The sequence below is a fragment of the Schistocerca piceifrons genome, chromosome 3 (assembly GCF_021461385.2).
Source record: "Schistocerca piceifrons isolate TAMUIC-IGC-003096 chromosome 3, iqSchPice1.1, whole genome shotgun sequence".
NCBI classification, from domain to species: Eukaryota; Metazoa; Arthropoda; class Insecta; order Orthoptera; family Acrididae; genus Schistocerca; species Schistocerca piceifrons.
This window is the reverse complement of record NC_060140.1, coordinates 588,632,813-588,921,170: the sequence shown is the minus strand read 5'-3', so window position 1 is coordinate 588,921,170 and position 288,358 is coordinate 588,632,813.

The window sequence follows — 288,358 nt, the reverse complement described above, 5'->3', positions numbered from 1 at the left end:
TTCAATGGAAACCGTTTGCTATACGACAATATTTGTAAAATACTTGTTTTTATATACATTAATATAGCATTTATGACATTTTTCCTGTGTGCATCTACGAAATTCTCCAACGTGGAACCTACACGCATACGATATGTTGCGTTGTACTTCCCACAATACGGCGAACAAACTTTTCAATTACTTAATACATTTGGTCAGCAGGAAAAGAGAAAGCAAAATTTATGCTAATAATAAAACTAAATCCATCGTATCTGTCTGTTTGTCAATTTGAAGACGTTAATCTCCAAAACCGCTAAGTTACTTTCATGAGGTTTTCACAGGTAACTGGAGATTGCCTTGGGGCAACGTATAGGCTTCATTTCATCAGACTCAGACCACGAAAACTGGCATCGTAATTTAAAGTTTTTTGTAAAATCGCCTGGTGAGTTTAGTAGTTCGGATGTTTAATCATCATGACATATTACAGTAAGGAACCAATACATGGTGGTGTTGATTTTCTAGTGCATCAAAGAACCAAAAGATGGCGTTGTTACTGTTTTTAACTCAGTGACAGTGGTATTTTCTATGTTTACGCTAACAGAAATAAGCACTCCAATCTCATCTTTACGAATACAAATCAAGAACGAACTTACTTTGCTGTAATATATACAGGGTGAGACAGCTAAGTCATAACATCCCTTGTATCTCCCCCACCGTAATAGATACAAATATGCCGTTTGGACAGTGAATTGCAGGGACAGGGGCTACTTGAATACACCACATTTCATGCTTGTGCTATTTTTTATTACTGAGTTATGAGGCCGTTTTTGGATTTTTAAACAGAACCCTACGTTAAATTTTAGCGTAACATGATGGGCTTAAAAAGACGGTTTCAAATATGTGTATATCATAATATTTAGACGAATAGTTTTTGAGACACAGATATGTTCTCGTACCGTGTTCGTCCTTCGAAGCGGCGTTGTCCAATGCTGCCTTTCCTGTTGTGTAGAGTACACGGTAAACGTCTCGAGTCCGTCCTTACACAAACACGCCTATTTACCCGACAATAGTAATACATACTACAATACTTTGCGCAAAAATTAACTGATGATACCGCGCAAATATTACTCAGTTACTTGACAACTGCGATATCAAAATAGTAGACGACATATAGTATTAAAATACTACAGGATGTTAGTACATTCTAAGTAACGGAAATACAAATGTAAATGAGGAGGCCCTTATTGGTCACAATTATTTCGTACGTATTTTCTTTAATTCGAAATATTTACTATTGATCACAATACGATTCAAATACACACAAAGATGCAAAATACATACTGTACATGATACAAAACTTTACTGAGGCATACTCTCAAAATGCTTCCACTGTGCTGCAATGCACATTTGTAATCGCCGTTCGAATTATTTATGAACGGCTGCGAGGGTGTCACGTCAGATATTAGCGCGCGCTTCGATGATACGTTGCTTCATATCGTCTGGCGTAGTTGGGATTTGAGCATACACTTTATGCTTGATTGCTCCCCACAGAAAAAAATCGAGAGGGGTCAAATCAGGGGACCGTGCTGGCCACTTCAGTACGTTGTCCTAGCCAACAATCCGGGAACTTTTCATTTAACAGCTCTGTAGCCACACGGGAAGAGTAAGCAGGACAGAAGTGGGAACCACATGCACTGACGCGTAGTTAGTGGTACCTCTTCCAAAAAAATGGGCATAACGTTTCTCAGGAACTGTGAATAGTTATTGCAATATAGTATACTCGGAATGACGTACGGCCCCACAATGATATTTCCGACGATGCCGCACCACACATTAACACTCCACGGTTGCTGATGCTGTACCTGTCGAAGAAAATGAGGGTTCACTACTGACCAGTAATGCATATTATGAAAATTCACATTACCGTGGTTAGTGAAAGTCGCTTCATCAGTAAAAAGCCCCCGTTGAAAAAAAAAAACTTTGGATCTTCTCGTAGGCGCTGCAGAGCAGACCGGCAAAATTCCTGGCGCCGTTCGAAATCCACACCGGAGAGTGCTTGATGTAATGAGAGGTGAAACGGGTGAAATCTATGCCGGTGCAATATGCGTAGAACACTTCTCTGACTTATACCATATTCCGAGGCGATACGTTGCGACTGAACAGTATGGTCGTTATTCGCCAACGCTTGAATGCCCTCTTCATGTACCTCAACAGTTGCAGTTTCCTGCTTTGGCCTCTGTATGGCGTCCCATGATCCCGATTCAAGTAGTTTCTTGCAAATACGTGCAAGCGGCTGGCGCGTAGGACGCTCACGATCAGGATACAGCTCTCCATATCACTTTATTGCTCAAACAGAATTTCTTCTGCTTTCACAATACACTAGAAGCATATCTAACTTTTCTTCGTTGGTGTACATGTCCATCCAAGAAAATGTGACGGAAAAGCGATATCTCATTACCCCAGTAGCACATTTATACCCTTCTCTCCAGCTACCCCATGCGTCACCTTGCAGCGTTATCGAGAAGCACGGAAACAATGTCTTCCCTATTAAGTTCCTCAGTGGTCAACATGAAAGGTCACATTGGACAACGCCGCTTTGAAGGACTAATACCATACGGGAACATATCTGTGTCTCAAAAACTATTGGTCTAAATATTATGACATACACTTATTTGAAACCGTCTTTTGAATCACATCATGTTACGCTAAAATTTAATATAGGGTTACATTTAAAAAAACCAAAGATGGCCTCATATCTCAGTAAACAAACATTAAATTTGATGTATTCAAGTAGCCCCTGTCCCTGCAATTCACTGTCCAAACGGCATCTTTGTATCTGTCACGGTTGTAGAGATACAAGGGGTGTTATGACTTAGCTGCCTCACTCTGTATATGATATGTATGTACTAATTTCGCTTTGTGTGTTAAACACTTGATGATATCGTTATGATTTTTTGTATAATTTTTGTTTATATTTGACTTTTTCCCTAGGAAAATTCATTTACTTCAGTGACAGAAATATTTTTGGAAGTTAACATCAGTGATAGAATAATTCAGAGCCATAACGTTATTTTTTGACACGAACTAACATTACATTTAATTGGCTACGATACATGGATTTATAGATTTGGCTTTGTGTATTAAAAACTGAAACAAAAATAGTTTCGTTACTTTAGTGCTTTATTTTTATTTATTTTTTCTGTTGAGTCATCAGTCTTCTGACTGGTTTGCGGTCTGCCACGAATTCCTCTCCCCTGCCAGCCTCTTCATCTCGATGTAGCACTTGCAATCTACGTTCTCAATTATTTGCTGGATAAATCTCGATCTCTGTCTTTCTCTAAAGTTCTTTCTCTACAGCTCTCTCTAGTACCATGTAAATTACTAGTTGTTGTCCTATCATCCTGTTACTTCTTGTCAGTGTTTTCCAAATATTCCTTTCCTCGCCGATTCTGCAGAGAACCTCCTCAATTTGCTTCTATTCTCTTCTGTTACGGTTCTCCCACAGTCCATGTATCACTGTCGTGCAATTTGTGCTCCAAACGTATATTCTCTGAAATTTCTTCCTCAAATTAAGACCAGTGTTTGATACTAGTACACTTCTCTTTGGCTAGAACGCCCTTTCTGCCAGTCTTAGTCTACTTATTATTTCCTTTGCTCCGTACGTCATCGGTAACTTTACTACGTAGGTACCAGACATCCTTTTCTTCCAGATCACTAATTATGATGTAATTTCTGCTAATTCTCATTATTTCCGTCTTCCTTCGATTTACTCTCAACCTATATTCTGCACCATTATGTTGTTCATGCCACTAAACGGACTTGTAATTCGTCCTCACTCTTTCTGAGAATAACAACGTCATCATCGAATCTTAACAATGGTATCTTTGCACCTTGAATTTTAGTTCTCCTTTTCAATCTTTCTTTTATTTTCATCGTTGTTTCCTTACGTGTAGGGAGAACGGAATGGACGAAAGGCTACATCCTTGTTTCATACGCTTTTTAATCTGTGCACTTCGTTCTTGGCCCTCTGCTTTTATTGTTCCCTCTTGGTTCTTACATAAATTTTACAGTACATTACCAGTCTAACCCCTTACCTTACCCCTATTTTTCTCAAAAATTTGATCATCTTGCACCACTATGCATTGTCGAACGCTCTTTCCAAATTAACAAATCCTATGAACATGCCTTGACTTTTCTTCACTCTTGCTTCCATTACCAACTGCAACGTCACAACTGCCTTTCCAATGTCTTTACCTTTCCTAAGATCAAACTGATAATCATCTAACAGATCCTTAGTTTTCTTCTCCATTCTTCTGTATATTATTCTCGTATGCATCTTATACATGAGCTGTTAAGCTGAATGTGCTATAAGTCTTGCACATGCCGACTCCTGCAATCTTGAAAACTGTGTGAATACTGTTTTTCTGAAAGTTTGATAGTGTGTCGCGTATCTCGTACATTCCACACCCTAACGTAAATAATCGTTTTGTTGCCACTTCCCCCAATGATTTTAGAATTCCAAAGGAGTGTCATCTTTCCCATCTGCTCTTGTGGTCTTTAGTCTTTCAAAGCTCTTTCAAATTCTGATTATAGTACTGGACACCCTATCTCTTCCCTATATTATAAGGTATGTCGTCTCCATGGTAGAGAACCGCAATGCATTCTTTCCAACTACCCGCTCTCTCCTCTGCAATTAACAGTGGGATTCCCGATGCACTCTTAATGTTATCACCATTGCTTTTTATTGCACCGAAGGTAATTATGCCTTAGATCAGTCCTTCCGACAGTGATTTCTTTATCGAATTATTTACGTTTTTCATGTAGCCATTACGCTTTAACTTGCCTACCCTGTCTTTTTATTTCATTTCTAAGTGACTTATATGTCTGTATTTCTGAATTTCCCCAAAGACTTTTGTACTTCCTTCTTTCGTCGATCAACTTTAGCATTTTTCCTGTTACGCATGGTTGCTTCACAGCTACCTTCCTCGTAGCTTCGTCCTTTTCATCAACTTTTGCAATTGGTCTTATCGGAAACGTCTATTCCTCTTCAACTTACTGCCTATTGAGCTCTCTATAGCCTCAGAGAACTGCAAGCGTAGCTCTTCATTCCTTAGCACCTTTGTGTCCCACATTTTTGCGCATTGATTCTTCCTGAGTAGTCTCTTAAACTTTGGCCTACTCTTCATCGTTATCAAATTGTCATCGAAGTCTATATCTGCCTCTGGGTGGGCCTTACAATCCAATATCAGGTTTCGGAACCTCTACATCATCATGATGTTACGTTACTGGAATATTACTGTATTTCCCGGCGTTTGCCAGTATACCTCTTCCACTTGTGAATTTTATTGCAGAAATGAATCCCACTTCCTCCTATCTCATTTCTACTGCCAAACCTATATTATCCTGTGACTCTTTCTTCTACTCCTTCCCGTGCAACAGCCTTCCAATCCCCCATGACTATTAGATTTTCATCTTCTTGTACGTACTGAATTACCCACTCCGTATCTTCATACACTTTTTCTATCTCTTCAGCTTCTGTTCCCGAAGTCGGCATGTATGCCAGAACTATTGCTGTCGTTGTTGGTCTGCCGTCTTTCCGATGAGAATAACCCTGTCACTGAACTGTTTGCAGTAACTGTCAGACCTACCGTTCTATTCATAATTAATTCTACTCTCGTTGTACCATTTTCTTCTGCCATTGATATTACTCTATACTCGCGTGACCAGAAGTCCTTGCCTTCTTTTCATTTAAAGTCACTTACGCCCATTGTATCTAGACTGAGCCTTAGCATTTTCCTTTCCCGATTATCTAATATTCCATACACGTTCAGACTTCTGATATTTCACGCTATGACTTCTATGAAAAGTCAGTTTATTACGTCTGCTTTGTGATTTCGGTGCCTTCTCATTACATTTCTATTTCGTTTCCTTGTGAATAAAAATGCATTGAAAACGTACAAGTCTTTCCGAACACATCATAACTGCTAAAATACTGAAGACTATACGATCTCAGGACTCCAATGAAGGTGTAATGAAACGCTGGCCGAGAGCGTCATGTATTATAGCGCTCCTCAGAATCCTTCACTTAAATATGCTTAATTTTATTTCTCTCCAAAGTAACATCATGGGAACTGAAATTTTGGTGGGACCTGGAGTATTTGTATTCCAAATCCCACTTATTCTAAACAATCTACCATTTCGCTCCAAACGTGTATGATTTCCTTGATCGTAAACAAAGCACAAAACCAGTTGGTGCTCTTTGCGAGTATGAACCTTAGAGTCAGTTGCTCTCTCCTGTGTTAGTGAAGCAAACAGTCTCTTCTTTCATGCACAATCGTACTGTTTCAGACGTTATATACAAAGAAGCTTTATAAATCGAAAATAAATCTCACACCTATGAAGTCTCAGGCACAGATACAAATAAATACCTACGTAATCACATGTTTCTAACCTAGACGCATAATATAACTCCTGGATGTTACGGAAGCTCTGCACTTTTAATATAGCGCTTACGTGCAACACTTGTGTCGCCTTTGGTGGACTCTACATTATTGTTTAGACCACCAAATGACAGCCTCTGTAGCGCATCTCCCCACATCGTAAAGCATTCGTAACCAAACGGTATGGAGATCTGTAGCACAGGTCTTGAGGAAAGTAGTCTGCTGATGATAGAATAATGTCTCCTAATCCCGTGGAAGACATTGGCAAGCGACGTCATTTTCTGTCAATTCTGCATTTCGGCATGATTAATGCAGATCAGTGTTTTCTCGAAGGACCCGATAAGATCATAGCGTTAACGTAACTGTCATATTAAGACCGGACGCAAGTGTGTCTAATCTAGGGAAAAAAAGAATGCATTTAACAATGGTTCTTTATTTTCCACGGTGTGTATCAGCAGTGCATAAAATTATATAATACAAGCTATTATCTCCTACAAAATCAGTGTTTCCCTCATTAGCTAATACAGGACACTGGCAAACAGCACACGAGGGAAGGGGAGGTTCGCATTTATCGTAAGCTACACCATGTCAGCATGGAAGGAGTAGCAGTTCTATTTCTTCTCACTAGCACATTTTAGACAAGCGAATGCTGTCAGAAGCTCTCCTAGACACGTGGTGCTCTGATGCTGCTTTCAGAATATATGATGAATGTTTAGTAAAAGCTGCATCCTTTTCAGTAATTATTGCATCTCTTTTCTGTCAAATACTATCCAAAACCTTTACAAATTGCAATAACCATAAACAAACACTTGGAAAACTACACAGCAGGTTCACTCCACGGATTCTGTGCCTCATCTCAACACACCTAACCTCCAATGCAATCGAAACATACGGAGTTATCAACATTACTGGTTTTACTTAGTTTTTCAGTGTTGCTTAATAACTAGTGACCAACCATCTCAATCTTTACAAACTACAATGTTTGTACTATTAGTTAATGATATGCTCACGACATCATTTCCACCTATGAGAGTCAGTACATGTAATAACGCAGGGAAATCTTGCTGTTACATGACTGGTGATGTGGGAAGGGGGAAATATTATGCTGTCACACATAATTCGCCTATAGGACTCGAAATCTATGGCATATACCACGACATTGTATTGATTTAGAATGGAAATGTGGGTATTCAGAAGCAATGTCACGCTTTGTATTGAATGTGTTGGAGTCTTCTGCCTTCCTAGTAATTCATCCAAACACACCCACATTTTAACGTAAAAGCATCTTACCTTAATATTTGGCACCATTTTGCAGAGTATGCTAGATGGACTCCTCAATATGCGCGTTGCTGTATGTCATAATTGTTGTCTGATACAACATATGTAAATACATTTACGATGATATCATACAATCAATATCATTCGTTGTGCGGGAGACATACATACATGCCACTATATTAGGCGCTTTTCGATCTTTTGCTCCCACACGTATTTATATTGTACGTTAGAATACAATCACCTTAATAAGTGACATAGGCCACTGTAGATGTGTGACGAGCAGTGCTGATGTTAGGGGATGGTTGTTGTGAGTATCAGATGACCTATCACTGTGCTCTAATGTACGCCGCTACACTTCCTCATTCTGAAATTTTAAATACTGCAGTGTGTGTGGTGTCAAGCTTCATATTGCGTCTCTGGACTGCTGTGGGAAAACAAATAGGTCCAAGTATCCTTTTAATAGTGGGTGGACATACAGATTTACCATCGTCTACTAAACTAGAACGTTAGTATAGTGACGTAATAGTAACACTGTAGACTTGACATACGTCTCGTTGTTAAATTGTGCATTGCCGAATCTCTTAACAATTCAAGTGTCTCATACATTTACTTACGTGTTTTGGAATAATGAGCATTGATCATGGCTATGTAAATCGTCGTCAGATCATTAAATTAAAGCAATCCCGTTAATAGGACAACACACTCATTTTAACAGGGGTGATGTACGTTTGATGTGTAGCAAGAGTTTTTTGTTTAAATATTATGTTGTGGTAAGTTAATGTGCTCTCATGTCTACTTAATTTTTCTATTCTATGTAAGAGTACTGTCTGGAATACTCGTCATTTAAGCATAGCAGTAGAAAGACATCATAGTACGGTCTGAATATTTTGACCATATATAATTAATGCAGTCTTCAAATCAGTGAAAAACAGAAGCAGGTTGTCAAATATCTACATTGCCGCAGTGCGTGAATACAAGATCGCTGTAGTCACCTAGAGGAACTTGAATACAACGGTCATTAGTCACTTAGAGAGACGTGTTGCAACTTTCATAATCGTATCTGGGCAGGCAGGCAGACTGGCGATGTGTGTGTGTGTGTGTGTGTGTGCAGCATCTCGGAAATGAGCTGAGCTCCTAGACCCACAGCACATACGTAACCATCTTACCTTTATTTGTTTGTCACAGAGCATGCCAGGATGTCATTAATTTATACTGTCATAGCATATTTTACCGTCGCATAACTCTGCTGTTGACACTCTTCTCACTACAGCGTTCAGACCAAGAAACATTTGAGTGATAGGATTGAAGGAAAAATAATTTTGTTCGATTCTTCTTCTTCACTTTAGATGTGTATATGTATCAATAATTGCAGTCATTTCAATTCTGCAACTTACGCCTTAATTTTGGTTTCATTCGTATTCAGGTCTGCAGGAGCCACGAGATACATAGATATATAATCCATAAATACCCATTCTATTGATTTTTATAGTTAGAGCTCAACGCTTACATTCTTTGGCATTCAATGAATAAAGGCATTTATACATTGTTCTAACAGCTTTATATTTACACATTTGTGCAAATACTCTACAAAGTATACAGCTCAGACATACAGACTCCAGCAGCTCAGTCTGTCTCATGTACAGTATACATTATCGACATCCACAACAGATGAATGTACAAATCCACTACTGAAACCTTCCTCTCAAACATAGGGCTGTAGTAGGTGTATTGGATGGGTCCGCTGTTTTCTTCTTCCTTATTCTTCTACATCTTGTTGTTGTTCTCCTTCTATTCCCTGTGTAGTCCTTCATGATGCACAGGTGTTTCCACTCTCACAAGGAATACTGCACTCTAGTGCTAACACACTGTTGTGACAGTACAGACGACACCAGCTTGTACGAGAGTGTTGCACTTCTGGAGAAAATACAACAACAGATATAAATATAAACGAATACATTAATAATTATAATAATAATAATAATACCAAAAATGTGACTATTATTCGTATCATTGGTTGTGCAGCTCTCCGTATTGACAGCTGTTTCTTGTATGACAGGATACATAATTCAAAAAGGGGAGACAATCGAAGCCATTAAAAATGCCTGTCTGCATCGCACGCATATTTTATACAAGAATGGATGCATGCACACATCAGGTACGCGAGTTGACAAAATTCATTATGGTCCTTTCGCTACCAAGCGGAGACCTCGAATTATCTCAGTTCGTTGCCCTCATCTGCTGGTTATGTTACAATGAATGAGGAACTGATCTAGACATCAAATGTTATTACTAATAACAAATAAAGTCTGTATAACAATCATGCTATTATTCTCTCACTATGGCGGCTTGACATATTTGCTTGCTCTATAGAGGAAAAGAACGCTGACAGTTTATTGTTGTTGTAGACTGGTTTGATGCAGCTCTCCATGCTACTCTACCCTGTGCAAGCTTCTACAACTCCCAGTACCTACCGCAATCTACATCCTGCTGAATTTGTTTAGTGTATTCATCTCATGGTCTCCCTCCACGATTTTTACCCTCCACGCCGCCCTCCTATACTAAATCGGTGATCCCTTGATGCCTCAGACTATGCCCTACCAACCAATCCCTTCTTCTAGTCAAGTTGGGCCACGAACTCCATATTCAATATTTCCTCATTAGTTATGCGATGTACCCATCTAATCATCAGCATTCTTCTGTAGCACCACATTTCGAAAGCTTCTATTCTCTTCTTGTCTAAACTATTTATCGTCCATGTTTCACTTCCATACAAGGCTACACTCCATACAAATACTTTCAGAAAAGAATCCTGGCACTTAAATCGATACTCGATGTTCACAAATTTCTCTTCTTCAGAAACGCTTTCCTTGCTATTGCAAGGCTACGTCTTATATGATCTTTATTTCGACCATCAGTTATTTTGCTCCCCAAATAGCCAAACTCCTTTACTCCTTTAAGCCTCTCATTTCCTAAACTGATTCCAGCAGCATTACCCGGTTTAATTCGACTACATTCCATTACCCTCGTTTTGCTTCTGTTGATGTTCATCTTATGTCCTCCTTTCAAGACACTGTCCATTCCGTTCAGCTACTCTTCTAGGTCCTTTACTGTCTCTGACAGAATTACAATGTCATCGGCGAGCCTCAAAGTTTTTATTTCTTCTCCATGGATTGTAATTCCTACTCCGAATTTTTCTATTGTGTCCCTTAGTGCTTGCTCAATATACAGATTGAATAACATTGGGGATAGGCTACAAACCTGTCTCACTCCCTTCTCAACCACTGCTTCCCTTTCATGCCCCTCGACTCTTATGACTGCCATCTGGTTTCTGTACAAATTGTAAATAGCCTTTCGCTCCTTTTTCGCTCCCTGTATTTTACCCCTGCTACCTCCAGAATATGAAAGACAGCTTTCCAGTCAACATTGTCAAAAGCTTTCTCCAAGTCTACAAATGCTAGGAACGTAGGTTTGCTGTTCCTTAATCTATTTTCTAAGGTAAGTCGTACGGTCAGTACTGCCTCATGTGTTCCAACATTTCTACGGAATCCAAACTGATCTTCCCCGAGGTCGGCTTCTACTAGTTTTCTCATTCGTCTATAAAGAAATCGTGTTATTTTGCAGCTGTGACTCATTAAACTTATAGTTCGGTAAGTTTCACATCTGTGGACACCACCTTCCTTTGGGATTGGAATTAGTATATTCTTCTTGAAGTCTGAGGGTACTTCGCCTGTCTCATTCATCTTGTTCACTAGATGGTAGAGTTTTGTTATGCCTGGCACTCACAAGGTTGTCAATAGTTCTAATAGAATGTTGTCTACTCTCGGGGCCTTGTTTGGACTCAGGTCTCTCAGTGCTCTGTCAAACTCTTCACGCAGTAACATATCTCCTATTTTATCTACATCTACATTCTCATTCAGTTCTATAATGTTGTCCTCAAGAACATCGCCCATGTATAGACCCTCTATATACTCCTTCCACCTTTCTGCTTTCCCTTCTTTGCTTAGAACTGGGTTTCCAGCTGAGCTCTTGATATTGATGCAAGTCGTTCTCTTTTCTCCAAAGGTCTCTTTAATTTTCCTGTAGGTAGTATCTATCTTACCCCTAGTGATATGCGCCTCTCCATCCTTACATTTGTCCTCTAGCCATCCCTGCTTAGCCATTTTGCACTTCCTGTCGATCTCTAATTTGATACGTTTGTATTCCTTTTTGCCTGCTTCATTTACTGCATTTTTATATTTTCTCCTTTCATCAATTAATTCAATATCTCTTTGTTACCCAAGAATGTCTATTAGCCCTCGTCTTTTTACCCACTTGATCCTCTGCTACCTTTACTATTTCATCTCTGAAAGCTACCCATTCTTCTTCTACTGTATTACTTTCCCCCATTCTGGTCAAACGTTCTCTAATGCTCTCCCTGAAGCTCTCTACAACCTCTGATTCTTTCAGTTTATCCAAGTCCCATCTCCTCAAATTCCCACCTTTTTGCAGTTTCTTCAGTTTTAATCTACAGTTCATAACCAACAGATTGTGGTCAGAGTCTACATCGGCCCCCCGGAAATGTCTTACAGTTTAAAACCTGGTTCCTGAATATCTGCCTTCTTTTATGTATAATCTATCTGAGACCTTCCAGTATCACTAGGCTTCTTCCATGTATACAACCCTCTTTTGTGATTCTTGAACCAAGTGTTAGCTATGATTAAGTTGTTCTTTGTGCACAATTCTACCTCGTGGCTTCCTCTTTCATTCCTTAATCCCATTCCATACTCACCTACTACGTTCCTTCTCTCCCTTTTCCTACTATCGAGTTACAGTCACCCATGACTATCAAATTTTCGTCTCCCTTGACTATCCGAATAATTTGTTTTATCTCATCATACATTTCATCAGTCTCTTCGTCACCTGCGGAGCTAGTTGGCATATAAACTTATACTACTGTGGTAGGCGTGGACTTCGTATGTATCTTGGCCACAATAATGCGTTCACTGTTCTATTTGTAGCAGCTTACCCGCATTCCTATTTCCCTATTGATTATTAAACCTGCTCCTGCATTACCCCTATTTGGTTTTGTGTTTGTAACCCTGTAATCACCTGACCAGAAGTCTTATTCCTCCTGCCACAGAACTTCACTATTTCCGACTATATCTAACTTTAACCAATCCGTTATTTTATACTATTTATTACTATTTATAAACAGACACCCAAACAAAACTTTTTCGACAACTAAAGGATGTAGGTTGACATGTTGGTCCTCCCTCTATAGAGTTCAGGCCTCGAATGATTCGTTTTGGCTGAGAAATGAAGAGGTGGGTGCTTCTGACGGTTTGTGAAGAGCATAATGACGTCGATGTTTCGCGACTAGCTGATCTTCCCTCCAGTTCAGTCCACTTTCCTCAAACCCCAGGTGTGACCTTGAATATAATACGCAAAATTACATCACCTGCAATGTGACTCTTGCTCACACTGAAAAAATTATGCTGACAGCAGCGATTATGGCCAGAACATGTTTTGCTACACTTCTGATGTCGACCGCCCTTTCGCGAGCTTCCGTGTGGTACTGCCATAAACCTCAAGCCGCCAAAACTGCTCTCTGGTACGAAAACATCTGCAACAATGTGATACTTAATTTCGTCTTAGGGCATCTTGACTTGAGCATCGACTTCGAATTTATCGCAGAGAAAAACGTCCAGTGGCGAAAGTATGGCGAAAGTGTAGGTCATCTGATAAAGTCTCCACGTCGTATCCAGCGACCTAGAAAGAACTGAACGAGCATTTCCCCACGTTTTTCTGTGAAACAATGGTGCTTCTGGCACATGCATCAACGTCTTCCAAGTGCTTTTTCCTCTTTGAGAGCCGGTGCAATTTAAGTAATAAATCACCCGGCTATACTTCTTCACTGATTTAAGGATATGTCATATAGTCTACAATAATCCCGTACCAAACTTTAAGATCCCACTGCCACAAATATTCAACCTGTGCTCATTCTCATTGACCTTAACATGTTTATTTCTAACGCCAAGTCATCCATGATTAGTAAAGGTGGCTTCATCGATAAAGACGTTCCTTTGAAGAAAGAGTCTATAATCTTGACGTTGCATCAGAACCAAAAGCGCGTGACTGCTACGGTCGCAGGTTCGAATCCCGCTTCGGGCATGGATGTGTGTGATGTCCTTAGGTTAGTTAGGTTTAAGTAGTTCTACGTTCTAGGAGACTGATGACCTCAGAAGTTAAGTCCCGTAGTGCTCAGAGCCATTTGAAGAACCAGAGGAAAGAGTTCCATGTGCTTTCTGCAATGTCACTAGTCAATCTGCAAGTGAAGTGACTCACTATATAGACGATAGCTGTTTCAAAGCAACAAGGGAGCATGCTGACTTATTACAGAGGCGCTCGCAGATTCTCAGGAGCTTAAGTGTGAATTATTAGCAACAGCTACTGAAATACCTATTTCATTCACCCCGTTTGTTAACGCCTGTTTCTTAGCCTCTTCACAGTACCCCACGTGCTTTCCAATTATTTCAGCGTAGTCGCCGATTTCTCATTGATGCTGCACGTCGTCTGTACCTTTCTCTGTAGAACTGATTTTCTTCGCGTTCAATCCGGATTCTCTGTAAAGAAGCAGCATATCTATATGCCCCTCGTTAGTGAAAGACATTTTCTCTTTCAAACTGAAGAGCACTCGACATACGTGAAGGGCAGAAAAAGAATGAAATCAACATTGCCTCTGCCGTCCTCGTTTAGACCAGTGTCGTGGAGATGCAACACACTACTGATATCACATCAAATAGAATACATAAATAAGAATAAAGACTATATGGCGTATAGCAAAGACTTCCTTACAGTCCATCAGGTTGAAAGCAAATTTACGATATCTTAAACAGTTCTTGAAATATTTGGGAGGTATAGCTCAGCTGAATAGCCTACCAGAAGAGGCTATATATATATATATATATATATATATATATATATATATATATATATATATATATATATATATATATGAGAAGAAGCTCGGCAGGAGCAGATAAGAGGGAGGTATTGGCAAAATGAAAAGTTGCCACCAGATTATGAGTTATGATTCTGGTGAATGGACTATGGACTGTGAATGGACTGGGTAGGACTTGACTTCCTAATATGGAGTAAATATTAATTATTTTAGGTACATCACACAACAGCGTACTCTCTTGAAAACCCAGAAAGACTTTGTGGAAACAAGATGTTCAACAGGAAAAAACAATAAAATAACTGAAGAATAAATTTCTTTATTTCCGTCTCTAGTCACGAAGTGGCTACGTTGTCAGCGTACCGGTTTTGGTCAGCAATGACCGTCTCTACATCTGCAGCAAAGCATGGGGAAACCACAAATACAACTAGCGGATTATCTACAGCTTAAAACAATAAAATAGGCCTTAATGAAAAGTATAACTGAAGTACATATGAAAATTATGCTCTTTCAGAATGACGAGGCATAAATCTTATGAAAACATTCCCTAATGTAAGAAAGCAGTAGTGGCATCGTCCAAAGACAACGACAAAATTAGCTCAGTATCGTCGCACGTATGTAAAATATGTTACATAATAGTCATCCCGTTCGCAGCGCTACTGTTCAAAACAAAATACAGTACAGTAGCCACAAAATGGTTGTGTTGCAAGCTCGCTAGGTGTCGCTACTGTAGCCATAACCTAGTCTGCAGTCTTCTTGGAATAAAAAGATGAATACAATAAGTAAAGTCTGTAGTAGGCTTACCAGGTGTGTATGTCATTACAGTAATAAAATGAAATAAATTAAAACACGACGAAATTTAAACTGTTCAAAAGGAAATAGTTCAGTGACAATAATTCTGATGAGCTCTTGTGGCGAATTTTAGAAGAAAAATATAATCACATATATAAGAACAAGCTTATGGAGTTCCCAGAACAAAAAATTATGAAACAAATAGCGAAAAAGCCAAATGGATGAAAATAAATAATGAATATTGAGGTCAATAAGCAGTGTCTTGCAGCTGGTGTCACGCCGAACTATTCGAAAACGGGAAAAGCCAAATGGATGAAAATAAATAATGAATATTGAGGTCAATAAGCAGTGTCTTGCAGCTGGTGTCACGCCGAACTATTCGAAAACGGGAATTAAGCAGCGTTTATCATATAAGACCTCTTATGGAAAGAAGGTTTCGAGTTACATTTGCAACTAAGTAACGAACTTTCTTGTAATTAGTTTAAATGTTTCAGGCAAGAGATTTCTAACAGGGCTAGGAATAATGCTGCGAAAATCGAAAAGAGGCACAACAGTAGGTGGCTACATTGACCAAACCCCAGAATGGAAATGTTGTAGAAGGTAAGGATGGCATTGGGCTACTATGCTTCAGTGACAAGGTAGCTGACTTAAATTTTGTATTGAGTGATGATGAAAATATTTTGCTCAATAAAAGTGTACAGCATAATGCCACTCCAATGTTAGTAAAGAAATGTTAAGCGAGAAATTGTTGAGACTAAAATGGGATAGGAAGCGGCTAGGATGACGAAACCAGAAATTGCGGACACAGCCATTAAGGTCAATAAAGCTTTATCAATTCAAAATAGTTCTTGTAAAGTGGTGAATTACGAGAGCCGTACTTTATGAAATTTCAGTACAAAGAGAAAGAGAAGTCAAGCATACATGGAAAATACTGCAGTTATTATATGAAAAATGACTACATTAGGAAGGCAGAAGAATTCTTTGTAGAAAGCGGCAAAATAGAAATTTACCAAGATCCAACTGAGAAATCTCAGACTGCTTTGCTTTGCGAAAGAGAGACGGCTCCTAATTTATTATGAAAAGATATCGCCGAAAATGATGAATGGTGAACTTACCAGCTTAGATCTCAAGTTAAGATTCACAAAGAAGGAAATCGGACTCCGAGTGTGAACAATATGTCATCACTATGCTATAAACTAAAAGTATCTAAACCATGAACTTACATGAGTTTACATGTTCGAACTTATTCTAGGGTTAAAAACAATTCCGAGATTCCAAATGCAATCATAGATACACATACACCAAATAAAGCGACATTCGCGTCCTAAGACGTAAAAAAACCTCTAAAGTAATGTCCCCATCAAAGCAACTAATGTAATGATTGGACGTAATCTCCTGCTCCATAAAAAGATCAGTGCTTCAGAATGCACAGAAGTAATTGAACTTATAGATCTAGTTTTGACTTACACTTTCTCTACTTCTCAATGACAAAATAAATTATCAAAAACATGGTCTTGGGGAGGTTAACAGACTGTCTGGTACTTCAGCAGATAATTTTGTGAACGATTTAGAATGTAAATTTTTTACCAAGCTTCCACAGTTAAAATCAAAAACGATTATAGACGGTATGTATCTGACATTTTATAACTGATAAAGTTTCCAGTGAGGTTAGCGTTTTGTCCAAGCAAAAGCCAGCGTGCACCCGAAAATAACTTTTGCTAAGGAAGTTGAATAAGGGCACAACATTAACTACCTTGACCTCACTATTAAGAAAACAACGAACATGAATTTTTGATTCTCAGAAAACCTGCGTGTACAGGCAGTATCATCAGTGGCAGTTCAAGCAATCCTCCGTGAAACAAAATGCCTTATTCATTTCTCTACCTTATTCAGAAAGCGAAATGCGTAAAGAAGTTTTTTAAATCAAATCCGTAGCTAACGGTTTTCTATTAATTACATATGCGCCATTACAGTAGGCTAAAGAAATTTACTAGTATAATAAACGACAGGCAGGTGCTCACTCACACAGAAAATAGAACCAATAAAGAACGGATGAAAAACATTCCAATGGAATTTCATGGCACAGTGTCCCAGCCAATAGAGAACTGTTTCAGGAAATATTATGTTAGGTGCAGCTTTCAAGTTAACAACATCCAAAAACTGCGAGTAAACATAAACTTGAAAAGGACGTATGACAAACTTGAAATATGATGGCTCTGGAGTATACAGGGTTGATTGTAGTAACTGTGATAAATATTATATCAACCACACCACCCGTTATTTTAACGTAAGGTTTAAGGAGTATTCACAGAGGCGTAACACAACTGCTTCGGGATTGCATTTATTAGAAACTGGTGCTTAATAATGTGTACAGAATTTATGTAATGGTACCTTCAGAGATATATCTAATTAAATTAGGGAACATACTATTTATAATCAGCGAGTATGACAAGTGCGTGTATTTTCATCCACGCTTTTTAACATTTATACCGACAACGCCTATCACGTCGCTCCAAGTTCACATCACAATTACCTTAGCAGTTGATGGAGAAATTGAAAAAATGTATGCTGAGATAAAAGGAATTATCCAAATAGTTAAAGGAGATAAAAATTTTATTTTGTTGGAGGACTGGAATTCGATGATAGGAAAAGGAAGTGAAGGAAGAATAGTTGGTGAATATGGACTGTGAGAAAGGAATGAAAGAGGAAGCGGCCTGGTAGAATTTAGCACAGAGCATAATTTAATCGCAGCTAACACTTGTTTTGAGAACCGTACAAGAAGACTGTATATGTGGAAGAGACCTACAAACAATGGAAGGTTTCAGACTGAATATATAATGGTTAGACAGGTGTTAGGAACTAGATTTTAGATTGTAAGACATTTCAAGGGGCAGATGTCGACTCTGATCACAATTTATTGGTTCAGAACAGTAGATTAAAACTGAAGGAATTGGTAAAAGGTAGGAAATTAAGGCGATGGGACCTGGATAAGATAGACACACTAGAAAAATATTAGAGAGAGGTAACACCATTTAAAGCTTAGGCGCTACGAAAAACACACTGTTAATAGAATGAATGACAGAATGTATGAAATCATACAGAAAATAGGCAAAAGAAGATTGAATTCTTTTTGTATTTACACTGGATAACTAACAGTGGCTGACAAATTCTTCATGTGTGTATATGTGGGCAAAAGTTCAGGAAGTTGGACCAGAAAAAGAAGAAATTGAAATACACGCCATAAATGTGGAAGAAACTACAGAAAGCGGTATTTTCAGAAGGGTTAACTTTAGGATACCAAGGCAGAAGGAGTATGAAAACTGTTATAAAGAGATGTGAAGGAATAAAGAAAGGTATGGTGCAAAGATGAAATATTATTGCTAGAAAAGTGAAGAGCAAATGAAACGTAACTGGAACTGCCAAATGTCCCTAGTAGGCCAAACGAGGGGAAAACAAAACCAGTAGGTTTCCTTCTCTAAGTTACCCTGCAAAGCTCTTTAATATGTATGAAATAATAAAAGCTTTAATATCACATTCAATGAAATCACTGTAAGGTTCTTTAATAGAATTACATCTTTTAATATTATGTTGAATGGAATATTAACTGTAGATTGGACACAGAACTCGAATTGTCGTGTAGCGTTTTGTAAGTGTTGTGCTTTCTCTGTATTATTGTTAGCAAAACTTTTCGAATCGATTGGGCAATACAGCTCCCAAAACCAATAAAGAATTACGGCCATTGCAAAATACATTTAGCCCCATAGGTACTGAACCCTCTAGCCATGTTCAAAACTAATAAGTTTGGTCCCTGTGCACATAACAGACAAATTAAACTGTCTCACCTCTAGAGCAGCAAGAGAGTAACATGATATATTATGGTCTCTCATAAAAAATTGTAAATGCTAGCTACAGGCTCCGCAGTGTGCAGTGCTGGACATAATACTTGAAATTCACAGGAAATTCTTTTGGCTGATAACCGAGAACATTTAAGAAAATTCAGCTTCTTTAAAAAAATATGTGACATGGACTGGAAGGCGGTATTGATTATGGTGAATTACTAACACTGAATTTTCTCAGCAAATTATATTGCAAGTTAAGTTAGTCTCTTCAGAAGCATCTGACACATGAAGTTAAATTACTCACGGTTGATTCACAAACAATGAGATTTAAATAGCAAGTATCGTCTAACTCATTAATCGAACATAAATGCAAATCATCAAATTACACATAGCTCTGTTAACAAATACTAAAAGCACTACTCAATGAAATATTTAACTAGTCTTTTTCTCGAAACAGTTTACTGCATTCTGGGGTTACTCAACAATTAAAAATTATCAGCCAACTCAACTATACTAAAGCGCTGGCAAAAATTGAAATCATAATTACTTAAATCTTTACCTTATTTGCCTGAAGACTTCTTCTGCCATGTTCAACATTATTGACATACCTACATTAAACTAACTCTTGGTGGCATCACACAGCACACCACAGATACTGCCTACTCCACTGTCTTTCCCTCACAGACAGCTACCTACAACTGTGCGCCAAGGACTTTCTTACTCCAACACTGGCAGTACAGTATCTTTGGCTCTGTGGTTGGGCACAGTCAGTGATATACATTATCGATCGTTTCAGAGCCATTCTTCGTTTATAGTATCTAAGTTTCATTTTCATATATTAATATTCTTATCTTATTCTGGTGCCACATACAAGTGTGCCCCAGTATACTCCTTTCAACTCATTTTGAGCCGCGAGGAAAGGTCTGTGATAACACGTTAGAGAAGATAAACTTCTTTGCCAAGATCGCTAATAGTACCCTTTATTCTCGATAACCTGTCTCGGTAATCGATATTTCCATCTTCAGACCTGGAGTGTATTTATACAGTGTGAGCTTATACTAAATAGTTGCAATGTACAGTGCCAAGCACCATATAAAAGAAAAAATCAGAAGTACAACATAACTCGACATACAGGGCTTTGCATATTTCGAAAAGTTGCAATAAAAGTACTCTTTCTTATGAATTGGCAGGTCTTCTATTCTGTTACGTACCAGCCAATTAAAGAGAAAGAATATTTTTACTGCTATTTTACGAAACATGCAATAACCTGTCTGTCGAGGTACGTTGTATTTCTGGTTTTTTGTTTTATGTTGTACCTCATACTCTATATTACAATTGTATTGTTTGTAGTCATAGTGTATAAGTGATTTTCTGATCCGAAGATTGTAACATTGATTACAGAAACCAGTTATCGAGAATAGAGGTTATTATTATCTTCTGTAATGTAAAATCAGTAGAAATAATGTCTGTACAATTACTTTGTCAGTGAGTTCTAAGCATTCACTCTCGTCTCTTGTAAGGTGGTCTACTTTATATAATACGTTTGATTATTAAAACTTAAAAAAAGAAAGCTTTCCAGTAGAGTTGATATTCCAAGGTGCAACAAGCAGCCAAATAGTTTCTCGTGATATTTTCATAAAGAGATTTGACGCTATTTAGCAAGTCGATAACTGAGTGCACGCTATCGCTGGTTTGTATGTCTTGAGAATGGCAGGCGTCTTCGAGTCCCAGCGTGTCGCCTCCCGCTGCGTATCCTATTATAGCGCAGTCTCGTAAGTCCGACGTGAAAGCAGGGACTTCCTCGGGGGCTGACTCAGCCAGTGACTTTAGCGGTAGTAAGCGCTGCCAAGCGCAGCTCATTACCCATTCATTCGGCGTCCTGTCCATACAGCGACTGAATGTGCGCGGTGGCTTCGCGCCTCTGGCGGCCGTCCCTTATTCACGGCGCTCAATGGCTGGAGCTGGAACTGGAACTGGGGATATCAGGCGAAGGCGAATTAATACTGTATAACGCCCTCGCCTCACTAGCAGGTAAATACCTCTGGCGGGCAAAAGCAGCGCAATCAAGGCAGGGGCCGGCCTGCGGGATGATCTCAAATTCAAATCTCGGTAACAACCCCGAATTCAAACCTAGATGGGATGCAAAGTGCGCACGCAGCATCGAATTTCCATACACCGAAAGCAAACGGGCCAATGGATAACTTTCTTCAGTATACTGCTCGCCAATAACGCCACCACAATGCAGTTATGTTTCTTTTTTCCGAAAACATTGCAGTTCGAGACACACAAATGACGCAATATGTTGAACCTGGTACTATATTTACCCAAGGTTTGTTAACGCAAGTTTCTTACGGTGCCATTTGGTCGGTTTTCTGTTTGCAGATAGGTGTGTTATACACGTGAGGTGTTATTTCAAAAAAATGAACACAACAATGTTATATAACATCTTCGACCAGCGAACTTATAAAATTATAGCGGTTAAGATTGCCTATGTGAAATTATGTAGAAGGTGAGAAATACGTTTGGTAATCCCAAGGTGGAAAGGATAATTGTGGCTAACGGACAAAAATTCTAACAATCAAGGAAGTAAGGAGCCACTAGGATCGGGCGAGGAAGCAGGGCCAAGTAACACAACACCTTACTTCTAATGCATGTATTAAAACTAGCTAAAATACAATACACAATCTGTCAGGAAGATGAATATAGGGAGAATCAATCCTTAAAAAACTAGTCCATCAACAATTTAACACTGTACCACGCAACATAGTACTGCGTATACCTTAAGGGCTGCAATAACAAAGAAAGCCTAAAGGGCCAAATTAACAAGATAAGAAGATCTTAAAAATATCAACTGGAAAATAACCAGTGCTTATTAACAACTCGACCTTAAGGGCAAGGTAATAAATGAAATAAGTCAAACAAATTCTGCAATAAGTAAGTAATGGCCAGAAATTTATCAGTAAGCCGGCCATACACTAACAAGGGAGGTTAAGTATTAAAACCGGATTTCAAAGCCATAAGGGCTGCAGAGCTTCCGAAAGGGGGGCCTGAAGGGCCAGTTCATTAGGGTACTTAATAAAGAGCTCAGCCTGAAGGGCTGGCCGATGTTTAAGGTTAGGCAAGTTCTCAAATATAGAAGGCAAATCAACAAATTTATCAGTAATCGAGTCTTAAGGGCCACAGTACAATTAGAATCCTCATTAAACATTAAGAACTATCATACAGCGAAGCAATTCCCTAAAACTTAGTAACCTTAAATAAATCAATTGATACTAACCAGCTTAAAGTCTGGGGACAACAATACATGCATATACTTCTAAAAGGTAAACTTTAATACAATATAAATTTAAAATGCAAACAATCGCTTTAACCTCAGTTGCTGAGTATAAAATACAAGCAGCTGCAAGGCTACCAATCAGTCATCGTGCCCCAACATCATGATTTACAGTCTTCAAGTAGTACAAAACAGGAAAAATACAAGGCGATCCCCAAAGAGGAATTAAATGATGCCTTTCAATTACAAATCATTAAAACGCAGCGTAAAGCTGCCACATTTCACAAACTGGCGTAAAAGCCACCAGCTCAATCGACTCTGTTCGTATAGGCAATCATACAAATAAAATTCTCTAACCCTGTAAAATTTTCAGTCTAAAAGGGGGCTGATAATAACATACGGTATTAAAACAATCTTTAAGATAAACACATGCAGTAACAACTTATAAGGTGAAACTTCCTGGCAGATTAAAACAGTGTTCCCGACCGCGGGCAAATGCTCTACCATTTGAGCTACCGAAGCCCGACTCACGCCCGGTACTCACAGCTTTACTTCTGCCAGTATCTCGTCTCCTACCTTCCAAGCTTTACAGAAGCTCTCCTGCGAACCTTGCAGAACCAGCACTCCTGAAAGAAAGGATACAGCGGAGACATGGCTTAGCCACAGCCTGGGGTGTGCACAGCCACGTACTTCACAAATTTCTTTTCTTCCTCTCACATACATAGAACACATAGGCTTGGAACTGACTACCAAATTAGTCACAAGAATCAATAGATAGCCACCAATACATCCGTACCTAATTAGACAGTCTCCTAGTGTGACATGACAGAGCAACAGTTTACACTGACAGCCTTTGATTCAACATGTTCTACTATCCTCCATGCCCGGAGTGCCTACTGCAAATTTTAACCAAGCAATTCACGCTCACGTCGATGCCTAACCGAGGAACCAGCCCAGCAGTACAAGAACAACCTACACACTCTAAATCAAACTCCGCAAACGCAGTGTAGAACTAACATTAAACCTTTTCCTTCATAGGTTCAGAACCGGCGAGCTAAACCGGTGGGCGGAAAACACACAATGTCGGCGGCAGCAACATAAAGGAAGTCGCAAACACCATCATAATACGAGGCAATAGCAAGTCAAAAGCACGACGGCAATAACGAAATATACTCAACTTCAGTCCCGGAGGAAAACCTGCCGCCCTCAGTGCTCAAAACACTCCCGGAGCAACCTTCCTCGGCGACTCCCACTATTCTCCGGAACAGCAACAACACGGCTCCTTATTTTAATTCTCTTCTGACAAGAACAAGCATAATCGGAGCTAACGGCTTCTCCCAGTCAAACACGCTATGCCGTAGAACATCACGTTGGAATGAGCCGGCCGACACCACCCAAACCACCGCAAGTAAGACAAACAAGCACTTCCGGAGTCGAGGGCGTCCTGCCACGCTTCACGACTCAGTCACTCCACTCCACCGACCTAGAGGGCGGGGCATGAGACGAGGAGAACAGACGGCGCCGCCACGCGGAAAAACGCCGGCGGGAAGCCAAGGCCTAACTAGGGCGCGAGACGGACAGAAGCACGTCTCACAAGGTTTAATCTTGTTCCCGTTTGTTCCACGAATTTTTCTGGTTTAAAGATACTTTAGTTTCTGTATTATTTTAATTCATATATCACTTTCTATGTTGGTTGGCCTGTCAGCTTCTTAAAGGACGAACTGAGAATAATTATTTCAAAGGTAGCAAACGCAGAATAAATTTGGTTAAAACGTAAACACACTATAAGCTACGGTCCACATTGTTACGTGCAAGGCAAAGCAAAATTATACGTAGAAGATCCACTCTGGTTTAGTGGTACATTTCAGAGAACCTTTCGGAAACGGAGACTACCAGACTCTTGCCATGAAAGTGGCTGCAGTACCAAGCAGATAACGTCATTGTATCTAATCCTTCTTAATATGGGCCATGCGTACAACAATTTTTAGTCATATGCTGCCGAAATATCTGTCAGAAAACAAAAAGAACTTCTGGTGATAACAAAATACAATAAACCAGGCATTTTAATCTCTCTTGAATCCATAAAGGTAGAAAATAAGTATTTCACACAGCCTTTAAAAATGTATTCAGACATGAGGATACTACCGGAAAAATGTTTGGCCGACTCACAGACTCAGTAGTAAGTGACACTCTTGGTACTGAAAGAGATTAACCCTTTAAATACCACTGAGCCTCAGAGGCCCGTTGGTGATATTCATTATGTTCTGTATTACTAACTATACAGGGTGTTACAAAAAGGTTCGGCCAAACTTTCAGGAAACATTCTTCACACATAAATAAAGAAAAGATGTTATGTGGACATGTGTCCGGAAACGCTTAATTTCCGTGTTAGAGCTCATTTTAGTTTCGTCAGTATGTACTGTACTTCCTCGATTCACCGCCAGTTGGCCCAATTGAAGGAAGGTAATGTTGACTTCGGTGCTTGTGTTGACATGCGACTCATTGCTCTACAGTACTAGCATCAAGCACATCAGTATGTAGCATCAGCAGGTTAGTGTTCATCACGTACGTGGTTTTGCAGTCAGTGCAATGTTTAAAAATGCGGAGTTGGCATATGCCCATTTGATGTATGGATTAGCACGGGGCAATAGCCGTGGCACGGTACGTTTGTATCGAGACAGATTTCCAGAACGAAGGTGTCCCGACAGGAAGACGTTCGAAGCAATTGATCGGCGTCTTAGGGAGCACGGAACATTCCAGCCTATGACTTGCGACTGGGGAAGACTTAGAACGACGAGGACACCTGCAATGGACGAGGCAATTCTTCGTGCAGTTGACGATAACCCTAATGCCAGCGTCAGACAAGTTGCTGCTGTACAAGGTAACGTTGACTACGTCACTGTATGTAGGGTGCTACGAGAGAACCAGTTGTTTCCGTAGCATGTACAGCATGTGCAGGCACTATCAGCAGCTGATTGGCCTCCACTGGTACACTTCTGCGAATGGTTCATCCAACAATGTGTCAATCATCATTTCAGTGCAAATGTTCTCTTTACGAATGAGGCTTCATTCCAACGTGATCAAATTGTAAATTTTCACAATCAACATGTGTGGACAGACGAGAATCCGCACGCAATTGTGCAATCACGTCATCAAAAAAGATTTTCTGTGAACGTTTGGTGATGTCTCGATTGGGCCCCATGTTCTTCCACCCACGATCAATGATGCACGTTATCATGATTTCATACGGGACACACTACCTGTGCTGCTAGAACATGTGCCTTTACAAGTACGACACAACATGTGGTTCATGCACGATGGAGCTCCAGCACATTTCAGTCGAAGTGCTCGTACGCTTCTCAACAACAGATTCGGTGACCGATGGATTGGTAGGGGCGGACCAGTTCCATGGCCTCCACGCTCTCCTGACCTCAACCCTCTTGACTTTCATCTATGGGGGCATTAGAAAGCTCTTGTCTACGCAACCCCGGTACCAAATGTAGAGACTCTTTGTGCTCGTATTGTGGACGGCTGTGATACAATACGCCATTCTCCAGGGCTGCATCAGCGCATCAGGGATTCCATGCGACGGAGGGTGGATGCATGTATCCTCGCTAATGGAGGACATTTTGAACATTTCCTGTAACAAAGTCTTTGAAGTCACGCTGGTACGCTGTGTGTTTCCATTCCATGATTAACGTGATTTGAAGAGAAGTAATAAAATGAGCTCTAACATGGAAAGTAAGCGTTTCCGGACACATGTCCGCATAACATATTATCTTTCTTTGTGTGTGAGGAATGAAAGTTTGGCCGTACCTTTTTGTAACACCCTGTATATTCTATTTTAATGAAAATTTAGGACTTTTCATAATTTGTTTTACTAGTAAAAATTGTGGAAAATACCACTGCGTTGTCAGGTTGACACGGCTAACAACCAGAACGCTCCTGCTATGAAGTCAAATGGCGTCCCAGAGCATCATTCTTAGCCCTCGGGCTGTATGACTGGTGACAGTTAGCTTGGCATCCACAGCTGTCCGGATGCCCTCTAGATATGTCTTCGCTGGTCAGTGGGACTCGTTCGAAGACGCACACATCACTGAGGAAAACTCTACTTCGGTCAATGAGATTCTAGGGACACAGCAAACAGTGGTGGGTTGCCAGCCTTAGTTTCGTCCACTATAAGACCCGACAACCATGAGTTATCATCACGGGTGAAATTTCTTTTCATAGCACGACAGCTTTCATTGTCAACCGCGGTATCCTTACAGCACAGCGGTAATTCAACGATATTCTACGCCCTTCGTGGCATGCCATCCTAGGCTTACATTTCAGCTTGATGATGCCCACCCGCACACAGCGAGGGTGCGTACTGCTTTCTTCGTGGTTCCCAAATGCTACCGTGTCCAGCAAGGTCGCCCCGTCTCTGCCCAGCTGAGACGGTTTGGAGCATAATGGGCAGAGCCTTCGAATCATCTCGGGATTTTCACGATTTAAGGTTCCGATTGGACAGAATCTGGAACGTTACCCCTCAGGAGGACATCCAATCAGTGCCAAGCCGAATAAATGCTTACATAAGGACCGGATGTGGTTCAACGTATTATTGACTTGCACAGTTATTAATCTCCTATTCTTGATTAAGTCATTCAGTTTTTCTGAATCAGTATTGATTTATTTTTCTGCACGTGTACATCACATCTGCAGATATCCATACAATTCGCATAATAGCTTCGTGGAGCATCTTTCCTTTTCGTCTTTGAGAGTTTGTGTGGCTGTAACGTGTAGTGTACTTAATACAAAAGACATAAGGAATCTCAGATTTGCTTACTACTACGGTCCAACGATTCACAAAAATTGATGTCCAAACGGATCGCATAAGATCGCTATAAAACAAAAGCTGTCATGACAAATATTTAAATTTACCATTACTACAACTATCACAACCACTGATACTGCCGGCCGAAGTGGCCGTGCGGTTAAAGGCGCTGCAGTCTGGAACCGCAAGACCGCTACGGTCGCAGGTTCGAATCCTGCCTCGGGCATGGATGTTTGTGATGTCCTTAGGTTAGTTAGGTTTAACTAGTTCTAAGTTCTAGGGGACTAATGACCTCAGCAGTTGAGTCCCATAGTGCTCAGAGCCAGCCACTGATACTGTCTGTTTGTGAATCATAAAAGGCAAGCAATCACCAAATGTTCAAGTAAAAGCTTTACCGAATATAAAAACTCATAATTCATAAACCAGGTACAACAGTTGTATTAAACTTAGCACAGCTGACGCACTAAACTTACAGAATGAAGCGATGATACATTTTCAAGGAGAGAGGAAATCCTCTCAAATAAATATCCGACACAAAACTTTCCAAAAGCGTGATACATGGTTTGTACATCTATTACCTTAATGCACATTGAAGTCTTCACATAGCCTTGGTGCAACTGACGCACTAAAACTTACCAAATCAATAGCCTCAGATATTTGGATCCATCTAACAGACAACCTCAACACTCTGAGGGCAGTAAATACTTAACTGTATGGAAAAGGCGGGAATATGCACATTTTAACCTCCCATTAAAACATGGTTGTCCTTTCGAACATGCAACACACGTGGATACAAACCGAGGTATAAACTAAAATCGAAGCTTAAAACTGACTTTAAAAAAAAGGGTTTGACATCGCATTCGGAAACAGGGCACATTTTCAGATAGTTTAATGAGAACACTAGTTCAAGTGCAGCGAGTAACACTAACACAACCCAATGAACTTGACAATCATGACATCAAAGATACCATAATAAAAATAACGCAGTTAGTAGCATACAAAACAAATTCACTCACAAACATGGTCGGCTGGTCCCGGCGGAGGTTCGAGTCCTCCCTTGGGCATGGGTGTGTGTGTGTTTGTCGTTAGGATAATTTAAGTTAAGTAGTGTGTAAGCTTAGGGATTGATGACCTTAGCAGTTAAGTCCCATAAGATTTCACACACATTTGAACACACACATGGTCAAACTCTTCTTCTAGCAGACTCTGAGTATCATACTAATCTCATGCTGCCATTCTATCATCCCTACCAACAGCGATGTGTAGTATACATCCATGTGCTGTACTCTACATACAGTAGCGAGAAAGTACCAAGCCGACAACTAACACCTATTGCCGGTGAGTATGAAGTGTCCATCCGGGGATCGTATTTGGTTCACATCACAAAGGTCATGACGTGCATATGACCTGCCTTCATTGTTGGTTATGCCACAACGTTCATCCACCATACTGCATTCAAACCACCGAGAAGTCGCAGACAAACAACCTGCACTTGATGGCCACGACTGAGGATTGCCTCATTGCTCACTCTATTACACAAGCTGGCGGTTACCCAAGGCAATCCTGCAGACCTAGTGCTCCCTCTCTCGTCCGTTGGCCAACTCGAGCCAGAGAGCTCACACCAGCCAACGCTGATGCACCTCCCCAGGAGTAGATAACAAGCCCCACAATGTACCCAAGGCAAGACTCTCTGATATCAATACCAGAGACGTGCTGGCATGGCTTAGTGTTAATTTGAAATTTATGTAAAATGCTAAGATCAACAATCTCTTGGTGATGTAAAACATTTAAGCTCAGATGATACAACCACTTACACTGATGTGCCGAAACACTGCGAACATTGCCCACAGCCATATTTAATGCTACCTGGTGGCGTTGTGGGGACGTGACGCTGTAAGGAACCCATACATATGGACCATAGGTAAATTAGGAATTATTCTAGCGGCAATATGGGACGAAAATTGGGAAATCAGCTGACATAAGCGACTTTGGCAAATGACAGATTGTTATGGCATGCTGCTTGGAAGCGAGCATTTCGGAAACGGCGAATTTCGTCAACTGTTTACGTGCTACTCACTTGAGCATCAATGGAATGCAGTTTAAGGACAATAAATCCACGAGGAAGTGGCAATATGATGGAAGGACACGCCTCAGCACAGAATGTGGATTTCGCAGGTTTTCCCTCCCTATACACCAGGATAGGTGATGATCCGCGGTGGATTTGCCGACAGAGTACGATACGGTTACGTATCATGTCCCACCTCCTGTACCATCCAATGAGCCATCATAAATCTCGGTGTAATTTCTGTGCATCTCATTGAGATTTCATTTCAGTTTTCTTGTGAACTATACTGTAGACGTATTTTCTATGTATGGTCCGACTTCCATAGAGCTGTTTTACTTGTCAAGGACACATGATTCGAAAGTTATTTTGGTTCTCAAGTTTTGCAGACCAGTGTGCATTCTTCCTGAAGTCTGACGGTATTTTGACTGCCGTATAGTGATGGGAAAAAGCGACCTGTTCAAACCGATATCGGTATCTACATTCTGAATAATTAGTATTTTTCGATACCTGTTTGGTCTCAGTTAAAACAATTGTTTATTTTTTATTTTTTACTAATAACCAAATAAAAAACCAAATATCTGCCGTCCGTAGCAGCAGTGTAAAAATTTTTCGTTTTTAGATAAACCTTTTTAGAAAAAGGATTATTTTTATTTGTATAAAAAATGGTTCAAATGGCTCTGATCCATATGGGACTTAACTTCTGAGGTCATCAGTCCCCTAGAACTTAGAACCACTTAAACGTAACACATCCATGCCCGAGGCGGGATTCGGCCCTACGTCCGTAGCGGTCGCGCGGTTCCAGACTGTAGCGCCTAGAACCGCTCGGCCACTTCGGCCGGCTTATTTGTAGAGTTTGCATTTGTTTGGAATACTGCGTTGTTAATGAAAATGGGAAAAGCGAACTGTGCTATTTTACTGACAATGCCCGCTGAAATGAGCAGGAAATACCTGTCATTAGAATTTGTACAGCATTGCCGAGAGAATGATGTCTTTGTTGTCGTGTGCTGTGATTTAAGGTAGGTGTGTGAGTGCAGTGTGCAAGAAATGCCAACATCTGGTCTATGCCGCTCGGGGTAGCCGCGGTGTCTGTGGTGCTTTGCAATGGTTTCCTCGACTTCTTCCGTCGGACGTTCCAGTCCTCCCTCGACCATGGTAGTGTGTGTAGCCCTTAGCGTAAGTTAGTTTAAGTTAGGTTAAGTAGTGTGTAAGTCTAGCGACCGATTACCTCAGCAGTTTGGTCCCATAGGAACTTACCCCAAAAAGGCTGGTCTGTATGAGCGTTTCTCGCAATCTTCACAAGACATCTGTTCTATTTCAGCGTGGAAGCATGTATGAAAACCATTTTACAAGTGACGTAGCAATGAGTTTCAATGCTTCATATGCTATTAAAGATGAAAGACTCCTCTGCTATTTCCATGAAATAATAAAAGAAGAACGAAATTATGGTAACAGTTATAAATTGAAACAATAACAACATTTCATCCATAGTATTATAAAAAGGAAACTAGTTGATATGCTGTCTGTGACTACATAATAAGCCCTTTTATGTTTGGAGATCTTGAAATCGGACTCATTAACACGAAAAACGGAGTCCTTCAACCTCAATTGTCACTCTCTGACACTGACTATTCATATTGCCCAAATAGCGGTGAGGTCCCCGGTTACAACAGGACTTTTGGGCACAGTTTCAAAAAAATTTGAATCGGTCAGAAAATACTAGTGCTGTTTTTAATATTCAACCACTTACGACTTTTTGAGAAAAGCAACAAATAGTGGAAGGGCTAAGTTTTGTTCCAATTCCCTGTTTAATTTAATGTTATGACTCTGTGTACCCTGAAACAGAGAGTGTCAAAAGTTTTCAATCTTCGTTCGATTTCTACGTTCATACAGAAAATTATAAGAAAGAAAAAGCGAATATTCTGCCACTTAATAACCCTGTTATTTTGTTGCGGTTTTAACAGTCACGTTGAACTTGTTGTTTCAATGATAATCGCGATGTATATATATTGCACAGCGGATGGATTAGTTTCGTCAGAAGTATCCCTCAATATTCACGGTCAGTCGTGCAGCACGTAGCTCACTGACCCTGGAAACACGGAGGAGTTCCAGCGTAAGCTCAGCCTCGTTGCGAGGGAGAGCCGACGCGGCAGGTGTGTGGCGCCCGCCGGCTGTTAGCGGGAATGGCCGGCAATTTGGAGGAGCAGGCTGGCGGTCACTCGGCTGGCTCCTGTTAGCGCCGCGTCGTGCAGTGCCGCGCAACACCACGCCGCCGGTCGGGTCAGGTTCTCTGCGAGACTGCCAGCTACCTGCACTTGTTGCTCGCCCACCCTACCACTGTCAATGTAGAAGCTTTTGATATACTTGGTCGATTACTTTAAGTCACATGCTATACGTCAACCAGCCAGTTTTATTCTCTATTCCGATACTAGTAAGTTATACACGTTTAAATTTCCAGCAACAAACTGTCATTCGACGGGATATGCTATCAAATTCCATTGCACCCGCCACGATAATTTTGTATGTCCATCCTTTCAGCAGGAGCTCTCTGGGACGACGGCCGTTTACTATCGTGACAAATAAAAACGCCTACAGATGTCCTTATGATTTGATTTTATTTTGTCGCTACCAGTTTCAACGCCTCAGTGCGTCATCTTCAGGCTGTTTTTGATGCGATACAGGTTGATATGATCCCCATGCATAACACATCAGTGGCCAGTATTACTGGATACGCAGATAATGTTTCAGCACTTCAATCGTCAACTGGGCAGTTGATGGTTGGAATGCTGACGCATTATCTGCGTATCCAGTAATGCTGGCAACTGATGTGTTATGCATAGGGATCATATCAACCTGTATCGCATCAAAAACAACCTGACGATGACCCACTGAAGCGTTGAAACTGATAGCGACAAAATAAAAGAAAATGATAGGGACATCTGTAGGCGTTTTTATTTATTTGTCACGTCACAATATTGGTTTCTCCGTTGGTTGCACTTACATATGTAGATGGATTACGTGGTGAGCCTTATTTTGTACTGCACTGTTTCGGGCAAAGAATATTTTCCGTGTTACTTGCGCAAAATGCGTACACTAAAGCATATATCTGCGAGCAGGTATGCTTTTCGTAAATTGTTCTCGAAGATGTTTGGTGTTACCTGGTTGACTTCAGATATTAAAGGTACTGATGTTATTTAAGTTATAATCACATATATAACAAACGCTTATATTATCGCCAATGTAGTATTATTTTGGACATCTCCAGCACGAGACGAAAAGAGTGGCAAAATATGGAGTGGAGCAATTTGGTTCTTGTAATTAATATTTCGGCCAAAATCAGTGTCTGTTTCTTCAATAATAACTAAGTGGTAAACTGATATTCTCTTTTTGGTCATTTAAATCAGTAATGAAAAATCACCGTAAAAAATATAGGGTGTTTCTCTGTCATGTACAAGCTCGACGGTTCTTTGTATTTAAATGTCTTGTCATATATAATCAATAATCTCCTCAGCAGCACTAAAGGGAATGAGTGAACGCTATCCCAGACTGCTGTACCTTACAACAGCTCGTGATGTGGAGAAAGTAGCGCCCGAATCGATAGCCAATGGTGCTTAGCCTTAAAGCATGGATGTCGATCGGTTACTAGTACATCGTAAACCTATTTACTTCATTTAGTGTGCCATTATTTGTTCATCATACTGTAGATAATTAGATAAATTCCGTTCGTTTATTAAGTTCAGGTTACAGTTTGAGTTCTCATCTATTTTGTCGATTGTTTACCACCTCTCTCTCTCTCTCTCTCTCTCTCTCTATTTCTCTGTCTCTCTCTTTCTCTCTCTCTCCGTTTGTGTTTGCGTGTAGGAGGGGGGAGGTTAGGTAGGAGGAGGGGGGGCAGAGGGCAACAGGAACATAGAATCCTAGAGAAAGAATGACGATATAAGAACGATCTACTTCCTCTCCTGCGCTGTACATTTGTTGTGCTGGAGTATGTATTTACTTTTATTCTGAAGGATTCACATCTGTTGGATCATAAGTTTCATCGATAACCTAAAGCAAATAATTGCTTCTGGAAAATCTATTTTATCGTTTTGTGGTTTGCATCATACGCTCGGGGCAGTCTCTAAATTTCATTGAGTAGATCGACTTCACTGACACTCTGAGGGATGAAAATGGATTAATATTCGAAATATATACAGGGTGCTTCAAAACGATACCGACAAACTTCGGTAGGTTGCACGGGGTGTCGTGAAAAAGAAACTCGGTATAGGAAACCGTTCGGAACCCCTCTCTTGAAACGTCGTCCAACGACGCTACAGAACGTCGATATCTTAGCCGCCAGCGCCTCACGCTAGGCCACGGCTTCGGCTGTAAACGTGAATTCTGGCATTGACGAACTGAAGTCGGAAAGTCTAGCAATGTTGATTTGATATTCAGTGATCGCGACTGATTGCCACGATCGCCAGAAGAGGAGCTACAGCCAGCTGCTGCGTATGGAGGCCTTGTCACCTACGAAAGCGATGCTTTGTTCCCTCGGTGGATGACGGGTTCGTACACGGGTTTCCATCCGCTGTTTATTTTCCTCCCAGAATTTCCGACACTTTTCTTTACGTATAAGAAAAATATACTACGTGTGGAAAATTTCGTCCGACACCGTCATTCAACGACGCAACAGAGCATCGTATTCATAGGAAACAAGGGCTGTCTACTGAGCAGCTAGTTCCGTCTTCTCCACTGGCGAGCGCAGGAATTAGTCACGATCAATTAATATAAAAAGAACATTGCTACACGTTTCGTCTGCGGTCCGTCGGTGCAATAATAAATAAATAAATTCACTTTTACAGCCGAAAGGGTGGCCTAGATTAAAGCACCGGCGCCTAAAATGTGTGTACAACGATATGTATGTATGAATCTGTTTATGTATCAATATACACCAAGTCTTCTTCCAAACAGCTACAACAGTTTCAACAAAATTTAGTGCACGTATCACTTACTCTCTGGAAAGAGTGTCTGTGGTGGTAACAACCACCTACATACAGGCATTCAGGTAGCGAAGGGGTGGGTGTGAAAAACCAGTGCAGCCCACGACAAGTGAATGTGCATATCTTATTCCAGCAGTTAAGATAGAGATAACTTAATGACACACAAGAAAAACCCTCACACAAAATTGTGAACATTTCGAGACAACGCCACAAAGCCGATGAAAGGAAAACGAAAAGTATCGCTTACTAAATATTCGCTATTATGCATTAAAACCGACGCATGAAGCATGACGTCTCATTACTCCGTTACTACTAACTGTATTCGCGACACACTTTGCAGGCAGTATTCATATATACCACTGAATGTACCTGCAAAATTATATCATCGTACCACACATCTGAGGAGATATATGTCTGACAGTGAAATTCGGGAAAAACTGATGCTCATGCATGACGTTTTAATTTCTTACTTCCTTACTACTAACCAATCGGTACAGATTTCGCAGACAGTAATCGCATATACCACTGGATGTTCACTTAAAATTATACCGTTGTACGAAAGACAGTTCACGGTACACGTTTGGTTAGTTCCCAGAATTGTGCTCCAAATAAACAAATACATTTTATTAACGATTCATATAATATTTCGGTATTTTTCTAAATTTTATTTCACCAAAGGACGGAATTCAGCGTATTGATTGTCGGTGTGTCTTGCGTTGTTCTTTGCCTTACTTCTTATTTACTGGATACCTGATCCATAATTGTAACTTCTCGAAATTTTGGTACTAAATATGCTGGCTATCCAACTTAGTCATGTACGTACCCAGTGGAATCAATGGGAATATGTATGTATATAATTTCTGACTCTATAAGGGCAGACTGTCTGAGAAGAAATGGTTATCGGGAATTCCAAATGAGAAATATGTGGAAAAGAGCACGATAACACCACGAGGAATCAACTATCTTTGTTCATCCTATATCAGTATTAGTACCTCAGCAACACAATATACAACTAAATACCCAACGTCCGACCAATTGTCTTGAGTGTTAGAGAGGAGAAATTTGTTGTTAAGCTCAGTTTTCACTGTCATGGTTAATGGTACGTTATTTATGCAGACGCTCAGCAAACTCATCCACATGTTTCCACCCGTTATCTCCACTTGTGCCTGGATAGTACAAATGAAATACCATTTTTCTAGCCTATTCTTCTACATTGTTCGTTGGTTTAGTAAATGATTCAGCAATCAGTCCATTCGGCATATGAAATTCTTAGACACTTTGGTGTTAATTTAATCGCTATGGTCCTTCTTGCCAGTAATTATCAAACCACAAGTCAGCAAGCCAATTTTTTCTAGGCTGCTGAGGGAATCTACTCTCACTCCCTCCGTCGCCTCCCTCCCCTACCCAGTCCACTACTCTTCTTCTTTTACCGCTCCATTTTTAATTTTTTCCCAGGATTGTATTGTCAGAAACTTATTCCACGGTTCTATGATACTCTACATTTTTTTATTCCGTTAGTGTACAGAAATTCCAAGGCTCTGATCCCTACTATCTTACTTTAATGTTTTTTTACCTTCCTATTCATGTAGTATTCTATTATTAGTTATAGTACAAGTAACGTTGCAAAATTGTCTATTTACTGTGGAAACCTGAGCAGCTAATTTAAAGCAGAAGCTTGATGACGAAGGAACAAAAATAACCATGTGGTGGTTTATTAATCCACAAAGTTGTGCTACAAAACATCAAACATGTATAGTACAGTGTTTTAGGTAAATTTGGAATCTTTGTTTAAACCTCAATTTTCTATTTCGTTTCATTCAAGTTATGTAATGGCACCTTTGCCAACGAAGTCTTCGGTATTTGAACTATAAAATGCTTTAGAGCCACACTTACGCCTTAGGACCAAAGGTTGAATAATGGATTTTAACTGTGCACCAAGTGCTGAAGATTAGCAAACTGCTTTGTTAAAATTAAGTAAATAGGCTAAACTTAGGAAAGGTAAGTTTGTTTATATGGAAATGTTATAATGTAAAACTCATTCTTTGTAGTGGTACTATCTTCTTTATTAGAGCTGTTCCTTTAATGAGCGTTCTGCTTTCCATTGATGGCAATGAAACTTCTCTCTGTTCCGTTTTCTTAACTTATTGTGATCCAATATTGCATATTTGTTACAGGTAGCACGTAACCTGCAGCACCAAGGGGAGAGGTGTTCGCAGAGGTAAGGGAACCTTTCAGTAGTTTGTGTCCGTAGTGCATGTCTGTTTGAACGGTACAGAAATTGACTATCATAATGCCGTTTAGAGTAAAACTGTAACAATTAGCAACCCGAAACATTCGAAGTGCGAAATAAGGCTGTGAGGCCGTGTACTATGTGATCTCAATGCAACCACTTCTCACTTGCGTAACTCAATATTGCGAGGCAAGTTTCACGTTCATAATAACCTAAACGTACCCCATAAGCAGAAATCAGTCGTCAGTGGCAGACTAGTAATATCTGACGATTATATTTTACAATGTACATTGCAAAGACGGTAAACTGTGACATATTTAAGGGTAAATGTATGCAACTGCTGTACTTAATTTAATCACACAACTGTCAGTGCGTTCTGCAGATCGACACAAAAGTTTGTCTTTTAACCTTCACAAATTAATGATTATTGCAAGGAGTTTGAAATATTCGAAGTAAATTGCAAGCGAAAAAAGGTCTCGTAACCGAACGAATTAGCTAAGAACATTACTCCTGGTAGGATTTCTATGTCGTATAGTAATTTAGTTGGCAATGTCTCTTAGAAACTGGTAACAAGGATGTTTCATTCTTGTTATAAGGCCAAATAGGTTGGTAAACAATTTAGAGTGGTTTGAAAGTCCCTCAGCAGACGGCTGATTACTGCCTCTTCTGTTCACTAGTCTTGATTATGACAGTTCCGTTTGATTCATGTCAACTTTATGGCTACCGTTTCATACTGCGAGAGTTTTTGTACTGGACATAACGCACACAAAACACTGTTGTTCAGAGTTTCATGTGGTATATCAGAAATCATAAACCGAGTAATCGAAATCAGAAACCTTAAGGATAGGATAAGGCCATAACGCCACGTCTGCAAAATTTATTCAGAGGGGCATCGTACTTTATAATTTGACGCCCACGATGTTTCGGTCAAACTACACTAATCTATCAGCTTGCCACAGAGTGTAACTTCATTCGACTTGTCAGTTTCTCACAGCGTAACACACGCTGATAACAACGTTGTAGTTTGTCGGTATATCGTGTTCCTTGGACACTGAAATCCATCAGTCCGCTTAACACTTCCACCGTGTATTGATGATTCTCATAATTGGAAATGTTTGTGTTAATTCCCACAAGAATATAACTTCAGTTTTTTTACCCCTAGAGCACTATGCTACTACTGGGTCATGAAAAGGAAGTGTAGACTCTTTCAGTAACAGGTATTGTGTGGTTATAATCATTGCGTCCAACACAGCCTTCAACGATTCTTGGCTGCCTTTTCCACCCGGAGCTGAAATTACATAAGGTACCCCAAGCCTCTGCTCCTGGAACGTCTGTTGCCGGTAATGGGAGAGGTGAAATGGTGTATGAGTACACAGCTACGACCAGTCTTCCTTTAAATCATCGCTCAACTCACATTACGAATAAGTTTTGTGACATTATTGACCGTCATATGGAACCAGCTTACTTACATTTTCTGCTGGTGTTTGGAATTCAACGACAAGCGAGTGGACGTAATACGAGACATTTTTCTATTAAATTAAATAAGAAAATTGTCCGAAACTTTTACGCTGTAATTAACAAATTTTGTCTTCCGGAAAAGTCTTTTGAAAGGTACAAGAACTAACAACTTCATATTTTCAGGGATAAGTACCAATGTAGTAGTTAGATGATTAGTTACTTTACACAGAACATGTGGAGGGAGATATGTCATTTAATCGTCCCTGTAGTATATTCTCTCATATTTAACGATTTGTAGGGAAATGTTTTAAATTAATACCAGTGGGTGTAGCTATTCACTATTTGTTATCTTTACCATGCGTTACAGACAATGTTCTCGAAATGTCTTCTCGTTACAGTAACACCTATATGAAGACTTAATAACGACGACATGCCGTTTCAGAAACTTCGTGAATATGTCCTAACTATTACTGCCCGCATCTCGTGGTCGTGCGGTAGCGTTCTCGCTTCCCACGCCCGGGTTCCCGGGTTCGATTCCCGGCGGGGTCAGGGATTTTCTCTGCCTCGTGATGGCTGGGTGTTGTGTGATGTCCTTAGGTTAGTTAGGTTTAAGTAGTTCTAAGTTCTAGGGGACTGATGACCATAGATGTTAAGTCCCATAGTGCTCAGAGCCATTTGAACCATTTGAACCTAACTATCACTGATTAATTAATCTCACACTGTCATTATTGATGCTCATTCGTATAGTGGTGTTGGATACAAGGTAACCGTTGTGTTCCCTTGCGATGGAAGAAATCTTCAAGGTCCATATATCAGCGTGACAAAGAGCGTAATTGGTCTCAAGTTTCTAGCTGTCAGACGATAAACCAATATTCTGAGTTAACTCCTACAATTATTTGCATTTGTAAGGCCATTACACACAGTTACAAATGATCTGTCTGTCGCATGGGTAAATTAAGCTTGTTTCTTTTTCGGAAAGTCAGCTGTTTGTTAGTTTTCTTTTTTATAATAATCCGTAACAACGGAATAATCTAAGTCATTAGATCGACTAAGGTTAGGTGACCTCACCTCCTCATCTCTTGTACTAACGGTTTCAGCTATACGTGTGTACCCACTATGGTCTATATGTTCTGCATATTATCACCTTTGTCTGCCCATCCAAATTTGTGCCTCTACTGCTTCTCAAACCGCGCATTATCCGCTCATGCAGTAACTGATGTCAGACCCAGCCGTCGCTTCCTCTGAGGGCACATATGACCATGGTTTTCTTTCTTCCCAATCCTGTCTACTACTGAACAATTTCACGCTCTATCTACCCGTCACTTTTGAAATACTCCTGTAGTACATCTGTACTTGATCTTCACTTTTTTCACTATCTCTCATGAATCTATCGTCGGCTGGACGCTAAACTATATTCTTCCAGCGTCAAAAGCCTCGGAATTTTTGACTACCATTCCACCTTATTTTGTTAAATTTCCTCTGTTCATCTTTATATAATTAAACTAACTCATTTAATATGATGTTACATATTGTTTGTTATATTCATATATACTGATTTACATGAAACATACAGTATGTTCCTGCATCTACACTCATGCTCATAAATTAAGGATAATTGCAGAATGTGGTGCCACACAACGTGGCACTACACAAAACAGGCGCTAATAGCATAGGCACATAGGGAACACACAAGACACGGATCTGTAGGTCCACGGTATTGGTGATTAGTTGAGAAAACCTTCCCAAAACTCATGTGCTACAAAACGCCACTGTTTCCTGCGTCGTCATTATGGGATACGATCATCATGCACACGTACACAGGCCGCACAACGGGTTGGCATACTCTAGATCATGTGGTCGCGCAGCTGCTGGGGTATAGCCTCCCATTCTTGCACCAGTGCCTGTCGGAGCTCCTGAAATGTCGTAGGGGTTTGAAGACGTGCAAGGATACCTCGACCGAGGGTATCCCAGACGTGCTCGATGGGGTTTAGGTCTGAAGAACAGGCAGGCCACTTCATTCGCTTGATGTCTTCTGTTTCTAGGTACACCTCCCCAATGGCAGCTCGGTTGGGACTTGCGTTTTCATCCATCAGGAGGATGGTGGGACCCACTGTACTCCTGAAAAGGGGGACATACTGGTGCCTAATGACGTCCCAATACACCTGACCTGTTACAGTTCGTCTATCAAAGACATGCAGGGGTGTACGTGCACCAATCACAATCCAACCCCACACCATCAAACCACGACCCCAATACAGGTCCGTTTCAAGGACATTAAGGGGTTGGTATCTGGTTCCTGGTTCAAGCCAGATGAAAACCCGGCGAGGATCACTGTTCAGACTACATCTGGACTCGTCCGTGTACATAAACTGGGACCTGTTCCAATGACTATGTACTGTGTTCTTGACACCAGGCTTTGCGGGCTCTCCTGTGACCAGGGCTTAAAGGTATGCACCTTGCAAGTCTCCAGGCGAATAAACTACGTCTGTTCAGTCGTCTGTAGACTGTGTGTCTGGAGACAACTGCTCCAGTGGCTGCGGTAAGGTGCCGAGCAAGGCTATATGCAGTACTCCGTGGACGTCTGCGGGCACTGATGTTGAGATATTGGTCTTCTTGTGGTGTTATACTGTGTGGACGTCCCGTACTGTAGCGCCTGAATACGTTTCCTGTCTGCTGGAATCGTCGCCATAATCTTGAGATCACACTTTGTTGCACACGGAGGAAGGGCCCATGCTACGACCTGTTGTGTTGACCAGCCTCCAGTTGCCTTCGTATTCTACCCCTCATAACGTCATCAGTATGCTTTCTTTGAGCCATTTTCATCACACAGTAACCATTAGCACGTCTGAAAACATCTGCACACTTACTCGCTGCACCGTACTCTGACATGCACCAACACATCTCTGCATATGTGGACTGCTGCCAGCGTCACCGTGCGACGACCGCAGGTCAAATGCATCGCATGGTCATACCCCGAGGTGATTTAAGCCCGCAAACTGCCCACCAGAGCTTTATTTCACCATGTATCAACATTATCCTTAATTTATGAGGATGAGTGTAGATGGCAGGCTAATGGAAAAGAGCAAACAAATAAATAATAAATTACATGCCATATTCTATGAAAATATTCTGCGTTTTCTGAAGCCAAAATATTATTATTTTTGATTAATTTACCCACTGTAGTGGTTTCTGAGCTCTGTAGCTATGGAATACATTACTTCAAGTAATACAGCAGAGCCCCAGGAAGCTGTATTTCAGCTGCACTTTACCAAATTTTTCTACGTGACATTTTTACTCTTCTCGTTATTATTTTAATCACCTGTCTATGAATATGGCAAGTATCATTTGGATTTTTTCATTTTCATCCACCAATGTTTACTCCATATTTTTATCATAATGTATTTAGAATTTGTGAATTTGGTAAGTGAGTTTCATATATTCGGAATACCCCCAGGTACCACGAACTAAAAAGTATATCATCGACCATAAACATGTGAAACTCTCTGACAATGTGAAATCTTACTTAACCGCCGTTTTGATCCCAGCATAGATCGGATTTTGTCTTCTATCTACTCTATTTTCTTCTCATAGAATACCTCCAGTACATAGCCTATAGGTAGTTCCTCATTTTTTACTTCTCCAAACTTCTGTTTAACATTCCTTTACACCAAGACCTACAATCACATCCTTTAGTCTCGTTACACATATCTCATACATTATATAGTCTACTTTCTTTATACTCCCGAATAATTTCATTTCCAGGCAAATTATATTGCTAGTTTTCTGTGTCATAATTTCAGATGACTTTGCCATCTTCTATTAACCATATTAACGAATGCCTCTGTTGCGCCTATTGGCTGGATAAAATTTTTTCATCTGTCATTACTCTTGTACCGAACAACTCTCAGTACTTTCACTTGTGCCACACATCACTACTGCAGGCAATATATAGTTTGTCTCGTTCATGCATCAGAGTTCAATAAAGCCTCATATATTCCAATATAGTTGTACTCCGAATTTTGCTTTGCTTTTCATCGAAGATACGTTACAGAGTAAATTTATGTCCGAAAATAGATAGGTTCTAGTCTACTATCTGAGTTCCAACTATAATAATCAGTGATAATAGCCTGGTTGATACCTTCCGGCACTGCCCAAATTACACTCTCTTTTAATCTTGTGACAGGATTTTCAGTATGATGTGTTGATATATTTAGCCGAAACATAGCATGACGGATTCTCCAAACCAACGTTCCCCTGAGAATGCGCCTTCGTACTTTAGCGTTCGAGTCGTCCAAGCCTGCAACGATTCCGCCGTCCTTCACATATTTTATGATATCTCAAAAATCCTCTTATATTCTGTTTCGTCATACTAGTTTTCTGTACAATCATCAGAAGAAAAGCTTAGTCACTGTGTTGCTCAAAGTAACTTTCTTTTCACCGTCCTTCATGTGTTAAACTATTCTCCGATTTTGTTGATATTGCTTCAAAATCATACGATCAGATATTTCTGTCCTCTTTGCATGTCACTTTATTAATCTGTTGGCCCACGAACAGTCCATTATAGTTTTCAGTGCCTCCACAGTATTAAAATTTCCAACGTTCAATTTTCCTTTCGTAGGAAGTTACCCACTATCTTTCACTCTGCGTTGAAGCATGGGGTGGCAGATTAAACCTGAATGTGGAATATATTAGATGAGGTACTGGCAGACGTAAATCAGTAACCATGGGTGCGTAGGTGCTCAATCGGTAGAGCACATGCTTGCGAAGGGCAAAGAGTTCGAGTTTCGGTCCAGCACACAGTTCTAATTTTCCAGGGAATTTAACTTCAAGCTACACCTCTTCAGCTCTAATCTTCCGCAAACACATTATAAAACGACGATGAAGAACTGCATGTAAGAATTACTCACAGAGGATGAAGAAAAGAGTGAGAATACTGGACTGGATTATATTATAATGGGTTATATTACAACGAAATAGAGGTGGCTAGAATTTTTAGCCAAGAGAATGTATTACTCTCTGAGAGAGAAGAAGAAAAGAAAGAATATTGGAATGGATTTTATTGTAATGGGTTATATGACAACGAAATAGAGGTGGCTAGAATTTTTAGCCAAGGGAATGTATGGCAGCAGTTTTGCGTGAAGAAGTCTTCTGGAGGAATTTTTGCAACAACAGATGTCATATTATGACGATGATGATCTACATCTACTTAGTAATGTGCAATCCACAGATAAGAGCTTGGTAGGGACCATTACTCAATGTACCACATAAGAGGACACCTTCTACTCGGTTCGCTTAAGGAAATCGAAAGAATGAGAGCATAATTACCTCTGTGTGGACTGTGATTAAACTTATTTTGCGTGCACTGATCCTAACGGAGCGATATCAAAGATATGCTAATCTATTCGTAAACTGCTCACTCAATACTGAATCTTGAAACTTTATTAGTTGGTGAGGTTGGTTTGCTCTGTCTTCAAACATCTGCCAGTTCAAGTACTTCAGATAAAGTGACAGTGCGGTACATTTTCGTATATGTTTTTGATTTCTCTTTTGGTAATATATCGTATGGGTCGCACATACATGAGCAATATTCTGGCATAGGTTGTTTGAGTGGATTGTAGAGCCTTATAGACTGCATTTCCCGAATAATGAACTCAAGTCTGCTGCTTAATTTCCCTGCCACTTTCTTTTCAACTTAATTTCCTCAAAAATTAATAAACCTAGATATTTTTATGAGTTAACTGACTCAATTATAGCTGCTTGATTTCTAGGGATTACGTCTGGCATGATGAATAGTGTAGTACTTCACGTTCAGACCTTTTGCATTATGTTGCCAATGCTGACGTGATAGTGATGACCCGTTATCAAGGATGAGCTTAAAATTTCGCACAACATTTTAGCAACATCACTCATGCCGCATGCACACCTCTCAGTAATTCATTAGTGAGCGAGACGACCTCGTTCCGCAGTTGGAGGACCCCTACGGCAGGCTTTTGACTTCACTTTCTGCGTTACCCCACAGTACCGCGCATTCTGACGTTTCTGTGTCTGTGCGTAATTAAGAGTACTTGGCCATGATTGTCGAGTGATACCTGTACCGCTGACATCAAAGAGACATATTGAACCAAAATCCGCTGCGGAAAGCTGGCACCGAATGCGCCGAAAGCTGTACGCCTGACTGTTCTGCAACCATGTGCCACACACTGCCTGGCATATTTGTGCCGGTGTACTGTATCCCTTATGCCTAGCCTGCATTCTCATCTTTCAAAGTCTGAACTGTATGACGGATGAATATATGTTATTGCATTACAGAGTAATTAATTCCATAAAGACGTTGTTAGCAACTACTATGACAGAAGCTATCAGCAGGTGTTTCCATCATTCGTCACTTGGATAAACGGAGCAGTCCATCTGAAAACCTCCGGCCGCTGTGGCCTAGTGGTTCTAGGCGCTTCAGTCCGGAACTACGCGGCTCCTACGGTCGCAGGTTCGAATCCCGCATCGGGCATGGCTGTGTGATGTCCTTAGGTTAGTTAGGTTTACTTCTAAGTCTAGGGGTCTAATGACCTCAGATGTTAAATCCCGTAGTGGTTAGAGCCATTTGAACCTTCTGAAAACCAACGTACGGATTACTACTAGTTTGGTATGCAAACTCCACCGACGAGTAAGTTCTTATGCTTCCGTAGCCACTGTCATTTTGCATAAATTAAATTACACGCCACTGTCTCCAGTTTGCTGACAGAGGTACGTAGACGGCACGATCGTCTTATGGCCACAGGGGAAACAGAACCAAACAGATTCCACAAGCAACTGAAACGCCTGCATAAGAATATACAATTCACACTGTAAATGAAAAATAACGGAACTCTTCCATTTCTGGGTGTGGAGGTGTATAGAACACCTGGTGACAAACTAGGACATAAGGTTCACAGGAAACCGACGCACACTAACAGGTGCATGTGGATTCGCACTATCATTCAGCATAAAAGAACGCGTTGCTACATACACTGACAGCCCGAGTTCATCGCATTAGTGATCCTAACCATGTTCAACATGAACTGAAAGAGTGAAAATGGATATAACAACAGAGGCGTACAACGTGCTGTTGGTTACAGAGAAGACTAAACTAACAATGATACAGAAGATACTCGTCCTGTTGTTCACCTACCTTATGTGAGAGGCGTCAACGAGGGTGTAGTCAAGGTCCTCCGTCTCACAGTTATCAAACCCATAATCCGAAGCGCCAAATAGTTCGAGATCTGTTCAGTCCGTTAAGGACCCCGCTGATTTTCTACAAACTGCTAGCATCTACGAAATTCGGTGTGAATGCGGCGACGTCTGTGTCGTTGAACGCGGGAGACTTATCAGAACTCGCGTGCCGGAGAGTACACGTTACGTACGACTGGGACAGAACACTTCAGTTGTTCAACACCGCCAGGAGGAATGTTACCGTTCCGTTAGTTTTCTGGAACCTCATGTGCTTGCTCGGCAGCCGTAGGTACAACAGGAAAAATAAGAGTGGCCTTTGAAATAATTAAACGCCCTAACTGCATGAAGATTTCTGCAATTTACCTATGGTCTGGCTGCCAGCTATTCCAGCTTGGCGGATCGCTTGTATTTACCAGCCAGCAGCACCACTTCACTCGGATTTAACAGCATATACAACGACCATAAGTCAACTGCCTTGCAGCCTTTAAGCTTCTCTGCAGGAGAACACTACTGCGTACAAGCTGCCGATTTGCCACTGCACACCAGTCACTTACTAGAGTGCTACAGATAATATTCTGCCGACACGCTATATGCTGCCAATCTCCTACTAGAGTTGTCTTCCAATCAGCCATCATAGTAACACAGGCAGTACCCTATTGTATAGCGAACCCCCTCCATAATTACCTCTATTCAAAAGATCCAATGACGTCGGTAGCGTTCCGACAACCGAAACAGTATGTAGCGCAGTACAGCCACTAGTACGCAGCAGCTAAACACTCTCAAGAGGGCTGCAGCAAGTAGGTCGAAACGTAGGTAGTTTTGTTGCTTTAGTGTTTTACAATGAACGGTCTAATAGCCAAAATAGCTCTATTAAAAGAATATTTAAAGTGGTAATGAGGACCATGACCCCAAAGAGTTACAGTACGATTGACGCACAACGACATTAAAAAATCCTCTTTTCTTTGTTGACATCCTTCTCTTCAGCACAATAGTGGCTGCTCTACCGTATTTCAAAACTGACTCTTACAGTAGCACTTCGTTTCCGAGACGAGTGCGAGAGACAGAAGCTGCCTACCTCTCTTGAGGAGATATAACATAAATAAACAAACTACTATGATACTGTCAAATAAAAGAATGAATGACGGCGTATATGAGGTAATGGAAGAAAGTTTGTGCTTGAAGTATTAACATTTAACTGGTTAAAGAAGTATAATAACTGGAAAATGGCCACAACACCTAAATTGAGCACAGTGAACCTACAAAGCTACGAACGTCTCATCGTTAAAAGACCAGTTTGCCAGTCACTCTAAGCTAGTAGTGATCAACGCCACCACATCAACATGTGAGCAGCTCTTTCACAGTAAGGGAGCCCGCCTTGTTATTATTTCAGTTCTTATTATGCCCTTGTTAAACTGTTCCCTTGGGTACCTAACTGTACAAGAGCAACGCGGTCCTTCCAGGTTTTCTGTAGAAAGTTTGTGTGTATGTGTATGTGTGTGTGTGTGTGCGTGTGTCTTTGCTTCGCAGTATTGTTCCATTTACTTTGAAGGAATTCTTTGTCCACAGCTAGGTCCTAACTTCAACATAATGAACACGTTTCTGGTACGCCAATTTCAACTATTTTCTCACTGATTATATCGTTAATAAACCTCTTATTTGCTTATTCTTGTAAATTATACTTTTCAATGCCCTGAGTAATGGCAGCAAGGAGGAAACGCCTTGTCCTTTGCAATTCAAGGCAAACATGAAATCCGGCATCATATAAATTATTAGACACGAAATTTTATCGCAAGTAGGTAAATAAGTCTGTATTGCTTCCGCAAAGGATAAATCATACAACCCTCATCGTTAGGTGTAGACTGACTTCATATATACTGCAACATCTTGCAGATGAAGGTTCACATACCTTACCTACCATCATCCGCTCACCTCCTCTTTACCGCTTTACCGCAATAGCCGTCAATAAGAATATAGTCATATGGAACGGTGTTGAATGTCAGTGATGCAGGAGCATGGTAGACAACTGGACCTAAATAGTATCGCAACCAGGTTGACTATAGCATCACACTTTTGCCATTGTTGACATTATTATGACGTTACTAGAGTTCCGCGCAACCAAATCTACATTTCGGTTGTTTTAGCACAGTGCGCGAAGGACGTAGTAAATTTTAGGGTCACCGGTGATATAGGTAGCATAGGTAGAGAAAGGAACAGCAACGAATCTATGAGAGAAAAACTGGCAGCTGGCGACTTCTCTTTGTTTTTTGTTAATTTGTTTGTTTTGTATATAACTGTACCATATATATTGTTTATTTTATATTTCAGAAACCGAAGCAACTACTTTCAATGCAAATACAGCTTACATGCACAAACATAAAAAATGTATATATTTCTTGTTATTTTGGACTCAAATGAAACATTCTTCATCATGATCAAAGGCAAGAGTTTCCTGTTATTAATGATTAGTGCGAAAGTTGCATATGAATAAAAGAAGCTTTATATACAAGCTAGACGAAATTTGGAAGCGATGTTTCATATGAGTTGGTTCTACAGTTTACTTCAAATTTATTTATCTCTTTTTGCTACAACATCGCTCTGTTTCACGTTACAATCAACAATATTCGAAGAAAATTTAATTAAACACCGAAAATTTAACTTTTGTTATAAAAGCTGTTCATTTTTAAGCTACGCACATGAGGATAGTTATGTAGGACAAAAAAGTTCCATAAATTGCAGCCTTTTATATATCCTCATTCACTTTTTAGACTCTTCTCTGTTTTCGGTTTCTAGAGGATTCTAGTAAGACATTCACACCATACACAAAGAATCTGATCGAAATGACGTATTGCCCGACTGGTATGTAACCCGTCTCACGTACAGGTAATGCAGCAACGAACTTATCTGACCGAGGCTACTACAAAAACAAACGTAGCCTACGCTTACTTACGACAGTCTGCCGTAGCCAACGGTAGGGTTACAGCTCTAGAAGTGACCGTTACATTTGAACAAAAGTATTATGCTGCACTACGGCAGACTTAATTCACATAACAATTGAGAATGCATGGGCGCCATGTGATCCTGTAACTTTCCCACTGATTTTGTCATCTTAATGTGGAAAGATTTTTTGTGGTTGATAACTAAAAACTAATTTCTGTGTTAATGTATAGTAATACCTCCAAAATTTTAAATTAACACCATTTTTGCCACTATACATTGCTTTAGAAACTTTGGACATCCATACAGGAACATTTAAAAAAATTATATCTACGTCTAAGTTCAAACTGTCACTTTTGTTCTATTTTTGTTAGCTACTGTGAAATTCTTATGAAAATAAGTTTATTATTGTTATTATTATTATTGTTATTATTCATTGTGACTATGTTGGCTAAGATTAGAAACCGTGACAGTGTGGAATAATTACTTTTAATCAAGTTCGTTTATATTTTAAGATCCCTCTACAAATTTTCGAATTTTTTGTTGTCCTAGAATGGAAAGAAATTCCTGTGACGTCACATATTTCTACACGTCTGAAAATCACCTCTTTCAGAATTCGCGTGGCTTTCTGTAGCTAGAGTGACAAAGTTTTGCAATGCTACACTGAGGCAATTACGTAGTTCTTTGATTCAAACATTCAAAGTTATTCACATGTGATATTGAGATCAATCCGAAGATTATTTTAGTAATGATGATGTCAGAGCAGAACTATTCTAACAGGTAAACACAGTTTAGTTTCACACCTCTTCAACTGCGACTTGCTGAACCGGTAGGACTGCATGGTGACATGACGTGAATTCAGATGAGCTTACACACTTGCTCAGCAAAGCTTTCTGAGCCCAGTTGACGATGAGTGGACCGCAGCACCATTTCTAATTAGTGCTGCGGTCATTTTGCAGTCAGCAGTAGCAGCTTGCCTTACGTGGAATGTGACAGTGCGGGATCCAGGTTGGGATCTTTCCGCTGGTAACCCGTAGAACAAAGACGGCGAGTATGGGAATGAGCATTAATTACTTGATTCTAAATGGTGGGTGGGGGGCTGGAAGAGGAGGGGAATGGTCCAGAAAAATCTCAACAAATCTCGGTTGAGTGTGGGTGTGAGGGGCCAGTGAGAATCTTATGCCAATTTCTTAATTCAGAGAATGTACGTTATTATAACAGAAAGCGTTTCATTTTATAAAGTAATTCTCGAGGTTAGACCATATTAAAGAGCTATGTAACAAAAGCAATTACTTTCGAAGCAAATGCTGTTTACATGCACAAACATAAAAAAGTCTTTACCAGATACGGTTGTTGTCATTTTATACTGAATAGAACATTCTACATCATGATCAAAGGCAAGAGTTCCCTGGTATTATTGATTAGTGCGAAAGTTGTTTATGAATTAGCCCACCATCTTTTATGGTCTCTCGGAACTGAACAGCATGCTTTAGACGTATGCATGCCCATGATTGCCCTATCATTTCATTTCATTCGTGGAATCCCCTGCCGCGATGGTTGAAACAACTGTGTGTTGGTCGGTGAATTATCCGTGATATTCTATAAGACATGTAAAACCAATGTTATTTTGTTCGACATGTATCAGGTCTTTACACTGCATATGTTAAGGAGCATGACGACAAGTCGAAACAAATGTGCTAGTAAGAAATTAATCTTCTGTGGAAGAAAGATAAGCTATAGTTCACCGACAATAGTTCTCTTAGTGATCATATAAATAAAGAGATTCAAAAACTATGTAATCATACGGCCCGAGAGTAGGTTGAAACAATGTCGTCTCGCATCTGCAAGACCAAGTAAAGGTTCAATGACAATTGATCTATATAATGCTAAATATATCAGTCAAAAGTCAATTTTTAGGGATCCGTCAAAACGGTTTGTATTATTTTCGAGCAACTTTCTTGTTCGTCTGCCTCCGTCTTTCGGTCCGAATACTACAAAAAGTTTGTAGAATCAAATTAAAGTGTTCTTAATCATGCATTAAAACACTGTTTAACACAGTTTCCCAAGTTAACATATTTATGTTGAAATGTTTCAATCATTGTTTAAGACAAATTAAAAAAATTTCATTTTTACATGTTATAGCCAAGTACGGCAAGGACGCTGAGGGCTTATAAAAGGATTTTAGTAGTGTAAGTATGCAAATATGGATGCTTGTGCCTATATTCACCTGTCCACTCATTGAACTCCTTTTTAACTTCTTTAGTAACGAACACTGGTGTCCAAAGCTAAAACAACAAAACAGTATAGAAAAGGTGAGAGCAAAATAGAAACTATTTGAAGAATACAGAACGTAAGCAACTGCAATATTCATCTCAGTAGACGAAAACGTTCTTTGTTTTTTCCAACTTTACAGATTTACACACAAATTCCGACAACTGGCTAATGTGCTCACTGTGGGCGTGACCACCTCTGCTAGTAATACAGGCCTGACGACGACGTAGCAAGCTGGGAATAAAATCGTCAATGTCATGTTGAGGCAATAAAGCCCATTCTTCCTGCGGACCTGCGCACAAGTCTTGGAGTGTAGTTGGTGGATGTTGACGTGATGCAACCCGCCTCCCTAGTGCACCCAAGACATGCTCTATGGGATTCAAATAGGGCGAGCGAACAGGCCACCCCACACCCGTTTCCAAAAACATTAACTACTCGTGCTCTATGAAGTCGAGCATTATCGTCCATCCGTGCGAAGTCTGGGTGCACAGCACCTCGTAACAAACGTACATGAGGTCCCAAGATCTCATCACGATACCTGACAGCAATGAAACCTTTACGATTCATCCGCACAATTTCATGAAGAGGTGTCTGAGTGGTCAACATAATCCCTGCCCACAACTTTAGCAATTCTCCTCGATATCGGTGTCTCTCCACACTGTTCTGGTTTCTAAATCGTATTCCACATTCCCGTCAGATGCGAATCCGTCGAGTATCACTCTCCAGACCAAATCGAGACTCATCTGTGAAAAGAACATTGGCCCTCTGTTCGAATGTCCAGGTGGCATGTTGACCGCTCCACTCTAGACGTTCCTTTCCTTGAAGAGGCGGCGGAGACACACATACGGCCAGTCTCCGCCACTCTGTCGAAGCCTTCTCTACACCGTTTACCTCGATACAAGACGTACGGTGATGCTGCGAGTCTAGATGCCAGTTACTGCGCTGTACTACGCCAATACCGTCGTGCCCTTACAGCCAAATAATGGTCCTCTTTTTCTGATGGTACACGTGGTAGACCTTTTCCTGGTCTTCGGGATACAATTTCTGTCCCTGTAAACTGTCGCCATATCCGAGAAACTATAGAAGCATTCATATTAAGCCATCGGGCCACATGAGTTTGCGACTGTCCTTCTTCCATTCTTCCTATGGCCATCGCCGCAGAGAGTCTGTTATGCGTCTTCTCTCTGCCATACTGCACGTCTATAACTGTGTACACAACGATCGTGGTTGTGGGACTACCCGGCAAACACTATTCAGTTTGATAGGTCCCCTGACTTCATCGTTGGCATGGTTTTCCGCTGACCGAAATGCCATCTTCGCTGCGAAACACGATCTAGGGGTATCTGTTGACAGCTTGAATGATTATATCGTGAATTAAGCACAGGACGGAGAAAAAGCGGTTTGTTGCTTTAATTTTGGACACCAGCGTATTTGGCAATCTTTCGATGCGATTTGGCAATCAGGTATCTTACGATGCGAGTCATAGGATGTATAACATTATCGCACTAGATTCAATATGCCGTATTTTATAACCTAAAATTCACATCTCTGAAAAGTAAAATGAAGATAAGTTGTCGTATTGGGTGTGAAATGAAAGGTCTAATGCTGAACACATTCAAAATATGTACATCATACAAGTAAATACGTTTAATTCATGCAAATAAAATCGCAACTACTAATTCGTTTCTGTCCCATTACCGCCGAAAACTAGTGAATGTATTGAGATGATGGTACTACCACGAGAAATCATTTGATTAGGAATATAAAGTATAAAGGTATGCGGCCAATACCATCCTTTGCAATGCGCTGTGTACGCCATAAGTGATATGTCATCAGATCTAATACTAAATTGTAGATTTCTAAATGATATACAAACAAGTCGGTGAGAACATCAGTCTTCATTTTCTTTGGTCTGCCCATCAGCATCATTTTTTTGTTTATTTGGTTTTATAGTTGCTACGCCAGACCGCTACATAAGTCAGTTAAGATGGTGACATTTCGTCGACAATAGAAGATAAACAGGTGCACTCAGAGACATTTCTGTCTATCTCCTTGAGCTCTGGAATCTGGTACTAGATAATTTGCTGCAACTTGTACGATTTTAGCGGTGATCTGCAAAAGAACACATGGTGCGCGTGAAGCTGTCCTGCTAATTCAAACTGTAAAGTGATATCATGCGAAACAGCATTCACATTTCAGAAATTATTCAATATACCAAGACGAAGGTTATTTTGTCTTCAATTCATGTAGGGCATGTTTTTATCTGTCGAGATATTGATGTTCCATTTTCTTCCCAATTGAACTACATATTTCAAGCATCACTCGAGATCTCATGTACGTAAACACAACACATGGTAAATTGAAAACTGGAAATAATGTTATTGAAAACCGACAATACAAGTTCATCAGACATACTTAAACACTAGAGTTTAGTTTTTAACTCTTACTTTAGTCTATACGATTTTCTAAATAAAACATAACGACGGGATATTTATCAGCTTGGAAAAACTGCTGGAAAGTAATAAATACCGACTGTTTATTCAGAGCAGAATAGGGAATCACATAAAACGATACTGCAGAATTTAGGTCTCAGAATCGGGAGGAAACTTAATTATTGACGTTACTATCTGTCCCTAGCGGCCCGTCCTCGGAGGAAGAACGATCAGATTTTTTTTAAGACAATCGTATACATAGCTACGTCCAGAGCTTCTGCCGAAGAACGCCGATGGTATGAAGTTGTTCGAACCTGCTATACACTACCTGATACACACGCGAACTCGGATTCGATATAAGAGGCACATACATTCGTTTGCTCCCTAGGAAAAATAACACCTCCGAGGCGGAGGCGAGACGCAGCATGTGAAGGTTGCTGTGAGTGGACGGATTACTCCTGTAACCGAAATCGAAGATCTGAAGGTAGTTCTAGAGGAGCCGAAACCCGTCATGTGAATAAACATTTTCGAAATCAAGACGGATTATAAGTAACATTGTAAAAACAGCCCAGCCATCAACATACCCGCAACACACCCTACTCAAATACTGTTAAATATCGCAATAGAGTTCGCTTTGTCAAGGGCCTTTCGTTACATGCCCAGCTCGTCTCTTCTCCTCCTTAAACAGCATTTCGCGTTGTACCCATACTTATAATGCCTCTTACTACTGTATTTGCGAAGTACACCCACGTCACCCCTCACACATATTTGTATTTTTACTTTTCCTGCACTGTAGAAATTGAATTTACGTCAATCTGAGTAACCATATCACATATATAGCATCACGTATGGAAATGTCTAGTGCAACGTCGCTTATAGCTTGGTGCAGTACACTGGGCATTTGGACACTGTCTTTTGTAACAGACCGCAAACACAAGGCACCGAATAAACAGACGTTCAGTGTAATAAATAGCTGCGACTCTGCCTGCTGTGCCAACGTCAACAATCAGGCAAAGAACGTGATGTATACTACACACAGTAATTAATGTTAATTTTGATGTTATGGCACTGAGAATTAATAAAGTCATACTATTTTTAAAGGCGGTTTGCAATGACTGACCGTATGCTGATGTCTGACTACAAATCAGCACCAAGTCTTCTGAACAGAGAAATGATTAAAATTCCTCTTTATTGGAGACTAAGAAGCAACTATCTGTGTTTCCGTTCAAGAAATTATTCATAGCCAAGGTATCATTCAGTAGTATTAACTCCTAATAACAGGTTTCAACAATGAAACCGACATTTTCCGAAATCTTCTTGTTATACTCGTACATCATTACGATTTTATCAATCATGCCATGTTCATACTGCAGTGGGTAGTATGCAGCACAGTCCACACAGGTCAATTAAGAATAAAAGCAGGTTTTTGTATGTGACTCATATGTTTTTATTTTTAACAAACATGTGTGGAATTTGCTACAAACAGTCTACTACAGCGTCAACATGGCATTGTGGGATACAGTTATAACGGAACAGGACGTATAACAAGTTTTTTGAAGATCGGAAGGTGACAGACTTAATTGTTGGAACCAGTCATCAAGAATAATAGTACCCAATGTGATATTGGGTAAAAAAAAGTATCTTCATAGGAAACAGATTGACAAGAAAAAATCGATTTGAAAGAACACATGAACTGAAATTCATATAACTGACTCCAGAAAAGTAATTAAGTCGCAGTAGACCATGCCATATTAGACCTCAGAAAACACTCGACATATCGACTTCCATCACGCAAGAAAATCGATCAAACCGAGATTAATACGAGTCACAAACAATTGCCGATTAACGTTCTGTCATAATGGGCGGAACAAAATTAAATGTTCTACCATTCAGATGACTTAATACCAGTACTACACATCGAAACACACTTCTTCACAAAGACACAATGACCGGATTACAACATGTGAAAAACGCGTCAAAACTATTAAAGTTTCAGTACTTCGCGATGCGCATCGGGAAAAATAATCGTGCATTAAACGTGCCCTCGCTAAAAATGATTAAAAACTCATAATGCAATTGGAGCACACTGACAAGAAGAAGGAACAGAATGTAGGAAATCAGTTAAGACATCGGAGAAAAACTTGCACGGTGATACAGGGAGGATAAAAACTGCCAGGGAAGACAGATACTGAACTACATCCAGAAAATAGTTGAGCACATAGGTTGCAGTTGCTGTTCTGGGATGACGAGGTTGGAAGTTTGGTTCAAGAGAGGAATTCGTGCCGCATCAATCCAGTCAGGACACTAATGACACAAAAAGTGTGCTATTCTTGCACCCAGCAAAGCTACATCTTACCACCAAATCGTACAGCGAACGGCGCTGTCAGACGCCAAAACAAGTCTTACTCCAAGCACGCCAGAAGACGAAGTGCTTATTATAACTTGGTATACAGCATTCCGGCGGAGGCGGGCCGCTGCGGCCAATACATTAGAGTTGACAGCTATTAGAAGGGGGACTACAATATTTCATTGAGGTATGAAGCACCACCGTCAATTCCGTCCATTTGATGTATTGTACATGAAAAATAGTTTCAATGAGAATTAGCAGGACAGCTTCACGCGCACCATGTGTTCTTTTGCAGATCACCGCTAAAATCGTACAAGTTGCAGCAAACTATCTAGTACCAGATTGCAGAGCTCAAGGAGATAGACAGAAATGTCTCTGAGTGCACCTGTTTATATTCTATTGTCGACGAAATGTCACCATCTTAACATTTGAAGGCCATTTTAGTATAGTTATTGTCGCAGCAGCTATCAACTAGAGATGGTACAGATGATCTTCACATTGTCCTTTCATCATCACTCGTCCCATGTCAGCCTTGATGCTACAGCTATTGATCGTGGCTCACATTCTTCTTCATCATTAATGCCACACCAGATGATAAGTGCGGTGTTCTAGTGTCGAGATCCTAGCAGCGTGGGCTACAGCAAATTGGTAATATGTGCAGGCTTCCTCCGGACTTGACCCGACAACTCTTAACATGAGACAGATCGGTTGCTGCCCTAATTGCGCGATAATAAATTTATATTGCCGATTTTCTCTAGAATTAGCTATCGTTCTGCCGCTAATACAATTGTACCAGGAGCGATCTTTTTAAGTAATTCTAATTTTATTGCTTTCAAAAAAATGCGAATCATCTAAAACACATGGTTAGATGTCAATGTCGACCATATCGGCTGACATTAATGTTGTTCATGTTTACTGTTGTTACCGAACCCTGGTAGGGTGTATAATGACGTGAGCAGCATCAGCTGTTGAGATAACACCACGGAGAAGCCGCCTTCTCGTGTGAGACAGCGTTATCAACAACTAAAAGAGAAATGGGCCTCATTATGTGTCTTCTGTTGACAGGCTGGTCGAACCGTGTAGTATCCGCATTTATTGGGTATCTGGATGTGATAGTGGTGCAGTGTTTGGATGGCATGGGAACGTGAAGAAAATGTGTACTAGTCGCCAAGCTTTCAGTAGACCACAACTGGCCATCTAAAGGAAGGATAGCCGTATTGTGCACCAAGCACAACGTACACTATTCGCATGTGCTCCTCGCATCCGGGAACAAATAATGTCCTCCAAGCAACATTGTGTTATTCCACAGCACTGGTTAGGGACCAGGTGACTAGATGACTACCACCAAATGCGTAGCCTGCTTTAAGTTTAGGCGCAAATTGAGACGCGTATAGCGCGTGTCGCGCGACGCTGCACAGCGCGCGTTTTTGTAACATCACAGGTTCAAAAGGGACCGCGCAAATTGCGACGCGACGCGACTGGGACGCGACACGCGCCTGCGCCAGGTCGCGTGGCGTTGTGGTTGAGGCACAGTTTCTCGCGCCGCGCGTCGCGCGTGCCTCGCTAGCACCGTGGGAAATTTGAGGCGGGGAGTGGAAAAGTAGCCCGGCCATATGTTCACATCGGAACGGCGCATATGAGAAGTGGTAATATTGCTCATACGATAAATTTTGCCTTACTGTGCACTGAATTTTATTGCCTTTGGGTAGTGTTTCGGTTTTCGCCATTTAAACGCTCCAGCTTTCTTCGTTAGCACGTTATACTTTTCTGTTATTTATATCTGCGTAGTTTTGTTTTGTTTTTCTTCTGTCAAGAAAAATGTATACTTCAGTAACTGATGAGCCATTGGGCGCTGGAATTGCACCATATGCCTCCGCGATGTTTTCAGATCGAAGGAAGCGACAGGGAGTAGTTAATAAGGAAGCAAGGAATATTATAAAATCATGTGATTAACAATCAAGGCAGGAAAGTAAAGCAAGTTCATCTTCTCGCTGCCTAGTAAGCTAGCGTATCTGTACGAGCCGGCCAGTGTGGCCGTGCGGTTCTAGGCCCTTCAGTCTGGAACCGCGTGACCGCTACGGTCGCAGGTTCGAATCCTGCCTCGGGAATGGATGTGTGTGTTGTCCTTAGGTTAGTTACGTTTAATTAGTTCTAAGTTCTAGGCGCCTGATGACCTCAGAAGTTAAGTCGCATAGTGTTCAAAGCCATTTGAACCAATTTATCTGTACCATCTGTTACAAAAATTTAGAAAGGGATAATCTCCACAGGTGTGATCCCATTGTGCTTCTGGTAAAAAGCGTCCAAGATCTGAAGTATAGCAGTTTCACTGTTCAAATGGTTCAAATGGCTCTGAGCACTATGGGACTTAACATCTGTGGTCATCAGTCCCCTAGAACTTAGAACTACTTAAACCTAACTAACCTAGGGACATCACACACATCCATGCCCGAGGCAGGATTCGAACCTGCGACCGTAGCAGTCGCGCGGTTCCGGACTGAGCGCCTTAACCGCTAGACCACGGCGGCCGGCAGTTTCACTGTGATTACTCTGATATGGATGTAATAATGTAATACGAGGCACTGTACTACATGCATGTGAATATCACATTTCCACTGCAAGCTAGAAACAGTCAAAAAGCAGTCACAAATAACAATGTTTTAATTTTTTAATTGGTTCGCCGTGGTGAGAAAAAGCATTTCAATTGGTGCTTGGACATTATCAGCAATAATAAACTAATTATACAACAACAGGCTACACAAATGAAGAAAATGGTCGGTATTATTACGAAAGTAGGAATATCCGGAAAGAGTGTTATGATTAGATATATTTAATTTGTTGAATGTGCTGCTGACAAAGGCAGATCTACTTTCAAGACAATGTTTTTCGAACTGCATCTCACAAGGCACACATGGCTAGCTTCTGCATTCCTGTCACGCGCATTATCATTCGCTGCTGACAATTCACTGACCATTGTGTTGTGCGACAGATCAATAGTTTATTTTTCTCAATAACAACTATTTTATTCGCGATCACGCATTGTCAGTTTAGCAAGCCCTAGGTGAGTAAACAGTATCTGGCATGTGCCTGTCATTCCGCCTGAAGGAACGCTCGTCATTATTTTAATACTGCTCAGATTAAGAGAAGGAATAAAATCCTTTGGTAAGTTTCCATTCCAGTCGCTCAGTGTTAAAAATACGATGGGTTACGGGGATTCCACCAAAATTCCAACAGAATTGCAAATCTGTTTTTGTGTGAGTTGTTAACCTTTTCTCATTCGAAGAAGCATCACCATTTGTGAGTAACGGCCACGTTTCTCTTGGTGACTGGTTTAATTGTACTTCCTTTGTCACAGTGTAATTTGCAAAACTCATCTCACAGCAGCTATTGAGACAGAAATCCGAAACGGAGGGCCTCATTGAACAAGTAATTGGCAATCACAGAGCTCAATAGCTTACGAAAAACCTCATAGTATCGGTTTGCAGTAACATAAAAGAAGAAATTTCCTTTTTATTTTCATACTAGGAAGCCCTTGTTTCGCTAGCTGTCGATAACTCTTAAAAAATTACTGTCACTGGAGTGGAATAAATAAAAAAAGAAGTATAAGTAGTGATATATCGCCATAGATAAGAAAGTACCGTGTGTTTAATAATTGGCAAAATACTCTCCTCCTCGTGTGCTATCATTCGCCAACTTTCGTTTCGATGTCTCGAGCGGTTTAGGAGATACGAGAGATGTTGCGAGTATTTCATTCTCGCGGGCGTCAGATCGGAAGTGAGCGCGCTACGTGAGATCCATTTTCTCAAGATCGGAGGCAGATAGAGATCTCCTCCAAATCCTAAACAAAAATTCAGCATGTTAGCTAAATTTCATACGCAGCAACATATGGTGTAATACGCACCAAACGCAAAATCACAGAGACCCCTAATTTTCGTTGCAAACTTTTTGAGTTTTGCGTAGTGTCTTACTTAAATGTGTACGTCACAATAAGAATGGTCATTAGCGAGGTAATGGGCACTTCGTCACGAAGCTGACATATAACGCTACAAGTAAGGCAAAAATCATATATTTTCAGAGAATAGTTTCTGTAAAATCGTTTGAGAAAGGTAACAGGTTGCGCGCGCTTTGGTTCAGTCAGCGCAAAGCGTCGCCTGTCGGCGCGTGCGAAGTATGGTGTACGCGTCGCAATATGCGCTGGACCCGCGCGACCCGTGCGGAACGTGCATGTCGCGCTGTAGTGTCGCGTCATGTCACACGTGCTATACGCTTCTCAATTTGCGCCTAGCCTAACACTACAACACAAACGGCGGCGTCTGGGTAGGTGCCGTGACTGGAAGAATGCGCTGCCCATGAATTGCGTCGCATTGGATTCGGTGATGAATCGCAGTTGAATAATATCCCGGCGGAGGTTCGAGTCCTCCCTCGGGCATCGGTGTGTGTGTTTGTCCTTAGGATAATTTAGGTTAAGTAGTGTGTAAGCTTAGGGACTGATGACCTTAGCAGTTAAGTCCCATAAGATTTCACACACATTTGGACACATTTTGAATAATATCCCCAACGACAATTGTCGGCGAGTACAAAAGCTGCTAGGGAAGAGATCACGTACTTCCAATGTTTCAGAAGGCAAAGCTATGCTACTGATGGCATAGTGGTGTGGGGAATCATCAGGTATGACTTCAGGCCATGGCTGATAATGGCTGAGGAAACTCTAAGGCACAAAGGTACGTCACGCACTTTCTGCGTCGGTCGTCATGTGTTACCTCTTCTGTGACGGTGACGTGGTGCCATTTTTCAACATTAAAATGCTCATTCTAACAATATGGAGATGGCGTCGTTAGATTCAGTAAATCTTTCTTGTTCCAACTTTACATTCTATTCAAACCGTTACGTAATATTTCGACCGATAACATTTGTAGGCACTCTGTAAGTTCTATACACAAGAAATATAGGATGAGTTTTGTACAGCTTCTCCACAATTATTTTGATAGTATGCTTAAAAATTGCCAACCCAAGGAAACAAATTTTTGGAACAGACAAAATGTATAATAAATGTAAACAAACCTCTGAGCACTGACATCACAGAAATAGCTACGTCAGTTTCAATAACTAACCAAAAGACGAAAATTATGAATTTTGCTATGTTGTTAAATTATTAATTAAATAAAGATCTCGAACTTCATGTCTCATCCGGAAACTTAGAAGACACTCTGAAATGCTTCGCAGCTTTTGTCAGTTCTATCTCAAATACAAAATAGCTAAATTTTGAAATATGAAAATTCCGTCGTAAATTTGGATTAACCCTAGGATTCATATACAGGGCTTCCAAGGCCTTTGTATGTCTTCATTGCTGCACAAGCTACTGTTCGAGAGACACGCCTTTTGCTATGGCTTCGACACGCAAAGCAAGAGAGTTAGTACGTTCAAATGCAGCTAATTTTGAAAGTGTTTTGACTCAGTGGGTTGAAGAAGGTGATTATTGCGAGGAAGGAAATATTTTTGAAGACACAAGTAGTGAACAATCAGCCAATGAATCTGCAGATGTGAATACTGAGGCAGATGACAGACCTTCCGATAATACTACTTCATCAGAGTCTGGAAATGAAGATCCACCACAAAAAAGGTACAGAAGACCACAGATACATTAGTCGGAATAGAACGATTTTGAAATTAGATCCTCCTGCAACTTTTCGTACGCCTCTCCATAATATCGTGAAGAAGGCACCTGGTCCAGCCCGTGGTTTGAAAAACTGTATACCTAAGGATGCCTGGGAATATTTCATCTCCAAGGAAATACTAGAGGAAATCATCAACTGACAAATATTGAAGGCAGAAGAGTGGCTGCTTTACGTGGTCAAACGTGGAAAAACGTTTCGCTTGCTGAAATGGAGGGTTTTCTTGGTCTTTTACTGCTTTCTGGTGTTGAGAAAAGTTGGGCTGTCCCTATTAGAGAATTATTCTTGGATGAAAAGGCAAATCCTGCATATAAGGCCACCATGTCAGTAAATAGATTCGGGGATATAACGAGAATGATTAGATTTGATGACAGGCGTACCAGTGAAGCTCGATCTGCAGATGACAAACTTGCAGCTGTTCGCTATGTATGGGAACTATTTCATGACAAGCGTAGAAATAGAATGATTCCCAATGATTCGCTCACAGTTGACGAACAGCTAGTCCCATTCCGTGGAAGATGCAGCTTCACCCAGCATTTGCCCTCTAAACCAGCCAAGTATGGTATAAAAATAGTTTGGTTATGTGACGCTACATCTGCATGTCCTTTAGACAGAATTGTTTACACGGGAAGGAAGCCCCATGAACCTATTCAGAAAAATCTTGGATTGAATGTGGTGAAAGATCTTGCTAAAAGCATTGAAGGATCATCAAAAAATATTACTGTTGAGAACTTCTTTACTAGTGTGCAGATGGCAGAAGAGATGCTTCAGAAGCAAATTACAGTGGTGGGAACAATCAAACAAAATAAACCAGAAACTCCTAATGAGATGAAACCATCTGCCTCAACAGCGATTTATTCCTCTTTGTTTGCATTTAGAGGTGATATTACAATGGTGAGTTATGTTCCCAAAAAGAAAAATGTCTGTAGTTCTCATGAGCACAATCCATCACGACAGAAACATTAATGTAACTCATGCAAAAAGGAAACCAGATATAATAAAGTTCTATAACTCTACGAAGGGTGGAGCAGACCAAATGGACCAGAAAATTCGTTATTACACTTGCAAGAGACAAACAAGAGGATGGTCATTTGCATTATGGATGAATATGATGGACGTCGCAGCAATGAACAGCGAAATTTTATTTTCCCCCCAACGTCTGACAACCATAGTGGAAGAAGTAATTAAAGGCGTTTGTTGCTAAGAGATTTAGCATACGAAATGGTAAGACCACTAATGGAACTTCGTATTCAGATCCCTAATCTTCCAAAGAAAATCGTTGATGCCATGCAAAGATGTGGTGTTCAAAAAGATATCATATTGCCGAACCAACTACCTGTTTCAGGAAAGAGAAGAAGATTCAATAATAAACACAGGAAAAGTGCTATGACATGCATTAAGTGTAAAACCAACATTTGTAAGGAACATAGTGGCGTTCTTTGTGCTTCTTGTTTGTCACATGTTGAAAACTAAGAAAAATGCAATTTTATGTGAACGATAAATAACAACTTTTTGTCAAAATATTGCCTATATACATAATATTGTGAATAATGAGTATGTTTTAATTGAAGGAATTGGTTGTAATGAATGTTATAAAATGTAAACTGCAACTTGTAAGTGAATTAATAAAATTATTTCTATCCGTTGTATGTAAATGGATGTAACTAATAAAAATTCGCTCTTAGAGTTTTTTAAAAAAATAATAAAATGTTAATCAGACCCACCAGATCCTGTTACTGTATCTAAGGAATCTTTCAATATTACAATAAATTTGACAGAAATAAATTTAACTCCAAAGAACGATTATATGAAAAGAAGGAAATTTTAAATTAGGGCAGGGCCTTGGAGGCCCTGCATATGCATTCATGTTTGTTTTCGGCACCATACATCCTAGGGTTAAGAAGCACCGTTGATTCACAAAACTGTTCACACCCAAATTACTATTATTATTTGTAAATCCTGATCTGGAACATAAAACAGATGTAACCTGTATGCAAAAAACTACAAACCACCTGTTTGGCAATTAGAGTGGAAAACACCCCGAAATCAAATTAAGTACACCACTGTAAACACAGTACAACGATCACATTCTGGTAATCAATTACCAACAGCTACTGTAAGCATTATCCTCAACCTGTAAATTTTTGTAATAGTATTAACCTGTGTGAAAAGCTTGCAGACAAAATCCTGAATAACTACTCCAGCCTGAACCTGGAGGGTTTACGAGGTCTTTGACGTCTCGAGTCCGGCGTGTTTTGAGGGTCGCTCAAAAAACTGTTGTCACTAATGGATGTGAATATTGTAACCATTAGTGAAAGTGTACTCAGAATTTGGAAGTAAACCATCTGGTGGAAAATGAAATCATGGTCAAGACTTTTTATTTTACGAGAAATATCAAAACTCTTACCAGAACCTATTTTTATAAACATGCACAAGAATCAGCAGCAGCAGCGTGGGAGACTCACCACAAACTTCAAAACCACCAAAAAGCTAAGTACGAATTAATTCAGCTACGCCTTTTTCATTTTGTCCAAATTTAAGTACTTTGCGGTAGAAGAGCAGTTCTGGAATCTGGTCATACCCGAAAGTATAAGGACAGGAGGATGAAGTGACGTAAGATCGTCCACAGGTGCTACTCCCACGGCCAACAATTTCTTCAGAACTGTACCTGACAACAGGTATGGGGCCATCCCAGGCGTTAATTGCGTCCAAGTACCAATACCAAGGGCCAGTTGAAAGAGTAGTAGGTCGGATGGCCTCAGCGCAGTATGCAAAGGCTTTATGATACTTATCCGGATTGAATGAGAGGATGCATCAAAGCCAGACGGGGCGCAACGTGATAATGGTAAGTGGGCTCATAGTGCGGAGTTCTTAATAAATTTGATTTAGTTTTGAAATGATATTATATATTCCCTCAACCCATGAAGCTCATTTCGTTTCCTCCTCAGCTCCAGGATGCTTCTCTTTTTTTCTTATTACGCAGTGTATTTAGTAACAGTTATTGGCTACCACATATGTAACGCAGAAATGTATTTGCTACACTAATACCAAGTGCTACGCATTACCTACAGACAGATGTACTTTCTTGATGACACATCTTCATAGTCTTGTTATTCTTCTCCTGCACATATTAGAATTTGCCTGTTAAGGCTGCTTAGATTAGCCTACAGCCTTCGATCTGTGTTTTGGTCTCCCTACGTTTCTTCGTCCTGAAAGCTAATAGTTAAACAGCGTTTTTGGTAGGATATCATCCTACAACCTACTGATGTGCTAATTCTGTTTATTTCCAAATTCATCATTTTCTTCTTATCTATAGGTATCAATCCTGATTCAGCTATAATTTAGATATTTCATTTTGGAGCTCTATTGTGTAACCTCTTTCTTGTCTTTGTACGCACTCTGAGTTCTCGGTTTACTTTTAGTATTGTTATCCAGGTTTCGCATCTCCAAATAACTGAGATTGACAGCATTTTCAAAATATAAGAATTGTTTGTTTCCCAAATTTTCTTTCTGTTACTTGTTACGTTAATGTTACACTTCTTGACTAGAAACGTGAAGCAGTCAGAAAGGCAAGAAGAAAGTTATGAAACTTCACGCTACGAGAGGGTAACTGATGTTATTACAATCGTTATAAAATCGAGTGGAATACATAAATAACTTGGCAGTATGGACTCACTTATCAGGATGACGTTGTCCTTCCGCGCCCCCTTTCCTCCGGCCTGGATATATGCACTGATTCGTTTGGTAGGTATCCTCTCATGTGACAGGCTGGAATACAACAGCATAACTGGTACTTGATATCCAGCATGGGGGCGCTGGGACGGAGTTAACGCGTGAGCTGGTCGAATAAATTTTTTACCGGTGATGGATCTGAAGATCTTGCTCCGCACAGAATCCTGCTGAAAAATAGCAACACGATGTGGTCGCATGAGAGGTAACACATGAGGACATAGTACACACAATTGTGACATCACAGTTGTTCAGGTTTTACCAGTCGTGACCTGGCTACCACACGTGCCTCGTCGAAGCAATAAAGCAACGATACGTTTCCTCAGCTTGCCGCCATACTCGCCGATGTTGATCATCTGGGATAGTGCAGATCCGCAGTTCATCTGGGATAGTGCAGATCCGCAGTTCGTCGCTGAACACTATGTGAAAATACGGTGTTCGTAACGTATTGCGTGTGTGTGTGATTGCGTAATTTTGTGTCCGCAGTGGAATTGTCAAGCCTAAAAATGACTAAAACGACCCTGCCAGTGACAGTCTACACCTAGGGATTGAATAAAACGAAGTCTCATGTTGCGGCTTTACTTCAAATCAATTATTTCCATAGAGATGCTACTAGAATCAAATCACAGCTAGGATTCCATAAATGATTTACCCTCACGCAAGATAAAGAGTGCAAAATTGTATAAATATGTACTCAACGACAAATTCAACCCTAAATGTAATTTAGAAATTGGCACGACGTATGTTTGATTTTCTTTAGACTGTCCCCCTTTATTAGATGGACACAAAGTTGGCTGATACTGATTAGCGGTGAGGAACAAATCACCTACACACTGACCGGTGCTTTCAGAGAAAACCACGTACTGAGGTACAGGCAGCACTTCCACTGCACCGACCAGCTGCTCCTAGGGACGTTGGCCGCTGCGCCGATGGTTTATGCGGCCTAAATACAATTCTCTGACTGCACAGTCATGATGATGTGTATGTGACTTTTCTGTAATTCTCTGCGTACACAGTGGGTGCAGTATACGTCCGTGAACTCCTTGGGCTGAAATTGCCTAAGCAAAAGACAGAACACAAGTCAAGACTGCTGTTAGATCACTAGCCAGGGACAGAAATTTGATTCATGCATTCTCTCTTAAAGAAGCGCTTCAGTGTGTCGCTATGGATCGGAGGAAATCCTCTCTGGCTTCCGGCGGCTATCTGATTTGGTGAAGACTGCCAGTCTCGCTAGCGGGATGAAAGCAGAGCTCACCATCTGCAGCATCGTCGACAGGACTGACTGCGGACCTTTGGTACAGAGCCGAGTGGAGGGTCTGAATCAGAGGCTGAGACGGTTCTGCGACCGTGTAGGCTGCAGATTCCTCGACTTGCGCCATAGGGTGTGGGGTTTCGGGTTCCGCTGGATAGGTCAGGAGTCCACTACACGCAACAAGCGGCTACACGGGTAGCATGGGTTGTGTGGCGTGGGCTGGGCGGTTTTTTAGGTTAGATGGCCTTGGGCAAGTACAGAAAGGGCAACAGCCTCAACGGGTGCGGGGCAAAGTCAGGACATGCGGGGACCAAGCAGCAATCGGTATTGTAATTGTCAACTGTCGAAGCTGCGTTGGTAAAGTACCGGAACTTCAAGCGCTGATAGAAAGCACCGAAGCTGAAATCGTTATAGGTACAGAAAGCTGGCTTAAACCAGAGATAAATTCTGCCGAAAATTTTACAAAGGTACAGACGGTGTTAAGAAAGGATAGATTGCATGCAACCGGTGGTGGAGTGTTCGTCGCTGTTAGTAGTAGTTTATCCTGTAGTGAAGTAGAAGTGGATAGTTCCTGTGAATTATTATGGGTGGAGGTTACACTCAACAACCGAGGTAGGTTAATAATTGGCTCCTTTTACCGAGCTCCCGACTCAGCAGCATTAGTGGCAGAACAACTGAGAGAAAATTTGGAACACATTTCACATAAATTTTCTCAGCGTGTTATAGTCTTAGGTGGAGATTTCAATTTACCAGATATAGACTGGGACACTCAGATGTTTAGGACGGGTGGTAGGGACAGAGCATCGAGTGACATTATACTGAGTGCACTATCCGAAAATTACCTCGAGCAATTAAACAGAGAACCGACTCGTGGAGATAACATCTTGGACCTACTGATAACAAACAGACCCTAACTTTTCGTCTCTGTATGTACAGAACAGGGAATCAGTGATCATAAGGCCGTTGCAGCATCCCTGAATATGGAAGTTAATAGGAATATAAAAAAAGGGAGGAAGGTTTATCTGTTTAGCAAGAGTAATAGAAGGCAGATTTCAGACTACCTAACAGATCAAAACGAAAATTTCTGTTCCGACACTGACAATGTTGAGTGTTTATGGAAAAAGTTCAAGGCAATCGTAAAATGCGTTTTAGACAGGTACGTGCCGAGTAAAACTGTGAGGGACGGGAAAAACCCACCGTGGTACAACAACAAAGTTAGGAAACTACCGCGAAAGCAAAGAGAGCTCCACTCCAAGTTTAAACGCAGCCAAAACCTCTCAGACAAACAGAAGCTAAACGATGTCAAAGTTAGCGTAAGGAGGGCTATGCGTGAAGTGTTCATTGAATTCGAAAGTAAAATTCTATGTACCGACTTGACAGAAAATCCTAGGAAGTTCTGGTCTTACGTTAAATCAGTAAGTGGCTCGAAACAGCATATCCAGACACTACGGGATGATGATGGCATTGAAACAGAGGATGACACGCGTAAAGCTGAAATACTAAACACCTTTTTCCAAAGCTGTTTCACAGAGGAAGACCGCACTGCAGTTCCTTCTCTAAATCCTCGCACAAACGAAAAAATGGCTGACATCGAAATAAGTGTCCAAGGAATAGAAAAGCAACTGGAATCACTCAATAGAGGAAAGTCCACTGGACCTGACGGGATACCAATTCGATTCTACACAGAGTACGCGAAAGAACTTGCTCCCCTTCTAACAGCCATGTACCGCAAGTCTCTAGAGGAATGAAGGATTCCAAATGATTGGAAAAGAGCACAGATAGTCCCAGTCTTCAAGAAGGGTCGTCGAGCAGATGCGCAAAACTATAGACCTATATCTCTTACGTCGATCTCTTGTAGAATTTTAGAACATGTATTTTGCTCGCGTATCATGTCATTTCTGGAAACCCAGAATCTACTATGTAGGAATCAACATTGATTCCGGAAACAGCGATCGTGTGAGACCCAACTCGCCTAATTTGTTCATGAGACCCAGAAAATATTAGATACAGGCTCCCAGGTAGATGCTATTTGTCTTGACTTCCGGAAGGCGTTCGATACAGTTCCGCACTGTCGCCTGATAAACAAAGTAAGAGCCTACGGAATATCAGACCAGCTGTGTTGCTGGATTGAAGAGTTTTTAGCAAACAGAACACAGCATGTTGTTATCAATGGAGAGACGTCTACAGACGTTAAAGTAACCTCTGGCGTGCCACAGGGGAGTGTTATGGGACCATTGCTTTTCACAATATATATAAATGACTTAGTAGATAGTGTCGGAAGTTCCATGCGGCTTTTCGCGGATGATGCTGTAGTATACAGAGAAGTTGCAGCATTAGAAAATTGTAGCGAAATGCAGGAAGATCTGCAGCGGATAGGCACTTGGTGCAGGGAGTGGCAACTGACCCTTAACATAGACAAATGTAATGTATTGCGAATACATAGAAAGAAGGATCCTTTATTGTATGATTATATGATAGCGCGGAACAAACACTGGTAGCAGTTACTTCTGTAAAATATCTGGGAGTATGCGTGCGGAACGATTTGAAGTGGAATGATCATATAAAATTAATTGTTGGTAAGGCGGGTACCAGGTTGAGATTCATTGGGAGAGTGCTTAGAAAATGTAGTCCATCAACAAAGGAGGTGGCTTACAAAACACTCGTTCGACCTATACTTGAGTATTGCTCATCAGTGTGGGATCCGTACCAGATCGGTCTGACGGAGGAGATAGAGAAGATCCAAAGAAGAGCGGCGCGTTTAGTCACAGGGTTATTTGGTAACCGTGATAGCGTTACGGAGATGTTTAATAAACTCAAGTGGCAGACTCTGCAAGAGAGGCGCTCTGCATCGCGGTGTAGCTTGCTCGCCAGGTTTCGAGAGGGTGCGTTTCTGGATGAGGTATCGAATATATTGCTTCCCCCTACTTATACCTCCCGAGGAGATCACGAATGTAAAATTAGAGAGATTAGAGCGCGCACGGAGGCTTTCAGGCAGTCGTTCTTCCCGCGAACCATACGCGACTGGAACAGGAAAGGGAGGTAATGACAGTGGCACGTAAAGTGCCCTCCGCCACACACCGTTGGGTGGCTTGCGGAGTATCAATGTAGATGTAGATGTAGATGTAGTGTGCGCCATACGCCACAGAGAGATAAATAATCGTCACTCGAGTAAGCTGAATAACAAGTCTGTTCACAGAGAAACGACTTCGGCGTTCTTTTTCGCGAAATCAATACTTCTCGAAATCTAGCCGCCAGATTTTCCGCTCTGGGTCACGCCAGCAGGGAAGTGTCTCGAGACGGGATACCCATTCCCTCTTGGACATGCGTCGTCTATGTTTGCGCTCAGGTGACGTATTGCAGTGGCCATTACAATAACTTTACCTCCCACTGCGTGGGTCATGAATCCGCCAGCCAATCGCCTGAAGCTCATACTCCTTTCAGAAGAAGTTCTGGAAGTGTACATTTCCCCTCCTATGGCCTTAGCACTCCGACAATCAAAAACGCATCTCTACTTTTCAGAGGAACCGTGATTCAGCACTTCCCGTGAGAAGATTTCCCGGAGGTTATGTCGCAACCATCGTTTGTAACCCGAAGCATTCTTCGGAATAAAAGGAAGGAATGTATTTTCGGCTTATTCCGTTCCCGCCGTTCTGCCGCCGGGTACGATACTCTGAAATCGTTTTTTCGGCCCACCACAGTGCAACCTCTCGCCAGCATTGACCGCACTTTCACGGGTTCTGCCGACTCCAGCATTGTAAACAGTCGCCACCTAACTCAGGGCAGTAAACATCCGTCTCTGCAGAACAATAACTCCCCCTCCCCCCTCACCCCCTCCCACCACCCAGCCCGTCTTTAGCCGATAGCGCCTTCTGAGGAAAACGTTGCCCGTGCCGCCTTTCCTGTTGATGCTCAGTTCTAACGCTCAGACACGGACTGCTACAGAAACTGTCAGTGTGTGGTGCTATTGATTTTGCATTGTTAGTAGTGATCTAATCAATATATATCATGGAAGTAAAAGTGTAGAAGGTGCAAGCCGCAAACCTTAGAAACGTGTCCTGGTACGATCAAGGGATTTATATGGTATGGTAGCCCTCTATTCCCCATCCACGAAAAATGTTCCCGTTTTTACTTGAAGGAGGTGGTTTTGAAGATATCAGAGCTGGGAAGTTTCGACCTCTAGAAATTTGTAGAACATCTGAGAGTATTCGAGATGATTCCACAACATTCGAGAGCATTCCTCAACATTCTATAATGTTCCAGAATGTTCCACAATGATCACGGATGTTCTGGAATAGTCAGACTTACGGAAAGATTCCATGATGTTCGGGGACATCCCGGAACATCCTAGATCATTTTGGAAAAAACCACAACACTCTCGAATGTTGTGGAATGTTCTGGAACATTTGAAGCCTTTTTGGTACTTTCTAGTATTCGCCACTGGTGGGACTACCGACTGGTACAGACCCGTCGTGGATTCGAACGTCAGTTTCATATCAGTGACGAAGGGAGCAACCGAAAAAGTAGTCCAGTGAGCGAATATAAACAAACAGTGAAGTGTGGGTAGTCAGAATGTTATAGTGACTGAATGTAAATCGAAAGTAAAGTCTGTAAAGTGTACTTAATGTATTTGTTAACAAAAAGTTAATTTAATGTATACTTTACACTGTGACCAAACATGAAAGAGGAGGAGGTCTCGCCAGTTCTGAAACAAAAGAAGAAAAGCAAAGGAAAACGAAACAGACGAAGAACGCGAAGCACTGTAAGTTCCGAACGAAAGAGAATAAGCACCATGAGAAGCAAAGAAACTGGGGAACAACGTAATGAACGGACTGAAGAATCAAGAACTGCGACACAGTCTTATAATAAAGGACTGCAAATTCAAGTCAGAGAGAAAAGCGGACAAGTTAAAAGTATAACCTAACAAATGAACATTCCTTCACGAGTCGACGAAGGAATAAAACAAAGCCAAGCACTTCGTAATCAGTAAAATGGATATCATCAGACAGTTTGTAACGCGAACAAGTTCGCTAGAGAAACACCAGGATTCTATTGCTTGAATGTAAAAATTCGATTACCACCACACGAAGCACCTCCGCAATAATTTTACGTTAGACGACTTTCTTCAAAATATAAAAGCATAGAACGACTTCCTCCAAATGACTTCTTTAGGTGTCACTTCGACCAGCACTAACAGAGATTAAATAGATTATGTTTCTTTCATCCCAGGACAAATCTATCACAACATAGGCTGATTACTACCACTACCCAAAGAAGACTATAAATTTCTGCAAGTATATTTTGTCGGAAATGAAGAAACATAAATTGATCAAAGACGCACAAATATCAGTGGATTGAGATGAGAAAAAGTCACACATCCCGGAACATCCTAGATCATTGTGGAACAATCCAGAATACTCTGGAATGTTGTGAAATGTTCTGGAACATTGTGGACCATTGGAAGCCTTTTTGGTACATTCTGGTATTCGCCACTGCTGGGACTACCAACTGGTGAAGACTAGTCTTGCAGAAATATAATCAACTGATTCATATATTTAAAACAGCTCTCGACCAAATAATTTCTGGTACCTTTAAAGTTATAATTCGAGCCGACAAAATGCCGCCTGGAGAACACAATCATCGATTTATTGAACCTCAGGTAGACGAAGTCGCCATCGTAATTTTGGACAACTAAAACACAAGACGTGACATAATTATACGATGAAGAGAAGGACTACAAGGCATTGCAGAGACACACCGTTCATATGATGCCTTCCGATACTCATTAATATTTCTGCTCGGAGATGATGGATATCGTTTTATGAAACAAATCCCACCTGAAACAGTCGTGAAACAAGTTTTATGCTTGATAAGAGACAATGAAACATACAATTACATTCTCAACACTCGCCGCTTATTACAAAGATTCCTGGTAGATATGTATGCAAAAACAGAAGCGGAATGGATGCTTTACATAAGACTGAATCAGAAGAAACTAGGAACGGAAGAATATGTCCCACTTCTAGACGCAGTCATAAATGACGGAAACATTGACGGCGCTGGAACAATGGTAATCTTACCCACAAGAAGTCAGAGACACATGCACGAATAACTCAAGACGCCATGACCTACATAACATTCTCATGGAACTCGTGGTGGCCAGAAATCAAAGAACAACTAAGATACGGACAAGTCCCATGAATAGATACAATAGCTCGATTTTTCAGACAAAGACAAATGAGATGTATTGAAGTCATCACAAAATACCACATCTCTGGAACCGTTAGTTGTACACAATAGAATGGTGAAAACTAGAGCTACCTCACTCGCACAGTCTCATATCGCTACACGACAGAATTCATTCCATGGATATCGACAACATAATCCACACTGAATTTCCCATTTCACAAGAAGATCCGAAACTGTGCGACACAGTAGTGAAAAACGCGATTCACGGGCAATGCGGGCTATTAATCGAAATTCTCTATGTATGAGCAATGGAATATATACAAAAAAAAACGTACGTGGACGACACACAAACATAGTTGTTAGCTATCCCAAATACAGAAGACGATCACCCAAAAACGGCGGCTTCATAGCAAAAGTACGAGCACGAGGCAGCGACGAACTGGATACAGATAATCAGTGGGTAGCACCATATAGCACACTACTCTCCAGAATGTTCCAAGCACTCATAGATGCAGAATACAGCAACTCAGTGATATCCATCAACGTATGTGAACAAGGGCAGTGACATTGCAGTATTTCAAGCAGCCAAAGACAGCGAAGAACCAAACAGAAACGACTCGATCCTCATGTACGAAATGGGAAGATACATCAACAGTAACGAAGCAGCATGGTGGATTTTCCGTTTTCCCAAACACGAACGTGAACCACCGCTACAACATCTAACAGTACATTTGGAGAATGTACGAACAGTTTACATGACAAAGGACACCGCCAGTAAAACTGCAAGCGAACCACCTCAGACTACGACAGTAACAGCTTCTTACCAACTGTGCCAGACGCATACATGCGCGAAAACAGTACTGGAGGTCGATGTCTCTGCCAACTGTATGAGGAGATGGAACACAAAAATAAAAATTTTTCAGCGACGAAAACAAAGAATTTGAATAAAATATTATCCAAGAATCACGAAAACTGTGGCACTACACCGAGTATACATCGTACATTTGAAAAAAGACCTATGTTTCTACCTCTGGATGTTCCTGCACGGGATACAGGAACCAGCAACTTTCACATATGTCACGACTGTTGACGGTTACCTATTTCAGACGTACAGAGAAGCGTACCAACGCTTAGGAGTACTGGAAAACTACAACAACTGGGAACTAACACTAAAAGAAGGCTCATTGGCACCCTCAGCTGAACAAACGACAGACTTATTCGTCTTAATTCCAAGAACAAGTAACCATCAAATCCAAAACAGCTGTGGGACTCATTCAAAGAGAATAGGAGTGATGACGCACTGTACTAAAACCAACTAGCTCATCCTGAACTGACCATCAGTTCAACGACGACATCGACGATGTAACCTGCATTCGACTTGAACGTAAATGTTTGGCAATGAACAACCAGACCTTAGGATAACATGGGGTGCCAGCACCACAGGAAGGCCGTATCAGTATGTTAAACCTCGAAATTACAAAGGAAAAGCAACATTATCAACGAACTACTTCAATAAATTGCTCACAACTAACCACTCATCAAGAACAATCAAAAGGATATTTACAGTGTTATTGTGGATTAGATCGACAACAACACTGGCAGAATTGTATACTTGGACGCATCAGGCGACATCGGGAAAACGTTTCTAATAAATCCATTGCTTGCGGAAATACGTGCTAAACAGCACATCGCACTTTCAATGGCATCATCAGGAATTGCAGCAAGACCTTTGGATGGATGACGAAATGCCCGTTCCGCCCTATAACTAACGTTGAATAGTTCCCGGTATGTAAAATCTCGAAGGGCAGCTGGAGGGGTGAACTTCTAAAGCAAGCTATAATTATCCTCTGGGACGGATGAACAATGGCACACAATAGATCACTCGAAGCCATGGACAGAACATTACAAGATCTGCGAGGACACTCTTAAGTGGTGGGAGGAGCTCTACTCATACACCCAGCAGGTTATCGACAGACACTTCCAGTCATCCCCTAGTTAACACCAGCAGACGAGATCAACGCATGCTTAAAAGAATCACATCTCTGTCCACACATGAAAACACTGAGGCTCACAAAAAAATATGTGGTCTGCACCATGGAAAGACGAAACAACAACATACTTTGCTCGGCAACGTTTGCAAATAGGCGGAGGCACATATCCTACTACCAGACGAGCGGCCTCATTGAACTTAACAGTGATTTCTGCAGCATGGTGACTGCTGAAAACGAAATAATCTACCAAATTCATCTAAACATTGCTCACAACTGTGCCAATCAGGACTGGCTATTTGAAAGGGCAATTTTAGCAACTACAAATAATATTGTCGACGATATCAGCTTCAATTTTCAAAAGAAATTTCGTGGTGAATAGGGAATATACAAATGGGTCAACACGATGGTAAATCTTGAAGAAAGTAAGAAATTCCCTAGAAAATTTCTAAACTCTTTACAATTATCAGGAGTGCCACTACAATTCCTTCGCGTTAAAATTGTCCGATCGCACTACTGAGAAATCTCATCTCTCCAAAACTATGCAATGGAATAAAAATGATCGTGAAACAGCTACCGAATAATATCATCGAAGCCGAACTTATGATTGAAAATAACGGAACATACACACTATTTATCTACAGAACACCACTAAACTTTCAGATTTAAAAGTCTGCAGTTTCCAATCAAAGTAGCCAACAGTTCTACAATTGACAGAGCGCAAGGGCAACCTTCAAATTATTGCGGCATCAGCCTCAAATACCCATGCTTCTCTCATGGTCAATTATAGGTGGCTTGATCTCAGTTAGGAAATTCTAAAAATTTGTGCATTTATATCCTGAATAACAAAATGAAAAATCTTGTTTATAAAAAAAAATATTGTAAACAGTTAGATTATGTTTTCAATAATTTATTTATCTCTTATACTTTAACATGTTTTGTAAATAGCTACAATACGTATCAATAAAATTATTTTACCCCTTATACTTTAAAGTTTATACTGTTATTCCAATCACCACACAATCCCATATCAAGTCCCTGAGAGAAGCGGGATACGCCAGCTGGTATGCCTATAAATGGAAAGTGCAAAAATCTTCACGCCTTACAACTTCATTAGGATTCCATGCTTCCCAGTCACGGCACCAATCCAAATTTCGCCATTTGTGTTGTGTTAATGGTAGGCAGAGTGCTTCTAGTCTCCGTTCAGAGGCACAGGATGATTCTGAGTGTTCCAGGGTCTCATTTACTTGTTCACAGATGGAATATGCAGATATGAATAGCTTACAATCTCTTTGGTGCACAACATGGCTGCCTCTGCTTGTGGTGATCACACGTGGTCGAAAGGAACCTTTGTCGGCGACTATGCGTGCCCTCACGTTCTCACGTAGTCTTACAGCGGGGCCACTGTCACATTTGAATGCCTTAGAAAACTGTAGAAACAGACTAAAAAGCTTGTAAGAGCGTCACAGAGGAATTTGTGCTGATAAATAACTGTGAAGAAAAAAATCAAAAGGCTGCGCCGTTTCCAATTTAATTAGCACTGAAATTAGTCAGCCATGTATCCGCGTGTGCAAAGTCAGGCCGCCTGCCGAAAATAGTGTCGCCAAACGGACTCTCCATTTAGTTTCCTCATACCGAACAAACGTAGCTCCTCCTCACCTAACATAAAGTTACTACTTCCGAAAAAGGCTCATTTTTACTGGTTATAAGCGTTCGAACAAGTGGCAACTCATTGACGCACTGATGTGTGAGCAGTCCCGCATTTTATCGTGTTCAACTGCTTGAATCTGCGCGCACAACGAACTCATTGGCTAACGTCAATGTTAACAAAATCAGAAACGGCCTAACGAACCGAATACTTTTATTAACAATTATTTCTCAGTACAACCCAACCTGCAACACCCTTTCAAGTTTTTCTGACTGTTTTTTACCTCCCTGTATTTTATGCATCTCGGCTAAACAGCCAAGAGGAGACCCATACTCAGGACCCTTATCAGATGATGAAAAGGCTGTCTCACAAGGCACTTAGCACCTTTGACAACAATCATTACTCAACTTTTCGTACTGTCGTCCAATGTTATAACCTACCAGACCTGGTAACGACAGTAAACATGACCAACACTAAGGCATCTGGTATTTGTTATATCATCCACAGAGAATTCCAACTCTAATCATTTACGTACCTGTTGATGGTGCGTACGTTTACGAAGTTACATTTACATCCGACCATGTATTCTGCATGCTTCACTTGTGAGGCAGTGTATCACGTTGAAAATAAATTTTGTTTTCGCGTGGTATATTGCATGCAACAGATTTCGCTTTTCCCTTACGTACCATCAACTTCATTTTGTGATCCTATCTTTTCATATGATTGATAGCTGTGTTTTGTACATTATTCTCACTGTCGCAAGACAGGAAACGCTGTAAAATGGGCAGATATGCAACACCCGTAATGAAAAATCGAAAGAAAAGGGTAATTTGTGGAAATGGGAAGCAGTACAGTTACAGATACAGATTATTACAACAATTTCGTCAGAAGGTGCTACACAACCGACTGATCACAAGTTGTAACTGTATCACACAGAACTGGCCAAATAGCAGGGTCTTATCAATGTTCAGGTTACTCAGAAACCGTTATTAATCGTTTGAACGTACTGAATGCTGTCTTTATCAAGCGAGCACTCAGATTAAATGGCATATTCACATATATAACAGACACTAGCTCTCATACACTGCGGCTTGCAATTGTCCAGTAATCTATATGTGTTCCAATTCTAAAATATAACAATAACTAGTGCAGGTCTTGTACAGAAATATCTTCACTTGGGAAATGTGATACGCATCAAACAATCGCACGAAAGCGTTGCATTACTTTATAAATTAACCTACTGAATGCTTTCTGACGACATCTTTGAAAAGGAAATCGTTGTGCGCGTTAAACTGAAAAACGGAGAGCCGCTACTTTTTTATGGAAATATATGTTCCTTGCTGGTTATCCTCTGGACTTATTTCGTTATTTAGGAAACCACAATTTTCCTCCGGCCGCTGGTCATTTCTTTCGTGAGAATCCAAGCGAAAAGAAACGAGCCAGATTCTGTGCTCAGCCACTCAGAAATATTGGCTGTCACCCACAGAAAGGCGATGGAAGAGCAGACTGATTTATAAAAGCACTGTACCGAACCGTAACACGATTACTTTCTGGACGACGCGGAACTGCCAAGACTTCTAAATGTTTCTGTCCTTCGCTGTTTTCACGTAGCTGACAGTACTGAGATGTTAATTCTCTAGAATGTTTCTACATTGATAGTCGACACAATATTTCTATTTCAACGAAACCGACAACAACGTATACTTATTCAAATAAAAGAAAATAATCTGCATATTCCTAAGCCAAGAGTTTACTATTTATGATAATCCGAACCAAAATATAGCCCCAATCTATTTCATAGCAGCCACTGCTCGATGTTTCACAGTTGCAACTCTACTAACTCTACTTGTGCGTCCGGCCATCCTGATTTAGGTTTTCCGTGATTTCCCTAAATCGCTCCAGTCAAATGCCAGGATGGTTCCTTTCAAAGGGCACAGCCGACTTTCTTCCCCGCCCCTCCCTAAACCGATGAGACCATGACCTCACTGTCTGCTCTCCTTCCCCAAACAATCCAACCCAACCCTCCACTTGTCTACTGACTGGTTTTGCTGGGTCCCGGCTAGACATTTCAACCGTATACAAAAAGGGAAAGTAATAGCTTTAACTACTGGTAGAAGAGGGACCTTGTCCTTGTGTCCTATTGGCAGTCCAGACACCTGAACTAGGAGCCACACGGGCATAAATGTCTTCATCTGCCATTCAGGAATCCTTAGTCTCTGTGACAATGGACTTCCAGATTACGAGTGAGCTTCCAATAAGGGTCATCCTCCAATAAATTAAGTTTATTCTTACCACTTTAGCAGTTTCCATACTGGGCGGTATGGCTCCCCAGATCTTCGATCTCATGTAGAAAACGCGAGATCGATCTTTGTAACGGCTAATTATTACTGTGGCTTTGCTTGCGCTAATATGTTAATAGTAGTGTGACAGATGACCTCGCCTTTATCGTCCGAGAGATGGAAAATTCATCGTTATGTCCCAATAAGAATATCTAATATCTCCAGTCGTCGCGAGGCTTGAGAATAATTAAGCCGTAACTCGTCACTGGAAAACAGTCGTTGTCCAGATCCTGGCTGGAGAGAGAAGCCACTGTTAGGGGCCTCCATGTGAGTTGGCCAGGGAGTTAAGAGACTGATAAGCCATTGAATGCACATACTTAACTGCTTTATCAGTGAAATAAACCGTGCACAATTCCTAAGAGGGTTTCCTGACTAAACCATTTTACGAAGAGCAATACTGACATTGTGTGTCAGTTACCTTTACTGTTCTACACACAAAAAGTCTCTTGCAGTACCTCTACGTGAACACTACGAGCAACTGCCGAAGTGGAATATTATTGTGACAGAGAATGTGTGTTGCCATTTTTTCCACTTACATGCTCCAGAAGCACGTCGTTCGTATTTGGTGGAAGACGGCCTCGCTTTTTCCACTACGATTAGCTGCCCACGGATATCACGGGTATAGGGACTGCTGATCGTTTTGTTGCAGTTGTTTGGTGAGTCCCTTCATGTGCAAACTGTACCTGCTGCATTCGGAGTTATCCGCTGTGCCCTACATTTTCTTTATGAATGGTTTTGAAATTGATCCTGTAATTTATATTATACTCAGGATTAATGTAAGTTCACTATTTGCTCTTTTAGTTAGCCATGTAGACATTCCCACTGAAATTTTATGTATACATCTCTCATGGAAGTAGGCTGAGTCATTTGGAACTCTATTTGAAGAGTTCAAGTATTATTTCTCTGATTCAGGTAAAGCTAATACTTCGCCTTACTCTATGTCACCTGTTGATTGTTCTGACTTGTTGAGGTGTCAAGTGTATATTAACGTCTTGATTAAATGTTTCGTGATGTTCTTTCTTTGGAAGAAGAGTTACATGATATTTTTGATTGCTTTTTCTTTACTAGTAATGCGTTAATATCAAATTCACTTTTAGTGCCATAACTGAAATTCTTTTTTGTCTTTTCTACACTCATGCTCATAAATTAAGGATAATTGCAGAATATGGTTCCACACAAAGTGGCACTATACAAAAATGGCGCTAATAGCATAGGCACATGGGGAATACCCACGACACAGATCTGTAAGTCCACGGTATTGGTCATAAGTTGAGAACACCGTCCCGAAACACATGTGCCACAAAATGCCACTGTTTCCTGCGCATGTACCCCGACATAAATATGGGATATGATCACCATGCACACCTACACAGGCCACACAACTGGTTGGTATACTCTGGATCAGGTAGTCTGGCAGCTGCTGGGGTATAGCCTCCCATTCTTGCACCAGCGCCTGTCGGAGCACCTGAAGTGCAGCGATCCGTCGACCGAGAATGTTCGATGGGGTGTAGGTGTGGAGGACAGGCAGGCAACTCCATTCGCCTGATATCTTCTGTTCCAAGGTACTCCTCCATGATGGCAGCTCGGTGGGGCCGTGCGTTATCATCCATCAGGAGGAAGGTGTGACCCACTGCACCCCTGAAAAGGCGAACATACTGGTGAAAAATGACGTCCCGGTACACCTGACCTTTTACAGTTCCTCTGTCAAAGACATGCAGAGGTGTACGTGCACCAATCATAATCCCACCCCACACCATCAAACAACGACCTCCATACATGTTACTTTCAAGGACATTAAGGGATTGGTATCTGGTTCCTCGTTCACGCCACATGAAAAACCGGCGAGAATCACTGTTCAAACTATACCTGGACTCGTCCGTGAACATTGTAAGTAGGCTGTTTATGTTTTCTGTATGTAAGTAGGCTGTTTATGTTTTCTCTATGTAAGTAGGCTGTTTATGTCTGCAGAACTTAGCTTTCGGAGGACGATAACTACGACACTTCCACAGAGATTATGTTGCAACAAGACGCACATTTAGCGCCACAGGACACGTATTTGAGTGATCAATTTTGTACTAAAAACATTTATTTTCAAAGATATTTGAAACACAATGATACAAAGTTTTTCCGTGATACATTTCATTCCATTGGTGTAATCTGTAACACCTGAGGGTATAATTACATTAATCCTCAGGGGGGTACATGCCTACTTTGTGTACCATGTGTGTGGCAACCACAAGGAACCCTAGCTAATATGGTATTTGCTTATACAACTTTACACATCGGTACCATATTTCTCTAACACAGAATTACACAGCTATCTGATTATTTGACAGAGAAACAAACATTCTTTTTACTACGTCAGTGACAGATGTTTACGCAATTACAGTTGGATAACTTCACACTTATGAAACTGTATTTTGTCTGTACTTTGTGAAATGTTCATATTTTTTCGGATTCATTGTGATACTATGAGAGCTTTGAGATATTTGGTATGGGATCATGATTTTAAAGTACGTTTGAGGTAGATGACACTATTGAAATGAGCAGAGAATTTTTTTTTACGTTTTGAAATTATTGGAGGAAGTTACGACGATTTTGAGATTTGACTGAAGTGTTATGATGTTATTATTACGACGACGATGTGTATTATGTTGTTGAGGAATGTTTATTATGCTACGTATTTCTCATGATGAAATATTGAAGAAGTGTTGACGAATATGTATATGTATAATGAGGTAAGGAATAATGAGTAGTGTTTAGGGACTCTGATTTATGAAAAGGATGTTGGAAACCAAGAAACGTACTTTAAGAGTTATGAAATGTGTGACTGTATCACAATGCTGACCAATATCTTTTTTGGACACTTATATTTATAGGATTTTGTTTCTACAGATTTGCAACGCTAATTCTTGACCTGTGAAATATTTTTATGTGCGACTGTCTCTGTAGCGGAAACTGCTGTCGTAAATATTTCCGTAAGAAAGTTAACGGACCACCTACACATAATGCGTCGTGGGCACCCAGCTGTGTCAGACGCCTGGAGAAAAAGCCATTAGCGCGTGCCTTTCAGAGCACAGGAAAACACCTGGAGAACAAGCCATTAGGGTGTGCCTTTCATCGCTAATGCGACACCCTCGTTACTTGAAAACATATGATTACTCGCACTTTGTGCTAATTGCTGAAATGCTTATGAATTGATGGGAAATATTCGTACATCTGCACACCAGATTATGACAAGTGTCTTTCTATGAGAGTTGAGAGCTACTGACTTACGAAATGCCACATGACTATTGAATGATGTTTTTATGCTTTGGTTTGCGTAATTGCTTATTTCACTTGATATCTGGTTTCCAGCTGTGTTGCAGCATTGCTTTTATAAAATAAAATGCATTTGCTAATGTGAACACTTTCTGTCAACAGATCTATTAAATAATTATTTTATGATCCACATTCTTTAAAAAAGGAGCACTTGGAAAGGAAAGAACAATAAGAAGGAACTAGTAACTGCATACTTAATATTCTTTTCAAGTACATGGTAATATTTCTTTTACAATAAGTTGTTGTGGTGCACCACTTTAATTACATAGACATTAAGATGTGAATATACATTTCCCTTATCTGCATTGTTGTTTTTACTGTAATATTTTTTCTTCTTGAGCTATGTCATGTTTAGATATAAGCTGCTGTTTGCCAGGCATAGTGCTACTGAACTTTAATTTGTGTTACTCTGCTAAGCCAATTTTACTACTCATTGATTTTTCATGTTGCTGCACATTGGCTCATATTAGTTGTAATTTTGCATTTTATCTGTTAATTTAGATTTACGGTAGCTTGCTTTGCAATTTTCCAATTTTTTGGTAATTGCTGTTTATATTAATTGTTATGTGATGCTGCATTGCCTCGTCCCTTAGTTTAGCATCTGAGCTCAGTAGATTTAAGTTAGCTTAAGAGGGGGTAGCCTCTAAGAGAATGAGTTGCGATGAATTGGAAGAAATGCATTGAGAAAACAGGTTTAGGTAGGATTTTCTTGGAAATAAATGTTGAGGTAAGAAATGTGTGAACATATAAATACAGAAAGCATGCTTAGATAGAATTTTTTTGGTGGAAACAAAGGATGAAATAAGAAGAAAGATATATGAAGTTTTGGGTTGGACTGCAGTACCAAATGTTACACTGAAAACGAACCCTGTCCTTTCCTATTGGTGTTATCCCACTATGTGTTTGTGTACCCTTGAGTATTTGTTTTCTTCCTGTCTCTGTGTACTGTTTCATAGAATTTTTTTCTCTTCTAATACTAAGCTATATTCACTATGAGGAGGAATACTGTTATCCTCAAATATAAGTTGCATTAATAATATGTTATTTTCTTTGTAAAGTTGTTTACAATTCTGTTCTGTTTCAATGTTCATTTGTGAAATTAATGTTTCGAAAACTATTCTCATTATTTTATGTATGTACTTATGTCACTATTTTTGTAACACTCATGTATATGTTTATTTCTATTCTTTTGTAAAGCCTGTACTACAAATGTTATCTGTATTATTATGTTTTTAATGATGTATTTTGTACCTTTGTAATTGTATTCTTATGTTATAAAATTGTAATTGTCACCAGTTCATGACATTATTAACTTGTTAGTTACATTTCACTGCACACGTTTCTGTTGGTCATAGTATGTGGACAATATATGAGAAGTAGGGACTGTTAGTGTTTGCACGTGTGTTGGTAATTCAGCAAGGGACTGGATAACAGCATTGCTGGTTCTAAGGACAATTAAAAGAAAAACTTTCTGAGTGCACAAGTGGTGGTTTATGGACTTGCTATATTTTCTGCAAGAATCTTCGATGGTGATTGTGCACCTGCACAGTCGCAACGGATGGCTGCTGGCCGTCTCTACCAGGACTACAGTGGGTCTGCACCTCTGGTGGCCCACCAATACCATTATCTCTACAAGGACTACAGTGGGTCTGCATCTATGATGACCTACCAACGCCATTATTTCTACAAGGACTGCAGTGGGTCTGCACCTCTGGTGGCCCACCAATACCACAATCTCTACCAGGACTCCAGTGGGTCTGCTCTGTGATGACCTACCTAACAATATTCTTCAAAACGTCGAATGAACTCTGCTGTGGGTTTGCTCTGTTGTGGCCCATTACCTGTCAGCATGTCAAGAGTCAGCACTGTCTTTCCGTTGGAAGGACAACACTACTTCTTCAAGACTGCATGGAAATCCACTACTTCTGTGTGCATTGTCTTTTACTGCTCAGACTTTGAGAAAAGAAACGGCAGTTTCACTGTGATGAATGATCAAGACTGTCTTTATAGACTGTGAGAAAATTTTAGCTTTTGACCAACATTGTATCAATAAGTGTGTGCATTTTATATCTTTGTTACTGTAATTGTGAAAAATTTTTGTCAAATCTGTATTGGCCAGTGCCCAACACCATTTGTAAAAATTTTTTGTGGGGAGCATGGGGGCTATGTAAGTAGGCTGTTTATGTTTTCTGTATGTAAGTAGGCTGTTTATGTTTTCTCTATGTAAGTAGGCTGTTTATGTTTTCTCTATGTAAGTAGGCTGTTTATGTTTTCTTATTGGCAACGTTACGTAGCGCTCAATATGAAAATCACTGGCTGTGCTGTGTGCAGTCTGTGGCTAGTTTGCATTGTTGTCTGCCATTGTAGTGTTGGGCAGCGGCAGCTGGCTGTGAACAGCGCGTAACGTTGCGCAGTTGGAGGTGAGCCGCCAGCAGTGGTGGATGTGGGGAGAGAGATGGCGGAGGTTTGCAGTTTGTCATGAACTGATATATATATATTATGATTTGTGATGATATTAAGGTAAATACATTGTTTGCTCTCTATTAATATCTTTCATTTGCTAACTACCCCTATCAGTAGTTAGTGCCTTCAGTAGTTTGAATCTTTTATTTAGCTGGCAGTAGTGGCGCTCGCTGTATTGCAGTAGCTTGAGCAGCGAAGATTTTTGTGAGGTAAGTGATTTGTGAAAGGTATAGTTTAATGTTTGTCAGGGCCATTCTTTAGTAGGGAGTTTTGAAAGTCAGATTGCGTTGCGCTAAAACTATTGTGTGTCAGTTTAAGGACAGTCATGTATAATTGTTCTAAGGGGACGTTTCAACATAACCTGGGACAATTGTTTCAATGATCATGTGTTGTGTTCTTGACACCAGGCTTTACGGGCCCTCCTGTGACCAGGGGTCAGTGGAATGCACCTTGCAGGTTTCCGGGTGAATAAACCATGTCTGTTCAGGCCTCGTCAGACTGTGTGTCTGGAGACAACTGTTCCAGGTCCCGAGGAAGGCTACCTGGAGTACTCCGTGGCCGTGTGTGGGCACTGATGGTGAGACATCGGTCTTCATGTGGCGCTGTACTCTGTGGACGTCCAGTACTGTGGTGCCTGGACGCTTTTCCTGTTTGCTGGAATCGTTGCCATAATCTTGAGATCACACTTTGTGGCACACGGAAGGCCTGTGCTACGATCTGCTGTGTTTGACCAGCCTCCAGTCGCCCTAGTATTCTACCCCTCATAACGTCAGCAATATGTGTTCTTTGAGCCATTTTAAACACACAGTCTCCATTAGCACGTCTGAAAAGTCTGCACACTTACTCGCTGCGCCGTACTCTGACATGCAGCAACACAACTCTGTGTATGTGGACTGCTGCCAGCGCCACCGTGCGATGACCACGGGTCAGTTGCACCGCATGGTCATACCCCGAGGTATCGGCAGAGATCTGGAGCCATGCCAACTCATGTGCTGTGGCCAGCTGCACAGGATTTATCAGTTGAGAACATCCAGATCAACGACCCACATATTGTCGAGTGGGCTAATATCCGCGGATTTTGGTGGATAGGTGTGTAGAGTAGACTCGTCCTGAAGCTCTTCGAACCACGAACGTACACTGCGAGCTGTGTGACACGTTTTATGGTCCTGGTGGCTGATATCATCGTGCCGAGGAAAACAAACTGCACGTTGGGGATGGAGATGATCCCCCAAGAAAAGATGCGTACTTGAGCCACCGAGAATGTCGAGAACACCGAGGGAATGCTTCATAATGCTCCCTCCTCTGTCCTGGACTTTACCCATGATTGTTGCTGGGCCACACACGCCAACGGCCGTGTCCCATGGAGCATAGAACCTGATTCATTTGATAAGATCACTTCAGTGGACGTACAGTTGCGGTACTGGCATGGAAATTGCAGCCTTCCTAGCTGATGAAAAGCAGTCAGTAGGGATGTGTGAACCAGGCGCTTGCTGCATAGGCTCATACGCAGCAACGGTCGCTGAATGGTCGTGGAGGAGACTATGTTGCTAGCCCTTTGGATCATCTGGGCGGTCAGTTGCTGAACAGTAGCACAATTCCACAGCCAGCTTTCACACATGCCTTTTATGGTCCTTTGTGCACCACAATAGCCTCGGCACCGATAGCGCCATCTTGCCATGAGGGTTATACTTCAAGCATTGCGGCACTCGGATTGTTTACAAGCGTAGCAATTTCGGAAATGCTTTCACCCTTGTCACGAATGCCAATGACCATGCCCTTTTGGACGATAGGTAAATCACCCACTTTCCGTATTATGTCAACCACTGCACTGAGAGGTATGTTCCGTCGACAAGCTCTGTATACCGCTCAGTGCCAGTACTGCGACCTGTGGTCTATGAGTGGTTATTGCCACTTGATGTCGAACAAAGCCAGTGGTCACATTAATGTGACTGCACCGTGTACAAATGCATGAATTTCTTCTACGCTTTGCTGAGATTATTTTGATAGAAGATCTACACAAACTCACATTTTGAAATAGCTGAACGATTCCGAATTTTTCAATATTAAAAATTTTGCTTATTTTCTCATATTAATTTGGTAGTGTTAAATTTAGATGATTAAAAGAAAATAATTATAGCTTTTCTGGGAGATGTGTTATGTTTTTGTGTCCCAGCACTCTGCCACACCCAGCTCCTCGTTTGCTATAATATTTCACAACCATTAACGCCCTAATATTATCCAGTAAGCAAGGAATTTCAGTCAGCTTGGACCCTTCACACATTGTTAGTGCTTTACCTCCGTAGCTGACGCTGTGTTAGGGTTTCATAACACAGATGTGGCACTCTAGCTCAAGAGCGTAAATTGACTACGTACTTACATGCCTTTGAATAATAGAAGCACCACACAAATATTTGCCCAGATTTTGTCGCTTCGGTGTATCTGACGCTTGGGATATGGTGTAGACCGTGCCCTGTCTACCCGTGGATTAAAGTGTGAAAAGAGAGTCCGCTCTCGGCCAGTTATGACGCAGCCGTACGGCATCGGCGTTATCAGTGTCAGTTAGACGGTAACGACTGCAGGACGGAAACTGGCAGCGCCAGACAGCGGTGTGGGCGCAGGAGCGGGCAATTTCCACGGCCACATAACGGCCGCCGCTTTGATGGTTATCGCCACGGGCTGACGTCAAAGAACGGACCGGCCACAACCGCAGCTGAGCACTCTCTCTGAAGCATAGTACGGCTCTGGCAGATCACAGAGGCACAACAAGGCCTGAGGATTATGCGTTTCAAATAAACATGCAAGCAGTAGCTACATATTACTGCACTCTTTCAAAAGGCTGTACTTTCAGCAACACTCAACGTAATAACACGATCACACAATCAGCCGTCCCAAGGCCGCAAGCACATCACACAAAAATTAGTCCCCCTCTCCCTGCCTGCATCAGGGAAACTTCTCACTAATATCGAGCAATATTGCGTATACCAATTGCCTGTTGGCTTCTGTCTCTGCTTCTTCGTACGAAGTGTGTTTGATGAGTTTTCTGACGTTTCGGCAGCATGAATGGCTTACATTGTCAAAGCTTGACACTCTGGTGGTGGATGGGATCCGAGCTTGCGGGGGTAGATCATACGTACCTGGAGCGCCAACGTCCAACGGCTATTCCATGGTCATTACTGCCGCGGTTCTTTCCTTGCTGCCAGCAACGGTCGTTCGCTGCAGCATAGAAATCCAGGATCCTTTCACCTTGAGGCTTTCTTAGAAACTGTTTTCATGTTTCTGTATTCCTATATCTTCCCTGAATAAACGCACGTGATGCATCTTTTGTACAGCAAGATTTTCCGTTTCGGCGAATAACATTACAAGTACGTCGTCGTCTCACACAGCGCGTGCTTCACTACTGCCGATGTCTCCACCTGGCCCCTCCTGGAATGCCGCAGATGTTAGCTGATTCTGGTGATGATGCATCACCCAGTCCTCTCAACATAGGTTTTTCCACATTTACATTGTATGCGGTATATTGCAAGTTGTGCCTCTTTTTCTCCTGTACCGACCGGAGAGACGCTTTGATCTTGTCTATTAGTTTATAAACAGTCCTTCGCCGTGTTTGCCCAATCTGCGGCCGATTCCATCTGTGTCACTGGGAAGTTACGGCAGAAAGGACGTACCCTACGTTTCCTCTTCCTATATGTCACTTCGCCGAGTGTATAATTCTGTGACACTTCTTACGTAAGTGGTGGAGTATTCATGCCTGGTCAGAACCCTTTCTAGGTGTTACATCTTGCATCTCAGGTGCTATATTACGAGCTTATTAATCATACCTCTTTTTACGGCTCGGGACGTGATTTCACAGCTTGTGCGAGAATCGGTTCATGCGTGTCGGCTTTCGATACACGCAGAGTCCCACGTTTTCCTGTCACCAGCATATCAACTGGCTGCCACGAAATCCTCAACAATTTGTAACGCGTACACCTTTAATAATGACGACATGTTATGACGCCCCTAGATGAGGAAGAAAAATTAAAAGGTAGCATGTTTTGCAGGTATGCTGTATCCACCTAAAGCCAATCACTGATGATAAGACCACGTAAAGCTATGTAGCTGCAGGGATGTTTAGTGATGCGTTTCACCCGTGTTAATGTCACATACGTTTTAATACAGGATTAATATCGAGTGCTGTAACGGGGCATTCGATATGTGATAGGGTATGTCCATTCCTGTGAACGCAGCTGTCATCATCTTGCATAATGGCCGCGTGCACAGCGTACTCACCTGGAATACGAGGAACGATTGATAACACAGGATACAGAATTATACGTCTTGGTTCTTGTTAACAGTAAACCGAGTGGTTAAGCATAAGCCATGGTACGTAGAACTCCACCAACTTTAACTAAGCTCTACACACACTACTGGCTTACTGCACCGTGGGTGAGGCTCGATTGCAACTCATCGGAACACGCTGCCTGCTTCCAGTAAGCTACCTTCTAGTGTCCGTATGTTTTGGTCCACCAAAGACGTGCAGTTTCATGTGCCGCAGTGAATGAATGGACTTCTGCGAGGTAAAGTTCCTTCGCAGTCTTCGCTTCCACACCGGTTCAAACAACTGAGCAACAGTTCCCGCCGGGTTTGAAACTGGTTGCCACTGATAAGACGTGAAACTCCCCTCTGATTACTGTCGGTTAATGTAAATTTGGTAATCTTTCTAAACATAGGGGAAACTGCAGCCATCGCAATGAACTGGTACTAAATTTTTGATACAACAGTTTTGATCGAGAGAGGTGGTTAGCACACTGGACTCCCATTCTGGAGGGCGACGCTTCATACCTGCGTTCGGTCATCCTGATTTAGGTTTTCTGTGATTTCAATACATCGCTTCAGGTGGATGCCGGGGTGGTTCCTTTGAAAGGGCACGGCCGCCTTCCTTCCGCATCCTTCCCTAATACGATGGGACCGATGACCTCGCTGTTTGGCCCCTCCCGCAAATGAACCAACCAACAGTCCTTTTTTTGTAAAAGGTGAGCCGAAAATTTTATAATGCGAGTAGTATTCATTATGAATAGGAAGGTAGAAAAGAGAGTGAGTCAATGTGAACAGTTCGGTTATAGGGTTGTTCTCGTCAAAATCGACAGCAAAACAACACCGACCACCCAAGAAGAAGATCAAAATATAGGGAAAACATATGAGAGTAATTTACTACTTCAAAGAAAAAGAAAATCTAATTCGGTTATAGGGTTGTGGGGAAAAAATTGGCTCTGGTAATAGAAACGAGATAGGAAAAAGACTAATTGAGCTCTGCAGTAAATTTCAGGTAGTAATAGCAAATACTCTATTCAAGAAGCAGAAGCGGAGGCAGCATACTTGGAGAAGGTGAGAGGATTCGGGATGATTCCACTGCTTAAATTTCGTGAATGGTCAAACAGAGATTCCGAACTTAGATATTTGATTGTAAGGAGCAGATACCTGGTTTATTCTCTCTCTCTCTGTCTCTCTCTCTCTCGTGTCCGCTTCTCAATTCCTATTTCTCCACTAAGATTTAGTTACTTTAGTTTTGCTGATATTGCTGTTGCCGGTGGACATTCGTCCCTGTTTCAGTGTTCTGATATTTAACATGAACACTTTCGTGTCTCCTCTTGTGGTAGCGCTATTCCCTGTGGACTCTGATCATAATGGCGTATCTCACCAGTTTGGTCAGCTAGTCGAGAGTATCCTGCGAAATTTCAGGATTTGACTAGAACCGGTAAAAAAAAAAATTACGTACCACTAAAATTGTAGCACTATGAAGGCAGCTTGCAACAGACGCCAAATTAGCATGAAGTGTAATACACGCTTGTTAAAATTCCAGGGAAACCACTGAAAGTGGAATAACGTCATCTACTTTCTGTATGCAGTGGAAGATCTAGCAGCTGTTCATTTAGTATTTGCATCTAAATGTTGGTTGTCTGTGAGAAAATATTGTTATGTCCTGTACAAGAAACAGGTACGTCTACCAGGCACGACCGTTGTTTACCGCGACTGCGGTTCGTCATTTCCAATGTAGTTTCCTCCATTGGTCGGGATCACACAACTGTGTGTCCGATAAGACTTTGGAGGGAACAGTAGGCCCATAGTCAACTCCATGCACGACTGAATGATCCTACGTGACTAGAACCCGAGGGACCAGATATATTACTTCGCGCTACCTTACACTATCATCAGGAAATGGACTAAGACAAGTACCCACACGGACAGAAGTAAAGCCACTGACACAGAAGTGACCTAGAAGCGACTGCTTTGTAGCCAGGTCATCAAAACAGTTCCAGACACGGGGTTGCGACTCACACAATGCTCAGGTAACTTAGCGTGGATAGATGCTCCTTACGAACAACGTCGCGTAGTAACAAGTTTTACACACCCCGGCGTGCGGCGACTGTGGTCGGCGAGAATGAGACGCAAGACAACAGTCACATTATTGCATTGCCCAATGTCTGAGCATTGCAAGGTTTTATCCAATACATCAGTAACCATAGTTGTAACATCGTTAGGTACCCAATCATTCACAACAAGATTAGGTCACCTCGTAGCAGAAATGCACTGAAACACAAAGGAACCTCCTCCCTACTGGCTCCCAACTCTTTGGCGGGTTCGTGCTTGGCTACCACTGGACCCCAGCCTTTGCAGCATATTTTCCCTTCCGTACTCCATGTCCCTTCCCTAGCTATTTTTTCCCTCCCTTGGGGAACATGTATTGGGTGTTATTGGGAATGTTCTGCATAGTCTGTCGCTGACACAGGAATAGTCTCAACAATGTTTCTCGTTCCTTTTTAATTTCTTTGTTTCCCTTCTTCTCTGGTTTCTCCGCTTCGGCGTTTGAGTTTCCCCTTTTTCTTCTTCCTACCTGTGTGTTCTTGAAGGCCGGACCACGCGTCTGACGACTAACAGGTGACTGAGTAACGCCCAATTCCCAGCCCTATGTCGACAGATAGGGATCACACGTTCCCCCTGGTACAGGACAGGCCCAGGGAGAGGTGTCTGCCGATTGGTCCGTCTCTCAGATGTTCGAGAGGTGTGAGCTGAGGTGTGAAAAATCACCTAAGGCAAGTGCGCCCCTTGTGAAGGGGGCCTCCAGTTGGAAGGATCTCGCCATTGGAGATGCTGGCAATCACGGGGGATTTTCTCACGATGAGTCAATCATCTTCCCAAAACAACGTCAACGAAACGTAAACGTAGTGAGGCTAACAATTCAATGACGCTTCCCCCTGCACCACGATTCCTCATCTTCTCACATACAAAAGAGGGTCAGTCCTTCACCACGGTCAATCCGTTTACTATACTGAAAGGTGTTGATGCAATTGCCGACATGTGTTCAAATGTTTCAAATGGCTCTGAGCACTATGGGACTCAACTGCTGAGGTCATTAGTCCCCTAGAACGTAGAACTAGTTAAACCTAACTAATCTAAGGACATCAAAACATCCATGCCCGAGGCAGGATTCGAATCTGCGACAGTAGCGGTCTTGCGGTTCCAGACTGCAGCGCCTTTAACCGCACGGTCACTTCGTCCGGCGCCGGACATGTGTAATCCTGCTCTCGTTTACGGAATGGCTTTGCTTTTGGGGGCTACTTCTGATTCTCAAGCACAACATCTGTTTGTTGCTTCTCTTCTCTTCGGCTACCCCGTTCAAGTCGAGGCCCATAGATCTCTTCCCATGGTGATGTTTACACTAGGCTGCTCGATGGTCTAACCGAGGCCGAAATCCAATGTTGCCTCTCTGATTCCTGTGTCATTGCCATCCATTGTGTGATGAAAAAGGTATATTCCTCCTTAGTGCCCACCCGCACGCTTTCTCTCCCCTTTGATGGAGTTATGCTTCCGTCCAATATCAAAGCAGGCTATGAAATCATCACAGTCTGGCCGTACATCCCGAACCGAATGCCCTGCTACCAGAGTCATCGTTTCAATCATACTAGAACATCTTGTCGACACCCAGCCAAATGTGTAACCTGTGGTTGGGATGTGCCCATCTCCTTCTTCCCAAAGTATCAACTACAATGGCAGCCATGCTGCCTCCTCTCGGAATTGTCCCGTGTATCTTGATGAGCGAGCTGTCCAAGAGATAAGGGCAAAGCAAAAAGTGATTTACCCAGTCGCTCGAAAGTTATTGGCTAGTTGCAAACCCTGCATTCTCCCGTCTGGCACCTGTAGTTCTGTTCTTGTTACCCCTCGCTCCATGAAGGACATGGCCATGCAGACATGCGACCTCAAATCCAGCTCTGAGGTTGTGGAGTCGCCCAGTGTCAAGGTAGCATCGCCATTCCCCTGTCCAGCTGTGCAACTAGCTATCAAACTCTCGCCTCAGGAGCGAAGCCACCAGCTACACAACTGTTAGGTTGCAAAGGCCTTCCCTGAGGTCGGCATTGCATCTAATGGGGGCGTCATGCTGCCCATACGCCATGACATTCATAGTCAGCCTGTCTTCCTTACTACCCATCTTCAACATGTTGCATTTCGACTTTTTCTTCCCCATATGACGTTTTCCATCTGTACCATTTACGTCCCTCCGTCATTCGATGCCACCAGGAATCTTTTGCCTTAACACTGGAGCACCCATTTCGCTTTCTGACTCCTCGCACACATATTCCCATTTGGGTCTATCCTTCGGCACTGCCCAGCTTGCCCATCGTCTTGAGTGGTCCGTTCTTTCCGACGCCTACTCGAGCGGCCATTTTCCATGTGCAATACGTTTGCTGACTCCTACTTCACATGCGTGCACGCCCAAATGGCAGCGTACTAAGGCTGACTGGCGGCTCTACTGTCCCCTGGGGACCTTCAAAGAACAAGATTTCCCCAGGTATGATGACCAGGTGGAATATCTCACAAACGTTATCTTTAAAGCTGCGGAAAGTTCCATTCCTTGCACTTCCTATTTACCACGCCGTGCCCCAGTCCCTTGGTGGAATGAGGCGTGCCACGACGCTATTCGTGTACGGAGACGTGCTCTCCGCGTTTTTAACCGTCATCCTACGATGATGAGCTGCATTCATTATAAAGAGACGCCTTCAAAGTGTCGTCGCGTTCTTCGACATAGCAACAAAGATAGCTGGATTTCATTCAATAGTTCTTTTAACAGTTCCACTCCTTTCTCTGAAGTGTGGGTCAACTTCGGGCAGCTCTCTGGGATCCAGATCCATTCGCGAATATCCTGCCTGACAGTAGCATAAGATGTCACTGGGGACACTATTGCTATCTCCAACACCTTTGTCCGCCATTTTGCCGAAGTTTAGAGCTCTTCCCACCATGATCCTGTCTTCCTCGACCGGAAACGAGTGGAGGAGGCTCGGGCGATACCCTTCTCTTCTCAGAATCGGGAATGCTACAATGCCGCCTTTACTGTGAGGGAGCTAGATCATGCTCTCAGTTCATCCCGACCCTCCGCCCCAGGGCTAGACGCTGTCCACATTCAGATGTTGCAGCTCCTTTCTCTTGTGGGCATGGGCAGAGGGCTCATTTCCCCGACTTTGGCGTGAAGCCACTGTCATACCCATACCTAAGCCAGGTAAGGATAAAAACGTACCGCATCTCTCTCACCAGCAGCGTTTTCAAGGTGATGGTGTGTATGATTCATACCCGGATGACATGGTGTCTCGAGTCTTGCAATTTACTAGTGAATGCACAGTGTGGATTTCGAACACGGCGTTCTGCAGGTGACCATCTCGTTATTTTGTCCACAAATGTCATGAATGGTTCTGTGCAGAAATCCCAGATTGTGGTCGTGTTTTTCGATTTGGATAAGGCCTACTACACCTGCAGGAGCACTGGTATCCTCCGTATTCCTTACATGTGGGGCTTCCGTGGCCGCCTGCCCTGTTTCCTTCAGGCATTTTTAAAAGACCGAATTTTCAAAGTGCATGTGGGTTCTGCCTTGTCGGACACCGCTATTCAGGAAAACAGTGTGCCTCAGGGTTCCATCCCGTCGTCCTCTTTGCTATCATCACTAACCCTATGACCCGTGTCCCACTGGTCATTTCTGGCTACCTTTTTGTTGACGATTTTGCCGTCTATTGCTGTTCTCTACGGACCTCACTCACTGAGTGGCGTCTTCAGCGATCTCTTGATCGTCTTTAGGCAGGGATCATCAACAACGGCTTTTGTTTTTCCACTGACAAATCCGTCTGTATAAATTTGTGGTGATTCAGTTGGTTTCTCCCGCCATCTTTACATCTTGGGCCTGTCGCCCTTCCGTTCCTCGAAACTACGACATTTCTGGGGCTCATGCTCTATAGGAAACTCTTTTGATACTCCCGTGTGTCTTACCCGGCAGCCCACTGTACACGGTTCCTCAGTGTCCTACGTGTACTTCCTGGGATGCCAATCGAACCACCGTCCTCCGCCTGTACCGGTCTTTTCAAAACACGATTCGGGTGCTTCGTTTATGCGTCTGCACGTCCATCCCTCTTTGGCCGTCTCGACACTATCCACCACCATGGCATCCGTTTGGCTTCTGGTGCCTTTTACACTAGCCGAGTTGAGAGTTGTCTGCTCAGACTCACTAAGCGCCCTTCGAAGTCTAATGCGCTGTACACCGCCCAACTGTTAGTGCAGCCGGTCCATGAAAATTGTCACTTGCTCACTCTTGGTGGAGCCACTGTGATGTTTATGTGGGTTCCTGGTCATGTCGGTCTGCCAGGAAACGAGGCTGCTGACGCTGCTGCCATGGCTGTAGTCCTTGTACCTCAGCCCAACAGTTCCTATATTCCCTCTGATGATATCGGTGCTACCGTCTGTCAAGAGGTATTGTCTTTTTGGCATCTCCAATGGTCCTCCCTTCACGGGAAAAAGTTACGGCTTATTAAGCCTCTCGCAGCCGCTTGGACGACCTCCTCTCGCCCCTCTCGCCAGGAGGAGGTCATTTTAACTAGGCTGCCTGTTGGGCACTGCCTTTTTAGCCATCGTCATTCGATAAGTGGCGCTACCCCGCCTCTTTGTACACATGGCGCCCAAGTTTTAACTGTCCGCCAATTTATGACAGAATGCATATTTTGTAACTGTTTACGTTCCTGCTTGGGTTTACCGTATGAGTTATCGGCTGTTTTAGCAAATGACGCGCGGGCTGTCGACCGCGTTTTCCTTTTTATCCGCCAAAACAATACGGCGAAGGCCATTTAATTTTTAGTTTTTGACCGTTTCTGTATGGTGACTTTTGTAGCCCTTTCTCCACGTCCCTGTTTTCAGCTGCTTTCTCTTATGTCAGTTGGGACTGACATAGAGTCGTTTTTTAACTCCTCTCCGTCTCGCGTTCTGTAGTTTTGACTTGGGAGCTTTTTACCCCAGTTGTTTCTTGCACCCTAAAGCAAAATAAAACCAACCCACACAACAAACAACTTAATCAACATTTATATAGCGACTGAAATCTTCTCCGCAAGATATCCACAAATTTAGACGAATAGAGATAACGCCTGATAACTGACGGGTTATTAAATCACACAACCACAAGAATCCAACCGCCTACGGGAAATCCGAAATGGAAAGACCTACTTGTCATACAAAGCAGCTTCTGGGATTCACTACCACGAAGCTGTCGCTGTTCTGCAGGGGTCGCAAACCACAGTATGAAGATAGTGTAGCACGGAGGCAGTGCGCGCCTCCTCATCCCCGGAACGCTCACATGACTGTCCAGAACCTTGCCGCGAGACAGTGACACCACAGAAAGGGCGCTGCACTTACGTATAGGGCGATTAAAATTGCCGCATGGATCACCACACAGCACAACCTCTAGTTGCCGCAGATAGATCGTTACACTTCTGGCAAGAGGTTATGTGTAGCCTGTTTTCCAGTGTACTTGACATTGTATTTCAAGAAACTAACCCAAGGCCGCTGATCACGCGTTGTATCCCAATCTACGTCGATGCAGCAGACTTTCGATTGCTGCCCACGTAGTTCAGTGATTTCTCACTCACTAGAAAAGTACAGTGAGCGGTTGCCGGGACACAGTCGTGACACCACACTTCACCACTTATAGCTGATGAACTCTGGCACAGAGCTGAGGCCCCTTCGAATTACGGAGTCGTATCCGAAATCCATCCCCGGTTGGAGTTGATGCCAAGGCCGGCTGGAGCCATATTTGTGCTGTGCTGAATGTCTCTCCCCTTATACCCCAAGATAACGACTAATTTAATCGTGAGTACTCTGCGTGAGCTCAGTTAGCTAGACTCTGTTGATTTATGAACACCGACGTATTGCCATTTTAGTGACCACCAGTGTTCTCGGAAGTAGTTTTGTTTAACCTCAGCGCGAGGAGGCTTGACTACCCGTATTCCGAGGCCATGGACTAAATGTGTTAGCAACGAAATAATATAGTAAATATTTCAGGAATTTGAAATCTCTTAGTGATAACTGACGTTAATAAATTCCAAATTAAAATTCATCATGGAAAATACGAGGAACTCTCGGATCAGGTGGATGTGACTTGAATATTTATTTCAATCGATATAGTCTGACAGAATAGCACGTGGAGACAATTTTAAGGAATCCTTGTATGGATTACACAGTTTTTTCAAGGTTTCAATAATACAATGCCTTACAACATCATTTACGTTAGATACCTACTATGTACGTCTCTTCTGCGTCTTTAAGTGCAGATTTATGTACTGTTAAAAAAATGTATAGTCAATACATTGAGCCATGAGACGGTGCCATCCAATACAAATATTAAAAGCTGTTAGGAATCGAGCTAACCACAAAAACCGTTAATAACAGGATCATTTTGTTTGCAGTGCAACAAGGGTGACGAGTTCCTTAAGACAGAACCTTTTCAGTAGCATTAAAATGAAGCTTTTGCTACTGTTCTTTACCTAGTCACTGAACTGAAAGTTGTATATGACCCTGATGAAATAAGTGTCAATCTCATGGGCGTTTGCAATAAATTTCAGGTTGTATCTCACCATAGCCACCATGTTTCTAGAACACGCTAAAGAGATTTTGGAGGAAACGTGTTTATCTCATAGTATGTGGTTAAGGTTAATGTAACAGATTTAAGAATTAAGTTGAAAGTAAATGGTCTTAGATTAAAAGTAACTGAGATTTTTATACAATTTTTAGATTTTCTTGCAAATTCATGGGCCTAGAGCCATGGTTTACCTTTTCCTTTTGGTCCCAAATGACGCACAATTAATTTTTTCGTGCAATGGAAACAAATTGGAGGGTACCACAAAGAAAAAATAAAACTTGAAAAATAAAGACTTGCATATAATATTAATTACCTTAAAATCCATAGCACTCTTCTGTGCAGTAACAGCTTAATATACACTGAAAAAATGTAGCGATCAGTCGCGAAATAACTGAATTTATTGTAGATCAATTTTGACTACATAATAGCCATCATTAGTGCATGTGTGGCCATGTCAGACTTGTGCTTAAACATATACCTTTCAGGCTTGTTCGTACGCAGTCACATATTCTGCTTCTTTTACTCAATATGATTATACGTGTATACAAGTTTTAAAGATATATATGTTTAAGTACAAGTCTGATGTGCCCACACTGAGTGACATGTGCAGTGATGATGGCTATTCTATAGTCGTAATCTACCAGAAATAAATTCAGATTATTCGTAAATGATAGTTGCATTCTTCCATTTTTTACTCAAGATTAATTCTTGGACAGAATACAACTTCGTCCGTATTACCCCATAAAAGGCGTGCTAATTCGATAACGCTATAAACTACAGAATAAGCAGGTCACATTTTTCATTATTATTCAACATGCTACCTGCAAAGAACGGTGTAACGCACCAACCTTTACACTTTAACTGCCACACACTTAACGCAAATAATGTAGCAACGTGTCTTGGAAAACAGGGAAGAAACAATTGGACTGGTTTTCATCTCAAAATTACTACACTGCGAGAGTGTTTGTACTACTTCTCCTTCCATATGTTAATTAAGTTTACTTAATGGAGTTCTGATACAATACAGACTCATTTAGTCGCTACCTCGCAAAAAACAATTGCATCGCAATGTGCGTGAGTGCAGAGAAAGAGAGAGAGAGAGAGAGAGAGACTGTCATACAGTGGAAATCTGTGTTCATTAGCGGTTTTTAAAATTAGATTCTTTTCCACTTTTATGAAGGAATCTGAAAATAAAAACGAAGTTTGCTTTATGTAAGCTAGCCAAAAATCCAGCGTACATTTGCGTGCAACTCTCACTCAAAGTAATACACACAATCGCAAGATACAGGCAAGACGATAATTGGTCCACGTTATCAAAGAATTGTTACAAAATATCATATTACACTACCCTTAATAAATAAGCCAATTTCCAATCCTGAAATGAAATGAATTTTGCTTTTGTCGATGATTTTGAAGGAGAAACAGATTAATTCGGCCGGTGAACTACACAAAGTGCAATTTGCGAGCCGATATAGAATTCAACGTTCTCTTAGCGACGTGGAGAAATACAGCTGACCATGTGCTGCAGATTCGCCCACTGAACTGGCGTCCACAGTTGCAATGAATAATGTATTGCTCATTCGATTCCTGCATCCGAATAATTTCTCAGACAACATTGTTGTAAATCGTTATTCACTTGCTTCTTGTCATTTTTCACAGTTTTTCTTACAACTTAGTACAGAAATCAATATATTTTCAGACAGAACTCGATTCAAACTTATATCCCTCCAAAATAAAACCACTTCCTTTGCAAGGAGCACCGTGCACATGTTTCTATTTGAGATAGCCTTGCAAAGTAGCTGGAAGACTTACAATAAGAGTTCGAAGGTAATGGATGTTCCCCACATCAGATCAGCACAGTTTTAAGGAAGGAGAAAGGTGACCACCCACAAGACCAGGAGGAGAAGGAGCGGTTAAGTCCAGCGCCGTCCTCTCGTACGCTGGCATAATTTCGTCAAAATTAGGAAGGCTCTTAAGAAAATATCAGCTCAAAACCACCTACAAAAACGTGTGCTCTTCTCGGTTCGGCAGACGACGATCTACGATTGCGGAAGGCGGAAACCTATAGCATATCTTGCCAGTGATGCAAAACCTACATTGTTCAGGCAAGGCGCACAGTGCGTGAAAGATACGTTGAACATAATCGCCACACTCGCCTTCTACAGCCCAGTAAGTCGGCCATATGTAGTGTTTCATTTCACTGATTTAATATATTAGTATGAATTTGAACTGACTGAATGTGAAAATGTGGCACATCGATGGAGTCTCTGCTTTTGCTGAATAAAACATAAAACAAATCAATTTTCGTAATTGCTTCACTCCCCTATGAAATTGCGATAATTCATGCGCCCCAGCTGCATCACTGCATCAGATCAACGAATCTACTGCGTGGCGATATTGTTAGGCGGCTAATGACCGATTTGAAACAGTACGCCTTTCTCGTGCACGCATAGCCCAGATCGTGAACTGAAAAGACCGGAAAAATGATCTCAGCGAAGTATGGACTTGAAATAACGGAATAAACGACGAATGATCACTATCAGTTTTCGTTCGTGGTCTCTCAACAATGTTCCTACAACTATTCGCCAATGAGGCCTGAAACATTACTTTAAAAAACAATAAATATCCAATATGGAAAGTATGGACTACGAACAGGCATAAAAATAATGACGCAACTACTTAATTTAAATCGACCGCAGTTACTGAATTAAAATAGAAAAACATGAGCGACACTTACGTGATACATCTCATATGTCATATGACATCTACAAAGGGAGAGAGAGAGAGAGAGAGAGAGAGAGAGAGCGAAACATTTCCTTTTTACTCCAGACGAGAGAAGGATGTGCGCGCTCACTCCTTTTCGAAAATGAACCGCTAACATATAACTAATTTTCCGCTTACATCATTTTACACATTTATTAACACAGAAAAAATTTATTTATCATGTTCAAAGCATATCCTCCCAGTTTAGGAGCTATTTTCATTTCTTGTCCATATATGACTAATACCTGACATAAATGAGCATTTTATCTACACAGAAAATTCTAAGGATTACTCTGCCATGGAAATCTTGGCCTCCACGAGATCCTTTGTTTTTTTTCCCTTTATTGTAACTTCATTCCCCTGCCCCTCATGGGCAGCAGACGGCTGGCAGTGGCACAGTCCGCTGGTCTTCAGCCAACTGGCTTTACAAATATACAGAAAGGTGATTACATAAAAAGAGAGGATTAAAAATGGAACATAAAAAACACAGTAAATGGAGATGATAGGAGTTAAAATATACGCTAAGATGGGGACATGGACTGGGGAAAAGTTGAAAAGTAGACATAAATTTAAAAGAACACAGCTGGCAAATCAAAGTGCACTTAAAAACAACTGGAGGCAAACACAAATAAAAAGTCAGCCAAAGAATAAAAATCATGCAAGACATTTAAAGAAACACTGGAAACGACAGAACACTCATGAAGAATAAAAACCGATGGTAGGGACCTGCCGAGGCACTGGAGGCTATAGAGGAGGAAAAGAGAGGTGAAGAAGGTGCGGTGGGGGGACTGGGGGTAGGAGGAGGAGGAATAAAAGGTGGCAGGACGCGCCCCAAGAGGCAGGAGATGGGCAGGCTGGTGATTAATAGGGAATACAAGGCAGGAGGGAGTACAGAGACAGTGAAGGGGAGCAAGGGAGAGGGAAGGATGTTGGAGGGTGAAAGCCACTCAGGAGGGGCAGGAGAAGGAAGCCTGAGGAGGAGACAGGACGAAGGTGGGGTTAGATTTGGAAGGTGGCGTAGACGTCAAGGCAAAGATCATCATCCAGGTGGTGTAGGTGCTGGAAGCTCTGTTCGGAAAAGAGATGGAGGGTGTGGAGATAGGGTGGGACACAACGGCGAAGGCGCGGCAATGGGTTGGAGGTAGAGAGGAAGGTTGACACTAGGGGGCGGGGGGTATCGAGTTGTTGGACAATATACAGGCTGTGGATGTGTTCAGGGAAAAGAAGGAGTTGGGGGTAGGGGATGAGGTCATAGAGGATGCACGTGGGGGATGGAAGACAGAAACGGAAGGCGAGGTGGTGTCCATGGCATTCTAGGATTTGGAGGGCTTTATAGAACCTGGGAGAGGAGAAATCCAAGTGACACTGGTGTAACGAAGGATGGGGCGGATCAAGGATTTGTAGTTGTGAAGGATGGTGGAAGGATGCAGTCCCCATGTCTAGCTGCACAGGAGTTTCAGGAGGTGGAGTCTGTTGTGGGCTTGATGTTGGATTGCAAGGAGAGGAGGAGTCCAGGTGAGGTGGCGGTCGACGGTGATGCCAAGGTATTTGAGGGTAGGAGTGAGGTGGGTAAGACGGCCATAAATGGTTCACAAGATCCTTCTGAGATTCAATAATTAAGGAATTGGTGGACATAGTTTAGCTTGAGATTGTATTATTTGTCTTGGCAGCTGGATAAGTCGAGGGACCAGATTTCTTCAGAAAGGAAATATTTTATGATTAATGATGCGTCTAGCGAAATTTAATTTTATTAATTTTGACATATGAATTTTAACTTTGTGGGCATTCCAACAGACAACAGTATCACATTAACATTGCCCCTGCATGCCATAGAGGAGGCAATATTCGAAGAAGGCACATAATTCGACAAAGGCAGCTCATGTAGCAGCTGCACTGCGCATGTGTCTTCGGGCCAATTCTTTCTATAAACGTAACTAAGTAAATTAGCAATTTCTAATGAAAAACACTCACCTTCAGATGACTAAATGGTTGTCAGTCAAAATATCGTGGCAAGAAATCGACGTTATCCTGCTGTGCAATCACTAAATGTCTTGGAAAATTGTGTCCTGAAGTCGTAATGTCTCAGGAATTCCGTTATAGTTCTGTGTGATCTTTCCAATGCTGCATTCGTCTGGAGATGGTAACAAGAGGTCTGTACAATATCAGTCCTTAATCTGCACATGCACTTTACTGTGTTGTTCAAAAAATTACTGATGGGATCCCAAGTCTTAGAATTATTATTTCCACTAGGTTACGAGCCACTTCATTTGCATAATGATTTTGTATCAGTTCTCTGTAATTAACCTGGTTCCATCCTCCTGGAATGTTAGTATATTTATTATTTATATCTGTTGCTATCAGGGGATCGACGATGTATCACACCTATCGAACACCCCTTCATGTGTTGATGTTATAACCAAAGTTATTTCTGTCGTATTTTGCGTTATCTTGGTTCTCGACAGATAAATCATTTTCTGATATAGTACTCAACATCCCTTTTCATACCGGACCACGTTCGGTATTTCCTAATTCGATCGTATGTTCCCACGATTCATTGATGACCACCTCTGGGTGCGTGATGGAATTCCTGCAAAATTTCTTGCTTTTAGCATGTTTGGGTCTAGCTTTAACCCATCTGCGGTTAAGACATGTCACAGATACGTGACCCGTTCCCTTAGAAATTCGACTTTAGCCACCTGAAATTTCAAGCAGAGTTTCCATAGCCTCTCCAAAGTCTTTCCATAGCGGGAAATCTGTCCTCCATAAGGTACAACAAAAATTACTACATCGTCTAAAATAAATGACCAGTTTTGCACCCTACAAACCCACTAGAGCTGAATTCATTAATTTTTGGAATGTGGACGGTGCAGAATAGATTCCCATTGATTTCCTTTTTTACATATAATGGGCGTACGGTGTATTAAAGGCTGTTAAGTTCCCAGCCCTTTCCATCTAAGGACATCTGATAATATCCACTACACAAACCAATTCTTGAAATATATCTTTCCCTGGGCCAAGCCGTCCAAAATTTCATGGATTCGTGGGAGTAGGAAGATTGTGTTGGCACTAATATTATTCAGTTTTCCGCACTCAGCTACCACCCTCAAAATCTTTTATCCAGATGCATCCATCTTCTTGGGAATCTTGAGTACTAGATAATTCTAGGCGCCTGTTGAAGATTCTATTATACCATCGTTCAATAGCTGATTTACCTCCTGTGGTAACGTTTCTGGTACTTAGTGAGGACGAGATCAAATTACACTGTACAGGTCAGGAAAGCATCAGGAGCTAAGATGGGAACCCGGAGAAATTTTCCTGCATGTAAAATGAGAAATGCTAGAATTCAGAGAAACATATGTTTTGCTCCCAAAAACTACCACTAAGGGCTACAAAATTTGTGGAAACTGACTACATCTGTTGAGTGAAGCGCACACGGCCCGGAAAGGGTATTTCATTTTCAATAGGAAGGATTGAGGGACACGTCTATAGGGGAAGGAAGAAGGTGGGCAAGAAGTGACCCGCTGTTTCGGTCACTAACTCGCCAGCCTTCTTGCGTACTTGGTGTGACGGCACCCAGGCCTCCCATTGGCGGGTCTGTGGCAGGAAGTTGGCGTCTCCCACTCAGCTGTACCATGATGGTGTTCCTAGCTCAGTGTCCTTTTGCTTTGGGAACCAATTTTATGTAATGCCAAGTTGTGTATGCATATGTCTAAACGTTTCCCCTGACAAATGAAAGATATCCTCATATGCAGAAAATACATATATTCTGCACAGTTTTTCTACGGCATCTAAATGATTAACCTCAAGTTTTCTAATAAAGTTTGATAAACTGATTCTAATTTTTTATTCCACTCGAGACCTTGCCTACCTTGCACACAGCCTACTTTAGACTTGGGCTAAATTGTGGAACTTCCTCAACCTTGTTAAGAGGCATCTCAGTAAAAGCCGTCTCGTCTTGTGTATTTAACACACTAATTAAGCAACAGCTTCTTAGTACTTTCACCAGCGCCTCTGGTAGGTACATGTCTTGCTTCAGGCCTTGTTTCCAACAGTGACTTCTCTTAGACTACTATTTGGAACGTTTTTCCTCAAAATCCTCCCCTGACAGAAAACTAACTTTATTTTACCCACCTGGCCTGTATCAGGCTTTGTGGCATCTGTTTCCCATCGGCGAATCCTCTGTTCACTGGTAGCTTGTTTGCTTCACCATTTATTCAGCGAACTTTGATTTACTGTCTCCTCTCAGCTTCTCAAATAAATATAAAATCCACAGCATTCGCATTCTGCAGTTCCAAAATCTGTTTGTGGCTTTCTAAGTCCCTGTCCCTGTCCCTGTGTAGGTGTCGTAGCAGCCCATTATTGTTAGAGGGCGCCGCACCACTGACACGCAAGAAGCGTGGAAACATCGAGAGGGGACAGAAACTATAGAGACTTTCCTGATAAACAAGAAACTGCTTCGCCAGAAAACATGTGACAGTGTTCCACAAGTCAGAACTCATATGACTCATGTATCATTCCGCCGACCTGGCTTTATAAGCACGATTAGGCCGTCAGACCGACAGTGTTTACAAATTGCTATGAACAACTCCAGCCAGTACTTACTCTGGCCCTAGCATTTTATTCACTCGCTGTAACATTGTAGTAGGACGTTGTAGTTTGTATTGTGTCGAGTAGATTTTGGTCAGTATTTTTCTTCCATTGTGTTGTTTCCTTATTTGGTTTGTCACCACATGAGTCGTGGGTTTTCTTGTTGTTTTTGCGTTTAAAAGTTAGTATGTGCCAAGAAGGCGTTTTCTTTAACTATAATAAAGTATGTTCAAATTGACTGTCTTGCACTCCTCTCTCCGTACTTCATTTAACGCGACTACCTGGTTCGACCATGGCATAATCAATTCTTACAGCATGCTTCGTAAAGCAGTTAAACCGACATATGGAACATCCAATTACCCTCTAAACAGATGAAACTTATCTTTTAATTTACGACACATTTCAAGCTATAACACCGAAGTCCCATACGTATGTAATTTCTATATTTTATTCAGGACTATACCCAAATCAGCTTGTCAGATACTGCACACTGAACAAGCTAACCGTGCTCTGTTCTCTAGAAGCAATTTTAACTGACTTTCTTTACTCTGCGGTCGATTCAGTTTTACAAACTCATTTTTACTTCCGCACTCTACTTTAAATACGTTTCCCAGTTCAGCATAAGGCAACTGTAATGTTATGCTTTTCTTTCATTTCTCTGCGTCTTTTTTCACGGAATTTCCTGTGTTTTCAGTACACTCTCTAGCTAGGTGCTCTGGAGTATGACATGCAAAACACAGAATTGGATTTGCCTTCTTACAAGGTTCTCTATGTCTGTGGACATTGCAGCTTTCGCTCCTGACTGGCTTTGGAGCCTCTGACACTCGACGCCCCTCAGCTGAATCTGCTTCTGGAATTCTTCTCTACAGTCGGCAGTCTCGCGTTAAACGCCGTGATTTACCACAGTATTTGCAGTTAACTTTACTTCTGCAGTCCTTAGGCGTGTATCTACACGTCCACATAAGAAACCGTTAAAGATGAGCTTGGCCGTTTAGCTCTGATGACTCTTATCGGAAAATCCTTTTTCTTTGATGGACATAATTGCGAACTCTACTGTAAAAGCTAACTCAGTGGCGTCAGTGAGTTTGATGTTTCCACCCCATGCAGACAGTTGCCTGGAGGAGCTCATATACATCTCCTGAATGAATACTGTTCTGCTCAATCTTATTACTGACGACAAAGATTCTGCCAGTTACGATGCTCACATAGCACTATGGACAGCCTGACGCAATTAATGTAAAGGTGAATTCACGCTAATGCAGTAGATTTCCGCTTTGACTGCCTAGTAGAAAACATTTAACAAGCGTAGATGTCTAAAGTACGCATACATGCATTATTTTCTAACAATATTTCTTACACTCTCTACATGGAAGGTAAATTACGCACGAGAAGTTTATTACGTGCAGGAGCCTGAATATGAATTTTTTCGAACTTCAGCAATTCTGGATGATCAACTTCACGCACTCGTTGACAAACTATGTCTTCATTGTTAGTAAATGCGCATGAAGCTGGTGCTTGTACCGACAATGTAAATAAATTAACTATCATCATCTACATCTACATTTATACTCCGCAAGCCACCCAACGGTGTGTGGCGGAGGGCACTTCACGTGCCACTGTCATTACCTCCCTTTCCTCTTCCAGTCGCATATGGTTCGCGGGAAGAACGACTGCCGAAAAACATCCGTGCGCACTCGAATCTCTCTAATTTTACATTCGCGATCTCCTCGGGAGGTATAAGTTGGGGGAAGCAATATATTCGATACCTCATCCAGAAACGCACCCTCTAGAAACCTGGACAGCAAGCTACACCGCGATGCAGAGCGCCTCTCTTGCAGTCTGCCACTTGAGTTTGCTAAACATCTCCGTAATGCTAACACGCTTACCAAATAGCTCTGTGACGAAACGCACCGCTCTTCTTTAGATCTTCTCTATCTCCTCCGTCAACCCAATCTGGTACGGATCCCACACTGATGAGGAATACTCAAGTATAGGTTGAACGAGTGTTTTGTAAGCCACGTCCTTTGTTGACGGACTACATTTTCTAAGGACTCTCCCAATGAACCTCAACCTGGTACCCACCTTACCAACAATTAATTTTATATGATCACTCCACTTCAAATCGTTCCGCACGCATGCTCCCAGATATTTTACAGAAGTAACTGCTACCAGTGTTTGTTCCGCGCTATCATATAATCATACAATAAGGGATCCTTCTTTCTATGTATTCGCAGTACATTACATTTGTCTATGTTAAGGGTCAGTTGCCAGTCCCTGCACCAAGTGCCTATCCGCTGCAGATCTTCCTCCATTTCGCTACAATTTTCTAATGCTGCAACTTCTCTGTATACTACAGCATCATCCGCGAAAAGCCGCATGGAACCTCCGACACTATCTACTAGGTCATTTACACCTATTGTGAAAAGCAATTGTCCCATAACACTCCCCTGTAGCACCCTAGAGGTTACTTCAACGTCTGTAGACGTCTCTCCATTGAGAAGAACAATGCTGTGTTCTGTTTGCTCAAAACTCTTCAATCCAGCAACACAGCTGGTCTGATATTCAGTAGGCTCTTACTTTGTTTATCAGGCGACAGTGCGGAACTGAATCGAACGCCTTCCGGAAGTCAAGGAAAATAGCATCTACCTGGGAGCCTGTGTCTAATATTTTCTGGGTCTCATTAACAAATAAAGCGAGTTGGGTCTCACACGATCGCTGTTTCCGGAATCCATGTTGACTCCTACAGAGTAGATTCTGGGTTTCCAGAAACGACATGATACGCGAGAAAAAAACACGGCGTTTACCACGCAATGCGCAACGAGGCTTCAAAATTGTCTGGATACAGCGGCAGCAGATATGGTTTGTCGATGTTCTAGAAAATCAATCAGGATGCAAGCCATTACATTCCAGAAGACGATGCCTATAATGTTCCCAGCAGACATCACTCTCTTAGCTTTCTCCTTCAATGGTGATTCCTAGTTGTACCTATCCATACTCTGGCGATTTGTTTCAGGTTCATAATTATGAAACCAACTTTCATCGCCTCTCACAGTACTCATCAAAAAACCACCATCTCTATTTCGAAATCTCTGATGAAGGTTCTGGGTGACGGTTCTCCGCTGGAGTTAGTCTTCGACCAATGAACACGGAACCCAACAGTCGTAAACCTTTCGAATTATTTCTTCGTTGCACGTTTTCAGTCATTTCATTCTCTGTAACACCGTGTCTTCTCTAATGGGCTCATTAACTCTTTCTTTATTGTGTTCTATGGAGACAGTCCGAGGTCGACCGCTAGAAGGCTCTTCTTGGATACTCCATCACTGAAATGTTTCATCTAGCTGCTAACACTTATGACGGTCATTCAGCCTTCTCCTAAGGCACACTGAAGTCTGAGGTAAATTCTAGCATACATTTTCCCTCTTTACATGAAATTCAATGACAGCACGTGTCGAAACGAAACATCGATGTCGCCCATTTGGAAGTACCCTCTCTGGTCACGTGACAATCGAAAATGACATCATAATATGACAATATATACTGCGAAGTCTTTAAATTACAATCACGCATTCGTGTTTGTTACGTTTTTGGACTTTCAACAATGGTTTGCTCACGACTTTCAGTATGCACCTTGTATTCCAGTTTAATGCTTATGTTTCGTTTCTAATACGACTTGCCCGCGAACGACAGTTAATGGGCCGCAGAAGCGGTAAACCATTGATTCGTTCTTATGTGGCAAAGATAAAGTATTTTTGGTCATTGTTTCTCTTGACAACCAACGCTTAGTAAATTCTGGATGGAATGTTGCAGACTTACAGCAATTTTGGTGCTCTGGAGCACTCAATACCAACACAAAAGCGACAAGCTTTTGCCAAACGTGGTAGACTACCCTGTTTCTCTTGCCCTTCACCCTCCACTTTCTTCTTCCCGAAGACTAAAGAAAAGATCCAAAGAAAATTATGTGCTTCGGATGAAGAGGGCATGTAAAGGTTATTGGGTGTTACGGTGAGTTGATTTAAAGTTATTCAGTTCTCATTTGTTCAGTAAATTAAAAAAACTTTTCCTAAGGCGAAGGAAGCTCTGTAATGATACAACGAATGCTTTTCCTTGTCTTTGGGTCCCGATGGCGCGCAGAAGGGTTCGACTATTCAAAGAAGTCACAGCTGCTACTCTGCAGAAACTGCACCCGTGCTCCAAACTTACAGACGAAATTTATTTCGCTACTAGGAAATAGAGCTCGACGAAACTTGCGCCATACACAGAAAGAACTGCTACAGTTATAATGCAGAAGGTAACTGAAAGAAATACTCCATATAGTCCATAAGACGAAAATAAATGAAGTTTCGCTGAAAGATAAAAATGTCACTGAAGACACCGCGATTGACGATGGGCCCCGGCACATTAAGAATGACAACACATGGTTCTCAACAGTGTGTGTAATCAACACGGACACCAATGCATCCTCAATGCACTTCCATGCTGGCCACAAGGTTAATAAGTTCTCGCGACAGGATCTTCAGTTCCTCTAGCAGCGTTTTTGACAACTGCTGGACGGTCGATTGTATATATGGACGCGATTCTATAACTCTCCACAACACTTCCCACAAGGGCTCCAAGGGGTTTTAGTCTGGTGAACAGGCAGGTCATTACATTCGCAGAATATCCTATTGTTCCAAGAGCACCCCCACCAGCGCTCTTCGATGCAGTCCACATTGTTATCCATAGAAATGAAGTCAGGGTCCGGTGCACCCTGAAAACACACACAAGGGAGCAGTTTATGTCGCAGTAAGGTTTCCCGGTGAGTGTATCGTATTCAAAGAATTGGAGGTTAGTACGTCTTTGCAAGATTATGCCTCCCTGCACCACAGGAACCGGGCTACCAAAAATTTCATGTTGACATACGTCAGTGCCTGAGGTATGAGCTTGCTTACGTCTGGAAGAATTGAGGAAACTTTTGTTGGACATTTTCTGCAAAATGGCGGGTCAGTGAACTGCAGCGCTGTTCCCTTGTTCCATGCAGTTACTCTCAAGGTTGCCTTCAAAGGCTCTTTCCAGTGCCACGTAGATATATATGTAGTTCTATTATAAAAGAAGCCGTCGTCATAATTAGGCAACTACGAAAGTTAACAATGACTTGCGTACGCCAGAAATTTTGCCACTGTTTTCGTTATAACTTGGTGAAAACTGCACCTCGACGCATTCGTCCTGGATGTATTTTGTGTGCGTAGTCTTAGTTCTCATAATGTGTAGAGTAAATTTTGACTTGGGAACAAACAAGGAAAAATTTTCTTAAAACGGGGAATTGATAAAATTAGATAGTCTCAAATAAAGCTTAATTATAAAAACTACGACAACAAACCTACAAATTAGAGTTTTAACCGACTATCTCAAATCTGAAAGCCAAAGGTGTTTTATACTGTAAAGTGGAGCGGTAAGTAACTTAAAAGCCATTGCTGGAGGAAATGAACATTGTGCTGTGAATCACTTGCGTAACCAGTTTAGATCTTTCCGCACCTAAAAAGTGTAGGATCATGAATTACAAGGAGCATTTGAACAGCTCCTCTTATAAAACGACCAGTTTCTGTTGCTACACTCTCACGGGTGCGTTATTGTTTAACTATGAACTGATATTAACGTATTGTTAATATTTGATCCTCTGAAATGCACAAATTCCCGAAGAATGCGAATCATAATATTCGGGTTAAGGTGTCTGTATGAGAAGTGGCAGCAATTTTATAATCTTTGTCACAGGGGGTTTGACTCCTCAGCAGATCTGTGTGGGCTGCCAGACGTAATGTTCACAATATTGAACATGGCTGTTAGCAGCAACTATGGGTAAGTTTCCGGTTAATAAATTACACAGCCAGTCAGTTGCCGAAATTAGTAATTTTTAGACTTGGCCCATGTTTCGGTACCGTTAAGACTATCTTCTTGAGAAGAATGAGAAGTTACTTGTGCCACTTTACGCAGAAAAGGTTACATTCACCACGAGCTGAAGCCTCAAGCCACATACAATGTGAAATTCGAAGAAGATACCCATAGCTGTATCGAAACCGGATCAAGTCTATACATAAATTGTACAACCTGATTAGCTGCGTAATTTATTAACTACTAAGTGAATTGTGCTACTGATAGATCACACTTCGTGGCTTTCTTGCTTCTTGCCAGGCACCCGACTTACTTTGGCTTCTACTTCGTCTTGATGGTGTGAAGCTTTACTTTCGGAAAGGTGTTTCCTCAGTTTTGGGGTATGGGGAAAGAGGTAATATCTGCAACTGCACTATGAAGATTATCTCAGTCAGCGTAGCCCGATAGGGCCAAAACAGCATTCGGGAAGCATATTCCCACACCATCACTGATAACAACAGAAGCCAAAGTAAGCCCCTGCCATGACAAGAAAATGAAGCCACCTACCTTTTACAAAGAGATCTTCTGCATACTTGTGCTAAGGAACCAAGGTCCCTGTGACAAAGATTACCAAACTGCTGCCGTTTCTGCTCATACAGAGACCCTACGGGTGCAGTATTTAGAGAATACTGTGTCATTGTGAGTACCTAATGAGAGTCGTTTATAATTGACACAGGCTGTATTAGTAATGGACTTAGCAGAAGGAACGCCCGAATCACACAGTCGTTTCCTTAAATTTGTGTTCTGCACAGGAGGCAGTTGCGTGCTTTTGTCACAACCCTTTCACTTGTGTGGTGTCAGTGCCGCCATTCGTAAGCAAGGCACGCACAAGGTCGGCCGCCGTGGCTCACGGGAATCTCCGTGGACTGCAGCCGCCTCGGCCGCAGCACAGCGCCGCACGCTCTATTGAATAATCGCAGCGGCTGGCCGCTAGCGACTGCGTGTAATTCTCTGCCACTTGTGCCGAACCCCCCCCCCCTCCCTGCTCCCACACGCATCCACACACACGCCCCCTCCCCTCCTCCCACCACTCTCTCACCCCTTCCATCTCCTGCTCCAACCCTCCCCCTCCCTCCCGCGCCATAGCTGGTAGGCGGTTACATTCCTCCACTGCCGCTTTATCTGCTCGGGACAGTGGAGACGGTGTGCTCGCCATAAAAATGCAAAATTTCTCTCTCTCTCATTTAAATAAATCGTTATCGTCCCCTTTATGCATTCGCCACACATTTTAATGCTCCACGTAGGAGAAAAATTTCGATGAACGCTAACGGTTTTGTTTCAACGGTTCGACTTTTGTAATTTTTTTTTCATGCTTCGACTACATTTTACTCTGGAATTATTGCTAATCGGATTTACCGTCATTTAATTTTTAGAGATTCAGAACTTTCGTATCCGACGGCTTCTCTTTTTCCTGTGCCTAACGACAACGCTGCGAGAAATTTTTTACGCAATTTAAGTGCGTCCGAGACACTGGCTACTTCATCCTATGAAAAACAAGTTTAACAATGTTATTCGCCAACCTGATGGAACATATGTAAAAAAAAGCACCAATATTTTTCAAAATGTTTCCCCACCATGAAGCATCAGAGAGCTTTTATACAATAATTCTTTTCTATTAACAAAGTACACTGGTGCGCAAAACGCACAGATAGAAGTAAATTTCACATGATTTGTCACTGCCAGTTAATCAGCTCTATGAAACTTTGAGCATAGAAAGAACTACTACAGTACAGTACAGAAAGTAACTGAAAGAAATACGCTGTGAGGTCAACAGAAATAATAGCTTCATTACAATAATTATGAAATCCCTGGGCTAGTAGGACAGAGCAGATGAGGTTGTATTTGTGGAAACCGGCCAAAATAAGTTACTGTCAGTTGCACTCAACATATAAACTTTATTTGTTAAAAAACACAATCACACAAGCAAGCATTTAAAACTCTTAAGTTTCTAACGAAAGACCTCTTTTGATGTAATTTAGATCACCTGAAAGCCACATCGGAAATCCAAGCACAAGCCTAAGCAAGGAATTGATGTACAGGAGTTCATCTGGAGGTTTCACTTCTTTAGAAAAAAGAATATCTTCAATAGAAATAGGCTTAAAGCCTTAGCTTAAATTTTTTCCACAGAACTCGGCTGAAGGCCACACGTTAATCAAGAACAAAGTTTAATCTAAATAGGCTGTAAACTCAGCTGAAGGTCGCATATCATGAAAACAAATTCACGGCTTATGGCCTAGACACAGGGAATTTTCAATTTTAATCTTGAAAGGCTGGAACTTGGCTGAAGGCTACATACCAAACAAGAAACAATTTTTTTACGGTTTAAGCCATAAGAAGAAGTCTTGTAATTTTAATAACCTAAAACTCGGCTGAAGGCCACACAGGCTACTTAAGACTAAAAAGGAAATCACTATGTGAAACACAAGGAGCGGCGGTCAGAGTGTTACCAGGATCGGTTCGGGAAGGTAACACTAACGCACGTTTAGGTGAGACAGGCAGCCAGACCGACACCTGTTAATCGGAAGGCAACACAACCTAAAGACAGCCGACGAACCAACCAACAAGATCAATTCTGCTCCAGCCGACCGGCAAAACGATAACAAGATGTCAATAGCACAACGTTCTGGATACTGCTGCCCAGTCCAGCCAAGTCAGAATTAAAGTCCCAAACTACCAGCACACGTCAGCTGTCGAAATACACGCCGTGCTGCACAGCATCAACATGACGAAAAAAATACACTGCCGAAAATTACGTTAACGCCCGGGGCAGGTAACCGGAACGTCTATGGCCACAAAGCAGAAGATACACTTCATCGATGAAGAAATGAATTAAATGAAGTCAAATACCACAAAGGAAAAGGGTTGCAACTGTAGCCGACTTCAATGCACACACGTTGTTGCTTGCAGGGAATCTCCCAGAAAGTGACAACAGGGATCAAACGAAGAGATGTGTTAGCAGTTGGAGACACCACTGGACTGCATCCAGTGATGAAAAAAATAAGGTATGACGAGAGCCAGCCACGGCTGAAATAGCACTGAAGTCACTGTGATTCATTATGGTTAAGTGAGCACTCAACTTTAGTGTCCAGGAATTTGTGGACGACGAACTTCTTAACCCTCGCAAGAAGCGCCTCACAACTCGAACCGCGCGTGCACGCGTGCACGCCGCCAGTGGCTCCGCCCTGACCGCGTGCCACGGAGACTTCGTCGCTGCTCTGCCCCAACCGACCGACTGCCACACACCGCACAGCTGGAAAATATATCCGCCACAACAAAGAGAGTACAGCTGCTGCCACTCACGGAGAGAAGAGAGCAACGCTATGGCGGTAACCAAAGAAGAAATAAGACACCACTGCACTGCATCCAGTGATGAAAAAAACAAGGTGTGACGAGAGCCAGCCACGGCTGAAATTGCACTGAAGTCACTGTGATTCATTATGGTTCCCTGTACATTACAAGAGGCAGAACACGGTTCTTAAAATTGTGTGTAATCACTTCAGACGGCAATGCATGGCCTACAACGTGGTTCCTTGCTGAGCACAAGGTAGTGCAAGGTAGCGCAGCTGGAAACAGCTGGATGACAGATGACGCATGTGGACGTGCCGAACTACGTCTCCCCACCGTGTCCCACATGTGCTCCATGGGATTTAAGTCAGGGAAACGTGTAGGGCAGCCTGTTCACCGCATATCCATTCGTTCCGAGAACTCCTCCATCTACCCCGTTGTACATGGTCGCACATTGTCATCCACAAAAATGAAGTCAGGGCCGAACCTACAACGAAAAGATAGAGAAGAGGAACAGTATCACAGTAACGTTGACAGGTGTGTTTAAAGTATTCAAAGACTTGGGGGTGTATTATGTGGTCCCACCTCTCAACACTTGGCATTCCGTCCAGCATTGATAACATTAAATTTTTGGTAATTCAGTTCTTATTGTGTGGAGAGGCATAATCTTGCAAAGGCGTACTAATCTCCAAATCTTTTAACACCATACACACGCGGTCATCGGTACTGCAACATTATACTTGTGTGTATTTTGAGGGTGCATTGCGCCCTTGCTTCATTTCTATGGATAACGATGTGGACCGCCTCGAAGAGCGCTGGTGTAGAGAAGATATTAGGCGAATCTAACGGCTGCCAGTTCACCTAACTTAAATCCCATCGAGAACGCGTCGGAAGTGCTACAAACACTTATTGAATCGCTTCCACATTTACTGTCGACCATCCAGCAATTGCAAAACAATCGGGTGGAGAAATGGAAGATCCTACTGATAGAACTCGTTATTAACCTTGTCCTCAGCATGGTAGCGTGTTGCATTGCTGTCCGTGTTGATCGAACACGGTATTAAGGACCATGTATTATAATTTTTAATGTTCAGGGGTCCATCATGAACCGCGGTGACCACCTAGCGCTTGATATCACAGCCCCACAGTATAAACAAATACACTGAGGCATAGCGCCGTATAACAATCCTGCCTTAGAGGCGGTTAAGTGGGAGATGTGTCTCAGAGCTGGACAGTGACAGATAGTGACGCGAGACTGGATGCGCACGTAGATTATGTATCAGTCGATAGACGACAATATTGGATAAGGGACTGATTTAGTTTCGATTGTGCCCAGTAGAGTGCACTAAAGTAATAGAATATTTTTCATAAACTGTTCTAGTATTTTCATAAATTGTTCTTATGTCTTTTTGTGTATGTAAAATGCTATAAATGTGTTTTAGTAGTATGAATGATGCGTGAGTGTGGATTAATGTTAATATGAAGATAATTGTTTAACGAGTTATATAGTAGGATTTAGTGTGGGAACATTTCGAAGAAGTATGGATGTGAACAAAGGGGAATTTTGTAGAATGGATTTGTAAAGTAAGTTTACGGTAAAGGGAAAGTTAATTCAGGTATAAATAACAATAGCAAATAACTTTATGCATAAACAAAACTCCAGCATATTAGATAATTACGTCGGTAAAAAGTGCAGTCGTGAGGTTTACTATTTTGCGATTGGTTATGGATGAAAAGCGCGGACTGACGCGGGAGAATGCTGTTTTTCTATCGGCTGTTAAGTAAACTGACCAATGGTAAAGCAATATTCTTCGCGCGCCTTTCTCTACTGGTAGAGAAGACTTAGAGTATTCTAGGGAAGAAGAGTCGAAGCCTAGCCATGAAAGAGATCGGACGTGTGCATTAGTAGTTCCGACGGAAATGATAAGTTGCCGGATCTAACAGTGTTTCATACATTAAAAGTGTTGGAAAGTGACGGTATAATAATTCCGATATGTGTGTGGAAATTTCGGAATTTTTGAGTGAATTTTGTGACGAGATAAGACACATACTTCGCGTGGCGTATTGAGCAGATCGGTGGCTAGAAACTGAGACTGCATTAGGTACCGACAGACTTAATATTTGGCGAGCATTATCAATCAAAAACAATCAGTATTTTTGTAGCTATTATGTTTTCGGGAAATGCAACACCATAAGCTTGCTAACGTGAGTGTGTGGGATTGTGAGTGACTGTGTTAAGACTAGCACGGGCTTGGCAGTGATACTTGTTCACCTAAGTTTCAGAATATATTAATTGAGGACAACATTTCCAACCTTTCATTTCATATGAAATCTTTCTCCCGAAACGTAGGTTAGTGACTTTAATTGCAGGCTGGTTCACGTCGAAGTACAGTAGGTTTCACTCGTCTTCGCTATTGATGATCTGCTAAGATCATGTTCACAGGTAGGTGCAGGTCCGTCGTAAAGGGATGGAAAAGAACCGCGCCGCCGCAACACGATCCGTAATATCAACCGCTCGTAATGTTGACTTTGATTACTGATATAAAGCGATTGCAGGTGACAGTATAAAATGATGAATCTCGTGTGAACTTACCGCAGCACAGACACGTGTTACATGACACTACATGTCTTTGAGAATCGTCGGTGTTTCTTGGAAGACGTCACGGGACTGGTACCATCTCGAACTACTGAAAACTCGAACAACCCCAGTTTATGTGGAAAAAAATTTATTAAAACCATGTTTAAAAGAATAAACCAAATGAACAACGCCTCACTCGTTTTTTCCAAACTCTGACTTCTTTGTAGTTTTTCGGCTAAGAGGCTCTTCATAACATTTCTTTCAAGAAAACTGTTCCAATTTCAGTCGGTTTCTTCGCTCGTCAACAACAGTGACTTCCGACAACCCATTCGAGACCAAATGTTTTATTTTTCCCCTTTGAAATCAGTGCTTCTAACTTAAAATTGTAATAAACAAATTTCCTTTTGTTTGTTACGGCACTCACTTTTAGGTGTACAAACAAAAAAGTCAGCAAAGATCACGTAACGGTACAGTACACAACGACAAACCAAAAAGACGACTGTCAACCGAATTTCGCTCGTGTACACAATTAAAAATCAAGAGAAGGAAATGCGGGAGGCCATTGACTCTGACAGAACTAAGAGGAGTGAGTGGTTCGAGAGGTTTTGTGCTATGAGCATGTGGAGAAACGTATCGAGGATCGATACAATGTACATTTATTTTTATTTTTATGAGGCTCGGCTTCATGGGAAACTCGTAATTCCATGACTCACAGTATGTAGACTCTACTACAGTAGTTTCAGCCAAGATAAAAATGCCGAGGTGTTAAGTCTGGCGAGCGCTAAGGCTATTTTTGTTTCCCGAACGACCATTCTGGTGACCGCTGCACTCGTTGTATTAAGAAGGCCTGTAAATGTCCATTTACAAAGGGAGGGGTATATTTCAAGTTACTACGACGTGAGTTGATTCTTGGGGCTATTTAGATTTTCATCTACAAAACAACGAACAATGATTCAGATTCTGTAAAACCCTCACCACTCAACAAGATCGTGGGTTGTCCACTTCTCTCAGCAAACGCAGATTTTCCATTGATCATTAGTACATATTTGACTCCCACTGGTTCAGTCCCTCGTCCACGTCGTGCGAGACAAGCAACGGCACAACTAGGGAGCTATCTGTGGAATGACGGACAGTGGCAAATACGTATGCCACGCGCCGGTGTCGGTGCAAGTGAAGTCCCAGCAGGAAGCCAGAAATATGGTGGTTAGCAGAGCTCTGGTGAAGATGATGCTTCCCCGTATTATGTGGGGTTCACTCTGCAAAGGCTAGGGGAAGGCAACCCTGGTTAAGAATTGCCGCTCCTCCGAAAGAGGTTGTACATAGGGTGGACAATCCACTCTGTGAAAAGAACGGAAGTAGCGAAGCTTCAACGAAACTAAAGTGGACCGATCAGCAGTGACTGTCACAAGAAGAGAAAGGAAGATGATAGTGGACAAACAAATCATAGCAGTAGAGATATAAAACACAAGCCAGATTTCTGTAATGGAGCCTGGAATATGACATCGCTATATCATACAGAACACCTAACGGTGCTACCAGATCAAACAGTGAAACCGAAACGTATTATTGTAGCCCTGAAAGGCGGAACGAAAATGGAATCCCAGAAAAGCGAGAAGTAAGCACATTCTGTGGCTGTAGTAGGGAGAAGTTTCAGCTCTGTACCGGATTTGTGGAACACCATAAGCTTAGGACTTTGTAGTTTGCTTTACACATGTTAGGCCAAAACTTTCAGCGCTGACGAAAAAGGATAATTTTTTCATTTATGGCCGGCTGAAGTGGCCGTGCGGTTAAAGGCGCTGCAGTCTGGAACCGCAATACCGCTACGGTCGCAGCTTCGAATCCTGCCTCGGGCATGGATGTTTGTGATGTCCTTAGGTTAGTTAGGTTTAAGTAGTTCTAAGTTCTAGGGGACTGATGACCTCAGCAATTGAGTCCCATAGTGCTCAGAGCCATTTCAACCATTTTTTTTTCACTTATTTTGAAATTAATTATCATGCACCAATCGAGGAACTTGAGGATAAAGAAAGGGTTGTATGCTTGGGAAAAACTTAAAAGACTACTGACCAAAAGACGATGTGAAATAATCGCTGGTGATCATATGTTAAGGGAACAAATACTTAAATTAGTAACTCGATTCCATAGCAAACACACCATAGCAAGGACAACGGAACAAAGGCTCTTTTCATTTGCAGCTCGCCCGCATCACTGTTCCCCCCACAAGTATACACGCAAAGGAACGTAGGAGTTATCAAATCGGAGTATTTTCAACCAGACTGACAATGTACCAACTAATGCAGTACAGCCAGCCGGAGTGTCCGAGCAGTTCTAGGCGCTACAGTCAGGAACCGCGCGACCGCTACGGTCGCAGGTTCTAATCCTGCCTCGGGCGTGGATGTGTGTGATGTCCTTAGGTTAGTTAGGTTTAAGAAGTTCTAAGTTCTAGGGGACTAATGACCTCAGACGTTAAGTCCCATAGTGCTCAGAGCCATTTAATACAGTACACCAATTGTATCTCTTCGACATGAGGACCCTCTGAGACCTTAAAGTAGATTGGGATCACTTTTTGGTATGATTATGAACGAGCGCAAGTTTTTCCAAGGGAGCCCGAACGAAAAGATGTGAATATAGCAGTTGTAAGATCATCTGTACCAGGAAAATGTACCACAAATTCTTCAACCGACTGAATAATGCAACAACACTGAGTATTAATCGTAAGTGATAAAGAACGTATAGCAGATTTTTACAAATGAAATATTGGCAAATAAGTAAAGCGTATAAGATGTCTGTGATCTGATACTGAGTGTGGGATATCAATAGTGCAAAGGAAAGGCTTTTCTAAGAAGGTTACACTCAAAATGTACAAGAACAATGACGGTTTTTGTAATGAAAGAAAAAAAGGGTGACTGGAAAGACATCAACAAAAAAAGAAAAGACAGATGAAAACAAACATCAAAGAAATGGATCATCAGAGGAAAGAGAACTAGGTTAAAAAATTTTATAGGAAATTAAATGCTTCCTAAAGAAGCATTCAGTGGAGAAACTAATTCGTTAAACGATGAAACAGCGAGTATGATAAATGAGGAGAAAGAGATCACTGGAAGAGACGCCGATTTTTCCACAAACTGACTGTACAGGAGAAACTACGGATGTGCACGAATTCAATAACCTTGACGAGTAGTAACTCTGGAAGAGATGAGAATTTCTTCGAAGAGATTGAAGGACATGAAGTAACCAAGAAGAAGTATTATTCCATCGGAAGTGTTCAGCCATGGTGGCAGTCAGGACATATGTTGGAATGTACAGCTAAATAGCAATTACGCTTCAGATGGTGATAACTATGGCCTCGTAATTCAACCAGGAAGGGAACCGGAAAGGGCTTGACCAGTGGGGATTTTACACACTCCATTCTCTTGTAGAACACAAATTTATTTTACACAGCTTCAATCAGAAAGCAGCAAATTAAACTTTTATTTATTTCTTAACTTAATTAAAAGGCCAAACAATGAGATTCTCGTTTAAAATTCCGTGACATAAAGTTCAAACTTATCTTTAACCCAAGATAACTTATTATTTCTTAAGGCAAGACACGCCCTATGAAAGACACAGAACGTAATAACTGTAAAGCGGTCATAAAGGCAGATGTAAATCTAAACTCAATCAGAACAGATCAGAAAGGCCTTAACTACCAAATGGTGACATTAAAAAAGAGTTAAAATTGACTGATTAAAAAACATAAAATCATGAAACAATGAAAAAGATATAACGCCAATATCTAGGCAAGATAATTTCAAATCCAGAAACACCCATCACCTGAAGATTTAACACATTTGCCAATAACACAAGAATAATTAAGTTACAACAGATTAAGGTATACATTGCGATCCCAACGCACAACCAAAACTTGTAGCGCTTTCCACTTCGGTACTCGATAACTAACAGGGGGTAACATGATCCAAATATTGGTCGCCCGCCAACAGCTAATACCACAGTGAAGAGGCCACAACTAAAGCCCGTCACAGCTTCGTTCCTCAGCTCATGGTGTCCACCAAACCGACCACCACGATCGGAGCCACCACAGCAGAAGGTACTGAGCTCCAACGGCAACGTATTAGTCGAAGATCATAAGAAAAGTGATATCGATACATTGCGGGAAAGCCGCTACAGCTGAAGGCTGCTGTTTCGCGAACACCTTCTGTAGTAGAGGTTACACCTGTGACCAGGTGGACCAGCATGTTGCATGGGAAGTTCTGCTGCCAGATCTGGAACACTGCTGAAGTGGCATGGTGCAAGACATCCGCCCAGAGCAATGGCGAGTGGAGTTACCCCGTGCTGTGCTTTCTTGGCTCATGTTACTGCTCGGTCTTATGGTCAGACTTCCTCTGTGAGCTACATGCTAACATTGACCTTGGGAAGAGCATCATAAAACGAACTGGAACACCGTTATTCCTGGAGAAAACTGTGAGTGCCACTCTGCCATGCGTTTCCTAACCCATGAAGGACGATCCGTGTGCAAGACCACTAAGAATCCGTTTACAAGATGAAGCACCACAAGTAACACGGAAACCGCTTAACTGCTTTGGGTAAGAATGGAAGTGGATTTACCTGTACATGTATTACGCCTGGTTGAGCCACTAGGAGACAATAATGATTTAGATGAAGCACGGTGTTTTCTGAGTGGGCGTAATGTATGCGTATGGAAAATAGGTCCTGGACAAGTAGTGCCCATCTGATTAGTTAATTTTGGGACCAGAGACATAAAATTGATTAATTAGTTGTTGTTTACCAATTTTGGTATTTTAAATGAAGATGATTTGGACAGGGTTAATTCGATCTCTAGCTATAAGCAAGCCACCAGGTAATTGTATTACATGAAATATTTGTAAGGAGCGGAGAAATTAGCGATGGAGGAATTATTATTGGAATTTGAGGACCTGTTTAGTTATGGTGGCCTGTACCAGCGAACCCAGTAACATAACATTAAACACCAAGAGAAAAGCGTAAATTATAATGTTTCCCTCATCTCCGAGACTCGTGATGGAGGAGTTCATTAATATACAATTCGTGATGGAGGAGTTCATTAACAAAAACTACATGATGGGTTATTGAAGAAAATACCAACCCATGGTCTGCACCAGAGGTAATCAACTTGAAGAAGAGTATGGATGGAACCAGGACATGTTGATGTTACTGTGATTATAGGTACTTTAATACTCGTACAATTACAAAGGCAGATCCAGTCCCAGATAAAAAGCAACCCTAGACAACATGGAGCACTGTAGCTAATTTTCCATCATTGATGGTGTGGAGTGGCTGTCAACAGCTGGAAGCAGCAACGGAGGACTACATCAGAGTGCAATTTGCATGGCCACTATGTGGATTTTCGTACACCACACGACGGATAAAGAATGTTGCAGCAACATTTCAACGTTTGTTAGAGGGAATGTTTAAGGACTCAGACCAAAGTAGTGTTTGGTGTATTTTGACAACATAATTGCTTTTATGAGATGTGTTTAAGAACATGTGAAATTATTCATGAAGATTTGTAAAATATTACATGTAGCACCCCTTAATCTCAATGTGGAATACTGCCTATTTGTGATAAACTAGTGATTATTTAAGAAATGCAATTAGTCATGATGTGGTACAGACAGGCCACACAGAGTTTACTAACACCTCGGACTGGAAAGGAATTACAGTCACTTTTAGGATTAGCAAATTACTACAGAAGGACCTAAGTTTGTGGATAAAAGTAACTGCTCACACAATTATTGAAGAAAGATGTGAAGTTCTGTGAGACATCTGAATATGAAGGTGTGTTTGAAAAACTGAAAGAGTTCATATCTTGGGATATGAATAATCATCACTTGCTTGTTTGTTGAATAAAGAAGTAGCTGGGAGAGACTATCCAGTCACCTACCCATTACATAAATTAAATAAGTCAGAGAGAAGGTATTGTACCATAGAGAATACAGTGTGGTGCCTCATTAATGGCATGACATAATTCCATTATTATCTATACAGTAAGAAGTTTTGAAGCAATACTGGATCTCACAGCACTGAAATGATTGTTGGGGTTAAAGAATCCATTTGGCAGATTAAGATGGTGGGTGCTTAAACGAAGCGTATTCGATTTTGAGGAAGCACTTTATTGTCACTAAGTAGACCATTTTTCATGGTAAGTGGGAACTACAGCTATCCCAAATCAGCAAGCTGTCACAGTGGTGCTGTCAATGGTGAATAACAGGGTACTACAGTTTTATGTTCAAGAAACGTTAATTATTAAACAGGGCACCAACCTTCATGTTTGAGACGCGGTAAAAAATTGCTGTGTTGAACACCGCGCCGCAGCGCGTAGTGTGAAGCAGTTGCCCTCCGTTTCTGGCGGTGGCGCCGCTGTGGCAATCGCAGCTTTGGTGTCTCCCTCTGGTGGGAAAGGGGAAAGGTTGCCTGTTCACGTGCATTTAAGGGGTGCTATGAGCTCGCCAGTGAGTCAGTCTGGGTCAGCCTTTCGTCCCTAGCTTGCTAGTCTGTCTCTCGTCCACATTTGTTAGGCAATTAGTGTCTGTCTGTCGTTCGGAGTGCTAGTATGCCGTTCGGATCAACCTTTAAAGCTGGCAGAATGAAAGTCTTTCCACTCCACCAGTAAGAGAACTCAGCGAGTGGTAGCCCGGAAGGGGGCTTAGTTCCTGCATCTGAGTCTGCTCGAGTTTGCTCAGGCAATGGTCATTGGCGGTTGGATCGATCGGTTGGTCGGTCGCGCACTGAGACACAAGATGACTTGTCCGTCTTGAGCGTCGGCGCAAGTAAGGTCATCACCTGAGTCCAGTGGGCTGTGGCGTATAGCGAGGGGTATTGACTTCGTGGTCGACACGAGGGCAACAGGAGTCAACCCACGACGTCAGTCTGGCCGGTGCGAGCTGCGACGCCTTGAGACGGAAAATCAGTGCGCCTTCCTGCGTCCGTTGAAACGGCTGGCAGCGGGCGGTTCGGGAGAGCGATTTGGGTGTACTGCGCCAGGTCTTCTCGAGAAATCGCGTGGTGGCCTGCGATGTCACACTCGAGTTTGGCGACAATTCAAACAACAAGGTGGCGTCTCATTCCGAAACAGGCCAGATCTCAGAAGTTCATGGGAAGTATAAGGTTGGTTAACAATATCTCATTGGCACCAAATTTCACCACCATTCTGCCCAACGCTACCATGGATGTGTTACACGATGGGGACGTCGTTACCCCACCTCTTATCCACATTCTATTCCGTCTTTTGACACCTATGAGATGGAGGTCAGAATCGAAATTCGAAATCAACGCCGTTTTCTGTTTTGTTATGGGTGGCCGAGGAAAACATTTCAGACACAACGCTGTTCAAAGTCGACACTTAAAGACCTAAGGAGTTAGGATAAAAGGTGACAGTGAAGGCATCCCCTCCTTCAGGGGCTGATTTCCGCATATTTTGTGTCGAAAACAGTGCAGTCGGTAACAGGATCATGTTCTTGACAACGTGTGCCACTGCTGAACCCTCCTCCACACCACCTGGACGAGTCAGCGCTGCTCTAAGTGCATAGTGGGGCTGCAGCTCATTTGAAGGTGATCCGATATGTTCCAGTCAACGGGTTGCAACCACTGGTGGTAGTTTAAAAACAGCCAATGGAGTTAGAAAGTGATCCAGAGCATTAAAGGGTGTTTGTGTTTTTTCAACCCTCTTAGTTTTATCCCTCCTGTGGCAAGATCATGCAGAGAGAGCAATATTGACAAGTGTATCACCCCCCTTTTGGCAACTTTCTCAGTGTCAACCACGCACATTTGTTAGCACTTTAAAACTGTACCTGTTTGATACTTCAATAAGCATTCACGTGAGCGGTGGTGCGATGCTGCTCCAGCGTTGAGATCAGGCAGTTCCTTCGACACCTCTTAGATTGTGCATCCTGCAAGCAGGTACCATAGCAACAGCAGAAGAGAGCCACTCGTCTGAATGTTTGTCGAAGTCTCTGCACAGGTACAACATCGTTAAACTTCCCAACAAAGGTGGACTGTTGGTAGCGACGGTGTTGCCATACTTAGGAGTGGGTGTGGCGGGGGGGTGGAGGGGGGTGAAATCTTAGTGGAACCCTTTGCCATTTTATGCATGCTTGTGTGAACGTTGCAACCCATCACCCACTTCCGTCATGCAACATGAGGACTGAATTACCATAAGCAGCATTTGCTGCCACAGCACATTCAGATTTTGTCGAATGGTTATGAACGGTCACTAGTGATTTCATACTGTATGCCGAAGAAAAACTGCGGCCGCACCACACACGTAAGGGGCTGCAGTCTAGTGATGTCCTTTGAGGGGTGTTCATTCGTCGAGCGGGTGTCATCCACGTTGTTGTCAAGAACGCCGTCCATGTTGCCCATTGCACTGCGAACTGTAGTTTGCGACGACGAAATGTTTTAAAATCAACGCCTAAAGAACGGTGTGGTTCGATTGACGACGTCACAACTGTGACTTCTGGCTTTGAAATTACGTTGTTTTGTTATGACAGGAGAGAGAGACGGCTAAGGAAAACGTGTCAGACACACCTAGACTCAAAATCGACACAAGAAGGCCTCAGGAGGTGGCATAAAGAGCCAACTTCTAAGGCCCTTTGGTGTCGATTCTGAGAGAAGATATGTCTGAAACGTTTCCCTTACCCCCTGTCCCTCCCCAACCATAACAAAACAGCGTGATTTCAACGCCAGTCATAGTATCGACACGGTGGAGGCGTCAACAGAAGAAGTGGAAAGTAGTCTTCCGCATAATGTGAAACATCCACGATGGTGGTAGACAGATTCGTGGTGAGTTCTGGTGCCAATACGATATCATTAACCAACGTTGGACCTCACATGACCTCCTGAGCTCTGACCTGTTTTTCGCATCCGTGGACACATCGCTGTTTCAAACGTCGCAGAGCCTGGAGGTGACGTCGCAGACCGCCACGCTTTTGCAAGTTACAGTAAAACGATGTAGGTACCTTTGAGCTAAATTTCTAAATTATTCTTCCTAATAGAACACACTTAAGGGTTTCCAAAAACGTGACCATTTAATTGTTTTGTCCCCGGTATTTTTGCAGTTCCATCTTGTAGAGAAAAGCTGGTTAGGAGTATTTTAAAATGGTAGTTTTAGTTCAGTCAGGGGAAATAGGATTGGGGAAAGAAATTAAGTGGAGGGAATGTTCGTTGCGACATAATTCTGTGTAGGTTTACGGAGATGAGGTCGTTGACTTGCATCGAACGTAAGTAGAGGAAGTAATGCAAGTAAATGGGATTTTTGTAATGCCCCTCCAGAAAGACCGGTAAAATGAAAAAAATCCGCTGCCAGGGCCGGAATGCTATTGAGGCAGCGTGTTACAAGACACCCATCTGGAACAGTGGCTAGCAGAGTTACCTCTTGTTGCACTTTTTCGGCCCCTCTAAACACTCAAGAGCGGCGCTATGTCAAAATAAAAACCGGGGAATAAAAGCTAGCCGCTCCTACCTAGCAGTATCTGTCGTCGACTGCTGCCTACACCAAGAACTACTACGCAACATCCATCGAGGATAACCTAGCTTCGTCTACAACAGGCCGCTGCCTCCACCAGTTATTAAGCTACCTGCCGTTCCCAGCTGATGCTGGCGGTACCAAACTGTCGCCATTCGGCTGGATCACCTCCGTCTATCAAGAACAGTTTCTGCTAGTCTTGGGGAGGTACCGGATTCACAGCCCTCACCGGGGTGAATCCCCAACCTAATGCTGGAGCCTTCTGACTGGCACGTTCTCACACTGCTGCCGCGGAATTCCCGGCGCAGGTAATGCGTTGGCGACCCTGCTGACACAGCTGCTTTGCCGTAGCCACCTTGCTGCCTCCTGTTGTCTTTGTAGTGGCAAGATCCGCCCTGTGCCGATCCACATAGAGACACCGCCAGCTGTTACTGTGGGAATTATTGCTAAATAAAGTAATGTAATTTTTATATCGCTGTGCTTCTAAGGTCGCCAGAAAACTGGTGCTATTCACTCATCTTCCTGCTCAACGTGCTAACATTTTTAATGACATTGATGGTGGTAATATTATGACGCTGCCAACTCATAACAACTAGAGCCAGGAGCATGCAGTTCCTAATGTTACATGTTCGTCTTTTCAAAACTCTCCCATAACTGATACAAACAAAAGCTAAACATACTAATCAAACTGAAATAATAAATACACACTGATGAATGAGATGTGTATTAGTACCATTGGTTGCCAGTAATCAGTTACCGTCGTTAACATTTTTATAGTGGTTTGTGTGGTTTATCTAAATAAAAGGCTGCTGTGAAGGTACAACGAACTGAGGTGCAAGTGCACAGATGCAGCTGGTCATGCATGCTGACACGAGAGGCCGCCCCTAGGGAGAAATTTTAAAGGGGCTCGCCATTAGCGATGAAATCAGTACCGCATGGTAAGCTGCCCTTGCGTGGAAAAAGCGCCCCTGGGCGCCTCTGAGGGAAGTTACAACACGGATACAGTCTCCTGTAGCGTAGTACCAACGACAGAGTCTTGTTTTTTTTTATTTTTTTTAACAACCTGAATGTGGAAAGAGGGGGAACGACTTATTGGGAGAGGCCAGGAAGAACACTATTTTGAACAGAACGTAAAAAGTAAAGGTTTTTCGAAAGACTTCACACCCAGCAGATAACTTCAGCAAGTGAAGGGAGAACCCCTGAGTTAGGCAACTTTTGACGGCGTGGGACGTCGCCAAACTCAGGCACTACAAAAACCTAATGTTTAACGCAATGTAACGACACCTATTCCTTACTGTCATTTCTTGTTAACAATACTAGCTATTTCCAAGAATAAGAAGCTTTCACTCAGTTGATACTCGGCAGAAATCAAAAGTGTATTTGGATCGGACTTCCTTAACTCTTGAGCAGAAAGGTGTGCAGTATACTGCTTCATCCATTTTCTGTAAGCTACCGCTCAAATTCAAAAATCTTAGTAGTAATCCATGGGCTTGCAAATCGAAACTGAAGAGTTTCCTCATGGCTCGCTCCTTCCATTCTGTCTTGATGAAGACTCATTTGGTTGTTCCCATTTATACACTCCTGGAAATGGAAAAAAGAACACATTGACATCGGTGTGTCAGACCCACCATACTTGCTCCGGACACTGCGAGAGGGCTGTACAAGCAATGATCACACGCACGGCACAGCGGACACACCAGGAACTGCGGTGTTGGACGTCGAATGGCGCTAGCTGCGCAGCATTTGTGCACCGCCGCCGTCAGTGTCAGCCAGTTTGCCGTGGCATACGGAGCTCCATCGCAGTCTTTAACACTGGTAGCATGCTACGACAGCGTGGACGTGAACCGTATGTGCAGTTGACGGACTTTGAGCGAGGGCGTATAATGGGCATGCGGGAGGCCGGGTGGACGTACCGCCGAATTGCTCAACACGTGGGGCGTGAGGTCTCCACAGTACATCGATGTTGTCGCCAGTGGTCGGCGGAAGGTGTACATGCCCGTCGACCTGGGACCGGACCGCAGCGACGCACGGATGCACGCCAAGACCGTAGGATCCTACGCAGTGCCGTAGGGGACCGCACCGCCACTTCTCAGCAAATTAGGGACACTGTTGCTCCTGGGGTATCGGCGAGGACCATTCGCAACCGTCTCCATGAAGCTGGGCTACGGTCCCGCACACCGTTAGGCCGTCTTCCGCTCACGCCCCAACATCGTGCAGCCCGCCTCCAGTGATGTCGCGACAGGCGTGAATGGAGGGACGAATGGAGACGTGTCGTCTTCAGCGATGAGAGTCGCTTCTGCCTTGGTGCCAATGATGGTCGTATGCGTGTTTGGCGCCGTGCAGGTGAGCGCCACAATCAGGACTGCATACGACCGAGGCACACAGGGCCAACACACGGCATCATGGTGTGGGGAGCGATCTCCTACACTGGCCGTACACCACTGGTGATCGTCGAGGGGACACGGAATAGTGCACGGTACATCCAAACCGTCATCGAACCCATCGTTCTACCATTCCTAGACCGGCAAGGGAACTTGCTGTTCCAACAGGACAATGCGCGTCCGCATGTATCCCGTGCCACCCAACGTGTTCTAGAATGTGTAAGTCAACTACCCTGGCCAGCAAGATCTCCGGATCTGTCCCCCATTGAGCATGTTTGGGACTGGATGAAGCGTCGTCTCACGCGGTCTGCACGTCCAGCACGAACGCTGGTCCAACTGAGGCGCCAGGTGGAAATGGCATGGCAAGCCGTTCCACAGGACTACATCCAGCATCTCTACGATCGTCTCCATGGGAGAATAGCAGCCTGTATTGCTGCGAAAGGTGGATATACACTGTACTAGTGCCGACATTGTGCATGCTCTGTTGCCTGTGTCTATGTGCCTGTGGTTCTGTCAGTGTGATCATGTGATGTATCTGACCCCAGGAATGTGTTAATAAAGTTTCCCCTTCCTGGGACAATGAATTCACGGTGTTCTTATTTCAATTTCCAGGAGTGTATATTGAAGATGCCTTGCAGTGACGTGTGGATTGTGTGTGCCAGCTCTTTCTGTCATAAGTTACTGTTATTCTTCATCGGTATATTTTGTTATTTGCATATCAGATTTATTGAATTTTTATGTAATATTTTTAACGAAAGGTCGTGGCTGCCTATCACGATAAGGTCACCTCTCAGCACAGAATCTCTCGCTCTTCGAACAGTTCTAACGGTAAAAGTCAAACATCAGGCAACGAAAGACTTTATTGCTCATATAATGTGTTTTCGAATTTATCCATAATCAGATATCAAGGACCGAGACAAGTCTGCGAATTTTTCTTTCACGTACAACTTGAAACGCCATATCAACGTGCAGTAATCGCTCTTGTATGTGTGGTGACGGTTAAATTCCGAAACGCGTCATAAGAAGAGTAAAGTTATTCCTTGTCTGACGTTCCACCTTGGCTATCCTGCCAGCTTGATTTTAGAACTGCTGATCACTATGATATTGGTTGCCTGCCTACTACATGACTGTATATAAGGTTTACGGTATAGAAATTATAACATTCTCGAAAATCTTGGTGTTCCTCGGACCGATATCTTGCCAGTATCAATGTCGATAACGGGCAAAAATGGTCGAGATTATCGATTCCCAGAATGGATAAACTGTCTACATACTTAATTAAGTTTGTATGGCCCTCAGTGAGCGAATCCCACAGGCAAGTGCCTAATTTTTTCAAACTAAACAGAACTTCACAAGGTGACGTCCCTCTCCCCAATTAATGCACGAATCTGTTAATGTAGTAACTTGAACAATGTTTTTAATTACTGTTTAAATGAAATGCACTTTATTAGCATTGGCAACGGTAGTGTAGCATAGCCAAAACCTCTGAGAAAGAAGGTAGGTTCAAAAATGTTGCTACACATCCGTTCCTTGTGACTCCTTGACGAAATCATGGCTTTGTGGAAGAATAGTTTGCGTCCAGGTTTTGATTTCCGGATATGAATACGTGCGGTTACGTAGTGTTCATCTGTTGATTTACTGTCTTCCTTTCACATAGGGTAGTTTCCATTTCTCACACTGCCTCAAAATTTAGAACTATTTCACTATACCCACTCACAATGTTTCCACAAGACAAAACTTATATCTTCCCTTAAAAATGTTACGTAAGTAAAAAAATAAATCATACATAACTACACTAGATACTTCCGTAATAAAGAATGATTTGAATTTGCTTCCAAGTATGATATCATGAAGTTACAAATGCTCAACACGGCAATATGCGCTAACAACTACATCTCAGTCCCGCCTACATACGATTTCCCACTACTAACGAAGAAGAACAAAGTTTATCTGTAAATCTGATACAAAATATCTTACACGTCAAATGAATCACTAATCGATTATCCTTTTTCAAGCCATTTTAAAAACTTGTAAGTAACAGTTTTGATATCAAAGACTTCAAATCGAATTAATATGGAATGACCAAATTCTGTAATAAATCTTGATAACTAAGTCCTCCAAAAAATAATAAAACAAATATCATTTGTGACAGATTCATGTCTGAACATATATTTTGGATATAAGTGTGCAGGCCTAATTTATTAAAGTCGTTCAAATTACACCAAGTACAACATTACACTTTCAGTAATTAAAAAATGGTTCAATCGGCTCTGAGCACTATGGGACTTAAACATCTGAGGTTATCAGTCCCCTAGACTTAGAACTACTTCAGCCTAACTAACCTAAGGACTTCACACACATCCATGCCCGAGGCAAGATTCGAACCTGCGACCGTAGCAGCAGCACGGTTCTGGACTGAAGCGCCTACAACCACTGGGTCACAGCGGCCGGCTCGAATCGTTATTTGGAAATTGAAGACACTACTTACCGCCGGACGGACACTAGACCTTACCGCTCCTCTCATTACTGCTGCCTCGCCAGTGCCGCAATCTGTGAGTTGTTAGGCATTCGCTGTCCGGAACGAATCGTAATTGCCATTCCGATTAGACTAACGGATACTACTGTGCGGCGTCCGCGTTAACGAAAATATCGAAAGGGAAGCTCGTCATCCCAGACGGTCGTAGTTCTTGGTTGGTGCAGGCCGTTATCCTCTCTTCTGCGGATATTGCCGTCATTTTCATGTCCTTGGTAAATAAAAAAATTGTAACAATGGATTGCACAGATTTGATCGGCAATACAGCTGTGGGTATTTCGGTTGGGATTTCATACCATCTCGATCTGTACGGGGCATAAAGCTAAACATTCTTTCGCTATAGATAATTTGTGATGCCCCTGAGTGGGCTTCAGCCATATCAGTCCTGCTAGCCACTGCCCATCTTAAAGTAACTCCCACTGCAAATACTCTCTAAATAGGGACTGGACGATTTATATAGATGTTCCTTTATGTGTCAATTACTTCAGTTACTTGCGTTATTTGCCTTGACTTGCAGCAAGACGTTTCCATTGTAGGCTTGGTTCAAACTGAGGTGACCCAAGTCCTAATATCTTGTCGGACAAACCTTTTTATTTTTTGTGGCGAAGTACAGCAACTCGAAGTAGCATGGACTCAGCTAGTCGTTGTTAAGTCCCTTGCAGAAATACTGGGCCCTGCTGCCTCTATAGCAGTCCACAACTGCCAACGTTATGCTAGTGCCAGATTTTGTGCACAAACTGATGTATTCTAACCCATCAATGTTCGATGGGTGGCCAAATCATTCTCTCGAACTGTCTAGAATGTTCTTCAAACTAAACATCTACATCTACATTTATACTCCGCAAGCCACCCTACGGTGCGTAGCGGAGGGCACTTTACGTGCCACTTTACCTCCCTTTCCTGTTCCAGAAGCACGACTGCCGGAAAGCCTCCGTGTGCCCTCTAATCAGTCTAATTTTACATTCGTAATCTCCTCGGGAGGTATAAGTAAGGCGAAGCAATACATTCGATACCTCATCCAAAAAACGCACCCTCTCGAAACCTGGACAGCAAGCTACACCGCGATGCAGAGCGCCTCTCTTGCAGAGTCTGCCACTTGAGTTTGCTAAACATCTCCGTAACGCTATCACGATTGCCAAATAACCCTGTGACGAGACGCGCCCCTCTTCTTTGGATCTTCTCTGTCAACGCGACCTGGTACGGATCCCACATTGATGAGCAATACTCAAGTATAGGTCGAACGAGTGTTTTGTAAGCCATTTGCCTTGGTTTGCAGCAAGAGGAATGACGCGATCAACTGTGGCCTGGTGACTTGGTGCATTGTCATCCATAAAAATTCTATCCTTGAAGGGCTGAAAATGGTCACCAAGAAGTCGAGCATTAACATTTTCAGTCAATTCCCGTTAAGTTTGACCAGAGGACTCAATCCATTAAATGTCAACGCAGCCCACACAGCCACCACCAGCTTGTACAGTACCTTGTTGGCAATTTGTATCCATGGTTTCGTGGCATCTGTGCCACACTCAAACGCTACCATCATCTCCTATCGACTGAAATCTGCACTCATCCGAACAAGCCACGTGTTTCCAGTCATCAAGGGTCTAACTGATATGGTAACTAGCCCACGGGAGGAACTATAGGCTATGTCGTGCTGATAGCAAACGCAGTCGCGTTGGTCGACTGCTGTCGCAGCCCCAGGTACGTTCGTCGTACGTCCCACACTGATTTCTGCAGTTATTCTAAGGAGTGCTCCTTGGCTTTAGCACTGTCAACTCTACGTAAACACCGCTGCTCTCTGTCGTTAAGTGAAGGCCGTCAGCAACTGCGTTGTCCGGGATGTAATGCTGAAATTTCGTTTCTTCGGTACGTTCTTCATACGTTGAATTTCCAAAAGACTTCCGAAATGAAGTGTCCCAGGAGTCTCCCTCCAGCTACCTTTCCGTGTTCAAAATCTATTAACTCGTGTTTTGCAGCCATAATCACGTCGGACGCCTTCTCCATATGAATCACCTGAGCATAAATGATAGCTCCGCCAAAGCACTGCCCATTATACCTTGCCCAGGCGATACTACCGCCATTTGTACATGTGCATATCCCGACTTTCATCACCTCAGTATAAGCACGGTTGGAGTAACCGTTTTTAAGAGGCTGCCTGGCATTTCCATGTCTTTCGACAGCAATATATTTACGAGTTCTGTGTCTATTCTGTTCTACAGAATTCCCCTCTTGTTTCATATAATGTTTCTTTTTAGATATCAAGACCCCCTGCTCGAAGAAACGGAGTTCTTTGTCGTCTACGGTCAAAAGAACAGGAAATTAGCAGATGAGGCCCTTTCAGTTAATAGGCAATCGTTGGACGGACAGCTTCACTAATTCCTCAACTTTATCGCCATTTTCAATGTGCCGAAGCAATAGTATTTAAGTAGCACAGGGCCATTGCCGGACTCCCATAATATATAGTCCGCGTGAAACACAAAGAAATACCCAGGCATGGTTCAGTTAACTCCACAGTTTACAAAATGGTTGAGAGAAAAATGTAGAATATAGTCTATATCTGCGAAACGTTTCATACATTGAAGATCGTGTATAACTGAAACTTCTCCCACGTTGATAATAACGCAAAGAAAACACACAAATTTTAATCAATAACACAAGCAATTTACAACTGAATTGCAAACTAAGCTCTCTCTGCATCATACGGAAAACCAAGAAGAGCCTGTGAAAATATTTATTTGATACAAAGTGCTTCTGGCTGTATCTCCAACACGTGGCTCATCACACGAAGAAATAATCTCGAATTTCATTAACATTTGTATCCACTGTCTGTTCCAAATAGCAAGCCAATTCTATTTCAAAACGTAGGAAGAGAAAAGAAAGTATCTTGAAAACATTTTTTCGATCTGGAGTTCATCTACCTGAGAGTCCCAACAGTTGGATCATTACGCAATGGAAATAGTCACTCTGTATGACATATCCCTACAAATATATGTGTAAAAAATATACATTTTACGAAGGACACTTTGTTTCGTTTATTGTGTCCATAACTACGACGACAGACTGCAACCGTACAGTCAGTGAAACGAAATCACCTTCCGGAGTATGTTAAGTGTCAATCTTAAAGTAGTTGGAATACCGAACAAGCACGAAACAGTATGAGTGAGAAACATATTTCTACCATTTGAGCAGTAATAACCAAGATAATCAACACCTTGCTTGAAAGGTCGCTTTGTAACCCACGATCAAAAACATTCTAAATTAGCGCAGAAGCCACTTACGACTTTAAATAAAAATTCTACACGCATTCAGTGAGCAACTTGAGACACCCACAGAAAAGTTACCAGCTTCTACAGGATTCCAACTCCATGCGACTTCCTTCACTGTAGCGGTGTGTCGAAGTGTCCTCGCTCTCTCTCTCTCTCTCTCTCTCTCTCTCTACCATCCCTTGGTCGACAGACGACGCTGACTGCCCACTAGTCCCTCATTCCAAATGGTTCGCATTTCCGCCAGCGGGAGGCACATAATTAACGGTTACTGCCAACTTTGACTAAGTGGCCTGTCACAACTTCTTTGGCCAGCGATTGTGTGAGGGAACGCAGAGCCAGAGGCACACTACCGTGTTACTTTGAAACTACTAGTGAGGCTGTTAGCGCTAACTAAATAAGGATCCCATCTATTGTTACTATGTTGAGCAGAAAAAAGACAGGAACGGAAATGCATTGCAATCTGCAAAATGCCAGTTATTTCTTAGATCGAACTGATCAATTTCGTCTTCATCACTTGTGAGAGCTTAATCCAGACTGAGTTATAAAACGGGTCAGCACATTAATAGCTGACGCGTTTTACGTGTGCCTGTAAATGTGGCGGGAGAATCTAGTACCTCAGATGACATAATAGCTAAAAGTGATACGGTAAAAAAAAACAGACGTTTAATGATAATGACAACGAAATCTTCTGGCTATAATGGCAATACTGAATTTTCGGATATGTCTAGACATAAACTTTCAAATAAACTAAGAATGCCACTAGGATTTTTCTGTAAAGCTACTTTTGAACTTTCAGAATGTATTCACATGAAGGCATTTGTATGCGATGCAGAAAATGGAGGGGAGGATGAATTAAATTTCAGCCAACAAACACACGCGAATAAATATGTATAGGAATAACTCCCTGTGCGTTGAAGGGTTTGAGTACGACGCTGACAGGTATTCTTCAAGTTGAGCAGTGACAGCCACGAACATTAAAACTACTATTGCTGTCAACGGAGGATTTGATCTTACAGTTGAAAGGGTTATGGAAAGACAACAATTTCAAAATGAGTGGTTACATGAACGCATGAACGGGAACAGTTTGGAAAGGCTTTCTCCTTGTGTGAAATTCGCATAATCCTGGTGGAGTCGCGACACTTCCATGAAAGAACATAATCATTGTCTGTCATTGACAGAGTACTGGTTATATCTCCAAATAAAATGTTTCCAGAATTATTGTTTGTTTAACATCGATACAATCACTCAAATATGTCATATTAAGACAAATTAGATCCGTATTTACTTCATCGACAAGTATATCTTCGGATTAAAACATAACCTTTTCCGACGCGTAACTTTATAAGAAACAAAATGTTCAGAGAAGATCTGAGGTTAATTGTTCTAAGCCAGTTGTTAATGATCGTGAGGCTGGAAACGTATCGAGTACATGAAATAAAAGTGTAAAGTGCCGCAAAGTTACTGATGATGGAGCGGTTTAATTGGTTTACTCCATTTCGTAACTAAACCGCTATACAGGATTCACGTAAGCTGAATTTATGTACTGGCACTGAAATTAGTTCCTTTAACTAGAAAATTAACCATTTTTTTTTCAGTGAAATTTCCTTTCTTGGTGGGCGACATCTCAACTCAGTCAAACATTCGAGTAATGATCTATATCGGAGGCACTTAAGACAAATTCAAAAATCCAACTAAAACCGTGAAAAGTAGTTCATTTTGTATTTTAGACCGATGAGCTACCAAATCAAAGGTTTTTCCAAGCAGAGTTCGACTATTATACAGGATACCGTTCACATCGCGTTTATAGTGCCGAACTAATCTCATTCTAAACTCATTTGTCTCAGTACGAATACTGAATTTTGAAAGTGAAACTGCGTTCTTGTCTTTTGTTGTGTGGGAGTTATTTATGAAGATAAAAATACAGCAATAATAGGAATTATGTATAATAATTCTTAGTATCAGGATATTACGGATAATCATTCTAAAGAACTTCTTTATTTATTAGTGTATCACAATGGGGAAAGCTTATTCTATTAAATTAAAAAAATGTTGTAACAGCTTCTAATCATTTGCGCGAAATGCATGTCCGTAGTTTCCCCTTCTATATAACACCTTGGTGATAGCGATTGTTAAACTATTTTGCATCTTCATTATAAAATGAAAGTCGTTGAGTTGCAAAATCCTTAATTAGCGGCTCTGTGTGTCAAAAATTTACAAACTGAAATGTTTTTATCCATCATATTGCATCTGTTATTTTGTTTTTGGAATTATCGATGGCAAGTTCAAAATATCGACTCAGAAACTTACTGCTTACCAGTCTTTAATCGACCAAACAACGCCATTATTTATTTGCCAGTGTTCTGTCTTTGTATCTCGGTATGCGGTGGTAGCATCGACTGATTTCCAAAGAGGACTTCACTCTATTACATGTAGTTTACTGTTACTGTAGGCTACAGCACAAGAGTAAATATTGAAACTCAAAACTTCCAACAACGCTACCCCCATAACAGAACAACAGGACAATCTAAGAGATATGGATTGTTGGGCAGAGAGACGTTAAGTAGTGATAGGGATGATGGTGTTATTCAAAACGTATTATAAGCTGGTCTTAATTATACGGGTGATCCCAAAAGGCCGTCCGGTGAGCCGAGCGGTTCTAAGAGCTACAGTCTGGAGCCGCGAGACCGCTACGGTCGCAGGTTCGAATCCTGCCTCGGGCATGGATGTGTGTGACGTCCTTAGGTTGGTTAGGTTTAAGTAGTTCTAAGTTCTAGGGAACTGATGACCTCGGAAGTAAAGTTACATAGTGCTCAGAGCCATTTGAACCATTTGATCCCAGAATACACGGACAAAATTTTACAAGTGATTCAGACATATATTCTGAGCACCTTAATACAAGAGATTCGCTGTCTTGTGTGGACAGTTGCAGAGTAAAAATGTGACTATAATTTGATTGCTTTGCTACCTCAGTACACCATACTTAAAAACGTCTGTAACATGCCAATTCGAAAACACGAAACACAGAGTAATGCAACAACCCTCAGATTCAGACCTGTGTACTCGTATCTACAACAATTATTTTAACTAATTAAAAACCATTCATATGACTTCTTCTAATTTGTTTTCGTAATTTATTCTGCTGGCAAGAAAAAATACGAGCGCATTTTGAATATAGGTAAAAAATTATTTAGCAATATTCATTACCGAACTTATTGTCTTCATTCGATACATGTCGTCGTCTCTATTGTTTCTCACTGTCGAGAAGCAGTCTCCTGCTTGCCGAAGGAGATTATGGCAGTTTTGTTCACAATATGTAGGAGAAATAATTTTTTCCAACCAAAAGGAGCACATAATTCTCTTCATTCTGACACAGTAGAATTTTAATATAGAAACGTGTCTGAAGCTCAGAATACATCAAACACACAGTAGAGCAACTTCCCTCCAACTACATATAACAGCGACCTCTCACAACGGACTAAATAGGACAAAGTTCTTATACATATCAAAGTTATTCTTCTGGGCAATAGATGACTCAAATATTGATAGTATTTTCTTTGAAGTTGATTTTACTGTTTATAAATAAGTTTTAACCTCAGTAACTTCAAATAAAATTAATGCTCAGTAATTAAATTTGCCGTTGACGTTCGTGGAGTCATAACACCTGCTTTTGTTCACTGCCACTGCCTGCCGTCAAGGTGTGAGGTCTGAAGATGGTCATTAACTAATTGAACCAGTTACGTCAAAATAAGGTTTCTTCGCCGTCGAGACTGTATGTGTTCATTTTTGAAGCCATTATTCATTACGCCAGATTCGTATTCGAGCAAGCACTGGCAATTATTGTACAAAACCACTTCATTAATATCGTTACAACCAAACGAAATACAGGATTATAGTTTCAGTTTTATTGGTTTGTATTTATCGCACATACCGAGTACTCCATAGCATGTCGAAAGAAGGGCCATCGACCAGTTCCAAACTGTGTGATGTGGTTCACGTTGTTGCGGGAGCAGGGCACAATAGCGCCACTGTGGCACCCGTCCGTTGCATTCAGAGAGCCCTTGAACGAGGCGCATATCGGCCAACTCTTCGTCGGTAAATCCATTCATACAATTAACACTGTCAGAAAAATAATCCTATGACAGAATCTTGCGCTACTGAAAACAAGCTCGTTGTCAACAGGAAGTAGTGTGAGTAAATGTAAGAAGTTAGAAATATTTTGTCGCATTAAAACTGTTTGCTGATACGGGAATCGCAGTTGGGACTTCTGTCTTTCACGATCAAGACCTGCAGCGACTGAGCCCCATAATCACTACTGACGACCGGCTTTTACGCCGTGATTCTGCCAGTACTTTGTAGACGGTCTCCTGCATATCTCGAGAAGGTCCACTGGACATGCTGGAGAGTTCTTCCTATGAAATTTGGAAGGAGACCAGTAATGGCGGAAATAAATCTGTGCAGGCTAATCATCCTAAGCCGATCTTGGATAGCTCAGTTGGCAGAGCACTTCTCCACGAAAGGCTAAGGTCCCAGGTCCCAGTCTCAGTCCGGTGCACAATGTCAGTCGGTCTGGAAGATTCAAATCAGTGAACACTCCACTGTAGAGTCGAAATTCATTCTGCAACGAGATTGGTTTCAGACCCTACGTGATACATAGTGCATACCGTCATTATTTGCAATGTTGTAGAGGTTGTTTCAATATTGCAGAGATATGGAGACAACTTGGGGCAAGGAACAAAAAAAAAAAATGCATTTACACTATAATGATCCACTGAAGAGCAATAACCGCTTCTGACAATTTATATAACAAATATTACCAAATTGGGCATGTTGTCGGTATATTTTGGGCTCAATCGGCATGACTAATTTGGAGGAATAAAAATGATTGAGGTGACACAATTTTCATTATATTTTAAAATTTTTGGTAATGTGGAACATATAATAACTTTCTCACTTGCAATGTACATGTAGTTTCAGGCTCCTTGGTTAATACGCTTACTATGGAATGATATGTTCGTTTCCATGTCAGTATTGTTGGGATGCCAAGCGGTGACACCTCTGTGTTTTCAGAATGGTGATGTGGCCCTATGGACTGTCTTTCAATGTTAACAAAACTTGTCTAGCATGTTAACATTTATTGGCTCTGATTTATAGTTCAGTGTCTTTACGTCAGCCCTGGCTGGTGCATTGTGCCTGTTACGCTGGAATTCTGCTGACTCCTATTGTCGGCTCATCTTAACTGATTGGCAAGGCCATTACTCCAGCTGTTTAGCTAGAGTCTCGAAGTACACCGCCTGGCAGTCTGTAGGCGAAGCTTTGGATTGAGAGTGTGGCCACACTGTATAGAGCATCGTCGAACCCGCTCTGTAAGATGACGATGACCCACTACGGCCATTGGGATGTACCAGTGGGTCGTAGCGTGGTCGGATGATCCTGGTCCCGCTGGACAGGTACACCCTGGCACTCGAATGTACCTTCAGTGGTGATCGGGATCAGAGGCATTGGATAGCCCGCTTACCCAGCAATGACGACGACGTTACTGCAATAAGCACCACGAGATGGACTGCTTCTACAAAAAACACAGTTTCATCATCAGCGATGTGATAGGTTGCGACCAAGACAGGTAGTGGTTAATTGGGTGTTACCATCCCAGGAATGGCAAGCAGCGTGTACATGAGAAGTCCGGCCTGCCTTGTCGACCTGTTTTGCTGGAGCTACATGTGTTGATGAGCAAGGCTGTCAGGAAGTGGGGTTTAGATGGACAGAGGTGGGGATGAATACAGAGGAGATAGCAGGAGATGATCAGCGACAGGAGGAGGAAGAGATGGATAGAGAGAGGGCGCAAGAGGAGTGGGATACTGACAGATGGATAGGAGAGGTGAGAAAAAGTTGTTAGATGGAAACATGACACAGAGAGGGATGGTTACGGAGAGAGGTGCGAGAAAGCATGTTGGATGAGTGGAGGAGCAGGAGAAGATGGAGAGCGGGAGAGCTGGAGGGGGGGATGGCCAGAGAGAGATGGGGCGGGGGAGAAGAAGAAGGTGTGGAGGTGGGGCAAGGACATGAACGAAGAGAAAGGAGGTTGGAGGAGATGTACAGAGAGAGTGGAGGCAGGAGAGGATGGGATTATGGAGGGAGAGGAGGAGCCAGCCGGTGTGGCTGAGCGGTTCTAGGCGCTTCAGTCTCGAGCCGCGCGACCGCTACGGTCGCAGGTTCGAATCCTGTCCTGGGTTTGGATGTGTGTGATGTCCTTCGGTTAAATTACGTTTAAGAAGTCCCATTCCTTACAGATATGTGAGACTTGTGTCGCCTTTGTTTTTGTAAAGTATAAACAAGTAGTGTAGGATTTAGGTGGGATAGGGTTGGGTTCGAGGCTGCACTGGGATGGGCTCACTTTGACAAACAATATGCATTAAACAAAAATTTCTCCCACGATAAAATACAAAATAACTATTTGTCGAAATAAATTCATATGTATGGCTCAGCTACTTGGAAACATTGGATATTAGAACAACATAATGAATTAAAATTTCTTCACAAAAAACACAAAAATTGGGGTCGATAACAGGAACACAGACCATCAAAATATTCGGCCTCTTGGCTGGAGAATAAAGCGGAAAATGAAAAATATCCGTTAATCAAAACCAACTTAAATGAAGTCCAGACTATGTCCCAATTCTGGCCCGGCGCTCCACCTTGACTCGTCAGACTCAGTACCATGGATTCTGGTGGAGCCTTTACCAGACGTCGCCCTACCTGCCGCTACGCTGTCCACACCTCCAAAGGCAGCCCACTCCCATCAACATCGGCTGCCACCACCCAGCTTAGCGACGCACCACGTTGACTCACGCAGATGCGTTGCAGCCCTCCAAACTGCTCCATGATAGTCATTACCCTGACTTCTGAGAGATGTTACGTCATTGACAATGGAGCAGGTAAGTGACCTCTGATGTTTGGCACTGCGTCTGCTCAACTCGGCACTACAAATGCCCCCGTTCCAACCTCTGTCCAACGAGATGCACCACTAAGGCCAAATGCGGGGGGGGGGGGGGGGGGGGGGGGGGGTTGGGCACAGAGTAGCGTCACGTGTATATTATAATGATAATGACAAGAGAAGTAAGAGGGTGAGACGTTTTGACAGTATGTGGTCTACTCTCCTAAAACAGCACCAAGGAGGCCTCCGATTTGAAGGTTCCCACACGGCTGATCACCATCAACAGTTTGACATACATTCACTTCATGATACATTACGGAGATGTCTGAATTATAATACAGACACTGGCACAGACACTGATGATTAGCAACTTCTCGCTTTTCCTCCTATTACCGGTCAAATGCTGACAGTGAAAATTTCAGCCACCATCAGGATTAGACCGGTTTACTTAAGAGTGGAGAGCCACAGCAGAAGCTTGCGTCTACAGGAATAAGCATTAACCTGCCTTTAACACCAGTCGAGTAGGACGTATGGATTTCTAAAATCGTAAATAGGCGAACTTTGTAAGGAGTGAGAGTGTGTGTTAATAGACTTTGCAGATGCTATTCTCGCTCTGTACGAGTTAGATACCAGAAAACGTGGTTTATTTGGTAGGCATGTAGGAACGAGGTCTGCCATAATTATTCATACATAAGAATAACGATGAATGGATTTCAAATGAACTTTCAGAAGACTATTCACTTCTACAACATTTCCAAATAACCAAATTAGCAACTGTAGTAGCCCTATTACGTTCATTTAAAATACTAATGCATTACTTATGTTACGAATAATGTCCTCGGACAAAGAACAAGCAAGTAATTTTTTTAAGCAAAAACCAAATATCGTCAGTCGAGCTGAATGCATATTGGCTGGCAGCAAAAGCACGGAGGTTGCCACGGAGTCTCTGATATTCCCACTTGACTAGGTTGCAAGCCGAAGTAGGGAGGAATGTCTTTTCAGATTGTTTCAGCTCACAAAATATTTATAGACCCACCGTTAGCTTCCGCAAATAAATATAAGTTCATATCTTGATACACAAACGAAGTTCTGAGTAATGACAGCACCAAAAATATACTATAAGTCCTAAAGCACAAACAAAATTTTCTGCTTCTATTGGAAAGAATTTTTAAGTCTTTATAAATCAAAAACTGTTGCACCACCCAAACCATAATTGCGTTCGTCTGCAGATATTAACAACATGTTCACTCTGAGCGGAAAATCGTAGCTGCACGTCCTTCGTTCAAGCACGACATTAATAGTTCCATTCCACTCCTGTTCTACCCGACCATTACTATTAAACTGAAATAAAATTTGTATTCTGATTTCTATATTCAATAACAACAATAAATCTAAATAACTCGTTAAATTTGTGCTTTCACATCAAATAAAATGATGTCTATAACATTGCTTAGCATGCTACAGATGGGCCTACATTTGATTTTGCGATTTTCGCAGTTACTATTATACGACAAGATGTCACGAAAAAAATGTATAAAACTATAATTGGCATAACATCCTGAAAGTCTACTGTTACGTCTCTAATACACTTCCTGTTACGAAAAGTTAACTGTAAGTATGTCCGTCGCTTATCTCACATATTTAAAGTAGCGAGGTTAGCTAAGTTTAAAATTAATATTAGAACTAACCTGAGAACTGGTTAATTACCTCTGCAGTTAACACCGCGTCAACTTTCTAGGTTTCGTATTAATAATCTAACGTCATGCAACGGAAACGGCTTCTATGGGTAGGCAGTTCAGAGTAACACGGGATGGGGCGGGGGGGGGGGGGGATGGATTGCTTACATTTGCATCAGCGATGCTAAGTTTTGGATTAAATAGCCGAATACGCATCTGCTGTAGCAACACAGGTTCACAAACAATGAATGATTATCGAAATGTTGCACGGTGTGTAATGGTCCCCCTAACGCAATAACTCTGTAATCAGAATTACACTCATGAGAAGATGAAAAGAAGGGATCGTCACATATAAGAAAGGAAAAATATTAGTCTCTCTCACATCTTGCAGGCGCAACTCACAAACATGCTTGTTTGCTAACTACCGACCACTCTTACGAATAGTGGTGACAGTGTGAAATAAATCACAGCGTAGTGAGGAACGGTCCACCAGCAATACTTCTGATGAATCGAAAGTCAATATGAGTGATAAGAACGACCCCAGAAATCTCCCTGATTAGACAGAATCAAATCGTTCAAATGGCTCTGAGCACTATGGGACTTAACATCTGTGGTCATCAGTCCCCTAGAACTTAGAACTACTTAAACCTAACTAACCTAAGGACATCACACACATCAATGCCCGAGGCAGGATTCGAACCTGCGACCGTAGCAGCTGCGCGGCTCCGGACTGCGCGCCTAGAACCTCTAGACCACCGCGGCCGGCTAGACAGAATCAAGCAAGCAAAACGAAACCTACAGAAACGCAACCCGTCGTGGCCTACCCACGTTCTTAACAATAACGGCAGAAGATCCCCATCGGTCGCTTTGGCGCACATGTTGCGGGCAGTCATACTCAATGATAGAGACGGCGTCTAACCGACCGTCAGATCTTGGACTCGCTCGTCACTCCACATACTCTCCCTCCAGAGTATAGGCATAAAGAGGTCCAGTTCACGATCTTTAGGAGTAAGCGAAAGCCAAATGCGATAAATATGAATGTAGCCTTTCAAACTCTTTCTCCCTCCTGTCGTAATTTTTCCATTTTTGTCTGAAAGCATGTCTTACTTCTGACGCCCACAGCACTCAGGAGTGCTACTCTCGCGTACAAAGAGAGGAGTAAACGTCGCTTTAAATTTTAAAAACATCCAATCCTCCCATGGTTTAAGACTCTCCGTCCCTCTCGCCTGCTCACTTTTGGGGTGCCTTCGTCGCCTACAAAACGAGTGGGAAGAGGTTCGGTGGATTTGAAACACTTCAACCACGGCTCGCACAAGGCAGCGAATTTTTCCATCCCCTTGGGGGCAGCACTTCCCTACATGTCCAAACCGGCTCTATCCTTCGAGTGGTGGGGAGAAGTTTTCGTTAAAATTTAAACACGCCCATGATTCTTTCGGTTTAGGTTCGGCGTTTTTCCGTGTACTCCATGGAAGACACGTATTTTTAACTCTCGAAGTAGTGTTTTCTTTCTGGCTGGATGAATCTTCCATTCCTTAATCGATAAGATGTGCTCTTTAACGTGGAATTTTGATACTTAGTGCATCAACAGCAGTTTTCTAGATATCAGCCTAATCAACTAAAATGTGTGACGAATTTGTTTATAATATTGTATTTGAATGGTATCAGAACTACTAACTCTACCACATGCTGTTTTAACCTGTTGAGCGTGTATATGTGAAAATAGATAGTTAACATTAATTACTAGGTTTTTAGCTCGAGCGATTATGTAAATAATAATTACTGTACAATGCTGGAATATGTCGCTCCTTATTGACTAACAGTTGGCAGCCAATCTGTCAATGTAGCTACTTGTATTCATTTGCAATGAATCTTACAGTGCTTCTACTCATTATTTTTATTTAAGTTTCTATAAAAAAAATGGTTCAAATGGCTCTGAGCACTATGGGACTTAACATCTGAGGTCATCAGTCCCCTAACAAACCTAAGGACATCATACACATCCATGCCCGAGGCAGGATTCGATCCAGCGACCGTAGCGGTCGCGCGGTTTCAGACTGAAGCGCCTAGAACCGATCGGCCACACCGGCCGGCTAAGTTTCTATAAATTTAAAGTGAAGGATGAGTAATCTTGATCAACGAGCTAGCGCTTCTTTCAAATAAACTACTTCCGTTTGCTGTACCTGTCACTTCAGGTGTGTGTGTGTGTGTGTGTGTGTGTGTGTGTGTGTGTGTGTGTGTAGCTCTTTTAGGTCTTCTTTTAAATTACGTAAGAGCTAACCAACATTTTTTTGCCGTTTTCCACCTAGCCACACGCACAGTTGGAATTTAATGTGCGCTGCGTGCTCCATATCTGCCTCCGGACGGCCTGTCTGCCACTGACACTCCAGGCCGCTCTGGAATGTGACAGCTGCCGCCGACAGAGGCAGCGCTCCAAAGGGTTCTAGCTCTCCATCTCGCAAAGTCTTTCTCGCAGTGCCGTCCTTAGTGGTACGTACGGTCTGTCCATTAGGAGGATAGATAAAACAACCGGAGGCAGCACGTGACTTATGAAAGCGGAAACCTCGCCGACGTTCTAACCTAGTTATTTCTGACCGACACTCGTCTGCCTGAAATGCCGACCCATCCAAATGGAGACCAAACAAATTTTTTTACACCGCTAAGAATGTGTTGCTCATATTCAGACAATGCAGTTGATAGAGCATTGTAGAATTGTTCCCGTACTAAATTTCAGTTTTTTTCCCTAATTACTGACTGGTTTGGGAAGGTTAATCAGCTAATAAAACAGAGAAGAGTTCCGACTAAACTAACACTTCGAGATAAAAGTTTATTTGTGACGTTGGTGTAAAATGGTGCTTCTGAAGTTGAGGGCAGTGCATAGGAATTGGATTAGAGGACTGAAGACGTGAAGAATTCTTGTATGAATAACATCTTCTCGGTTGTCAACTCCCGTCAATTAGAATAAAACTTTATTCGAATTAACGCACCTTGAAAACCAAGAAGATTTTACTCAGACATGCCCCCACGAAAGACTCCTAGAACACAAAAACTCATATAAGTATATATTGCTTGATTTCAGTCTGGGAAACCTACTAAAGATAACAGTGGACATTCCATCATCGGTCAGTAGCTGATGTTATCATGGTAAACTTTTTCTCAAATTGCACCTTTATTATGAGCGGAATAATGAGCGGAATTTGTGGATCCACTATTGGGGTAACGGATGGTCATGTGATTTTCAGTTCTGAGCGTTAAGGGCATTAAATACCCTTATTCTCTAGAGAGTCCATCACAGGTTTCCAATCTACTTAAGATTTATTGTTGCAACAAGTGCATATGCAGTACATTCACAAATCCATAGCACAAGCGGGTCTGAGATACCAGATACCGACGCATGCTGAAACACCCATATTAGTACGTCGTGTAGCCTCCATGGGCGGCAACGACGGCGCTGACTGTGGCATCCAGTATATCGTACAGACGGCGAAAACTATATGGGACACGTTATTCCACGCCCGCTGTAAGAGTTGTTGGCTGACGAGAAGCAAGAGCCACTTCTCGTCCCATCATATCTCACACATGCTCGATTGGAGACAAGTGCAGAGATCGTGCTGGCCAGGGAAGTTGCCGCAAGTCTTGCAGAGTACGTTGAGTTTTACAATCAGGGTGTGGGCGAGCACTGTCCTGTTGGAACAACACATCACCTTCCTGTTGCATAAATGGCGAAAGAGTGGTTCTAGGAACATTATGCAAGTACCGAGCGCTGGCTAGCGTCCCCTCGAGAAACATCAAAGGTGAGCGAGAGCTACAGATTATCGCTCCCCACACCATGAGGCAGGAGATGGGACCGTTCTGTTTTCGAGGAATGAAATCAATGAGACAGCGCTCACCAAGCCTATGTCTTACGCACAAAAGGCCATAACTTGCATGCAAGTGCTGAATTTATCGATGAAGGGCACGGCGCGCCAGTCCATCTTCCAAGTGATGCTCTGACGGCACCAGTCAAGCTGGGCACGTCGATGCTGCGGTGCGAGTGTAAGACGGGCTAGAGGTGCGCGTGCGCGTAGTCCTACTGCTTATAACTGTTTTGCAACAATTTGTGTTGAAATGCCTGAACTGCAAGCCCACTTATCAGTGATGTGGTGACGCTATCTGTGCTGACTGGAAGTCCTGAAACTCGTGTAGTAGTGTGAGAATGTCCACAAGCCCACTGATACCAGCATCGATGTACAAATGATGCAACACGTCCAGCTTGTGCGTACAAATGGCGCAGCACGTCCAGCTTGTGTGTAAATTCTCCGAAAGGACCAGCCCACACGTCGGAAGGCCACAATCGGACTACTTTCTGACTCGGTCAGATGGTTGTAGGAAGCAGAAGAGGGTCACTGTGGCATGGTTGCTTGCTTTCTTCACATGTTTGGACCACACTGGCTATGAGCATTCTCTGTTAAAAGATACGCAGATGGCGCTCCGGTAGCTACGCCTCTATGCAATCTGTTGGTGGGCAACATTGAGACCTTTATCACTACATCTACTATCCCTCAAGGGGCACATACTGTCATCACATCAAAGTCGACCTTGTCTTTCCAGGTGTACGAAATTTTTCCAGCAGCTTATATACGAAGCCCGACTCGGGTGAATGAAATTCCATGAGATTTCGATCGAGCTCTCCTCCGGGATTGTCAAGTGGTAGATGACTACTGTGACTGCCTAGCCTCGTGGCGTTATATACTCTTGCTGCTGGCTGTGACATGACTGGTGCTCACTGCTCAGCCAAAATGATTATGTTTTCGTCCTCAGTCCGTAGGGTCGGCTTTAACCTTGCGCTAGCCGGTTTCCAGGGTGAGCTGAGGTGCAAACCGCTGTCCTTATTGAAGGTGTTTTCAAGTATATTTATTTCTGCAACTGCTTATATAACGCTATCTCAGTACCTGTTCGTCCTCATAATGACAGATGACATAATGACAGATGACGTATGTTTCATCGAACATAATACGGTGTCGACTCTACAAAGTATGATTATTATACTCCTACAATAACCTTCAAGGCCCGCCAACTTCGACCAACAACCTCGGTAATGGCCTCTAGGTCTAATCTCCTGTGAAGCGCTTGAGGATCGCTCACCCGTCAAACACAGCCGTTTGGTTGGTTTCCAGGAGATGCTGATAGCTCCAGGTGCAGCAGGTGACAGTAGATCACACTGTTATTTATTTTCGGTGACCAGTTTCAGCCAGTGTAGACCATATTCAGATCCAAAACCTCGTCATATCAACCGTTCTGCGTAGTCAATATTCATAATACATCTTTAGTATTTGAAAAAATAACTTTCTTGGAAGGTATTTTCCACAGTTCAGTTCTTTTCATCTGTCAATACTGAGCAGTATATATATGATATGCACTTTGCACTGTGGTCTATTCTCGACACTACAACAGCTCTCCATGCGATCTTCCAAATTGAGTTTTTTCCAGTATTTCTCTCCCTCTCTCTTTCTCTTTCTCTCTCTCTGTCTTTTTTTAAATTTATTCTGTTCTTTGAGAGGAAGCAGCAGGCTTGCACAGAGCTTCCTGTATGGTCTTTTCAGCCACATTGATTACAAGTTTATACTTTCTTTGTATCAGTATGAGTAGCAATTTCTGCAAAGAAGTCCTTCAGGCTTCTTCTCTCTCCTAAGTAGGCTCGTAGCATTTTGCTTTAGGATATTCCTCGATCTCAAAAACTACAAAAAATGTAAAATCAGTGCGTTTATATGGAATCAATGAGCGTCAATTAGAAATGACGACTATAGCTAAACCATGAATTCTTACATTTGCCTAACATATGCTGGAAACAAAAAGATATATCACGAAACTGGAACAAAGCATAAGCAATATCGATGTGCTAGAAGAGAGGAAAAACGTGGAAACTTCACACAAATATAAACTTTATAAAAGACTTTGAAACACAATACTGGAAACAGTAGTAGAGGATTTACTAGTGGAAGAACAGGTAGAATGTAGAAGGAGACCATCAATGAGTATTGCACCTTTATTTTACAAAACTTAGTGAACAGTAGATGGAATTAAACAAAAATAATTATATTGTCTTCACAGATTTTCAGTAAGTTTTCAGTAATGTGATCAGAGAAAGTTGTGGAGAATAACGAAACTAAGAGGTTACCCTTTACATCTTATGTCAGCTACCAAAAGTGCGTATAAGGAAACATTGGTAACCTAATAGACGACATGTAACCAGAATCGATACAGAGTGGCAAGACAAGTTTATCCCCAGCGATGTTCCACATTTACACTGATGATGCAGTTCACATCTTGAATTCTAGGATGAGCACTGGACGCAAGTAAACCACTCGGTAAAACAAAAACCGCTCCGGTATTCTAAGAATATTACACTGATTTTTACAAGAGGTGATGATTTATGGAAATAAAATTATAGACAAAACAAAACATGTACAGAATATAGAATGAAACCATCAGCACTGGATCTAAGTTAGTGATATATTGCGTAAAATAGTCAGTCAGAACTAAGACAATAGATAATGAGAAAAAGAAAATACATTAACTATCTTGAATGTAAAACACCGTGTGAACATGAAGAAGATAGGCAGATTAAGCTGAATAGATTTCGACGCATTTGTGGCACAGTTAATACAACAATGGAGCACAAGAGACGGAAAGAAGTAACACTGAAATTTTATTAAAAGGTCCCATTTCTGGCCCTATTATATGGAAGAGTATAGTCGATATTGAAGAAAAAACAAGGTAAAAATTGAAGCAGACAAAATGAGACTTCTTATAGAGGTGAATGAATGTAACATAACAGATAGAATACGAAATGAAAATATGGGAAAGGAATTAAAAATTTCGGGTGTGATAGAAGACTAAACTTTAAATCAAACTGAAAGGAGAAAAAGGCACACCGAGAAAATGAAGGGAACAATAGCAGGCACCAATTGGCCGAAACTAATACTGCGGAATGATACTGAGACGAAGACATTTGGTCTTGATTTGGGACCGAAGGGATTTGGGAACTGCTCCACCAATTGTCTTACGGCCCGAAAAGGCCTCCGAAACCGTGGGTAGAGATTGTAGGGTTGCCACCATAGCCTTCTTGTTTGCCATCTGCTCGGACATCCGGCTACTCTCTATTCATGTTTCACTCACTGCTTATCTTCTGCAGCTGAAGGTGTTCTGGGAGCAGTCACACAGTTGTTTGGTCTGAGTCTTTCGGCTGTCTGTGGTCCTGGTCTCAACAACTTAGGTTGAGGTGAACGGTGATATATCTCCTATTGGATCAGACAGCTTAGCTGGAAGCTGTGTGACGTCCTCCGACTGTCGTAGCAGCTATTGTCTTTGTAAACAACGATGCCGCTTGGTAACGGTGTTTCCGAGAAGACGTCGACACAACCTTATTCTTCCATCCCCGGGCCACTGCTATGGTTCTATTGTTAGCGCCGTTGGTAAGGGCTTTTGGCACTCGTGGTTACACGTTTCTCCTTCGCTCCGTTAATCGACTGCGATGTTACTGGTATTGCAATGTCTTCCTGTCCCGCTATGGCGTTAGAGTACGTCATTGCCTGCAGTCAAGCTACATGCTGACCACTCTCAGAAATTGGTTTCCGCTTTTGCACACTCTCAAAGGTGATTACCGTTTGGTGGTTAATCGGCACGTCATGCTCTGTGACCCGTGAGCAACTGTACGTCTCCACCCGCCCTCTTCTGAGGGTGAGGTCTGTTGGCCAAACCATTCCGCTTCCAGTTTGGATAAATCTGGCAGCTTCGATTGCTGGCAACTTGATGTTCCACACAACTAGCTGACTACCAGTCTGTGTATTCTGTTGTTAGCTGGTCGGCCTGTCTGACTCGTGCATTTGTGTTGCCAAAGTATAGGGTCTTGTGTCCGAACCACAAAACCTAGGAGGCGCTGCACCTTCAAGATATTCCTGTTCTGTTCATGCCATATCGTACAGGAGAACAGGTACATGTGTGAGCTCTACTCTTGAGTGGAAGCCACATTGCTGATTTCTTGACTGGATCAGCATCTTCTTGCTGGACTCAGCTTGCCAGCATTTCTGCATTTCTGTTGCAGGGGTTTATTCTGGCCCATCTTCGAAATGCTACCGCAACATTCTACTTCTGCAAGACCAGTGAGCTGTGAAATTGCAGCTGGTATTTATCGTGATGTGTTTGCGAAACTCGCTTGAGGCATACTGCCGAAGACGCTAAGAAACTACATCTTACACACATGAAATCTTGTTCTCTTCTTCTGTTAACTCTCTCTCCCCGTCCGCACCTGTTTTCGTCTTGGATTGTAATATAGAAAATTCCCCCATAACTTGTAGGAGCGTCTGCCACGCGGCTCATGCCAACATGATTCTTCAACTTGACGACACCCACATGTAAGCTGCAGATTGACAAGCTGGAGAAACGTCTTAGAGTGCCTTTGTCAGTCTTCACGACCTCCATACTTGTCATGACCATGTACGATACATTTTCAGCATGTGTCGGTGAATGTTGAACGCGTCGGCCTTGGTTTTAAGTATCGAGGGTCTCCCAATTTCCCCGTCTCGAAAGGACACGATGGCTCTGCGCTTCAGCAAAGACGCCCCTCGATTGGGAAGGACAGTGTCAGCCTTGCACAGTTCTCGGCATAGTGCAACTGTAGTGAATGCAACTGTCCACTCAGGCGGGAAGTGGAGCCTCTACACTCACTCTTTTACCTGATCGCCGAAATAGTGAAATAGTGTGCCTGCTGGCCACCACACAGCTACATAGCACTCTTGCTGTTTTCGATTTTTAATTTAAAGCTTTTATTTAGTTTTCGTATTATTACAGGGTGACTCAAAAGGAAGAGGAATTTTGGAACCTGTTGTGGCTACGCTGCGAGATACATGACTTTGAATGACATATAGAATGTTGCTCACCCTGTATTGCCACTTAGTAAACAGTAATGGAATGGTATAAGTGGAACAATTGAATGGTGTGCAGCGTACCTTTGCGGTAATAGCCTATTTCAAGAATGGAAATGTGGAAACTGCGCGTCGAGAATTTCAACTTGATTTCAGCATCGGACGGCATGATCATGTTCCCTCAGCGCATGCAGTCAAAACCCGTGTCCGCAGTTTCGAAGAAAGGGGTTTTGCATTCAAGGAGCTATCTGCAGGGAAATCCCGAACCACTAGTGCAGGTGATAGTATTGAGGCTGTGTGAACTGCTTTCGTAAGAAGCCCACAGGGCTCTGTTCGAATTCACTCAGAGTCTCTAGAGTACCATCATTCGAGTGCTCGACGTGTGCCGAAAGCAGGTTTAAAGTTCCATTCCTATAAGCTGGAGATAGTTCAGCAGCTTCAGACTAACGCTCCGTTAACGCGTGGACAATAAGATGAACGCATGTTAGCAAAAGTGCTCGGTGACTGTACTTTAATAGGCTACTATTGATGTCGGTCGAAGCTCACTACCATGTCAGTTGCTTCCTCAACAAAAAGAATTTTCATTATTGGTCTCAGCAGTTACCGTGTCAGCAACACGAGGGTCCACTCCACAGCAGCATGTTACTGTACAGTGCGCCATGTCATCGAGTCGCGTTCCAGCCTCCGACTTGAAGATGGTCATAGGTGTGCAACAATTGTGACATCTGTTCGATGTGTTGCCATGATGGAAAGTTTTATTGCGCATTAAGTGCCTACATTTTCTTACAAACAGCTGGTCTCAACATGACGGAGCAGTAGCACATATGGGGCGAATATCGATGGGAACTGTCCAACTACTGTTGACACTGCATGGCCCATAAAACCACCTGAAAGGACGGCGTGTGATTTTTTTTCGTGCTGGGCCACCTTAAGAGCCGTACTCGACCTGCTACGTCAGAAGAAGTTAAAGCAAGAATACAATATAAAATCGCCAGGATTCTTATTGAATCAAAAGGTAGAGCCATGCATAACATTCCTATCACGCTGCAGAAATGCGTACGCCGACAACAGAAATCAGTCACCAATCCCTTAATCCGGAAATTGGTTCAGTGGGTGTGAACTACAGCTGTGAGAAGTCGATTGGAGGCCAGTACATCTCATAAGTTGAAACATCCCAGAGACTTTGTGTTGACCTGAGCATTTGTGTAGCCGACAGCGAGATGGCAAAAGAGGCTCAAGTGATGAGATTAGGAATACCGTGTTCTCGTGGATCCGAGTGCATGGAGCGAGCTCCACTGTTTTGCGGAGTCAACAGTACCCCCTCCCAACTCTAGGAGATAATTGGTGGGCAGTCCGTCGATGGGGACTGTTATTTTCAAACGACTTACGGAAAGAACGGAAGAGTTTCTTGGACCACGACCTCACATCCCGAAAGGTTTACCAGCAGCTATGCCGTCTAGTCGTGAAAGATGAACTTACGCGAATTCAGCCAGGTAATATTTACAGCTACCGCTGATATTTCGGCGGGAGTTGTCTCTAATCTAAACGTGTGATATCTCTCTGGTCACCTCTGATGTGCAGAGTGACAACACTTGGCATGTCCAAGTCGCCTCTGACATCAGAGAAACGCATTTCTCGGCAGTCGGTAGTGACATGCCATATCGTACACGGTTCCCATAACCGCTGGGTACACATCGTACTTTCGCTGAACATTGCCTGATCTGAAGCATCCGCAAACCCCTGTGTGATACTGAACTGACCAGTAGACGTCAGGAGGGGCGGACCCTAGTATAAGAGTCGGTGGGGAGCACTGCGTTGTCAGTAGCGAAGCAGTAACAGCAGAATGGGTTAGTCAGGAGAACTTAGCAACTTCTAACGTGGAATAGTACTTGGATTTCACCTGAGCAACAAATCCATCGCAGACACTTCAACCCTTCTGAAGCTACTATTATATATATGACGCCTATTTCTTGGGAAATGTCCGAAAGAACACAGTCATGTATAATAGTAATTTATAGTCTTGACGGCCTTTCACGATATCTTCAGGGTGGATGCACCCTAGGTCCTACCTCTTGTGGGACAGGGGCACTAGGGAGGTAGTGCGTGACAAGTTGGTAATTTAGGTTGAACAGGAAGCGTGCTAGGATAGCCGATGCGGTTAGGGCGACCGCTAATGTAAAATGGGAAATCCGGTACAGAGACCTGGTTCGACACAAATTTTCGCTTGTCGTCGATATTTCTCTTTCGTCACCTCTCAAAGCTGCCTATGCTCACTGTTGGTGATGTGATAAGGAAGTGGGAACGTGAAGGAACAACCGAGCGAAGTGGCTTAGTGGTTAGCACACTGGACTTACAATAGGGAGGACGATGGTTCAAAACCGCGTCAGGCCATCCAGATTTAGGGTTTCGTGATATCCCTAAATCACTCTAGGCAAATGTCGGGATGGTTGCTTTGAAAGGGCACGGCCGATTTCCTTCTCTGTCCTTTGCATAATCGGAGCATGTGCTCTATCTCTAATGACCTCCATATCAAAAGGACATTAAACCCAATCTTCCTTCCCTTGCTCTGCGAAGGAAGAACCACAGCTAAACAAAGACCACCGCAGTCCTCATGCACTGACGGACAGGGACCAACGAAAATTGTGGAGAATGGTTTGAAGAGATCTTGTAAAAGCAACGGAAGAAATCACTTGTTAATTTTAAAGTGGTAGCAGCAGACCAGCTAGCACAATGACTAGGCGTAGGGAGTTAAAATTAATGGTTTATAGTGGACGAGCATCTCCTCATAAAGTAGACGTTCTTGTAGTCAATGACGCTTGATGTGGTCTAAACAATGACGCCGCTGGACAGCGGATGTTTAGAAATGAGTAATTTAGTGTCACGAATTACTTTACACACTGTGGTGATCGGAAGGAACTGCCTCAACTTGATAAATACCTGAAGAAAGTTAGTTGCTATCACGTACATCACTGAGTGCAGTACGAAATAAATTGTGTTACGGAAAGGCGGTTATTTGCGTGGATAGGATGTGATCCCGTTAATACGCTTAACGAAAAGCTTATGAACACATTTTACATCAGTGTGTACTTCGAACAGTAGAAGAGGTCATAGATGATGGTTGTTGTATCAGCATGACAGTGCACAATGCCACAAAGCATAAATGGTCTTTGGATGATAATATTTCAGAAATGGACTGGACCCCCCAAAAATTCCCGCCTTGAACAGAATGGAATACCTTTGGGAAGAGTTATAACATCGACTTCGCCCAGATCCGAGCGTCGAATATCACCACTTTATCTGGTTTGTGAGACTGGGTTGTAGCCTCTCCCCGATGTTATTCAATCTGTATATTGAGCAAGCAGTAAAGGAAACAAAAGAAAAATTCGGAGTAGGTATTAAAATCCATGGAGAAGAAATAAAAACTTTGAGGTTCGCCGATGACATTGTAATTCTGTCAGAGACAGCAAAGGACTTGGAAGAGCAGTTGAACGGAATGGACAGTGTCTTGAAAGTAGGATATAAGATGAACATCAACAAAAGCAAAACGAGGATAATGGAATGTAGTCAAATTAAATCGGGTGATGCAGAGGGGATTAGATGAGACACTTGAAGTAGTAAAGGAGTTTTGCTATTTACGGAGTAAACTAACTGATGATGGTCGAAGTAGAGAGGATATAAAATGTAGACTGGCAATGGCAAGGAAATCGTTTCTGAAGAAGAGAAATTTGTTAACATCGAGTATAGATTTAAGTGTCAGGAAGTTGTTTCTGAAAGTATTTGTATGGAGTGTAGCCATGTATGGAAGTGAAACATGGACGATAACCAGTTTGGACACGAAGAGAATAGAAGCTTTCGAAATGTGGTGCTACAGAAGAATGCTGAAGATAAGGTGGATAGATCACGTAACCAATGAGGAGGTATTGAATAGGATTTGGGAGAAGAGAAGTTTGTGCCACAACTTGACTAGAAGAAGGGATCGGTTGGTAGGACATGTTTTGAGGCATCAAGGGATCACAAATTTAGCATTGGAGGGCAGTGTGGAGGGTAAAAATCGTAGAGGTAGACCAAGAGATGAATACACTAAGCAGATTCAGAAGGATGTAGGTTGCAGTAGGTACTGGGAGATGAAGAAGCTTGCACAGGATAGAGTAGCATGGAGAGCTGCATCAAACCAGTCTCAGGACTGAAGACCACAACAACAACAATCTGGTTTCACCTGTTAAGGTGACACTTCACTGAAAGATCCCCAGCAGTTTTCAAGCAGTCATGAAGGCCAAGGGTGGACACTCTCCACGACGCCACATTAGTTTTATTTTCACAGTGTATCTTTAGTCCTTTCCAAATTCAGTCAACAGGTTACTTCTCCGAACGAATCCTCTCATTTTCGTTTTGTCCTATTTCCTGCAATAATTTAAAGTCAGAACCAGCACTAGGTTGGATAGTCTCAACGCCGTTGGCATAATCAGCATCCATTATCACTTTCACAGGTACTTACTACCCTGCTAAAGCATCTACTTTTTTATGTCTTACAAAGCTTAAGTGTTTATGCGACCACAATTGAAAATATTATCACTGAACAGCATGGAATATTCTGTGAAGCAATGCGAAAGAATGAAGCTTATTCATGTACCTAAGTACGAAATAGCGGATCTCAAAAGCATTAAATTTGAAATATTCCAAAGGAAATTAATAATTTATATACCGATTTACTGCCGAGGCGCTGCAGGCGATGTCGTGGTGCTAACAAAGGCGCTCGCACCGATCGTCTGCTGCCGTGGCCCATTAGCGCCAAATTTCACCGCACTGTCCTAACGGATAGTCCCACATAGATTTCTGTGGTTATTTCGCGCTGTTCTGCTTGTCTGTTAGCACTGGCAACTCTACGCAGATGCCGCTGCTCTGGTTGTTAAGTGAAGGCAGTCGGCCACTGTGTTGTCCGTCGTGAGAGGGAATGCCTGAAATTTGGCACTCCTCAGCACACTCTCGATACTGTGGATTTCGAACACTGAGTTTCATAACGATTTCGGGAACGTCCCATGCGTCGAGCACCAACTACCGATCCGCGTTCAATGTCTGTCAGTTCCCATCGTGACTGTAATTAGGTAGGTATCCTTTTCACATGAGTCACCTGAGTAAAAAACGACAGTGCGGCACTGCGCTGCTCGTTTATGTCTTGTGTACTCGATACTACCGCCATATGTATATCGGCGCATCGTTATCCCTCTGTGTAAAGCCGGATAGTCGGTCGAGGATTTGAAGGGCCATCCTCGGGAAGCCTGTCCAATAAGTTAACTTCTACGCCATGTCGCTCGATGGAAGCTCGAGATTGGAAGGGAACTGCTGATGTTTGTACTTGTAAATCTCCCGGTCTGCTGATCTATGTGCGCTTCCGTTTTGCTGCCGCTAACTCCTTTCGAGAATGTTCTCGTTTCTCCGTTTTCATGTAGTTCCCGCGTTCTCGAGCTATGAGACTTTCGGGTACGGTTTTCGTTTGTTATATAAGTGTATTTCTTAAAGCTATCGCTTGTTTATTAGGAACTGTATGTGGCAATGTGAAACAAAATACTTTTAAATTCCGAATACCGTGTTGCCCTTGTATTCTAATCTAGAATATTCGTTGTTACCCTACTTTTTAAGACGAACATTACCTGTGTAAATAACTTTATGTGTGTGATGCCAGTTAATCGAAACTCAATCTTATTACTTGTAAATAGAATGAAACACAAAAATGTTTATCAATACTACGCAGATTGGCTTCTTCATCAAAATATCACATGTGCTATATGTGGCGTATTAAGACTGTGCCCCGTTACAAAACTGCATCTGCTGTAATCTGCGAGAATTTTGCAAACGAATTCCTTTCTTAATTTCATCTCATAACATTGCTCAGCCTTCTTCAGTTGAAAGAATGTGAACTGCTGAACTGCATGTATCCGAAAATAATTCACTGCGGAACTATCAACTCACCTTACTTCAGACTGCTTTTCCAAATAGGAATTTTGCTGTCTTTCGAAAAATACAGCTAGTTGTCCACGCAATGGTACAATCCTTCACTCAGGAGTCTTGCGACTGCATTTACGATCTGAGGATAGAATTATTATTTGCAAATGAGTAAAAAGATACCTGGAAATCATATTAAGGTTCTCTTAATAATATAGAAGTGACTCGTACTAACAGGAACTATGATTTCTGCCTGGCGCATTCATACAGAATAAAAATTAAATCAAATAACGTTTATATTACATAAACTGTACTCTTTGTTTCTTTAATCAAATACTTGCATCTGAAGCTGGTAATTTAACTAAGATTCTGATTACCAAAACGTAGGTATTGTTGAACACAATCTTTTGTCCACAATAATTACTCGGCTATCGCTTGCAGAATATAAAACTAATGTGTGACCTCTAAACAAAAGTGTCACCCCTTGATATTGTCATCTCAAAACAGTCCTTATCCTGTATTACACATCAGGGAGCATCGCAGTTACATTTCATTCTCTCTACTGCAGGTCCGCCATCAAAGCTTCTGGCTCAGTGGCAGCTCTGCTCTCTCTCTCTCTCTCTCTCTCTCTATCTGCGGTGGCCGAGCGGTCCTAGGCGCTTCAATCCGGAACCGTGTGACTGCTACGGTCGCAAGTTCGAATCCTGCCTCGAGCATGGATGTGTGTGATGTCCTTAGGTTAGTTGGGTTTAAGTAGTTCTAAGGTCTAGGGAACTGATGACCTCAGATGTTAAGTTCCATAGTGCCCAGAGCCATTTGAACCAGCTCTGTCTCTCTCTCTGCATCTGACTCACTCACTAGCTCTGCTCTGCAACTAGTACAACCTCTGGTAGCCAAAGAATATGTTTCACAAACTGCAGTTCAAAGTTGGTTGCACTGGAACAAGTGATAAATAATAATTTTAGAGAGTTAACCAGAGCATATATTTACACGAACATAATCCAACAGAATTTAAACTCTTCAGTTATCGATTAAGAAAGTCACAAGAAGACAACTAACTTTAAAACAAACTCTAATGAATGTAGTGAAGTATTGACTTTCAAGGTAATCCTGGACCTAAGATCGTAAATACCCTTATGCCTGTACTATAGTGGATAAAATCACACTGTCAGTTATAACATTAATAAATATGGACCATATTGTTGTTTCAACGTGGCCATTACGTCTGAAGTTAGGCGGAGAAATGAAAGGGAGCTATGTTTTGGCCACTGAGATAAAACGTAATGAGTAGTTACTTTAGTCCTAATTAAAATGTGAGGTGGAGAAAGATCCCAAAAATATTTTAATGTCTGAGACAATATTTAGTGACACTTTGCCTTAATTCGAAAGCAACCCCAAAATCATGTTTTAGAGAAAATGTGTGGTTTGTGCCTGCGGCTGACAAAGTGCATACACTATATTGACTGTGCGTCAGTGAATATGACTTGTACTACAGGCATGGAATATAGCTCTCTTTTATTCCGGTGGGAAGCTGCTTCATATACTGATACATGTTTACTTCCACTATGTTTTTTATTTGTTGCACAGTCGTCGTTTGAAACTATAACGGGCTGTGATTTTCCTGTTTTTTGAGAGTTGGCAATACTGAGTGGTAGAGGGGGATCCCATGACCAGAGCGAGCACTGCAGGAAAACAGGAGTACGTAAACTCACTGTTCAAATTTCTGTCTCACAAGGAGACAATCAATGTACAACGACACTCTAAGATCCTAAAAAAATTTAAAAAGAGCATTCAAAACCATTGGAGGGGGATACTGACGACATGAGTGTGCTTGTGTCACGACAGTGCCTTAGCAACCAAGGGGTACTCACATTCATCTGGTAGGGATGACTTGAACCACTCCCGTTTTTTTCCTGACCTGCAGTCTTCAGACTACCATTTTTTCATGTCCCTGAAGGCAGAGAACCAACGAGCATATGCGGAAAGACTTTCTGAAGTGGGAGAAGTTGTTGGGGGGAGAGTTCTTCTAAGAAGGTATAAAGAACCTCCAACGTTTCATCACATGCTCTGAACGGGATGGTGAATTTCTGGAAAAATAGTCAACAAGTACAACAATATCATGTAATTTTTTTCAAATACATTTTCTCTAAAAACGTATAAATATCGAGTAAGCTTCCTTTCTGAACATGCCTCGTCTTACGGTTCATTCTTATGAAAAAACGAAGACGTGTAGGTCGCAAAGTGTGATGTAAAATGTGTATTCTTTCAGCAAAAGGATGGTATTGTGACCTCGTAAAAAGCTATATGTCTTCAAACTTGAGTATGCTGTGCTGTTCGATGGTAGTTTACCGTTTCCAGTGCTTATGGCAGTGACTTTGATAAATCTTACCTTAATATTAGCTGTATTACCGTAGCGAAAGTGTTGCAATTGGTGAAATCGGAAGTTGAAAGTGCAGGGCATGTGATGTCATGTGTCTGAGAGTGTTGCAAAAGTTCCACCTTAAGGAACAGGTTGCCAGCACAAGTTCCTATTAGAGATAAAAGAAAAGTTAAAACAATCTTTAAGTTTAAAGAACATATTTAATTTAATAGATAAAGGATATCTTGCTCACATTGTGCACATTACTGTCCAAATTGGGACAAAAAACTTACCTATTGACGTGCGGCTTATAATTTGTGAAATACATCATTTCCGTAGTTATGTTTCAGTACTGAAAATTGAAATTATTCTGTGAGTTTGCTGAAGTACAAAATAGAATACAAAAAGCTTTTAGGTAGAACTAAAACTAGATAGTCTCTTCTACCAGCTGTTGACAGAATCTGTGATATTTCGGAAGCATGAAAACTCTGCCTGCTCTTACCTGACAAGTGGCCCTCACTCTTAAAACTTTTTCAACAGTCCAATCAGCTTCATCACCCTTCAGTTGCTTTCAAGCCACTTAAGTATTCTGTCCAACAGTATTATGTGCATTGAAGAAGAAAGTGCAAGTAGAACTGGAGTTGCAATGAAGTAACATGTTACTGCCATATTACATGTGAGAAAATAAATACATTTGTGCTACTTGCAGCAAAACAGCACTACACGAGCAGGAATGTGAGAGCCTTTATCGCTTCACAGTTATCGCCACATCTTTGTATTATACCTGCACTGAATATATTTGGAATGATGTGGATCATTTCCAACATCTTCGGCCAATGAAGTTAATCGCCAGAAACAAAACTATGAACTGCATTATTGTGCAAGAACTGTGTAGTTTTGTAAAATCTAATGTCTTGAAATTTAGTGTATATGATAGCAAACCATTCATGAGTAGTTGTGTGATGGTACAGTGAAGGTAAACTGCCAGACTGGAACATGAAATCGAATGCTACAGTCAGTGGAAAATATGAAGAAATTTTTACCCATTTTCACAATAAGCGTGTCGACTAAAACATATTACAAGCCTGATTTCAGTTATTAAAGCTTTGTGGACAGCTGAAAAACAGAAGAAAAGAGAAAGAAAACAGACTCAGGTCAGATACAGTAAAAGCTGACTTCCAGAGAAAATACACATCACTAAAAGTTACTACTCATCCGAGTATACTAGTGAGTCTGTAGCATCATCTTCCAGACAAAATGATCGAAATTTGTGTACATATTCACATCCTAATTATGTATGTTATCCTTTCATCAGTGGTATGATACACTGTATGAAAATGTGTTGATATTAACGGTATTTCTATTTTGACTTCATTTTGGCTCAAATTTTCCGAATTCCAGTGTGTTGTTTTCAAAATATTTTGCATTTTTTGAAGATAATATCAGAATCCCAGACATGGCCCACCTGCGGTGGTAACCACCTGTCAACGTTAAAACATGGAGAACTCTCGCCTGATGAAAAGTTAGCGACAGGGTGTCACGTGTCTATGACTTAAACGTTAACTGACGAGCTGTGGTCCCTGGGACCCCGAGAAAATTTTCGTACTCACTGTCCAAGACCAATTCGAGCGGAATACTTCTACACCCCACTACCTTCCTCACATCTCCAACCCTCTAACGCTTTGTTGTCGGTTGCGTTATCCCCCTCCTTGTTGTTGATCGCTGTTACTGATACGTGTTGTGAACTCCTAGAACGCGTCTCCTGAATTACGTAACTGTGTTTTTCAGTGTAGTACAAAAAGTTTCGCAGCAACATGTCAATTTAAACGATCCAAAGCTTGATGAAATTGTTAATCGGTGGGTGGATGAATATGTCAGTCATATACGTCAAGAAACAGACGAAAAAGATGATTTTACCGTAGCCTGTGCTCGCAGTTATGCTAGCGAACGTGATGGTGATTCAGAGGAAGATATTTGGGACAGCTGTGAAGGATATCTCTGTTTCTCCAATTAAGGTAAAAGTTAAAATCCAATGTGTTCTGAGTGGTGATAAAGAAAAATGTAGAATTGAGCATTGAATGTCAGTTATGCAGACTTATTTTTTGGACCTGTCGAGTGCAATATTATGTAAAATTGAAAACAAAGAAATTCAATTTTATGTGAAGATATACTTGCGACAGAGATACTGCGATGTTTCAGAATGTAAAATTCAGTTCTCTAACAATTCGTTTAAGCACAATATTTAAAAAACACGTAATACTATATGATTTTTTTAATGAAAAGTAAACCATGGCAGGAATTAAATAGTACAATAAAATCAACAAACAGTATTTAAGTAACACTTAAATAACTGTAAAAGTAATCATTATATAACTTAAATTAAAAATTTCAAATGAGTTAGGGCGAATTTCTCTGGTTAAACGAAGGGCTTTAGACCGCTCCCCTTAGGATACCATCTCGTGGGTTAATGAATAGTGCATATAAACCACCAAAGTGAGTAGAACTGGAGAAAGCATTTCGTTCTTGGCGATCCACTCTAAATGTTCTCGCTTGTTTATTGTACATTGGTACGTTAACTGCGTTTCTATTAAACTTACCCCTATTGTTCTCAAAATTTCTAACATTTCACAACTCTTCAGATGTTTTTAGTTTGTCACATGCAGGCAATACATTCTCCACTTAAAATTATCATATGTTTTCTGAAATTGTAAATACTTCGCCTTTACTGCACAGGGACAAAAATGGAATAGTGAATGAACGAGCTGTACGAGTAATGAATAAGGTCCTTCACTTTGTGGTTGTCTGTAGTGCGATTGGTCACCAGTCAGTTGTGCGGCATAGGAGCATTCTTCCAGTGGTGAGCAGATAAATTATCGGAGATGGAGGTTTGATATTTGTGAATCTGAGAGAAACTGGAGTACTTTATTATGGAGACGAAAACTTGTTTGCAAACACAAGTTATTGGTGCTCTTGACGAAGAAAATCTTTTGGAAGAACTTTTCATGGTAACCAATGTGTGCAGAAGAATGTGATGTTTGTTGATCAGAAGCGCTAATTGAAGGACATCTGTGTCCCCATAAAACTAATGACATTCATGACTAGTGTTCATTTGATCGCTTTGTTTTCTTTATGTCACAAATAAAGCAACTGGTAGGAACATATGTAATTCTTGTATTCAGAGAATGTCGTAATTGCTAGGGTCTTATATGTTGTACAGTCTTTTTTTAGCAATCATGAGTGTTTAAATTTTCAAGAGCGACTTAACGACTTTCTTTAAAGTAACCTCAATCACTTTTAGTAAAGTTTTGAACATTTTGATGCGCGTGCATTGCACCTTTCGCCCACGAAACCAAAGATTCTGACAAGCAAGAAACAAATTTTGTAGTCAGTAGTTCATTTTTTCGTTACTTGGTGCATTCGCTGATTTCTACTTGCTTCCAAGAACGCTAATACACGAGGCACACAAAACAACATTCCCACTTTGAGGTAAGATTATTTTATTACAGGGGAGATCTCACATTTTATTCTTATGAGGAGACAGTTGGTAGTCAGAATTATCAGTAGTTGTGCTAAGCAGCACATTAATTTACAGAAAACACTGGTGGTAATCTCAAGTAATTATTTTTCTTCTTAACGGAACAGTATTTTATTTTTTAAGGAGATTTCAAGTTAGAAATTATGTGGACACCTGAAGTCAGAAACTGCAATTCCTGCACCGCAGCTTTCAAAATGTACATCAGTATTGAGTTTCAGTTAAACGTTTTTCACTGAGTACAGAATTAGTTACTTTTCGCATTTAATTAGATTGCTTTTCATTATTCCAAATCAGGATTTCACTAAGTTTAAGGTTGTCTTTCACGACACTACTCACATGCGCAACAGTTACTATTGCTTAGTTTCAGAATACGGAATCTAAAGCAGACGTTACAGGAGGAGGAAGTTTTTGAAAATAAAAGGTTCAGTATTTTCATTCATCATCATCATCATTTAAGACTGATAATGCCTTTCAGAGTTCAGTGTGGAGCATAGTCCCCCTAATAAATTTCCTCCATGATTCTCTATTCAGTGCTAACATTGGCGCCTCCTCTGGTGTTAAGCCTATTACTTGAAAATCATTCTTAACCGAATCCCAGGTACCTTCTCCTTGGTCTACCCCGACACTTCCTACACTCTACTGCTGAACCCATGAGTCTCTTGGGTAACCTTGCTTCTCCCATGGGTGTAATATGACCCCACCATCGAAGCCTGTTCGCCCTGACTGCTACATCTATAGAGCTCATTCCCAGTTTTTCTTAGATTTCCTCATTGTGGTCACCCTCCTGCCATTGTTCCCATCTACTAGTATCTGCAATCATCCTAGCTATTTTCATATCCGTAACCTCAACTTTATTAATAAGGCAACCTGAATCCATCCAGTATTCGCTCCCTTAAAAGAAAGTTGGTCGAAAGATATAACTGTGCACAGATAACTTAGTCTTGGTACTGACTTCCTTCTTGCAGAAGAGAGTAGATCGTAGCTGAGCGCTCACTGCATTAGCTTTGCTACACCTTGCTTCCAGTTCTTTCACTACGTTGCCACCGTGTGAGAATATGCATCCTAAGTACTTGAAACCGTCCACCTGTTGTAACTTTGTTCCTCCTATTTGGCACTGGATCCGTTTATATCTCTTTCCCACTGACATTACTTTCCTTTAGGGGATGCTACTTTGCAAACTTTCAATCGAATCTGATATCACATCTAAGTCATCCGCATATGCGAGACTGCTTATTTTGTGTTCACATATCTTAATCTCAGTCCATTGTTTTCAACATATGATCCATAAATAATATGAACGACCGTGGAGACAGGTTGCAGCCTTGTCTTACCCCTGAAACTACTCTGAACCATGAATTCAATTAACCATCAACTCTAACTGCTGCCTGACTATCTATGTAAATACCTTTAATTGCTTGCAAAAGTTTGCCTCCTATTCCATAATCTCGTAGAACAGACAATAAGTTCCTCCTAGGAATCCTGTCATATGCCTTTTCTAGATCTATAAAGCATCGATAGAATTCCCTGTTCCACTCGTAACACTTCTCCATTATATGCCGTAACTTGTATTTTCATTTATACAGGGTGTTACAAAAAGGTACGGCCAAACTTTCAGGAAACATTTCTCACACACAAAGAAAGGAAATATGTTATGTGTACATGTGTCTGGAAGCGCTTACTTTCCATGTCAGAGCTCATTTTATTACTTCTCTTCAAATCACGTTAATCATGGAATGTAAACACACAGCAACAGAACGTACCAGTGTGACTTCAAACACTTAGTTACAGGAAATGTTCAAAATGTCCTCCGTTAGCGAGTATACATGCATCCACCCTCCGTCGCATGGAATCCCTGATGCGCTGATGCAGCCCTGGATAATGGAGTATTGTATCACAGCCGTCCACAATACGAGCACGAAGAGTCTCTACATTTGGTACCGGTGTTGCGTAGACAAGAGCTTTCAAATGCCCCCACAAATTAAAGTCAAGAGAGTTGAGGTCAGGAGAGCGTGGAGGCCATGGAATTTGTCCGCCTCTAACAATCCATCGGTCACCGAATCTGTTGTTGAGAAGCGTACGAATACTTCGACTGAAATGAGCAGGAGCTCCGTCGTGCATGAAGCACATGTTGTGTCGCACTTGTAAAGGCACATGCTCTAGCAGCACAGGTAGAGTATCCCGTATGAAATAATGATAACGTGCTCCATTGAGCGTAGGTGGAAGAACATGGGGCCCAGTCACGACATCACCAACAATGCCTGCCCAAACGTTCACAGAAAATCTGTGTTGATGACGTGATTGCACAATTGCTTGCGGATTCTCGTCAGCCCACACATGTTTATTGTGAAAATTTACAATTTGATCACGTTGGAATGAAGCCGCATCCGTAAAGGGAACATTTGCACTGAAATGAGGATTGACACATTGTTGGATGAACCATTGGCAGAAGCGTACCCGTGGAGGCCAATCAGCTGCTGATAGTGCCTGCACACGCTGTACATGGTACGGAAACCGCTGGTTCTCCCGTAGCACTCTCCATACAGTGACTTGGTCAAAGTTACCTTGTACAGCAGCAACTTCTCTGACGCTAACATTAGGGTTATCGTCAACTGCACGAAGAATAGCCTCGTCCATTGCAGGTGTCCTCGTCGTTCTAGGTCTTCCCCACTCGCGAGTCACAGGCTGGAATGTTCCGTGCTCCCTAAGACGCCGATCAATTGCTTCGAACGTCTTCCTGTCGGGACACCTTCGTTCTGGAAATCTGTCTCGATAAAAACGTACCGCGCCACGGCTATTGCCCCGTGCCAATCCACACATCAAATGGGCATCTGCCAACCCCGCATTTGTAAACATTGCACTGACTGCAAAACCACGTTCGTGATGAACACTAACCTGTTGAAGCTACGTACTGATGTGCTTGATGCTTGTACTGTAGAGCAATGAGCCGCATGTCAACGCAAGCACTGAAGTCAACATTACTTTCCTTCAATCGGGCCAACTGGCGGTGAATCGAGGAAGTACATACTGACGAAATTAAAACGAGCCCTAACATGGAAATTACGCGTCTCCGGACACATGTCCACATAACATCGTTTCTTTATTCGTGTGTGAGGAATGTTTCCTGAAAATTTGGCTGTATCTTTTTGTAACACCCTGTAGATTAGTTTTTATAGAAAGCATACATCTCCTAAACTGGCATTACTATTGAAGCTTATTACAAAAAATGTAGTCGTTGACATGGAACGGTGAGTACTGCACATGGTGGGGACCGATGGCCGGCGCGCCTGCACACGCTGTGGACGGCGGCCGCGCCTGTGTGCTGGCGAGGCGGCCTGCCCCGTCCGTGTGCAGGCCGTGCGAGGCGGGTAGCCGGCCGCTCGCGTGACGGCGCCGTGGGACTGGGCGTGGCGCTCACCACACGCGCTCATTGATTTCTTTAGGGGTGCCTAACGCTGCGTGCCACTCGTCAAACACGCTGGGCCCGCACGGGCTTTCACTTGTACAAGGTTGTTTATGCAAACTGCATCACCTGCTCCCGGCGGGGCATTCAGCGTGACGTTCGTTGACAACTTCGTGACAGCCCACTCTGTGGAACATGATAAATGTCAACACCATCGCGAGTGAAGTAGTCAGCAGCGACTGACTGTAGCAAGTACGCGAGTCATTCAAATATAAAAAGGAATGTCGTGACTAAGGGATTTTGATTTTTAAATTAGCAAGTATCTTTGGAACCTCTTTCACTTATGGACATTTCAGCCTGCAGGGGACTGAACTGAAGCGTCATCTTTCAAATAGCGAATTGGCCTATAGAACGTGGTAATAGCCTATCCTCGGGAATATGCCCTCTTTTTCACCAACGTATCTCCAGTATACGATGAACAACATCCAGTCTTTCTGTATTCAATCGTAAAATAGCGAAAGCAACTTGAGGAAATGATTATTGAGTACGAACTGGAGGAGAACTCTAGTCTCGTTATGGAAGCATAGGTAATGAGCTTATGAAGAGCCTCTCTCTATTCTTTCAGTTAAATTAACTAAGCCACGCAGGGTAGCCGCGCGGTCTGGGGCGTCTTGCAAGGTTCGCGTGGCTCTCCCCGACAGAGGTTCGAGACCTCCCTCGGGCATGGGTGTGTGTGTGTCGTCCTTAGCGTAAGTTGCTTTAAGTTAGTTTAAGTAGTGTGTAAGCTTAGGGACCGCTGACCTCAGCAGTTTTTTCCCATAAGACCTTACTACAAATTTTTAAAAAAATTAAATGAACAAACAGTTAAGTAGCTGGTACAAAGCGGAATAGAGTGAGGTGACAAGAGTCTTCCGATACCTCCTAACGTCGTGTCGTACCTCCTTTTGCCCAGCGTAGTGCAGCATCCTGACGTGGCATGGAGTTAATAGGTCGTTGGAAGTCCCCTGCTAAATACTCACCCATGTTGCCTCTACAGCCGTCCATAATTGCGAAATTGTTGCCGATGCAGGATTTTGTGCACAAACTGATCACTCGTTTATGTCCCACAAATGTTCGGTGGGAATCATGTCCAAAGATTAGGATGGCCAACTCGGTCGAACTGTCCAGAATGTTCTCCGAATCAGCCGCGAGCAATTGTGGACTCGTGACTTTAGGCTTTGTCATCCATATGAAATCCATCGTTATTTGGGAACATGATCTCCACGAATGGCTGCAAGTGGGCTCCAAGAAGCCGAACGTAAGCATTTCCAGTCAGTGATCGGTTCAGTTGGACTAGAAGACCCAGGCCATTCAATGAAAAACACGGCCCACACTACTATGGAGACGCTACCAGCTTGCAAAGTGCCTTGTTGACTTGGGTCCACTGCTTCGTGGGGTCTGGGCAAAATCCAACCCTACCATCAGCTGTTGCCAACTGAACGCTGAACTCATCTATCAAGGCCACTGTTTGCCACTCGTTTAGCGTCCAACCGATATGGCCACGAGGGCAGGAGAGGCACTGGGGAAGAGTTCGTGCTGTTAGCAAAGGCACTCGCGTTGGTCGTCTGCTGCCGTAACCCATTAACGCCAAATTTCGCCGCACTGTCCTAATGGATGCGCTAACCGTATGCACCACAGTTATTTCTTTGGTTATTACACGAAGCGTTGCTTCTTTGTTATCATTCACATCACAGCGCAGATGCCGCTGCTCTCGGTTGTTGAGTGAAGGCCGGCGTCCACTAAGTTCTCCGTGGTGGGAGGTAATGCCTGAAATTTGGCATTCTCGGCTCACTATTGACACTATGGGTACTGGAATATTGTATTCTCTAACGACTTCCTAAATGGAATTTCGCTTGCATCTGGTTCCATCTACCATTGCCTGTTGAAAGTCTGCTACTTCCCATCGTGCAGTAATAATCACGTCGAAAACGTTTTCATGTGATTCAACTGAGCTCAAACGACAGCCCAGCCAAGGACTGCCCTTTTATGTTTTATGTTGGCGATATTTAGCCATCTGTATGGGTGCATATCACTATCCTATGACTTCTGTCACCTCATTGTCTAATGCAGTGCTCGCTCGGTTGTATAGATAATGCTTCGTGTCAATACATATTTTGAAATACAATGGCGTCCGAAATTTAGGAAACAAACTGCTGTTTCCCCATACTGTGTTTAATACACAATATAATCATACAAATTGTCAACAGATTTCGTTACGATCGTGTTCTGTACGGAAGGTGGCACACGGACAACCAAGCCAGCTATGATGTCAGGGCACCTATCAAACGAGGTAGTGTTGCAGGGTAGTCACACATCGACAAACGCTACGTATACAGTCACAGACGGTGCACTATGGCACAGACAAGATGCCTACAGACTCTCTTCTGTGGAGGGCCGTAGGAAGAACCAAAACAGGAGAGTCGAAAACCGCTGTGGCGCGATGGCTTAATGTGAATCGTTCTCTTGGTTCCCGGATGAGCGGACAGTTTTTACAGACCGAAACTGTATCCTGGAGACAACGGAGGACAGGCTGACCAAGTGTGACATCAAAAAGAGTGGACCATTATTTGGCTGTAAGGGCACGACGGTACCGCCTTACTACTGCACTGCAACGGGCATCTGACCTCACAGCATCCGCTGGACGTGTTGTATCGAGGCAAACGGTTACAGAAGATTTCAGCAGAGTGGCCTTTATTGTTGGAGACATGCTGTATGTTTACCTCTGTTTTACAGGTAAATTAGCAAGATTTAACTGGTTTCATGCACCGTGAAGAGCTCTTGGGATCTCATGCGCAGCTGTTGTGCTGTGTGTCCAGACTTCGTACCGATGGGCGATGATGCTCGACCTCTTAGAGCACGGGTGGTTGAAGTTTCTTTGGAAACGGACGGTATTGCACCCATGGCATGGGCTTCTCGCTCTCCCGATTTGAATCCCACAGAGCATGTCTGGGAACCGCTAGGTAGATGGGTTGCAACACGTCAGCGTCCACCAACCACTCTCCAGTACTTGTGAGCCGCTTTGCAGGAGAATGGGCGTTTTTGCCTCAACATTAAATTGATAACATCATTCACAGTATGTCCCGTCGTTGTCCGGCCTGTATTGGTGCCAGAGGTGGTCATACCCCATACCGAGGATATTAACCTGTTGTCAGAATGTGTGCAAATCCGTTAAGTTGAGAAGGAAACTGATTCGTCGCGCGGCTGGCACAAATACCCCTTTCCTGTAGTGTCATCTTTGCCATTGATTTCGCTCGGGCCGGGCACGAGTCAGTTGTTTATCGCGGGTTCGACTAATTAAGTCTGCGGCGTCGAGGCAGCAGCTCTCACTGTGTGGTCTGTCGGATGCGGTTACAGCACGGTCGGGAGGTTGGCCTTACTTGGTGCTCATGCTCATTGCGCGTGATATTACTGGAGTGCTGCGGCGGAGACGGCGCAAAGGTTTCGGGATTCGTCACGAGGCGTGGTGTTTGGCATTCTCGCCACACAGCGCATCCTGAAAGGAGCAGCTTGCTGGGGTGTTGCCAGGCATAAACTGTTCGCCTTGGCATAAGTTGTGTTCGATTTAAACAGGTGCAATTGTGTGCTTATATATATTTGTTAATGTTTAACTTATGTTGTCTTCAGTGACGAATCTGATACGTCAGGGTTATGTCGCACATGCCATGATAAAGGGGCTTGGGCTTTCCTTCTTAGTTTCGTACCACATGAGGAAGGACCTGCAGCTATATGTTACCGCATAAAACGAAAAAGACAGTGACGCCGAGTGGTACACTGAGGAACTTCTATGAAAGTACTGATTTATAACAGTCACTTTCAGTATTCAGAGGGTGAGTCGAAGAGCAGATTGAGCTACTTGACTGTAGGAGATTATGACACCTATTTTTCTGACAGTGATTATATTGAGGAGATCACTGACAGTGAATTTAATTATATCTAAAGTTATTGGAACTTAAATTTCAGTCTGTACTGCTGCTGCTATGATTGGTATAGAAATCTAGCCACTGGAGCAGTATGAACTTTTGACATAAATTTGTTAAATTTTGGTTTCATTCTTCCTTATTATTTGGGACCATAATTTGTTTCAATAAATTGACTCTGTACGGTTCCAGAGACCTTTCTAAGTCTTAGACGTCTATGGTGCATGTGCGCAGACTAAAGCGACGAATGTAAATTTTTACCAAGGACAGGTTCGAGCCGCTGCACTGGTAGAAATTTTTATTCGTCACTTCAGTTTGCATATATAGTTCATACACATTGTTTCAGAGTATTGTGAATTCCTATAAATTTCGAAATGCGGCGCTCTGTCTAAGAAAAGTGCTGAATTGCTTTTAAATTTGTCATATGATGGGTGGTTGAAAACTGGGTGTCTCAATGGTTCCAAAGTAAAACTTTAAAGCAATTTATTGTTTTATTTATTTTTCTTTTTTTGCCGCTTTCTTCTAGTATTCGTTGCTAGGGTAATAAAGGTTAATTCTATGAATTTTAAAATTGTATTCCAAACTGAAACCATCTCTTGAAAAAGTGTTTACTTTTTGCTGTTTCTTCTTTTCATCGTTGCTTACTATGATGATAGAGATCAATTTTAAGATAGGTGTTTTATATTATTGAAACTGAAAGGTTAAACTCGTCACCGAGCGCAGGTTCTCAATATCACTGCACAATTAAATGCCAATATAAACCATGCCACAAAATTTTAATCCTGAAAGGAAAAAAAGCAGGTAATCTGCCAACCAGTCCATGCAATAGGCGGCTATTGGAATGTTTAGTTTTAGCCCATAAAATAGTATAATATATGAATAATTATGATGGCAATCTCCTTGGCCAAGTTTACACATACACACAAGCAGACACACCTTCCATTCTGAAACGATATAGAGTTCCGATAATTCCTTCATAAGGTAATGCATAACGAATGACAGATTGTCAGCAGGGATATCAGTATGCGTAGGGTGCAAAAGATCATTATTGCATAGATGACAGAACCTCTGGATTACTGAAAACTCTTAGTACAAATTATATATTACGGTATACAGAACCACAACTGGAGCAGAATCTTTCAGTTAAAATAATGTTGCTGCTCCGATTCATTGTCCGAAATCCTTTGGCAGAAAACAAAAAATTTTTCACTAGGCCACTGATTTATTGTTCGATTAGGCATGGGACAACGGTGGAATTTTGTGTTACTTGCCTATAGATAATGTTTCTGACATATACATACTCAGCATTGTTTTTGTTGATACGCACTTTACGCCGAATAAAGTCTCTGTATTCACAAAAGGTTTGTTTGGTGACAAGAACTTCACGTCATTAACTGCTAAATGTTTGCAGTTTTACTGTCTTTCATTTCACGCTTAATCATTGTCTAGGGGACAAAAACCATGTAACATACGTTTGATCTTGGAAGATTTGTCTCTGTTCAGAAATGTCTGTTGTTCAGAATAGCTCGGTTAAGTCGTTTGTTACTGATGACTTTTGCACTCTTTGTACGCACAATTACGTTGCTCCGGGTTGGGTATCTTTACTCCCAGAAATCTTACAACTTTCTTTCCCATTCCGGCACATCTCAAACAGATATCAAGGTAAAACCTCGAACGAAACCCACAACCTTTGTATTTGAAATTGCTCCAACGATTCCCATTCATATTTCATTTCAATATAGTAAAAGGTTAAAGAGTTAAATATTACCAGATATATTATTAAGATATTCCAGTTCATTTTGGATGTGTGGCTACATGTAGTGTAGATTCATTGTGTCATTAGTTTCATGAATTTGAGAAACTTGACAATGTGAGTGTTGGTTTCAGTGCGTCGTATATGTGCATAAGCATTACACATACTGTTTGGTGTGGTTGAATTGAGTCGGGTATTAGGGGAGTTTCCGAACATTTTTACTAAAAAAATAAGTAGTTGGTATTCTACCTCTTCTCCTGAATGCAACACTAACCCAGGGGGGACATCGGAATGATGTTAGCAATGTTGGTGGTGTGGTTAACGATTAGAAGGTATATCGAGCAGAGCGATGAGCCAGGTGAGTATCAGCCAGTGGTGTGAGGTAAGATAACCAGCAAACATTTTCGGAGATGAAGGAATCGTCTCGCGAAGCGGCCACCCACCAGACAATGACAGAGTACGTGAATCATTCGTATGCCACAATTAGTGAAAAAAAAAGCGTGTGGCAACTGTCTCTACAGAAACGGATTAATACACAGCAAAATGTGATAATGTATAATACCGTTCAATTGACGGTAACTGCCACCTAGCTAAATTCTGATTGAGTAGGCTGTTACACGTTTACGTTGCTAAAATTAATAAGAGTTCAGTCCACATCAAATAATTAGTGTCGTTGGCAATGTACGCTCTTGTTTCATCTAAGGTCCGGTCACTGAGCGTCTATTTTCCACTTTTCTTAGAACATTACAAAATACTTCGCATTATATTTTTAAAACCTTTGATTGAGCAAATCCCACATAGTGCAGTTGTCTCAACAATCCAGACTCGAGTAATTACAATGCCGCCCAGCGGTGCAGCAGCCACGTGCAGCATCAGGTCCGTAACAGCACGCGAGCTTGTCACTCAGTACTTTCTCTGTCACTCATGTTATTGTTCATGGATCACACATGGTCGCACACGACAATACGATGAGTTATCAACCCGTAAGTCATCTCAGGTACGTGGATCTCATAAACTTGACAAAAGAGATCGCCGTTTATGCTTCATTGTTTCAGGCTGTCAAGACAACAGCAACAGTAATTGCGTATCGCATGAGTTAGGAAGTCTGTCAGTTCTATGACTTTAATAGACCACATTGACTGCTCTGGACTCTCAAAAGAGTTAAGTTTATTGTTACTGTAAAAAATTGACATAATTATTCTCCCACAATATGCTTGTGTGACCTATTACTGGTTTACAACCTCATCTGACTCCAAAACTGGCAAGCACATTACTTGAGAATTGAATCACGAGGCTGAATGCAGTAGCAGATCTGTACTCGCACTCATGATATCCTCAGCTAGTACCTATGTCATAAATTTTGTACAGTAATATCTCTTCAGTATGAAAACCTCCCAAAAGGAAACATAACACAAATAGAATAGATACGTCTATGTGAAGAAAAATTTACGTAATTGCCATTCAGGAGACATGTTGGTCGATCCTAATAAATGACCACCTAGATCGATATGTTTATGGGTCTACAATGTAAGACTAATTCCCTGGTTTTATTTTACACATTATTTCAAAACTTCGGTTCAGTTGTTATGAGAAGAAATCCATGCTTACACACCCAACAACATAATTATTATAGTCAGAAACAAACATGAATCACACGAAAATACCCACGGAATACAATACCTACTACCCTACATTGCCTCTCACTGAAATATGCCTGTCTTCAGTAATTTACACGTAAATATTTATAAATGCAGATGAACACAACCAGAAAAGAAATCTTCTTCGTACGCACAAAAACAAAACTTTTGACTTTCTTATACACGTTTAATGTGCATTAATATTTCTGTTTGTTAAGAAAAATACTTTTACATATCTTTATGGGGATGTGATCTCTTAATACTGTGACTGTGTTGGTAAGCTAACAAATAAGCTCCTGAATGTTAATGCTTATAATCTCATTCAGCCTATGTACAGTAATTACCACTTCCTGTATCTCTTCTTCAACAGCGAAGATCGAGGATGGTCCCTCAGTAAAACCTGGCACGAAACTGAAACTGACTAGTCTTCTCAACCTTACTACTTCCTCCATTGACAGGCCTCTGCTGTCAAGACTATCAAAGCTTCTCTTATTCCTTCTCCTCCAAATTTTCTGTGTGGGGGCTGGTCTTCTCACCCATGGAATAGGCTATGTAGCCTGCCAATAAGTCTGTTGGGGTACAGCAGTGAGACGGTTATATTCTTGTATAATTTCCAGTATCACTTTGAAAACTTGTGCATACCACTGTAGCAGTTTCAGTAATTCACACAGCCGGAGTTTGATTCAAAGATCTCAGGCTTGATTCTTCCTCTATAGACAGAGTGCTTGTTGTTACAGGCAGTTGTGATCAACATCTATTGTTATCAGTATCCATCCACTTGAAAGTAATTCCTTGGCAATACCTGCTATGTACTCTCCCTTTAATTAATAGATTCGACCATTCTTGGGCCAAATCAACAGTGAAATGGCACTTGACAGGAGAAATTTCGTACTTATGAAGGATGCCCCTTCAGTTACCTTCATTCCACACTTGTCGTTAAGTCCCATAGTGCTCAGAGCCATTTGAACCATTTGAGCCACACTTGTCCTGTTGTATTCTAAGCTACAGGAATTATTTCATTGCAGGGCACGTTACCGTCCACAAAACCCCCTTGTTCTTCCAAGCGATTTAGAAGTATTCTTTTTCGCCTCAATGAAAAGACGTGGAACGTAGATTACCAACATATTTCCATATCCAAGAATCTCCGATAAAATGATTTGGACACTAGCTAAAATTTCTCTCTGCCTATGATGCTTTCTCAGCAACAGCAACTTTTGCAGAGGGAACTAGAATGAGATTACAAGTTCACCAGTTGTTTTAAACGTAGTGTTGGTCTGGAGTAGGTGAAGGAGGATTTCGGATCAAACTGTAAAGACTTCATCGAGGAAGGCACCGTGGTTGTAGTGGGTGGATTGGCCAATAGCATTTATAGAAATACAATATAGAGTACGACATGGTAAGGACTGCATCAGCATTGAGACATACCAGTGCTGATTTAGTATCTGTTCTGAGACCCCATGACCGACCTCATTTGAACTCTTCTCCAGGAGAGTTAATTTCGAGTTTGAACGGCTGTTTATGTCGGGTGCAGAGCTGCATATTGGCGTGGTTCCTGTTGATTTTGTCAACAGGAAAGTTAAGGGTAAACTGGATGGGCTAATAGTAGAAGATTTGAGAAGTGGATACACTGTTATGAGAGGTAAAATACCAATGGTTGCCGGAGTGCATTACTGCATTGAATTCGTGCAGACATCAAATAGTATGTAATATTCGCATTATTTCAAATAATTACCTACACATACGCATCAGTTGATTCTACTAAGAAATTTATAAGTGGAGTAGAAGGTGTTGGCCACCAATAAATGCTCTTAAACTGAATTTTATTGACAGTTAAATTTTTTTATAGTTTCAGGATAGAGAGGACAGAAATATATAAAGTTTTCAGAGAGTTTAGTGTCTCAAACAAATCTTCAGTCTGAAAAATATACTAAATAACATAATTGTGACATACTGAATCAGCACTAACACCTGTTGGTTAAGGATTTTCATCATTAAGCATAAATTTTGTTTCCTCTCATATTCCTATTAACAGGACAAAAAATTCAAGAATTAATCTGCATTGATAAATTAGAGTAATCATCAGAGTTGACATAATCTGCTTCTCTGAAGATCATTAATATAGATGTGTTAATGTTGTAGAATGTCGACTGGATCGCGCTTCTATGCAGCTAAAATTGAGAAAGGAAAAGTTACCACATTGTAATTGTCATAAATTTAAGGACATACACATTCCTACATTGGGCGTAGCTTGTGGTAGCATGTGCGACAGAAGTAAAATTTCTCAATAAATCCTTCATGATAGTAAGCATATATGAGCACCTGCATCTAATTTTAGTCTCTTCATAAAGAACCTTGAAGCTCTCCTGGCCCAATAAGAGCAATAAAACAAACAAATAGTGGCTACTGATTATTTTAATTCAGATTTTCATAGGAATTTTTCCAGTAAAACTATGCCCTAACTTAATTCCCACTGCATACTTCCCAGCTAAGGTAGCTAATTGATCGCCAACAGCCGTAGATAATATCTATATAGAATTGTCTAATGAACAGAGTTATGTTACGAAACTAACAGCCAGTGGTCTCACGTCATCATTTGCCATTTCCTTTGTTAATTATTAATACTGAACAGGATTAAAATGTACTAAATCTGAGTTGAAGAGCGTAGTTAGTAAGCCACGAATGGTGTTGTTAGGACACTTCTCAAATATGTGAAGTAGAGTGATGTTTACGGTACTCATGACATGAATGGAAAATGCTATAGTTTAATTAATGATGTCCTTATATTAACTGAATACTGAATTCTCCCAAAATCGAGTAAACTGAAGTCTACAAAGAACCCATCGATTACTTACTAAGTAAATGTATCCTGCAAAACAAAATGGTAACTGTATCTGACAGTTAGAAACAGCTCTGATGTTGATACTACAGCCCACTGTAAAATTTGTACATCACAACAAACACATTACAAGGAAAAGATCTGATACGAAAATACGGAATACAGTGAAGGACGAAGCTGGTGTATTCAGACATGTAGAGAAGCAGATAGCATTTAAAGTATATAATGCGTATGTTACAAATGTGTGCAGTGTTACAAATCACATTAACGAGCGTTTCACAACGTTTATGAAAAGCTGAGGTTGTCAGGTTCATTAGATGCTGCCAGGAATAACTTGGCACGGCTGTTACAAATAACTTCAGTAATGTAAATGTGATCCTCATTGTACCAGTAAAAGTAAAGCCCACCATAAAATATTAAAAATACAAAAATAGTGGTTATGACAAAATATCAACAATGTTAAGTAAAGAGTGTGCTTTTGAGTTTACTAACGTATTAAGTTATCTGAGTAGCATTCCCGAAAATCTTAGGAAACGTTATTTATAACTGACATGTTATTTCTAACATTAAATAAAATATTGTCATGGTTAGAGTTAAGCTTTCTTAAGCATTCCGATAGTGAGAAGGCTAGATGCACAGTGAGAATGTACTTAATCCGTATGATTATACATTAAAGTGGCTGGTATATTTTGTGATCCGTCAAAGGCATGTGACTGTGGAAATTACAATATCAAGGAAGTAAATTAGAATATTATTGTGTAACAGGAAATGCTGTTAAATGGTTCAAATCCTACAGCTCAGAAAGGGAAAAAGGTTGTCAATAGGAAAGACATGTGTATGAAGCTATCAGGCATTGTCCATCTAGGAACAATTACATGTGGTTTCCCACAATGTGTCTTTACAGGGCCTGTACTTTTTCTTGTGTCTCTGAATGACCTCTAATCACTGGCCGGGGTTGCCGAGTGGTTCTAGGTGCTACAGTCTGGAATCGCGCGGCTGCTACGGTGGCAGGTTCGAATCCTGCCTTTGGCATGGATGTGTGTGATGTCATTAGGTTAGTTAGGTTTCAGTAGTTCTAAGTTCGAGGGGACTGATGACCTCAGAAGTTAAGTCCTATGGTGCTCAGAGCCATTTGAACCAATTGTGGTTTCCTGAAACCCTCTAACCTTTATAACCGGCCAGTTCCTTCCACATGGCCTCTCATCTGTAACATTATAAGATGCCAACTTTTTTTCGATTGCACACGGTACAAACATTGCGATAAATAGTAAGTCAAGTATCGTCTTAGAACTATCTGTTAATGAAACGTTCACGGTTCAGAGCCAGTGTCACTAAATTTTTTAAATAATGCACTATAAGCATTTTACAACTTTTCCGATGTTTCCTACCAGTACAGGTCCAAAATATAACGAGTAAACAGAAGAAGTTGACAGTGTTAAATTCTTGGGATTACAGTTTGACAGTAAATTCAAATGAGACGATCATACTACAGAATTGTTGGAGCACTTACACAAATCTCTATTAGCAATGCGAATACTGTCAGACCTATGGATCATAAAAATAAAAAAGCTAACACACTATGCTTACTCTCATTCCATAATATCATATGGCTTTTTTTTTCTTTTTCAAAAAGCTCATAAATACAAGGTTACGTTTTCCAGCTCCAAAAGCGTGTAACAACAGTTACTGTGATGTGAAGAATATCCTGCGGAGGCTTGGTTACGGAACTTCGCATACTAACTGCTGTCTCGCTATATTTTTATTTCTTCACCAAATTTCCCATTAAAAATATATGTCTTTTTGAAGGCAAAAGTCAGTTCATGGAATTTGTTCAAGAAGATTTAAAGTCACGAACATTTAAAGTCACTTACGTTAGTTCAGAAAGGAGTCCATTGTTCAGCAAAACACATTGTCAATACCATACCAGCAACTATAAAAAGTTTAAGTGTTAATAAAGTTCAGTTAAAGAGCATTTCTTGTTGGCCAACACCTTCTATTCCACTGACGAATTTGTTAGTAGAAACAACTGATGTGTATGTATTAGTAATAATTTGAAATAATGCGAATATCACATACTACTTGACATCTGTACAAATTCAGTGCAGTAATGCGACCATTGGAAATAATAGTTGTAATATGATTTTGTTAATTGTTGATGCATAGCTACAACCGTCTGAGAATTATCATATGAATCTTTGTTCATTGAATATTTATGTGTTTTGTGACAATTTATCTATTATATTGTAAATGAAATCATGTTTAAGGTTTTGTAACTTATTCCATCATTGATTCTTTGATTTACAAATTGAACACTTGAAATGAAAGACTGCATCTGTGTATTACACTTTTTTCCAAAGTCTTTCGTCCCTATTATTCCTCCTTGGTTTTTGTACATATTCTGTACCACTTATCTTCCCCTATAGATTACAGTATTTTTCTCAGAATTTTAAACATTTTACACAATTTCATATAGTCGAATGCTATTTCCACGTCGACAAATCCTACGAAAGTGTCTTTATTTTGTTTTATCACGTATCAACACCACCCCACAGCCGTCATTAGGATGGCAATGGAATTGCCAGTGTCTCTTTATTTTCAATGTAGTTCGTCCTTGCAAAATCGGTGACTAACATGTCAGACCCTCCCACTGTCAGTGCAGGAAGCATTGGAGACTGCAGTATCGAACTGAGGATCTAAAAGCGCACCCTTCTCTACACACCAGCTTTTGGACAGCCCAGTAGTAGTATGGTGTTTCTGTAGAAGACAGGCAGCAGCTTGGAAATTAGTTAGGCTCAGGCGTGAACCACGGACATTAGGCAGGCACCCTCATTCCGGCAGAAATTGGGGAGCAGATGACAGAAGGCACCACTTCCGTTTCTGGAGGCATCAGCTCTAGGGGCTGCCAGTAGCTCCACAGCTAGTGATTGTGACGGCTGGTAGCAATGGCTAGATGACCCACATCAGGCCCACAATAGGCGTGGAACACTTTTCGCAGCTGGTGGCAGTCGAACACAAGCACTGCGTAGCTGAAGAGGATCATATACGAGTATATATATTGGCTCTGTCCACCACTGGTTTTACAAGAAATCAATAATTGTCACATACAACAAGGAAGTAGCCCAGTACCGGCTCTGGGGCGTACAGAAATCCAAGTCATCGTAGCTACAGTTTGCTTTTGCACATCCGCGACGTTAGCAGTGTTTTTGCCACGACAGCGATTCTTGAAGGGCTGGTAGATTCTGTTCGTGCCATATTACGAAAGGGCACTCAGTTAGCTGCCTCCTTTTATAACTCATTAGAACTTTTGCTTTGGCCAGTGGCGAGTCGTGGCGAGTCGTCCTGGCCTGTCCACTAAGTTTCGGTTGTCAAGTGACAAAAGGAGTGTCACAACAGAAGAGGTCGGAACATAGAGCATGGCGGAGTTCTGCGGCACCAGCTCTGACCCACTATTTACTTCACGAGTTTCTCATAAAGTTCTGAGTAGACGTTAACAGTGACTGCTTATTTACCGGATTTCAGTTGTTCTGTTTATTTTGCCACGAAAGTGTTCGTATCTTTCGAGGGATTCCGTGGAATGTGTTAACTAGTAGCGTTGATTTCCATCGCTGTAAGCTCTAGCGTTGCTGTACTTGATTTCTGCGACCCTTGGGATGAGTTTCTTATTTTTCACTTTCTCCTAACTGACTGGTTAGATAATGTACCCGTGATTTTATACACTTTTTCATGTAATAGTTGTGAGCCGGAGAATTGGCCGCTCTCAAGAAGAAGCTGCAGTGGCCACAGTAGACAGGCTTTCAGGTTGCTGCCCAAAGCTGAGGTGGAACATTCTCGGTCCGCTGGAATTCTCTAAAAGTCACTACGTCTTCCTTATGCGCATCACCTGAGCAGTTTGTCCTCACTGGAGGGTGAGTAACTATGGGGTGAAGGCGAAAATGGGTGTTTTCGTGCTGAGTCTTGGACACACGTCATTGAAAATGTTCAACAGAGCTTTGTCGGCTACCAGTCGGTCGAAACATTAGACTACAAACGCTGCTCAGTCTTCTGTCATTGATGGTGACTTTTTGTTCGTTCTATATTTTTCCAATGATAATATACTGGTAATCGAGATGCACTTCCTACCCGTTTTTCTGAAAGTGTGATTAATAACTAAATAAACTATGTGATCAAAAGTATCCGGACACATGGTTGACACTGACTTACAAGTTCGTGGCGCCCTCCATCGGTAATGCTGGAATTCAATATGGTGTTGGCCCACCCTTAGCCTTGATGACAGCTTCCACTCCCGCAGGCACACGTTCAGACAGGCGCTGGAAGGTTTCTGGCGGAATGGCAGCCCGTTCTTCACGGAGTGCTGCACTCAGGAGAGGTATAGATTTCCGTCAGTGAGGCCTGGCACGAAGTCGGCGTTCCAAAATATACCAAAGGTGTTCTATAGGATTCAGGTCAGGACTCTGTGCAGGCCTGTCTATTACAGGGATGATATTGTAGTGTAGCCACTCCGCTACAGGCGTGCATGATGAACAGGTGCTCGATAGTGTTGAAAGAAGCAATCGCCATCCCCGAATTGCTCTTCAACAGTGGGAAGCTAGAAGGTGTTAAAACATCAATGTACGCCTGTGCTGTGATAGTGCCACGCAAAACAACAAGGGTTGCAAGCCCCCTCTATGATAAGGACGACCACACCTTCACACCACCGCCTCCGAGCTTTACTGTTGGCACTACACAAGCTGGCAGATGACGTTCACTGGGCATTCGCCATATCCACATCCTGCCATCGGATCTCCACATTGTGTACCGTGATTCGTCACTCCACATAACGTTTTTCCACTGTTCAATAGTCCAATGTTTACGCTCCTTACACCAAGAGAGGCGTCGTTTGGCATTTACCGGCACTACGTGTGGCTTATGAGCAGCCGCTTGACCATGATATCCAAGTTTTCTCACTTCCCGCCTGACTGACATAATACTTGCAGTGGATCCTGATGGAGTTTGGAACTCCTGTGATGGTCTGGACAGATGTCTACCTATTACACATTACGACCCTCTTCAACTGTCCGCGGTCTCTGTCAGTCAACAGACGAGGTCAGTGTGGTGTCACCGCCAGACACCACACTTGCTAGGTGGTAGTCTTTAAATCGGCCGCGGTCCGTAGTATACGTCGGACCCGCATGTCACCATTATCAGTGATTGCAGACCGAGCGCCGCCACACGGCAGGTCTAGAGAGACTTCCTAGCACTCGCCCAGTTGTACAGCCGACTTTGTTAGCGATGGTTCACTGACAAATTACGCTCTCATTTGCCGAGACGATAGTTAGCATAGCCTTCAGCTACGTCATTTGCTACGACCTAGCAAAGCGCCATTACCGGTTACTACTGATGCTGTAAAACATGTACCGTCAAGAGCGATGTTCACCATTTACGGATTAAAGTTAAGTATTCCAACAGCTACGTCCTTTTTTGCTAAAGTCTAACTTCCTTGTCCTATTCCAGACCTCACGCCAGCCTGCGTGAGCTAAAACGCGTGCCTTTCGGCTTCCTCTCATAGTGGGTTGGCTCTCTTGCCAATCCACAACAGCCAGCATGTACGCTTTTGTGTCGTACGTGTTCCTTCACGTTTCCACTAAACTATCACATCGGAAAAAGTGGACCTACGGATGTTTATGAGTGTGGAAATCTCGCACACAGACGTATGACACAAGTGACAACAAGCCACCTGACCTCGTACGAAGTCCGTGAGTTCCACGGAGTGCCCCATTGTGCTCTCTCACGATGTCTAATGACTACTGAGGTCGCTGATATGGAGTACCTGGCAGTAGGTGGCAACACAATGCATCTAATATGAAAAACGTATGTTTTTGAGGGTGTCCAGATACTTTTGTTGGCTGGTTCAAATGGCTCTGAGCACTATGGGACTTAACATCTGTGGTCATCAGTCCCCTAGAACTTAGAACTGCTTAAACCTAACTAACCTAAGGACATCACACACATCCATGCCCGAGGCAGGATTCGAACCTGCGACCGTAGCAGTTGCGCGGCTCCGGTCTGAGCGCCTAGAACCGCGAGACCACCGCGGCCGGCCATGGTGTAGATGTACAACATATTATACTGGTAAGACACTTATTTTCATTGTGATACATAGCACAAGAATACTCCTCAGTTATAACGTTACATAACCCTAACATAGTGCATTAGTGAGCATTCTCACAATCAGTGGGGAGAAATCTCTCAAAAAAAAAAAAAAAAAAAAAGCTAAATATATACATTTGTCTCACCGTGCGCAGCACCTAAACGTAATTTACAAGTTTTTCCGGTTCATTGACGTTGGAAAACACAATTGGTTCATGTTGCTAAGAATAAATGAATCAAATATCCAGTTGAATGTGCGCGAAGCGTTCAAAAGCGTCTCTTGAAAGACAGACATGGAGAACTGGTTCTGGACCAACGCCTGAGTTTTGATAGCATCCACCCTGTCACGTAATCAAGCTTCAGGTCGTTTGAGCATCATTATTTACGATAGTCTTATCTAGCGCTCGAACTATCTCAACAGAAATCAATATCACTACATTATACTCACCTACTTGCTCGTTAACCAAACCTTCCGATAACTTACTTCAAAAATGGTAGTTTAAGGAATTCTCATTATCAGAGTTTTGTAGTCAGATACACCGAAAAATATAGCGAATGAAAGTAGAAAAATCCACGAACAAGGATGGAACACAGAGTAGCGATATCATAGTAATGTCTGGACCTCCCAACCCCCGATCTCGCTGTGCTAGATCCATTGAATAACGGATATTGAAGATAAGGCACGAAAACACAAATAGGTTAACAACTCGAACATTATTATCGTTGGACACCATGTCATACACTGAGGTGACAGACGTCGTGGGATAGTGTTACGCAAAAATACAGATGGCGGTACTAGCGCGTTCAGAAGGTATAAAAAAGCAACGAATTAGCGATGCTGTTATTTGTACTCAGGTGCTACTTATGTTTCTGACGTGATTATGTCCACACGATTGGAGTTAATAGACTTTGGACGCGGAATAGCATTTGGAACTAGACGCATGGGACACTTCAGTTCGAAAGTCGTTAGAGAATTCAATATTACGAGATACACAGGGCCAAGAGTGTGTCGTAAATACCAAATATCTGGCACTACCACCCATCACGGAGATCTTAGTCGCAGCCGGCCTCCACTTAATGACCGACAGCAACGCCGTTTTATCGAGATGTCAGTGCTCACCGTAATGCAACACTGCGTGAAACAGCCGCCGAAATGAATGTGGGACATACAACGACCGTGTTCGTCAGGGCAGTGCGGCGAAATTTCGCGTCAATCGGCTGTGGCATCAAACGACCGACGTGAGTGCCATTGCTGACAACATGAAATCGCATGCAGCGCCTGTCATGGGCTTTTGACCATATCGGTTGGTCCCTAGATGACTGGAAAACCGCTGTCTGATCAGATGAGTCCGAGTTCCAGTTGATAAGAGCTGATGGTAGCGTTCGAATGTGTCGCAGACCCCACGACGCTATGGGCCCATGTTGCCAACAAGGCACTGTGCAAGCTGATGGCAGCTCCATAAATGTGTGGACTTGGTCCTGTGATCCAACTAAACCGATTTTTGACTGGAAATTGTTATGTTTAGCTCCTTGGAGACCATTTGCAGCCATTCAGGACATCATGTTCCCAAAGAAAGGTGGGTTTTTTTTTGTGGATGACAGTGTGACATGTCACCGGTCAACAATTATTCGTGACCGGTTCGAAAAATACTCTGAACAACTGGAGCGATTGATTTAGCAACTCCGATCGCCCAACATGAATCACATCGAACATTAATAGGACATAATATAGAGGTCTGTTCGTGGACAAAATCCTGCACTGGCAACACTTTCGCAATTATGAACGCTGACAGCGTGGCTAAATATTTCTACAGGGTATTTCCAACGACATTTTGAGCCAATGCAACGTGGAGTTTCTGCACTGTGATGGGAATAAGAGAAGTCCGACACTATGTTAGGAGGCAACTGGTAACCACATTGTATAAATTAACAAAAAATATTTGTACTTCGACGTTCTGACCAGATGCATCTGATCACTTCGCCGCCGGCTGCAGCTCAATGGTGCTCATAATCTCATGATAACCGTTTAAACGTGCCGAAACTTGCCATTTTTGAATGACGTGTTCTGTGACACTGACGGTTTTTTTGTGGCTGATATCCACACATATCCCAAAAATGTATATATGTGGGTATACATGATCGTCACCTGCGAAACTACTGGACATATTTCAGCTAATGCCATCTGGAAAGAATGTGGGGATAGAAACTACCTACACATCTCTCGGGTTTGCATGGGGATCAAAAATCGGTATAGGTCAAGACCGCAAATACCCATCCTTTATTCATCCAGTGTTTGAGAATGAGAGAACTTACTGACAAACTTTACACATAATTTTAACGTTTTAGGAAACTTTTTTCATTTGCAGCCCTCAAAAAATGATGAAAGGGGAAGAGGTTACTAGAAATAGATTACCACTTACTACAATTTTGCTTTTCACGCATCAGGCAGGACGTCATGACATTTAAATGTATTACTTCTTTGCTAACAACTCTACTCGCACTACATTTAGCAGACAGTATCCAAATGAGTCTCTGAATGAACATACAAAGATATATCATTGTACCACATAGGGAGGAGTGGAGCATGAGATGGCCAGAAAAAGGAAAGAGAAGAAGATGGACGTGGCGAGGGGGAAGAGGAGGTGAACACTGAAAGGAAAGAGGAGGCAGACAAAGAGGGGAGGAGGAAGAGGAGAAAAGGGAGTAGCAGACAGACAGAGAGAGGGGAGGCAGGAGGAGGTGGACAGAGGAGGCGAACCAAGAGAAGGGGGAGAAGGGGATGAAAAGAGGTGGACAGAAGAGATGGACAGAGAGAGAGGATGGAGGAGATGGCCTACCAGAAATGAAACAAATACATACACTGGCTTGGCCGGGCATTCAGCTAATATTACATAAAAATGAATTCACGTGCCAAGACGTATAACATTAATAACTCCATCCCAAAAATTAAAACATAACATTCACTGCTATATACGTTGTGGCTGAGACCCAAGCAACATACGTTGTGCTTGAGACCCAGACTTATTAGATGACACTAGCTTGTATGAAGGACAACCACAGCAATAAGTAGACGTCTAGAATAATAACCGCTTGGTTGATCCTGTAAATAATTTATTTAGCGATCGGTTTCGTAGCCTAGAAGCCACGTCTTCAGGGTAAATTCTTGTGCTCGTTCCCGTCCATGCTTCACTATATTTAAACATGATGTGGCTTGTAAGTTACGCAAACGGTCGTTAAGTACATTATTTACAAGAGCAGCAAAGCGGTTATTATTAAAGATGACTTACCGGATGGGTTTCAGCGTGAAAACTGTCCTGGTGATCACTGATCAACTTCATCTGTCTTTGACTGTGATCCTGTCAGTAACAGTTGTTCCTATGTTCTGCATCATCAGTTACATTGCACAAATGAACCTTACGTTTTTTTTTGATTGCAGAACTCGCATTTTAAGTGGAGTTGACTGATGGCGGCCCACAGTAAGATACTGGAAGTTGGGAAACAACTTATTTTTGATTTCACCAGCATGCATTTAAAAAGAGAATGGCATCGTTAAAGGGAAAAATTCTAACAAGAAACACCGTCGGTTTCCCTAAGCTCACAGGCGTTACAGAGAACGCGAATTTTGATGAATTTATTGTGCGCTTCAGGGAATTACAAGAATAATCCTCTAAACGTTTAGAGGAAGGTCCCACTATTGCATTCGTTTTTGAGCTCTTTTCAAGACGGTTTGCCGTTTCAGATGGAAGGTCCCTGTGCATATGCACATGGAACTGATTAATGTGCAATGTAAACTCTGTTTAAAAGACAAATTCCTGTTGGTTAAAAATATACAGGATGTCCACGTGGTTTTCCTCAGTTAGATTCAAAGTCTCCATAATGAGGTTGGAAAAGTGCTACAGTGTTTCGATCTACACATGTGTATGAAGGCTTTCTTCAATTATGAAACTAAATACCTCATGTTTACATGGTGACCAGAGTGCGCAAATCAGTGATATTGTCTACGTTTGTCCGTACGACGATAGTTTCTACCAGTTTAAAGTAGCATTATGTCTTCAGCGAGACAAAAATAATTGAATAATACTGAAAGCCTGTTTTTTGTGATCTATGTCGTTGCGAAATATGAAAGCAAGTCGTATGCAGTGAGACTGCACTGCCATCTAAACGGAGCACATTCGCAGTTTCTCCCTCTGCTGTCACACTACGTGACGATGCCATTATGTCACGTTTGACTCGACTTTATGAGCTTCGGAGGTGCCGCTGGAAGTGCAGCGCGTTTAGTTAGTTTACGTGCCTGTCAGCTATGATCGAACGGCCATTCAGCCACGTGTTGGTGATGTCGAATGTCACCTTTGTGTGAAGCACTCTGTCAACGACGCACCACACCATGCAAATTATCGGCGTAACTGCAGACACAGCCTTGTTGCAAGAAAAGAAAGACGAACATTACAGACTGCCTACAGTGCTCAAAGCCTTCAATAATTATCACACGGTAGTGAGAATACAATTAAACAATCACCTTACTGCATCGTGATCACTATTACGGACGAGCGGATACTGTTACGATAAGCAAGCGAAAAATTATCTCGCTAGCTAATGTATGAAGTTGATGACGACAAAACTTTGTTGTGTGATAATGCGTCATCCTGAACAGTTAAATACAATGTGCGGCAACGAAAGTTCTTGATTTAAATCGTGCGCTGTGAATGGAGTCGTGGACATCACCGCATTACAAATGGTGGATCAGAAAGTTTCGTTACCATTTGCCTAAGAAAAAACAATGCATTAGCCGGAGGAACAATGCGAATTTGTCACAGAGGCCTATTTTTCTAACGGGTACCCGCTTGTCGCCATGCAGCGTTCACTGAATGCATGCTTCAATTTTCTTGACCGAAGTAATGTTCCTGTACGACAATCGATTGTTTTTTGAGTGATACCTTCAAGGCCCTTGGAAATTAGTAACGAGACAACTGACCGTCTTAAAACCGAAATGGCAGTTCGTTGACGTTCGTTTCAATAACTTTTTTCAGTCGAATGCAACAACCGAATTAAACTAATCTCTGTGGCCACGTAAACTGTGAGCATGTTTTTACTCAGTCCCCGGATTTTGAGTGGTTTCACTTGATGTGGAAAAACCGACTGACAAGTCTTTGACAGTTACGGTTGTTACATGAATGATTTCACTGAGCCTTTGGGTTTGAGTGATTTCGATTACATACCTTCAAATCCCTTTTAGTTATACATTAACCTTCAGTAGAGTTAAATAAAGAACCCTATTTCAAGCAGAGTTGAAAAACTAATATCTCTTGAAACCATGTGTTTCAAATTTATGTACTCGTATTTATTTACTTAAATACGAAGTATTGAAGTATTCGTAGTTATGGCTTTAAATGTCAATTTTTGGTTCATTTTAAAAGGGTGGTAACTGGTGCTGTATTATATATTTGTTTTAATTAATAGACAATTACCTATTACTTGAATTTATTGAAAGTTTGTTTCTCTCTTCCCGCTGATTTTTCACCCATCACCGACAATTGCATTTCAGGGTATGGTGAGACATTGTGAACAGAAAATACAAAGGATACATTTCTCAACTGCTTTATGACTTATTCACTTGCGTTTTTAAGCCTATACTGACAACCGTCGGCCGGCCGGAGTGGCCGAGCGGTTCTAGGCGTTACAGTCTGGAACCGCGCGACCGCTACGGTCGCAGGTTCGAATCCTGCCTCGGGCATGGATGTGTGTGATGTCCTTAGGTTCGTTAGGTTTAAGTAGTTCTAAGTTCTAGGGGACTGATGACCTCCGACATTAAGTCCCATAGTGCTCAGAGCGATTTGAACAATTTTTTTTGACAACCGTCACTTGGAGGGAAGTTTTCTGTTTTCCTTTTGCTACAAATGTTGGTCATTAGTTATTTTTCTTTGAATTTCTACAATTAACACAGTTTCTTAATATGAGTTACTTCTTCAGATGACATGCATCGCTCCGAATTTATCTTGTGAATCACTTTTTATTCAGTACTATGATTTCTTCCATCCATTTGCCATTGAGCGTTTCGGAATTTTCATTCCGACACTAAGTCCATTATTAAGGAAATTTCTGCCGGCCGCGGTGGATGAGCGGTTCTGGGCGCTTCAGTCCCGAACCGCGCTGTTCCTATGGTCGCAGGTTCGAATCCTGCCTCGGGCATGGATGTGTGTGATGTCCTTAGGTTTAAGTAGTTCTAAGTCTATGGGACTGACGACATCCGATGTTAGGTCGCATAGTGCCTGGAGCCATTTAAACCATTTGAAGTTAATTTCTACTCATAAACATGTTGAAATGCTAAGCTAAGAGCTACTTGTTAGAACTCAGTAAGAAGCAAATATTGGAACAGCAACAATTATAATAACAGTTGATAACAGTATGCTCCTCCCCTCATGAACCATGGACCTTGCCGTTGGTGGGGAGGCTTGCGTGCCTCAACGTTACAGATAGCCGTACCGTAGGTGCAACCACAACGGAGGGGTGTCTGTTGAGAGGCCAGACAAACGTGTGGTTCCTGAAGAGGGGCAGCAACCTTTTCAGTAGTTGCAGGGGCAACAGTCTGGATGATTGACCGATCTGGCCTTGTAACACTAACCAAAATGGCCTTGCTGTTGTGGTACTGCGAACGGCTGAAAGCAAGGGGAAACTACAGCTTTACTGTATGGTTAAATGATGATGGAGTCCTCTTAGGTAAAATATTCCGGAGGTAAAATGGTCCCCCTTTCGGACCTCCGGGCGGGAACTACTCAAGAGGACGTCGTTATCAGGAGAAAGAAAGCTGGCATTCTACGGATCGGAGCGTGGAATGTCAGATCCCTTAAACAGGCAGGTAGGTTAGGAAATTTAAAAAGGGAAATGGGTAGGTTAAAGTTAGATATAGTGGGAATTAGTGACGTTCGGTGGCAGGAGGAACAAGATATCTGGTCAGGTGAATACAGGGTTATAAATACAAAATCAAATAGGGGTAAAGCAGGAGTAGGTTCAATAATGAATAAAAAATGGGAGTGCGGGTAAGCTACTACAAACAGCATAGTGAACAAATTAAGGTGGTCTAGATAGACACGAAGCCCATGTCTACTACAGTAGTACAAGTTTATATGCCAACTAGCTCTGCAGATGACGAAGAAATTGAAAAAAATGTATGTTAAAATAAGAGAAATTATTCAGATAGTGAAGGGAGACGAAAATTTAATAGTCATAGGTGACTGGAATTCGACAGCAGAAAAAGAGAGAGAAGGAAACATAGTAGGTGAATATTGATTGTGGCTAAGAAATGAAAATGGAAGCCGTCTGGTAGAATTTTGCACAGAGCATAACTTAATCACAGCTAACACTTGGTTCAGGAATCATAAAAGAAGGTTCAATGCATGGAAGAATCCTGGAGATACTAAAAGGTATCAGATAGATTATATAATGGTAAGACAGAGATTTAGGAACCAGGTTTTAAATTAGTAGGACATTTCCAGGGGCGGATGTGGACTCTGACCACAATCTGTTGGTTATGAACTGTAGATTAAAACTGTAGAAATAGCAAAAAGGTGGGAATTTAAGGAGATTAGACCTGGATAAACTGAGTAAACCAGAGGTTATACAGTTTCAAGGACAGCATAAGGGAACAATCGACAAGAATGGGGGAAAGAAATACAGCAGAAGACGAATGGGTAGCTCTGAGGGATGAAGTAGTGAAGGCAGCAGAGGATCAAGTAGGTAAAAAGACGAGGGCTAGTAGAAATCCTTGGGTAACAGAAGATATATTGAATTTAATTGATGGAAGGAGAAAATATAAAAATGCGTTAAATGAAGCGGGGAAAAAGGAATACAAACGTCTCAAAAATTAGATCGACAGGAAGTGCAAATGGCTAAGCAGGCATGGCTAGAGGACAAATGTAAGGATGTAGAGCCTTATCTCACTAGGGGTAAGATGGATACAGCCTACAGGAAAATTAAAGAGACCTTTGGAGTAAAAGAGAGGCACTTGTATGAATATCAAGAACTCAGATGGAAACCCAGTCCTACGCAAAGAGGGGAAAGCAGAAAGGTGGAAGGAGTATATAGAAGGTCTATACAAGGGCGAAGTACTTGAAGACAATATTTTGGAAATGGAAGAGGATGTAGATGAAGATGAAATGGGAGATACGATACTGCGTGAAGAGTTTGACAGAGTACTGAAAGACCTGAATCGAAACAGGGCCCCGGGAGTAGACAACATTCTATTAGAACCACTGACGGCCTTGGGAGAGCCAGTCCTGACAAAACTATACCCTCAGACTTCAAGAAGAATATAATAATTCCAATCCCAAAGAAATCATGTGTTGACGGATGTGAAAATTACCGAACTATCAGTTTAATATGTCACAGCTGCAAAATACTAACGCGAATTATTTACAGACGAATGGAAAACTGGTAGAAGCCGACCTCGGGGAAGATCAGTTTGGATTCCGTAGAAATGTTGGAACACGTGAGGCAATACTGACCTTACGACTTATCTTAGAAGAAAGATTAAGGAAAGGCAAAACTACGTTTCTAGCATTTGTAGACTTAGAGAAAGCTTTTGACAATGTTGACTGGAATACTCTCTTTCAAGTTCTGAAGGTGGCAGGGGTAAAATACAGGGAGCGAAAGGCTATTTACAATTTGTACAGAAACCAGATGACAGTTATAAGAGTCGAGGGACATAAAAGGGAAGCAGTGGTGGGGAAGGGAGTGAGACAGGGTTGTAGCGTCTCCCCGATGTTATTCAATCTGTATATTGAGCAAGCAATAAAGGAAACAAAAGAAAAATTTGGAGTAGGTATTAAAATCCAGGGAGAAGAAATAAAGACTTTGAGGTTCGCCGATGACATTGTAATTCTGTCAGAGACAGCAAAGGACTTGGAAGAGCAGTTGAACGGAATGGACAGTGTCTTGAAAGGAGGGTATAAGATGAACATCAACAAAAGAAAAACGAGGATAATAGAATGTAGTCGAATTAAGTCGGGTGATGCCGAGGGAATTAGATTAGGGAATGAGACACTTAAAGTAGTAAAGCAGTTTTGCTATTTGGGGAGCAAAATAACTGATGATGGTCGAAGTAGAGAGGATATAAAATATAGACTGGCAATGGCAAGGAAAGCGTTTCTGAAGAAGAGAAATTTGTTAACATCGAGTATAGATTTAAGCGTCAGAAAGTCGTTTCTGAAAGTATTTGTATGGAGTGTAGCCATGTATGGAAGTGAAACATGGACAATAAATAGTTTGGACAAGAAGAGAATAGAAGCTTTCGAAATGTGATGCTACAGAAGAATGTTGAAGATTAGGTGAGTAGATCACGTAACTAATGAGGAGGTATTGAATAGGATTGGGGAGAAGAGATGTTTGTGGCACAACTTGACTAGAAGAAGGGATCGGTTGGTAGGACATGTCCTGAGGCATCAAGGGATCACAAATTTAGCATTGGAGGGCAGCGTGGAGGGTAAAATCGTAGATGGAGACCAAGAGATTCAGAAGGATGTTTGTTGCAGTAGGTACTGGGAGATGAAGGAGCCTGCACAGGATGGAGTAGCGTGGAGAGCTGCCTCAAACCAGTCTCAGGACTGAAGACCAAAACAACAACAACAACAGTAGTATGCTGTCAAAAATAACGATTTAATAAGTGCTAAACTATCGAATGTTTCGTCTCAGAACCGAATGCGCCGAACTTCGTCGACTGTTTTCATTTGTAACTATTTTCGGCCATTTGTGAACCGAGACTGTGTGGGAAAATTATTTATTTGTAACTTTTGCTACCAGCTAATTTTTAATTTTATGTTTTATGTTTAATCTAACGCGTTACGAACATATTCTGTTCATCTTCAGGCGTTTATACGTACATACATACATACAAAGAGAGATATGTTACTTAAAAATAAACCGTCTTTAATTAGTTTAACCAAGAACTCTTTGTCCAATGATTGTTACTGTAGTGTCTAGTGTGGCATTTGGGGAGAGTAGGGCAGTGGATGGCCTGAAATCGATGCAGTGGTGTCTTCTGTCGTTTTTTTTTTTTTTTTTTCTTCGGTTGACTACGTATCATATCACAGCCTCTATAGTATGCAGATAGTTTTGCGTGAGTTGTGTGTTACGAAAATAGCGTGAAAGTCAATATTGCACATTGTATTTTGTCACTGATTGCCGACATAATTCACTTCACAGATTGCTTCGACATACATGTAAACATTACTCACGTAACACAAGATGGCGGACCTGTACCAAGTGACCGAGCGAGGTGGCGCTGTGGTTAGACACTGGACTCGCATTCGGGAGGACGACGGTTCAATCCCGCGTCCGGCCGTCCTGATTCAGGTTTTCCGTTATTACCCTAAATCGCTACAGGGAAATGCCGGGATGGTTCCTTTGAAAGGGCACGGCCGACTTCCTTCCCTAATCCGGTGAGACCGATGACCTCGCTGTCTGGTCTCCTTCCCCAAACAACCCATCCCAACCCAACTTGTACCATGTGATTCAGTATCGATTATCATAGTTTTGTATCGATATTCTTTGTATTTTTTAGTAACATTTCTCTTTATGTATAAATTGTATGTATAAACGTCTGGAGATGATCAGAACATGTTCGAAACGCGTTGTATTATTAGATTAAACATAAAACAAAAAATAAAAATGTGACTGGTAGCAAATGGTTCAAATGGCTCTGAGTACTACGGGACTTAACTTCTGAGGTCATCAGTCCCCTAGGACTTAGAACTACTTAAACCTAACTAACCTAAGGACATCACACACATCCATGCCCGAGGCAGGATTCGAACCTGCGACCGCAGCGGTCGCGCAGTTCCAGACTGTAGCGCCTAGAACCGCTTGGCCACTCCAGCCGGCGAATGGTAGCAGAGCTTACAAATAAATAATGTTTTCATTAGGTACCTCCTGGAGACTGGTTTCACTCAAAAGACTGAATGACTAATTGAACCGATAAGTATTACTATTAGCGACTGGGTCGATTGTTTTCCAAAAACCAGTTGAACCCGATGGTTACGTTCGGTTGGTCCTATCACTTCTGGAAATGTGCAAGAAATAATAAATGGTCTGTGAGTGCACAACACATCATCGAAACGGGCAGGGAGTCCGTTTTGTCATCTCCTCGTTTGGTACACCAGCGCGCAGCTTCCCTGTGACGTTTCAATGACACTGTGAGGCACTTTCTTCACTATTACCTCTACATCCACCCACAAAAGTTGACTGTAGTGTAAAAACCTAGAGACAGCGATTTTATTCCTTGGCTAAATTCATCTGGAGAGTTACTCGAAACCTTGCCTCACGAAGCACTCGTTTTCCTCATTGACAAGAGAAAATTCCGTTTGTACGCTCATAAACAAATCATGCGCTATTGAAGAGTTTACTTAATGACATGCTCGTTCTTTTAAAACTTCAGATAGGTGTGTTTTGTCGAACGTACTAATCATTGCAATGCGAAGTTGCCCCATGCTTCGAGGTTCCATGTTACGGTTTGCGTGGTCCCTCCCTCCGGAGTTCCCTTGGGCATGGATGTGTGTGTTCTTCTCAGCATTAGTTTAAGGTAGTTTAAGTAGTGAGTAGGCCTAGTGACTGATGACCTCAGCAGTTTGGTCTCTTAAGAATTCACACGCATTTGAACATTTGAACTTATTATTGGTCGTTACTTACTCGCAGAATACGAACGTGCTGCACTGTGAATACTCAGCCGCCTGTCAGCGTGATTACAAAGACTTTTCGCAAATCTTCAACGAATTAATGGTCGGGATGTGTGATTTCAGGAAGATTATGCCACGACACACACAGCACAAAGTGGAACGCGCCTTTTTGCGAACTTAACTGCACTCCGTAACCTGTGCCCTCGACCCATTTAGACTGTTTGGAACGTTTTTAATTATGATATCTGAAGTCAGATGTTTACATCTGTTTTTTTGGAGCCTTACACACTTCAAGGAGAACATTCACCAGCCCCACATATCAGTCGCTATGATCGAAAGACGCGACTTCTGAATTCGAGTAAATGACTGCATCTACATTATATGGTGACCTTTGACAGATAAAATTTTTATAATATAATTTTAAATTTCAAATTACAGAGAAACATATGTTCAGTGGCTTTCTCGCAGTGGTAACACCGGTTCCCATCAAATCACGAAATTAAGTGCAGTCGTGCTTGCTGGGCTAGCACTTAGGTGGGTGGCAGCACGGGTCTGCCGAGTTCTGTAGGCAAAGTGGGTTAAGACAGCCCTTGTGAGGCAGTTGATACCTGATTACGAAGTATCGGCTCCGGTCACGAAAACCGACAACGTCCTGAAGAGAAATGTGCTGACACAACGTCCCTCCATATGCATCCAGTGACGCCTCTGGGCTGAGGATGACACTGCGGTCTATCAGTATTGGTGCTCCTCCCAGCTCTTTGTGTTTTAGAGTAGAAACACAAAGAAATAATTAAAATGACAGATTTATAAATAGATATTCTGGTTTATGACCATCCAGATCAAAAAATTCGTTTCTGTACGCTATAGCTATGTAGCTTTTCGAGTTATTCGTGTCGTGTTTATCTCAACTGGCTGGACCATCATTTACCGTTTGGTTTAGAACGGCGTTCGGAAGTTTTTGGGGCTTTCTCTGGCACATAGTCCTTCATCTACAGTTACAAAATTACATTAATTTACCAATAGCTGTTCTTCCCATAAAGGTGATCCACACGGAGGACGTAACAAAAGGTGCTCATGTGCTACTAAACGATCAGTGATTAAACCAGTACGAAACATCTCATGCCAGTTGCGTAGCTAAGTAAAAATTACAGTACATTTTACACTAAGAACTTACTATGAGAAATTTTTACAGAAGATTTGTGAGAGCCACATTCCATGACTCAGAAAACTTTCTCATATTGTTGTTCCGGGCATTCCATAGAGGAGTGTGTTGGATTTGTGCAGAGATTGTTATCTGCAGTAAAGGTATGAACCTAACACCAGTTCAAGACAGACACTATACCAAAATCTACTCTGTGAGAGGATTTCTTTCTTTCTTTCTTTCTTTCCCCCTCACCTCTTCCTCTCTGTCTATCTCTACATATATATTGTCCGTCGGTGAGTAATTTATGGGAAGATATATCTTTATGGATTATGTAATAATATGTCACCAAAACAAAACATCTGACCTCAGATGTACTTGAACAATACACACAAATCTCGCATTGTTAGGGGCGTTCACGTCTTTGGCTAGGTCTGTTAGATTATAGCTCACGGATATTGTGGATGGATAATGCTTTGATTCCACCGTGGAAGGGACGTTTCCAGTATTTCCAAATCCACACTCCACGGATGGAACTTGACTAGGAGACGAAAGATGGACTCTGAGCAACGATTCTGACGGATATTTTCGCGAAAAGAAGTACATCATTGACTCAAAATATCTTTCATTATTGCTTCGAGCACGATTAACATTTGAATGATTCTTTCAAAGAAATCGGGTTTTACTTCTAGTTAATAACTATTGGATAACTTTATAATGAACTTCTGTAACATTCTAGCCATCTAAACAATTCCGTTGCTTCTGCAGTAGCAAGAGCAAAATGTAACTCCTGCGACAAAGGATATATTGTAAACTGTTTGAAATGCAGTGTGGGGAGGGGATGATGTAAGAGAAAAAAGTAGCTTCTGGGCTAGGTGTAGACAGCAGGGAATTAATTCTGAACTAATCCCCGCAACTCTCAGAGGCATTACTCGCCACAACCCTTTTCGAATGAATTGTAGGCCAGTGTGGCATTTAAAGGAGTGTGTTGAAATTTAATGTCTCCCAATTTCTTACGTGAAAACTCTTAAGACTTTTAAAATAAAACAAATACTGTTAACATTCTCTATCTTCAATGTTCAAGTCTCCATATTTGCAGCCCTCTGCTGGTAGAGGACTGGGAGTTGTTGCGTGTAACATGGTGGCGAAGAACGTAACTATGTCGGTGTCTGAGAAACAGCGTAATACAATCGAGTTTCGAATTAGAAGCGTTCGTCCACAGATGGAGCCTTTTGTCCTTCAGAATGATAACTGTTTTCAATTATCCTCCATGCCGTCCCGACTCGGCGCCAACTGATCATCAGGTGTTCCCAGAATTTGAAGAACATTTTCGGGGACTTCACTTTCGTGATGTAGCGGTGCAAGTAGAGATGAGGTTGTAGCTCAGTCAGTGAAGTTAAGCATTCTACTGTGGCGCTGTGAGAGAAACGTGGTTGTTGCCAGGGTGATTACGTTGAGAAATATATACGTAGACATGAAGAATAAAGATGTGGAATGTTAAGGCCTTTAAAATTTTTCACTTAAAAAAATTCGGATTCATTATTTTCGAGTCCGCCCTCGTAACAGAGACTCTTGGGATATCAGAAGAGTATTAAATGAGATAAATAATGTTACCAGACCTACGATGATAAAACCGACCGCATACGAAACAACACTATCCTAATTCTAAACTAAACAGAAACATATTAAAGGTGGTTTTGAATTACTAATGAAATTAAATTTAGTAATTTGGAAAAGTAAACTCAGCCATTACTGATATGGTTAAATAGTCAATCTCTCTAAATAGTTTTACTACACAGCGACGTTTATTTGGACAGGTAAAACTCATCAGCTTCATTAATAAAGATTATAGATTTTCACCATCTGAAATAAATTACTTGTTGCATATAAAGACAATATTCAAAATTCGACTCTGTTACAATGCCACACTACGAAGCACACAGCAAGAAATAGAAACACTTTCACAAAATCAACCATGAAATGAAGTATTAGAAAATTTACACGTTTAGTTTGCAGAATCATTGCATTTAAATTATTTTACTGATCCATTGCTAGGACTTTCATTAAAACTGCCGTGATTTTCGCTATCTCTTATTGTTTTATTGAACAGCCTTTCTGACGGATTGTGACGTTGTTACTGAACTGGTCTCCAACAATATGAAACTGACATAATTTTTAAAGAATCTTTTGTCTGGAAGTAACATTTAGGTATTTATCAACGACATCCAGTTCTACTACAATGGTAAAGGTGCGTGATCCTACTGCAGATAACAATGAATTATGTTAATGAGAAGATCAAGGAGTTCGGAGTTTACTCGACTAGCTTTATTATTGACTTATCAATACTCAATTAAAGTAAGCTGGCGTTCCTTACGAAATTTCCAGGCTAATATGTTGTGAAAAGAGTTAGATGTTTTTGATGCTGTCGAGACAATGGTGTCGGCGTCTGCGACCGTTTAGCTCCAGTCGTTGCACGAACACGCTGTTTAACTGAAGACCATTTCGAATTCCATTTTGATGTAACATGGAACTTAATTTATCTACTCACAATCACGTCGCTCCCATTCTGTCTTGTAAGACATGACTTGACCTCACAGTGACCAAGGTCTCCTCTAGCAAGAAATATCAACACACCCACTGTGGACAGTACCGGATAGCCAGGCCCTTGTATTCTGATGTAACAAAGCAACCGCCAATGGTCTGACCAAAACAAAATCAGCTTACTTGCCCCAATATTTCTACAGCGACATAAACGAATGTAATAACAATTTGCATAAACTTACAAAGGTGGTCAAACGTCGTTTTACAAAATGTATACCAAAGATAAGTTAGATGTTGATTATGCACCAGATTACACTCTGGTGACAAAGTTATGTGACCTCGATAACAACTAGAAAGTTGAGTGAGAGATCCTAAAATAATAGATGTTATATTTGCAAACATTATATGAAACTCAAGTCTGTAATAATAAGTAGCTGCCCTCACATAATATAAAGAATGGAGAGATGGTTGAAATTCAAGTTAAAACTCAGCGAAATTTTCCACAACTCGCAGTGGGAAAGATAGATAATAAACTCGATAAGGTAGATATCTGTAGAAACAGTCAAACATTAGGCTGTTCATATCTATGACTAATCAAATTAAAGAGTTGTATGGGGAAGAGTAAATTAGTCTAGTAATCGCGCATTTCTACCAACCACCAGGTCTAACATATCGGTGGTAGAATCAGTTAAATATTACGTAAACCCTTAAATTCGTTGCAGATTTTTTCTGCCTCAAGAGCATTTTTAAACATTGTTGCTTAAACGAGAGTGAAAGGGAACGTCTATCTCTAAATTTTAAAATTAGCGGTCTTCTTTCGTGTGAGATGATTTCAACATCAGTCGCGTTGTTAGTGATTGTCTCCTTTCTTCATCTTGAACCCAATTTTTCCGTCTTTGGCAACACACTTATATCTCGTTTGATTTAGTTTCAATTCTCGTCTAACCAACATACTGCCAGCTGCTAAAGTTCTGTATTAATTAAAAACGTAGTTTGACATCTAAAGTCCATGTTAATGACTATGTAACCTAAATTCATGTAGCAAGATGTGATTGCAGAGGTATCTCCCACCAATTTCAGCCCAGTAGTGAGTACTTCTGAATTACTGAGACTACGATCAACAAGAGTATTTCACATAATGATCATGTACCAGCAATGTCTGTTCTTCGCTATACCTTTAGATTTTTTTAAATGAAGAAATCGCAGAACCATTGCTTTTTGCTTAATCCACAACCTGTTCTCGTGCACACAGCCGGTTTCGGAACACCTAAAATTCCACATCTGGTGCAGAACTGTAAGAATGATAATATTCTGTTACATGCGAATTGGAGGCGATCCAAGTATGGAATATCAGGTAGGGAATTATTCGTCTAAAATTTATAAATTAAAACAAATTAAAAGAGAACAAGACAAATAAAATCGCTTAATCATCTGAGATCATCCTCACCCAAATGTCCTGCGGTTTCTTCATTTTTCAAAATGTACTTGTACAGTTGCGGCTGTCCCATAAAAAAGAACGGTTTTTAGCTTTAGATTTAGGTAATTAAACAGCAAGAAGTTGGTGAACATTCCACTCATATTTGTGTCCCTAATGCAATCCAACTACTTCGTTCCCTTAAGTGTACTAGTAACTTCCGGGCGTAAACGTCTTTACTGAACATTCAATGATGTACTGACAGTTTCTCCAAACACTCAAAATGCAATGAAGTGTTATTCCCGGATCCGTAGTTTCTTCAGTTGGGACTGATAATTACGTAAATTACTGAAAGTGAGACAGTAAAGCGTAACGGCTTCAAGTAGTCCACACTTCTGAAGAAGCTCGAGCGTAGCGTCATCTACAGATCATTAAAAGCCTTTAATCTGTTGATTGCTACCGATGTTTTCCGCTTCCTAGTTAAATACTTGCGGCAGACATTATTTACACTGTATGGCTCGATACACCTGTTATGCGCTACAATGGTTCAGTGGCTTCAGCTGACCAAAACAGGTTAACGTTTTACGCACAATTTGTCTTGTATGATGCATATTTTTTCACTAATCAGTCTCATTATTTTATCGGAGTCACAGCTGACGATCAGTGAAGCATACAAGTACGTCGTTTACTGTATTACTAGTGCATTCCTGTACTGTTAGCCAGGAGGCAAGTTCTAGAAGTTAGCTAATGCCCTACACCACTGTGAAAACCTAGTATATTTGAGCAGTCATAAATTTGTTAACGTGCAATGAATATCATATAAAGCAGAGCTCCACTTTTATAGAGTCCGATCTGCTAAAATTTTGGGATAATTGCTGAGGCAATAACATCCTCCGAAATACCATTTTTACTACTTCGATAAAGAAGAACATAAAATTCTTCTAATAACCGAGACTTGAGGGCTTGTATTTTAAGGTCCTGATGAAGAGCAATATAACGAGCCCGCTGGTTCTAGGAAATTCTACGCAGTCGCTGATAGGTCTGGCTAACGTGAAATAGCCTTCGATGTCTCTACCAATAATGTCCTATATGAAGAGGGCTTAAATCAGCTTTCGCTCAAATGGTCACTGCTGATCATGTTTTACGACATCTTACTCCCCACTATCCAGAATAATTAAACGATCATAACACCTCGTTCTATGTCGCCGTAATTTGCACAAGTGCCCTTGATGCTATTGCTCAACGCCTTTAACTCCGATGGAATTATATCAGAACTCTAAAAGCAACTCATCGAATTGAAGTGATGCCGTAAATAAAGACATTACTTGTGAATAAGCCGGAAAATGGACGCTGTAGTGGAACCAATGAACAAGGGGCAGTGTATCTTTATAGAGTAGCACTATAAACATTGCTAGTCATTGACACAACATAAAACTTTTATTAGCCTCAATACCTATCATCCAGTATTCTATGACGGAGCGGTGTCCATGATCGTAATAGTCACAAGTCTGTTACAGAAGGGGAAATGCCAGCAAGTTAGTACGGTGTGAATTAATTATTAATTCATTATGGCCATAACGACTAGTTTATGACAGATGGTTACGGAAAAAGAATAATGTAGGTGAAATCAGAATTACTGAGCCTGAGCCAGGTTTCTCTGCTGTATTCTATCAAACAGTATAAAATCCGGGGTCGCTACAACCGTCACATGCGCTTGAATGAAGACTCGGTCTCAAAGGCTTAATGCATGGAATCATATAAGCTCAACGATCGAGAGAACCAGCTACATACTGACATTGATTCGTGAGTAGTGGAGGAAAGAGAGTGGGTGAATTAAAGAAGTGGAACTGTTTGGTGACTTCGAAACTACGGTAGACAATGTCACAAGTCTGACTCGTTACACCACTGCTTTCTTTTCCACCTAACTCTCAATGTTTATCTGTAGCACCACATCTGAAATGGTTCGATTCTGTTCTGTTCCGATTTTCCCACAGTCCACGTTTCCGTACCATGCATTGCTAGCTCCGAACATATATTCTCAGAAATCTCTTCGTCAAATTAAGGCCTATGTTTGATACAGTAGATCTCTTGGTCAGGAAAGTCATTTCTGCCAGTGCTAATCTGCTTTTTAAGTCCTCCTTTCACTATTCTCCGGGGATTATTTTGCTGCATAGGAAGCAGAATTCCTTAATTTCATTTGATTTTTGATCACTAATGCTGATGTCAAGTCCCTCCCTGTTCACAATTCTGCTACTCCTCACTACTTTTATCTTTTCCGGTTTATTCTCAGTCCATGCTCTGTATCCAAGAGATTTTTCTTCCATTCAGCAGATCCTTTACTCTTAAGGCAGTTGATTTTGCTCGATGTTATTTAATCTGACATCCATCTTTGTTCCTTCTGAAGTGTACACAGTGCTTCACATTGCATAGTTCACAACGTGGCTGACTCGCTGGGCACAGCAACAGGCGTCTGGTTGCGGCTGCAGTTGTTGCCTTCGCCTCACACGCCATTACCGGACGCATATTTTGTGCTCCAGCAGTCCGCCACCGTCGTCCAGCGAAAGTCTCCACACCCAGACGATCGAGATCCGAACATCCGGTCCCTCATCTTTGAAAAATTATGGAACAAATAGCTGACGAGGTTCTAACATTCGGCCCTCCCTCTACAGAGACTCGGCGCCCAATTTATGCCACTTCAGTACTGCGACTCTACACAGAGCCTTTGAGCACTGCCTCCTCGCCACACTCCCGAACATTCGCTGGGCAGCAGCCAGACCTAGCTTCCAACAAAAGTAATTTGCAATAAAATTTAGCTCCCACTCGCGTGTCCAAGCGGAAAGAGTCAATCAGATTCGTCCTCGTGCGACGTTCATCTGCTTTATTTCAGCATTGATGGTCCTTCGTGTCGACAGACTGCGTTATGATACTGGCTGAAAAATGGGGAATGGAAGTTCAGTACTAGCTACTGTAAATGATGCTGGGTATTGGAGGTACTGGTGTGTACAGCAATGTGGACCAGCACCTCTGAAGGTCTCGCTGTATGGTGGTACAACATGCAATGTGTCTTTCCATGAGCAATAAAAAGGGCGGAAGTGATTTTTATGTGGGTCTGTATTCCAATTCTCTGTACAGGTTCCGGAACTCTCGGAACTGAGGTGATGCAAAACTTCTTTTGATATGTGTATGCACATTACGTCTAGCAGAAACTCAAGATGTGCAGTAGCATATATTTACTAATCATTATGTTATGAAAAAAAAGAGTAGAGTCACCATCACATAAGTTAATTACTACTCAAATCAAAGTTAAAGTGGTGGAAGTTGTACCAATCATTGCCCCACTTCTCAACTCAACTCGGAGCTCTACTCTCATTCACCCAGAAAATTAAATCCTCACAAAATGTTACCAAATAGGTGACCTGTCAGAAATACTCAAATCCGTCTAGCACCACTGTTATGAGTTAATCAGCAAAATTACTTTTCTTCGTTCCAGTATTACCACTTTCAGCTCGTAATTCCTCAGTACACAAATAGAAGTTTCCTGTTAACCTACAGATCGAATGATGCAGCATTATATGACTTGTACCTCACTGATGTATTGCTCTTTCTGTTAAACTCCCATTCCCAGCTGCAGTGTCTTGAATTGCACAATATATATGAAATGTCTGGGCTAGCAGGACAGAGCGCATTAAGTTGTGGAATGGGGCCTAAATAAGTTGCTGTCAGTTTCACTCAACATACAAACCATATTCATCAACACACAGTATTACAACAAGGATGCAAGACCTTAGATTGGCTGAAGGCCACACTCAAAATCCAAGACACAAGGCCTAAGCAAGAAATTGAAATACGAGGTTTTTCTGGAGGTTCCACCCAAGAATATTTTTTAAATCTTTATATCTTCAATCAAAACGGGCTAAAGGCCTTATCAATTTAATTTTAATGGAACTTGGCAGGAGATTGCATATTAAGCAATAAGAAGAGTTTCAATCAAAAGGCAGAAGGCCTTATCTTAAAACAAAAACGTAACAATCTTATGCCTTATTGGAAAGGCAAGAACATTAATTTAAAAGACATTAAAACTCTGCTGAAGGCCACACGTCAACTGGAACACAAACCGGGAAATTACTACGTATCACACACAGGAATGGCGCTCAAAAGTTTCCAAGGGTGAGCCTGGGATTGTAACACTAACGCCCATTTAGGTGAGACAGGCAGCCTGTGCAACGACTTCTTAACCTGAAGGCAACCCAACCGACAGACAGCCGACCGACCAATGAACAAGACCAGTTCCGCTCCACGCAACCAGCAAAAGGACCACAAGATTTCAATACAACGACACATAGAATATTGGCGCCCACAACGACCAACAACACCTCAGCTGTCGAACTACACGCCGCGCTGGACACCAATAACAAGACGAGGAAAATACACTGCCTAAAATTACGTCAACGACCAGGGCAGGTAATCGGAACGTCCACGGTCACAAGCCAGTAGATACCGCTGGTAAACTTCAACAACAGGGAATAAATTAAGTCACGTTAAACTCCACAGGGAGACGGCTGGAATCTTAGCCGATTGAATACACACACGTTGTTGCTCATGGGAGTGTCCCAAAAGCGACAACCAAGATCAAACGAAGAGGCTCGATAGTAAGTTAAGTGAGGACTCAACTTTCCTGTCCAATATCGGTGGGCGACGAACTTCGTAGCAGCCACAAGCAGCACCTCACACACCAACGCCAGGTGCAGACCGCCAGCGGTGCCGGCCAGAGTATGCATGACAGAATCTTCATTGCTTCTCCACGCCAACCGACGGACTGCCCAGGCCCGGAAACGGTGGAAGGACCAAATATACGTCGGCCGATGAGACGGCAACCGAACGACGACCAACGGTGGTCCCGCTCCAATCTCCCTCTGTCGGACACTTCACGTGTGTCACCAGCGGTTGGCGAGCACTGGCCTCACCGGCGCTCCGTCCCCGACTTCACTGCTGCTGCGTCCCGACTGCACTGCTGGTCCCACTCCAACTGACTGCCAGACACACGACGACCGGGAAATACTATCGGTCGCTCCAGAGATTGTACGACATAGCATTGATCGATACGCGCTGCTGCTGCCGCACACGGGCAAGTAAGGCAGAAAGTCAGTGACGCCAGTAAATGGAATAAGAAAATGATGCGGCAGTACCGTAGTAGTAGATGACAAACAACAAGTGGCATGAACACGAGCCGTGCACGACTCAATATACAGTACCCAATGTTGCCTAGTCCAAAATCTAGATGCTCAATACAGTTACACCACATTTGTTTGTATACAGTCATCTTTTTCATTACTCAATAATGTCTGTCAGCTCTAGTATTTTACTTACCTTTCTTACCTCCTTATCTACAGGAGTGCATTCTCAAAAAATATCCCTACTGCAGAGACATGCTCTTTAACAATTAAGACCCTAACATTATTCATTATTTTTTTATTTCATTATTGTTTCATTATCTAATAAATAAACCCCTGCTCTGATTATCCAAAGCAAAATTGATTCTACTGAAAAACACTCCACAGTAAGAGATCCATATGTTAAGGCAAACTTAACTCTCATTACTGATCAGACAATATTATCGCTTAGAAAACTATTATTTCACTGTATTCCATTAAGTTGCTTGAGATTGTAGCCTGAAGGGCGATATACATACAAATCTTGCTTATTCTTTCTACGCACATTACTCCAGGCAACCATGGTTAAAATTTTATGTCCTCAGTGTTAGAAGATACTGTATCATGACACTTCTATGAGTTGATAGTTATCTCCACATACTGACTGCACTAAACACACTTCCATTACACCACAATTAATGTTAAGACCTAGTACTGCGTATGGCTTTTACAGTGTATTTCCTCTGCTGCTGCACCAAATCACACTAATTTCACACATGAGCTGATTACTAAAGACGTGAATTATAGCTTACAGATAATCTGCACCATCTCCTCCACATATGCTTACACCTTTCATTTTCTGTTTACCTTACCTCTTTGACAGAAATTCTTTAGCCATGACACCAATTTACTTTGTTCATTTCATTCTTCCATCCTCTTATACTTCCATTACTTATCACGAACATAACATAATACCTATAAATAATACAGGAAAAAACTATTTCTAAAATATCCTTACAATAAAGTATCCTGTTGTACAAAATCATATGAAAGTCAATGTAGAATGTTTCTGATTCGCTTACAAACTACAGATAAGATAGGAGGAGAGTTTCAATGCGCCAGGAAACACGAAAAAATATGCAGACAGTTGGGGTACTTATCATCGCAACATAATGAATCCAACACAGAATGTTGAACCCCCTACTTGTTAATTACACAAGAAATTAGTCCCAAATACGTGGCTAATTAGTTGATCCTTGCATCAAGTGTTAGACCACAAAGCAAATCACCTGAAATCCTTACATTCTCTTAAAAATTACCATCCATTTTGACACCTTGGATAACCTCAGCAACAGCAACACATACTATTTCATCACCTAATTTTGCTATAGTAAGTTATGGGTAAACGTTTCTATCCACACTATCATTAAACATCTCACTAGAATTAGAAATTACACTCATCTTACCATTACCATTTAGATTACCCTTACCTGTGATTACAACACATTTAAATACAAGTGATTCATCATCACTACCTGCTCTATTGCGAGCCAAAACTGGAGCATTATCAAGTTTAAATGGTTTGATCCAGAATTAAAATCATCCCTTCCATTTCTTTTACGTGAATTTGTCCTACTATTTCTGTGCCCATTCTGGCTATCCTCCACCCAACTATTCCCAGAATTTCTACTGTAATTAGTCCTGTTCATCCTGTTTACCTGAAAGTCCCCCTCTGATTGATTATTGTCGTCGAAATTCCACTGAGGGCTTCATCCTCTGAAATTTATCCATATAATTCAAGAAATCACTAATACTGCCCCTATGGGCAGGTACAAGCTATTGTTTTTCTGAAGCAACTTAGTCTCTGAAACCATAATTATTGATTCACTACCTAGCTCTTTGTCCAAATATTTCAATTGGTTTATACAAAGCTGATAGAAACCTTCCACAGTATCCTTCCTAGATTCAAATCTCTCTCCTCACCAAAATTCACTCAAAATTCTCTGCTGCTTCTATTTGGTCCAATACTCATCTAAACGTGCTTTCTCATAGCTTCGCCAGAAGTATAGCTATCAGCTACCTGAGCTACGCATCCACAAACATCCCCTTTCAAAAAGCCTGTCACAAATAAGATTTTCTTCTTGTCATTCCATATTTCTGGCAAATCATTAAATTCCCTAAAGAAATCCAGTGGATGCACTTTCCAATATGGTTCAAAATTACAAAATTTCTTATGACTACGAAATGAAGGACTCTTTGGGGCGCTTCATACTCTATGCTTTAGATTTTGTACCTCTTCCATCTTTTTCTCCATTTCAGCAAGTTCTGAATCTACATTTTTATTCACTTCTACCAGATTTTCCTCTAACACTACTGCACACGTGGTTTCTACCTACGTCCGAATGTCATTTTTAATCTGATTGATCTGGTTCACAAGTTTAACCCTATTTTCAGCACAAAATTTCCTGGCAGTTTTGCCTTCATCTTTACGCTGTTTCTCGGGAGTCTCCGCCTTCCTACTATAGTCATCAGAAAGTTTCTTTCTCCCTACTACACATTTATTACTCATCAATGTTAATTTCTCATTAGTGTTATGTACTATTTTCTTTATCTTTTCATCACAACCTTGAGCTTCCGCCTCAAGATTGTTAGTTGTTTGTGAAAGATTAGAGCTGACTACCTTAATCTGCTTTTTAATTTCTTTCTTCAGTTCATCCTTTGCGCAGTTTTCTTTTCCACCCTATTAGTGTCTTCTTTCATGCTATTTTCCCCCTACTAATTTGTTCTTTCATACTACTAATGTCTTCTTTCCTACTCATATTACTCAAACTACTCATCATTTGTATTAACATCTCTTTCACATTTCTGTCTGCCATAAAGTTTTCTTCTTGCTGACTTTCGCTACTAGGTTCCTCCCCCTTAGCCTTAACGATTTCATACACTTCTGTACTGTTTTCACCCATTTCACCATACACTGTAGATCACACTTTTATCATTTCATCTACAATAGGACTTTCGTCCTCACCATTTCTAAGTTTCATTCATGTCCGATTTATAGCCACTATTATCTACAGAACCAGTCTCCTGTTGTCCCTTGTCTCCTATCACGCTGTCTTGTTCGTTAAGGCCACACATTATGTATCACTTAATATAAAACGGCTTTTGCTATGAAATTACCTTATTCTCATTCATTCGTCTCATGCTGCTGCTGCTGCTGCGGTTGTCATCTCAATTCATCATCTGTATGGCTGCTGCAAGATGTAAGTCTCCCAGTGAGGCGTCTTGCTTACCTATGTGGTGACTGGCTGCTCCTGTACTCAGTGGCTGCTTCCATAGAACCCACTCGCTGATTGGCTCCTGTCACATTGTGGCCATGAAACACAAGCGCTAATTTGCTGTTGCATCTCCTTCGTTAAAATCACTGTACTGTAAACTGCTCTTGATTTCACTTTCAAAGTTCACGAGTCCTATTTTATTGTGCTCACATAAAATAGTCCCCACCCAGAAGGGCACCATATGTGACGTTCGCTTGCTTTATTTCTTTGTTGGTGGCCCTTGGTTTCGAGGTACTGTTTTATGATACTGGCTGAGAAATGGGGGGGTTGAAGTTCAATACTGACTACTGTAAATGATGTAGGTGATAGGTGCACAGCTGCATTTCACAGTTCTTTACTTTCACTGCTCACAACTCCCCAATATCCACAGTTAATATGGCCAGTCCACTATTGGTTAACTTAGATAAGGTTCATTACTAGGTTGCAGGGAAAACATCAGCATACTGCTAAAATAGTTTACTGTTGAATATCTATTAGCAGTAAAAACCGAACCACACAATTCACAGTTCTTGTACAATAATACAATATATATTAAAAAGACACTACATTGTTTTAACACACAGCCTATTTGTGTTACACTTATTTCACAGTTAAATTTATGCCCTGCTGTTGATCTAAACAATGCAGGTTCCTCTTCTGAAACTCGGATGTGGACTGACTGTCTCCAGACCAAAAATTGGGAGTTTATATAACATCACAATAACAGGTACTGAAACTATACATTGTTCGATGTTAAAGTTGCAAAATTTACAGTTAAAAGATAACTTATTCAATTACCTAAATACATCGAAATATTCCATCTGTTTAACAATTTCTTCTAGTACAAGAGTTAGGCCTAATGATTTGTTTAAATGATGAAATTAACAGATATAGGTATACAGACAAAACTTTTGATGAAACTGGTAAATAAAACTGGTAATTACTTTGGAATTAATTAAGAGCTTGCTTTGCTAACATGTTTTAGAACAGTGCCAAATACATGTTTAAAGAACGCCAGTGTTTTGCCTTTCAAACGTACAAAATTTATATTTGTTTTTAAGTCAACAATAGAATTTAAGTTACGAAACGATTACTGATATCACCCTACGACAAAAAATAATAACTAGGAATAGACAAAATGAATGTGCAAATCAATTACATACATAAAACTAAGCACAAAATTAGATCTGGTACTATATTCTTTAAAACTGAGGGCCAACCATCTCTTTTATGAAAATGCCGATTATACTCATGTATGTTAATGATAATTAGTCACAAATGAAAAAATGAATTTAAGGAGGCAGATGGTAGAACAAGAGGGGAAGTAAAACGGTCCCTGCTTGCTTCGCCACATTCGCCTAAGACAGATACTGTTCCCAAAATCCATTTCTCCTCACCCACAAGAGTTGAGCCTAGTAGCAAGCATCTTATTTGGTTCTGAGAATGTAAACATGCTCCAAGCAAGCTTTTTTTTTATTGTTCATGGAATCGGCCAGTTTCAACCGTGAGTCATTTTCAAGTTCATATCCTAAGCTTCCAGCTTGAAACTGGTCTGTTGCACTGTCTACTTGGACCATGCTTTCATTCTCGAAACAGGCTGAAGCTGTGGACCCCTACAACACTGAAGTCTAAAAGGTTGTTCTGTTGTTCACCGTGATTGGTCAAATCTGAAGAAGGTGCTATCAGGCAGTAGGTCTCCCAGTCGCTATCTTCCTTTCCGGGCGAGACTCGAAACCAGCATTAACATTCGCCTACTCATTCAGCCTCTGCAATTGAAAGCTAACGTCCTAGCTCAATCCCTTTGCATTTCCTGTGCTTGCGTCTGAGGGAAGAACTGGCCTACCGGTGCAACCAAGCACAGACAATACCGCTCCCTGCGATATACCCGGCGGCCGCCCTTTCGTTGTCTGAAGCCAACTTCACAACTCCTAGTGCCACACGTGCAAGCATCGTTTTGCTGGCCACGTGACAGACAACGAATTACTTTCCAATTCATCTCGCACAAGGGAGCTGAGTATACCGAACCCTGCCCAGATAGCTACCCCAGAGTAACGCATGCACAGTTAGAATCTTAAATTCAAGATAAAATTAAGAAAAGAGATTAATCAAGAACCTTCACATCTGAATCTCCCAGCCACTCACTTGCTGACAGAAAACGGAAATTGAAAGTAAAAAGGATTGGAAATCGCATAAACTTGAGGGTGTTTTATATTAACATGGAATTGAAATGGGAGATGGTGCGCAGAAAGGGTAGGGGAGGGGTGTTGATTACGCCGCCACCTCACAACAGGGTTTAGCCGAGGCGCCTTCTGATGTATTTGATACGGTAAACCATGATATGTCAGAGTTAATGATATCTAAGAAATGTCTTTAGATGTAGATAAAAATACGTTTTTCGGTCAGTCGATGTGTCCAGAACCTTCTTCGCGAAACTCTTCGCTCATTTTCGACAATCGCTAACAGATTTAACGTATGAGGGACAATCGTAGCCAAAAGTATACGTCTTAAATATTAAACTCTTAGCTGCTATTGTAAATTCTTAATTAACTAGCGGTTTCGTAGCCAAGAAGCCACATTATCAGGTTATAACTCTTAGTTTAGAAAAAGCGTTGACTTCAATTATCAAAATATAGATAGAATCAATAGCGAGAGATAGAGAAAATGACTTACACAGTGAATCATGACTTTGACGTTGCAATACCAATGGGACCAAAACTGTCTTGTCCATGAATAACAGACTCTATTACCAGATAGGTAAGCGGAAGGTAAACGTAATCAATTTAAGCACGTCATTTTTCTCCAGCAGCGTGATTTGCATGCTTGATGTAGCTCCGGTCGGAAATTACGTTGAAGAGCACGTTCCGTGTGATGCAGCACCATTTCTGATGGTGCGCCAAGAACACTGTCGCCTTCACGATGAGAAACTCGTCCGATGTGAGGGTGTCCTTGGGCTGTCACTCTGCCGCTGAAATGAGCCATGTGCACTTCTCTACGAACGAACAGGTTTGTGCTGCTAATAAGTCAGACTACACGCATCTGTACTAAAAATAAATCTGGAAGACTGGTGTCGGTCTGTCTGTTTCTCCAAAACCAGTGCACGAAATATTTTTATAAGTCGCTCTTACGTGTCCCTTAGCCTATTTGAACGCGAAGATCTCCAGACCTACGAAATTCCCCAGCTCGTGGTCTAGTGGTTAGCGATTCCGCCTCTGGATAACAGGCTGCCAGGGTCGATTCCGGGCTGTATCGGGGAATTTTTCCGCCCGAGGACTGGGTGTTTGTGTTGTCCTTATATTTCGTCACCATTAGCGAAAGTGGAGAGAGCGGACAGTGAAATGATTCGGAATGTATACGGGCACTGATAAACGCGCAGCTGATCGCACCACAAACCAAATATCATCGTCGTCAGAACCATGAGGTGAATGTGCATTTTATTTTCAGAGGCAAATTGAACGTCGCTCTGGGTGCCGTATGAGATTTATTTCATCAAAATGGAATTACGGAGAAAAGACATTTAAATTTAAAGCTTTATCGAAACACGCCGTTTCTGTCGGTTGCTGTGTTTGAACATGCTGTTCTGCAAAACTAGTAGACGAATTTTTGTCGGGTTTTAACATCTAACTTCAGCATAACTTAGGGCACCGTTTAGGCATTATTTCATAAAGATCTGATTACTAAAAACAAGTGATTGTAAGCGAAAGTTTTATCCGTGCTAGAATTATTAATGCGACATTAGCTTTGTTACGTTTTCACAGATAACCCGCTAAACGAATTTCGATGAAATTTGGTGTCGACATACACTATGTGATCAAAAGTATCCGGACACCTGGCTGAAAATGACATACAAGATCATGGCGCCCTCCATCGGTAATGCTGGAATTCAGTAAGGGTGTTGGCCCACCCTTAGCCTTGATGACACCTTCCATTCTCACAGGCATAAGTTCAATCAGGTGCTGGAAGGTTTCTTGGGGAGCGGCAGCCCAATCTTCACGGAGTGGTGCACTGAGGAGAGATATCGATGTCGGTAGGTGAAGCCTGTCACGAAGTCGGCGTTCCAAAACATCCCAAAGGTGTTCAATAGGATTCAGGTCTGGACTCCGTGCAGGCCAGTCCATTGCACAGATGTTGTCGTCGTGTAACGACTCCACCACAGGCTGTGCATTATGAACAGGTGCTCGATCCTGTTGAAAGATGCAAATAGCAATCCCCGAACTGCTCTTCAACTGTGGGAAGCGATAAGGCTGTGCATTATGAACAGGTGCTCGATCCTGTTGAAAGATGCAAATAGCAATCCCCGAACTGCTCTTCAACTGTGGGAAGCGATAAGATCTTAAAACATCAATGCAGCCCTGTGCTGTCATAGTGACAAACAAAACAACAAGGGGAGCAAGCCCCTTCCACCAAAAACAGGACCACACCTGTACACGACCGCCTCAGAATGTTACTGTTCACACTACATACACTGGCAGATGACGTTCACCGGGAATTCGCCATATCCACATCCTGCCATCAGATCGCCAAATTGTGTACCGTAATTCGACACTCCACACAACGTTTTTCCACTGTTCAATCGTCCGATGTTTACGCTCAGTAAACCAAGCGAGGCGTCGTGTGGCATTTACCGGCGTGGTGTGTGGCTTATGGGCAGCCACTCGACTCGACTATAAAATCCAAGTATTCTCACCTCCCGCCTGACTGTCATAGTACTTGCAGTGTATCCTGATGCAGTTTGGAGTTTATGTGTGGTGGTCTGGTTAGATGTCTGCCTATTACACATTATGAACCTGTCAACTGTAGGCGGTCTCTGTCAGTCAAAGACGAGGTCGGCCTGTACGCGTTTGTGCTGTACGTGTCCCTTTACGTTTCAACTTCACTATCGCTTCAGAAACAGTGGACCCAGGGGTGTTTAGGAGGGCGAAAATCTCGCGTAAAGACGTATAATACGAGTGACACCCTATCACCGGACCACTTTCGAAGTCCGTCAATTCCGCGGAGCGCCCCATTCTGTTCTCTCACGATGTCTAATGACTACTGATGTCGCTGATATGGAGTACCTGGCAGTAGGTGGCAGCACAATGCACCTAATATGGCAACGTATGTTTTTGAGGGTGTCCGTATAATTTTGATCACATAGTGTAGCTTGAGCCCTGAAGAACATAGGCTCCTGTAGAAAGAGTATGGTACAAAATACTTACTGATTTGAAGAAAATAGTGCGAATCAGGGAAAAATATTTAGTCTTTAAAAAAGCTGTTTTGTCTGACTTTTAGTTTTCATCATGTTGTGAAAATGCTTTTATTGGTTGATACGTGCTACCTAATATTATAAAATGTACTGACTAGAATACTTACATAATCTTCATTGTGTTTAATCCATACTTCCACACTACCTGTTGCTTAATGTAGACGATTTAGCGCAATGATATACAAGGTCCTGCCCATGGTCTTCTGTGAACGCTACTCGGCAGCGATGCTCTTCATTCTGATGCATCCGGCGCTGAGACCGGTTTGGAGTGGGGTGTAGGATGCAGTGGGTCGCACATCACGACCTATACTTACCCGAACAGGAAGACGCATGAGGGCAGCTGGAAGCTGAACTTATTGCGTGTGCAGTAGTTTACTTACTTACCTCATCATAACAAAGCTATTGATACACGAGTGCAGCCACGTGTAACAGCTAGTTCTTTAATAATAATCCATACCTTGAGCTTAAGGAACTTCCTTGTTGTCTCTGATAAAATGCTTCGTGAGCCGTAGTAAAAATTGCTGTTTTGAAAACCGCGCCGCAGCGCGCATTGTAAAGCAGTCGCCCTCCGTTTCTGGCGGTGGCGCCGCTATGGCAATCGCAGCTTTGGTGTCTCCCTCTGGTGTGAAAGGGGAATGGTTGCCTGTTCACGTGCATGTAAGGGGCGCTATCAGCTCGGCAGTGGCCGCACCTGTACTTCCATGTCCCACCTGCTCTCCATCTCTCCACTCTCCATACCCTCTCCCTAGGTGGTTTCCGCCAGCTCCCCCTCCCTGATGATGCCCTCCTCCCCTCCATCTACCCCTCCTACCAACTTTGATCCTCCCTCCCTCCTCCTCTGTTTTTTCCTATGGGCACCCTCACTCCCTTCCCTCCCCCTTCCCTCCCTCCTCCCTTTCTCCCCACTCCTCCCCCGGGCTTCCCCCAACCCCATACCCCCATTCCTCCTCCCATACCTCTGCCATTGGCATCTTTGCTCTCCCCTCTCTCCCTCCCCCTTCCACTCTTGGCAGGCCCCAGACTCGCACACGTTACGTGGACATTCGCGCGCCGGAGATCATCGCCATCCGTTTTCTCGTGTGTGTGCCTTCATGTTTGTGGTTAGTGTCCACCGTCACACTCCAATGTTCGCCTGTGCCGTCGAATCATCAGTGTTTGTGCCCCATGCGAACGTGTTTCACTATCATTTTCGTCGAGTGTGAACGGCTCTGTATTTTGTATTTCTGTCTCTGCTCTTTTTTGCCCATCAATATATCTATTATGTATCTTCATCATGTTTTTTCTCATTGTCGACTCGAAGGCTGAAGAGCAGCGTAGGATCCTGCTGCCAACCTACCTATGTAAAGGTATAAAAATTACAATAAAGGAAAAAAAAGCTCAACAGTGGGTGAGTCGGATGAAGTCAGTTGGAGGCAGTTGGTCAGCCAGGACAGTCTGTCAGTCTGGGCGAGTATGGTCACTTGGTCAGCCAAGTTAGTCTGGGTCTGTCTCTCGTCCGCATCGGTCGTCCAGAGTGGTAGTAAGTGTTAGGCCGCCAGTCTGCTCGAGTTTGCTCAGGCAATGGGCATTTTCGGTTGCATCGATCGATTGGTCGGTCGCACACTGGGATGCAAGATGACTTGTCCGCTTGGAGCGTCAGCGCATGTGAGATCGCTACGTGGGTCAAGTGGCTACGCCGTATAGCGTGTAGTGGCTTCGCGGCTGACACGAGAGCAACAGGAGCCAACCCAACGACATCGGTCTGGGCGCCGTGAGACGGCAGATCGGCGCGCCTTCCTGCGTCCGTTGAAGCAGCTGGCAGCAGACGGTTCGGGAGTGCGTTTCGGAGGTGCTGCGCTAGGTCTTCACCAGATATGGCAGTTATTAGAAGCTGAGTGATTAGTGATATGTTATTTCAGTTACTTGTTAAATTCTACTTCTGTTGTTGGTCAGTCTCTCGTCCCCAGCTTGCTCGTCTGTCTCTCGTCCGCATTTGTTGGGCAGTTAGTGTCTATCTGTCTGTCGGTCTGCCGTACGTTAATAGCTGCCCTTTCATGTTTGTCGGATTCGGTGCTAACGAATTTATAGAATTAAGGTAAGGGTCGAATTTCTGAAATATGTTTTTATCTTGCCTATCATCTTGCGAGACGGTATATGTGTAATGTAGAGCATGTTGTACACTTTATGTAAGTCTGAATTTCATGGGTTTTATTTAGTCATTTGTATAAAGTTGCCACCCTTCCATCGTAATAGCCCTTTTAAAAACAAACTTTTTGTGGAAAATGAGTTCTTAGTGTGAGTGTTTGTACCATTTCCATCCCTCTTACGGGGTGCATAGTTAATGTGTTTGTGTGAGTTGTTAACATTTTATTTTAAAGCACTCTGGTGTGTTGGAGATTTGCACCAGTGTAGTTTTTCAGAGGTCGTTGTGAGCGGTCGTGACAACGGGCGTGTTGAAAGGGGGCGGAAGCTTCTCAGCCCGAAGGCTCCTACTGTAACAATTTTTTTTTTTTTTATTCTGCCTCTGAATAATTGTAACTTGCTATTTCGAGGGTGCTTTTCTGCTTATAAATTTTAAATCTGTTTTTGATCAGTTACTCCTTGGCAACTACTTCCACGCTCACATAGTGTGCTAATGTTCTTGATGAATCGCTAGTAAATAAAGTAAATTCTTTGAGAAAGGATTATGAAAGTAAATTGTCACGGTTCACTTCGGAATAAAGAAGAATGTAATGTCACAGACTCCGACAATTTGCACCTCCTCGTCCTACAAGCCCCAGGAGGACACGTGGAACGCTGCACTAAATCTACTTAACGTCACGGCAGATGGGCATTCCGGTTGAAGGAGGATATCTACGTGGATATAAGCGCCTGGTCCCGATTGCTGTTAGTGTAACGGGCGGCTGGCGTCGCGGTGAGGCGGCATCGACCACAGCGGCACCGCCATCTGGGCGTGACTTCCGCCGATCGACCGAGCGGCGGCTGCCTTTCTGTTGACTCTGCTAATAATTGCGGCCACAAGCACAGCACAGCACCGCACAGCACAGCTGGGTGCCCTGGCGCCGCACACAGCCGCACCGCGACAAACGGTGCCGGCGTGGCTCGAGATGCCTCCCGTGTCAAAGGGACGGTCTCGCCCTAGAGTTGTATCACTACCATCTACACTCCTGGAAATGGAAAAGAGAACACATTGACACCGGTGAGTCAGACCCACCATACTTGCTCCGGACACTGCGAGAGGACTGTACAAGCAATGATCACGCGCACGGCACAGCGGACACACCAGGAACCGCGGTGTTGGCCGTCGAATGGCGCTAGCTGCGCAGCATTTGTGCACCACCGCCGTCAGTGTCAGCCACTTTGCCGTGGCATACGGAGCTCCATCGCAGTCTTTAACACTGGTAGCATGCCGCGACAGCGTGGACGTGAACCGTATGTGCAGTTGACGGACTTTGAGCGAGGGCGTATAGTGGGCATGCGGGAGGCCGGGTGGACGTACCGCCGAATTGCTCAACACGTGGGGCGTGAGGTCTCCACAGTACATCGATGTTGTCGCCAGTGGTCGGCGGAAGGTGCACGTGCCCGTCGACCTGGGACCGGACCGCAGCGACGCACGGATGCACGCCAAGACCGTAGGATCCTACGCAGTGCCGTAGGGGACCGCATCGCCACTTCCCAGCAAATTAGGGACACTGTTGCTCCGGGGGTATCGGGGAGGACCATTCGCAACCGTCTCCATGAAGCTGGGCTACGGTCCCGCACACCGTTAGGCCGTCTTCCGCTCACGCCCCAACATCGTGCAGCCCGCCTCCAGTGGTGTCGCGACAGGCGTGAATGGAGGGACGAATGGAGACGTGTCGTCTTCAGCGATGAGACTCGTTTCTGCCTTGGTGCCAATGATGGTCGTATGTGTGTTTGGCGCCGTGCAGGTGAGCGCCACAATCAGGACTGCATACGACCGAGGCACACAGGGCCAACACCCGGCATCATGGTGTGGGGAGCGATCTCCTACACTGGCCGTACACCACTGGTGATCGTCGAGGGGACACTGAATAGTGAACGGTACATCCAAACCGTCATCGAACCCATCGTTCTACCATTCCTAGACCGACAAGGGAACTTGCTGTTCCAACAGGACAATGCACGTCCGCATGTATCCCGTGCCACCCAACGTGCTCTAGAAGGTGTAAGTCAACTACCCTGGCCAGCAAGATCTCCTGATCTGTCCCCCATTGAGCATGTTTGGGACTGGATGAAGCGTCGTCTCACGCGGTCTGCACGTCCAGCACGAACGCTGGACCAACTGAGGTGCCAGGTGGAAATGGCATGGAAAGCCGTTCCGCAGGACTAAATCCAGCATCTCTACGATCGTCTCCATGGGAGAATAGCAGCCTGCATTGCTGCGTAAGGTGGATATACACTGTACTAGTGCCGACATTGTGCATGCTCTGTTGCCTGTGACTATGTGCCTGTGGTTCTGTCAGTGTGATCATGTGATGTATCTGACCCCAGTAATGTGTCAATAAAGTTTCCCCTTCCTGGGACAATGAATTCACGGTGTTCTTATTTCAATTTCCAGGAGTGTACAACCTGTCACAGTGTCTCTGGATAAGTGTAACACGTACTGAAGCACAAGCACATACACTAACTTTCTCGCTCTCTCTCTCTCTGTGTCTCTCTCTCACTCATACACACACACACACACACACACACACACACACACACACACACGCGCGCGCGAACGCTACAAACCAACGATTCTTGGTCATTTACCGGAGGTATCTGGAACCAGACGTCTAGACACAGCTCAGGAGACTCCCTGTAATTTGCGGGTCGGTAATTTGTGGGTTTGTGTTCCATCGGGTTCAGGTCAGGAGAAGTTTGCGGCGAAGGCATCAACGTCGTTAGCTGTCATCTTCCTAAAACCGCTATGGTCTTCTGGCGCAATTATACATACGACTTCAAGGATGGTTTGTCATTCCTTTCCCGGGCGGAGTGGCCGTTCTAGGCGCTGCAGTCTGGAACCGCGCGACCGCTACGGTCGCAGGTTCGAATTCTGTCTCGGGCATAGATGTGTGTGATGTCCTTAGGTTAGTTAGGCTTAAGTGGCTATAAGTTCTAGGGGACTGATGACCTCAGCTGTTAAGTCCCATAGTGCTCAGAGCCATTTGAAACATTTTTTGTCATTCCTTTAATGCATAATTGATTTAAACATACGATAATGATGTAGGCTGAAACAATGATTAAAATTTGATCAGCACCTGAATTCGAACCCAGCTGCTCCGCTTTCAAAACAGTCGTGCCATCTGTTTCTCCACACTGCCACTCCAGCGAACACATTCTTGCAGACTACCCTAGTACGACTGCCTCCCCTATACAAATTCGAATTCACACATCAACCCATTGCTATTCCGCATTTGAACTCGCATTTGTATTGCCAAGGCCCTCCTGTATTGCAATAGCACCTCAGAAATAGTGAAATGGGATTGATTCTGCCCCTACCTCAGGAGTAGGTGACATATTATTCTTATACACTTGATGTTTCTGACACAGTGTCTCAAATGAAAAACACTCCAGAGTTGCACTAAATTATGTTTTTACTTTAAGCCTTGACCATGGTTCTGCTATAATAATAAAGTTCACGGTAAATGATGACAGGCAAAACAGTTTTGGCTGTCATCATTTACCGTGAAGTATTTCAACAGTTGCTGTTTCAGCCATGTTTAAAATCTTGAAATAATAATACAGCCTTCTTCAGAAGTTTTTCTTTTTTTTTTTTTTGTCCGCAGTCTACTGACTGGTTTGATGCGGCCCGCCACGAATTCCTTTCCTGTGCTAACCTCTTCAACTCAGAGTAGCATTTGCAACCTACGTTCTCAATTATTTGCTTGACGTATTCCAATCTCTGTCTTCCTCTACAGTTTTTGCCCTCTACAGCTCCCTCTAGTAACATGGAAGTCATTCCCTCATGTCTTAGCAGATGTCCTATCATCATGTCCCTTCTCCTTATCAGTGTTTTCCACATATTCCTTTCCTCTCCGATTCTGCGTGGAACCTCCTCATTCCTTACGTTATCGGTCCACCTAATTTTCAACATTCGTCTATAGCACCACATCTCAAATGCTTCGATTCTCTTCCGTTCCGGTTTTCCCACAGTCAATGTTTGACTACCATACAATGCTGTACTCCATACTTACATCCTCAGAAATTTCTTCCTCAAATTAAGGCCGGTATTTGATATTAGTAGACTTCTCTTGGCCAGAAATGCCTTTTTTGCCATAGCGAGTCTGCTTTTGATGTCCTCCTTGCTCCGTCCGTCATTGGTTATTTTACTGCCTAGGTAGCAGAATTCCTTAACTTCATTGACTTCGTGACCATCAATTCTGATGTTAAGTTTCTCGCTGTTCTCATTTCTATTACTTCTCATTACCTTCGTCTTTCTCCGATTTACTCTCAAACCATACTGTGTACTCATTAGACTGTTCACTCCGTTCAGCAGATCATTGAATTCTTCTTCACTTTCACTCAGGATAGCAATGTCATCGGCGAGTCGCATCATTGATATCCTTTCACCTTGTATTTTAATTTCACTCCTGAACCTTTCTTTTTTCCCATCATTGCTTCCTCGATGTACAGATTAAAGAGTAGGGGCGAAGGACTACAGCCTTGTCTTACACCCTTCTTAATACGAGCACTTCGTTCTTGATCGTCCACTCTTATTATTCCATCTTGGTTGTTGTACATATTGTATATGACCCGTCTCTGCCTATAGCTTACCCCTACTTTTTTCAGAATCTCGAACAGCTTGCACCATTTTATATTGTCGAACGCTTTTTCCAGGTCGACAAATCCTATGAAAGTGTCTTGATTTTTCTTTACACTTGCTTCCATTATTAGCCGTATCGTCAGAATTGCCTCTCTCGACCCTTTACTTTTCCTAAAGCCAAACTGATCGTCACCTAGCGCATTCTCAATTTTCTTTTCCATTCTTCTGTATATTGTTCTTGTAAGCAGCTTCGATGCACGAGCTTTTAAGCTGATTGTGCGATAATTCTCGCACTTGTCAGCTCTTGCCGTCTTCGGAATTGTGTGGATGATGCTTTTCCGAAAGTCAGATGGTATGTCGCCGGACTCATATATTCTACACACCAACGTGAATAGTCGATTTGTTGCCACTTCCCCCAATGACTTTAGATATTCTGATGGAATGATATCTATCCCTTCTGCCTTATTTGACCGTAAGTCCTGCAAAGCTCTTTTAAATTCTGATTCTTATACTGGATCCCCTATCTCTTCTAAATCGACTCCTGTTTCTTCTTCTATCACATCAGACAAATCTTCACCCTCATAGAGGCTTTCAATGTATGCTATCCGCTCCCTCCTCTACATTTAGCAGTGGAATTCCCGTTGCACTTTAAATGTTACCACCGTTGCTTTTAATGTCACCAAAGGTTGTTTTGACTTTCCTGTATGCTGAGTATGTCCTTCCGACAATCATATCTTTTTCGATGTCTTCACATTTTTCCTGTAGCCATTTTCTTTCTTCTAAGATAAGTCGTAAGGTTAGTATTGCCTCACGTGTTCCAACATTTCTACGGAATCCAAACTGATCTTCCCCGAGGTCCGCTTCTACCAGTTTTTCCATTCGTCTGTAAAGAATTCGCGTTAGTATTTTACAGCTGTGACTTATTAAACTGATAGTTCGGTAATTTTCACATCTCTCAACACCTGCTTTCTTTGGGATTGGAATTCGCCTGTCTCATACAACTTGCTCATCAGATGGAAGAGTTTTGTCATGACTGGCTCTCCCAAGGCCATCAGTAGTTCTAATGGAATGTTGTCTACTCCCGGGGCCTTGTTTCGACTCAGGTTTTTCAGTGCTCTGTCAAACTCTTCACGCAGTATCTTATCTCCCATTTCATCTTCATCTACATCCTCTTCCATTTCGATAATATTGTCCTCAAGTACTTCGCCCTTGTATAAACCCTCTATATACTCCTTCCACCTTTCTGCCTTCCCTTCTTTGCTTAGAACTGGGTTGCCATCTGAGCTCTTGATATTCATACAAGTGGTTCTCTTCTCTCCAAAGGCCTCTTTCATTTTTCTGTAGGCAGTATCTATCTTACCCCTAGTGAGACAAGCCTCTACATCCTTACATTTGTCCTCTAGCCATCCCTGCTTATCCATTTTGCACTTTCTGTCGATCTCATTTTTGAGACGTTTGTATTGCTTTTTGCCTGCTTCATTTACTGCATTTTTATATATTCTCCTTTCATCAATTAAATTCAGTATTTCTTCTGTTACCCAAGGATTTCTATTAGCCCTCGTCTTTTTACCTACTTGATCCTCTCCTGCCTTCACTACTTCATCCCCCAGAGCTACCCATTCTTCTTCTACTGTATTTCTTTCCCCCATTCCTGTCAATTGTTCCCTTATGCTCTCCCTGAAACTCTCTACAACCTCTGGTTCTTTCAGTTTATCTAGGTCCCATCTCCTTAAATTCCCACCTTTTTGCAGTTTCTTCAGTTTCAGTCTGCAGTTCATAACCAATAGATTGTCGTCAGAATCCACATCTGCCCCTGGAAATGTCTTACAATTTAAAACCTGGTTCCTAAATCTCTGTCTTACCATTATATAATCCATCTGATACCTTTTAGTATCTCCAGGATTCTTCCAGGTATACAAGCTTCTTTCATGATTCTTGAACCAAGTGTTAGCTATGTTTAAGTTATGCTCTGTGCAAAATTCTACAAGGCGGCTTCCTCTTTCATTTCTTCCCCCCAATCCATATTCGCCTACTATGTTTCCTTCTCTCCCTTTTCCTACTGACGAATTCCAGTCACCCATGACTATTAAATTTTCGTCTCCCTTCACTACCTGAATAATTTCTTTTATCTCGTCATACATTTTTTCAATTTCTTCATCATCTGCAGAGCTAGTTGGCATATAAACTTGTACCACTGTAGTAGGCATGGGCTTTGTGTCTATCTTGGCCACAATAATGCGTTCACTATGCTGTTTGTAGTAGCTAACCCGCACTCCTATTTTTTTATTCATTATTAAACCTACTCCTGCATTACCCCTATTTGATTTTGTATTTATAACCCTGTAATCACCTGACAAATAGTCTTGTTCCTCCTGCCACCGAACTTCACCGATCACATTGTAATTCTGTCAGAGACAGCAAAGGACTTGGAAGAGCAGTTGAACGGAATGGACAGTGTCTTGAAAGGAGGATATAAGATGAACATCAACAAAAGAAAAACGAGGATAATGAAAAGTAGTCAAATTAAATCGGGTGATGCTGAGGGGATTAGATTAGGAAATGAGACACTTAAAGTAGTAAAGGAGTTTTGCTATTTGGGGAGCAAAATAACTGATGATGGTCGAAGTAGAGAGGATATAAAATGTAGACTGGCAATGGCAAGGAAATCGTTTCTGAAGAAGAGAAATTTGTTAACATCGAGTATAGATTTAAGTGTCAGGAAGTCGTTTCTGAAAGTATTTGTATGGAGTGTAGCCATGTATGGAAGTGAAACATGGACGATAACCAGTTTGGACAAGAAGAGAGTAGAAGCTTTCGAAATGTGGTGCTACAGAAGAATGCTGAAGATAAGGTGGGTAGATCACGTAACTAATGAGGAGGTATTGAATAGGATTGGGGAGAAGAGAAGTTTGTGCCACAACTTGACTAGAAGAAGGGATCGGTTGGTAGGACATGTTTTGACGCATCAAGGTATCACAAATTTAGCATTGGAGGGCAGCGTGGAGGGTAAAAATCGCAGAGGGAGACCAAGAGATGAATACACTAAGCAGATTCAGAAGGATGTAGGTTGCAGTAGGTACTGGGAGATGAAGAAGCTTGCACAGGATAGAGTAGCATGGAGAGCTGCATCAAACCAGTCTCAGGACTGAAGACCACAATAAACAAACAAACCTTCTTTGTTTTCCTCCCCAACTTCCGTGATGGCCCTTTTTAGAGATGTCCATTCCTCTTCAACTGTACTGCCTACTGCGCTATTCCTTATTGCTGTATCTATAGCGTTAGAGAACTTCAAACGTATCTCGTCATTCCTTAGTACTTCCGTATCCCACTTCTTTGCGTATTGATTCTTCCTGACTAATGTCTTGAACTTCAGCCTACTCTTCATCACTACTATATTGTGATCTGAGTCTATATCTGCTCCTAGGTACCCCTTACAATCCAGTATCTGATTTCGGAATCTCTGTCTGACCATGATGTAATCTAATAGAAATCTTCCCGTATCTCCCGGCCTTTTCCAAGTACACCTCCTCCTCTTGTGATTCTTGAACAGGGTATTCGCTATTACTAGCTGAAACTTGTTACAGAACTCAATTATTCTTTCTCCTCTTTCATTTCTTGCCCCAAGCCCATATTCTCCTGTAACCTTTTCTTCTACTCCTTCCCCTACAACTGCATTCCAGTCGCCCATGACTATTAGATTTTCGTCCTCCTTTACATACTGCATTACCCTCTCAATATCCTCATACACTATCTCTATCTGCTCATCTTCAGCTTGCGACGTCGGCATGTATACCTGCTGTCGATTCTGATTAGAACAACCCGGTCACTGAACTGTTCACAGTAACACACCCTCTGCCCTACCTTCCTATTCATAACGAATCCTACACCTGTTATACCATTTTCTGCTGCTGTTGATATTACTCGATACTCATCTGACCAGAAATCCTTGTCTTCCTTCCACTTCACTTCACTGACCCCTACTATATCTAGATTGAGCCTTTGCATTTCCCTTTTCAGATTTTCTAGTTTCCCTACCACGTTCAAACTTCTGACATTCCACGCCCCGACTCGTAGAACGCTATCCTTTCGTTGATTATTCAATCTTTTTCTCATGGTAACCTCCCCCTTGGCAGTCCCCTCCCGGAGATCCGAATGGGGGACTATTCCGGAATCTTATGCCAATGGAGAGATCATCATGACACTTCTTCAATTACAGGGCACATGTCCTGTGGATACACGTTACGTGTCTTTAATGCAGTGGTTTCCATTGCCTTCTGCATCCTCATGTCGTTGATCATTGCTGATTCTTCCGCCTTTAGGGGCAATTTCCCACCCCTAGGACAAGAGAGTGCCCTGAACCTCTATCCGCTCCTCCGCCCTCTTTGACAAGGCCGTTGGCAGTATGAGGCTGACTTCTTACGCCGGAAGTCTTCGGCCGCCAATGCTGATTATTTATCAAAATTTAGGCAGTGGCGGGGATCTAACCGGGACCGAAGACGTTTGGATTATGAATCAAAGACCACGGGTACTAGTATAGAAGTCATACACAGTAATAAATGAAAACTGTCTTATACCAGCGGCTGCGTCAGTATAACAGAAGTAGTGGCGGAGGACATACGGTGCCATATGTAACTTTACTTATGTTCGAAACAGGCTTATCTCTGTTGAAGTTATTTTATTGGTCTTGACGCAGCCGCTGGGCTAAGACATTTTTCATTTATTACTGTGTGTGACTTCTGAAGAAGGCTAAATTATTATAGTTAAAACCATGGTCAATGTTTAAAATAAATATAATTTATTGCAACTGTGGGCTGTGTTTCATTCGAGACAATTTCGTAACGGTTGTTGTTGTCGCTGCCACAATGAAGATAATGTTTGTGAGACATATGAAATCGCACTAGGTTAACCGTGTAGATGTGGCAGCTGGAATGCCAGTGTGGCACAAGGGATAGCGCACCTTGTCTAGCAAGCAGGATACCCGGTTTCGATTTTCGGCGCTGGTACATATTTTAACCATTGCTTTAGCCAGCATCTTTATCCTAGTGTATAAATCAATTAGACATTAAAGCAATCACAAACCAATCTCAAAGTCGGAATGTGTTATACTCGTATGTAGAACTGCTGATAAGTGTCTGCATCACAAGGCCAGAATCATGCTGTAGTTCACGTGTAGCTATCACGAGTGTGATGGCTAACTACGTCGCTGTCTTGGCAACAAACTTCGTCTGATCTGAAACCGATGGAACACAAATAGATAAATCAGCGGCCCTTAAATTGAGGGGGAATTCCTTGACCTATGCGTACTCATCTGGTACCACATACTTCAGGAAAACGATTAAGGACTTATCGAACCCATACCAGAGACAATCGTTGGTGTACTGCATGCATGTACGTGGAGTGGAAGGGGACGTTTGAGTGTATTGTGAATGTGTGTATGTGTGTGTGTGTGCGTGTGCTTGTGCGTGTGCGTGTGTGTGCGTGTGTTCGTGAGAGAGAGAGAGAGCGAGAGAGAGAGAGAGAGAGAGAGAGAGAGCGTCAGACAGAGACAGGCAGGTCATCAAGTTACTTGCTTAGTGGACTTTATATTTCTTACGATGTTAATTGACCGAAAAAAATGGCTCTGAGCACTATGGGTCTTAACATCTATGGTCATCGGTCCCCTAGAACTTAGAACTACTTAAACCTGACTAACCTAAGGACATCACACAACACCCAGTCATCACGAGGCAGAGAAAATCCCTGACCCCGCCGGGAATCGAACCCGGGAACCCGGTCGTGGGAAGCGAGAACGCTACCGCACGACCACGAGCTGCGGACCGTTAATTGACATTCTTGTCAAAGTTGTATTTACATTCTGTACTGAACCGTCCTCTGAAAATGGGGAGAACCCAAAACGTGTAACAAATAGTAAGTAGTCTCGTCTACGCCACAGCCAAGTAACATAGTTCGATGAGATTTGGACCATAAATACGAAGAACTGCTACAGTATGATACAGGCGCTACCTGAAGTAGATAGAATAAACGACGAACAAACAAAATTGACGCTTTTATTGAAAGACCGCAATTATACTGTTTCCATCGCGATTAATGATTGTCCGTTGGGTTCTCAATACAGCGTGTGTTCACCACGTAGGGCCAGTGCATGCCCTGCAACCTGCTCCCACGCTGGTCACAACTTTAGTAAGCAGTTGTTGTGGGTAGGTCGCTCCATTCCTCCACCAGCGCGATTGACAACTGCTGGACGCTGTTGGTGCACTTGTACACACTACAATACGTCTTATCGACGTATCCTACACTTACTCGATGAGATTTAAGTTCGTGTAACAGGCGGGTCCGTCCTTGTTGACCAATATCCCCTCGTTGCAATTGTCCATCACCTGTTCTGTTCGATGCGATTGTGCACTCTCATCCATTAATATCAATAACGAATGCAAGTAAAATGAACCACAAGACAGTTGTAATTGGTGATTTCTTTGTTACAACTGATTTCCCTGCATTAAAACAGCATCTTCAGGTGAAAACAGCGTCACGTTGGCGCACCAAGATGCTCCCAATGCTCGTAGTCAAAAACCGTTAAAATAATTGCGAGGATACACCATCGTAGAGATACACATGTTCGGTGACGATGTTAAGGAGTTACACTTAATTAAGATGAAAAGATTTGTATTTATAAATATATTAAAGACAACTGTACTACGTAATAGTGCATCAATATAATTTGGATTTCTTTATATATTTGTCATATTTGTTCAATTTTTCATATACCTGAAAGTGGTCGATATCGGAAGAAACCGATAATCGCTTAAATTAAATCGCAAGTGTAACAATAAATAAATGGGCTGCTTACAATAGTCTGTATGAATCACAGCCCGGAAGAATGGCGTATAGATGTAGATTCCTCAAGGAGTACTTTCAATCCTTTTCTCTTACATAACGGAAACGAGAAAGTTTCGATACCAGTGGGCCGTTCGGTTCATTTAAGGGAAATATACGAGAACATGAAGCTACCTGTGGTGATCTCAGACTTCTGGAATTTCTTCCGAAAATGCAGGCTGTTTACATAAAATATTCCTCTTTCTTGCGTCACTGGGATAATACAGCAAGAAAATATTGTTATGTAGGCACATATTTAACGCTATTGAAAAAAAGGTGTCGCATGAACAATTTGTTAACAAGGACAGCGTGCTGTTACCAGCACTCCATCTGAAATTGTGGTTAATGAAGAATGCTGTGAAAGCAATCGACAAAGATGGCCACGGTTTTAAATTTTTACTATCTAAATTCTCTATGAAATTAAAGAAGACATTTTCATTGAGCCTCAGATCCGTGAAATGATGAATGATATTACCTTTGAACACTCGCTGACAGATACTGAGAAGTCAGCTTATATGGAAGTATGGGTTCTTTACTGAATCACATACGCTGACTTCGAAAACGAAATCACAAATGTCCCTCACGTACCAACTTTTCTACAAAAGATACGTCACATACACCACTTCACCACCTGCGAGAAACTTGGAAACCACTCGGTAACAATATAGCAGCAGTCTCTAGTTGATTAACATACAGGTCATGTAATGAAAGTATTTGTTTATATTAAAAATATGAAATAAAATTAAAATAGTACGAGAAAGCTGATTGAAGCTCGAAATGTATCTACAAGCTAAAAACTGTTCCTTAAAACTTTCCGTGTGTGTGTGTGTGTGTGTGTGTGTGTGTGTGTGTGTATGTGTGTAGATAGTGGAACTTCTTGTAGAAGAGTCCAGCAGTAATCCGCCAAACGGTTTAGTGACCACCTTCCCTGATACTGTCTTTCCATTGCACGGATATCTTGCTGAAATCGCTCTCCATGTTTGTCAGTCACATCTCAAAGATTACTTGGGAAGAAATCCAAATGAGAATGAAGGAAATCTAATTTCAGAGACTCGTTGCATCACACAGCCTTTTAACAGTCCGGCATGTGTTCCATGACTTCCCTTTAATTGTCAGACAGCCAGCCGGAGTTGCCGAGCGGTTCTAGGCGCTACAGTCTGGAATCGCGCGACCGCTACGGTCGCACGTTCGAAGCGCATGGATGTGTGTGATGTCCTTAGGTTAGTTACGTTTAAGTAGTTCTACGTTCTAGGGGACTACCCTAGTCGAGGAAACGGACATGGTAACTCTGAAGACGTCCTTGCGTGAGAAGGCAGGGTGTCTCTAAGAAAAAGTGGAAGCTCTATGCGACACGGTTGCTGGCCTACAGACCACTGGCACCACAACTCTCCACGAGTGACACCGCCACCCGGTTCCTCTCACCATCCTGGAGGAATCAGATTCCGACCAACTACCCTGCTATGGCCACAAGTGAAGCGTCAGTGTTGAGTTGACCACTCGATGTGTGTCAACCATCGTAAACCTGATGAAATTAGTAGTAATGTTACCTATTGTCTGCAACTTGGACTTCCAGGAATGACATGTGGAATGGAACAGTTTTATCATCCACCAAGACAGTAAGACCGTAGTCCACCCGTGACGCTGTATTGAAAACTCCATAAAAAAGAAAGCCCCGGCACTCAGTAGTTTTACTCCTGTCATGATGGCGGAGCTAGCCATCAAAATCTCGAGTATTTTATAGGAATTGACGGGGCTTCTGTGCTGTCGCCACTCTTCTGCTATATGTCATCCTTGACATTCGACGAGAACGTAAAGACGAAATTATTAAAAGTTAATTGGAACTCTTGAGTTTTGTGGCGGCTTCCTGTGATACGCCGCGAGTGATTCGGTGTGTGAGTTGACAGGAGCTGGAGGAGTCGATTGTGGTGTGTTCAGTGTGGCTGTCACATGATTAACAGCGCGGGCCGCTGTGCGATTCATAGAGGTACGTGTGCCTCGAAGGGCTCTATCAGCATCTTGAACAACTAGTCAAGATGCTGCGTGGCGCTATGGAATTCTGCGCTGCGGTGTCTTGTGGAGCCCACAATGAGTTGGTAACATTGTGGCCGATTATTAAGGGAGTCTTGTCTGTTCTTCTTCACTCTGGTAGCCGCTGGCCCACCATTTTAGCTCTTGTTGGTCTTGAGGGCTAAGATATTGTGCAGTGGGTCTCTTCTTCCGGGTTTCTATAGAAACAGCTAAGAATTATTGTGCCCGTTATACAGTTTCTGCGCCTTGGTTGAATCTGAAATCCGAGTAATGCGTTTGCTCCCCTGTGCGGTTTTGAACAGCGTCGTGACCTCAACTTGAACACGTCTTGTTGAGTTTAAAATTAGTAGTAATTGTGTGTAACAGATACCACTAACTTGGTCTTCGTTTTGAGTTTAAGTGCCTTTCAAATGGCCCTGAGCACTATGGGAGTTAACTTCTAAGGTCATCAGTCCCCCAGAACTTAGAGCTACTTAAACCTAACTAACCTAAGGACATCACACACATCCATGCCCGAGGCAGGATTCGAACCTGCGACCGTAGCGGTCACGCGGTTCCAGACTGTAGCGCTTAGAACCGCTCGGCCACCCCGGCCGGCTTAAGTGCCTTTCCTTATTTTTATGTATGTGGGTTGCTTTAGGTAATAAATTTTCTATCCAAATGTTTTGCTCTTTTATTGCTTTCTAATGGCGTCACTAATTATGATGTTTTAAGAACGCACGGAGCAGCCATCCCACACGGGTTTATACCTGTGTGTTATTATTTAGAGCCAGTGTCTTAAGTAATCTGGTTTTCAATGTATAATCCTCTTGTTTGTTAGTCAAGTGAAATTGTTACTTCACCATTAAAATTCTGCGTACTATGGAGAATGTTGGTTACAGAAATTGGCTATTTAGTTCCCAGCTCTCATTGTTGTTTTCTGAACTGCTTAAATTTTAAAAGTTTTCCGATACTGGGAGTAAAAGAATTACTGTTGTGTTTTTTTTTTTTAGACCTGTTCACTTCACTAAACTTTGGACAACGCTACTTACAAGGTTTAATAATTTATGTTATAACTGCAAGTTCGTTTTGGCTTTGATCGCGTGCAAATGTTATAATTGGATTACGTGAAAATTTCGTAGGCACAGATACGTTGCTAAACATTCGGCTTATCTTGTGTATGAAGTGGATCTGTCATTTCGTAGCTGTTATCTAAAATCTTTGAAACTAATTTTCGTTTTAACGTCTGTTTTACTGGAGTACAGTCTGTGTATAAAATTTGTAATTGCAGCTTCGTTTCATGTGGATCACCATCTGACGTTAAAACTGTTATTTCTAGTAGAAGGACGTCATCAGAAATTGTAATAAGAAGCACAGAGCATTTATTTTTCATTCTCTGAATGTTTTTAAAAAGTTTGGTTTTTAGTAATGAAGTTTAAATTTCTGTGTAACAAATTATTGTAAAGAAAACATGTAATGTGACTTCGGTCCTGTACCCTAACACTTCCTCCACGCTCCGACCACTTAACAATTCGTTCAGACAAGCTTCCACCAAGAAAAGCCACTAGTTTGCTTGGTTGTGTGTTATTGAGTACTCCATCGGGACACACCTTCCCATCCAACTACAGATATTTTTGTAGAGTAACAAAGAACAATGAGACGCACAAGACTTATTAATACAGAAGAACTGTTATATGTTTGCCTGATTCACGCACTGTCAAACCATCCTGCGTCGTGAAATTGTGGAATTAAAACTGCAATGACTGTAAGATAATGCAGCTAAAAGTATTAAAAATTAAACACAATTAAAGTGAAAAATATTTTGTAATTAGTGAAGCTGCAGCAGTCAAAGTGAATACTGAAATGACTGCATTATTATACAACAGTATCACTTTAAAGCTTGTAGAAAGGAAAAATACTAATCATTCATAAGTTTTCGTTGAGAACGTTTAAACATTGACGAGATCCTACAGCTATATCATTTCGTGTCAGTACACTGACGGTTGAGATATCGCTATTGCTTTTTAATCACGCAGCATTAACACAGTGAAAGAAGGTGACCTGACGTTTGTCACAATACTCAGTTCAACGGTCTTCATTTCTCTCAAACAGTTTACCAGCAGAAATACCTCAGAATACACAACATGGGAAATAAATTTAATATAAGAATGCTAATTGAATTTTAAATTGCTTTTTCTATTTCTTCAGTGGTTGTTATTTTAATTCTCTGTTTTTAACAAGGATTTCTAGTGCAAGTAATAAACTTGGTTTGGATGAGACTAAAATAAAATAATAAACGTTCCTGTTACTAATATTTTTTTTTAATTTCCTACAACGTATAGAAGACATGATGAAGTCAGGAGTATTTTGGAGTACTGTAGTGTAACATAACGTTTTTTGACAAAAACGATTTCTAGTGAAACATTTTTTTCTCATTACTTCAAGCGTCGATTACCTTCCTTTTGCATAAATTTTCTCAATTAGTCGTCTCTTAAAAACGATTGTGGCATCTGAGCAGCGATCTTTCAATATACTGTGATGGTTTATTGTAACTATACAGTTATGCATTACGTAAATGGTTAAGGAGCACATTCAGTTTATAAAAACTTGTTATATCAATACGTATTGTTGAAAAGACCTTTCGCTATTTTATAATACTAAAAGTGGTTTGTACTTTGTACCTCTCGGAAAAACAGTTGTTCATGTGTACTGTCTTAATAAAGCTCAGTTTATTGTCCCAGAACAGCTAATTCCTTTCCAACTACGTTTGTCATGCTCTTCCTCCAGAACATTGCATTCTGCCGGTTCTTCTCAGGCTCACGAAACGCGAACACAGCAATGTCCAGATGCATTCCAGCCCGCATGCCGAAACACCCACTGCAACTGTCTGTAGCGGCCATGCCAACTTGGTTCTTGTCGCCATTCATTCTCGTCCTTCACCACTGTTATCAACCACAGACTAGCACTGTGGACACAGTATCTCTCTGCACGGTTCACCATTACTTCAGTAAAGTAAATAGAGTTGTACAATCTGAGTAAACATAGGAGCAATCTGTTAACACCTCTGAATAAGATAGCGATTACACTCTACTCACAAGTAACCAAATTATAATTTACTACTTATTTCCTCCCGTCGTTACTGAAAGTTTAGTTGTTGGGCACAACTCTACTTTAATACAACAGACGATGATCTAAGGGCATAAGTTTGGACTTATGCTTTATGTGATTTACTCTGACGCGATAATTTGTGTCAATATAATTTTGTTCTTTCAAAAATTGCGTCATACTGAAGCGCACAGGGATAAAATAAATATAATAAAAATTTGTTGCCAAGAAGAGAGTAGTATTATAAGTGTAGGACATGACCGACACTTGTCATAAAGCTTTTATGCAGTGTGTATCTATTACTGTTAATTTAACTGTTGCGTATGTCGCAGACAAGAAGTTCAGAGCGTAGTGTAAGGATTCATGCGTATAAAAGCGAATGACTTGCTCGCTGATGCTACATACTGAACGACACAGAGGAGAGAACTGCACAGGTAACTAACACTGCTCTGCCTATGACGGATTACCGATCTTGTTGGTTGTAGCAGATTAGCGATACTAAAACATCAGTACGTGATATAAGGGAAAGAGGATACCAAATTATGTAATTTTGGGAGTAGTGCTTCAGATGTAAAATCCGCCATCATGTATCCGACTTGAAGGAGCAAGTGCTTGCCCCATGAGGTGTTGCTTAGGCTGTTGTGCAGCTGTGGTAAATGCGACCGAGTCGCGTGCTCCTAGCTACGATGCTTATCTCGTTCGTTCTCTGATACGGTGGCGGTTCGTGACACGAGAAAAATATTATGAGCGACTGAAAATCTATATTGGTAATGTGTGAGACGTTTGTGTTGCGAAGATAACGCAGTCAACATATAAAAGGGCAAGTGGTCACTGTCACTGCATAAAGTGGACATGAAATTATTTCAAGTACACCAGTTCTAGGCTTCATACGAAGATATTTTAAGACAATAGACCCAGCTGTTCGTTATTTAATTTCGTAAACCAGAAAACCCTGTGATCTCGCAGCCTATTACCTACAGGGTAGACCTGAATTCCAACATCAAATCTTCGAAGTTTGTTCAGGAATATTTCATGGGTATTTTGGTTTGACGGACCTGTGGCGTTCACCGTGTCGTAATAGATTAAAGGCATTTCGTTTTTTACATTATATTACATTGAAAATAGTGCAAATAACAGGTATATGCACCGTGTAACATGTTTTGAGACAAACCTGTTTCTTTCAGCCAGACTGGAGACAGTAACTAATCAGTTGGTGAGCCTGCGTCCACCACCTACCCCATTCTGATACAACGGTGAGCCAAATACAGGGCTACTATCAATGATTTACTTGTTTTCTAAGTTATACTTGCCTTATTTGTACAACTATGGATAGAACCGTAAACTCACGGAATTGCAGTGTGCCCACCTGTTAGCGTTACGATTGCAGTGCGACAAAGCAAGAAAAGAGTTTTTGTGATTTGGAATGTACGAGTTGCGATGAATCAACCTTTCATTTATCCGGAATTGCCTTAATCGTCCCCATGTGAGAGTGTGGGTCGCTGAAAATCCTCATACGGTTGTGGTGCATGAACCACATCTGCCGAAGGTCTCCTGTGCAGTGTCACGGACGAAGCTGTATTGGAAGTTTCTCTTCTGTGAGAAGACTGTGCCGTTTACCCCTTAAATTGATATGCTGCAGCTGGTCTCGACAAATGACTGCTGGTTCCCAGCATTTCACCTTCCTTAAGTCGGAGCACCACCTCGTTGGAACACCGATGTTCACCGGTACCATAACGACGAACTTCATCGCCGGACTTAGTGGTGAAGATGATGTGGCTCTGATTCCTGACGCCCCCTCCCTGGTTGCCTGGCCTGATGTCTTGTGACTTTTACCTTTAGGTGTACCTCCCACCACTATCAAGAACACTGGAGCAGCTCAGAGAACACATCAACACTAATTTTATCACCACTGACGGATGTTGGTATTTAAAGTATGGAATTATTACCGCTAGAATATGTGTCGTGTGACCAGAGTCACATTGACAGAACATTTGTAGAGCGTAAAATGCCGACTTTCTGACTTTATGGTCATATTCATGCATCAGTCATGTTTGTATATCTCACACTTTGGAAAATATTGGGCTCTGGAAACGAATGATTTCCAATGGCCCCGTATTATGACAGCATGTGGAACGTAGTATGACAGCGATTCTTGGTGATATGGATGCAACATGTCCTTGGTTGGTTTACTGAGCTTTACAGAAACCGAAGCCTGTGCACAAGTTACATAGTTCTCGTAAATTACGGGACTGTGGGTTACGGGAGCGAAACTGGCATAAGAAAGCTTCCCAGATGTGTTCCGTCGGGTAGACATCACGCGAAGCTAGTGGTCAATGTATCAGTGGTAGCTCAGTATCACGGACAAATTGTATCCTATCCAAACCCCGCGATTATTAAGGACACGTGTACCTAATGTTCTGCAATTTTCACAAAAGGCATCAATTTCGTAGAATTTGTACTGACAGAATGCAGACAAGTGTGTTATAATTCCAGCGAAGTTGCACTAACAATGATCTAAAGAGAAATACAATTTTGTTGGTGGATTTTGATTAGTCAAAGAAAATGTTAGTAATTCGAAACTTGAAATCTAGCAAACCCGTAGTTCTTCAACGAAATAATACTGTCCCCAGTCCGTGACTACATCGCATTAAAATTTCGATTTATATAACTATAACTGAAACTTATAAGCGAGAACAGTAAACGCAGGCGTGAGAGTTCGATTGATGCAGAATGCCAAAAAGTGTTTAAAAGTTAATTAACATGACACTAAAGACTGAATACTTTACAGTAATTCAAAATCGAAACTAACTTACTAATAAAAACCCGTAATACAATAATTATAGAGGAATTTTACTTGACCATAATTTTCATTTCCTTTAAGTTGCACAAAGCACTTCTTACAAATAAAGAAAACTCGGTCCTACAAATGTAACAACTGAAGACTGAATATGTCATAATTATCAGCCAAGATTATGAAACACATGAATCAATACGTAAAATTGTATAATACTGCTGAATTTTATTATAAGCTGTGGTCTTGGCAGGCATATTGATTTTCATGCTTCATAGTTTCCTTCTCCAAGGATAATGAATATGATTACATAAACGAAATGGAAATAATAATTTCAGTTAAATCGTAAGGTTATTGTTTCCTCTGAAATAGCGAATATAAAGGTTTACTTTCTAGCGTAATGAATATTTTCATATTAGACTTTATCTCTGTCTCAATAACGTGACACTTGGTTGTTATAATGATAGGTGTAGGATCCTACTGTTGTCAGTAATTATGTAAGAAAACTATTAGCATTGGATAATTATTAAGGTTGACAAAAGTTATAATGATTGGTAACTGATTATACTATGCTTGCAAGTCTTTTGCATTTCTAAACTTGTGAACTGCCTGTCTTAATTTGAGGTGGAGCTGTAGGCGCGATGCAATGATCTGATGACCACAATTATTAGTCAACAGGCACTTCTTTCGGTTACGAGCAAAATTTAATAAACTGGGCCACGCAGTAATCTTCTACTAGTAACCTTGAAACTGCTCTTAAACAAATTGTGTGCTGTGGTCCACTAGATTTACTGCTCGTTATCTTCACAATAATTTACCTAAGATTTATCACCAATAAATTGAAACACACACTAGTGTGCTAAAAGTAGTGACGAAAGTAATGTTCGAATGGTGTGTCACTGCCAAGTAACGCGGCTCGATGAAACCTGGACCATTCATAGAAAGCATTCTGCAATATAGTACAGAAGAAAGGTGAAAGAAATAATCAATGGGATATACAGAAATGGCACTTTCATTCAAGGAAAGCAATTACGTTTAAGTCACTGCGTATCATGGTGGTCCCCTGAATATTAAGAACAGCGTCGCATAGTTCTTAATAAAGTGTGTGATCATCACGAATGGCAACGCACGCTCTGCAACGTGCTGCCACGGTGGTCCCAAGGCTCGTGAGGAGTCTTGTGATAGGGTGTTCCATTCCTTCATCAGTGCAGTTGACAGCGGCTGGATGGTCATTGGAGCATGTGGAGGTGCTGGACCCCCAACGCATCCCACACGTGCCCGATGGGAATGAAGTCGGAGGAACGGGCAGGCAAGTCCATTCGCCTAAAGTCCTCTCGTTCCAAGAGTTCCCCCACCTTTTCTGTTCGATGTGGTCCCGCATCCAGAAAAACCCGGATACGTGGGAGTAGAACTCCTACAAAGCCTGAACATTACGACCACCTACCTAATAGGCTGTAGGTCCCCCTTTGGCACGTATAACAGCGGCGACGCGTCTGACATAGAAGCAATGACGCCTTGGTAGGTCCTGCAGGGCATTATAGACGGTTCATACATCCAATCAAATGAGAATTTCGACGATTTTTTATGTCGATGTCGCCACTGGGAAGATGTCAAAATGCGTGACATAAATGAACAACCGTTTTACTCCGCCTAGGGACCTTAGATTATAGTATGTGACTTACATTTCAACTATATACGTCTGACAGTTCCTGGGATAAAGGGTTCTTAACACACGGACAGACTGACAGTCGGATAGCAAATAAGGAAAGAAATATTTTTTTCGTGTAATTTAACTAAAAAGTAACAATTTTCGGATGTTTTCCCCTTAATGGTAGGGTAAAACGTTGCTTTTTGACAAATTTCGTGATTCTAGATCAACGGGAAGTAATCAGAAAGTTTTGTAAATACGTTTGCGAGTATCAGTGTACACGTATTAGCCAGAAGAATATGACCACCTACGTAATAGACCGTATGTCCACCTTTGGTAGGGATAACAGCGGCGACGCGTCGTGACATAGAAGCAATGAGATCTTGAAAGGTATGTGCTGAGATTCGATCAGGATAGAGCCAGTGAAAAATGTCGATGGTTCCAACCGCAAGGTTGGACGAGTAGTACATCTTCGAGTAGTAAGATCTTTGACAGCTAACAGAGCTAGGTGCACGCGGTAAACGTTTGAGTAGTAGTGAGGAGATGCGCAGAGACAGCAGACGTGTTTCGAGTCGGAGCTAGATGCCCGCAGGAGTCAGCCGGGTCGTGACAGCATCAAAGTAAGAATTGGCGCTACGCACATAATTAGCTATATATTGAGCGAAACTCGGCACATACGTGGGGAAACTAGAATAATTAATAAAATAGGTTTTCTTCGGTTAAATAATGTCTAAAGGCTAGATAGAAATCCCATTGTTGATGCAATAAGCGTTTTGTGAAACTTTCTCGTAAACCCATGCTATAGAAGTTTTTTTTTTAGTTTTTCACATGTGCCTTAAAAGTTTGACAATAAATATTTTTTTAGATAAAATTAGAGTTTCATCTCACACCTTATGTCGTTCTCCGCATCCTGTGCTTGCATTGATCCAAAAGGTACATTAAAGTTCCCATGAGAAAAGCTAATAATTTCATTTATCAGAGTAAAATAATCTTATATGCCATTGCACAGTTGGCAAATTATTCGGATCAAGACAGAATTTTTATTAAGTAACAAACAGGGCCAAAATGAGTAAAGTTATCTAGAATGACAATTTTATGCCATTGCACTACAGCTGAGTTGAATATATGTTTCATTATCGGCTAAACGGGAAGGAGTGCACGAGCTAAGTTCACAGACGCAGTCAGATACAGGTTGGTGACTTTCATTTATTTTTACCTCTAAACTTTCATGCAGTCGGATGTGTATTTTGAGTATTAATTTTCCAAGGATATTTTCATGCAGTCAGATAAAGTTCAGTTCAGTTAAATACGCAGTCAGATGCAAGTTTTATTAAAGACTAAAGCAGTCACATGCAGTTCAGTCCAGCTTAAATAGAGAATTTTTATTAACAACACTTTCAACCTTGGCAGGTCCTGCAGGGGATTGGCACCACATTTGCACACACAAGTCACCTAACGCCCCTATATTCCGGGTAGGGGGGCCAAGAGCTCTGTCGCCACTTTCGGTCACATCCAAGATGTATTGGATGGGTTTTGGATACAGCAAGTTGGAGGACCAGTGCATCAATCGCAAATCGTCACTATGTTCCTCGAGCCACTCCATCACAATCATGGCCTAGCGACACGCGCATTATCTGGTTGAACAATACCACTGCCGTTAGGAACATGATCGTCACGAAAGGATGTGCGTGGTCTGCAATCAGTTTCGATGCACCTTGGCCGTTAGGACGCCTTGTACCAGCTCCAGTAGACTAACGGTTGTCCACTTGAATGTTCGCCAGAGCATACTGGAGACGACGCCAGCTTGTCTCCGTCCCGCAGAATAGGTGTCAACGAGCTGTTGCCCTGGAAGACAACGTATCCGCGCACTCGCATCCGCATGATGAGGAAGGTATCGCGATTCATCAGACCATTCAACTCTCTGTCCCTGCGCCAGCGTCCAGTGGCGGTGGTATCGTGCCCATTTCAATCGTAATTTCCGATATCGTGGTGTTAACATGCCTCATGCGTGAGTCGTTGGCTGCGGAGGCTCATCGTTAAGAGTATTCCGTGCGGGTTAAGTTCGAACAGTTTTGTACTCTGGCCAGTGTTAAACACTGATACTAGTTCCGCTACAGTTCGACGCTTGTCCTGTTTTACCAGTCTACCATCCATCTGACATCAGTTGTGGGGGATGGCCCCACAATCCCAAGATGTCTGGTTTGTGGCTTCACGTCAGTTTCGCCATGTGTTGAGGATACTCACCACAGCACTCCTAAAACACCCGGCAAGTCGTGCAGCTTTTGAAGTTCTCGTGCTGAGCCTCAGGGACACCAAGATCTGCCCTCCGTCAAACTCAGATACATCGCGCGCCTTCCCTATCCTACTTAGCACGCTCACCGGCACAACATGCACCTTGCGTATGCCTGAGTAGCAGTCATTCCTCGCCAGGTGACGCTGCTATCATGTGGATGGGCTTGTATCGAGAGTAGGTCGGTGGTCATAGTGTTCTTGCTGTTCTGTGTACACTACATAAATGGCCGTATCTTTCGATTTCATTGGCGTACAACCCTGCATATTTGCATCGACAATGGAGCACGGACCTTAGTGTGTGCCATATTTTCCAACTTGATACCTGTACTCGTTCTTGAGGAAAAGGATTATTATTAGTTGGACAGACAGACAGAGCGACAACTAAGTGATGGTAAAAGGTTTCCTTTTTTAGCAACAGAGGTACGGAACCATTTTTAGGGTTCCGTCAGCGCCGAATGAACCCCTGAAAAATAGCAGATTGGGAAGAAGTACAGTACCACAACAACGTTTATCGTTGAGTGTACCGCGTTAGAAGATTTAGAGGTCAATATACCATGAAATGGTATGCTTCCTCACACCATAACATCGAACCACGAAGGTGGCATACAGTTCTTGAATATTTTGTAGTTAACTCTTGTGTTTTTAAAGTGTTCTATAGTTAAAACTTGCTTCTTTTCCATGTACCTATTTTGCCCCTTATAATCGTATTGCTGGTTTCGTCTCAAAGACATTTTCCAATTACTACACGTTTTCCTGATAGACCAGTTGTTCCAAAGTTTTTTCCTTTTGTGTAAGTGTTTCTTCAGATTTATTATTCCACCATATGTGCCTTCTTTGATCGTTTTCTGGTGCTCTTACAAATACAATATGTTTCTAGAAATATTAACTGAACCAGATTTAAGATCTTAGTGAAATAATCCCATGCATGCAATTGCTTACGACGTTTTTCGTAAACCTGTACGTTCTTTGTTAACATACACGTTCTTCGTTTGCCCATAAATAAATCATATTTTACGAAGGGTTTCTTGTCATGCCGTTATTTTCAATCCATTTCCTTGTTTAATTCCTATAGTATATTTAATCTCTGCTTTCTTTTCTTTTTTCTTTTTACCAATTGCTGTTTACATGAGGTTTAGTGCACTTATGAATCTGACCCGGATATGACTTTCCTGGGCTCAATTCTTGGGTCACTTCTAACCGCTTTTATACCCTCCGAGATTGCAATCTTCACAATGTCCTCTGAAAAATTGACAGTTTAATCAAACCGATTTAATTACTTTTGACAGTATTTGCCTTACATCGTTTAATGTTCAGTTCTAGAACTCCAGAAAATTCTATTACATTCTAAGACGTAATTAAACAGTGTTGTTGATAAGCCTTCCCCTTGTAAAGAAACTTAAAAATTTCTTTCTTATTCGTAAATGTACAGACAGTTATTCTACTCTCATATGAAATATTCATTTGTAAAGTGTTTAACACTGACGGACAGAAGCAGATTTACGCTCTTCGTTTATTAGTTTTAGTAACAGTTACCTTTCGTTATTCTCGTGTGTTGGTGATAGAACGTATAAACGAAGTGCTCTGTAATTTCAAGTGAAATTGGGCTAAATAATAAAAGCAACTTACGGAACAATACGATTTTCTCTTTTACGATACCAAGGATCCCAGCTCTTGTAACTCTGGAAGACTATTATTACGTTAATTTTTTATGGATAGTTTAGATAGAGGAGACTATCTTAACGACGGCGCTGCTCAACAATAGAGGTACGGGAATGGGTTCATCGCTTTCCCTTCGTGGCGGCCAATGTCAATTTCAATATTTACGTCATATTTGCTGCGACATTCAGAACTTGCAATCCTTCTTTTCATTTAATTACTAAGTGCTATTATTTTCTTTCTCAAATGAATAAATGTAGGTTGACTCTTAGATAGAAAATTACAGCAACCAGCCACATGTACAATGCTATTTATTTATTTAAACAGCGCTTTTGCCGGTTTCTAACCGACAGGTTCATCATCAGATGGCTAGTTCACGTTTTACATTAGGTTTCGGCTGTTTCCCAAGCTGACGAAATTTCCTTAGGATGGTGGTGTCCTTCAATGAAAACAAGATGTGAGAAACGTCTTTTTAACTGTAATTGTGCCTCAAAACGTTTTTAAGTGATGTAAACAATTTATTATTATTAAAGGGAAGATGTTTCGGGTACTTACGATGAAGAATCCGCACCGTTACGTTCCAGTGCAGGCTGCTTATCGTCTTGCGGGACCGACAGTTGTATAATGTACTTTTTTGTGTATACATTTGCACATAACATAAAGCACCAGTCACAGACTAAGAAGTTTCATCATATGGAGGTATGTATATAAACCCGGCGATATTACAACTATAACAATGACAAAGACTTCCACTGTCAGAGATATTCCTTATGTGCATGTATGTGACAGTTGAAATTTACAAATTGCTAATGTTACATTACTTACTATTTACATTGAAAGATAACTGATTAAAATTAAGATGAACAAATAAATCAGTCAGTTACAAAGTGTTACTGCAGTGATATTACGGAAATATTATGGTGTACATTGGAAGAACGGTACATGATAAGGACCAGAGATACATAAATAAATATTACAACTATGAACATATTATGGCGTACTTTGAAAGCACAATAAATGGGTTGGGATGGATGTGAGTATGTGAATATTACAGAAGTGGACATTTAACTGGTTCTTTTTTTACTTTAAATGGAAATCAGGTGAATGAAATGTTGAAGAAAAGATGCATTGGCTAACTCGGTTTGTTCATTGAGGAGATTTTATGGTGATTTGCTTTAATGTATATATGTTTCAATTTCCTCAAGAAAATTCATAAGGCTACCTTTCTCAGCCTGATGCAATAATTCTACATGGTCTTCAATGCTCTTTATTCCACGACTGTTAGTAGTTGTGTGAATAGCAAATGTGGATTCTGCAATGTTGTTCAAACGTATGGCATCTGTATGCCCTTTGAACTGTGTCTCAATGCTTCTTCCAGTTTGTCATACATAGTAAGAGGGGCAACTTTGACAGCTGAGTTTGGATATGCCTGTTTTTTGGTACGGGTTGTTGTTACTCTTTAAATTGTGAAGTGATAACTGCTGGAGTTTGTTGTTTGTGTGGAAGCTTATTTTAGTGATTGTGTTTTTAAACAGGTTGCTTATTATACGTAGATAAAAGCAAGGCCACAAAATCTCCTCAATGAAGAAACCGAGTTAGCCAGTGCAGCATTTCTTCGAAATTTCATTCATCCGCTTTCCAATTTAAAGTAAAAAACAAATCAATGAAATGTCCACTGTTGTAATTTTTATATGTGCTCATCCATAACAACCCATTTACTATATTTTCAATGTATGCTATAATATGTCCAAAGTTCTAATATTTATTTATGTACATCTCGCCCTTAGTATTTACTATTGTCCAATGTAGACCGTAATATCTACGTAATATTACTGCACTAACACTTTATAATTGACTGCTTTATTTGTTCATCTTAATTTTAATCAGGTGTCTTTCAATTTAAGTAGTGAGTAATGTAACATTAGCAATTTCTAAACTTCTACTGTCACATACATGCACATAATGAAATATCTCTGAGAGTGGAAGTCTTTGTCGTTGTTATGTTTGTAATATCGCCGTCTTTGTATACGTATCTCCACGTGATGAAACTTCTTAGTCTGTTGGTGGTGCTTGATATTATGTACATATATATACACAAAAAGTGCATTATACAAGTATCGGTCCCGAAAGACGATAAGCAGCCTGCACTGGAACGAAACGGTGCGGATTCTTCATCATAAGTACCCGAAACATATTCCCTTTAAGAATAATAAATTGTTTATATCACTTAAAGTCGTTTTGAGGCTCAATTACGGTTAAAAAGACTTTTCTCACATCTTGTTTTGATTGTGGGGCACCACCATCCCAAGGAAATTTCGTCAGTTGTGGAAAAAAAAGGCGAAATCTAGTGTAAACTATGAACTAACCGTCTGAAGGGATAACCTGTCGGTTAGAAACAGGTAACGGCGCTATTTAAATAAGTAAATTGCACTGTAAAAAGTGGGTGGTTGCTGTAATATTTTCTGTACGAGTCAACCTACATTTTGTACACAGCCACGGACTCAAAATGTCAGTTTTTGAAAAAGTAACCTGAATAAAGGCGTTTTAACCACAATTGTTTTTACCAACGATATGGGGACGACCCATTTGTCTTATAGTTTCAATTTTTATTTTGTACAAGTCACTAGCGAATGTACGCGTCTTCTTATTTTGTGTAGTCAGTCGAGTGAATTCCTTAACAACGTTACTTTTAATATTCATTGGCTCAGTTTCCCCAACTGACTTTTGCCTGTGTCGCAACGGTGCTTCACGCGAAATATTTACTAATCCACATTTATACTAACTTTTATTTAAAACTTATGGCACCGGCTGACTAAGTTATTAACAGTTTAACAGGGCGGTTACACCCTTTAGCCACCTCTATCTGTATTTTGGTTGGATGAAGAATCCTCGCAGCAAATTTTGCTTTAGGTACGAATCTTCGACCAAGTTTCACACGTAAACTGTGTAACTTTTGCGTTACCATCAATTTCTCTGATTTTTTTTTCTCTCAGGTGTCTATCTACAGCTGTATAATCTTCTCTGATTTTAGTAAACTGTGTTGTTAATTGGTTTTTTGTGTAGCATTCTGGACAAATTAGGCATTTTTAATTAAAAATGTGTCCCCCGAAATTAACCAAAGAATTCAAGTTGTGCATTTGACTTTATTGTTCTTGTTTTTCTTTTCTTTCCTTTTCTTTTCACCTGTTTTAATGGTCTCTACTGACTTCATCGTCGACGTGTCTATAAACTTTAATCCGATCTGCGCCACTGGCAACGAGTATTTCGGATTTTCCTCCGGCAACAAACGGTAAACGGAACGACGAGTGTCCAAACAACCACAAGATCCACTTAGGATGTAGTGACTCGCCAGCTTCATACATACGTGATGCCTGCCCACGCCAGGCGGAGGCTAAACACGCACACCGAGTGTGGACGCGACACCTACGCAGTGTAATCATCGATTGTGCAGGCCGGTGTAGGATGAGTCAGCGTCCCAGCGCAACTGGTGCCAGCGGAGACAAAAATACTGTGATTGCCATTCCGTGTCACGGCTTTCAAGAGGCGGTCGCAATATCCGGCGAAAATCCGCTGCGAGCTGCGCGCGTCGCCTTGCCCAGTATCAACACTCTCCACGGGCACGGCGCACCGGTCTGCCGTGACCTCCACCCTGCCATCTCGCTCTCCCTTATTGCGTTCTGCCGCATCCGGGTTAACCTGCCGCGGGTGGCCACGTGCCGTGGCTGCCATATACGAGCGAGGGTCGGTCACTGCCGTCGTGGGAAAATAAACTGATTCTATATATCTTGGAAAAAACAACTTTTATTTACACTACTGACCATTAAAATTGCTACACCACGAATATAACGTGCAACAGACGCGAAATTTAAGCGACAGGAGCAACATACTGTGATATGCAAATTATTAGCTTTTCAGAGCATTCACACAAGGTTGGCATCGGTGGCGACACATACAGCGTCCCGACAGGCGGAAAGTTTCCAATCGATTACTCATACACAAACAGCAGTTAACCGGCGTTGCCTGGTGAAGCGTTGTTGTGATGCCTCGATTAGGGAGGAGTCGAGATGACAGGCATCTTATCGGCTCGGCTGTAACGGATCGTGCAGCCACGTCTCGATCCCAGAGTCACCAGATGGGGACGTTTGCAAGACAACAACCACCTGCACGAACAGTTCGACGATGTTTGCAGCAGCATGGACTACCAGCCACGAGACTGTGGCTGCGGTTACCCTTGTCGGTGCATCACAGAGCGCCTGCGATGGTGTACTCTACGAGACGAACCTGGGTGCACGAATGGCGAAACGTCATTTTCTCGGATGAATCCAGGTTCTGTTTACAGCATCATGATGGTCGCATCCGTGTTTGGCGACATCGCGGTGAAGCGTGTATTCGTCATCGCCATACTGGCGTATCACCCGGCGTGACGGTATGGGGTGCCATTGCTTACACCTCTAGGTCACCTCTTGTCCGCATTGATGGCACTTTGAACATTTCAGATGTGTTACGACCCGTAGCTCTACCCTTCATACGATCCCTGCGAAACCCTACATTTCAGCAGGATAATGCACGACCGTGTGTAGCAGGTCCTGTACGGACCTTTCTAGATACAGAAAATATTCGACTGCTGCCCTGGCCAGCACATTCTCCAAATCTCTCACCAATTGAAACCGTCTGGTCAATGATGGCCTAGCAACTGGATCGTCACAAAACGCCAGTCACTACTCTTGATAAACTGTGGTATCGTGTTGAAGCTGCATGGGCAGCTGTAACTGTACGCGCCATCCAAGCTCAGTTTGACTCAGTGCCCAGGCGTATCAAGGCCGTTATTACGGCCAGAGGTGGTTGTTCTGGGTACTGATTTCTCAGGATATATGCACCCAAATTGCGTGAAAATGCAATCACAAGTCAGTTCTAGTATAATATATTACTCCAATGAATAACGGTTTATCATCTGCATTCCTTCTTGGTGTAGTAATTTTAATGGGCAGTAGTGTATTAGCTTTCTATGAACACCGGTACACAATTTGTCAAAGCTTCTTGAATTAACTAAAATGAAAATGTCGGTCTTCCATTTACTTTCCGGGTTATCAAATGATTCTACTTCTAGGCCACTTTCAAGTGCCTAGGTCGAAATACTCACAGCAATATCTAAAAATCCCTGCTCAAAAATTTGGTTTGACATGTTATTGTTGAAAATACTAACTAATTATTTATGGGGGTGGAGGCGTTGAGTAAGTTATGCAACACATATTTTATGAAAGCAGATTGTTTTCATTCAGGATTACAATGTACATTATAATTATTCTCCATTCTTTTGATTGTAAAGGCCTATTTTTCAGCCTCATCTCTTTTCAATGATACGGCCCTTCGCGACCTTACTGGCAGTGTCTGTATATCCGCATAGTACCACTCCACTGGTCGACTTCAGACGCAACGTCTTGCTGCGTCAATGACCTCCGTATTACGCACGTACTGTTACCGTGGAATGTATCATTCATTGGGCTAAGAAAATGGAAGTCAGAAGATGTGAGATTCAGGCTGTAGGGTGGACGTGAAAGAAAGATCCAAGGAAAATTTGTGAGTTCAAATGGCTCTGAGCACTATGGGACTTAACACCTAAGGTACTCAGTCCCCTAGAACTTAGAACTACTTAAACCTAGCTAACCTAAGGACATTACACACATCCATGCCCGAGGCAGGATTAGAACCTGCGACCGTAGCGGCCGCACGGTTACTGACTGAAGCGCCTAGAACCGCTCGGCCACAACGGCCGGCTTTATGAGTTCCTCTCGGGTGAGCAGACTTGTGTGAGGCCCTGCGTTGTCATGGAGATCATCATGATCCTTTCATCACCTCCGATTTGAGACTCACAGCTGTGTGCAGTCGGCCGACACGTGGAAGATCTCATAGGTTTGCTCGACCTTGCTGCAATGACGACACAAGCCATGGCCGAGACTCACCATATTTTTTATCGCTGCCAGGTCACCGTAGACGTACTAGAAACGTCTGTGAATATCTGTGATGCTCTGGTTTTCCACCAAAAGAAACTTAATTGCAGCTTTCTGCTTGAAACTCACCTCCGTTACAGACTCCAGTTTTATGGTCACGTAAAGCGCTGCCACACACTGGAACTTAATGAACCAATAGCGGCTGATGCAGGAATATTTCATAATGTCCCACAACAAATGTCGCATTTTTAAAACCGAAAATGGCCGAGATGAAATGTGTTACATTACTTACTGTAATGGCCTCCTACAAGTGTACAAAAATTGGTAGATGTCGTTTAGATGCCGGTATAGGGGAAAATCAGTTTGGTTCCGAAGACGTATGGGACATGCAGGGCCATACTGACCTAACAATTGTCTTACAAAGACCGAGGAAAGACAAATATATGTTAACACCATCTGTAGATTTAATATGGCTTTTGAGAGTGGTGATTAAAATACGTTATTTGAAATTCACAAGGCAGAGGGAGGGAAGTGATGTACGACATGAACAGGAAGCAGACTCAACCTATAAGAGACGGATGCATTAAAAGGAAACAGTTGTTAAAAATGAAGCGCAAAACCATTGTAGTCTCTCTCCGATGTCATTCGATCTCTACGCTGAGCAAGCACTACAGGAAATCTAGCAGAAATTTGATAAGCAAATTGTAGTATAAATAAAATGAAAAAAAACACAGTTATTTAACGTCTATGTAATTAACTCAGGACTTGCCAGAACTCTTAACCAGAATGTACAGAGACTTCAAAAGATGTTATAAGGTGAATTTCAGCCAAAGAATAAGAAGGGTAATGCAAAGTGGTCGACATATTGCTTTATGTAGTAGCTGAGTACCTGGCGTAGCACAGGGGAATAATTATTCCAATTCCTCTGGTCGGTCTCCTCTTTCCCTTCTCTGTACGTCTTCTCCTCCCTCCTCTCTTTATCTCCTCCTGCCTTCTCTCTTTGGTCCTGTCCACCTGCACCCTCGCTCTGTCTTCCTCCTCCCGCTCTTTGGGCATCGCTTCTTACCTCCTCCCTCTGTCCTTCTCTACCGCCCACTGTTCATATCCTCCTCGCGTCTCTCTCAGTCCATCTCCTCCCATCCCTTCTCTCGATATCCTCCAGTGGACCATGAGACGAATATTTCTGGAGTATGCAAGATAGATACTGCCTACAGGAAAATTAAAGAGACCTTTGGAGGAAAGAGAAACACTTGTATGAATATCAAGAGCTCAGATGGAAATCCAGTTATAAGCAAATAAGGGAAAGCACAAAGGTGGACGGAGTATATAGGGGGTCTATACGAGGGTGAGTTACTTGAGGACAATATTATGGAAATGTAAGAGGATGTAGATGAAGATGAAATGGGAGATATGATACTGCGTGAAGAGTTTGACAGAGCACTGAAAGATCTGAGTCGAAACAAGCCCCCGGGAGTAGACAACATTCCATTAGAACTACTGACGGCCTTGGGAGAGCCAGTCTTGACAAAACTCTACCATCTGGTGAGCAAGATGTATGAGACAGTCGAAATACCCTCAGACTTCAAGAACAATATAATAATTCCAAACCCAAAGAATGCAGGTGATGACAGATGTGAAAATTAGCGAACTATCAGTTTAATAAGACACAGCTGCAAAATACTAGCGCGAAATTTTTACAGACGAATGGAAAAACTGGTAAAAGCCGACCTCGGGGAAGATCAGTTTGGATTCTGTAGAAATGTTGGAACACCTGAGGCAATACTGACCCTACGACTTATCTTAGAAGAAACATTAAGGAAAGGCAAACCTACGTTTCTAGCATTTGTAGACTTAGAGAAAGCGTCTGACAATGTTGACTGGAATCCTCTCTTTCATATTCTGAACGTGGCAGGGGTAAAATACGGGGAGCGAAAGGCTATTTACAATTTGTACAGAAACCAGATGGCAGTTATAAGAGTCCAGGTACATGAAAGGGAAACAGTGGTTGTGAAGGGAGTGAGACAGGGTTGTAGCCTTTCCCCGATGTTATTCAATCTTTATATTGAGCAAGCAGTGAAGGCAACAAAAGAAAAATATGGAGTTGGTATTAAAATCCATGGAGAAGTAATAAAAACTTTGAGGTTTGCCGATGACATTGTAATTCTGTCAGAGACAGCAAAGGACGTGGAAGAGGAGTTGAACGGAATGGACAGTGTCTTGAAAGGAGGATATACGATGAACACCAACAGAAGCAAAACGAGGATCATGGAATGTAGTCGAATTCAGTCGGGTGATGCTGAGGGAATTAAATTAGGAAATGAGACACTTAAAGTAGTAAAGGAGTGCTGCTATTTGGGGAGCAAAATAACTGATGATGGTCGAAGTAGAGAGGATATAAAATGTAGACTGACAATGACAAGGAAAGCGTTTCTGAAGAAGAGAAATTTGTTAACATCGAGTATAGATTTAAGTGTCTGGAAGTCATTTCTGAAAGTATTTGTATGGAGTGTAGCCATGTAGCCATGTATGGAGTGTAGCCATGTGAAGCGAAACATGGACGATAAATAGTTTGGACAAGAAGCGAATAGAAGCTTTCGAAATGTGGTGCCACTGAAGAATGCTGAAGATTAGATGGGTAGATCACATAACTAATGAGGAAGTACTGAATAGGATTGTGGAGAAGAGAAGTTTGTGGCACAACTTGAATAGAAGAAGGGATCGGTTGGTAGGAGATGTTCTGAGTCATCAAGGAATCACCAATTTGGTATCGGAGGGCAGCGTGGAGGGTAAAACTCGTAGAGAGAGACCAAGAGATGAATACGCTAATCAGATTCAAAAGGATGTAGGTTGCAGTAAGTACTGGGAGATGAAGAAGCTTGCACAGGATAGACAGCATAGAGAGCTGCATCAAACCAGTCTCAGGACTGAAGACCACAACAAATAATGCAAGTAGTTTTACATATTCCATCCGAACTATCAACAAATATAGTAGGAAACCGAATTAATAATATATGACGTCAAAAGATTGATTTTCTTGTGCTCAGTAACTGTATCTAAGTACGTGAAAATAGTGGCGATTGTACGATAGTGCGAAAAATTAACGAAATAAATTTACAGTTTCAAGCGTTGTCGAGTTACACAGAAAATTTTGTGTTTATCCCCGTCAATCCCAGTGCATTTGTCGTTGGGTATTGAAATTTTGTCACGCTGTCACGAGACGTGGAAATATTAAAACAGGGGAGTGCTACGTCGCGAATCTCGGTGCATGTAGCGTCGAATGTAGAGTGGATTTTGTGAGCTCACGACATACAATGGATTTGCGAGTATTGTAGTCCTGTGATGAGTTTCTTCCAGTGCAATAAATGGCTATGCCAAGAGAAATAAGTGTTGCCTCAGTTTCCATAAATGGGCATTATTTCGGTGACATGAATTTTTTTTTCACTGCAACATGTGTTACAGGGAGAGACCTGCACATAGAAAACATTAATCAGTCAGTTCAAGGATAGCTTATCGAATTCCTGGCTAAATGGCCGTACGTTTGAATTAATGACTAGTCGTATGAGTGGCAAAAGAATTGTACAAATTCTGATAGATGCAAGAAACTGCTTATCGTTTGCAGAATTTGAGACAGAAGTGATGATGCTATTATCGTCAGCGACAGAACAGAAACGAGCGCATATAAATATTACATAAGCGCCACCTCAGACATCTACACGATATCAGACACACTCAGCGGACTAAAATATTATTTTGGAATGAAATTAGCCTCTATATCACACATTTAATGCGGGATAGCTGATACTGATCTGGATGAATAGATCGTGGAGTGTAGAGACAGAATTTTGTGACAGAAAGACAGCAATATAGCAGTTCAGGCAAGGATAAATGCACGAATGAGAATTTTAGAAGGAGCTATAGCAGTCACATAATCAGAGAAAAAAATGATGCAAATAGAGGTCTGTCACCCAAGTGCTATGCAAGGCAGGTCAAGAGAGTGGGAAGGAGGGAGGGGTGGAGATGGTACAGATTCCAGATCTGTCTCGAAACTGAAACCAGCAGGCTTGATTGAAACGGGTTGATTGAGAAAAACAACTAAAACGACTGCATCTGCCAGCCGTGTAAATTGTCTGTTACGCAAGTGGAGACATCAGCCATCTTCTACATTTTCCAAATGTTTTGATATTATATCTACGGCAGATCTACATGGTACACATGTACCATAAGGCACTCGCGTCTTTAATGTTGGCAAAACTCATGCATCGATAATTGTCTCGACAGGCAATTTATTTACATGAGTTTAATTTTCTAATTGAATTCATCTCTGGATAAGAAAAGATAGTTGCAAATGCACTATCACGATCGCTATCAGGGTAAGCCGAGGGATGAAGAAGAAATAAACATATATTCAACACCTTTTTCCTGAGGAGTGTACATTATAAAATGTCATTGGTGGGGCATTGTTGACTATAGGTCATGAGCAATAAGAGTACAAGAAACCAGTACTATGTGAAGTGAAACAGATGACATAAAACAAGAGTTTTTGAGTGTTGTGGCAGTACTATATGCTTAGGAAGAATCTCCTTTTGGATGATTTGCTTGCCATAAGAGGTAATAAATTATCTCATTTCGTACTTGCACCTGCGTTTTGCGTATTGTGAGCCAGGAAATGTGACAGTGTATCCAAAGATACAGTTTACTTCAATAGAATGGACCAGTGGATGAGGAGAGTACTTTTAGTATGTGTAAAGCACCAGAAAATAAAACCTCTGACGACGATGCAGATTGTTACCCTCTCACCTATCATCTCAAAGGAGTTAAAGGACTATGCAGCTGTTATTCTCTGGAGGCCCAGTGTGAGGAATAAAAGTGGTCGTCATTACCCCCTCAGAGAGCTAGTGTCTAGGTATGTCACTTTAACACCATTTTGGGCTACCAACAGTTTTTTACTGCCACTTTCATTAGAAATTCTCCACGTGTGCTTGAGCATGTGAAATAATATTATATATTGTAATTAAAAACAGTTTATTTCAAATAAATGGAAGCAGATGTTACACAGATACCAAATCAAAGGCATTTACACTGCTAACTATCATCCATAAGCCCAACTAGCAGCAGCGTTACGTGTGAGTTGGGAAAGTTTTTTCACACTTATTGTAAAAAGCAGCACGTCACATATGATTTGCTGATCAAGGCATTCGGCCTGGTAGGAAATCAGTTATACAAATATACATCTTCTGTACAACACTTGGCATGTAATTTTCAACAGTAATTATTCAACTATAGAGACAACCTAAGTAATGATTTCACAATCATGCAGCGAGTTTTGGTGAGAGAAAATCATGCCTTTGATTGAAAGAACAATAAAATCTGCCATAATAAACACACAATGAATAATAGGTTTAATTACTTTCTTAATGAATAGTAGACAAATATCTGACTGACAATAAATGTACGTAACTTCAATTCAGTGATTAATGTTTTCTTAATAAATACAAAACGAACAAAGCAAAACCTTTTGAGGGAAAGGCAGTATTAACACTACCAAGAAACAGAATACATAAGAATTAGAATCTTCCCCATATAACGCACTGAATAACAGGGCTCTAATTAAGCATTATCAAAACCCCTCAAATGAACAAAAGAATAAAAATTTGGATTTAGTTAAAGATATAAAATATGTAAATGAATCCCCTATAATGTTACAGCACTATTCGTAAGTTCTGTCTTGATTAACCAAGATGGATCTTTGCACATAAAATGTAAAAGTAACCATCACTATTAGATTAATTTATCCCAGAACGATTTTATCCTCTAAATTAAGTGCATCATAAAATCAAAATACAAAATTTGCTTCACCCTGTAGTATTCAAAAGGCTGCATGAAATAACGTCAGCGAGGAGCCACACGTACGAGCATGACCAACCACATACAAAATCTGTTAAAGGCATAATAAGAAACAGCAGAGAAATTGAAACACTTGAACTGTATTGCTACAGAAGCTTGTTGAAAATTGAGTGAACTGGTAAAATAGGAATGAAGAGGTTGTCTGCAGAAAAGACAGGATGATGGTACGTGTGGTAAAACATGTCACTAGAGGCAGCTGTAGAGGGTAAACGCTACAGGGGAAGACGCAGATTGGAATACAACCTGCAAATAATTGTTAACACAGGATAAAAGTGTTACTCTCAGATGAAGAAGTTAGTGCAGCATAGGAAATTATGGGACGCTGCATAAAACCTTGCAGAAGAACTCTGATGAAAAAAATACTTGGATAACTTTGTACTAAACCTACGCCCATGTACACCAAGAATCTTTAGCGCCTTTGGGGGTCCTCTGGGCTATGTAGCGGGAAGACAAAAGCAGTTCACATTGGCCCTTGGGAAGAAAATGTATGCAACACACACGCAAAGTCCAAGTCACAACTCTAGTCTGTGCTCTCTTGGACCAGCGGGAAATTGACTTCATTACACCAACATCACACTGGCTACCCCATAGTTCAAGCCTTTGAGGCAAGTCGCTCGTATTTTCAGCCGTCAACCACCATCGGCTCTTCATGTGCCTCTTCATGTTCATGCTGTTCTGTTCCACCACTACAGATTTCAGACACCATGATAACCCCTCCTGTCCCATCCTTCATACATATGGGGCTGCAATCACACATTACCAGCAGCTAACTGCCAGAAATCTACCCATTCGCATACTGTAAGAGCAGGCAGTCTCGCTGGTCACCAACACACTGACCACCACTCACTTGGCATACTTGCTCATTGGTTTCCTGTGGTGCTGGTGCATGTTCGGTGTTTGATGCCATCTCCCTTCTGCAAGACTAGATAACTGTTGCGGGCCTGTCACCACCTGTTGCGCAGGGCAGAATCTGAACTGCGCATTGTGCCTCTAAATCACGGCAAAAGATTACTAAAATAAAATAGTGTCAAATACATTCAGAACGAGACAAGGCTTAACAAATACGAAGAATAATACTAGTCGGGCTTGGCAGTAAAAATTATTATGTAAGTACTGGAAATTTTCTGGTCACTTCATCTTCATCTACACTTATAGTCCACAAAACACCTTAAGTGTCGGAGGGTACTCCCGGTTCTTCTTTTCCCTCCGTTCCATTTCTGATCAAGAATGACATATTGGAAGAATGATCTCGGTAAATCTCTGTGTATGTTCATTTAATCTATGAGACTATGACTATTACTAGAGGTATACACAAGGATTAATATGTTGCCTGCTTCTGCTTGCAACTCTCGGAGTTTGAACGTAAAATTCCTCCACGAACCACAACGCGTCTCCCGCAGTGTCTCCAACTGGCGTTTGTTGAGCATTTCCATAACTCTCTCAAAAAAAAAAAAAAAAAAAAATGTTCAAATGTGTGTGAAATCTTATGGGACTTAACTGCTCAGGTCATCAGTCCCTAAGCTTACACACTGCTTAACCTAAATTAGCCTAAGGACAAACATACACACCCATGCCCGAGGGAGGACTCGAACCTCCTCCGGGACCAGCCGCACAGTCCATGGTTGCAGCGCCTAAGACAGCTTTTTTTTTTTATCTCATTTTGTTCGGTTTTGTTCGTTGCATCTGCTCGGGGCGGACGTCGTAAGACATCCATTTAAGTTCGTTGTTGATCGATTAACTCAGTTTTTTTAATTACAGAGGGCAGCTAACCCTCTGACCGAACACGCTGAGCTACCGTGCCGGCTTACCGCTCGGCTAATCCCGCGTGGCTAACTCTCTCACATACAGTAAATCATATCATGATGACTCGTGCTGCTCTTTATTGGATGCTTTCCATCTCTGTGTTAATTCTACTCCTGTACGATCCTAGATTGACAAACATTACAGGAATTCGTCTAACGGAAGAACTTGTTTCGCGTGTGAATCGTATTTCCTGAATATTCTCGTAATGAATCTCAGTCTACAATCTGCTGTCTTTTAGATTACTTGATTTCGTGATAAATTCTTTGTTATTGATTCTCTAGTACAGTAAGTCTTTTCTTTCATAATATTGCCTGTTTTTGTAATGTGCTAATGAACTGTCGTACTTCTGACGTCAATCACTTAGAGTGCGGCATGTGATCACATTAACGTTTCACGATCATATTGTTGCGTGTTCTTAAGAATACTAGCCTTGATTGTAGACTGATTGTAGCCATTGTTTTGATGGTGTATAGTTCTTGATCCATATCACTCGTAGACATCGACTCAGAAAGCAAAAATTGAATCTTAAATTGAAAACTGGTATGCTTGTGGGGGGTAGCATGCACTTCATACGTTAAAATATAGGTATCTGTGTATGTTTCTTTAGTATACATTAGTGGTGTTCGTGTGACATTAATTGAAAGTTAAATAATGTGCCTCATATTTTCGTGTTGAATTTTACGCTCCTCTTTGTTCATACTTCTGAAAAAAAAGGTCTGTGTTACTTGGGAAGATAATAATGCATATTATGTGTTCAGTCTTAACAGCATAAGTGTCAGTGACGCTAAAAAAATACGTACTCATCAGTGTTTCACAATTTAATATTTTTGAAAACTTCACATATGGACTGTATTCAAAATGCGAAGCACAGTGTTTTAAAATTACAGAAAAATTGTGTCAGACGTAGTGCGTTTTAGTGGAGGCCGCAATGATAGCCTGAGTTCTCGTTACTGAGAAAAAATGCAAATTCAGATAGCATTAAGTGGTCTCCTTCGATACTTTTTCGGTAAAAACATGCGAGGCCAAACTAAACATCTGAACATATGAACAGTGTAGCACGATGCACGTCGTAATTAGGTTTAGTAAGGAGCAAGGATTCTCTTAGTAATTATTTTGCTACCGGGGCCCCATGTTCACTGATCCAAACAGAGAATTCGGAAGTCGAGTTAGACAGTTTGTGAGTACCTGAGGCAGGCTTCCTTCTCCCTTCGAGAACTTCCACGTCGGGTGCAAAATAATGCCGGCAGTGGGTATACAATACACAGCAGCGCTGGCAACTCCCATGCTTTAGTAGACGCCCATTGTGCTGAATTTCAGCTATAGTCAACAAGAAGTTCATCCGTGTCTCCTTCACACAATATCGGCATACGAAATTAGAATTTAAAGTTTTGGTATGTTGAAGGAAGGCTTCTATTGTGCTTTGTTTATTGCTAGTAATGCTGTCGGCAGACGTGTCGCCAATAAGGAGTTCTGGAAGAATACGGCCAGATTATTGTATTTTATGATAATCTGTGAAAAATGCATTTCAAAGACATTGTTACTTTAGCTGTAAGAGTATCTCTATTTGGTTTTAGATGTTGACCGAGGGTGAAATGATTTACTATTTACTATTTATGTGTGTAACTGTTTGCTATGTCACTGGCCTATGCATGCAGCAGACCGCTTGCCAGGCACTACTATAAAATTTCTTAGACTACGGGCGTTGCGAAAACAGTGTTAGCCTTCAGTGCGACATTATACCCGTCTTATCTGATGACTATTGGCACCGAAAAGATTTCAGATTATCTTAGGCTTTAATTTGAATACTATGAAAGTTTATATTTGATACGTGTAGTAGATTCGTAGATCAGCTAAACAAAAAATAGTCGGAACAGCTATTACGGAATTCTAGCCTTCCATATAAAATAGTGAAACTTGCACATCTATTTAACGTTAACATTTTTTTTAGATTGTAATCTTTTTTTGTTTTTACTGACTGTTTAAGCTATCAGGGTAAGCACATACCTATGGATTCATTCACTGTTAACGTCATCTTAAAATTCACACCACAAAGCTACATCGAAATGACAAATTAAACCTTTGGCTTGAAATTTTTGTCAGGCTATATATTATATGATTGATCCTATAAACTCTAGTCCAGACGTAAGGCCGAAGCAAAATGTATAGCTGAAGTGAGACTCATAAAATGACGATATGCCTTTTGTATTTTCAAACAGTCAGCGAGTGGGGCGAAAACAGGTGCAGCAATGTTTGAGTCATGCACGCACTAATCTCTGGAATCTAACTTGATAGACGTTCAGAAATACATAAATCGCATAGAAACGAGTCGGAATAAAATGATACGGTATATCAGTACAGCTGGACGAAGCACTGTAGGTGAAGTGTCCCCTCTCCAGGAAGCAGAAAAAGCTACAACCACCTATGGGAATTATTAATTTACGGCTTGTGCTTCGTACCAATTTGAGTCAGAAATCCAGGCACCTCAATTAATTTTTTCTACACTGAAAACTGTGTTGTCGGACTACCATGTATGTGCCTCAGAAACAATACCTTCCTTGTTGTATTAGAAACTTCGAAGTAAGAGCTAGTTGCCGTGATACATTACCTCTCCTGAAACTGTATATATTGCCGTCCATTCGCCTTAACAGAGACTGAATCTCTCAGTATCTGGAAGAACAACAGCAAACTTAGCACGATTATTATAGGCTCGTCAGCCACTGGAACCACTTGGACGAGGATGTACATACAATGAATTGCTACGTCGCAAAGACAAATTAATAACTTGACCTTTTACTTAGACAAAGATAAGACAGGTACTGCATTTAAACTCTCTTCTGATTTTTTTTTTTTTTTGCCTAGATGCACACATACTTGTTACCCATCTAATATAAAAAGTGATAAAATTTGACTGTAGATGAATACGGTTTCTTGGTGGCTGTTGTGAGGAGAGAACGGGTTGGGTATGGATGAGTAGGCGGTAGGAGGTTTCCGTTTCTCCGGTTCTCAGAGAACGCCAGGCAAAGTCTGAGAAAACTGCTACAGCTCGCGATGAAGACTCCGTGTCTCGTGGCAACTAAAGTACTCACAGTCGCCGTAAGAGTTCCCTTAAACACTTTCAGAATGAGAAGGTTGAACAACAGTGGCAGTATGATATTTTCTAACAAACTGGTCACTTAGGGAACGTCTTTGACACACAAGCTGACGACCAAATATTGCGCGGCGTTTGGACAGTGATAGTAGCAGATTCGCCCAATATTGTAAATTTGCGAAAAAATCACTATGCACTGTATTGCCAAACACACTAATCGTTATATGAAGGTACGGGGATTCAACATCGAATAAAAGTTCCTAAACGATAGTTACCTTCTTCTTCGCAAGAGAATTTTTCTTTTATTCTTGATAATTACGATTAGAAATTGTATTTCCTCTGAACTTCAAATTACTTTTAGATGCAAACTCATCTGACCTCAAAAAAAACACAATGTCGAATCGTCATTCCTTATCTCCAACAATTACAAAAAGCGTAGATGCTCTTTTTTCACAGCAAACAGTGTTGTCGTCTCAATTAGGGTAGGGCACCATCACTGGTACTCGAAGCCGGAATATTAAAAGAATATTAGATTACATAGGACATTATATACTTCAGGAATATGGATTATTATTATATGAAGATTCAGGCTCAATTCTCACAGACCAGCAGAATTCAGCTGCATTTACAATAAAAGCTCCTTCTCGGGGATCCCCAGCTGAAACAGCTACCTAGAGAGAAAATTAGTCACTGAAGATCATTGTGAGGCTGTATGGTTATCAGCGACAATCGAACGATAGAGGGCACACAGCAGTTTTATATTTCGAGGGATGGAAAACATAGCGACCACGAGCTTACTCTTCATTGTTGTTATAATTTTATAATTTTCCGGGCGTCCATTTAAGGACCATGATAAGTTACAATTTAACGTCCCGATTTTTCTTTTAGCGTTTAAACCAGATGTTTCACAACAGTACATTGTTCTAGCACGGAGATCATTTAACAATTTTGTTATTAATTTTTTATTATTATTGTTACCTTTGGTATTTGTAGTAGAAGTAGTAGTAGCAGAAGTGGTAGTAGTAGTATTTGATGTTTTAGTCATAAGGATGGTATAATAAAATGAGGGGAGTATAAACAATTCTGGCAGTATCATACAACCAAAAATAAAGTAAGAATAACTAAAAGTGTGTCTGGAGTAGTATACCTTTATGAACTGAGTTGCGTTGTAGCGTCCCCAGATGTATGACTCTGATGAACTGTTACCAATCGCCAGCGAGTAGATGTCTAATGTACGGCGTGGGCGCTCATTACTAAGCTGATTATACCACGTCCGTTGACTGTTATCAAGCAGAAACCCGAAAATTGTTACGAACGAAGAGTCGCTGTCCACTCACGTCTAATAGACACATTTGAAATTGGCTGCAAACAACTGAAACAATGGACACATCAGAAGATCAGAGCAGATACGAAGTGAATGTGGGTCAGTGTGTGTGCATGAGTGAGTCTGGGATGGCGTATCTCGACTACAGTGTCCCTGACTACACACCAGCCGTGACCGGCAGCGTCACAGCCAGTGTCGCTGTGACCCGTGAAACAGCTCAACTACGAGGATTTCACGCTTTATCTGTATCGTTACCCATGAGTCATACAACTGGGAAACGTGAACCTTCTTACCGAAAGTGCCGCTAAGACTGGTGGTTCAAAAAGCCAGGCAGTTCCTTGTTGTCGTAACGTAAGGGTTCACATAGTCAACAGCAGTCCAGAAGCATATACACAGTGGAAGTTCTCGAAAGGGGTAGTATGTCCTCCCAGAAAGTTATCCAAACCGAAAAACCTTAATTCGTAAGGCAGAGGTCAGAATAACTGTACGCCACGTTTATAAAGGCTTCGTAGCCTATAACAGAGAGTTCCGACAAGCGGTATTTATCAAAGGTATCGCATCAGCTATCACACCTAAACATGGCAGCCAAGCCCTCCACAGCACGGTGCCTATTTCCAGCCTTTGCACTATCTGGGTGTCGAACTCCAGATATCTGCGCATGCCGGCCAAAATGTTTGTATTTCTTATCTTACCTTACTGCAATATGCTTCCACCAAACGTCGGTAGAACACGAAACAGAAATGCTCTTGGATTCTGCCCACTCATATATGTGTAACAACACATAAAGACATAAGACGCAAAACCAGAAATAACTGAGTAATGCAGCAGTTTTCAAGAAACAGTGTTTCCTTAGTGAAAAGTATTTTCTTTTTATTTAAAGCTGCAGATGCTTTTCGCCTTTCTATGAAACCATCTTTAGTGGGTACACCGGAATAGTGTATGAGTTTCCGTTTTTACACATTGCTTTTAGATTTAAAACAGTTCAAAGAACTATTTTATCATTAAAAGGAAAGTTGTTAATGTGTCATTTTAATAATTATCTGTTTGAAGTTATCTACCTTTTGAGAGTAGTTTATTTTAGCAGACTAGTTTGGAGCCAGTGACAACTGCACGTACAACAATGGCCAGTGAGAAACGCGAAGGTTCGAGTCCTCTCTCGGGCATGGATGTGTGTATTTGTCCTTAGGATAATTTAGGTTAAGTAGTGTGTAAGCTTAGGGACTGATGACCTTAACAGTTGAGTCCCATAAGATTTCATAAAAATTGTTATGCTGACTGCATATACAGGGTCTCTCTCCTGAGTTGTCAGGCAGGTTTCCCCTGGTGTTTTGGCAGACATTTGCAATTTCGATTTGAGGTGTGTCTCTGTAGTAGTAGAAAAAAAAAAAAAGAGTTCAAAGGTGTGTGAAATGTTATGGGTCTTAACTGCTAAGGTAATCAGTCCCTACGGTTACACACTACTTAACCGAAATTATCCTAAGGACTAACACACACACCCATCCCCGCGGGAGGACTCGAACCTCCGCTGTGATCAGCCGCACAGACCATGACTGCAACGCCTAAGACCGCTCGACTAATCCCGCGCGGCTGTCTCTGTAGTCATACTGCTCATCCAAGTCATTCATGCGACGCCCAGTGCCGAAAGAAAACGTCGATTTGTATCGTGTTACGAGCAAAAAGATTAAAATGATCAGTTCGACTAAGGGGTCCAAATTAGTGTAGTGCGATATTCCTTTTGTGAGTAGGTATTAGCAGGGACAGTAAAACACGAAGGATAATCAGCGACAGCATCGCCCAGCCTATGCTGCCTGCTACCGCCACATAGCAGCGCTACTCACTCGCTGCTGGAGTACTCGCTCGCTCGCTAGAACACGGACTGAACATGGAGTCTGATGTCTCAGGAGTCTAAGCAGCATAGCTGCTGTTCCACCGTGGTAGGCAATGGTGGTAACGAGGGCCTCCAGTTCAGATGGTCCTCAGGCTACTTTCGAAGATTTTAGAAGTAGGCTACAGCGGCTGCGTCTTCTGGGGCAGGTTGTCGTCTGCCGGAGAGCCACTCCTCCTTCAGCCACTTCTCTGCGACCTGGCAGATGTGCTCTCAATCGCTGGGGGTGAAGATGGGGAGGCGTTGATCGCTCGCAGCTCCTTCCGAGACACCACCTCCTGGAACAGGCCACGGGTGTGTCGGAGGCCGCACGGGCGGTGGGGAAGGGGAGGCCTGGGAACGTCCGGTGGTCCCCTTGAGGATACGACCCATCCTTTATAGGCGCCGCGAACATCTTGAGGAACAGCTGCACACTGCGCTCATCTGGGAGCGGCAGGCACAGGGGCAGCTCCTCCTCATCGAACGTCTCTTCCTCGTCGTGGGAGGTGGCTGGCAGCGCCTCTTACCTGGTTCGTGGGACTGCCGCCACAGCGGGAGGCAGTCCAGGCGAAACGACGCCCATCGCCACCTGTATTTCTGCAGGCGACGAGTCGATGGGCGTCTGCGTGGCGGCGTCAACCCCCACTGGGCGCCCCGCAGGGGAGGCGGATGCGGGAGCAGGCACCTTCTTGAGAACTCGCAGCTCCTCACGCACCTGCTGGAGGTGACGATGAACAGCGGCGAGCACTTCCTTAAGCCCTTGGCACACGGACCGTGCTGTCGAACGTTAATGTTGAGAGTGCCAAGTTCAACGTGGTGCTGAACGCTCAGGAACGATGCAACTTGTGCATACGGTACGTGGGCCCCAACGTGGTATACGCGATCGCAACGAACTCCAGCGGCAGTTGAGGGATGTTTCTAGTTCGTAAATCACACTGTTTATTCAACGGGCGTGCGTAAAATTCCATCGTTAACGAAAAGTACCATATCCAATCAATAAAGACACAAGCTTATAAAAGTTCCATTACAAACAGTGTGGTACAAGAATGAGATTTTCACTCTGCAGCGGAGTGTGCGCTGATATGAAACTTCCTGGCAGATTAAAACTGTGTGCCCGACCGAGACTCGAACTAGGGACCTTCGCCTTTCGCGGGCAAGGGCTCTACCAACTGAGCTACCGAAGCACGACTCACGCCCGGTACTCACAGCTTTACTTCTGCCAGTACCTCGTCTCCTACCTTCCAAACTTTACAGAAGCTCTCCTGCGAACCTTGCTGGATTAGCACTCCCGAAAGAAAGGATATTGCGGAGACATGGCTTAGCCACAGCCTGGGGGATGTTTCCAGAATGAGATTTTCAGTCTGCAGCGGAGTGTGCGCTGATATGAAACTTCCTGGCAGATTAAAACTGTGTGCCCGACCGAGCACTAGCCCACGAAAGGCAAAGGTCCCGAGTTCGAGTCTCGGTCGGGCACAGAGTTTTAATCTGCCAGGAAGTTTCAGTGTGGTACTAACTTGGAATACTTCTCCGCATAAGATAAACATTATTTCATCATTCCCACATTTTAGTAAAATCCTAAGGTCAGTCTTACTTGATCACTGATCTTACCCAGTAGCAGAATCTTTGCAACACGTGAATTACGAAGCGTAAAAGAAAAAGGAGCAAAATATCTTTATACAAGTAGCGCAAGCTGTCCTGCAGATTATGCCAATCGGACAAAGTCGCCCCTCAAAAAAAGGTTTACATAACATCAAATATTGTAGTATATGCTTATATTAAACTAATAATGAAGTATCAGAACCCAATAAAAACGCGAATGTTGAGAAAACATTTTGGAAGCATCAAGACGGGAACCACTGCCCCAACGAACAACTCTATACAGGACAGTGACACTACTCATTACGCTTTTTTTTATCTTTGTGTTTGGTCGTTGCGGACGTCATCTAACAAGTTCGTTTGTTGACCCTTCCACTCTTTTTATTACAGATGCCAACCAGCTGTCTGACCTAACACGCAGAGCTAACGTGCAGACGTCCAAATAGCCTACTCTCATCATACACAAGTTACAATAATTCTTTTGCTACGAGTATTATGTTTCGCATTATTTTATTGGAACGAATCAGACAACTAACAACGGGTTTACCAATGATTCTCAATTTGCTGGTGCTCAGAAACGGCACATATACATATAGGCTTGATACTAATGCCAAAATGGCGCCTCACAACTCTGTACTGAAGGTAGACGGCGTGCGTGTGACGTAGGTGGCGTTGTGCCATCTCATTGGTCAACGCTCAGACGCACGCTCAGAATATCTGACATGCCAGATATTTCTCTGCACGTTCGGAAAGACTCCCGAACGTGCTACTCCACGCGATGACGTCAGAAACTCGGCACGCTCAACGCTCAACGTTCGGATGCTCGGTCCGTGTGCCGACGGCTTTAGGGGCGGCCCTTTCGGTCGCAAAGGCGGTTTGGAAGCCGGCCATGGCGTCGTCAGTGGCGGCTTCGAGTTGGCGTGCCTCGCACCCCTCTCCACAGCGGGGGTTGCGGGGCGCCGTCTTGGCATTAGACACCGCTGCAAGGCGTGTCGCGGCGGGCTGGCGACGAAACTCCGTAAGATAGCCGAGCCAAGCGAGTTCGCGGAGTGTGAACCGCCGCAGTTCGCGCATCTGCTGGCCACCCCTCGCGGCTTGATGCAACAGCGATGTCGTGCGCTGCCGCACTTTCAAGCACGCGACGGGGTTCTTGCAAGCACTCGCAGTGTACCCCAGCTGCTGGCACCTGTAGCATTGCTCGTCCTTGCGTTTCCACTGAGTGCGCTTCGGCTGTCTTCTTCGGCCGCTGTTGCCCCCCATTGTGTTGATAAGAAGCTCCAGTGCTGCTGCGAGCTGCTTCTCCTTGCGTCCAACCACATCTTGCGGTTAGTGGCGTACGCGAGCGACGATAACAAAGTGAGCCGCAGCGAGTCGAGCAGCGAGTGCGTCGTGCGTGTGCGTGCTGCTGGAGTACTAATTATCCTTCGTGTTTTACTGTCCCTGTTAATACCTACCGACAAATAGAATATCGCACTACAATAATTTGGACCCTTCAGTCCAAGGCGCATGTGAAACTGCGTATTAAAAATCAGTCTGTTCGTAATGGCAAAAAAAGAAAAAAAATACCGACGCTTTCTGTCGGCACTGGTTGTCACGTGAAAGACTTGATGATCAGTTTTTGTTTGAGGTGACTCCAGAAACACACAGCAAAAACGAAACTGCAAATAACTTCCGAAACACTAGATACATTGCCTCTGATGGCCCGTAGAAGAGACAGCCAATACACGTTTACGAAAACCATACAATCGCTTTATTGAAAACATCGTTGAAAGCACACGCTAAAGGTCAGCACATATGAGATACCGCCGATGGAGGGTGGACTACTGGAAGTAGTCAGGTGAAATAAACTGATATCAAATTATTAATATTACATATCTGCAGTTTCTACAAGCTGCAGAGCACAAAATGTACTAGGCATATCAAAAATTACTCACAGTGAAACGTCCAGTTCATTGTCAAAAGTTATGCGCGTTTCTTCCATGTGGGAAGCCACATGGAACTCTCTATTTTTCGTGCAGTCTCATTTCAGCTTCAATTTTTGGGGCTTAGCATGTCATTTGTTTCTGTAAGTGATGACAACTTCCCACATTTTTTTGGCTTCGTTTGTTCTCTTTAATAGCGCGCATGCGCTTTTGAGTTTGTGTGTGTGTGTGTGTGTGTGTATGTGTGTGTGTGTGTGTGTGTGTCTGCATCCACTTTTGTGTTACAACGCAAGTAAGACAAACGAAATCAAAAAGTCGCGATAGCTGGAATCACAAAAACTAATGGCAGACTATACCACGAAAATGGCAACGGCTATGTTACTAAGATTACAGTGGCTACATAAACATTTGAGTGTTTCAGTTTTTTGCATGGGAGAAAACTGCAGGATATTCCAACAATGATTTAGAAGTTACTTTTCATTTTGTTATAAAAGTTTTCGGTGATCTGTTTCAAATCTAAAAACTAACGTCTAAAAACGAGTAGTAACATTCCAGGACTCCCATTGAAGATACCTTGTTGATAGGGCAAAACGTGTCTGCATAAGTAAATAAAATAAAGCAATATTTTTAGGCATGTAAAGCCGTTTTAGTTTAAACTACTGCAACTTATATACAGTTCCAGGGAAAAATATTCTTCGCAAGAGACTAGTTACGTAAATAACTTCTCATCACGTACTGCCCAATGGAAAATTACGTGCCTAAGTGCAATATCACGCTGAAACTCTGGTCTCAGAGACCAGAGTTCTTCTTCCAGATTCTACTCCATTCGATATCTGCGCAGCCTGATGTCTCCACGTAAGAATCGATAAGCACGCTGACCGCGGAATGTTAGTTATTGTCAGATACATACGGAAAAAAACAATAATCGATAGTACCATAGTTGGAACGCTGAACTCACTATTTCCCAACCCCAATTTTACCACCCTGGTTTTGGTATTCTACATTTCTTTAATCGTTTGAAGCGAAAACCCGGTGGCCCACTCGAAAGGCCATGACCTATAACTTTGGTGATACTTGTCTAGTTACGCTAGTGCTGTCTCTGTGACGATGACAACGCCAATGAGACATTTATTTCTTCATGTCATTGATTGCCATGCGAGATTCCTGTTCCGCATATAAAACTACCGTGCAAACTCACAACATGGATTGGTGTCAGCAGTAACTGCATGCCACGTACTTGGATGGACGTATCCTTTAGTGATATTCGTCCTCGACCTGTAGGCTTAGAACATCCACTCATCGCTGTAGAGAAAGTAGAAAACGTAATATGAGAATAGATTTTTTTTTCGTCTGAAAAATACCGCAGTATACGTTTGTTTTTCCATTCTGTTGATAGCTCGAATCTAAAAATTAAATTAAAATCCAGCAATAGCATAACCAGGCCTTCTCATCAATGTATCATTACAACAAATCATATCTGTCACAATTCACAAAGTTTATAAAATTAACAATCAAAGAGGACACTTATGGAAATCACAGGTGTTTCCGTTAAAAGAAGCCGGTTAGATGTTAGTTCGCAGCCTTCTTGACGAGCTGGCAAATGCCGGCAAACGCTTGATTTAGTTCCTACTGGTCTTCAATCGGCTAGGCGGTTAGAAACCAGCCCTGGAAATTGCCACAATAGAAAATAGCTGAGATTGACACGGTTACATGCCAGCCACTGAAAGATTGGACATTTTCTCACACTTAACAAAGACTGGGAGCCGTGAATGTGCAGTTCATTCGTTAAAACTCCAAACTTGGCCTACGAACGATTAAGACGATAGGACTGATAATTCAGCGCCTTGGAAAACATACTGAGAAACCAAGAAGTAACTGACTAGTAAGCGTAGTTGTGGGAGGAACCAGTCTGACACAGACAGGGAAGAAAGAAGAGAAATCAGAAGAGGATAACGGAAGGGAATATCAGGGAGAGAGAGGAGAACAGATAGACGGTCCGAGATTAGATGGGCAGCGCATGGTCGATACTTAAGTGGAGGACGTCGCGATACCTGAGAAGAAGTGACTTTCCTGCTTTTTTCGCACTAAACGTTCTAACTTTGCGTTCTGTCACCATGTCGTTCAATTGTCTGTTCAAATATCAGAATTTGAATTACTTTTTCCGTTCCATATTGCATGAACATCTTTGATGGTTACATGCTGTAGCCATAAACCATCCGACGGCATTTCTCTTCCTGAACTGAGCTTCAAAATATTACTTTGACACTGCCTGTGTGAAAGGATTACTACACTACTGGCCATTAAAATTGCGACACCAAGAACAAATGCAGATGATAAACGGATATTCATTGTACCAATATATTATACTAGAACTGACATGCGATCATATTTTCACGCAATTTGGGTGCAAATATCCTGAGAAATCAGTACCCTGAACAACTAACTCTGGCCGTAATAACGGCCTTGATACGCCTGGGCATTGAGTCAAACAGAGCTTGGATGGCGTGTACAGGTACAGCTGCCCATGCAGCTTCAACACGATACCACAGTTCATCAAGAGTAGTGACTGATGTATTGTGACGAGCTAGTTGCTCGGCCACCATTGAGCAGACGCTTTCAATTGGTGAGTGATTTGGAGAATGTGCTGGCCAGGGCAGCAGTCGAACATTATCTGTAAGGCCCGTACAGGACCTGCAACATGCGGTCGTGCATTATCCTGCTGAAATGTAGGGTTTCGCAGGGATCGAGTGAGGGTTAGAGCCACGTGTCGTAACACATCTAAAATGCAACGTCCACTGTTCAAAGTGCCGTCAATGCGAACAAGAGGTGACCGAGACGTGTAACCAATGGCACTCCATACCATCACGCCGGGTGATACGCCAGTATGTCGATGACGAATCCACGCTTCCCATGTGCGTTCACCGCGATGTCGCCAAACACGGATGCGACCATCATGATGCTGTAGAAAGAACCTGGATTCATCCGAAAGAATGATGTTTTGCCATTCGTGCATCCAGGTTCGTCGTTGAGTACACCATCACAGGCGCTCCTGTCTGTGATGCAGCGTTAAGGGTAACCGTAGCCATAGTCGCAGAGCTGATAGTCCATGCTGCTGCAAACGTCGCGAACTGTTCGTGCAGATGGTTGTTGTCTTGCAAACGTCCCCATCTGTTGACTCAGGTATCGAGACGTGGCTGCACGATCCGTTACAGCCATGCGGATAAGATGCCTGACATCTCGACTGCTAGTGTTACGAGGCCGTTTGGATCCAGAACGGCGTTCCGTATTACCCTCCTGAACCCAGCGATTCCATATTCCGCTAACAGTCATTGGATCTCGACCAACGCGAGCAGCGATGTCGCGATACAATAAACCGCAGTTGCGATAGGCTACAGTCCCACCTTTATCAAAGTCGGAAACGTGATGGTACGCATTTCTCCTCCTTACACGAGGCATCACAACATTGTTTCACCAGGCAACGTCGGTCAACTGCTGCTTGTGTATGAGAAATCGGTTTGAAACTTTCCTCATGTCAGCATGTTGTAGGTGTCTCCACCGGCGCCAACCTTGTGTGAATGCTCTGAAAAGCTAATCATTTGCGTATCACAGCATCTTCTTCCTGCTGGTTAAATTTCGCGTCTGTAGCACGTCATCTTCGTGGTGTAGCTATTTTAATGGCCAGTAGTGTAGAAATTATCAAAACAATGAAGACAATAACACTGTGTTGATTGTTGGGCTGTTCTCCACCCGAAGGAAATAGTATTGAAGTGCAGGATGACGAAATTTGCCAGTTGTCAACCTGCGTCACACCCACAAGAGTTGAATGACACGTCGCACTAACAGCACATTGACCACATACGCCTTCCATGTAAAACTGACTCCGTCGAGTGGTGACATTCCTAATCTCCCAGTCCCTCTCCCCCATACTTGTAGTAGTTGAAACATCTTTGGTGTTGTGCCAGAGGTGCTTTCTGTTACGTCACTTTGCAGATTACCTGCCTTGTTCTTTTTGATTCATGCTTATCAGTTTTGTTTGCGCTATTAAAGCAAGGTCAAGACTGTTTTTCTTAAGATTAACTGTAACCCCCTGACATACTTATTCTCTAGTGTTCTCCGTTTTATGAGAATATTGTTCATCAGCCTTTTGATGGCCTGACATTTCATTAGCACACTGTTTGGCACTTACTGTTTAGGCAACTTGCTTTAACGCTTTCTCTGCTTTTCATATCAATTTTTTATTTATTGGATATACATTAAAGTAAAATAGAGTTATTTCTACGCATACTCGTGTGGTATAGGACAGATTAGCCATTATTTAATGTTTTCTTTATCAGGCACCTCAGGTAACGTTTTAGTCCATCCACCAAAGAGAGTATGTAATACATCAGCAAAAATGATATTTTTTGGGTAAAGCAACTCGCCAGTTGATTACGTCAAGTTGATATTACTTGTCATTTGCCGTTTCTCGAACCTGCCGCCTGCGTCTTAATTACCATTTTTGTCATTTTACAAGTCCTGTTATCTGATTATCTGCCATCTCTGCCGTGCCTTGTCCAATCTATTTATAAATTTGGTTGGCAGGTTTGTCAATTTGTGGGGAATTCCCCACACTGTGGGGAATTTCGATTCAGGATTTCGTGCGGAATGGCATTATGTGGGGAATAACTGAGGATTTTAACGTGTTATCTTTATTAATATATCGCAGCTGCTGTACCGATAATTTGATGATCGGTGAGTTTGTTTCTGGTGTTGATGTTAATGATTTTCAAGACCCTAAGTCAGAGCTTCACAGATAAGGTTTCAGGTACATTCCTTCACTAGGAACTAATAGGATAGTGTATATGACATGTTGCGTTTACTTATACGGAAATGCTGCCCACAGAAGAAGATACTTGAAACTACAGCTTTATCTTTCCGATCTCTACGAGAGAGCTTCAGTAGTATTTTAGGCATCTTATTACTTTTTGTAACATTCAGAAACAATTTTCCGGGGTTACAGATTTATTTCTACAACGTGGTATTACATATCAGTTTATCTTATTTCTCACAATATAAAATTCAAACCAGTGTGCTACTTGAAGCGACTTTACGATTGCAGTGAAAGATTACTTAATAAAGTTGTCACAGGCATGACACCACATGGAAAACATTTTTGTGGCCTTTAGAATTACCTGAATTTCAGTCTTTCCTTGTAAATACTTAAATTTATGAATAATAAAAGCATATTATGAACATGAAACAATGTAATCAATAGTTTCCTCAAGACAGGTACAAGAAAACAAATATCCTGTTATGTGAGCAATCTGCAGGGAATCGGGAAATTTTTCTCCCCAAATTTGGATGTTTCACCTAGATTTTGCGGGAATGTGAAATATTGGCATTGGCGACGTTGAGGGTCGGCTACTGCCTTTGTTTGTTTGTCCGTTACTGCTGTAGTTAAGCGTTTGCCTCATCCTTTTTCAGTTATTTAAACTGTAAGTGGTTTGTTTTAAATTCACCCCCTCCCCTTACGTGAATCTAAGCAACATCTTAAAGGGGACCTGAATATACGTTTACTTTACTACTTTGCTTGTCCATTGTGCCGCAAAACTCAGTATAGAATTAGTTATGGGTTTCTTGTGTTTTAACCAAATTTCAGGCAAATTCTAAAGCATCTTCACCAATTTAAAGTTTGCTGCAGAGTGGCCGACAGTTAAATTAGCTATCTTGTATGTGTTTCACTTCCTTTGTTTAACGCCATTAAAGATCTTTGTAGGTAAACATTTGTTTCTTTAAAATTCTAATTTGGCTTCATCATAGCGTTTTTTTGTGTTTTAAGCCGCTTGTGAAACTGCTAGTTGTAATTATTGGCTTCATTATTTTGTGTTCCTGACCTGGAATTCTCTATTTATAATCTTTCTGCAACCGCCTGGTACTTTTAGATTATTTTTTTAGTCTCACTGTGACACGCGACAGGTCTTCATTATCCAGCTTAAGCCAATTGCGTGGTTGCTAAGAATAATTTTTTAATTACTCTTGACCTATAACTTTGTTAAACTCCTCTACTGAACCTCCTTGTTACTTTAAATTATTTTGATTTACCGATGAAACAAACCCTTTATTGGTCTTTAATCCGATTTTGCAGTTGGTAAGTACAGTCAGTTAATTTCTTGAGTTTTCTGTTCACGAACAACGTCGCAGGCGGTTATCAGACTAGTAGCAGCTGCGGAGGAATAAAATTGATTGATAATTTCATTTGGAGCATTCTATGTGGAGCGATTTTTATTGTTTCTTAATCACCTCTTTACGTCCATGCATCTGAATGACTAGATCTAGCTGTGCGTCTTTTCTCATTGTATAGATTTAAATTCGTTTCAGTAATAAATTGTTGTTGAATAATTTTTTTGTCCCAATACCTTTCCACTACCCAACAACCTACCTAACGCTTCAGTCCCGTGACTTCAACTGCGCTCGAACCAGCAAGCAGATCTTCTGAGCAGGATGCAGGATGAATTTAAAAACCGAGTAGCTGCTCCATAATCTGTTGGTGGTATCCACGTGGAAGTGCCTGAGGCTACACTTGGATCTCAGTACTCAAGAACTTAGGCGGCTCAGTGTTATCCACGTGATTCAATTCTGTTCGTGTTCAGGTTAGAGGATTTCCAAAGGGAAAGTTATTCTAAAACTGAGAAATTCACAATTATTTCCTTGCTGTATCTGCTGCTGTTTACAAGACTGCAGTGATCTTGAGAAAACTTCCTCCGTACACGTAGCTTGGCGCTGATGGAACAAGTCATGTAATGGATGGGTTTCCTGACAACCTGATTTGTTTTCTCCACTATGGCAGCTGTTTCACGCCGAATCTCTGTAGCGTTATACCTATGAGCTAGCAGAGTACGACTACCGTAAGTTTTAAATAGTCTGACAGATGAAACCTATACCAAGCCTAATTGTCTGCAGCACTATAACATGTTGCTAATGTCCTCGTTCAGTGATAACATGAGACACATCACAGCGATTGGCGTTCACTTTGCTGTGAACAGAAGAAGAGCGTATAAACCCAAGGCACCTAAAATGTAACACGGATTCTTAATGGCAAAATGGAAACTATCCGCAATCCTTTGGACACAGATGCATAAGAGCGAATAGCGCCTTGAACAGATAGGCCACGTTATGTTATTTTAATCTTCGATGAGCCAAATAATATACATTAGCACAGAAATTTAAACAATGAATTCGCATTTTGAACATGTGTGAATGAATTCCCTGTCTGGCTATTTACATACGGGCTTATTGCGTATTTTCTACATCCTTTTCCCCTGAATGTTTGAATGGTGGCTTTGATCCACGTGACGAATAATCTCTATTCCCAGCCCTTTATATCTCCTGCTACTGTTTTCATTATCAAAACAGATCTTGTATTTATACCGACATGCCTCCAAATTTTATCCTCTAAAAGTCCAATCCCACCTAAAAATACCAAAGCTAGACAACGTTCCTACAGTCACCCTTGGCATTCTGGCGTCTTCCTTGAGCAGTAGTTAATGTTACTCTGTCAGGGAGCTGAGTGAAAGGTCAGGCACCGCGTGGAACGTATCTAGCCGGTCACGCTCGCCGTGATCAGACTCCACATCTGCACGCCACGCGCTGCCCGCCGCTACCTGCGTCTTCCGGATCGTAAACTGTGGCCACGCCCTCGTGCCACGGCGGTACCGGTTCTCCTGACCAACAGCTATTCCTTACGTGCCGCCGTACAGCCTGCAACCCCTTGGCAGTTGGTTCTAACCGCGGAGAATGTTACGCTGCGTGTCTCACTAGATGTATCAGTCAAGCGAATAAGTAGGGTCAGACTGTTATTCACTATTTCTGTAACATTATCTCGAAACATAGTTTCTCCCACAGCAAGAATAACAAGCCAACGGTACCAGATATATTCTGCATCTATGTTTCAACGGTAACGTTAGTTACAGCAATTTCCTTCCCCCTCTCATCTCATCCTCCTCCCTCCCTACCTGTTCCTCCGTCACCTACCTCTACCTCCTTCTCTTCCGTTTGCCTCCATCCTCTCTCTCTCCACCCTCTTCTCTCTGCCTCCTTCTCCTCCCCCAGCCTCCCTTTCCACCTCCTCTCTTCCCTCCCCTCCCTCACATTACACCACTTCTTCCTTTATGTTCCTTCTCTTAGTTATCCAATGTTCCCAGTCAATCCTAAGCACCAATTATTATAATGTTCTGATCTCTTCTTGTATCTAACGATTATCGTCAACGTTTCATTTCTTTACAATGGTGCACGCCATACAAATATACTCGAAACAGGCTCCCTAACAGGAAGTTATGTCCATGTTTTGATCCGAAAATATAAGAACTGACATACTATTTTTATAGTAGCATTTTAACCTAATTTTGTGAGCATCACCTTATTCAGGTTGACTACGTTCCATTATTCTTGTTGCACGTCTCATGATGTTCATCCATTTGTTTCTTTTAAACGCATTATCCACTCTATTCTAATGACCTGTCACGTCCTCTATGGTTTCTATCAGATTTACAGTGTCATCAGAAATCTGTTAAGATTCTATTTTTTCACCTGAGCTTTAATTTCCTCTAGAAAGGTTTTGCCAAGTTGCTAAAAACAAAAATTTAGGAAAAAAATAAATACACCTTCTTTTTCTGCCAATCGAAGATTAGGTCTTATGGCATGTTCCGTTCCTACCATCTCTACCTCGGTCTTTCCGCACTCCTTCTTACAGTAGTAATGTATTATGTTGAGGCATTGTCTGATGTGACATACGTAATACATGTTCTTCTCAATTCTGCTTTTGTTGGATTATATTTTCAGTTAAAGACTGTACCCTCACTTCTTCATTTCTTTCTCTGTCTTGTCCTGTGCGGCCTTTCACTGATCTAAGGGTGTTCATTTCTGATGATTCAAGTTGTCTTAGGTGTTCTGATTCAGATGTCGAATTTTCGCTCCATACAGTACGGGGTATTTTCATGACAATAAAATTTCATTTCAGCTACTCTTCTCATTTTACCCTTTAATGCTCTTCTTATTGTGCCACCTATACGTTGTTAGGTATTAATTTTCTTCTTTACGTCGTTCTCTTCTCCGAACGTTACGCCACACACTGTTATCATGTTACCGATGATTGTCTTCTACTTTATGGGCTATTTTCCTAAAAGGCCCATTGTCTTTGTAGAATTTGTTGATATCTAGAGAGTATAATTCGAGCTTATGTTGTTTATTCTATATACCTCAATTTGTAATTTGTCTTCATTGGCCTATGTAATTAACTTGTCATTGACAAAAAACTTTATATTTAGAATATTTTCTGTTCTAAGTCTTACAACTGGAGGCATTCTGTCCTGTCAGATCGTCTAGATAGATGCTGGACAGCGTAGATGACAACCCAGAGTCTTGCCTTACTCCCTAGATTATCTCTGTTTCTGATAACACTTGTTTGCCAGTTTGTATTATTTTCTCGGTATTTTCATAAAAACCTGTATATTATTCTTAACACCAACTTGGTCGCATGAGATGTTAAGCTGACTGCTATAGTTTTCTTATTTACCTGCCCTTGCCATACTGGGAAATGTATATAATGATAGGTAGCATCGCTCATAGATCCAACACACCACCTTCAATAGCCTTTTGGTTGCCATCCCCGCCCCCCCCCCCCCCCCACCACCATCATTTTAGCAATTCTCCTGGAATTTTATCTGTCTCTCCTGCTTCATTTGATCTCGAGTTTCCCTCAGCTCTTTTACATTCCGACTCTAATACTGGAGACTCGTCTTCCTTATCGACTCTTATTTCTTCATCTGTCAAGTCATTAGACAAGTACTCCCCCTCACAGGGGCATTCAGTTTACTCTTTCCACCTATCCGCTCTCTCCTGGAATCACTCTTAATGTTACGACCCTTTCAATTTCACCGAAAGTTTTCTATATGCTGAATCCGTCTTTTCGAATGTTCAAATGTCGAAATATGTTTGAATGCCTAAGGGACCAAACTGCTGCGGTCATCGGTCCCTACACTTACACACCACTTAAAGTAACTTATACTAAGAAAAATACACACACCCATGTTCGAGGGAGGACTCAAACCTCCAGCGAGAAGGGCCGTCCTTTCAACGACCATTTATTTTCAGATTTCTTCACTTTTTTTCATTTGTAAGTGATTTGAGTTTTTGTATTCCTGAATATTTCCTTTTTTCTACTTTCATCGTCCAACTGAATATTTCTTCTGTTACCCAATGTTTCTTCGGAATTACCTTCTGTGTAATTGGTTCTGACCATCCAAAATGTGAGGTTGCCATTTGCAGAGATGTCCATTCCACTTCAAGTGAACTGCCTACTATAATATTCCTTACCTGCGTATCCACATACATTGCCAACTTCAAACACGTCTTATCATATCTCAGTACTTCAATACACCACTTGCTTACATAGCGATTCTTTCGTACAATTCTCTGTACTAACATATGACCTGAGCCTTTATCTGCTGGTGGAAATGCTTTGCTGTCTAGTATCTTATTTCGAAATCTCCGTCTGGCCGTGATGCAATCCAGCGGGACTCTACCCCTGTCTTTTGAAGTATATCCATGCGTCGGAGTATTCGTTATTGCATTCCGAAATTTACCTCTGAATTCAGTTAGCCTTAATCCTCTCGCATTCCTACTGCCTAGCCTGTATTATCCCATAAGCCTTCGTTCTGTTCTTTCTCCAATGACCGCTTTCCATTCCTCTTTCCATTCCTCATCATTATTAAATTATCATCTCATTTTACGTACTGAATTAATCGTTAAATATACTTATGTACACTACTTTCTATATGTCTTTATCTGCTTGCGAAGTCCGCATGTATACCTGAACTATTGTTGTCGGCATTAGTTTGCTGTTAAATCTGGTGATAACAACTTTATCACTGAACTGTTCACAGTAGCTCACTCTCAACCCCTGCTTTGCTATTCATAGCGAATCCTACTCCCTTTACACCATCTTATGCTAATACTGAGATTACCCTGTGTTCGTCTGATCACAAATCCTTAACTTATTTCCGTTTCTCTGACTCCACCACGTCTAGATTGAGCCTTTGCATTTCCCTTTTCAAATTTTCTAACTTCCCTACATCGTTCAAAACGTCTAACATTCCTTCTGACAGTCCTTGCTCAGATTCATAGAATGTTATGCCCTCGTTGGATGTTCAGTCTTTTTCTCATGGTCATGACCCTCCCCCACCCTGGCCAGTGACTTCCCCCAGTTTAGAATAGATGATTAAACGGGAATATTTAGCCAATGATGAGATTGGAGGGATCATAATGACACCTTTTCAATTGAAAGCCACATTCCCTTGGCTACACGTTATGTATCTTTAATGCAGAGGTTTCCATTGCCTTTCCCATCCTCATTTCGTCAGTCACTGCTGATTTTTCAGCTTTTTCTGGGGCAGTTTCCTAACCTAAAGGCAAAAGAGTGCCCTGACACTCTGTCCCGTCCTTCGTCCTTTTTGACAGGGACTTTGGCTGAACGAGGTTGACTTCTTATGCCATAAGTCTTCGATTGCCATTGCTAATAATATATAGTTGAAATTTAAGCAGTGGCTGTGTTCGAACCCAGGATACATACTATCTCGATTACCAATCAAAGACACTGACCCTAGACCACGGGTTCCGTGTTCAACTATACATCTTATAAGAAAAATTCAGAAGACTAATTGCCATATAGTTAATTTTAACTTGTTCCTTTTAAAACAATAAGACAAATTTAGCGCATCTCAATTTCCTGGTATTCTATCTGCACATCAAGACTTGCTATAGACGTGAAGCGTTCTGAATCTGAGATATGTTCCTTCACATATTACCAATTCTCAGCTAATTCCATCTAATCCAGATGCTTTTCTATCTATCGTTTTCTTGAATGCCTGTTTTAATTCTGTCACATTTGTTACTTCTGTCCCGTCCTTTGATTTCTTTCTGTTAGTTTTTCTGCCATAATTTCTTACAGTGAGTTACCCGGTCTTCTGAAGGCATGATATTTATATTTTCAGTGTCCGTAACGGCTCTTTTTTGCTTGTGATCCGTTTATATGATATGTCCTGATTACCATGAAAGATATTTTCAACACTTCTTCCAAATGTATCCCATAAGGATCTATATTCCTGTCTTAAATTTTTTTGGTTTCATTCCTCATTTTGTTATATATCTCTTTAGCTTCCTCAACCTGTTACTGAAAGAACATTCTACACGCTTTATTTTTCTTTTTATGGTTTCATCTGTCTCTTTGTTCCAAATTTTGAAGTCCCCTTTTCTATTCATTTTACGTTTTTCACCTAGTACTTCTTTAGCAACCAATATTAAGCTCTAAGCTAAAAGAAAACGACGCACTAGGATAGGCTTATACAAATTGGTTACAAATCGAGGTTTACACAAGTAACGACCGAAAAAGCGAAATTGTAAACTCTGGCGGCCCATGGATGAATGTGTCACGCTGCAGCGCAATTTCGCCACGTAGGGAGGTTAGTGTACACGGACATTTCGATACCAGGGCGAATTTCATTTCTTGTACTCAGATGGTCAGTAACTATGCCTGGCAGACAGGCGAGTGAACAATACATGCAAAAGTCAGCATTTGAGAGAGGACATGTTGTTAGGCCCAAAGGAGCCATTTGGAGTAATCGGCGAATCACACGACATCTAAACAGGGGTAATGTCTTCCTTTATTCGAAGTATGACCGAACACAGCGTCAAGAAGAGTGCGGTCGACCTAGAATGCCAACTGAATGTGAGCATCGAGCAATCGTCTGAGAGACACTTCATCACTGTAATCTTTTCGACGTGCTACTGGTTCTCCAGTGGCCACAAGGACCTTTAATCGGCGGTTCACGGAAAGGGGGCTGAACTCACGGCGCCCCTTGCGCCCACTGCCATTGATCTCTGTACTCCAACAAGCTCGTCTGATGTGGTATTGGGCACATTTGGCCTGTAATCGCATTGGCTGGAGTTGCATTCTCTTCAGCGATGAGTCTCGCTTCGAAGTGAGCCCCGATGACCAGAGAAGACAGAGATACAGTACCAGCTTGACTGTCGCCCACCATACGGCTCGACATCCAGGAGTGACGGTCTGGGATGCCATTTCATTTCATAGCAAGACCACTTGGCACACTTAAACCAAGGTGCCAAGTCGAGAGTATTGTAAGCCGCCATTTTGCTGCCCTCCATGGCAGACTATCCTGGGCTTACATTTCCACAAGGTTACGTCCACTGGCGCACGACGAGAGATTTTACTGCTTGCTTTCGTCCTTACCAAACTCTACCTCTACCAACAAGGTCGTCGAATTTATACCAAGTCGGGAACGTCTGGAGCTATGCGGGAAGAGCTCGGTATTTTAGCGATCTAACACTATCAATGTCAAGCCGAATAACAGCTTCCATAAGGGTGAGATCTAGGTCAACGCTTTCTTGACTTGCTCAATTTGTGAAGCTCTTTCTCCTCAATAAATCATCCAATTTTTCTCAAATGTTAATCATTTGTTTGTTAGTACATGTGTACCACTTCTATTGATGTCCGTTCCATTTGGGTAATTCTTTCGTAATGTGTGTGTGTGTGTGTGTGTGTGTGTGTGTGTGTGTGTGTTTTGTCTTGCAGTGCGTGATGTTTTTGATGTTTGTCCGTTATTCACTTCAGCCTTCACTTGATGGGCTTTTTTTGTAATAACTTAGTTAACCCGCACTGACACAGATCTCATAAAATCTGCTTTAGGGGTAGATGCACATTAAAAGTTTTGTTTGGCTTTCTTTGATGTTTCCTCTTGTTCCATTATTTCCCATCTTCTCCACAGCAAGATCTTTGATTTAACATGATCATGTTCCGTACTCAAGTTTCTTCCCATATATTCTTACGTGTGTATCACTGTAGAAGCTAGACTTTTCGTGCGGCTCCCCCCGTCGCAGGTTCGAGTCCTCCCTCGGGCATGGGTGTGTGTGTTGTCCATAGCCGAAGTTAGTTTAAGTTAGATTAAGTAGTGTGTAGGCTCAGCAGTTTGGTCCAATCAGACCTTACCAAAAATTTCCAAAAATTTTTATTTACTATTTTGTAATGTATGAGAGATCTGTAGCTTCATTCAGGTCATGTGTAACTGTATATTCGTATCTTTCATTTTAATAAAGGTATCGGTTACTCTCAGTCCATTAAGAGCGACAGACTCTCTCAGTTTTATTCCATTGCCATTTATTAACGCCACATTGCGGGTTAACTGGTGGATAGAATCTTTACCTATTCTTGAATTTATCCATGCTGTGAAAATCACATGGTCTGTACTGTTTATTCTATTTAGATGTTTCTGCAATTTGTGTTAGTACTGCTTTGTTGCTTCTTTCTTTTCTTCCTCTAGTGCTGGGTTCTTATAACTCTTCGCTATTCTTCAGCATATTTCAGTTTTATTGTGTTGATACTTTCATTTTCTAGCATACTGCCGTACGGTACCTTCTCATTTTTTATCAATATTGACTCTTAACTACGTGCTCTTTGATCATGTTCTGCTCTACTCTATAGGCTAAGATAATCTTCTAGATATTTAGTACCTTTTGTAGAGGATTGTCCGACGAACATGGAAACTGTCAGAATGCGCTGTATTAAAAATCGTCCAAGTTTCTCAAGTGATTTATTATTTCCAGCTACAGTGCCCCCATTCCTCTCGGACTGCATCAGCAGGTCCCGCAATGCTGAAGACATCACTTTGCTCTCTGTGAAATGGCTTGGCGTGGAATGGCTGCCTCAGCGACCTGTGCAACGCCCTGCGGTGTGTCGGCCTCGTATGCTTGTATGGCCGTGGAGTTGTGGTGACGTCAAGGTGTGCCGGCAGTCAGCTCAGTGGTTGGTCTCTGCCTCTGCCATCTCAGCGCTGCCCACTTCAGGGAGCTGCAAGGTGGCCCATGGCATACTTCCTCCCCAGCATGGATAAGAATGCGGCGACAACAAGCACCCACGGTCCAGTGTCCAAATCTGCGGCTCGCGCCTAGGGCTGTCTCCAGTGTGTGTTCGGGGCCGACAAGACTGCCCGCGGTAGTGAGCCGTTGTGAGGTCCACAGCTGGGTGGCTGTAGACCCCACGGTGGTCTCAGAAGGTCGAACCAGCGACCTGCCATGGACTTGAATGCTGGTGCCCCATCTGCTGCTGCTTGTAGCCGGTGGTGTGACATGCCCCATCGTCCAGGAGAGCTGTCACACTAGAATGCCTTGGTAGTGAACCAGCACCTATTTATACCTGGCTATGCGCCTCTGGTTTGTACCCGTCGTCTAGGGGTAGCGTCTTCAATTCATAATGAAAAACGTCTTCGGTCCCGGGTTCGATCCCCGCCACTGCCTAAATTTTAATAAATAATGAGCATTGACGGCCGAAGACTTCCGGCATAAGAAGTCAACCTCATTCTGCCAACGGTCTTGTCAAAGAGGGCGGAGGAGCCGATAGAGGTTCAGGGCACTCTCTTGTCCTAGGGGTGGGAAATTGCCCCTAAAGGCGGAAGAATCAGCAATGATCAACGACATGAGGATGCAGAAGGCAATGGAAACCACTGCCTTAAAGACACGTAACGTGTATCCGCAGGACATGTGGCCTGTATTTGAAGAAGTGTCATGATGATCTCTCCATTGGCAAAAGATTCCGGAATAGTCCCCCATTCGGATCTCCGGGAGGGGACTGCCAAGGGGGAGGTTACCATGAGAAAAAGATTGAATAATCAACGAAAGGATAACGTTCTACGAGTCGGGGCGTGGAATGGCTCTGAGCACTACGGGACTTAACATCTGTGGTCATCAGTCCCCTAGAACTTAGAACTACTTAAACCTAACTAACCTAAGGACATCACACACATCCATGCCCGAGGCAGGATTCGAACCTGCGACCGTATTAGTCGCGCGGTTCCGGACTGAGCGCCTGAACCGCTAGACCACCGCGGCCGGCCGGGCGTGGAATGTCAGAAGCTTGAACGTGGTAGGGAAACTAGAAAATCTGAAAAGGGAAATGTAGCGCGTCTTTCCGCCTCGGTCACGAACATGAAAGCTGTAGCTACTGTGACAGCAGACAGTTAGGTTGATGTGGAATGGACATCACTAAATAAAAGCAGTCACAGAAATTAGCTAAACGAACATAGGTACAAATTAATTAACTAATAATAAACCTTGGGTGAACAAAATTGATCGACGAAAGAAGGAAACACAAAAATGTTCGTGAAAATTCAGAAACGCAGAAATATAAGTTACTTACGAAAGAAACAAACAAAAAGTGAAGGAAGCGTTAGAGAAACATCTACAAGAAAATGTAAAGAAATAGAAAAAGATGTGGTCGCCGGAAAGCCAATTCAGCATACGGAAAAGTCAAAACGACCTTTGTCCAAACTAAAAGCAAGATCGTAAACATTAAAAGTGAAATGAGAATTCCACTGCTAATCGCAGAGAGGATAGCAGGTAGTTGGAGATTTTATTGAAGGAGGAAATATTGTAGGTGACATGGTTGTGGAAGAAATAGGATGCAATATGGAAGATAGAGGGTGCCCAGTATTATATGCAGGTTTCAATGAATCCTATGTGATGAAAATAATTCGGACACCTCAGTGCAATGTGAAATGGACCACTGAATGTCACGAGGGGCGGACCTCGCAGAAAAGGAAGTGCGGAACATTGCGTAGTCAGTAGAGAAGAGAAGCAGTAACAGCCAAAGTATCTAGCATTGCCAGTTTCGAGAAGTGTCATGCCACAGGAACTAATTTTTGTAGTTGATACAGAACCATTATAGTATCCTAGAGAAGTGATAGTTATCCATTATTTCTAGAAGAGTACGAGAATTCTGTAATGAAAAGAATTTCTCTCTCTCTCTCTCTCTCTGTCTCCCTCTCTCTCTCTCTCTCTCTCTCTCTCTCTCTCTCTCTCTCTCTCACACACACACACACACACACACACACACACACACACACACACACATTGAAAACACACGTTTTCGTAGCTATGGTTTTATGGAGGGTATTGATTACATTTGATAATGAAAAACGCAGAGTGGGAAAACGTCGTAAAGATATGGGCGACAAAGCATTTCAAAAATAATTGCTGATGCTCTTATCACATTGGTCCTCTAACAGTATAATTAGTAACAGTGCCACGTGGTATAGTATTGACAGAGAATCCTGCTCAAAAAATTCTTAGAGAATGGAAGATATTATAAAAAGAAGCTCACACAAATCATAACAATGTCTGCTATATTATTCTCAAATTACATAAAACTGACGTAAATGATGTAAAACAGGTACATTGTTAATATAATGGCGAATGCATCCAGCCATATTGTCGAACGATTATCATTGTAACTGCGTTTAGAATTATATACCGCAGAACTTATTCTTGATGTGAAGCCTGAAACGAAATGATGTTCAAGCTGTCCAGGCACAAAGACATTAAAGTTTAAGTTTTGTGCTGATTCTTTTTATTTATCAATTTCTTTCCTCGTCGGGAACCACTACCCTAAGTCGATGAGGAGGTCTGTGTGTCTCAGTGACCCACGAGCTACGCTGGTGGGAGCTATGCTCCTGGTAGGTTGGTTAGTAGGTGAGAGAATAGACAAAGAATAGTCTTCCTAAGGGCCTCGCACCTTGGAGACTGTGAGCCACAGCCACATGGATAGTTTGTTAAGTCTTCCATTGCTTCCACTTTCTTGCATCAGATTTCTTCCATTTTCGTTTCTATCAGTGTCTCTTGGCCGACTGATGGTGTTTTGACCCCAACGATGTAAGGTTTTAAGGCACAAGTGTCTTTAATTTCTATCTTCTGATCCATGGGTGAGGGAGGCACAATTCCTGAACCTCCAAATTGGGCGTTATGCGACAACGCCAGTAACAGAACCATGCAAACGTTTACATAATCACAAGCCTCAAAATAAGCCTCAGACAATAAGTGGAAATCATCGACGATGACCAGGCAAGGAAAAGGTTATCAATTACAGAATAAAAGACGTACTCAAATTTGCCTTATGGAATGTACTGGGTCTGGAGATAAATCAGACGTAACTTAATAAAATACTCTGATTATAGTATCAAACTGATTAGAGAAACCAAAATGAAATTGAAAGTGTAGCGAAACCACTACTTAAGATGGGAAAATGTTAGCTTCAGTGTAATATTTCGGAGTGCACAAGTTACAACCAGGCATAGGCCTGTTGGCAGTATGTTATGCTGACCAGCGGTTGCAAAGTAGAATGGAGGCCACAGGGCTGTCGAACTGCTGAAAAGATAAACACAGTGGTTTGCATGGCGCAAGCTACAGGCAGAAGGGGCCCACTGCCCAACCTAGGTGTTATGAGTATGTGACTCGGAGCGCCGCATTAGCAAAACAGAGGCGCATTTTTTTCTTTTGTTCGGTTATCAGTCTACTGACTGGTTTGATGCGGCCCGCCACGAATTCCTTTCCTGTGCGAACCTCTTCATCTCAGGGTTGCACTTGCAACTTACTTCCTCAATTATTTGCTTGACGTATTGCAATCTCTGTCTTTCTCAACAGTTTTTGCCCTCTACAGCTCCCTCTAGTACCATGTAAGTCATTCCCTCATGTCTTAGCAGATGTCCTATCATCCTGTCCCTTCTCCTTATCAGTGTTTGCCACATATTCCTTTCCTCTCCGATTCTGCGTAGAACCTCCTCATTCCTTACCTTATCAGTCCACCTAATTTTCAACATTAGTCTATAGCATCACATCTCAAATGCTTCGATTCTCTTCTGTTCCGGTTTTCCGACAGTCCATGTTTCACTACCATACAATGCTGTACTCCAGACGTACATCCTCAGAAATTTCTTCCTCAAATTAAGGCCGGTATTTGATATTAGTAGACTTCTCTTGGCCAGAAATGCCTTTTTTGCCATAGCGAGTCTGCTTTTGATGTCCTCCTTGCTCCGTCCGTCATTGGTTATTTTACTGCCTAGGTAGCAGAATTCCTTAACTTCATTGACTTCGTGACCATCAATCCTGATGTTAAGTTTCTCGCTGTTCTCATTTCTACTACTTCTCAATACCTTCGTATTTCTCCGACTTACTCTCAAACCTTACTGTGTACTCATTAGACTGTTCATTCCGTTCAGCAGATCATTTAATTCTTCTTCACTTTCACTCAGGATAGCAATGTCATCGGCGAATCGTATCATTGATATCCTTTCACCTTGTATTTTAATTCCACTCCTGAACCTTTCTCTTATTTCCATGATTGCTTCCTCGATGTACAGATTGAAGAGTAGGGGCGAAAGGCTACAGCCTTGTCTCACACCCTTCTTAATACGAGCACTTCGTTCTTGATCGTCCACTCTTATTATTCCCTCTTGGTTGTTGTACATATTGTATATGACCCGTCTCTCCCTATAGCTTACCCCTACTTTTTTCAGAATCTCGAACAGCTTGCACCATTTTATATTGTCGAACGCTTTTTCCAGGTCGACAAATCCTATGAAAGTGTCTTGATTTTTCTTTAGCCTTGCTTCCATTATTAGCCGTAACGTCAGAATTGCCTCTCTCGTCCCTTTACTTTTCCTAAAGCCAAACTGATCGTCACCTAGCGCATTCTCAATTTTCTTTTCCATTCTTCTGTATATTATTCTTGTAAGCAGCTTCGATGCATGAGTTGTTAAGCTGATTGTGCGATAATTCTCGCACGTGTCAGCTCTTGCCGTCTTCGGAATTGTGTGGATGATGCTTTTCCGAAAGTCAGATGGTATATCGTCAGACTCATATATTCTACACACCAACGTGAATAGTCGTTTTGTTGCCACTTCCCCCAATGATTTTAGAAATTCTGATGGAATGTTATCTATTCCTTCTGCCTTATTTGACCCTAAGTCCTCCAAAACTCTTTTAAATTCCGATTCTAATACTGGATCCCCTATCTCTCCTAAATCGACTCCTGTTCCTTCTTCTATAACATCAGACAAATCTTCACCCTCATAGAAGCTTTCAATGTATTCTTTCCACCTGTCTGCTCTCTCCTCTGCATTTAACAGTGGAAATCCCGTTGCACTCTTAATGTTACCACCGTTTCTTTTAATGCCACCAAAGGTTGTTTTGACTTTCCTGTATACTGAGTCTGTCCTTCCGACAATCATACCTTTTACGATGTCTTCACATTTTTCCTGCAGCCATTTCGTCCTAGCTTCCCTGCACTTCCTATTTATTTCATTCCTCAGCGACTTGTATTTCTGTATTCCTGATTTTCCCGGATCATGTTTGTACTTCCTTCTTTCATCAATCAACTGTCAGATGTCCATTCCTCTTCAACTGTACTGCCTACTGCGCTATTCCTTATTGCTGTATCTATAGCGTTAGAGAACTTCAAACGGATCTCGTCATTCTTTAGTACTTCCGTATCCCACTTTTTTGCGTATTGATTCTTCCTGACTAATGTCTTGAACTTCAGCCTACTCTGCATCACTACTATATTATGATCTGAGTCTATATCTGCTCCTGGGTACGCCTTACAATCCAGTATCTGATTTCGGAATCTCTGTCTGACCATGATCTAATTGAATCTAATGTGCACAGGTTGCCCAAACTCTTACGGGAATCGCCAAAGCGTGCGCGAGTAATGAGTGAATGGGCAAATGTCTATAAGGTTCATTACACATGTAGAATTGTGGACAGTGCGGAACGTGAGTCTCACGGGAAGCGTGCAAGGGATAAGTTCCTGCAGTCGCGCTATGCATCTGTGTCCTCGGTGGCTCAAATGGATAGAGCGTCTGCAATGTAAGCAGGAGATCCCGGGTTCGAGCCCCGGTCGGGGTACACATTTTCAGCTGTCCACATCGAGGTATATCAACAACACTTGTCGACAGCTGAGGGTTTCAGTTACACATCATTTATTCCAGGGAAAAGCTGCACGGTCAACAACAGTAATCTGTTATTTCGAGAACTGTTACTGTCTTCATATATATTAAAACTTTGTGGCTTCGAATATCGAGGCAAATGATCTCCCTAGTCTGATTCATTAAATAAGCGACCACGCAGCTTGTAAGCGTATTGTCATATCGCTGGCTTAGTTGTCGCGTCTGTAGTGAGTTGAGCACGGGCACGAAACTGTTATGTTGTGTAGTGTGTAGCCCCGCATGTAGAAGCGTTGTTAGTATTCAGGTTGAAGTGTTGCTACAAGTGCTATTATAGTAAAGTGATGACATATGGAAATGGTTCAGAGGAAAGTGCGTCAAGAAGTAATTGAAAATGAGCAGAGACCTTAATAACGTATTTATGTATCCTCTCCTTGCGTGTCTCATAGCATCGATCATCCGCGCCGTGTTCCGTCTCCAAGAATGAACAAATGTGAATCAGTAATACTATTTACCACAAAGGAGTGCAATCAAGTGCCAGTGATTTGTAGCGAGCGTGAGAACATGCGTTCGATCATCGCGTTCCGCATCATCAACAATCAGCCGCGCCGCGCCGGTTACGCGCACGCTCGTACAAGTGAGAACTGAGAACTGAAAAATTAACTTTACGAACAGTGTTATAGCATTAATAGTGACAAGGAGGACTATTACCATATATCTGTATGTGTGACGAGCGTAAGAACTATCGTTCGATCATTCGGCTTCCGCATCATCAACTATCACCCGCGTCGTGTCGGTTACGCGTACGCTCGTCTGAATTATCTTTTGGACTGTTAATCATCAAGATTGTTAATTGGGATAAACATTTACGATTTAGAGTGTAAACAGTGCAACCTGTGGTTGCCATATAGTCTCAGAATATAGATGTCCATACCAGACACAGAACAGTGTTGTGTCTAAACGTTGAGTGGCTCCCCTAAACCCGCTTGCATTTTTTCGATAGATAATTTCAGACAAGGCAACAACCAGCAGCAGTGTGGAGCAGAACAGTACGACGGCGGCGGGATTGCCAGGTACGTGGCGTGGTCGGGGCGCACAGTCAAGAAAAGCAGAAGCACCACCAGTCTAAGGTACCCCCCCCCCCCCACCCATTCGTACTCCTGGGCGTGTTACAAGCTCTTCACAGGATGAAATGCAAGGAAGAAGGTAAACACCTCTTGACCAGGCTTGAGTCTCAACTTCACCCGGAATACATTTAATTTTAGCCCAACGTCATGTGATTTAAAATATATTCTTATGCCTTCCGCTGCGCACTCAGTGCATAGCACTGCATTGTTCTTAACATGGCTGACTAGAAGGTTACAGCAGCAGACGTCAAGGTGCCACTGCAACTGTCACATTAGCAACACGTGCCGGTAGCGGATACAAATTTCGTATTCCTGCAGTCAGCCTCCGTCATGCAGCGAAAGCTCAAGACCACGTTGCACTGATTTTGGAACACGGATCCCAACATGTACCAAAACCCCTGTCCAAATGGATACCACTGCTGCTCTCCACCTAACCTCTGAGCAGTGCCTCCTAGCATAGCACCCGACAAGTCGCTGGGCAGACGCAGACGCAGTTACTAATGTAAATAATTCGCAATAAAATTTGAGGTCCCACCGGTGTGCCCAAGAGGAAAGAGCGAATCAGATTAGCCCTCGAATAAGGCAGAAAGTGAATCCAAAACCCACCCATCCAGTGACGCGCCTGCTCGAAACTTTTTTCCCAAAAGAATTTGAACAAATACCAAGCAGGTGATACTTTGTTGATTATCTCATGGCCGGACTCCAGGAATGATGCTATCAGGTCCTGAAAGCTTTTTCGCTTGGATTCTTCCGTCCCGGGCCAGACTCAAAAACAGCATTAACTGGTGCCTCGTCCGGCCCCGGCAACTGAAGCTAAAGCTAATGTCCCAGCTCCTCCACTTCGTATTGTCCACGCTTGCGTCTAAGGGGATGGCTAGACTGTCAGTGCAGCCGGGCACAAAGAGAACAATAACTCCCCGCTTCCCTTGCATACCGCCCACGCTGTGGCTGAAGCCGACTTGAAGGCCCATAACCGCAAGCCGGGATGGCTTCGCTGTGCAAGCCAGCTGCTGGACAAAGGATCACTTTACAGTTAATCCAGCACAACAGAAAAGAGTGAACTGAAATGGTTCAGAAAGTTACCCTTGACTAACACATACACTTTTGGAATCTTAACTGCGAGACATAGCTATCAAAGTAAATTGATGAAGATAGTTACACCTTAACCTTGTAGCCATTCATTTACTGACTGAAAAACTGAAACCAAAAACTAAATGAAGTCGCGTAACTTGATTCTGTTTTACACCAGTATAAAATTTAAATATGCGGAGATGGGAGGGGCAACATAAGCTAGCGAATCGCAATCTTTTCATTTCTTTGATTTTACTCCTCGTAGTCTATCGCTTCACCAACATTTATTCAGCGATCACCATTTATGAATCCCCGTTATATGAAATAAACCACTGGGTGCTTTAATTTAGGTGCTTCATTTTTTCGCGTAAATCTTTTTTTTATGCCCACTCCTTCACACAAATTGACTGTTTTTTCCTGGTACCTTTTGAAACCAAATCTCAAACACATAACACACTTTTACACTTTCTTCTTGATAGCTTTCAAATCCAGCTTAGAGTGACAAATCTATGAGCTTTTTGCAAACTTTATACTTCCCTCCAAAAATCTATACCTTATAATATATTCATCCACCCTGTGAACGCAATGTTTACTGTGTACATTTTACTTCTATTCTTGAGGAAATGAACCCTAATTTTGACAATAGTATCTCACACTTTCTTTTTGGATGCTAATGTTGCTTTGCCAGCACTGTATAGAGTGTACAAAGAAAACCAAAACATAGTGAAAAGTGGAACGGAGATTTGAAGTCTAAGTCGTGAAAAGTCAAATAATGGACATCTTAGGAACTATGTAAATCACAAGGACAGCTCATAAGCACTAATAAGCTCACGAAGCGCCACTCAAGATGCTTTACAAATAATGTATATGGCACAATACAAACAGCCTTTCATTTACTTTCATCAGATGAACCACATCTGCAATAATAAATCATTCTTAAGCAACTTGAAATAAAATAAAGTAAATTAAATTAAACGTGTAGAGCAAGAACCTAAAAATAGATTAACGTTATCAGCAACCAGCTTTACTATTTTTGTGAACACAATCATTGTAATTTCTCTTACTGTCTAATGCTATAAATCTTCGGCATATACTTACCCACTCAGATTCATTTTGTTGACCATAATTATTCGATAAGACTTATTTCTTGAATTTACTCTGACAAGGGGAGGCCACGACGTTTGGAACGTGGATTTACTTCAAACTTCGTACACTCGTAGTACTCCATGAGGACAACAACTAGTGTAAGCAGTAGCGCGTACTGCTCAAGCGTTACTGAGAAAATCGCAAGATAATTTCGGTCGTCAAATATACATATGTGCGTGGCCATTTTTACCACGAAGCGGCGGCAGCCGAGAGGTTAGCGTCCAAGCCCCGTAATCATTGGACCGAGTCCCGTTCGTCTGTATTTTTTTTATTTTCAACACAGTCTTTTTCTTTACTATTTATATTACAATTGCTATAATGGGAAAAATACGTCTAATCGGATGAACTTTTATTAAATTTACAATATTATTTGGCAGTCTACTTATTTTTATTGTCACAAATAATATAATACTCATAACTATCGACTAGTAAACGACCAAACGCATAAAGTGATACTGGAAATGTATGTTCTGTGATTTGAGAACTCCCTTACACGTGGAAGGAGCCCGAGAAGACTTGTTACCTCCAAGTTTTGACCAC